Source organism: Entelurus aequoreus, linkage group LG02, assembly GCF_033978785.1.
Source record: "Entelurus aequoreus isolate RoL-2023_Sb linkage group LG02, RoL_Eaeq_v1.1, whole genome shotgun sequence".
Classification (NCBI taxonomy): Eukaryota; Metazoa; Chordata; class Actinopteri; order Syngnathiformes; family Syngnathidae; genus Entelurus; species Entelurus aequoreus.
The window spans coordinates 18,295,062-18,550,378 of NC_084732.1; the positions used below are offsets into that span (position 1 = coordinate 18,295,062).

The 255,317-nt window shown below is 37.5% G+C and overlaps 8 protein-coding genes across 14 annotated transcripts in view; 6 read left to right on the plus strand and 2 right to left on the minus strand.

The window, feature by feature from the left end:
• The first annotated feature begins 2,148 nt into the window (after window positions 1–2,148).
• Window positions 2,149–23,406, plus strand: gpib (glucose-6-phosphate isomerase b). Its single transcript, XM_062066844.1, has 18 exons — window positions 2,149–2,281; window positions 2,342–2,432; window positions 2,507–2,575; window positions 7,430–7,549; window positions 7,617–7,700; window positions 7,772–7,918; window positions 12,225–12,296; window positions 12,380–12,424; window positions 12,499–12,552; window positions 12,826–12,886; window positions 16,057–16,100; window positions 16,230–16,382; window positions 19,257–19,386; window positions 19,461–19,537; window positions 21,545–21,673; window positions 21,827–21,902; window positions 23,089–23,155; window positions 23,264–23,406. The coding sequence occupies exons 1-18, from the start codon at window positions 2,163–2,165 to the stop codon at window positions 23,385–23,387; spliced, it is 1,662 nt and encodes a 553-aa protein (XP_061922828.1). The 5' UTR covers window positions 2,149–2,162; the 3' UTR covers window positions 23,388–23,406.
• An 18,969-nt stretch (window positions 23,407–42,375) lies between these two features.
• On the minus strand, window positions 42,376–105,436 carry wtip (WT1 interacting protein). Its single transcript, XM_062023559.1, has 10 exons — window positions 105,419–105,436; window positions 105,038–105,114; window positions 103,537–104,893; window positions 87,267–87,368; window positions 53,771–53,838; window positions 49,947–50,009; window positions 47,942–48,072; window positions 45,881–45,932; window positions 45,686–45,754; window positions 42,376–42,968 (listed from the first exon to the last, which is right to left on the minus strand). The coding sequence occupies exons 3-10, from the start codon at window positions 104,834–104,836 to the stop codon at window positions 42,816–42,818; spliced, it is 1,938 nt and encodes a 645-aa protein (XP_061879543.1). The 5' UTR covers window positions 104,837–104,893; window positions 105,038–105,114; window positions 105,419–105,436; the 3' UTR covers window positions 42,376–42,815.
• LOC133631411 (arylamine N-acetyltransferase, pineal gland isozyme NAT-10-like) lies at window positions 65,653–127,465 on the plus strand. Of its 3 annotated transcripts, none has more exons than XM_062023614.1 (2): window positions 65,653–66,256; window positions 123,952–127,465. In XM_062023614.1, exons 1-2 carry the CDS (start codon window positions 66,148–66,150, stop codon window positions 124,827–124,829), a joined length of 987 nt encoding a protein of 328 aa, XP_061879598.1. In that variant the 5' UTR covers window positions 65,653–66,147; the 3' UTR covers window positions 124,830–127,465. The 3 variants fall into 3 exon arrangements, with proteins under 3 accessions (XP_061879598.1, XP_061879613.1, XP_061879606.1); XM_062023629.1 differs by lacking the exon at window positions 65,653–66,256 and adding an exon at window positions 117,419–117,549; XM_062023622.1 differs by lacking the exon at window positions 65,653–66,256 and adding an exon at window positions 118,499–118,675.
• On the minus strand, window positions 113,919–118,311 carry sdr42e1 (short chain dehydrogenase/reductase family 42E, member 1). 3 transcript variants are annotated; one of them, XM_062023604.1, is made up of 3 exons: window positions 118,204–118,311; window positions 117,780–117,864; window positions 113,919–115,129 (listed from the first exon to the last, which is right to left on the minus strand). In XM_062023604.1, exons 2-3 carry the CDS (start codon window positions 117,839–117,841, stop codon window positions 114,031–114,033), a joined length of 1,161 nt encoding a protein of 386 aa, XP_061879588.1. In that variant the 5' UTR covers window positions 117,842–117,864; window positions 118,204–118,311; the 3' UTR covers window positions 113,919–114,030. The 3 variants fall into 3 exon arrangements, with proteins under 3 accessions (XP_061879588.1, XP_061879575.1, XP_061879581.1); XM_062023591.1 differs by lacking the exon at window positions 118,204–118,311 and adding an exon at window positions 118,133–118,199; XM_062023597.1 differs by lacking the exon at window positions 118,204–118,311 and adding an exon at window positions 118,111–118,191.
• Window positions 127,466–130,858: 3,393 nt separating the features above from the next.
• cnep1r1 (CTD nuclear envelope phosphatase 1 regulatory subunit 1) lies at window positions 130,859–136,195 on the plus strand. 2 transcript variants are annotated; one of them, XM_062066861.1, is made up of 6 exons: window positions 130,859–130,988; window positions 131,383–131,454; window positions 135,300–135,373; window positions 135,509–135,618; window positions 135,718–135,772; window positions 135,851–136,134. In XM_062066861.1, exons 1-6 carry the CDS (start codon window positions 130,964–130,966, stop codon window positions 135,890–135,892), a joined length of 378 nt encoding a protein of 125 aa, XP_061922845.1. In that variant the 5' UTR covers window positions 130,859–130,963; the 3' UTR covers window positions 135,893–136,134. The 2 variants fall into 2 exon arrangements, with proteins under 2 accessions (XP_061922845.1, XP_061922839.1); XM_062066855.1 differs by lacking the exon at window positions 130,859–130,988 and adding an exon at window positions 130,993–131,104 and having other exon boundaries at window positions 135,851–136,195.
• Window positions 136,196–138,376: 2,181 nt separating this feature from the next.
• Window positions 138,377–166,732, plus strand: heatr3 (HEAT repeat containing 3). Its single transcript, XM_062066870.1, has 15 exons — window positions 138,377–138,659; window positions 141,292–141,464; window positions 144,095–144,182; window positions 148,995–149,095; window positions 150,110–150,219; window positions 150,308–150,448; window positions 152,631–152,905; window positions 155,244–155,334; window positions 155,526–155,668; window positions 160,091–160,173; window positions 160,283–160,419; window positions 161,239–161,327; window positions 161,395–161,538; window positions 161,626–161,802; window positions 164,974–166,732. Exons 1-15 carry the CDS (start codon window positions 138,513–138,515, stop codon window positions 165,085–165,087), a joined length of 2,013 nt encoding a protein of 670 aa, XP_061922854.1. The 5' UTR covers window positions 138,377–138,512; the 3' UTR covers window positions 165,088–166,732.
• Window positions 166,733–172,173: 5,441 nt separating this feature from the next.
• tent4b (terminal nucleotidyltransferase 4B) lies at window positions 172,174–241,954 on the plus strand. The gene is made up of 12 exons (XM_062023512.1): window positions 172,174–172,714; window positions 214,506–214,629; window positions 222,738–222,784; window positions 222,915–223,035; window positions 223,455–223,562; window positions 225,405–225,533; window positions 225,621–225,834; window positions 225,902–226,028; window positions 233,979–234,082; window positions 234,146–234,372; window positions 234,446–234,595; window positions 241,313–241,954. Exons 1-12 carry the CDS (start codon window positions 172,218–172,220, stop codon window positions 241,478–241,480), a joined length of 2,016 nt encoding a protein of 671 aa, XP_061879496.1. The 5' UTR covers window positions 172,174–172,217; the 3' UTR covers window positions 241,481–241,954.
• A 2,857-nt stretch (window positions 241,955–244,811) lies between these two features.
• The window catches only part of adcy7 (adenylate cyclase 7), a 168,712-nt gene continuing 158,206 nt past the window's right edge, over window positions 244,812–255,317 (plus strand). Inside the window, exons 1-2 of one of the 2 annotated variants that reach the window (XM_062023533.1) lie at window positions 244,829–244,939; window positions 249,011–249,032. The gene's annotated coding sequence lies outside the window, so the exon portion shown is untranslated. Of the gene's footprint in view, window positions 244,940–249,010; window positions 249,033–255,317 lie in introns of both variants that reach the window. The other variant, XM_062023525.1, reaches the window with a different exon arrangement.

Sequence of the window (255,317 nt, forward strand, 5' to 3'; positions counted from 1 at the left end):
TGTATATACAAACATTAATGTATTTAGATATTTAAAATAAATTAATGGAAGTAGTACGACATCATTTAAAAAAAAAGAGTTCTTGGAAAATAAAAAATAAATACATTAACTATGGGGGAAAAAAACATTAGTTATTTGAAATATTATTGTATCATACTTTATTATACAAATATATTCTTTAAAGTGTAAATACAACTATAAGTAATTTCTTGAATTCAGTTTTTTAAAGGTGTATTGCATTTTAGATGATGAGTTTTATGTATTAGAGCAGGTTTTTATTTAACAATATATTAATGATATTGTATATAATAATATTACATGAACTGTATATACAAACATATTAATGTATTTAGATATTTGAAATAAATTAATGGAAGTAGAACATCATTTAAAAAAAATTGTTATTGGAAAATAAAAAATTAAAAAATTAACTATGGGAACAAATTAATTAGTTATTTGAAATATTAATTGTATCTTACTTTATTATGCAAATATATTATTTTAAATTGTAAATACAACTATAAGTAATGTTTTTAATTCAGTTTTTTAAAGGGGTATTGCATTTTAGATGATGAGTTTTATGTATTAGAGCAGGTTTTTATTTAATAATATATTAATGATATTGTATATAATAATATTACATGAACTGTATATACAAACATATTAATGTATTTAGATATTTGAAATAAATTAATGGAAGTAGAACGACATCACTTTAAAAAAAAATTGTTATTGGAAAATAAAAATAAAAAAAATTAACTATGGGAACAAATTAATTAGTTATTTGAAATATTAATTTTATCTTACTTTATTATGCAAATATATTATTTTAAATTGTAAATACAACTATAAGTAATGTTTTTAATTCAGTTTTTTAAAGGGGTATTGCATTTTAGATGATAAGTTTTATGTATTAGAGCAGGTTTTATTCAATAATATATTAATGAAATTGTATATAATAATATTACATGAACTGTATATACAAACATATTAATGTATATAGATATTTAAAATAAATTAATGGAAGTAATACGACAACATTTAAAAAAAAAAAGTTATTGGAAAATAAAAAATAAATAAATAAACTATGGGAAAAAATTAATTAGTTATTTAAAATATTAATTTTTATCTTACTTTATTATGCAACTATATTCTCTAAAGTGTAAATACAACTATAAGTAATTTCTTGAATTAAGTTTTTTGAAGGGGTATTGCATTTTAGATGATCATTTGTATGTATTAGAGCAGGTTTTATTTAATAATATTGTATATAATAACATTACATGCACTGTATATACAAACATATTAATTTATATAGATATTTAGAAGTAATAAGACATCATTTAAAAAAAACTGAGTTCTTGGAAAATAAAAAATAAATAAATCAACTATGGGAACAAATTAATTAGTTATTTGAAATATAAATTGTATCTTACTTTATTATGCAAATATATTATTTTAAATTGTAAATACAACTATAAGTAATTTCTTGAATTCAGTTTTTTTAAGGGGTATTGCATTTTAGATGATCATTAACTCTGTATTACAGCGGGTATACAAACTTAATGTACAAAATTGTGTTAATTTACATACATTTTTAAATGTAATTAAAATGGAATCATTTTTAAATTTGGTGTCTTGGAAAATTTGGATAATAATGTGAAAAATCTATAATAATGTACTTTTTTTTCTATTAGATATTTAAAAAATATTTATTTTATTAATCTTTTTTAATCATTATTATTATTGTTATTCTCCCACCAGGCTGTCCTGTACCAAATATTGCCCGGAGGTCCCATGAGTATCAGATGTGATTATGTAGTGTGGGTCTATCTGTGTTGGCCCTGCGATGAGCTGGCGACTTGTCCAGGGTGTACCCCGCCTTCCGCCCGAATGCAGCTGAGATAGGCTCCAGCACCCCCCCGTGAACCCCCCAAAAAAGGGACAAGCGGTAGAAAATGGATGGGTGGATGCCTTGGTAGCAACATGCTAATGCTAACTGTTGTGTCACTCTGATGTTGAAGAAGCCCATTGGCCTAAGTGGAGGGGGCGTGGCCAGCCCGAATATAGCCCAAGGAGGCGGGGCCAGGGCCGCCCTTCAAAACCCTTTTCCCTGACCCGCCGGGCCCCACTCCAGTCTGGCCGGCGGCGAGCAGAGGAACATGGCACTCACGCAGGACCCCGTCTTCCTTAAGCTGCAGGAATGGTACACGGCCCACGCCTTGAACCTCAACATGAGGCACATGTTCGATGCCGACAAGGACAGATTCAGCAAGTTCAGGTAGGCGTGAAAAAGCGGGTGTGCTGGGTAAACCTGGCGTTTTACGTCGTGTTCCCGCAGCCTCAACCTGCAGACGGAGGACGGCGACATCCTCCTGGACTACTCCAAGAACCTCATCACCGATGAAGTCATGAAGATGCTGGTGGACCTGGTAGACACTCCGACCGCTTCTCTCTCCCACGTCCAATGTCCCGTGCCTTTAAACGTCTCCTCGCTGTCTGGCAGGCCAAATCCCGAGGCATGGAGGCGGCCAGAGACAAGATGTTCAGCGGAGAGAAGATCAACTTCACTGAGGTACACGCTGACCTCTGACATTTGTCCTGCTGCCACCCCAGAGATGATGACTCAGCCATCTTGTCACATGACCTCGTTGTAGCGCACACTCGGTCCAAGTTTTCCCCCCTGTCCATTTAAAGGCCTACTGAAACCCACTACTACCGACCACGCAGTCTGAAAGTTTATATATCAATGAGGAAATCTTAACATTGCAACACATGCCAATACGGCCGGGTTAACTTATAAAGTGCAATTTTAAATTTCCAGCTAAACTTCCGGTTGGAAACGCCTTTGGTTGATGACGTATGCGTGTGACGTAGCCAGTGAAACAGGAGTATCGGTAGCCCATTGAAGCCAATACAAAATAGCTGTTTTCATTTCATAATTCTACAGTATTCTGGACATCTGTGTTGGTGAATCTGTTGCAATTTGTTCATTGCATTATGGAGAAAGAAGCTGAGCAAGCAAAGAAGAAAGTTATCGGTGCGAAGCGGAGTATTTTGCGAGGGAAGTCAGCAACACAACACAGCCGGTGTTTCATTGTTTACATTCCCGAAAGATGCAGTCAAGATCGAAGAACTCGGACAACAGAGACTCTTATCGGGAGGACTTTGACTTCGATACACAGACGCCTGTAGAGAACTGGGACAACACAGACTCTTACCAGGATTACTTTGATTTGGATACACAGACGCAGACGTGCTACCGTGAGTACGCAGCTGCGCTTCCAAACATTTGATCGCTTGCCCGTACGTGCGTGTCACGTACGTAACTTTAGGTAAATATATAAGCTTTATGAACCTTGGGTTAGGTGAACGGTCCTTTGGGCTGAGTGATTGTGTGTGTTGTGCAGGTGTTTGAATTGTATTGGCGGGTTATATGGAGCTAGGAGCTAGCATAACAAACACCTAGGTGTTTGTTATGCGGGATTAATTTGTGGCATATTAAATATAAGCCTGGTTGTGTTGTGGCTTATAGAGTATATATATGTCTTGTGTTTATTTACTGTTGTAGTCATTCCCAGCTGAATATCAGGTCCCACCCGCCTCTCACAGCATCTTCCCTATCTGAATCGCTTCCACTCCCCACTAGTCCTTCACTTGCACTTTCCTTATCCACAAATCTTTCATCCTCGCTCAAATTAATGGGGAAATCGTCGCTTTCTCGGTCCGAATCGCTCTCACTTCTGGCCGCCATCACTGTAAACAATAGGGAACTTTGCGGAAATGTTCAACTGACTACGTCACGCTACTTCCGGTAGGGGCAAGGCTTTTTTTTGTCAGATACCAAAAGTTGCGATCTTTATCGTCGTTGTTCTCTACTAAATCCTTTCAGCAAAAATATGGCAATATCGCGAAATGATCAAGTATTACACATAGAATAGATCTGCTATCCCCGTTTAAATAAAAAAAAATCATTTCAGTAGGCCTTTAATGTGACACCTAAGAAAGCCGAGCCACTAGGGGGCAGTAATGAGCGGCGAGAGTGGCGCTCAGTAGAGTGCAGAGATCCTAAAAGTGGGATTTTCTCAGACTGGAAAGTCAGCCAAGCCACTAGGGGGCAGTAACGAGCAACTAAAACGGCACTGAGTCGGAGCGCGGACTTAATGAACGTGTCTATCGGACTTTCAGGACCGGATTGCTGTTCTCACCCAGTCCCGTAGTTGGCAATATCCCAGCATTACATACTGAGCTTTTCTTCCAGTCACTCACTACACATATATGCTTGTCATATATGTATACATTTATAATATACAAAGTATATTTTGAGTTATTCTTCCTTTCATTCATACATAATTTTTTCTACCACAACATTACAAAGTACATTCCGAGCTTTTCTTCCAGTCACTCGCCACACATCATTCCACTGATACTGTAGTTGAAAGTTATATATATTTTTTACAATAGTGCATTTTTGTCTTAACATATTTATATTTTTCTATCACATTACAAAGTACATTCTGAGCTTTTCATCCTGTCACTCACACATCATTCCTGTCCGAAACTGTAGTTGATGGTTCGATTTTTTTAACGATGTGTTTTTGATTTACGAGAGTTATTTTTTTCTAACACAACGTTACAAAGTACATTACGAGCTATTCTTCCAGTCACTCACCACACATCATTCCACTGTTACTGTAGTTGAAATTTAGATGTATATTTTTTTAAATAGTGCATTTTTGTCTTAACATATTTATTTTTTTCTATCACATTACAAAGTACATTCCGAGCTTTTCTTCCAGTCACTCACCACACATATATACTTGTTATATATGTATACATAGATAATATACAAAGTATATTCCGAGTTATTCTTCCTTTCATTCATACATCATTTCACTGATACTATAGTTAAATATTAAGGATGCATTTGTCCGAACATAATTCTTTCTTTTTATCACAGCATTACAAAATACATTCAGAGCTTTTTATCCTGTCACTCACATATACATTCACTGATACTGTAGTTGAAAGTTAAAATTTTTTAAAAATAGGGAATTCTTTTGTCTTAACATATTAATTTGTTCTATCACATTGCAAAGTATATTCTGAGCTTTTCATCCTGTCACACACACATCATTCCTGTCTGAAACTGTAGTTGACGGTTCGATTTTTTTAATGACTCATTTTTGTGTTACGATAGTTATTTTTTTCTACCACGTTACAAAGTACATTCCGAGCTTTTCTTCCAGTCACTCGCCACACATCATTCCACTGATACTGTACTTGAAAGTTATATATATTTTTTAAAATAGCGCATTTTTGTCTTAACATATTTATATTTTTCTCTCACATTACAAAGTACATTCTGAGCTTTTCATCCTGTCACACACACATCATTCCTGTCTGAAACTGTAGTTGACGATTCGATTTTTTTAATGACTCATTTTTGTCTAACGATAGTTATTTTTTTCTACTACAACATTACAAAGTACATTCCGAGCTTTTCTTCCAGTCACTCACATATACATTCACTGATACTGTCGTTGAAAGTTAGATTTTTTTTTTAAATAGCGCATTTTTGTCTTAACATATTTATATTTTTCTATCACATTACAAAGTACATTCTGAGCTTTTCATCCTGTCACTCACACATCATTCCTGTCTGAAACTGTAGTTGATGGTTCGATTTTTTTAACGATGTGTTTTTGACTTACGAGAGTTATTTTTTTGTAACACATTACAAAGTACATTCCGAGCTTTTCTTCCAGTCACTCACCACACATATATACTTGTTATATATGTAAACATATATAAAATACAAAGTATATTCCGACTTATTCTTCCTTTCATTCATACATCATTTCACTGATACTGTAGTTAAATATTAAGAATGCATTTTTGTCTGAACATAATTCTTTTTTTCTATCACAGCATTACAAAGTACATTCCGAGCTTTTTATCCTGTCACTCACATATACATTCACTGATACTGTAGTTGAAAGTATTTGTCTTTTTTTTTTAATAGGGAATTTTTTGTCTTAACATATTAATTTTTTCTATCACATTGCAAAGTATATTCTGAGCTTTTCATCCTGTCACTCACACATTATTCTACTGACTCTGTAGTTGAGCGTTAAATGTTTTAAAAATGATTCACTATTGTCCTAAAATAGTTATTTCGTTGTATCACAACATTACAAAGTGCAGTCTGAGCTTTTCTTCCTGTCATTTACACATTATTCTACTGACTATGTAGTTGAGAGTTAAATGTTTTGAAAACGATTCGCTATTCTCCTAAAATAGTTATTTCTTTGTATCACAACATTACAAAGTACATTCTGAGCTTTTCTTCCTGTCACTCACACATTATTCTACTGACTCTGTAGTTGAGCGTTAAATGTTTTAAAAATGATTCACTATTGTCCTAAAATAGTTCTTTCTTTGTATCACAACACTACAAAGTACATTCAGAGCTTTTCTTTCAGTCACTCGCACATTATTCTACTGACTCTGTAGTTGAGAGTTAAATGTTTTAAAAACGATTCACTATTGTCCTAAAATATTATTTCTTTGTATCACAACATTACAAAGTACGTTCTAAACATCATTCTACTAATACTGTAGTTGAATATTTATTTTTTTGTCTCACAACATTACAAAGTACATTCTGAGCTTTTCTTACTGTCACTCACACATCATTCTACTGACTCTGTAGTTGAGAGTTAAATGTTTTACAAATTATTCACTATTGTCCTAAAATAGTTATTTCTTTGTATCCCAACATTACAAAGTACATTCTGAGCTTTTCTTCCTGTCACTCACACATTATTCTACTGAATCTGTAGTTGACGGTTAAATGTTTAAAAAAATGATTCACTGTTGTCCTAAAATAGTTATTTCTTTGTATCACAACATTACAAAGTACATTCTAAACATCATTCTACTAATACTGTAGTTGAATATTTCTTTTTTTGAATGACAACATTACAAAGTACATTCTGAGCTTTTCTTACTGTCACTCACTTACATTCTACTGACTCTGTAGTTGACAGTTAAATGTTTTAAAAACGATTCGCTATTGTCCTCAAATAGTTATTTCTTTCTATCACATTACAAAGTACAGTCTGAGCTTTACTTCCTGTCACTCACACATAATTCTACTGACTCTGTAGTTGAGAGTTAAATGTTTTAAAAACGATTCACTATTGTCCTAAGATAGTTATTTCTTTCTATCACAACATTACAAAGTACATTCTGAGCATCATTCTAAGAAATACTATAGTTTAAAGTCAGTTTTTTTTTAATGATGCATTTTTTTAAAAATTATTTCATCAAAAAGTAGTCTATGATTTGTAATTGTCAAATTAATTTCTCAATGCTATTAATGGAATGAATGAGCCAGTTGTCCTAATGGGTTCTAACTTCTAAGGGCCGTGCAGTGCTTCACGTAGCTCTGAGGAACCGCTCCAACACTCCCATCATGGTGGACGGCAAAGACGTGATGCCGGAGGTCAATAAAGTCTTGGACAAGATGAAGGATTTCTGTCACGTGAGTAAAATGCGGTAGTCGAGAATACTGCGTGGGATCGGGTGGAGTTACCGATGTTTACCTGCAGAGAGTTCGTAGCGGGCAGTGGAAGGGTTACACAGGAAAAGCCATCACAGACGTGGTGAACATCGGAATAGGAGGATCCGATCTTGTAAGAGCTTCGTCACTTCGTCAAATATATTTTTGTGATTTGGGATGAACTGATCTCTTTTTGGGCCGCAGGGCCCCCTGATGGTGACGGAGGCCCTGAAGCCGTACTCAAAGGACGGGCCCCGAGTGTGCTTCGTGTCCAACATTGACGGGACGCACATCGCAAAGACGCTCGCCCATCTCAACCCTGAGACCACGCTCTTCATCATCGCATCCAAGGTGCACCAGATGTTCGCTGAGGCCCGCTCAACCTAACGGAAAAGTTTTCGTAAACATCAAAGACAATTTGGAATCCTCAATTACGATAATCTGATGTAACAATTTTTCGTAAAGATCAAAGACTATTTTTGAAGTCGTCTTTTACAAAAGCCAAAACCATTGAAGTTGGCACGTTGTGTAAATGGTAAATAAAAACAGAATACAATGATTTGCAAATCCTTTTCAACTTATATTCAATTGAATAGACTGCAAAGAAAATATATTTAATGTTCGAACTGAGAAACTAAATTTTTTTTGGCCAATAATCATTAACTTAGTATTTAATGGCAGCAAAAGTTGGCACAGGGGCATTTTTACCACTGTGATACATGGCCTTTCCTTTTAACAACACTCAATCAATTTTTGGAGCTTTTCAGGTGGAATTCTTTCCCATTCTTGCTTGATGTACAGCTTAAGTTGTTCAACAGTCCGGGGGTCTCCATTGTGGTATTTTAGGCTTCATAATGCGCCACACATTTTCAATGGGAGACAGGTCTGGACTACAGGCAGGCCCGTCTAGTACCCGCACTCTTTTACTACGAAGCCATGCTGTTGTAACACGTGGCTTGGCATTGTCTTGCTGAAATAAGCAGGGGCGTCCATGATAACGTTGCTAGGATGGCAACATATGTTGCTCCAAAACCTGTATGTACCTTTCAGCATTAATGGTGCCTTCACAGATGTGTAAGTTGCCCATGTCTTGGGCACTAATACACCCCCATACCATCACAGATGCTGGCTTTTCAACTTTGCGCCTATAACATTCCGGATGGTTCTTTTCCTCTTTGGTCCGGAGGACACAACGTCCACAGTTTCCAAAAACAATTTGAAATGTGGACTCGTCAGACCACAGAACACTTTTCCACTTTGCATCAGTCCATCTTAGATGAGCTTGGGCCCAGCGAAGCCGGCGGCGTTTCTGGGTGTTGTTGATAAATGGCTTTCGCTTTGCATAGTAGAGTTTTAACTTGCACTTACAGGTGTAGCGGCCAACTGTAGTTACTGACAGTGGTTTTCTGAAGTGTTCCTGAGCCCATGTGGTGATATCATTTACACACTGATGTCGCTTTTTAATGCAGTACCGCCTGAGGGATCGAAGGTCACGGGTATTCAATGTTGGCTCTCAACCTTGCTGCTTACGTGCAGTGATTTCTCCAGATTCTCTGATCCTTTTGATGATATTACGCATGGTAGATGGTGAAATCCCTAAATTCCTTGCGATAGCTTATTGAGAAATGTTGTTCTTAAGCTGTTAAACAATTTGCTCACGCATTTGTTGACAAAGTGGTGACCCTCGCCCCATCCTTGTTTGTGAATGACTGAGCATTTCAAGGAAGCTGCTTTTATACCCAATCATGGCACCCACCTGTTCCCAATTAGCCTGTTCACCTGTGGGATGTTCCAAATAAGTGTTTGATGAGCATTCCTCAACTTTTTCAGTCTTTTTTGCCACTTGTGCCAGCTTTTTGGAAAAATGTTGCAGGCATCGAATTCCAAATGAGCTAAAATTACCAGTTCGAACGTTAAGTATCTTGTCTTTGCAGTCTATTCAATTGAATATAAGTTGAAAAGGATTTGCAAATCATTGTATTTTGTTTTTATTTACCATTTACACAACGTGCCAACTTCACCGGTTTTGGGTTTTGTAAATTGCCGCAACACGTTTTTAAAAAAGCACGGAAGACAATTTGGAGTCGACAATTAACCGGATGCTACAAGTTTTAGTAAACATCAAAGACAATTTAACCGGACATAACACATTTTCGTAAACATCAAAGATGATTTGGAATCGTCGATTAACCTGACGTAACAAGTTTTCGTAAACATCATAGACAATTTAAGTTGGTAATTAACCTGACGTAACAAGTTTTCGTAAACATTAGAGACAATTTAAGCTTGATAATTAATATGACATAACCATTTTTTGTAAACTTTAAAGACAATTTAAGGTTGGTAATTAACCTGACGTAACAAGTTTTTCGTAAACATTCGAGACAATTTAAGCTTGATAATTAATATGACATAACCATTTTTTGTAAACTTTAAAGACAATTTAAGGTTGGTAATTAACCTGACGCAACAAGTTTTTCGTAAACATTCGAGACAATTTAAGTTTGATAATTAACACGACGTAACAAGTTTTCGTAAACATCAAAGACAATTTAAGGTTGATAATTAACATGACGTAACAAGTTTTCGTAAACATCGAAGACAATTTAAGGTTGGTAATTAACCTGACGTAACAAGTTTTCGTAAACATTAGAGACAATTTAAGCTTGATAATTAATATGACATAACCATTTTTTGTAAACTTTAAAGACAATTTAAGGTTGGTAATTAACCTGACGTAACAAGTTTTTCGTAAACATTCGAGACAATTTAAGCTTGATAATTAACACGACGTAACAAGTTTTCGTAAACATCAAAGACAATTTAAGGTTGATAATTAACATGACGTAACAAGTTTTCGTAAACATCGAAGACAATTTAAGGTTGGTAATTAACCTGACGTAACAAGTTTTCGTAAACATCAGAGACAATTTAAGGTTGGTAATTAACTTGGCGCAACAGGTTTTTGTAAACATCAAACACAATTTAAGTTTTGGTAATTAACCTGACGTAACAAGTTTTCGTAAACATCAAGGAACATTTAGAATTGTCAATTAACCGGACATAACACATTTTCATAAACATCAAAGATGATTTGGAATCATTGATTAACCTGACGTAACAAGTTTTCGTAAACATCAGATACAATTTAAGTTGGTAATTAACCTGACGTAACAAGTTTTCGTAAACATTAGAGACACTTTAAGCTTGACAATTAACATGACGTAACAAGTTTTCATAAATATCAAAGACAATTTAAGGTTGTTAATTAACCTGACGTAACTAGTTTTCGTAAACATTAGAGACAATTTAAGCTTGACAATTAACCTGATGTAACAAGTTTTCGTAAACATCAAAGACAATTTAAGGTTGGTAATTAACCTGGTGTAACAAGTTTTCGTAAACATCAGAGACAATTTAAGGTTGGTAATTAACTTGGCGCAACAGGTTTTTGTAAACATCAAACACAATTTAAGTTTTGGTAATTAACCTGACGTAACAAGTTTTCGTAAACATCAAGGAACATTTAGAATTGTCAATTAACCGGACATAACACATTTTCATAAACATCAAAGATGATTTGGAATCATTGATTAACCTGACGTAACAAGTTTTCGTAAACATCAGATACAATTTAAGTTGGTAATTAACCTGACGTAACAAGTTTTCGTAAACATTAGAGACACTTTAAGCTTGACAATTAACATGACGTAACAAGTTTTCATAAATATCAAAGACAATTTAAGGTTGTTAATTAACCTGACGTAACTAGTTTTCGTAAACATTAGAGACAATTTAAGCTTGACAATTAACCTGATGTAACAAGTTTTCGTAAACATCAAAGACAATTTAAGGTTGGTAATTAACCTGGTGTAACAAGTTTTCGTAAACATCAGAGACAATTTAAGGTTGGTAATTAACCTGACGTAACAAGTTTTCGTAAACATAAAGACGATTTGAGATCGTCTTTTAACTTGGCGCAAAAAGTTTTCCTAAACATCAAAGACAATGTGGAGCTTCAATTAACCTGACGTAAAAAGTTTTTGTAAACATCATAGACAATTTGGCGTTGCCGATTAACGTAACGCAACAAGTTTTTGTAAACATCAACGACAATTTGGAGTTGTCAATCAACCTGACGTAACAAGTTTTCATAAACATGGAAGACAATTGGTGGTCATCAGTTGACCTTGACAATTAACCTCACGTAATAAGTTTCAATAAACATGCTAGACAGTTCAGAGTCAACAATTAAGTTGATGTAGCAAGTTTTTGTAAACTTCAAAGACAATTTGGAATCAACAATTAAGTTGATGTAGCAAGTTTTTGTAAACTTCAAAGACAATTTGGAATCAACAATTAAGTTGATGTAGCAAGTTTTCGTAAACATCAAATTAAATTTGGAGTCATCAATTAACGTCACACAACAAGTTTTCATAAACGTGAAAGACAATTCGGAGTTGCCAATTAACAATATTTTTGTAAAGATCAAAGACAATTTGAAGTCGTCAATTAACCTGACGTACCCTTTTTCTTGACTCCACAATCATCCAAAGACGAGGCACATGAATTTGTTCATTATACTTCTGTTACTTAGTCTGCTTCAATGGTGGTTATTGTTACGCATCCTTGATGTTTATGTCATTCTTTCTTACAGACATTCACCACCCAGGAGACCATCACCAACGCTGAGTCGGCCAAAGAATGGTTCCTTGAACACGCCAAAGACGTGAGCTTGGACCCCCACCCCCCACCCCTATGTAGCACCTTTTTGTGATCCACTTGTTGAAGGCGAATGTCATTCTCCCACAGAAACACGCTGTGGCCAAACACTTTGTGGCTCTGTCCACCAACGGCGTAAGTCTTAACACACCTGGACGATAACCCCGCCTCTCCAATGATGTCACCTTTACTGTCTCTCTTTCCCGCAGCCCAAAGTAAAGGACTTCGGCATCGACACGGAGAACATGTTTGAGTTCTGGGACGTGAGTACTCTTTAAGCTCTCCTATCTGCAGAAAGGGGGGGGGAGGCTATATTTAAGCAATACTCTTTGACCGGGTCTGCAGCTGCAGCATACCGCCCACCAGTTATTATTGGTGGTGACCTTCTCCCTTGCAGAGGTTACTGTACAGCAAAGGTCACAGAGCAGCCTTCAGTTACAATGTTGGCCTTTATGCTGCATCATACTGTCTACAATGTATACTTTCATTTTGCATTAAGAATATATCCTTTTAAATACATGTTGTTTTTTTCTCAGTGGGTCGGAGGTCGCTTCTCCTTGTGGTCAGCAATCGGCATGGCCATCGCCCTGCACATCGGTACTGTATGTTCATAAAATGATAGCGTATAACCATTTGAAGCAGGGGTGTCCAAACTACTACCCGCCAACACAAAACCTCACATGTTTCACAAATACCAGCTGGTCTCTGAATGCTACATATTAATACATACATATTAATATAACCTCTTAAGGCCCAAGCTGTTTTTTTACATGCTTTTTTTTTATTTATCTTTGCTATTTGGGCTTATTGGACCCTGATTAGAATAAAAACTAAGAATCATCTTTTGATATGATGTACTTAGTCCATAAGTACACAAACGTGTACTTCATGTTTATGCTAATTCTTCTTTTTACCCTTTTTTTCCCCAAATTCCATCGTATGTTATACTCTTCTGACACCACCAGATAGCAGTATAAGTGTCCACATAAGTGGCCATAAGACCCCAATTCAGTAGTGTACACAATTTTGGAAATAAGAGCTAAAAGGTGCTGTCCACGCATGTGGCCACTAAGCCTTTAGAGGCATTACATATTACATATGTTCCCATATTAAGGACAATGTGAATAAATCCAATCAATAACCCTTAAACATTTTTAGAAATGATTATACAGCATTTACTTATATGACACAATCCAGACAACCCTCCCTAGACATGGTGCAAAAAAAAAATGCAACTAACATAAAGGTCAACACACATAACACAACCTGCTCGCTGAATTTTGTAGATATTATGAAAAATGTCCAAACACCATAAAAAAATAAATCAAAATGACACCCATTTAAATCCATTAGAGTGCATGATAAATGTAAAACACTGTATCGACACTTATCAATTTTAGCTGCTTGATATTTCCGATTGATTACAAAAATTGAAGTAGGTCATCACAGAACTAAACAAGGTAGGAGTCAAATCCAATCAATAACCCTTAAACATTTTTAGAAATTATTATACAGCATTTACTTACATGACACAATCCAGACAACCTTCCCTAGTCATGGTGCAAAAAAATAAAAATGCAACTAACATAAAGGTCAACACACATAACACAACCTGCTCACTGAATTTTGTGGATATTATGAAAAACGTCCACACCATAAAAAAAAAGGCGAAATGACACCCATTTAAATCCATTAGAGTGCATGATAAATGTAAAACCCTGTCTCCACACTTATCAATTTTAGCTGCTTGATATTTCTGATTAATTACAAAACTTTAAGTAGGTCGTCACAGAACTAAACAGGGTAGGAGTCAAAACCAATCAATAACCCTTAAACATTTTTAGAAATTATTATACAGCATTTACTTATATGACACAATCCAGACAACCTTCCCTAGTCATGGTGCAAAAAAAAAAAATGCAACTAACATAAAGGTCAACACACATAACACAACCTGCTCGCTGAATTTTGTGGATATTATGAAAAACGTCCACACCATAAAAAAAAAAAATCAAAATGACACCCATTTAAATCCGTTAGAGTGCATGATAAATGTAAAACACTGTCTCCACACTTTATCAATTTTAGCTGCTTGATATTTCTGAATGATTACAAAACTTTAAGTAGGTCGTCACAGAACTAAACAAGGTAGGAGTCAAAACCATTCAATAACGCTTAAACATTTTTAGAAAATATTATACAGCATTTACTTATATGACACAATCCAGACAACCTTCCCTAGTCATGGTGCAACAAAAAAAAATGCAACCAACATAAAGGTCAACACACACAACACAACCTGCTCGCTAAATTTTGTGGATATTATGAAAAACATCCAAACACCATAAAAAAATAAAAATAAAAATGACACCCATTTAAATCCATTAGAGTGCATGATAAATGTAAAACACACTTATCAATTTTAGCTGCTTGATATTTCTGATTGATTACAAAACTTTAATTAGGTCATCACAGAAGTAAACAAGGTAGGAGTCAAAACTTTCACATACTCTTAATATCCAATTATATTAATTATATACCCATCATATTAATATAATATCTACATGTATTTGGCCTCCCCGCCAAATTTTTTTTTGGCCACCCACGCCAAAAAATTTGAACACCCCTGATTTTGAAGGGTAAGAAGCCATCTTGGTCAACTAAATATGAGCCAAAAAATATGATGTCATAATAAAATAAATGAATGAAATACTATGTTGAAAATGTTTGAAAAATACATGATAAATATATTAAGATACTCAGGTATTGAAATATATATCATAATATAACGATAATATTTGCTAATATTAATAGTAATAACTGGGGAGATTGGTGGCTTTTAGTAATGGTAGTAATTTAAAAACTATTTTAAAATATATGAAAAAATATTAACTACTAAGAGTAATAATATAATATCATTAATGATGATCCACGTTATTCTAATAAGTGCCTTGTTCATGTCCTGTACTGTACTACCACTTTTAATACATTATAATATTAACAATAATTACTAATGATGGTAAATAAAATAAATCATAACTTTTTGTCACTGTGGTAATTTTAAAACTCAAATTAAATTTTTTAAAAGAACATATTTTTTACTGCATACCTACATTTGTCTACTATATATGATACATAATAAAAGTATCAATAATAATACAGCAATATTAATATTGATGCATATTATCCCAATATCTGTCTAGATTGTGTCCTGTCCAATTATTACATATTAATAATAATGGTATGCTTTATTATATTCTCTTTGTAATAATATGCTGTAGTTTGTATTTGTAAATCTATTTTATTATATGTATTATTTGGTTCATAAAGGTAAAAGACATGTCATGATAAAATATTTATTGTTATATTAATTATGAAAATTATTGTAATCAGTTGTATGAATCACAGGTTTATTATAACTAGAATAATAATTTAAGGTTTTAAATATACTATTGTATATGTAACTATTTATTTTATATTTTTTATTAAAACATGAAAAATAGTTCAAGTAATAGTATAATCTACTACAATATTTGTTCTAATATTTATACTGAAAAATACTGTAATTAATTAAATTAATCACTGTGTATATCATTTATATTAATAGATTTCAATATTATATTGTATATGTAAATTAAAAACTTTTTTTTTTTAATTAAATGTATTTAAAAAGTAGTTCAAACAGGTGCTTAATGTACTAAAATATGTTTTTTTCCCCGACAGAATCCCTCCTCTAACTTGTTTTTGGCATCTTTTTCCTGCATTAGGCTTCGAGAACTTCGAGAAGCTTCTTTCAGGCGCTCACTGGATGGTAGGTCATGTCGGAGGTGAATAATGATAAATCCTTTTTAAAAATGCCCACATAACCATTAAGGTCCACGTGAACCATCAAATGAGATCCTGTACCAAGAAGTGTGTGAAAAAAATGTTACCTTTCCAGGACAACCACTTTCGCACGGCACCTCTGGATAAAAACGCCCCGATGCTGCTGGCCCTGCTGGGTATTTGGTACATCAACTTCTTCCACACGGAGACCCACGCCATGCTGCCCTACGACCAGTACATGCACCGCTTTGCCGCCTACTTCCAGCAGGTCAGACGGTCAACACTGTTGCAGGGAAACATCGTTTTTAAAACATTTTGAAATGGATTTTATGTGTAGCCACTTGTTGCTAGGCAGAATTTGTAGAATAATTTAAAAAATAATTTAAAAAATAATTTAAAAAATAATTTAAAAAATAATGTATATATATATATATATATATATATATATATATATATATATATATATATATATATATATATATATATATATATATATATATATATTTATTTATTTTTTTATTTATTTTATTTTATTTTTGTTTTTTTAATTTATTAATTTATTTTTATTTTATTTATTTTATTTATTTACTATTATTTTATGGATTTTTTTTTTTTTTTTGTCAAAGCAGAACAACAAGCAGTACAGTTCGGTACGCCCTTATTTAATTAGTGTTATCACTCTGTCAATGATCTAACACCGATATTGGAGCCTTGAGTATTGGCCGATACTGATCACGATCCAATACGATATCAACAAGAATCAAACAATTTTTTTGTTTTTATTTTGTCGTTTGGAATTTTATAATCGGCTTGACCAAGTGAAATTACTCAAACAGAAAACAATGTTAGGTATGAAAAACCCCAACCTATTTATTAATTACCGTCTGGAATGGACTTATGCTGTCTCTAAGTTGAAGTGGGGTGGTAATTGGGTTTTTAGCAACATCAAACTTTTTATTTTGTCATTTGGAATTTTAGAATAGGCTTGACCAATTGAAATTACTCAAACAGAAAACAATGTTGTTAGGTATGAAAAACACTAACCTATTTATTATTTACCCTCTGGAATGGACTTATGCAGTCTTCAAGTTGAAGCGGGATGGTTATTAGGTTTTTAGCAACATCAAACATTTAAATTTTTTATTTTGTCATCTGGAATTTTTAGAATAGGCTTGACCAAGTGAAATTACGCAAACAGAAAACAATATTGTTAGGTATGAAAAACCCTAACCTATTTATTATGTACTGTCTGGAATGGACTTATGCTGTCTTTAAGTTGAAGTTGTCTGGTAATTTTTATTTTGTCGTTTGGAATTTTAGAATAGGCTTGACCAAGTGAAATTACTCAAACAGAAAACTATTTTGTTAGGTATGAAAAACACTAACCTATTTATTATTTACCGCCTAGAATTGACTTATGCTGTCTCTAAGTTGAAGTGGGGAGGTAATTTTTTTTTTTAGCAACATCAAACTTTGTAGTTTTATTTTGTCATTTGGAATTTTAGAATCGGTTTGACCAAGTGAAATTACTCAAACAGAAAACAATGTTGCTAGGTATGAAAAACACTAACCTATTTATTATGTACCCTCTGGAATGGACTTATGCAGTCTTCAAGTTGAAGTGAGATGGTTATTAGGTTTTTAGCAACATCAAACATTTGTATTTTTTATTTTGTCGTTTGGAATTTTAGAATAGGCTTGACCAAGTGAAATTACTCAAACAGAAAACAATGTTGTTAGGTATAAAAAACCCTAACCTATTTATTATTTACTGTCTGGAATGGACTTATATGCTGTCTTTAAGTTGAAGTGGGCTGGTAATGTTTTATTTTATTTTGTCGTTTGGAATTTTAGAATATGCTTGACCAAGTGAAATTACTCAAACAGAAAACAATGTTGTTAGGTATGACAAACCCTAACCTATTTATTATTTACCCTCTGGAATGGACTTATGCTGTCTCTAAATTGAAGTGGGGTGGTGATTGGGTGTTTAGCAACATCAAACTTTTTATTTTTTTGTCGTTTGGAATTTTAAAATAGGCTTGACCAAGTGAAATTACGCAAACAGAAAACAATGTTGTTAGGTATAAAAAACCCTAACCTATTTATTATTTACTGTCTGGAATGGACTTATGCTGTCTTTAAGTTGAAGTGGGCTGGTAATTGTTTATTTTATTTTGTCGTTTGGAATTTTAGAATAGGCTTGACCAAGTGAAATTACTCCAACAGAAAACAATGTTGTTAGGTATGAAAACCCTAACCTATTTATTATTTTCCGTCTGGAATGGACTTGCGCTGTCTCTCAGTTGAAATGGGGTGGTAATTGGGTTTTAAGCAACATCAAACTATTTTAATTTTTTTTATTTTGGCATTTGGAATATTAGAATCGGCTTGACCAAGTGAAATTACTCCAACAGAAAACAATGTTGTAAGGTATAAAAAAAAAAAAAAAACTAACCTATTTACCGTCTGGAATGGACTTATGCTGTCTTTAAGTTGAAGCGGGATGGTAATTGGGTTTTTAGCAACATCAAACTTTTTTTTTTTTTCCGTTTGGAATTTTAGAATAGGCTTGACCAAGTGAAATTACTCAAATAAAAAACAATGTTGTCAGGTATGAAAAACACTAACTTATTTATTATTTACCACCTGGAATGGACTTGTGCTGTTTCTAAGTTGAAGTGGGGTGGTAATTGGGTTTTTAGCGACATCTAGTGGCCGCAATAATTTATCAAGGTCATGGCGCAGTAAGTGGAACGATGCTGACACGTTTGTCACTGGATGCTCGGACTCTTTGTGTCTGTAAGTAATAGTCAACTATAATGATTTGATACTTGTTTATGTTATTTTAGACTACAATATTGTTCAATTAAGGACACTTAAGTGTAGCTCGTGTGCTAATGTGTGCTTAGCTGTTGTGGATCTGCTATCTCCTGGTAGCCTACAGTCTACCATGTTTACATTTTGTAAACAAAAGACCAACCTTGAAAGAAAAAAACGAGAAAAAAACAAATTACCTAAAGATAAAAACAACAATAAAGAAAACAGCAGTTGAACACATAAAGGCCCCTTTTGCCCATATTTCCCATGAAAGGCATTGCAGTCAAGTAGATTTTGTCCCAACAATGTTTACCGTGTGCAGGGGGACATGGAGTCCAATGGCAAGTACGTGACCAAACACGGCAGTCGTGTGAACTACCACACGGGGCCCATCGTGTGGGGGGAGCCGGGCACCAATGGTCAGCATGCCTTCTACCAGCTCATCCATCAAGGTACCATCGCCCTAAAACACATCTGAAGCAACATGGATGCATTTATTTGAGGTGTTTTTTTCCCCCCAACTCAGGAACGCGCATGGTGCCGTCCGACTTCCTCATCCCGGCCCAGTCTCAGCACCCTATCAGGAACAACCTGCACCACAAGGTACATTTCACAATAAAACACCTCATTTATATCAGCGAGTATTTCACAGAGCTGAAACATGCTTTTCTTTTTTTATCTACAATCCACGCATTACTGAGGTGAAAAACACAATGAATAAAATGGAGGAAAATTTAAATTCTGTCAAGTAGTGTTCAAGTTTTTTTTAATGTACGTATATATTTGACATATTTGAAAGTCCACTAAAAAAGTCATTCTTATTGAGAATATTTTTTAAACCAAAAAATAAATAAATATATATATATATATATATATATATATATATATATATATATATATATATATATATATATATATATATATATATATATATATATATATATACATATATATATATATATTTACAAACAAACATTTTTTCACACAAACATATTTTTTTTAATTTGTATCATAATATTTTCTATGTAAAATGTAACTTTAATTCTGAATATACAAAATATTTTTTTACATTTTAATAGATTTACAAACAATTTTAAGTCAGGTTATATTTCCGTTTTTCTTTTTGATTAATCGGAATATTTCTAAATATGTTATTTTTCCTACATATAAATAAAAATAACAATTTTGTTTAAAAATATTATATATTTAAAAGCAAGTTTTATCTATTTTAAAAATGTGTATTTATATTTTTGAAATTTACACAGATATATATATATATATATATATATATATATATATATATATATATGTATATATATATATATATACACATATACTACCGTTCAAAAGTTTGGGGTTACCCAAACAATTTTTTGGAATAGCCTTCATTTCTAAGAACAAGAATAGACTGTCGAGTTTCAGATGAAAGTTCTCTTTTTCTGGCCATTTTGAGTGTTTAATTGACCCCACAAATGTGATGCTCCAGAAACTCAATCTGCTCAAAGGAAGGTCAGTTTTGTAGCTTCTGTAACGAGCTAAACTGTTTTCAGATGTGTGAACATGATTGCACAAGGGTTTTCTAATCATCAATTAGCCTTCTGAGCCAATGAGCAAACACATTGTACCATTAGAACACTGGAGTGATAGTTGCTGGAAATGGGCCTCTATACACCTAGCATTAGCAATGTATAGAGTGTATTTCTTTAAAGTTAAGACTAGTTTAAAGTTATCTTCATTGAAAAGTACAGTGCTTTTCCTTCAAAAATAAGGACATTTCAATGTGACCCCAAACTTTTGAACGGTAGTGTATATATATATATATATATATATATATATATATATATATATATATATATATATATATATATATATATATATATATATATATATATATATATATATATATATATATATATATATATATATATATATATATATATATATACACATATATATATATATATACATACACGTATATACACATATATATATATATATAATTGGTTGACTTTGTGCATATATATTTGTATTTTACACTTTTTCAATATATATATATATATATATATATATATATATATACGCATTTGTTTTAGTTTAATCCGAATATTTCTGAATTAGTTATTTTTACTTTTCTACATGTACTTATATATTTAATATATTTTTAAAAATATTATATATTTCATACTAAGTTTTAGTTATCATAGTATATTTTGAAGTTATATTAATAAATGTATATTTTTTTTTATTTACACATATAATTGTATATGTACTATATATACAGTATACATAAACATATACAGTATAAATATTTATATATATATATATATATATATATATATATATATATATATATATATATATATATATATATATATATATATATTTTTTTTTTTTTTAGAAACCTAAAATATAAAAATACGTAAATAGTTATATAACTAGTAATAGCTATTTCCAATATATTTTACATTAACACAGATATATTTTAAATATTATTACTGTATTCATTTTGGGTGTGCCCACATATTTATTGGATTCCTATAAGCGATACATAGTTTTTTGTTTGACAAAATATATTGCAATAAACATTATGGACCATTTACTTCGCTGCAGATCCTCCTGGCTAATTTCCTAGCCCAGACGGAGGCCCTCATGAGGGGTAAGACCACCGAGGAGGCCCGCAAGGAGCTGGAGGCCAGTGGCCTGAGTGGAGAAGCTCTGGAGAAGATTCTGCCTCATAAAGTGAGTCATAAAAGAAAGTCATAAAAACACAACTCCTGCATTCATCCTTAACAGAGACAATAATGGAAGGTCTCTTATAAAGGATATAATATATAGTGCCCCCTACTGTCCGATAAGCTTTGTGCTGATTAATCTGTGGGTGTGTGTTTAAAGGTGTTCCAAGGAAACCGACCCACCAACTCCATCATCTTCAAGAAACTCACACCTTTCACTCTTGGTGCTCTCATAGGTGAGAACAGGCATAACTGGCAGATTCAATCACTACTAAACATTCTAATCTGTCCTGGAGGTATGGCTCCCTCTGCCGGAACTGGTGTGTTACTGCACCAATTGTCAATTCTTGTATTTATCCAGATCCTCACTAAAATTGTATTATTACTCAATGTGTAGAGCGTTGTGTATATTTTGCAGTATTTTAAAAAAGCATTTTGGAATTTGGAATTCTGTCTATGCAACACTCCTCTCTTCAAAATTATTTAATTGTGTATTTAAAAAAAAAGAATCATGTAATAATTGAACAACACATATATTTTATTTAATTAATTTACTTAGTTATTAATGCTAAATTATTGGATGTTTTTCTTTGGCTATGTGCCACCTTTTTTACAAAACAGTTAATTTTCTAATGTATATTCCTGTATTTATTATACTTTTTGTAAATATCTCACAATGTAACCAAATGTAAAAATGATAAACCCTTGAAATAAATTAAATAATACATCAGATCAAATGAATATTAAAAAGTAATATACATCAAAAATGATATCTTTTTTTTTAAGTTGATGCATCCAGTTCTTCAGTAGTTAAAACAAAGTAAATTAATTAAAGTTTATTAAATCACAAAATAAGTTGTTGTTCAATTAATACATACACAATACATTTTTTTTTAGTAATGTAATTTGTACTGCATATTTCCCCCAAAAGTCTCTATACTAATAAAAACAAATTGTATTTAATAAAATATTTTGTATTTAATTATTTCATAACATATATATATATATATATATATATATATATATATATATATGTATATATATATATATATATATATATATATATATATATATATATATATATATATACACACACATATATATATATATACACATATATATATATACATATATACATATGTGTCTATATATACATATATATGTATATATATATACAGTATATACACACATATATACTGTATATATATATACATATATGTCTATATATATACATATATAAATATGTATGTGTATATATATATATATATATATATATATATATATATATATATATATATATATATATATATATATATATATATATATATATATATATATATATATATATATATATATTAAATTATAAAGTATTTTTTTGTTTATTGTTGCCAACAATTTTGTGTCTTTTTTGTGTTTTTGCAGCCATGTACGAGCACAAGATCTTCATCCAGGGTCTGATGTGGGAGATTAACAGTTTCGACCAGTGGGGGTATAAGACACCCTTTATGTTATTACCAATAACCATTTTATCGATTGAAGGAAATATGAAGTGTGTCTAACAGAGACATCCTTTATTGTTGTGTGTTTGCATTGTTAGTGTGGAACTGGGCAAACAGCTGGCGAAGAAGATCGAACCCGAGCTGAAGGACGCCGCCGAGGTCCACTCTCACGACGCCTCCACCAACGGACTCATCAACTTCCTCAAGAAGAACTCTGCCTAAGATTTATGTTTATCACGATATAAATCACTTTGTCAGTTTTTTTGTCTTCTTTGCAACAGTCACTTCACCGGCCACCTTAAAAAATCCTTACCCAACAAACCCCATGGAGTCATGCCTTATAGTCAAGGCCACAATGACAGCTTTCCTGATTTGTGATCATTTTGTGAATATATCATAACAATGACCACAAAACACCACTTATAAAACTCGAAAATCAGCACTGATAATAAAAACGTCAAAAATAAATCTACAACAAACCCCTTCGAGTCATACCTCATATTAAAGGCGCCCTTGAGAGCTTTCCGAATTTGTAATTATTTTGTTGGTATATTTTAATATGGTGATTCAATGACCACAAAACTTATAAAACTAAAAAATCAGCACTTCGTAACGACGTCAAAAATTATATTAGAACACACCCCATCAAGTCACACCTCATATTAAAGGTCTTGGAAAGAGCTATCCAGGTATGTCATTATTTTGTTAACATGGCCCCTGTATTGTGACACAATGACCACAAAACACCACTACTAATTTAACACACACATCTGCACTTATTAGTCAAAGTAACAAGGTCAAGAATCGATTTTCATCAAAGCCCATTGACTTTCATCTCATGTTAAAGTCCATGATTAGAGCTTTCCAGATATGTCATTCTTTTGTCAATATGTCCCTATACTGTGACACAATGACAACAAAACACCACTTATAAAACTCGAAAATCAGCACTCAAAATAAAAACGTCAAAAATACATTTACAACAAACCCCTTCGAGTCATACCTCATATCAAAGGCGCCATTGAGAGCTTTCAAAATTGTAATTATTTTTTCAGTATATTTTAATATGGTGATTCAATGACCACAAAACTTATAAAACTCACAAATCAGCACTTCGTAACGACGTCAAAAATTATATTAGAACAAACCCCATCAAGTTATACCTCATATTAAAGGCCATGGTAAGAGCTATCCAGGTATGTCATTATTTTGTTAACATGGCCCCTGTATGGTGACACAATGACCACAAAACACCACTACTAATTTAACACACACATCTGCACTTATTAGTCAAAGTAACAAGGTCAAGAATCGATTTTTATCAAAGCCCATTGACTTTCATCTCATGTTAAAGTCCATGATGAGAGCTTTCCAGATATGTCATTCTTTTGTCAATATGGCCCTATACTGTGACACAATGACCACAAAACACCACTTATAAAACTCGAAAATCAGCACTCATAATAAAAACGTCAAAAATAAATTTACAACAAACCCCTTCGAGTCATACCTCATATTAAAGGCGCCCTTGGGAGCTTTCTAAATTTGTAATTATTTTGTCAGTATATTTTAATATGGTGATTCAATGACCACATAACTTTACTTAAACTTATACACAACTCCGAATAAAACACACACATCTGCACTTACTAGTTTAAGTAACAAGGTGAAGAATCAATCTATCAATCAATCAAGTAATCAAACTTTATAAAGCGCTTTTCATAAAAGAAATGCAACGCAAAGTGCTTTACGCACACGCACAAACATGCAACTATGCAAACAAATGAATGCATGGCTGAGTACAGAGGAGCCAGGTGAGTAAACACTATCACAGGAGCCATCTGCACCAGGAGGTCATCAGACCATGGTCACCAGGACGCTGACAAAAAGCGCCCCCACAGCACGGCCGATAACCCCTGATGAAGATGGCTCCCTTTGAGGAACGTTGGAAAGTAAAAATAATAAAACCTGTAAAATAGTAAGAACCATAAGTACAGATAAAGGATAAAATACAAGTAAGATATATGAAGATTAAAAAAATTAAAATAGTGAATAAATAAATAAAGATTAAAAAAAATATATATACAGTACATTTGTAATAAATAAATAGAACTAGATAAAAAATATTGCATAACTAATAAGATAAAAAGTAAAGTAAAATTAATTAATATCAGGTAAAAGCCAAATCAAAAAGGTGGGTCTTAAGCCTGCACTTAAAAACATGAACGTTCTCCGCAGCCATGTTCCATAGACAGGGGACATAATAGTGGAAAGATGCCACTTTGTGTCCTGACTTTTCCAATAATTAGGAGATGAGTGCCGGAGGATCTCAGGGCCTGCGAACATTCGTAGGGTAAAATAAGAAGGCCCAACACCATAAAAACATTTATAAACCATAAGAAAAACCTTACAATTGATCCTGAAACACACAGGAAGCCAATGCAGAGATTTTAAAACTGGTGTAATGTGAGCCCGCCTTCTGGTCTTCGTCAGGACATGTGCCGCTGAATTTCGTAGTTGTAAAAGTGCAAAACCCTTTTTAGGAAGCCCAGAAAGCAGGGCGTTACAATAATCTTTACAACTTGTAATAAAAGCATGCATGAGCGTCTCCGTGTTGCCCTGAGAGAGAATTGGGCGAACTCTGGCTATATTCTTAAGATGATAAAAACCTATTTTTGTTACATTTTTTAGATGCGGTATAAAGCTAAGGTCAGACTTGAAAACGACGCCCGGATTTTTCCCTTATAGTGACGGAGTTAAAGACAATGCTTGTAGTTTTGACACTGCATGTGCTCAAAGAGGTTCATTATGTTTTCTTATTCATATACTTTTTAAAATGTTCTTGAAATCAGACCATATTTTTTGGTGTATTAGATGGAATTTTTACCTGACATGTTTGGACTGTCATCTGCAGTCTTCTTCAGAAGGGACACCTGACCACTGTGACGTTGCCCCCCCCGAGTCAAAATAATTAACCAGGTCTGACTTAAACACTCAGATTTGAACTCACTATGTTTGTTAGAGTAAAAAAGTGAAAAGCCAACCAATTAATTCATACCTCAGAGTAAAGGTCATAATACTGTAATCATGTTTTTTTCACTTGAAAACATCCCCAAACTCAACTATTAAAATCCCAATATGCTGCTCTGTCTTGTTTTGCACCAACTCGTCACCAGGTGGCAGCAGAGCACTAGTTGTACTGTCCAGGCTCAAACCTCACTGAAGTTGAACTGTTTATTTCATGGAAGAAAAGGTCAAAGGTCCCCCCTCTTGGAGCCCACACTGAAGGGGACAACAAACAACCAAATGAGATAAAAACACCGTAAAGACTCTTTATTCAAACTAAAATTAGCTCAATATTGTGTCGTGATCAAGAGCATACAAAAATAAAATATGCCGTATAATATAATAAATAATTGAGGTGAGGTATTTACACACCTATTCAACTCCTTTATTCTTTAAAGAAAAAAAACAATAACAATATATATTACATACATTTTTATATTATTTACCCCAAAACTTGTTTAATTATGAATATGCACTGTGTGTAAATATTCATCAGTCCATTTTCTACCGGTTGTCCCTATTTTTTTTAAATTGTATCACCTCAATAGCAGATTACAATTATTTGTGAAAACATATTTTTATATATACATATATATATATATATATATATATATATATATATATATATATATATATATATATATATATATATATATATATATATATATATATATATATATATATATATATATATATAAAATATATAAATCATGAATAGTATTAATTTGCGCATATTTTCTAACACTATTAAATATAGTTTAAATATATATACATGTATATATATATATATATATATATATATATATATATATATATATATATATATATATATATATATATATACATATATATATATATATGTATGTATATATATATATATGTATATATATTTAAACTATATTAATAGTGTTAGAAAATATGCACATATGTACGTGTGTATATATACATATATATATATATATATATATATATATATATATATATATATATATATATATATATATATATATATATATATATATATATATATATATATATATATATATATATATATACACACATACATATGTGAAGGCACCATTAATGCTGAAAGGTACATACAGGTTTTGGAGCAACATATGTTGCCATCCAAGCAACGTTATCATGGACGCCCCTGCTTATTTCAGTAATACAATGCCAAGCCATGTGTTACAACAGCGTGGCTTATAGTAAAAGAGTGCGGGTACTAGACTGGCCTGCCTGTAGTCCAGACCTGTCTCCCATTGAAAATGTGTGGCGCATTATGAAGCCTAAAATACCACAACGGAGACCCCGGACTGTTGAACAACTTAAGCTGTACATCAAGCAAGAATGGGAAAGAATTCCACCTGAAAAGCTTCAAAAATTGGTCTCCTCAGTTCCCAAACGTTTACTGAGTGTTGTTAAAAGGAAAGGCCATGTAACACAGTGGTAAAAATGCCCCTGTGCCAACTTTTTTGCAATGTGTTGCTGCCAATAAATTCAAAGTTAATGATTATTTGAAAAAAAAAAAAAAAGTTTCTCAGTTCAAACATTAAATATCTTGTCTTTGCAGTCTATTCAATTGATTATAAGTTGAAAAGGATTTGCAAATCATTGTATTCTGTTTTTATTTACGAATTACACAACGTGCCAACTTCACTGGATTTGGGTTTTGTATATCGTTAAACGAGCTTTTAACAACTCCTCTATTAAATAAAGGCTGTGCTTCTAATAAACCAACACCTTCTGCAGTTTATTTGAGGAAATATGGCTGTTATTGCTGCCGTTGTGTTCCTATTTCATGACTTCCATATCATTATGATCAAGGATGCAAAGACAGACGTTTGGCCATCAGAGAGTGCAGGTGTGTGTGTTATATTGTGACCCGCAGTCGCAGGGAGTACGTGAGGATAAACACAAAGTGACACACAAAGCAGAAGAACACCGAGACTCTGCCGCTGCCTTTTTTTCACCCCCCCCCCCCCCCCTTGGGTTGCGGTTGCCAGGCAACAATACTTAACATGAATCCCAACTTGTGCCTTAATGTTGGGGCGTGGGGCAGCGAGGGCGAGAACAAAGCGAAGACGGAGACGTTACGTTCGCCCAGGAACGTTCCTGAGATGTTTGCTCCACAATGGCGCCGCATTCCGACTCTTTATTGCTCGGGGGGCCTGTCAGTGGCAGGTTGCCACGGCGACAGTACACCCCCCCCCCCCCCCCAAACCCTCCAACATGAGCCCAATGTGGACTGGACAGTCCTAAATTCAGAGTTCCTCAAGGGAAACATCATCATCATCATCATCTCGATGGTTCCCTGAAATGACACCCAGTGGCGCGGGGGCCTGGAAAAATAAAATGTTTCCCACGACTCCCTGCGGTTTTTTAAAGATGAGCTCAAGTACACCATGCGGTCTCCCAAGGGGGGTTCTTTTCTGACCCCCCTTCCCCTCGGACTGCAGTGGACACAGGCTGCCATGTACATCAACTAGTCCCACTTTTATAACATTTTGTCCAACTATTATAGAATTTTATGTTAACGTGTCAAAATCTCCTCAAAAATGTTGCATTTGTTTGTGTTGCAAAAAAAATGTTCAACCCAACTACTATAGATTTTTATGTAGGCTCCAGCACAACCCCCCCCCCCCGCAATCCCAAAAGGGACACGTGGTAGAAAAGGTGGGGTCGGGTGCTGGTTATGAATAATAACATAATAATAACATAATAATAACGTAGACCAGTGTTTTTCAACCACTGTGCCGCGGCACTAGTGTGCCGTGAGATATCATGCAACTTCACCCAATTTATCCACAAAATATTTTTTGCAAATCAATAATTATTAAAGCTGCAAGCAGCGTTGGTCGGGCCCGCATATTTGGCAGGTGCTAGTTGCTGAAGGATGTCAATCTATGAAATGTAGGTCTAAGTGAGACCTACATAGAGGTTTTTGTTTCATGTCTCTAAGACGTTCCTACCGGAAGTTACAAGCAGTTTTGTCTGTGTTTTCCCTCTGAGGAGCAGTTTTGTCTCTGTTTTATTCAAAAATTGCGCTAGAGCGCAATTTTGACTTTTGGGGTTCGTTTTTTTTTTTTTTATTAGATCGCAATTTCCACCAGTCCTGATGAGTGTGAAAAGTTTGGTGAGTTTTGAAGTATTTTAAGGGGGTCAAATTACAGCTCAAAGAGGCAAAAATGAGTGTTTTTAGTAAACTTTTGTCTTGAAGGGGAAATTGCCAACTTCCTGTTGGTTTTTGCCCGAGGATGTAACATTATGAAATGTAGGTCTAAGTCAGACCTACATAGAGGTTTTTGTTTCATGTCTCTACGACCTTCTTAGTGGGAGTTACAGGCAGTTTGTTTTTGTTTTTTTCTAGGGGGCGCTAGAGCGCAATTTTGAGTTTTGGGGTTTTGTTTTTTATTAGATGGCAATTTTCGCAGGTCCTGATGTCAAATATGGTGAGTTTTGAAGCATGTTAAGTGGGTCAAACTGCAGCTCGAAGAGGCGGTCGGTATAATAATAATAATAATAATAATAATAATAATAATAAAACCTTACAATTTCAATAGAGTCCTCTGTCCCTGTACAAAGGACTCCCTGTGGGAGTCCTTTATACAGGGCCATGCGGGCCCTAATAATATGCCAATAATGTGCCGTTGCTTAGTGTCTGTGCTGTGTAAAACTCGACAGGGTAACCACATAATACTCCATGTCAGTAGGTGGCAGCAGGTAGTTAATTGCTTTGTAAAAGTCGGAACGTGTCGGGATGGTTTGTTGTGAGCCCAATATGCAGACCACAGCGGGAGGCGGCGTGCGGGTAAAAAAGGTATGTAATGCTCAAACCCAAAATGAACGAAAGGGAAAGGAAAAGGCAATGCAAAACTAAAGCCAAACTGAACTGGCCACAAAGTAAACAGAGACAGAATGCTGGACGACAGCAAAAACCTACGGCGTCCACAAAGTACATCCGTACGGGACATGACAATCAACAATGTCCACACAAAGAAGGGATAGCAACAACGTAAATTGCCTTGCTTGCGCACACAAAGCAGGTGCGCGGAATAGCGCTCGAAGGAAGACGTGAAAACCGCTACAGGAAAAACACTAACAAAACAGGAAGGGCCACCAAACTAACAGCGCAAGACAAGAACTAAAGCACCACACATAGGAAGACACCAACAAACTCAAAATAAGGCACGACGACCTGGTGGAGTTAGATTTTTTTTAACGTTTTCTAATGACAAAAATGTGCCTTGCCTCAAAAAAGGTTGAAAAACACTGATGTAGACAATATAAAACAATAACATAAATACTATAAAATGGTAATAACATAAAAGGAGTGTCATTGTTTTTGATTATTTGCAATGATAAGCACGAGGGGCCGCCTTCACACAGGTGTTCGTAACGTTAAAATGCTGCGACAGGTAAGCCAACCATTCATGGGCCTGCTGTGTTTAATGACGTCTAAGTGATTTGTGTCACGGAAGCGGTCACTTTTTCCACCACAATTTTCCAAGTTAGAAGAAGTTTGCCTTCAATGTTAAAAACAACAATTTAATGAAACATTCGACACGAAGGTGATGTATTTTCTCAACAGTTTTAATTTAATTCACTTAAAAGTGGAAACAAAATTTTGATTATAGAAACACTCAGTAGATGTCACTCAATAAGTGACATCTTCACATTTTTGTTGGGTTACTTAATGCAAGTGTAAAAAAAATCTAAACTACAAAATATAGAAAGGTAAGCAATTTTTTTTTGCTACAAACCCCATCGAGTCACACCTCATATTAAAGGCCACGACGAGGGCTTTGCACTTCTGTATTTATTTTGGTTATATAAATGCATATGATGATGCAATAACCCCAAAACTTGGTTTTTTCCTCACAAAAAAGTGACATTTTTCAAAACCCAAAACCAGTGAAGTTGCGTTACAACAGTAAAAAGGTGTTTAAACATAGCAGGATTGGCGTTACATATGCTTTTACTCCCTGAATTTTTTAATGGTCGAGCAAGTGTTAAAACAAATCTAACTTACAAAATATTGAAAGGTAACATAAAAAAATAATTGCAACAAACCCCATCGAGTCACATCTCATATTAAAGGCCACGACGAGGGCTTTGCACTTCTGTGTTTATTTTGGTAATATAAATGCATATGATGATGCAATAACCACAAAACATGTTTTTTTCCTCACAAAAAAAGTGACATTTTACAAAACCCATAACCAGTGAAGTTGGGTTTTGTAATATGTTTACCGTGTTTGTTACAACAGTAAAAAGGTGTTTAAACATAGCAGGATTGGCGTTACATATGCTTTTACTTCCTGAATTTTTTAATGGTGGTCGAGCAAGTGTTCAAACAAATCTAACCTACAAAATATCGAAAGGTAACATAAAAAATAATTGCAACAAACCCCATCGAGTCACACCTCATATTAAAGGCCACGGTGAGGGCTTTGCACTACTGTATTTATTTTGGTAATATAAATGCATATGATGATGCAATAACCCCAAAACATGTTTTTTTCCTCACAAAAAAAGTGACATTTTACAAAACCCAAAACCAGTGAAATTGGGTTTTGTAATATGTTTACTGTGTTACAACAGTAAAAAGGTGTTTGAACATAGCAGGATTGGCGTTACATATGCTTTTACTTCCTGAATTTTTTAATGGTCGAGCAAGTGTTAAAACAAATCTAACTTACAAAATATTGAAAGGTAACATAAAAAAATAATTGCAACAAACCCCATCGAGTCACACCTCATATTAAAGGCCACAGCGAGGGCTTTGCACTTCTGTATTTATTTTGGTAATTTAGCTCCATATTATGGTGCAATACGGCCAAAAAACGGTATTTTAATAAGATTTCTGGATTACAACAGTAAAAAGTAATTTTAAAGTAATATTTAAAAAAATTGAGGGATTGATGTTACATATGCTTTTACGTCTCAATCTTCTTAATGGTCACGCAAAGGTAAAAAAAAAACGATGTTACAAAATATAGATTTTTTTTTGCAACAAACCCCATCGAGTCACACCTCATATTAAAGGCCACGAAAAGGGCTATGCACTTCTGCATTCATTTTGGTAATATAAATCCATTATGATGACGCAATAATCCTAAACCCTGAAATGTTAATATGTTGACTGCGTTACAAGTGTAAAAGGACACTTGAAAGTAAAATATTGATGGGGTTGGCGTTACATATGCTTTTACTTCCTGATGTTCACGCAGGTGCAAAAATAAATCCAGCTAACAATATCGAAAGGTAACATAAAAAATAATTACAACAAACCCCATCGAGTCACACCTATTAAAGGCCAAAATGAGGGCTTTGCACTTCTGTATTCATTTCATCAATATTAGCAAGTGTTAAAAGAAATATAACTAACAAAATATCGAAGGGTAACATAAAAATATCGAAAGGTAACATAAAATATAATTGCAACAAACCCCATCGAGTCACACCTCATATTAAAGGCCACAACGAGGGCTTTGTACTTCGGTATTTATTTTGGTAATATAAATCCATATGATGACGCAATAACCCTAAAACAAGTCACACAAAGTGACTGATTTTAATATGGTTACTGAGTTACAACAGTAAAAAGACGTTTTAAAATAACATTTTGATGTGATTGGCGTTACATATGCTTTAACTTCCTGATCTTTTTAATGTTCACGCAAGTGTGAAAATAAATCCAGCTAACAATATCGAAAGGTAACATAAAAAATAATTGCAACAAAACCCATCGAGTCAAACCTCATATTAAAGGCCACAATGAGGACTTTGCACTTCTGGATTAATTTGATCAATATAACTAAATATAATGATGCAATAACCAAAAAAACATGTTTTTTTCTGGACAACAAACTTTGTAGTCCTTTTCCGTACACATTCATATACTTCTCTCACTGTAATAGAGGCAGGCTTGTGCAGGCGTGTTCCATTTGAACTTTCCCTTGTAGTTTTGGTTCCGCGAGGGAAAGCTGACCAAAAATACCAGGAGCAACTCGAGCGCTCTCTAAATCCAGCTCCACAAGGTGCGGCGGTGTTGGCGCACATCGTTAAAAAGTCTACTTTTGCACACACAAAAAGCGCAGTGTGCCCTCTGATTTCAGGAACTCTGCGGTGTTGGTTGACAGCTCGGACATTTGGGGCACAAAGCGGCCTTTATGTGAGCCGGGGTTCCACCCTGTGACTCAGTGTGTGTGAGAGTGAGGTGAGCTTTGTTACAATGTACAAAAAAAAAACTACCGTCCTGCCTGGAGACAACACACACATACACTCACACAAACACACACACACACATTATTGTATTTGTTACCTTCCTGAGACCTCCGAATAATGCCTACCTCTTTAGGACCACCCTTTCTAGATATATAAAGATTTGTATTTACAACATTAATAATATATACATACTATGCAGATATAAAAAGCTTGTTGTGAAAAAGGAGTTGGAATTTCACAAGAAAAAGGTCACAATTTCACAAGAAAAACTTACAATTTTGGCAGTACTATGATAAAAGTCGTAATAAGTCAAAATTTTACAAGAAAAACTGAACATTTGTGCAATATTATGATAAAAGTTGGAATTTTACTCAATAACAGTCGCAATTTTACAAGAAAAAGCCTAACATTTTGGCAATTTTTAAAAAAGAGTCGTAATTTTACTCGACAAAAGTAACACATTTTATATGACAACTTTAAAATTTTGGCAATATTACAATAATAATCGGACTTTTACTTGGCAAAATTATTCCAAAAATCATAATTTTACTCAAAAAACGTAATTATTTTACAAGAACAACAAAAAAATTGGCAATGTTGTGATAAAAGTCAGAATTTTATATGACATATGTCACCATTTTGCATTAAAATGTAATAATTTTACATTTAAAAAAAGTAATCATTTTACGAGAAAAATTGCAATATTACAGAAACAGAAAGAATATGAGAAAATGTTCCCAATTTAATAAAGAAAAAATCGACACATTGTGAGAAAAATACTTATTTTTTAATTTATTTTTTTGTGTTTGTAATTGGTTTTTAATCCTTATTATTTACTTCAAGTTATTACAGTATGTCAGAATTTTGTATGACATATGTCACCATTTTGTATGACATATGTCACCATTTTGCATTAAAAAGTAATAATTTTACATTTAAAAAAAGTAATCATTTTACGAGAAAAATTGCAATATTACAGAAACAGAAAGAATATGAGAAAATGTTCCCAATTTAATAAGGAAAAAGTCGACACATTGTGAGAAAAATACTTATTTTTTAATTAATTGTTTTGTATTTGTAATTGGTTTTTAATCCTTATTATTTACTTCAAGTTATTACAGTATGTCTCTATATACATATTTATTTATTTTAAATGCATTTTGGCCAAAGGGGGCGCATTTCAATTTCTGACTCACACTTGCTATTACATATGTTGGCCAGAGGGGGAGCACTTCAAATTGTTACACACACTTGTTATTTCATATGTTGACCAGAGGGGGGAGCACTTTTAAAACCGACACACAGTCAATTTGAAAAATCCCTCCTTTTTGGGACTCCCCTAATTTTGATAGATTTCTCCACCAGGGGTGCAAATGAGACATTCTCTATTAGATGCAATGGATTTCCGTATTGGGACCATGATTTATGTCCTAACTTGTTTACCGGTCCTCATATGGAAGGTACTTTTCCTTGTTGATGTCTCAAGAAGGGCAGACATAAAAGAACGAACACACACACACACACACACACACACACACACACACACACACACACACACACACACACACACACACACACACACACACACACACACACACTTGTATTTTTTACCTTCTTGAGACCTCTGAAAAATGCCTACCTCTTTAGGACCACCCTAACTTTGATAGATTTCACCACCAGGGGTGCAAATGAGATGCCCTCTGTGCCGCACTTTGGGCAACCCAGCTGTAGAACCTAACTGTTAATGGCCACTATAGTCTTAGTACCGTAGTGTATTTGTTCATCCTATTAAGCCGGTTATATGAGACACAATTGTGTCAAAGTCATGATTTTTTTTTTACATGCTTGAAATAAGAAATGAGTACATTAAAAAAGTAGTTTTATACTTGTGAGTGTTGATGACACAGCTTTGCAACAGTTGATATTCTAGTTTCAAGCATGTTTTACTCAATATAGGTCATAAAATCTCAGCAACAAACTGTAATATATTTTGCAACACTAAATTGGCCCTAGTGTGTGAATGGGAGAGTGAATGTTGTCTGTATATCTGTGTTGGCCCTGCGATGAGGTGGCGACTTGTCCAGGGTGTACCCCGCCTTCCGCCCGATTGTAGCTGAGATAGGCTCCAGCACCCCCCGCGACCCCGAAGGGAATAAGCGGTAGAAAATGGATGGATGGATGGATGGTCACATATGTGACGCGGGTTGTCTTACGTCAGCACCGGAAGCCGTAAAATCAGCTGTTCACCTGGCGTTTTATGGGGGGGTGGATAGGGAAGTCCTTCTTTAGCTTGTTTTATCATATTTTGTTGCCTTCGCACCTGTCAATGTTTACTTTTGTATGCACATTAAATCAACAAAACAAACCTGACTTTGGAGCAATGTTCACAGACTCTAGTGTTTGGCTCTCTATTAGATGCAATGGTTTTCTGTATTGGGACCATGGTTTTGGTCCTAACTTGTTCACCGGTCCTCATATGGAAGGTACTTTTCCTTGCTGATGTCTCAAGAAGGGGAGAAATACAAGAACACACACACACACACATTCTTGTATTTGTTACCTTCTCGAGACCTTCGAATAATGCCTACCTCTTTAGGTCCACCCTTTCTAGGTATATAAAGATTTGTATTTACAGCATTAATAATATATACATACTATGCAAATATAAAAAAGCTTGTTGTGAAAAATGAGTTGGAATTTCACAAGAAAAAGGTCACAATTTCGCAAGAAAAATTTAGAATGTTGACAGTAAAAGTCGTAATTTTACTCGACGCAAGTCAAAAATCCCAATTTTATGAGGAAAAAGTCCACACACCATGAGAAAAAGACTGCTTTTAGTAAAACGTTTTTATTTTTATCATTTTTTTTGTTTGTAATTGTTTTTTAATCTTCATTATTTGCTTCAAGTTATTACAGTATGTCTCTATATACATATTTATTTTACTTTTTTAATTCATTTTGGCCATAGAGGGCGCATTTGGATTTCTTACACACACTTGTTATTACACTATGTTGGCCAGAGGGGGAGCACTTCAACATTTTACACACACTTGTTATTTCATATGTTGACCAGAGGGGGAGCACTTTTAAAACCGACACACAGTCAATTTAAAAAAATCCATCCTTTTTGGGACCACCCTAATTTTGATAGATTTCTCAAGAAGGGCAGAAACACACGCACGCACACACACACACACACACACACACACACACACACGCACACACACAACACGCAGTAACTTCTTGCACTTAGCTAGAAAAGCACTTTATTGAATATCAGATTATGTCCTCTACAGTTAAATGATCCTGATTTTAATACATTAAATAACTTCAGTCTTGTTCCCATGTTTAGATAAATAGATCTAGTTTTTTTTCTTCTCCTAGGTAATAATAATCAAGATACAAAAAAAAAAAAAGAAGAAAAAAAGATATGTGACAACAGGCGTCATGTGACGTGTGCTTCCTCTTTCGTTTGGACATGAAAATACAAAACTAGACTCTTTATGTACAGAGAAGCTATAAGAAGGAGTGTGCTAGTACTGAAGCACAAGAGAGGAGGAATTAAGGGGAGGTGTGGCCTCTTGGGGTCAAGGTGGGGGTCAAAGGTCAGCGTCTGCCTGGTTGTTCAAGTAAAGCACGTGTGAGTGTGTTAAACATGTCCAGTAGAAACAATCATCAGTGTTACATTCCACTCTGTTACATAGTTACTGTAGGGACACATTCAGTAGTACAGGATTTATCACGTGTGTGTGTGTGTGTGTGTGTGTGTGTGTGTGTGTGTGTGTGTGTGTGAGTGAGTCAAAAGAACAAGGAGAAGTGTAGGAGGAAATAAAATGTCCTCCATCATATTTCGGCCAATCTCATTATTACAAACATCATCAATGTGAACTCTCATGTGTGCTTTTGTTACCTCCGCCAAGGAAATTGAAGTTTTTGATACTTTTTTATTTTCAAGATGGTTAGAAAATTTCCAAAAAACAAACACAATTTTTATTTATTTATATATATATATATATATATATATATATATATATATATATATATATATATATATATATATATATATATATATATATATATATATATATATATATATATATATATATATATATATATATATATATATATATATATATATATATATATATATATATATATATATATATATATATATATATATATATATATATATATATATATCATATTTGGACGAAGTAATAATTTAAACAATATTTGCAATACAACTATAATTAATCTGTTTTAATTAAATGGTTTTAGTATTTTTATTTTACATTATACAATATATTTTCCAAAAAAAAAAGTATACAATATTTATACATTTGCGGATTAGGAATTTAATATTTTGATTAAAATGTATTTCATTTCTTCCAAAATAAAAATATTCTGAAAATGGTAAAAAAAAAAACGTTTTCTATTTTTGCATTTTGCCAAAACTGTTCTGTTCCTATAGTTATTGTCACTTTAAATTTTCTTCCTTAAAATTTTTATATGAATACTTTTCCCAAAAGGAAACTGTGTAAAAAAATACTATAAAATGGCAGGTCCATTTCATGAATATCTATAAATACTGTTTTAATAAATTATTTGTTGATTAACTTTATCAAAAGGTTCCTATGAATAATTTTCCCAAATAAAAATGAATAAAAAATACTATGAAAATGTCAGTTCCATTTAATTAATATCTATAAAATATTTTATTAATAAATTATTTTGTGCTTAACATGATCAAAATCTTCATATGAATAATTTTCCCAAATAAAAATAATTTAAAAATACTATGAAAATGGCAGTTCAATTTCATGGATACCTACCAAATATTTTATTAATAAATTATTTTGTGGTAACTTTATCACAATATTAAAAACAAGATTAGATAAGTGTAAAAAAAAAAAAAGTAATCTCCATGTGTCAACAAACTGACGAGTCATGAATTTAAAGAACATTTCCTGTGTGTGCGGCGGGTGAGAAGTGGTATGTAAGCCTTGGCGGAAGTGTGTGATGTGTGATTTCAGGGTTGTGCTGCGCCGGCCTGCAGACGCAGTGAGGTGCACGTCACGGTCCAGCCACAAGTGCACAAATACAGTAGCTATTATTAACACATTAACTGGTTAATGTTGGCGTGACGGTGCAGCATGTACAGTAAGTTGGAGGTTGGAAAAGTGAAACCAAAATAAAAATGAAGCAAGTCCTGCAAACATTCTAAAACCTCGGGCGGGACCAGCAGCTTCGAGGGCTTTAAAAAACAAAAAATGGAATTGTCAGGTGACAAACATCCAGCTGACAAAGCACTTCCTGCTCTTTTAGTACCAGATGGATCGTGCAGGAGGCGTCTAGACTGGCTTTGGTCCAAACAATTGTGCATTTGCACACATTTTGAGGCTTTTTTATTAGGAGGTTGCTGTTGTTAAATGTGCTGTGGAGACATTTGTACGGCTCAACACGGACCACGAAATGACGAGTAAAAGTCAACATTTTCGTAAAATCTGGATGGTAACCAAGCGAAGCAGTCACGGTCGCTCAATGTGTTGTTGATATAGCAGCAAGGAACATACATCGAAGTGTAAAAATAGATTTAAAAATGGGTGCAACATGCATGCCAGGCCACTAGTTGGCGATGTTACGCTGTGAAGAAACACTGGGTTTGGAATTGGACCTAACTGAGACGCCACTAGACAAAATACAGTCAGTCTTACATTGTTTTGGCTGTGATGTACGTACCCTAACCCTAACCCTAACCCTTTACGTCCACAGTCAATTCCACACACTAATCATTACTACCGTATTTTTCGGAGTATAAGTCGCACCGGAGTATAAGTCGCACCGGCCGAAAATGCATAATAAAGAAGGAAAAAAACATATATAAGTCGCACTGGAGTATAAGTCGCATTTTTAGGGGAAGTTTATTTGATAAAAGCCAACACCAAGAATAGACATTTGAAAGGCAATTTAAAATAAATAAAGAATAGTGAACAACAGGCTGAATAAGTGTACGTTATATGACGCATAAATAACCAACTGAGAACGGGCCTGGTATGTTAACGTAACATATTATGGTAAGAGTCATTCAAATAACTATAACATATAGCAGTGTTTTTCAACCTTTTTTGAACCAAGGCACATTTTTTGCGTTGAAAAATGCAGAGGCACACCACCAGCAGAAATCATTATAAAAACGAAACTCGGTTGACAGTAAAAAGTCGTCGTCGCAATTGTTGGATATGACTTTAAAGCATAACCAAGCATGCATCACTATAGCGCTTGTCTCAAAGTAGGTGTACTGTCACCACCTGTCACATCACACCCTGACTTATTTAGACTTTTTTTTGCTGTTTTCCTGTGTGCAGTGTTTAAGTTCTTGTCTTGCGCTCCTATTTTAATGGCTTTTTCTCTTTTTTTGGTATTTTCCTGTAGCAGTTTCATGTCTTCCTTTGAGCGATGTTTCCCGCATCTACTTTGTTTTTATCCTTCTTTGTGGGGACATTGTCAATTGTCATGTCATGTTCGGATGTACATTGTGGACGCCCTCTTTGCTCCGCAGTAATTCTTTGCTGTCGTCCAGCATTCTGTTTTTTGTTGACTTTGTAGCCCGTTCAGTTTTAGTTTTGTTCTGCATAGCCTTCCTTAAGATTCAATGCCTTTTTTTAGGCGCACTTACCTTTTGTTTATTTTCTGTTTAAGCATTAAATACCTTTTTACCTGCACCCTGCTTCCCGCTGTTTCCGACATCTACAAAGCAATTAGCTACCGTCCGCCACCTACTGATACGGAAGAGTATTACACGGTTACTCTGCCGAGCTCTTGACAGCACCGACACTCAACAACAACACATAATTTGCAGACTATAATTACTGGTTTGCAAAAAATATTTTTTACCCCAAATAGGTGGAATTAGATAATCTCCCACGGCACACCAGATTGTATCTCACGGCACACTAGTGTGCCGCGGCACAGTGGTTGAAAAACACTGACATATAGAACATGCTATACGTTTACCAAACAATTTGTCACTCCTAATCGCTAAATCCCATGAAATCTTATACGTCTAGTCTCTTACGTGAATGAGCTAAATAATATTATTTGATATTTTACGGTAATGTGTTAATAATTTCACACATAAGTCGCTCCGGAGTGTAAGTCGCACCCCCGGCCAAACTATGAAAAAAACTGCGACTTATAGTCCGCAGAATACGGTATGCCTAGTTTGAATTATACAGTACTCTGACGTTGAAATAGTCAAAATAGTGCTGCTTGTTTGCATTTGTATCATTTGTAAAATACTTTTTTATGCATAGTATGTTGCTATTCTTCCTCAATCGATTCCTTACAACTAACAGAATCCTCAATCCATTCAGTAATCATTACTTCGCCAATGTCTATTTTGAATCATGTTACAAGACATTGAAATAGTCAAGGTAGTGCACGACATGCTACTTGCTAATATTTAATTTACTTGTAAAACACTTTTGATGCATGGTATGCTGCTATTCTACCTCAATCAACCCAGTAATCATTATTTTGTCCATGCCTTTTTTGAACAATGTTAGAAGACACTGAAGTAGTCAAGACTGTGCATGACATGCTGCTCGCTGGCATTTTTATAATTTGTAAAATATTTTTTGTGCTTGGTATGCTGCTTTGACCCTATACTTCCACGGTTGATTTATACACTACCAATCAGCTAACCGCTATTATGCCTCGTTTGAATTACGGTACGAGTACTCTGATGTTGAAATAGTCAAGATAGAACATGACATGCTACTTGCTTGCATTTGTAAAATACTTCTTTATGCATAGCATGCTGCTATTCCTCAATCAATTCCACACAATTAACAGAATCCTCAATCAATTCAGTAATCATTATTCCGCCATGCCTATTTTGAATCATGTTATAAGACACTGAAATAGTCACGATAGTACATGATATGCTACTTGCTTACATTTGTATTATTTGTAAAATACTTCTTATGCATAGTATGCTGCTGTTCTTTCTTAATAGGTTCCACACACTCAACAGAGTCCTCAATCAATCGAGTAATCATTACTCTGCCCATGCCTATTTTGAGCTATTTTAGAAAACACTGAACTAGTTAAAACAGTGCATGACATGCTGCTTGAAACATTTTTTGTGCTTGGTATGCTGCTTTGATACGACACTTCCACAGTTGATTCCACGCAATCAATCCGCTAATCATTATCATGCCTTGTTTGAATAGCGGTACTTGTACTCTGATGTTGAAATAGTCAAAATAGTGCATGACATGCTGCTTGCAGGCATTTATAAAATACTGCTTTTATGCATAGTATGCTGCTATTCTTTCTCAATCGATTCCACACAATCCCTCCAGTAATCATTATTCCGCCTATGCCTATTTTGACACTGAAGTAGTCAAGATAGTGCATGACATGCTGCTTGCAGGCATTTTTTACAATTTGCATATTACTTTCTGTAACTATAATTTGCATGTCTTCTGTTTTTACCGCTTTCAGCTTTTTTTTCTTTATATTTCCTTTTCCAAGCTCAAGGGAAGGCAGTTAACAAAGGTCAAGTAAAACCATTAAAAAAAAAATTGTACTGTTAGTTTAAGTACTTCCACGGAATGTTTTTGGTGTTTAAAGAGGAAAATATAAAAAACAAGCCCGCCCTGATTGAACATCTGGTACTAAAAGAGGATTCGGAAAGGGCAGTTGTATATGTATATACATATACATACAAACATATACATACATATGTACATATATATACATACATACATACATACATACATACATACATATATATATATATATATATATATATATATATATATATATATATATATATATATATATATATATATATATATATATATATATATATACATACATACATACATACATACATACATACATACATACATACATACATACATACATACATACATATATATATATATAAGGCATTCTATTTGCCACTAACATTTCTGACATAGACATGAATCTCTGCAGGTCTTCTCCATGGAATGTCTGTTAAAGGGGCGAGAAAGGGTGGGTTGCTAACATCGCCGTTAGCTTGCGTCAGTGTTAGCGGCCGCACGGAGAACCCGCTCTGAAGGCACAGCACGGCCGTACAGGGCCAGTGACGACCCCCTGGGGTGGGCGGCCGTTGAGGAGCACAGAGTCCGTGGCTTTGCGCAAGGTTCAGGAGGCATGACAGGGGCAGGGGCAGGGGGACCTGGCATGTGTGGTCCGCCGCCCCGCGGGCACCACTGTGCAGGTTGGCACCAAGGGACACCTAGAGAGGAGGAGCGGATGTGGAGGTTGCTGGACCCCGTTTTTGTGCCCCTTACTTTCCCCTCACAGCTCAGTGACGTGGAGGGGGTAGCTGGGGGGCGGCTGCGAGGGGGCCTGGGACTGCAGCCGGTGGATGTGGCAGCCGTGACACAGCAGGTGGGCGTCCAGAGGGTAACAGCGGTGGCCCTCCTCGTCGTTTAGCTGGAGGCCACAGTCCTGACGTAAAGACGGAGGGATACATTTTATACTCAACCATCACTCTTTTCAGTGACCCTTTGCTGAGTTTCACTCTCATACTTTGGTACACGTCTGTGTCAAAATGCAACGATTTGAAGGAGAAAACTATTTTAAAAAGTACCGTGGAAGAGAATTGGCATTAACGCCTGTGGCTGTAGGCAACCTCCTAATGTATTGCTATTACAACATTGGTTTTGTTGCTGCTGTGTTGTGTGATATACTTACTTATAACAACTGTATACATTTCACATGCACTCTAAAATCCTTATTAATTTAAAACATTCAAACAATGACTTTTCAACAGCCCCCTTCCAATTATACCCTGCGCCCAAATAATATCTCATGTATATGCAGCAGCTTATTCTTACGTTTAATTCCATTGAAATTCTTGGGGCGACAAGTCGTTATGAAGGTTAATTTGTGTTTTTATTACGATTTTTTTTTTTACACTAAATTTATGTATGAATATATGTATATTTTGCTACTGAATATGGTGAACTGATTTTCTTTCTACATCAAATTGTGCTGACAAAGAATAAAAATGTGTGTGCAAAGTTTCATTGTGTAAAAATTCAGTGTAAAAAAAATCAGTGCAGAAAAAGTCAATGTAAAAAAATTCAGTGCAGAATTTAATTATTTTTTTTCTAATTATGCTGACAATGAATAAAAAAAATTAAAGGAAAATTTCGCGTATAAAAATTCAGTGTAAAAAATTTTTAAATGTAGAAAAAAATCAATGTAAAAAAATTTAGTGCACAAATATTTGCTGCTTTTTTTTGGAAGCAATCAATATTTCTGAATTTTAAAACACTATATTTTAACAAACTGAATATTTATTTTGCTCACAAAAATGTATTTACTACAATTGTCAGCATAATTGGATGTAAAGAAATCAATTCACAAAATTCTAATGCAAGAAATTCAGTTACTTAAAGTCAGTTTCCAACAAAAGCTATTTTTTTCTGCACTGATTCATTTACACCGAATTTTTAAAACATTGTATTTTAACAAACTGAATTTTCAAACACAATAATTCTGCTCACAAATTTGTGTTTAATGAAAATGTCAGTGTAATTTGATGAAAAAAAAAAAATTAAATGCAAAAAATTCTGTTACATAAATTCAGTGTCCAAAAAAAGCTTTTGTAATAAAGACAAAAATGTACCTCCTCAATTTGATTCAGAATTGATTCTTCATTCAATTGTTCAAACAGATTCTCACAATATCTCAACTTAAGAGATGCTGTCCCTCGGCTAATTGTTATGCTTTAAGTTACCAGCATCCCTGCCATTAGTTGCCGTAACAAAGGTCACAGTGAACCTTGTAAGATCTGCCCAAAACATCTGGTCTTACTCACCAGCATTAGCTTATTTTAAGAGATTGACATATCTTTGTTTTCCAACCGATGAAAGGAAGACAATGAGTGTGAAGGACAGTGCTGAGAAGAAGAAGTGGATGATTTCATCTAATTAAAGAAAGAAACCATCAAAAACACGACAGATAGTGTAGCCAACTTGGTGACGCACTGCTCGTCTGGACAATACTGAAGCAGGAGGAGTCCAATGCCAGCAAAAACGTTAAATAATATCCAAACGGCAGACATTTATCTATGAAAATATGGAGAAGCTGCTGATGGTGTGTTTGACAGAGAAGCAACTCGAAGGAGATACCGTAAAAGTCAATTTGCTAAGCTAAAATCTGTACATTATATTAACTCATAGATCTACTGTAGTATATTCTACTGTAGGGCTGGGCGATATGACTGAAAACTCTATCACAATTTAACTGTTTTATATCGGTCGATATTGATAATTATTATTATTATATTACATTTTATGACATATCTAAAATAAGGACGGTAAGAAAAATTTATTAAATGTAAACATTTTTATTCAAAATGTAACCTTCCTGACAAAAATGATCACACCCACTGATCAGTAATCACTTCCTTCATTGCTCAGTTACCAGGGAGCGAGTGCCTTTGTTCATGCAACCAACCTTGCTTAGCACCTTCCGGTTTCTTCACACCAAAATAACTCGAACGTTTTCTTATTGATATTGATCATGTGTCTATCGCGATAAACATTGATATCGTTTTATCGCACATTCCTATTCTAATATATTGTTTTATATAATATTTATTATCTAAAAGCTTGTTTCCCTTTTTAAAAGCCATGTTACATGTTAAAATGATGCTGTCGATGGGCAAAGTTGATTTGAGGTACACGCTTGTACAGTAAGTTGATTATATTTAGTTAAAAACATTATAGTACAATCAGGTTACAAAAGCTCCTCCTTTGCCATGTATTTTTAAAAATCAAGTCTTGAACATTTTGAATCAATTCAGAATCTCCCGTATCCGATGTGAATCGAGTTTTTCTGGCACCGCTAATTTTACGAGCTTTGGATATTTCCACACAAAAAAAATCTCATAGAAAAGTGCAAACACTACATGTGTACTTAAGTTGGTATTTTTATTTTCAGCAATGCTAGATGCGATTTCACAAGAGCTGGAATGTGCTTGGTCATAGAGTGACAATGCTGAGCCGCAAAACTCCCTTCCCCTTGTGACTTTGTGCGCTGAGGAACGGCGCATAAATGTTTGCCTTGCAAAATTGGTGCGAAAACAAAGCGCATATAGTGATGATGCATGCATTTGTGGCGGGGTTTTATTGATGATGTGTGTGTGAGCTCACCTCACAGTGGTAACACTCCACATGGTAGTCCTTGTCCATTGAGACCACTCGAATCGTCTCCTCAGAGCCCTGATGACACACACGCACACAACTTTAAAGTGTGCTTACAAGGTATGTGTGCCACTGGTCAGTCGAGTGTATTTTGTATCATTCAATAAATTAGAAGCTCAAGTACCGGTGAGATTTTGTGTTTACCTGAGCTGGAAGAATAGGCTGGTTGCAGGAGGAACATTTGGGAGCAAAAACCCTGCACAAGGACCAACAACAACAGTTAGAATTAGTGGAGTCATTATTCACAATTCTTGTACAGGTGTTTGGTAGCGGGGGGTGTATATATTTTCAAGTATTTCTTATACACTACCGTTCAAAAGTTTGGGGTCACCCAAACAATTTTGTGGAATAGCCTTCATTTCTAAGAACAAGAATAGACTGTCGAGTTTCAGATGAAAGTTCTCTTTTTCTGGCCATTTTGAGCGTTTAATTGACCCCACAAATGTGATGCTCCAGAAAGTCAATCTGCTCAAAGGAAGGTCAGTTTTGTAGCTTCTGTAACGAGCTAAACTGTTTTCAGATGTGTGAACATGATTGCACAAGGGTTTTCTAATCATCAATTAGCCTTCTGAGCCAATGAGCAAACACATTGTACCATTAGAACACTGGAGTGATAGTTGCTGGAAATGGGCCTCTATACACCTATGTAGATATTGCACCAAAAACCAGACATTTGCCGCTAGAATAGTCATTTACCACATTAGCAATGTATAGAGTGTATTTCTTTAAAGTTAAGACTAGTTTAAAGTTATCTTCATTGAAAAGTACAGTGCTTTTCCTTCAAAAATAAGGACATTTCAATGTGACCCCAAACTTTTGAACGGTAGTGTATATATATATAATCCGTTCATGAATGAGTATATCCGTTCGGCCACCGTGTTCAATGGAGAAGAAAATTTGCCGGTAGCATTTCCCTTCCCCTTCGAGCTGTCCTGGAACCTGGATGAACTGAAATTATTTTTTCCAATCATTTTGGAACTTGCAAGCGTACTTCTTCTTCTTACTCGTCGTCGCCATGTCTCTTCTTCGTTCTTCTGCTTCGTCTGTGTTATGTTTTTGGACATTACTACTTGCCGTAGTTTTGAAGCAATGCATGTAGGGAATCCGGAAGTTTTGTGTCAGTGTTTTAATGTGCCGGCTGGAATAAACACACGCTGAGAAATAGCTCCGTGCCTGCCTACTTTATGGGTAATACATGAAAATATGGCTATATAATAGTCTCCTTTTCAGGTGAGAGAGGACGCTAAAGGCAGTGCCTTTCAGGCACGCCCCCAATATTGTTGCCCGGGTGGAAATCGGGAGAAATTCGGGAGAATGGTTGCCCCGGTAGATTTTCGGGAGGGGCACTGAAATTCAGGAGTCTCCCGGGAAAATCGGGAGGGTTGGCTAGTATGCCCAATCAATGAGTGAGATCGGCCGATACCGATCACATGCATTAACTGTAAATTATTACATTTATTAAAGTAGTTCCTTATTCTCTTTTATGACATGCAACTGTTTGAGCAAAACAAAGTCCATCCATGTATTTTCTTTAGCGCTTATAAAACAAAGTCAATAGTACACAATGAAAAACAAACAAAAAAATCTACGACCTGCTACTGTTTTAAATATTTAAGTTTTGGCACTCAAACTCCTTTTGTGTCGAGATAATTATTCTGTGAGCTTGTAAACATTTACAAAAATGACAAACAAAATTATTTTGAGGGAATAAAAATGTCGATTTAATCACTCTTGTATCAATCTGATACTACCTATGGTATCAACACAGTTAACACCACTAACTTATGAATCTTTAGTGTAATGTCCTGACTGTTACAATTGTTGTTGTTATATTATCCTCGCTAATTATACACTGATATTAATCTACTTATTAATTTCCTGTTAATAGCTGCTTACTTACTGCCGCAAGGTGATTCCATCAACACTTCTTAAACTTTACTAAGCGTTTATTTATTCGGTTGTTTCATGCTCGCTTAGCTAGTTTGCTCTCTGTGTGTAACATGTTTTGCCTCATCCTCCAGTAATAATGATAATTGATACGGATAGTTAAGAAAGGGTATTGGCCACAATGGAGGTAATATAGGGGAGCGGCTCCACACTGTGTATGGAGACACATAATCAACTACAGCCGACACGACTGACGGAGAGATCCCTATCCTGTTTCAACGTGGGTCTGCCGTGCTAGGTAAGGGATGGCGTTCTCACGTGTGGTAGTCTTTGACGCAGTAGATGTTGTTCTCCACGTCCACGGTGAAGGGGACGCCGTCGAGGCCCTCCTTACACACCACGCAGCGGAAGCAGCCTGGATGGTAGGACTTGCCCAGCGCCTGGAGGATCTTCACAGCCACACAGGAAACACAAAAGCACAGGTAGGACTTTGAAATGAGTTCATGGGAGTCACTTTGCCAAAGAGGCTGTAAAGTTTACAATTTCGAGGACACAAATTATCTTGGAAAATACACAGGGGTACACTATTTTGTTGTTAAAGTGGAGTACACAATGTATTGTTTTTAAATGGTAACTTATATTTACAAAACCCAAAACCAGTGAAGTTGGCACGTTGTGTAAATTGTATATAAAAACAGAATCCAATGATTTGTAAATCCTTTTAAACCTATATTCAATTGACTAGACTGCCAAGACAAAATACTTAACGTTCGAACCGGAAAACCTTATTTTTTGCAAATATTAGCTAATTTGGAATTTGATTCCTGCAACATGTTTCAAAAAAGCTGGCACAAGTGGCAAAAAAGGAATGCTCATCAAACACTTATTTGGAACATCCCACAGGTGAACAGGCTAATTGGGAACAGGTGGGTGCCATGATTGGGTCATTTACAAACAAGGGCGGGGCAAGGGTCACCACTTTGTGAACAAATGCGTGAGCAAATTGTCCAACAGTTTAAGAACAACATTTCTCAACCAGCTATTGCAAGGAATTTAGGGATTTCACCATCTAAGGTCCGTAATATCATCAAAAGGTTCAGAATCAGGAAAAAGCTGAAAACCAACATTGAATGCCCATGACCTTCAATCCCTCAGGCGGTACTGCATCAAAAACCGACATCAGTGTGTAAAAGATATCACCACATGGGCTCAGGAACACTTTAGAAAACCACTGTCAGTAACAACAGTTTGTCGCTACATCTGTAAGTGCAAGTTAAAACTCTACTATGCAAAGCGAAAGCCATTTATCAACAACACCCAGAAATGCCACCGGCTTCGCTGGGCTCGAGATCATCTAAGATGGACTGATGCAAAGTGGAAAAGTGTCTGACGAGTCCACATTTCCAATTGTTTTTGGAAACTGTGGACGTCGAGTCCTCCGAAACAAAGAGAAAAAGAACCATCCGGATTGTTCTAGGCGCAAAGTTCAAAAGCCAGCATCTGTGATGGTATGGGGGTGTATTAGTGCCCAAGGCATGGGTAATTTACACATCTGTGAAGGCACCATACAGGTTTTTGAGCAACATATGTTGCCATCCAAGCAACGTTACCATGGATGCCCCTGCTTATTTCAGCAAGACACTGCCAAGCCACGCTGTTCTTAGTAAAACAGTGCGGGTACTAGACTGGCCTGCCTGTAGCCCAGACCTGTCTCCCATTGAAAATGTGTGCGCAAAGCCTAAAATACCACAACGGAGACCCCGGACTGTTGAACAACTTAAGCTGTACATCAAGCAAGAATGGGAAAGAATTCCACCTGAAAAGCTTCAAAAATTGGTCTCCTCAGTTCCCAAACGTTTACTGAGTGTTGTTAAAAGGAAAGGCCATGTAACACAGTGGTAAAAATGCCCCAGTGACAACTTTTTTGCAATGTGTTGCTGTTAATGATTATTTGCAAAATAAAATTACGTTACTCAGTTCGACCATTAAATATCTTGTCTTTGCAGTCTATTCAATTGAATATAAATTGAAAAGGATTTCCAAATTATTGCATTGTGGTTTTAGTTATGAATTACACAATGTGCCAACTTCACTGGTTTTGGGTTTTGTAGAAAATCCATGCACTTTCTGTACAGCTTGTTCTCATTAGGGTCACGGGTAAGCTTGAGCCTATTCCACATTAATGTCAAAAAAAGCTTTCATGATGGCGACAGTTTGACTCTGGAACAGATCATTCCTAGTTCCATTATTTTCCACGTGGAAAAACTGATTCTCAAGCAGTGTCGTGAAAGGAACTGCCTGCTTCCACTTGTGTGTTTCTTACCATCTCCATGATGAGGTGGCCGCACACGAAGCACTTGTCGGCCGTCTGCTGGAACCCAGAATACTGTGGAGGACATCAGATGTGATACTTTGCACGGCAGGAACGAAGCAGGAAGTATTTGTCGGCAATGTGCGCTTCGTGGCTGGGAGAGTTCAGTGTCATATAGGTTGGACTCAACATTGATTTTAGCAAGCTGAGCGCCCTTTTAAACAAGTTAGAAATAGACCAGGTCCAAACTTTCCCCCCAGAATTAAAAATGATGTGTTGACAAGGCTCACACCATTAAAACATACAATGTGTGGCAAATGTATTAAAAATAGCTTTGGGTACGGAAACTCAATACCTTCACCAGATGAGGCAATTCCTGAGGGAATTGCGTGTGAATGCTGAAGTTGAACTGAAATGTAGTATGAATGTAAAAATAGTTTGAATGTTGGAATAGTGTGAATTGTTAAGATTTTGAATTTCCAGGAAAACCGGAATTTGGTTTGGAACTGCAAGATGGCGCCACGTAACAGAAGCCTTGATTATTCGGGTAATACATACAAAATTACCTTAAATGCTAGGCTAAAACGTTAGCATAATAACATTAGCATGGTAACAGGGGAACAGCGAGCATACTTCTAAGATGGCACCGAGTAACGAAATATATGAGTATTAGGTTTAAAATGTACAAAATTAGCTCAAATGCCTGTATTAAACGTTAGCGTGCTAATATTAACAGGCTAAAATTAGCATGCTAACAAGTGAAGGGCGAACATAATTTTAAGATGGCGCCAATTAACGAAATCCATGATTATTGGGTTACAGGGGTGTCAAACTCATTTTAGATCGGGGGGCCACATGGAGAAAAATCTACTCCCAAATGGGCCGGACTGGTAAAATCACGGCACGATAACTTAGAAATAAAGGCAATATCAGATTGTTTTCTTTCTTTAAAAATAGAATAAGAACATTCTGAAAATGTACAAATCATAATGTTGTTGGTTTTTACATGTTGCGGTTAATAGTATTGTATCTGTATGTGTTAGGGCTGTCTTTGACAGAGGATTTTTTATTTATTTATTTATTTGTTTATTATCTTTAGAAAGCTTGAGTTTGATCAACTGATTAATTGACTGATCAATAAAAATATTAAAAAAAAGAGGAAGTTACATTTCAAATAAAATGTATTTTCCAAAAAAAAGCGGGAAAAAAAGAAAGCTTTATTTTGATTAACTGATTAATTGACTGATTAATAAAAAAGAGGAGGTTACATTTCAAATAAAACATATTTAAAAAAAAAAAGAAAGCTTTTTTTTGATTAGCTGATTAATTGACTGATTAATTAAAAAAAAGAAGAAGTTACATTTCAAATAAGATATATTTCCCCCCAAAAAAGAAAGCTTCATTTTTTTATCTTATGTTTTTTAGATACTTTTTTAAATTATAAAAATAAATAAATAGAACAAAAAAAGCTTTATTTTTTAAGAGCACAGCTAATGGGGATCCCCATGTATAAAGTTTTATTCTTTACTCTGAGAGCAAAGAAACTAAACAGATAGTGAAGGTGCAGCAAAACAACTAATCCACGAGAAAATGTTTTGAAAAAACTCGTGGGGGCCCTGTTGCCGGTGGGGCGGGGGCGGTCTTCCCGTCCGGTTGCGGGGGGTCTACGGGCCCCTCGGGCGGGGCGTCCCGCCTTTCTGTCCGTGTGGGGTGTGGTCTCTCGCTGGCTTGGGGTCTGGCTGCCCCCTGTTTTTCTCGTGCCTTGTCCTCTGCCGGGTGCGTCTGTCTGCGGCCTGCTGCTGGCCCTTGTGGGCGGAACGGTGGGCCAGGCTCTGGGGTTCCTGTCGCTGTCCGGCTTGGCTGCGTGGGGGCGGTGGCCCCTGGTTCCCTGGGCACCACACCTACTGTTTGTGGGATGGGCTCTCGGGGAGGCTGGGGCCGTACTCTGGCTCCCGCACACACTGGGAGTCAAATGTATTGTACATGCAAATTCACATATACTCACACACATACATACAGACATACATAGGTACCTACGCTCCCACATACATATACAAATAAATACAGTACATATTTACACACTCAAAGTTCGTACATCCACACGCACATTCATTATACAAACATACTGTATACACATACTGTACATATACATTCACTGTAAAAACATACATATACACATACTGTACATATACACTCACTGTACAAACACACACATACACATACTACACGTATACATTCACTGTACAAACACACACATACATATACTGTACATATACATTCACTGTACAAACACACATATACACATACTGTACATATACATTCACTGTTCAAACACACATACTGTATACACATACTGTACATATACATTCGCTGTACACACATATACACATACTGTACATATACATTCACTGTACAAGCACACATATACACATACTGTACATATACAAGTACATATGCACACATACACTCATGCACATAATCACGTTTCATCAAACATATATTAACGTTGTTGCCCTAGGGTAAACTGGGTATAACACATGGCACACTGACAAAGCTTAACCTATTGTTACTATAACAATCTACAAGGTTAATGTAGGTTGCTTCTCTTTCTTCCCCTCCATTTTTCTGCATTCTTTCGTATCTCAAGTTATCATTACGTATATGTATTGTTGCATTTGAACAATTGTATTGTTGATAATAAAGGTAAAGTATTGGTATTGTTTATTATCAATAGCACTATTTCTATTGGTATTCATATTGCTCCATTTTTAGTGTAATAATGCTCATTGTCATTTCTGTATTTTTTATTTTATTTTCGCTAACTGCTTATTTATTATTATATAATATAAATACATTTAATAAAGTCAAAATACAAGTAAGGCAACAAGAGAAGTATCCTACACTTCTCTTTTGTAAAGTAAATCTGAACAGCCGATATGGGCATCTACATCTGCTATATGATTTGCCCGAGAAGCTGGGCAGGACATTAAAAAAAAAAAAAAAAAAAAAAGGAAAACTGCATTGTAGGTCAGCATGCTAGGCTGTGCAAAGCAAACTTTTACCCCCAATTTATTAAACTTCTTTACAGTGTTTTTTTGTGGGCACAAAGTCTTTCATTTGTATTCTGACACCAAAAAACAAGCTTCTGGCCACAAGTAGCCACCAGGCGGCACTTTGGACACCCCTGGTCTAAAGGGTTTTCTTGACAACGTCAGGGTGCTCAGCCACTACCACATGAGCGCCTTGTGGGTGTCACATGAAATAAACCCCCCCCCCCCCCATACATCAAATCAAAAGCCCGCTGACCCGCCTCTGGTGGAGGCATATAATGAAGGTGACCATCTGTAGCACCCAATCCCCTCAGGGTTATGACCTAATGACTTGAGAAGGTGGGGAGGGCGCGTACAGTGGAGCCACGGCTACCAGGTGGAAGCATCGACGGGCGGCCCCCCTGCCCTCACATCACATGTCGGGTCTGAATAGACCATCTGCCGTCACCTCCCCTCCTCCAGGGGTGACAGATCCACCCGCCCTCTCTTTGTTGTCTGACCTGCAGACCTTTCGATCATCCCGCTTTAGATCTTAAGAAGCAGCGATTGAAACTGTACACTTATTAGGTCACGAAGGACAGCTTTGTAAAAAAAATAAAAAAGAAATTTTTTTTAAAGGCTTCGCTCCACATCTTAAAATGCTGTTTTTTTCTTTATATATTCCGACATTCCCTTTATATTTGCTTTGTCCCTGTCATCTCACTTGTTGCTAGGCGGGGCCTGTAGGCATTATGACACGCATGGCACAAATGAATCAATGCTCTGTATTGCATATAAAACACTCACCAGAAAGTCCTCCTCGCAGTAGACTTTGCCGTTGACGTTGTAGAAAGCTTTCCCTCGCAGTCTCCTCCCTAAAAATAATTTTAAAAAAACATGAAAAAAAATGCAGAGGCAGTTTTGGGCAGAAGAAACCAATTGTGTAAGGATGGCATTTTTTTTTTTTAAACTGGAGTAACTTTCAGGTCAATTTGGATTTTATTTTGGGGAGAAAATACAGCTTAAAATACTAAGTTTGAAACGCTGCCATAAGTTTTTCATAATTCCTACACAACTATGTAGTTTTATAGTGCTTAACTTCTTTTTACACTGCTATGACAGATAAGAATGTTAAGTATGACTTTTTTGTGGTCAACTTTTTTTTACACTTGTATGTCATTTTGCAGTACTTAACGTCTTTTTACACTTGCATGTCATTTTTGTAGTTTATTCTTACACATCTGTCATTTTGCATTGCTTAATTTCTTTTTCCACTTGCATGTAGTTTTTGAGTAGTTCATTCCTACATGTGTATGCAGTGTTGTAGTATTTCATTCTTACTGATGTATGTAGTTTTACAGTGCTTAAATTCTTTTTACAACTGTATGACAGTTAAGAATGTCAAGTATGAGTTTTTAGTAGTTGACTTTTTTACACTTGTATGTCGTTTATCAGTGGTTAACTTCTTTTTACACTTGTATGACAGTTAAGAATGTCAAGTATGAGTTTTTTGTGGTTAACTTTTTTTACACTTGTATGTCGTTTATCAGTGGTTAACTTATTTTTATGCTAGTATGTTGTTTTTATAAATGTATTCTTACACATCTGTTATTTTGCAATGCTTAACTTCTTTTTACACTTGTATGTAGCTTTTTTTTAGTAATTTATTCTTACACAACTATGTACTTTTACAGTGCTTTACTTCTTTTTTCACCTGTATGATGGTTAAGAATGTCAAGTATGAGTTTTTTTTTTACACTTTTATGTTGTTCATCAGGGATTACCTTCTTTTTAGACTTATACCTGTATGTCTTTTTTGTAAATTGTTCTTACACATCTATGTAGTCTTATAGCACTTAATATCTTTTTACACTTCAGTGTAGTTTTTTTTAGTAATTTGTTCTTACACATCTCGATCAATCAATCAAAGTTTACTTATATAGGCCTTAATTCCAAATGTCTCAAAGGGCTGCACAAGCCAAAATGACGTCCTCGGCTCAGATCCCACATCAGGGCAAAAAAAACCTCAACCCAATGGGTACAACAAGAAACCCTGGAAGGGACCGCAGATGTGGGACCCCCACCCCACCCCACCCTTGGGTGACCGGTGCATTGGATGCCAAGTGGATACAGTTAATAATGTGAGAGTCCAGTCCATAGTGGGGCCAGCGGGGGATCTTGCTGGTTTTACAGTGCCTAACTTCTTTTTACATTTGTATGTAGTTTTTTGGTCATTTATTCTTAAATATGTATGTAACTTTATAGTGCCTAACTTCTTTTTACATTTGTATGTAGTTTTTTGGTCATTTATTCTTAAACATGTATGTCATTTTACAATGCCTAACTTTTTTTTTACACTTGTATGACAGTTCAAAATGTTAAAAATTAGTTTTTGTGGTTAACTTCTATTTGTTGTTTATTGTCTATGTTGTTTATTAGTGATTAACATTTTTTTACACATATGTTTTTTTTTTTAGAAATGTATTCTTACACATGTATATAGTTTTATAGCACTTAACTACTTTTTACATGTGTATGTATTTTTTTTTTAGAAATGTATTTTTTTTCCAATGTATTCTTACACATGTATGTAGTTTTATAGTACTTAACTACTTTTTACACATGTATGTAGTTTTTTTTTTAGAAATGTATTCTTACACATGTAGTTTTATAGCTAACAATGTTGAGCTCTACAATGCCGTACCTCTTGTTACACTTGTATGTAGTTTTAAAGTGGTTAACATCTGATGACACTTGTATGAAAGTGCAGACCGGGGGGTCATTTTTGTCCGTGTAGTAAAAAAAACTACTAAAAACAACAAACTATATATTAACGATATATACTAAGATATTACAATTGCCGCCCATAGCACAAATATAAAATGTGGATGTTTTGTTCAGATTAGCATATGTTGACCTACATTAGATTGCTTTAAGCGTAATCCATTCTTTTGAATGCAGCCCCTGATTTACATCTGGAATTTACAAACACAGCACTATTCAATAAATACCATAAACAACTGAAAATGCCTTGTTTTCAAGACTTCCTTTCTGCACTTAATACTATCCAGTGATGTCCCTAATTCAACTTACTTCGCTGTTATATCAACTAAAACGCCAACTTTATTTGTTTGTTCTCAATGATGCGTCTTTAGAAGGTATTGGTTTTAATCTGAGGGTCTTAAAGTGGCGGCGGAGCAGATGGTCGGCCGAAAGCCGGCGACATTGTGCCTCAATTGAATTAGTCTGACCACTGATCTCAACAGGAATCCATTCAGGGAACATCCACGATCAATACAGCAGACAGCTCCACACCCCAACCACAGCCCCTTGCCAACTCCTCCCACCAAAACTCCCCTCTTGCCACTTCTTTCCGTGCATTGTGAGTTTTTCACAAACACGCCGAAGATAACAATAATAATAGCAGACTGGAAACGGGATCTTCTTAGTAGTCCTTTCTTCAATATTTGTTTGATCCACAAACCAAACTAAGGCAGGCGTGTCCAAAATCCTGCCGAGTTGCAAGTCCACTGAATATTCTAAAAATAAAATGTCACTATTTGCTTTGACATGGGAAAATGTTATTGTTGTTAATGCCGGCCGGCAAGGTCGTGAACCATGTCGCAGTCACGGAAGCCATCAGAGAACCGCTTCATGATATCAATTGGTCCATCCAGGATTTCACCATCTTACACCAATTTATGCATATTCAACCAATCCCCGCAAATGTTGTGTGGCCTCGCAACTTTGCCCAATCCCGTTAATTTCCCCGCACAGTGTGGCACATCATCAGCATTTTCGCCAACCAAAATATCTCCCTGCATCATCGGAGGACAATTTTGACGCAACTTTTTAAAAATGCTGCAGCAAAATCGGGCATTTTGGGCCACAATTGGGGATGTAACCATACTTGCCAACCCTCCCGATTTTCCCGGGAGACTCCCGAATTTCAGTACCCCTCCCGAAAATCTCCGGGGGCAACCATTCTCCCGAGTTTCTCCCGATTTTCACCCGGACAAAAATATTGGGGGCGTGCCTATAACGTCCTCTCTCACCTGAAATCTTCACCCCTTAACAGCCGCATGCTTTCCAGGCAACCACTTTTCCCCCATATAAACAGCGTACCGGCCCAGTCACATAATATTGTAGCGTTGGACGGTTTTAACAATGGTCTTTACTCGAAGATGTCAGGAAACGCTGACACTTTGTATAATCTTTTAACTGGTTTATTGATAACGCAAGGCATACTTGTTCAATAGCCATACATGTCACACTGACGGTGACCGTATAAACAACTTTAACACTGTTACAAATATGCGCCACACTGTGAACCCACACCAAACAAGAATGACAAACATATTTCGGGAGAACATCCGCACTGTAACACAACATAAACACAACAGAACAAATACCCAGAACCCCTTGCAGCACAAACTCTTCCGGGATGCTACAATAACATCTACGACTTTTGGAGTTCAGTGCACAACTGCATACACAACAAGAAGGAGACGAAGCAAAAGAACGAAGAAGAGACATGGAGACGACAAGTAAGAAGAAGAAATACGCTTGCAAGTTCCAAAATGATTGGAAAAAAGAATTTCATTTAATCCAGAAAAGCTCGAAGGGGAACGGGTATGATGCCTGCACCTCAACCCCACGCCCCAACCCCGCCCCCCAACCACGCCCGCAACACCCCCCCCCCCCTCCCATCTCCCGAATTCGGAGGTCTCAAGGTTGGCAAGTATGGATGTAACAATAAATGGTAGAATTGATAACCGCGGTAAAACACCCGACAGTATTACCGTTTTAAATTCAAATGATCAAAAAACCGTGATTGATAACTGCACTTTGATAATGTCCCGGACTGACTGGCATTATCGTCTTTTCCCATTAAGAAACGACATACCCCAATCTAAACTTATATAAACACATTACTGTCTGACCAACTAAGATATTCGATTGTGCATATTGTGCTCTCTTAAAACAGCGTGATCGATCAATACTGAAGGAATACGAGACCGAGGTGTATTTACGGCGCATTAAAGGACCGCTGAACAGAGTAGGACACAACAACACCTGCAAGAAACAATTAATAACAATAATAGATTCAACTTGTCCATTTAAATGACCGCCACAACCACAACACCAGGGGGAGCTCCACTAACCACGTTAAACCCAGATTCCGAACTAACAAAGGTCTTAACTCATTCTCTTTCTATGCCACATCAATATGGAATGCGCTCCCAACAGGTGTAAAAGAAAGGGCATCTTTATCCTCCTTCAAAACCACACTAAAAGAACACCTCCAGGCAACTACAACCCTAAACTAACACCCTCCCTTCCACGTAATACCTCTTCGGACTATAAATAATCAAATGTAAACAATCAAACAATCAAATGTAGACACTTTACCTGCTTTTTACATGTTAAATATTGCGGATCATCACCTTAATTTAATCGTGGCGGCCAAATTTGGGATCTTGATTAAAAAATTGGGATCATGATTAAAAGCCCTCACCTTTTATTGAAGTGAGAAAGAAATACACTAGTGGCATGTAGGTGCTGGTGCCAACAAGTCACAGTGGTTTGTATTAATAAATAAATTAAAAATAAAAACAGGTGGAGATACTATATCTTTCTGGACGAATTAGCTGCGAAGAGAAGTCTGGGCTTCTCTCCTTTGGCTGTTGCCCCCGTGACCCTACTTTGGATCAGCGGAAAAAGATGGATGGATGGATGGAGGTTATTAATCGTATTTCAATATAGGTGGGGCGTTAAAAAAGCTATGTCCACATCGAGAGGAGCCAGATGAGGTGGTTCGGGCATATGGTCAGGATGCCACCCGAACGCCTCCCTAGGGAGGTGTTTAGGGCACGTCCGACCGGTAGGAGGCCACGGGGAAGACCCAGGACACGTTGGGAAGACTATGTCTCCCGGCTGGCCTGGGAACACCTCGGGATCCCCCGGGAAGAGCTGGACGAAGTGGCTGGGGAGAGGAAAGTCTGGGCTTCCCTGCTTAGGCTGCTGCCCCCGCGACCTGACCTCGGATAAGCGGAAGAAAATGGATGGATGGATGGATGGATGCCAAAATCATTGAGAAGGACTGGGTGAGATTTTGGCAGAGGTCTGTGCTCTCCGAGTGCTATTCTTTCTTCAGTATGTGGGCCTTGATGTAAAAATATGGCTTCTGTTTCCTCTGGTTGAGCCTCCGTAAGTCAGAAGCGTCAAAGTTGAATCTGTTCTAAAAAGGAAATTCTACAACAAGTCGCAGAAGGGTCCTTTAAATTCATTTAACGGCGGGGCCGTGTCAGTCTGGTAGCGCGATGACTTCACCCGAGCCCCAGCAGACAGCGCGCACGGACCTCCTAAATCTGCCAGATGAGTCAGATTTAATTGTGTTCTTGGGGCCACAATGTTTGGTTTTATGGGTGCCCCTGCATGGGAAGAGACGAAAGACAACCCCCTCCCTCCCCCTCCTTCCTCCTATCGTCCTCTCATTTAACAGTGAAATTTATGCAATCACTATATTTCACACACAAACGGCGGGAGATGGTCATACATTACCGCCCCGCATAAATGGGCCGAGCAGGCCGAGGAATGCCGCGCACACAATAGGTGAGACTTTTAGGACTCTGTGGTGGGGGGGGGGGGGGACTGAAGAGCAATTAGCATTCACGGCAAAGAGGCCGTGCGAAGAAGCCACACTTGTGAAGAGACAGCGCTCCCCGCGACAAAGCCGCACTTCGTAGAGGGCCAACCTTTGCGAGAACAGTGAGATTATGGACGAGGGTGGGGAGCGGCGGGGGCTGCGAGGTGTCGCCGCGGGCTCGTCTGTGGCCTCTGCTCTGAGGTTTGGGGGTCCAGGAGGTGAAACACAAAAGCCCCGGCGTTGATGACTGCAGCGTGGTGCGCTGCTAGGGGAGCGGGGCCGACCGAGCAAACGGGGACATTCCTTCTGCGTGAGGTCACTGGTTGGTTCTATTCACCCCCCCCTTACCTCTCAAACACTTGCTCTCTGCCCGCTCCCCTCGCCCAGGACGGGAAGGGGGAGTGAAGGGTTCCCTGCCTGACTGCCCCCTTACTCTCCTTCGGGCCTTTTGTCAGCAGACGACCTTGCAGACAAACCTTCCTCTCCATTTTTACAGCATCTTCTGCAACACAGCAGTCTAGGGAGGGCACAGTCCAAGCCTAACAAAAAGTTAACCGGTGTAAAAAAAAATTGACTATTTATTTACTGCTTTAAAGTTGCAGGAGAGTGGAAAAACAAGTTGACTTTATAAGCTTAGTAGTGTTTCTGTGCAGCTATTAAGCCATATCAAATTTTATTTACAATCCTAAAACTATGTGATAATACTGTCTAAACATCACTGAATGCTGTTTTTTCAGTGGGGGGCCGTCAGAGCCAGCAAGGCCTTCTCTGCTGGCCTAACTCAACCAGAAATCATGATCTAATTAGAGATGTCCGATAATATCGATAATACCGATAAATGCTTTAAAATGTAATATCGGAAATTATCGGTATCGGTTCGGAAATTATCGGTATCGATTTCAAAAAGTAAAATGTATGACTTTTTAAAACGCCACTGTACGTAGGGAGAAGTACAGAGCATCAATAAACCTTAAAGGCACTGCCTTTGCGTGTCACATAATATCTACGGCTTTTCACACACACAAGTGAATGCAATGCATACTTGGTCAACAGCCATACAGGTCCCACTGAGGGTGGACGTTTAAACAACTTTAACACTGTTACAAATATGCGCCACACTGTGGACCCACACCAAACAAGAATGACAAACACATTTCGGGAGAACATCCGCACCGTAACACAACATAAACACAACAGCACAAATACCCAGAACCCCTTGCAGCACTAACTCTTCCGGGACGCTACAATATACACCGCCCGCTACCCCCCCCCCCCCCCAAATCACCCCCTCCCCCAACCCCGCCCACCTCAACCTCCTCTTGCTCTCTCAGGGAGAGCATGTCCCAAATTCCAAGCTGCTATTTTGAGGCATGTTAAAAAAAAATAATGCACTTTGTGACTTCAATAATAAATATGGCAGTGCCATGTTGGCATTTTTTTACCATAACTTGAGTTGATTTATTTTGGAAAAACTTGTTACATTGTTTAATGCATCCAGCGGGGCATCACAACAAAATTAGGCATAATAATGTGTTAATTCCACGACTGTATATATCGGTATCGGTTGATATCGGAATCGGTAATTAAGAGTTGGACAATATCGGAAATCGGCAAAAAAGCCATTATCGGACATCTCTAATCATAATTAAAGAAAAAAGTAATCCCTAAATATCTAAAAGTATTCATATTCTCTTCATGTCATATTATGATCCTTCCAGTGCTGTTGTTTTTAGGTTAGAGTTTGTATCCAATCAGAATCTATGTAGCTAGCTTATGTTGCCATGCTGTACGAAATCTGCCCAGGGACTTCAGAATCAACAATGCGGGCGTCTGTGCACTGTAAGTGAACAGGCACATACAGTTGATAGATAATTGCGATAGCCAATCAGATCACAAGTTGTTGTCAGTGAGGCCTTCTCGCTGGCCTCACGTTGAACGCGACATTTACGTGTGATTGGATACTCACTGGGACTGTTAGCGGATGAATTTGAGAACACATACAGTTGATTGCGATAGCCAATCAGATCACAAGTTGTTGACAGTAGCCTATCTAGGTAGCCTGATGTTACGAGACTGTGATTGGATACTCACTTGTCCTTCCAAAGTGAGTATCCATTCAAAAGTTGCAATTTAGCAGGAAGTGTTGAGGCGTAGCCATACCGGGCTAGCAGAGAAATCACCGATCACTTTTTTAACCCACAAAGAAGGAGAACAAAATGTTGATTAGGTGGCAGATATATATTTGCAAGGCCATTTTCAAGAAGTGTGGCAAAATTAGCCTTTGGCTACAATCTGGAACATTAACATTTTATATGTCCATTAATGTGCATTATCCCATGTACTATAACAAAGGAATGTAATATAAAAAACCCAAAACCAGTGAAGTTGGCATGTTGTGTAAATCTTAAATAAAAACAGAATACAATCATTTGCAAATCCTTTTCAACCTGTTATTTTTTGCAAATATTAGCTCATTTTGGAATTTGATGCCTCATCAAACACTTATTTGGAACATCCCACAACTGAACAGGCTAATTGGGAACAGGTGGGTGCCATGATTGGGTATAAAAGCAGCTTCCATAAAATGCTCAGTCATTCACAAACAAGGATGGGGCGAGGGTCACCACTTTGTGAACAAATGTGTGAGCAAATTTTCAAACAGTTTAAGAACAACATTTCTCTACAAGCCATTGCAAGGAATTTAGGGATTTCACCATCTACGGTCCGTAATATCATCAAAAGGTTCAGAGAATCTGGAGAAATCACTGCAAGGTCAAAAACCAACATTGAATGCCCGTAACCTTCGATTCCGCAGGCGGTACTGCATCAAAAACCGACATCAGTGTGTAAAAGATATCGCCACATGGGCTCAGGAACACTTTGGAAAACCGCTGTCAGTAACAACAGTTTATCGCTACATCTGTAAGTGCAAGTTAAAACTCTACTATGCAAAGCCAAAGCCATTTATCAACACCCAGAAACGCTGCCGGCTTCGCTGGGCCCGAGCTCATCTAAGATGGACTGATGCAAAGTGGAAAAGTGTTCTGTGGTCTGACGAGTCCACATTTCAAATAGTTTTTGGAAACAGTGGACATTGTGTCCTCCGGAACAAAGAGGAAGATAACCATCCAGATTGTTATAGGCGCAAAGTTCAAAAGCCAGCATCTGTGATGGTATGGGGGTGTATTAGTGCCCAAGGCATGGGTAACTTACACATATGTGAAGGCACCAATAATGCTGAAAAGTACATACAGCTTTTGGAGCAACATCTGTTGCCATCCAAGCAACGTTACCATGGATGCCCCTGCTTATTTATGCAAGACAATGCCAAGCCACGTGTTACAACAGCGTGGCTTCATAGTAAAAGAGTGCGGGTAATAGACTGGCCTGCCTGTAGTCCAGACCTGTCTCCCATTGAAAATGTGTGGCGCATCATGAAGCCCAAAATACCACAACGGAGACCCTGGCCTGTTGAACAACTTAAGCTGTACATCAAGCAAGAATGGGAAATAATTCCACCTGAAAAACTTAAAAAATTGTTCTCCTCAGTTCCCAAACATTTGCTGAGTGTTGTTAAAAGGTAAGGCCATGTAACACAGTGGTAAAAAATGCACCCGTGCCAACTTTTTTACAATGTGTTGCTGCCATTAAATTCTAAGTTAATGATTATTTGCAAAAAAAAAAAGAAGTTTCTCAGTTCAAACATTAAATATCTTGTCTTTGCAGTCTATTCAATTGATTATAAATTGAAAAGGATTTGCAAATCATTGTATTCTATTTTTATTTATGAATCACACAACGTGCCAACTTGGGGTTTGTACTTCTATGCAGAAGCTTATTGGTGTGTTTAGTGTGACAGGCAAAAGTTAAGTTGGAGAAAATGCGGTAGTTTATAAATGAGTTATTTCTCCTGTGCGGCCCGGTAGCAAATGCGTCACAGACCGGCACCGGTTGGTTGGGGACCACTGCCGTAGATTATGTTTTACCGAGATTATGTTTTCTGACCGTCTCTTTAGAAGGTGCCGTTTTGTGGGCGGTCTTATTTACGTGCTTCTCCAGGCCAAGCCCCCATGACTGTGTCTTCTCCCCGTCAGCCATGTTGTAGTTTTTAGCGCTTCCATATCGAGTCTACTGAGAGATATAAATTCGAATTATACACTTCTTTTTACCAGAAATGGCAGCAGAGGAGGATTTTAGCAAGTATGTGCATGTATGCAAACGTATACAAGCCAGTCTGAGAGAAGAAAAAGGAACTTAGGTCTTTTTAGAGGTTTTACGGTTTAGTTAGATTTTCTAGCATATTTTAATAGAGAAGCTACATTTTCAAAACTGGACAGATATTATATCACAAAGTGCTCCACAGAATTTGAGACACACATACTAGGAGAGTCAGTAATATGAAACAATTAACTGGAAAATAATAAATACATAAAATACATCAGAGAAAATAAAATAGACTAAAATCACACAACTCTCAAGCTGGTTTGAAATCCAAAGAGTAAAAATATGTTTTAAGACGTGATTTAAAACTCATTAAAGAGGGAGCCGTCCGAATAGCAAGAGGGATATTGTTCCAAAGTTTTGGAGCCACAGCAGAAAATGCACGATCACCTCTGGATTTTAAGCGGGCTTTTGGGACGACAAGAAGAAACTGATCAGCTGACCTCAGAGACCTTGTGAGGGTGTACATTTATTAAAAGGTCTGACATCTATTGTGGCGCTAATTTGTTAAGAGATTTAAAAACAAACAACAATATTTTGAAATGAATTCTAAAATGCACAGTGCAATCGTGTGTGTGTGTGTGTGTGTGTGTGTGTGTGTGTGTGTGTGTGTGTGTGTGTGTGTGTGTGTGTGTGTGTGTGTGTGTGTGTGTGTGTGTGTGTGTGTGTGTGTGTGTGTGTGTGTGTGTGTGTGTGCGATATATATTATTTAATTAAAAAATGTTTTTTTATTGCGTTTTACTTCTGTTGCTGTATGTAAAAATGGCACCGCAGAAGTGGCGGCTGGTTGCAGCAGCTCTCTGTTCTTTTATGTCCTCCGTTGTGCTATTTAATGTTTCCTTCTTGTCACATCAAATCAGTAACAAAATCGGCCTACTATCACCTCAAAAATGTAAAAAGACTTAGAGGGCTCATGTCAGCTCAAGACTTAGAAAAACTTGTACATGCCTTTATTACCAGTAGGCTAGACTATTGTAATGGTCTCCTTGCAGGTCTTCCCAAAAAAACTGTCAGGCAGCTACAGCTTGTTCAGAACGCTGCTGCTAGAGTTCTAACAAAGACCAAAAAATGTGAGCACATTACACCAATTCTTAAATCCTTACATTGGCTCCCTGTACATCAGAGAATAGATTTCAAAATCCTCCTGCTCACATATAAATCACTACATGGTCTAGGGCCCAAGTATATCACTGATATGCTCCCACTATATACGCCCTCTAGATCACTAAGATCTTCTGAGACCAATCTGTTAGCGGTTCCAAGAGTAAACTCAAATCAAGGGAGATCATCATTCAGTCACTATGCAACACATAGCTGGAATAAACTTCCTGAAGATGTCAGACTCTCCCCAACTCTCACTACTTTTAAAACTAGACTGAAGACTTTTATGTTCACCTTAGCTTTCAGCTAAATCTTTTAATCTTTTAACTTTTAACGTCTGCACTGTTTTTATTTTTATTGTCTGCATTTTAATTTTGCTTTTATTTTCTTTCATTTCACTTTGTTGTCTGTGAAGCACTTTGAGTCTGCCTTGTGTATGAAAAGCGCTATACAAATAAAGTTGCCTTGCCTTGCCTTGCCTTGTTTTCATGTGTTTTTTTACCCTTTGGTATAAACCACATTCGGGACTGCGCAACGAGGGATGGTACTTTAATGACTTTTGCGCTTTTTTTTAATGGTAACCCCGCGACTGGGATAAGTCAAAGAAAATGGATGCGTGGATGAAAATGAGTCAACACACAGCCAATATTGTGTAACCATCTTGTAACAAAAGTGAGTAGCAAGATGATTAGCTTGATTACAATCTCGCATGGTGGTGGTGGTGGCATTTGGGGCTGCACTAGTGCTGCTCAGACTGGGGAAGGTGTGGTAAATTGAGAGGAAACATGAATTCCAACATAAATGTTACATTGTGAAGCCGAGTATCATCCCCTGCCTTTGACTTCTTGAGTTTAATGATGCGCAACAGCTCGCATATCATGCATTGCCTTCTGGGAATTGACATCAAAGTATCCGCACATCAAACACATTTTACTCCTACATGTTGCCAACTTTTTTTTTCTTTTTTTTTTAACTTCAAACCCAGCACATTTTTTTCAGTCTTTTCACAAGATAATTGTGGCCCTGTTTACACTGCACACCAAATCTGATATTTTTGCCCTAAGGTGACACAGATCGGATATTTCTCGCCAGTCTAAACGCTCAAATCTGACCGTTTTGCATCCGATTCAGCCCACGTCAAGAAGTAGTCAGAAACTGATTGGAATCTGATCTTTTCATATGTGACTTTAGTATAAAGGGAAATGTGTCCTGAATGCGCCATGAAACCGCTAGTGGAAGTGGATACTGTCACGCTTGGGTCGCATTTTACTGCGCGGATCGTTCTCCCAGGATGCAGCAGGAACTCCGGAGGCAAGGTGCAGGTAAGGAAATAATTTATTCCTCATTAATTATTCAAAACACCAAAAGACAAGATACAAAACGAAAGAGACGCGTGCCGATCGCACGGGGAACTAAGCCAAAACTTAGCACAGGAATCATGAGCAAAGGAGTAGGAAATCATCAAACGTAACTGTTGCGTAAAGCAAACAAGAGAACCAGACTGAGTGTGGCAAAAAGCAGGTGAGCGTCCTGAACACTAATCAGAGGCAGGTGAAAACAATCTGTAGTTATGGCAACTAAAACACAAACCCAGGGGTGCTCAAAACAGGAACTGAGGGAGTCAAAAATTAAATAAACATGATCTGGGCAGCGGATCATTACAGACTCGTCATCTAAACATCCAGTTTCGATGGGCAAAGTCTATTCAAACAGCCAAATTTTCAGTGCATCACTAGTCGGCTACATGTGATTTATGAAGATATATTTATTATATACTTTGATTTCCAAAAAATAGCGATCATTGAAGGACTGGAATTGACATGTACACTGGGCCGTATTCGCATACATTGCATAAGTTGTTTGCGTTAGTGAGTTGAAAAATAAAGCTAACATAGATCCACGCTAATGTCCGTGACGCCTCCACTTAACAGGCATAAAAATATTAGAACCCTCCCAAATATAACCTAAATATTTATATCCATTCATATATTATTCAACAACACTTATTTTTAAGGTGTGGCGACTTTTATTTTATTTTGTAGTAGTAGTTCATTTAGGGAATCCGGTTGACTTCCTTTATTTTCACACTTTCGAACTGCGCATGCAAGTGACGTCGAGGCCACACTGGAGTCTGATAAAGACAACATTTTACTGTAAAAAAATTAAATTTTTGAAAAAAAAAAAGATTTGGGCTGTTTTGGCCTGCAGTGTAAACGTAGTCTGTGTCCTGCTGACATTTAACCATGGTCTGGGGCTGCACGAGTGCTGCTGGTATTTAGGAGAGCCGAGGTTCAATGAGAGGACACATGAATTTCAACATGTACCGTGACATGGTGAGGCTAAGCACAATCCCTTCCTTGGGAAACTGTGATTTTTACCTGTGAAGCATATTTGTGTTGCCAGCAGTTTATGACAACAATGAATGAGTGTTGGATCCATTTCAGTGGACCGTAAATCTATGAGTGTTATCTATGTTTTAAATCAGTTTAATGACACTTTTTCCATTTTGATTAAGATTCGCCGTAAATTACTTGCTTGCATAATTTAATTAACTTGTCGCGCTGTGTGGATATTATTCTCCTGACTCATTAATCTACCTACTAATTTCCTTTTTTACTCTCTGCAGCAATCATTTTGTTGATGTACAAAGCATTTATTCTGTTATTGTTTCACTACTTCACATTCAAGCTTAGCGGTTAACGTGGCTGTTCCTCTACTCCTTAGGCGTTCGTGCTGGTTCCACATTTTAGAACCGCCTGTATTACACTAACATACTAAAATAGTCGATATTAGTACGTTTGTCAATTGATTCGTAATCGTCCACGTCCCAATCGTGATGCATCTAAGAATCGATGCAGTAGGTAAGGTTGTATTTTTGCCTCAGTCCTGCATGTGACTGAAGCATTACTATCCAGAATCTGCGATCAGACAATACTAGATCATCTCTTTCTCTTTCGGACTTATCAGGTCGGCGAGCATTCTTCTCTCATGCTTAAACTAAAGGATGAGGCAAAAATACAACCTTACCTACTGTAACAACTACTTTAAAGTCTATCCAAGGGTAATTTCTATAGTGCTGTTGAGGGCCGGGCGATCATATGATTGTGATCGAGGATGGTGATAAATTTCAGGTCGATCACGGTGATCAGCTGTGAGCATATATCAACTCGATCAAAAATGGCAAAACAACCAATCGGAGTCGATATTTTACCGCCCCATTTCCGATTACAAGGTATGCAGAAGTAAACAATCATAGTAGGGGTGTAACGGTACACAAAAATTTCGGTTCGGTACATACCTCGGTTTAGAGGTTACGGTTCGGTTCATTTTCGGTACAGTAAGAAAACAACAAAATATCAATTTTTTGGTTATTTATTTACCAAATTTGTAAACAATGGCTTTATCCTTTTAACATTGGGAACACTATAATAATACTGCCCATGTTAATCAACATTAAACTGCCTCAAGTTGTTGCTCAGATTAAATAAAATGACAAAACTTTTCTTCTACATATAAAAAGTGCAACATTAAACAGTTTGAAGTCAACTCATCATGCTTAATTTATTACAGCATTTGGGAAGCCTGTAGTTGATTTTTATTATGTAAATGTTATATTTTTATCAACATGTGATAGCAGGGACCCTGCCATTACCTGCTTACCTGCTAAACGCTAAGTACTGACTACATGCGCTCTGAATACGCACTGCTGATTGGCTGTTACCGCTCTGAATATGCACTGCTGATTGGCTGTTACCGCTCTGTTTGTAACCAATCAGATGGTTGTGTGGGTGGGACAATGCTGGGTGCTGTGTAGAGAACTGACAGAGACAGAGGCAGAAGGAAGCAAAGGCAGCTACTTAATATGTTCGTGTGGAAACTCGTTCGGTACACCTCTGAACCGAACCGGAACCCCCATACCGAAACGGTTCAATACAAATACACGTACCTTTACACCCCTAAATCATAGATATGACCAGAATGACCGAACTTGGAGCTAAATGCGCAGCCGAGTGCAGCAAAATAAATGTCAGCAGTGATTTGGAATTTGAATCGCGGGCGGAACCCAGGTTCGCTAAAAACAGAATGTAAATGCGTGAAGTAGCGGAAATCGCCTCCGTCGGGACGGACTAGCTTCCCAGTGTCTTGGCTGAATGAGCAGGTATCGGAAACCTTTGTTTCCTTGGACGTATCCTCGCTCATCCATGCGGACTGGACACTGGCCGAGAGTGGGTGGGCGGCCGAGGATGGAGTCTGCGCTCTTGGTTGCTTTGTTGGGTCTGCTCCTGTCTCTGGCCATGCTCCCCCCACTTCAGCAGACGATGGCGTGGAACACCGCAGAGGTCACCACAGTGTATGTTTTTTTGTTGGTGTTGTTTTACTTTTGTGGCTGTGTATAGAAATCTCTTTCTTATCTGTACTGTAAAGTTCAAATTTGAATGACAATAAAAGGATGTCTAAGTCTAAGTCTCTAAGAAGTGGCTGGTTGCATCAGCTCTGCTCTTTTAATGTGATTTGTGTTCTTTGATGTTTCCCTCTTACACACATGTTTATGTGTGCAATGGCTATGAGGTTTGTTTTTGTTTTTTCCTTGGCCTCAATCTGGACCCCCTTTCCAGGGGCCCAAGTTTAGACTGAATTATATATAATAAATAATATAAAATAAACTTTAAAAGTTTACCAAACAAACCTTTAACGAAGTGATCACTGTAAACTTGTGCGTTCTTCATATCTGATCCCTTTGACTAAAGTGTGAGCTGTTTTTCTCGTCGTTGTTTCGTAAAATCTTGCACTTTTCCGCCCTTTTTGATTATTTCTCGAGGAACTCGGAAGAAACGTTTATCCTTTTCACCATTTGAACGATTCCTATAGTTGAAAACAACACAAGCATAGGGATTTTTTTCTTTTTGAGAAAGGCTAAATGGCACCTAGTACCTATTGAAAACAGGGCTGGCTTACCACCATGCATTTTTAATGGAGCGGACGAGACGTCAGTAAAGTCCAAGCAATACCATAGTGTTGAAATAACAACCGATGCATCTTTGTGTGGGCTTTCTTTTACTAGAAAAACAAGTAAACTCAAATTCATTGGTACATTGAATTTATTTTTTATTGTGCTGTTACTTATTTAATGTTCTTATTGTATTTACTCATAAAGTAAACAAAATATTATACTAATCCCTAGTATATTTGTTTTTAGTACAAATGCTTTAAAACAGTCAGGTTACAAACAATGTAAAAAATGGTGATACTAATTGAGATCGTCGAGATGAAAAAATGTATTGTTCCTTTTTTTCGCAATATCGCCCAGCACTAGTATTGTCGATTGAGAACACACAAAAATGTTTGCTATAATGTTAGAAACTTTTCATAAACAAGACTATTTTTACAATATACAGAACAGGCCAAAAGTTTGGACACACCTTCTCATTCAATGCATATTCTTTATTTTCATGACTATTTACATTGTAGATTGTCACTGAAGGCATTAAAACTATGAATGAACACATGTTGAGTCATGTACTTAACAAAAAAAGATTAAATAACTGAAAACATGTTTTATATTCTAGTTTCTTCAAAATAGCCACCCTTTGCTCTGATTACTGCTTTGCACACTCCATTCTCTCGATGAGCTTCAAGAGGTAGTCACCTAAAATGGTTTTCACTTCACAGGTGTCATAGTTTTGATTCCTTCAGTGATGACAATCTACAATGTAAATAGTCATGAAAATAAAGAAAACCCATTGAAATGAGAAAGTGTGTCCAAACTTTTGGCCTGTACTGTATACTGTATCCCTCAGCAGTCGTGACTGCTAACTGTTGTCACGCCCTCAGGGAATATATGAGGAAATACAAACCACTGCATTCCAATGCTGTTTTATCCCAAGTTTCAATCACAGCATAATCAAGCCGAATGCAAGAGATTTGGGAAAAAGATGCTAGAGAATCAGTCTGGACACTTGGTCTGAACATGTGGCGACATGCAACGTTTTTACTGGAATGACTTTCAAGTCCCGAGATGGTTTCATAGTTTGAATTCTGATTGAGCATGTCAGCATTCCTGTGCCAGTGGTTTCCAAGACAGTTTTTTTTTTTTTTTAAATCAGGAGGTAAACACCACTTTGATGTTAAAACTTACACCCGCGTGTCACACTTGTAAAGACACCAGAATCAGGTCACTATTTCTAAACACACTATTTCCTCTGGTTGTTCCTAATGACATAACAGGAACAACGAGCACAATGTTTCCTGTCATTCCCAGACTTCCCTTGCATGGAAAGTAAAACTGTTTTCTACTTTTAGAGAAATATTTTTAAATCAGGAATGAGTCATCAAACCGGCAATTTGCTCAAGCTAACAAATAATATTTGAGAGGAAATCTTTAAGCTCCACAGAGCAAACGTAGTGTTCTCAATGCAGGTCAATTTAGATTTTTTTTTGCCTATGTGGGATCTAATTTTTTTTAAGCTGCCCGAAACAGCACTAACCACGTGGCGACCGAGGCCTGATGAACCTGGACAACGAGACACTGAACTGCAAAGTAGTCGAGGAGCTGATGGCATACGCAAGAAGAAGAACACAATTACAATTTTTTCAAATCCGACCTCCTCTATGTGGTTATGAATTTGATATGTACCCGATACAAATGCAGTTTGAACATCCAACCCACAGGGTATCAAAAAGCGTTAAAAGTCACAATTCTTCGCCAATATAAAAATTATTCGGTTAAGAAATTGTTGACTACGGTCGCACGCAATCCTTGAAATTACCACAAATGTGCTAGGACTGAGACATAAACTAATCGGAGCCATGTTTACCTCCGCAAATGTACTGCAGCGCGTATGACTTCATGTTTTGTGTGTATGCTGGTCGCTTCACAGACCCATTCCTCTCATATTAGACATTGCATTGGCATAAAAAGACGAAATTGGGCATAATGCCCTGCAATGTGAACGTAGCCTAAGACCACATAATGGAAGGCGCTGAACAAACACTCATATTGTGCAGCTCTATTTATTGACCTTTCAAAAGCATTTGATATGGTATGCACCATATAATTTTGAGAGACAGACTGCACATGATTGTCATATAATAGCCTGCGTTAAATTGGTTTTCTAATAACCTGTCCAATAGAACCCAATGTGTCCAGTTTGCTGGGTCCTCCTCGTCTTTCCTCCCTGTATGAAAGGGTGTACCTTAGGGTTCCATATTAGGTCCATTGTTTTCCGTCTATGAAAATAGTCTCTGTGATATTGTGTCGAATGTTATTCGGTTAAGAAATTGTAGACTACGGTCGCACGCAATCCTTGAAATTTAGACCTAGTTTGTCTAAGTCTAAGTCTAAATTACCACAAATGTGCCAAGACTGAGACATAAACTAATCAGAGCCATGTTTACCTCCGCAAACATACTGCAGCACGTATGACTTCATGTTTTGTGTGTATACTGGTCGCTTCACGGACCCATTCCTCTCATATTAGACGTTGCATTTGCATAAAAAGACGAATAGGGCAAAATACCCTGCAATGTGAACATAGCCTATGACCACATAATGGAAGGCGCTGAACAAACGCTCATATTGTGCAGCTCTATTTATTGACCTTTCAAAAGCATTTGATATAGTATGGACCATATCATTTTAGCAGACAGACTGCAAAGGATTGGCGTATATCAGCATGCGTGAAAGTGGTTTTCTAATAACCTGTCCGATAGAACCTCAATGCGTCCAGTTTGCTGGGTCCTCTTCTTCTTTCCTTCCTGTATGAAAGGGCAGTGTTTCCCACACATTCATTTATTTGTGGCGGCCCGCCACGAAAGAATTACGTCCACCACAAATAATTATTTTTATTTTTTATTTTATTTTTTTGTCCTGTCCAGCTTCTCAGGCAAATCATATAGTTGATGTAGATGCCCATATAGGCTGTTCAGATTTACTTTACAAAAGAGAAGTGTAGGATACTTCTCTTGTTGCCTTATTTGTATTTGACCACTACTGTTTTCTGTTTATTTGTTACTGACTGTGGCAGGACACCTCTGCCTCTGTTTCACTTTATGTTGCTGGCAAATAATATGGTTGTAGTAGTAGGCTAAAGTTAAATTATTTAGTATGCACTAATTAAAGGTGCAGAGCTTTAAGAGACATTTTAGCTTTTATATTTTATAAGATATATTTTTTGTAAAAACCACAATTAATAAATATATTTCAGTGAATAACTTATTGTTCAAATCTGTATATAAATATGAACATAAAGTGTTGTAATTATATTGTAAAATGGATGGATGGATGGATGGACGTTTAAAACAAAACTGTTATTATTAATTAGTAAGTATACATTTTTTTGAGCCTTTTTAGAGAAAATCATATCATTGTAGTAAATTATGCAAATTACTCGATGATGTCATGGTGACCACGCCCATAGCCACGCCCATAACCACGCCCCCACCGCCACAGGTATCTTGGCAGTTTATGGGAAACACTGAAGGGTGTACCTTAGGGTTCAATATTAGGTCCGTTGTTTTCCGTCTATGAAAATAATCTCTGTGATATTGTGTCGAATGTCTTACATGTCCATTTTTATGCAGATGACGCAGTCATATACTCTTCATCCCCTGCTATAGCGCAAACATTTAAACTCCTGCAGTCAGCTTTTGATGTTGTTCAGTCCCAGCTGACTCAGTTGAAACTAGTGGTAAATCCAGATAAATCTAAGGTGATGTTATTTTCAAATGGTAAGCAACTGCCATTGAGCACCCCAAAAATATAGACTATAAGGTTGAACTTAAAATGGTCACAACATATGAGTACTTGGGGATTGTTATCGGTGAAAACTTGTCTTTTAAATCACACATAGAAAAACTTGTGGCAAATCTAAAATTTAAACAGGTTTTTTTATTATTTTTTTAGAAACAAGTCCTGTTTTTCCCTACAAGTTAGGAAATGCTTGATTCTGACCACTTTTATGCCTTCGCCTAATTTTGGAGACTTGCTTTTTACCGGCACTTATTTAAAAAAACTAGATACTGTATATCACTGTGCCTTACATTGTATTACTGGTTGTGGCAACCTTGTCCACCTTTTCACTTTGTATGCAACGGCAAACTGTCCATCTTTGTCAGTTCACAGATTTTCTAGATGGATGTTTTTTATATATAAATCACTTCTTGGTCTGGTTCCCCCTTATTTGTTATTTTATGTGTAGAGACTCCAGTCACTAAAGTTTGCGGTCACAGGACAGATTCTATACTACAATTATTTTCTTATTTCCTTTCGTTACATAAAATAATTTGAACAAAAAAAAGTCAATATTGCAATATAACTAAACATAAAAAACTACTATTGACTCTGATTTAAATCCTTTGGTTTTAGCCCTAAAAGTCCTCCTGTGTCCAGGAACGTATTTCCTGAGTTTTTAAACAATATCAAAAACGACAGAAAAAAAATTCTGTGATCATGGTATCGTTACTGTAGATATTTGTGTCGATCTACCCATCTTTGTTTTACATTCAGAAGCTCAAGGTTAGCGGTTAGCATGGCTTATTGTATCCTTTTATGGTGTGTACTCAGTGGCCTAGTGGTTAGAGTGTTTCCGCCCTGATATCGGTAGGTTGTGAGTTCAAACCCCGGCCGGGTCATACAAAAGACTATAAAAAAAATGGGACCGATTACCTCCCTACCACTCAGCATCAAGGGTTGGAATTGGGGGTTAAATCGCCGTAATGATTCCCGGGCGCGGCCACCGCTGCTGCTCACTGCTCCCCTCACCTCCCAGGGGGTGAACAAGGGGATGGGTCAAATGCAGAGGACACATTTCACCACACCTAGTGTGTGTGACAATCATTGGTACTTTAACTTAACTTATTGTAGCATGTTTAGCTAGTCCTTGTCTTCCAGTTTATTTGTCGTCATGGAGGCAGAGATTGGTGACTCGCTCTGCGCGGGGACATAAGCTGCTCGCGAGAACGCTACTTTGCGGTTGTTTACCGTCAAATTTGCGGGACACAGCTCGAATATGTCATCAACATGCATTATCACGACAAACCAATAGTATAGCGGCGATGCAAACACGTGACAGAGAGGCACATCCGGGCACTTCCGGGTTTCAGGCGATGGTCTAGAGCAGGGCTCTGCAACCTGCGGCTCTTTAGCACTGCCCTACTGGCTCCCTGCAGCTTTTTTAAAAATGTATGAAAATAGAAAAAGATGGGGGGAAAAATATTATTTTGTTTTAATAGGGTTTCTGTAGGAGGACAACATGACACACTCCTGCCTAATTGTTAGAAATCCCACAGTTTATATTAAACATGATTCTCTGATGAGAGTATTTGGCGAGCGCCGTTTTGTCCTCATTTTGGCGGTCCTTGAACTCACCGTAGTTTGTTTACATGTATAACTTTCTTCAACATGCCAGAGAAATACATATTTTACGCCACTCCTTCTTTGTCTCATTTTGTCCACCAAACGTTTTATACTGTGCGTGAATGCACAAAGGTGAGCTTTGTTGATGTTATTGACTTGTGTGGAGTGTTTATCAAGCATATTTGGTCACTGCATGACTGCAAGCTAATCGATGCTAACATGCTATTTAGGCTGGCTTTATGTACATATTGCATCATTATGCCTCACTTGTAGGTATATATGAGCTCATTTAATTTCCTATGTCCTCTGTGTATTTAATTTTTATCTGCATTTCTCATGACGTATTATCTGTATGTAATATTGGCTGCATTTCTGATAGTTGTTTGTGTGCCATGTTGTTCCAGACCACAGCAAACGTTACCCAGCTTGCATAGATTCTAATAAATTCATTAGAAGAAGACAGCCCGCCATTTTCTTTAACTTGGACACACACATCTATACCTTTGGCCATTCCAAGACAGTCATTTAGAGGAGTTATCTCACCCTCTGAGAAGGTTTACTAATGTTTTCCAATGTTGTAAAAATGAAAGTAGGCTAATATAGCTAATATTAACACTTAAATCATGTGTTGTCTTCATTATAACACTTGTATAAGACTTTTAAAGTCATTTTGATAGTAAGCTAATATAACTAAGACAGACACGTACATCATGTGTTAGCTTCATAATATCACTTATAGAAGGCTTTTCATTTTTTGCGGCTCCAAACCGATTTTTTTTTTTTTTACTAAAACGGCTCTTTCAACATTTTGGGTTGCCGACCCCACATGGTCTAGAGCCTCAATAGGCTATTGTTTATTTACCTGAATCAGTGCAGATTTGGGCGCATTTTGAAAGGCTTAGAGACAAATATATAAGCGATCAATGAAAAAATTCTAAAAAAAAATTGGATGGAGTGGATTCAAACACTCTTAAGAAACATATCAATCATTAAATAATTCAATATATTTAATGATTTACACCATTTATCATCACCAAGACGTGACTGCTTGCCTCGACCTCACTTGATTTGTCACTCACAGTATTTAGAGAAGAAAAGATTGGAGGCACATCATGTCTTTACATCTGAGGGGTCCACAAATTAAGCATTAATCCATGAAAAACAAAGTTGAACCTATTTGTGCATCGCTAAGTAATGTATTTGATTGACTGCTGTGATCGTGACGCTAATGAAAGAAGTTTGCAGTTGATTTCCTGCGCAACAAATAGTAGTCTGTCTTCTCCAATTCATGTCTGCAGTTGTTTTTCTGGTGTGAAGTTCATATTTTGTCTCATTAATTAGCTATAGATGTCTCTGTTGTTTAGCAATGTTTGCTAGCGATATCAAGATTCAGTATATGCTGTTGAGCCTACGAGAGATTAAGTCATCTAGTTTATTAATACTATCAAGGATATCTTCTTGATGCTAACAAATATCACCAAAGACACTATAATGTGGTCATCCGTATCGAATAAAGCACTTTGCTTTACTGCACAACAACAACTAAGCTACAACTAAGCCCCCCCACCCATATCCTACCCCCCACCCCCCCACTCCACACCCCTGATTGTAAATAATGTAAATAATTCAATGTGATTATCTTGTGTGATGACTGTATTATGATGATAGTATATATGATAGTATATATCTGTATCATGAATCAATTTAAGTGGACCCCGACTTAAACAAGTTGAAAAACTTATTCGGGTGTTACCATTTAGTGGTCAATTGTACGGAATATGTACTTCACTGTGCAACCTACTAATAAAAGTCTCAATCAATCAAAATTGTTTCTGTTATGAAAATGGTCAATGAAAATACGGTGGATTGGACCAACAATCACAATATTTATTACCAAGACTTGACGTGACGTTAGTTTATTTGCACAAGCAGGTCTGTGGAGTTATATTTAGGCATAAAAACCACAAAAGAACACAAACTAAAACTCCTTTCTTTACGTTTAGTTCTGCTCTCAAACACTAATAATTTAGTAGAGAATACACTGGATTGTATCACAGAAAGTTTCTCAAATAAATTAAATGTTAAAAAAAATATTTAACAAAGTGATCACTGCAGATACAACGGTCTGATTGTACTCCACAAGATGATGAAAGCGATGTTTTTAAGAGCCATTTCCTTCCACACACTTTCGTTTTTTCCCCTGACTTTATTACCTCTATGAACCACTTCTTTATGGACTCTATGAAAGCTCTTTCCTATCTCTATATTCAAACGACTGGAACACCCAAAAACCGAAGAGAAACACTGCATTCTCTGCTCACACCCTACACTCACTCTCACTTGTTTTAATGCTACGCTCAAACTGCTTGACCATCGTGTGAATTAAGCAGCGAATAAGAAAAACGGATGTGACCTCATATACAACCCAGCTATTAAAAGCTCTATTGTTGGCCAAATCTAAATAATTCATATTGTATATTTTCAATATCGCACAACCCTACTGACCACTTCTCCTACTGCCATCTTGTGGAGTTAACAAAAAAAGATTAACAGCTTAAACAGCTTGCCTGCCCAATGACGTCATAACATCTACGGCTTTTAGAGAGTAGAGTGCACAACTGCGCACACAACAAGGAGACGAAGCAGAAGAACGAGGAAGTTACAGACATGGCGACGCCGTCGACGAGCAAGATGAAGAAATACGCTTGCAAGTTCCAAAACGAATGGAAACAAGAATTTTAGTTCATCCAGGACAGTTCGAAGGGGAAGGGGTATGTAATTATGTTGCCTGTACATTTTGTAAAACAGACTTCTCCATTGAACACGGTGGCCGAGTCATGAACGGAGGAGAAGTTAAACAGGACAATACTGCCATCTACTGGATAGCCCCCGGAACACTGAAATTCAAGTATTTATTTTATTTATATGTATAATAAAATACATATATATACATTTATATACATTTATATATATATATATATATATATATATATATATATATATATATATATATATATATATATATATATATATATATATATATATATATATATAGCTAGAATTCACTGAAAGTCAAGTATTTCATACATACATATACATATATATATATATATATATATATATATATATATATATATATATATATATATATATATATATATATATATATATATATATATATATGTATATGTATGTATGAAATACTTGACTTTCAGTGAATTCTAGCTATATACATATACATATACATATATATATATATATATATATATATATATATATATATATATATATATATATATATATATATATATATATATATATATATATATATGAAATACTTGAGTTGGTGAATTCTAGCTGTAAATATACTCCCCTATTAACCACGCCCTTAACCACGCCCCCGCCCCACTCCCCACCTCCCGGTATCGGAGGTCTCAAGGTTGGCAAGTATGGCTTTTGTAGACCATGCACCCAGCAACGAGAAGACTCCCCGGGTAAAATCTTAGCACTGTAATGATCTTACGTTATCTGTTTGGGCCATATTTCAACATCTATTTTTGAATTTTCTCAGTGTTCCTTTCAAACCTGTCGACATGCATCCAGTTGTGGACGGGAATCTGTATGCCACGTGCGCTCCCTGACTGTCTGATCGAGGTCCTCCAGAGAAGGTTGGCTCAAGTGGAGGAGGGTAGTTTGCATTCTTAGCCATTTCGTGAAAAAGGGTGCAACCATGGGAGTAAGCCAAGAGGAGGGCTCGATTATGCATGGTTAAACAAAGCCCGAGGCTACCAGCGAGCAATGTCTCAGCAAACTTTGCTCGCTCGCTCGAGAAGGGAGGACCCGACAAAGGGGCCCCACAACAACAGCAACAACAACAACAAAGCCAAAAACAAATATAGCCATTTAAACGCCGCTCCTCAAATCACTGGCTTGTGTTATGACAAGAGCAAGAACTCTTCAAACGTCACATCTCGGAGCCCTTGAAAGAAAAACATTCCCATTCAACTGGAGGTCAAACGATCTATCACTGTAGTTTACATGAGCCATAAACCATCTCGAGTGACGGGACGAGCAAACAACCAGCACCCAAAGTGACTCGCTTGCTAATGTTAGACATGATTTTCCCACTAAATACTACAATTATTCTCTTAGCGGCTGTTTGGCTTGTGTCAAATGGCAATAAAGGTTACTCAAAGCTGTTTTATGATGTAATCACAACTCCCACACATACAGTGGTCAAAAGTTTACATACACTTGTAAAGAACACAATGTCATGGCTGTCTTGAGTTTCCAATAATTTCTACAACTCTTATTTTTTTGTGATAGAGTGATTGGAGCACATACTTGTCTGCGGTGTTTCTGGGTGTTGTTGATAAATGGCTTTTGTTTTGCATAGTAGAGTTTTAACTTGCACTTACAGATGTAGCGACGAACTGTAGTTACTGACAGTGGTTTTCTTAAGTGTTCCTGAGCCCATGTGGTGATATCCTTTACACACTGATGTCACTTTTTGATGCAGTACCGCCTGAGGTATCGAAGGTCCGTAATATCATCGCTTACATGCAGTGATTTTTTTAGATTCTCTGAACCTTTTGATGATATTACGGACCGTAGACGGTGAAATCCCGAAATTCCTTGCAATAGCTCGTTGAGAAATGTTGTTCTTACACTGTTCGACAATTTGCTCACACATTTGTTCACAAAGTGGTGACCCTCGCCCCATCCTTGTTTGTGAATGACTGAGCATTTAATGGAAGCTGCTTTTATACCCAATCATGGCACCCACAGGTTCCCAATTAGCCTGTTCACCTGTGGGATGTTCCAAATAAGTGTTTGATGAGCATTCCTCAACTTTCTCAGTCTTTTTTACCACTTGTGCCAGCTTTTTTGAAACATGTTGCAGGCATCAAATTCCAAAGGAGCTAATATTTGCAAAAAATAACGTTTTCCAGTTCGAACGTTAAGTATCTTGTCTTTGAAGTCTATTCAATTGAATATAGTTTGAAAAGGATTTGCAAATCATTGTATTCTATTTTTATTTACAATTCACACAAGGTTCCAACTTCACTGGTTTTGTATATTCTTTTAAGATACCGTGGTGATTCATGTTTGTGCGTGTGTGTGTGTGATTGACATTGGTTATTGTGCCTTTCTTCCTTGCACTGCAAATTGACGCTGTTTCAGACCTGTAGTTGACAAAATAAAAGTCAATTGTAGTTAAAGCTATTTTTTTCACACAATTTCTTTGCACACTTGTAGCTAGCAAGGCAACAAGCTAACTATCTTACCAAGTTGAAATTGCATCCTTTAGATCAGTGGTCCCCAACCATTTTGTAGCTGCGGACTGGTCAACGCTTGAAAATTTGTCCCAAGGACCAGGGGGATAATTTTTTGTATTTTATTTTATTTTATTTTTGTCATAAAAAAATACAATTATGTGTGTTTACGGACTGTATCCCTGCAGACTGTATTGATATATATTGATATATAATGTAGGAACCAGAAATATTAATAACAGAAAGAAACAACCCTTTTGTGCGAATGAGTGTGAATGGGGGGAGGGAGGTTTTTTGGGTTGGTGCACTAATTGTAAGTGTATCTTGTGTATTTATTATGTTGATTTAATTTAAAAAATCAATCGATCCACGGACCGGTAACGGGCCGCGGCCCGGTGGTTGGGGACCACTGCTTTAGATGTCTGATATCATGCCTCTGCTTCAAATGCTTAAAACGAACACCATATTCATATGTTAGATAAAAGGTTAGGTAAAAAATTAGGGGGTGAAATGTTCCCAAACTTTACGCTTTCACCCACGTTGTTGTTGCAAATGGCTCACTTTCATAAAACACAAACCATGACGTCGCCGACTATTGTCGACAAATCAAAACATTGTCGATATTTGACGACAATGATGACAAATGGTTGCACCCCTAATCTGCAACGAAACACAGTGTACCCCATCCATCCATCCATTTTCTACCGATTGTCCCTTTTGGGATTGCAGGGGCCCTGGAGCCTATTTCAGCTGCATTCGGGCGGAAGGCAGGGTACACTCTGGACAAGTCGCCACCTCATCACAGGGCCAACACAGATAGACAGACAACATTCACACTCACATTCACCCCGGTTCTTCTCAAATAGTGGGGCGGGCCCCCTGGTAGGCGTGGTGCGTAACAGAAAATAAATCAGAAGCACTGGCGTAGCCTAACATGACGAGCAGAAGTCGTTGCTAGAGCCGAGGAGAAGCCGGAGAGAGAAAACCCTCTTCCTTTGTTAAAGTGTCCCATTTGGGAACTCTTAACCTTCCCGTAGAAATACGTGAACAGACGAAGACAAAAGCCGTGTACTGCCATGATTCAATAGAAATGGGAAACGGGAATATAAACTGGAATTATTAAATGCTGCCCTTCAAGAACAAAGGAACTTTTATTTACCATAACAATAGCTCAATGAAATGGATAAATATTATGAACTATTATACATCGGTTTGCCGTTTTTCATGCTTCTGTTTAGCATCACTCCCCTTGTTTCGTTACAGTACCACAATTGGACTAAACTGTAACTATGCCGTACCGTTACACCCGTAATGTTACCACAACTACACACTGGAAGGATTGGGTACCTGGACTTTACTTGGTTCAAGTCCCACAAACTCCGCAACCGGACACTGGTCCCGCTTTCTTCTTCCGACACAATAAAACAGGAAAGTATGCGTGTTTGGTTTCCATGAAAATTTATAGGGAGTCCTTCCAGAGCCGGGAGGGATGTAGGGCGGATCAGTATCTGTGTAAAGGGAACATATGAATGGAAGCAACCTGGCTAAAAGACTCTCTACCGACATCTTCCTCTTGTTTCCCCTGGAAAGGGGAGAGGTGGGTGCCGGGGTCGGGTGACAGGAACCTCCGAAACACACACACACACACACACACTATTATAGACTCCATACACACACTGTACCTGAAAAAAGATTTTATTACCGTCTCAAAAACAAACAATGTAGTCCACAGCAGGAGCGTTATTATTCGGCAAGGTTTGAAGAATTTTACTGCAAGCTACGTCAAGAATGTTCCGGACTATTGTAAGGCATAACAGTAATCTGGCAACACCCCGACCGGACCAGAAGGGTGAACACAATTCAAAATTTTGGGGGAATGAGATTTAAAACACAGTGAAACTTTGATTTACAAACTTAATAGGTTCTTGAACAGGGTTCGGAAATCAAAATGTTTACATAGTGAAGCAAATTTCTTCATAAGAAACAATGTAAATATGAAAAATGCATTTTCAGCATCGATAAAAGTCTGTATTTTAGTCAAGGTTTGTACACTCTGAACACAATATAAAAGGATATACAGTACTTTATATCAAACAAACATAACAAGGAGGTGATGAGTCAACTATCTCTTGATTAACAAGCCAAAACAACAACAACAACAAGAAGCTCAACTGCACTGCTCTGCCAATATGGGCTCATACACAGAAATCTTTTTGGTGCCCTCGCAAATTATCACAAAAAAATAAATAAATAAAAATTTAAAAATTAAAAATAAATAATAAAAAAATTGATTAAAAATCGTTACAAATAAGAATCAGGATTAATCTGAAAATCGATTTTTTTTTTTACACTACTATTAATAATAAGATGACTTCACGGAAATGTGTTTACCACATTCAAATCTGGAACCATTTGGCGATAAACAAAAGAAGCCAGTATTGTTTTTTATTGTTATTTCTCAGCAGGTCACTTTTACTCCTTATGTGACAGCTGAGCATGTTAAAATGTTAGTTAACACATTGCCTGTACAGTTACTAAAGGTTTTAGGATGGAGACAGTTCCACCTTGGAGCAGACTAATTCTATCGCTGATTTACCATATACACACATAAATATGCCTGTTGTACGATATCATTCTCTATTGTTTATATCGTAATTTTAACTTCTCGAATGCTGCTGGACATCACCTGAAAGAACTTGACGGCGCTATTACGTCAGTGCGTGTGAGAGTCGGTGTTCTGTCGATATCTGCAACACATTGTAACTATTTCAAATATTTGCCTTGAACAAAATACCCATAGAAAGCAACTGCCTTGTGTGCCTTGTGTACAAATAAGTAGTGATCTGAAATTATGTTTCTTTCAATGTATCTTCTGACCTGCAAGCATGTAGACGATTACAGCGTGAGAAAGTTCACATTGTATATTAACGGACAGTAAACATGAGAGAAAGTTCACATTGACGCAAACAATGGTAGCTTACATTTTTGTTTTTACCAGGAATATTAAAGGCCTACTGAAATGATTTTTTTTTATTTAAACGGGGATAGCAGATCCATTCTATGTGTCATACTTGATCATTTCGCGATATTGCCATATTTTTGCTGAAAGGATTTAGTACAGAACAACGACGATAAAGTTCGCAACTTTTGGTCTCTGATAAAAAAAAGCCCTGCCCCTACCGGAAGTAGCGTGACGTAGTCAGTTGTTCGCTTCCTCATATTTTCCTATTGTTTTCAACGCAGCTAGAGCGATTCGGACAGAGAAAGCGACGATTACCCCATTAATTTGAGCGAGGATGAAAGATTCGTGGACGAGGAACGTTAGAGTGACGGACTAGAATGCAGTGCAAAACATATCTTTTTTCGCTCTGACCGTAACTTAGGTACAAGCTGGCTCATTGGATTCCACACTCTCTCCTTTTTCTATTGTGGATCACGGATTTGTATTTTAAACCACCTCGGATACTATATCCTCTTGAAAATGAGAGTCGAGAACGCGAAATGGACATTCACAGTGACTTTTATCTCCACGACAATACATCGGCGAAGCTCTTTAGCTACTGAGCTAAAGTGATAGCATCTGGCTCAAATGCAGATAGAAACAAAATAAATAAATCCCTGACTGGAAGGATGGACAGAAGATCAACAATACTATTAAACCATGTACATGTAACTACACGGTTAATAATTCTCAGCAAAGCTTAACAATGCTGTTGCTAACGACGCTGAAGCTAACTTAGCAACTTAGCAACCGGACCTCACAGAGCTATGATAAAACATTAGCACTCCACCTACGCCAGCCAGCCCTCATCTGCTCATCAACACCCATGCTCACCTGCGTTCCAGCGATCGACGGCGCGACGAAGGACTTCACCCGATCACAGATGCGGTTGGCGGCTAGCGTTGGCTAGCGCGTCTGCTATCCAAGTAAGTCCTCCTTGTTGTGTTGCTACAGCCAGCCGCTAATACACCAATCCCACCTACAACTTTCTTCTTTGCAGTCTCCATTGTTCATTAAACAAATTGCAAAAGATTCACCAACACAGATGTCCAGAATACTGTGGAATTTTGAGATGCAAACAGAGCTTTTTGTATTGGCTTCAATGGGCTACCGATACTCCTGTTTCACTGGCTACGTCACGTGCATACGTCATCATCCAAAGGCGTTTTCCACCGGAAGTTTAGCGGGAAATTTAAAATTGCACTTTATAAGTCAACCCGGCCGTATTGGCATGTGTTGCAATGCTAAGATTTCATCATTGATATATAAACTATTAAACTGCGTGGTCGGTAGTAGTGGGTTTCAGTAGGCCTTTAATTTCAGTGACGAATCGTGCCAGACTACCAAGCAGCACGTGTGTAAAGCAAAATTAGACAGCAAACATGACGTGGTAGCGTAATTCTATAGACCCCACTTCTGGGTCAACCAAATTCGACTGAACACCAGCAGGAGCATGGATGTAAAGAATGTAATAGAGACAGACCAAGAGCACAATGGAAGCTAAACCAACAAAACCTGAAGAGGAATTGGTGTCAAAAAGAGGAAGAGGAACTCTTTTGTTTGGATGTAAAAAATCAGAAGCCGACCAAACAATGGGAAAGAGCAAAACATGCCTCAAACGAGTCTTTTCTAGCAACTTGAACAAGTCTAATCTTTTCTATCAGTTTAAGACACGCCAAGAAGAACAGTACCGAGACACTAGTGTTGAAATATGATAAAGTGCGAGTTTGTCTCAAAACCACAAACTGATAAAAAGAAAAACACACTAAACAGAGTTGTTGTCCAAATCGCCGTCTATGACAAACAGTTCCGCAAGTTTACAGATTCCATCTCTAAATTCATGTGTTGACATGGCCCCAGTACAGAACTATTCAACAGGCGGCCTGAGGGCCAAACCCAGCCCGGGAATGACACCAGACCGGCCCTCGAGTTGAGTTAAAAAACTTGGGAGACCCTAACATTTTTGCAGCAGATTTCCAAAAACACCAGAGCGCTGTCACATAGATGATCTTTGACTAGCTTGTTGGCAGTAGGTACTTAAAAACATCAGAGTGCTCCTGTTGAATTCACAGGGATATTTGTTTTACTTTAGTGTTGCTGGCCAAATTAATAAACACAAATTAAACGTCCACTGCAGAGGATGCGGTTTCTCAGGAATATACAAAATACAAAAAATAGTGAAGGGAGATAAGTTCTTAGCTTTCTGGATATTTGGCCGGCAAAACAATAACAACCTGCATGTAGTTCAAAAGAATGGCTGGCAATAAAAATTATTTCTTTTTGTACTTTTTAATATATAAAATGTGTTTTAATAAACAAAACGAGAAACAAGAGGATTTGGCATTCATATTGTATGTATGTGTGTACATATATATATATATATGTGTGTGTATATATGTGTATATATGTGTATATATATATATATATATATATATATATATATATATATATATATATATATATATATATATATATATATATATATATATGTGTGTGTATATATGTGTATATATGTGTGTATATATATATATATATATATATATATATATATATATATATATATATATATATATATATATATATATATATATATATATATATATATATATATATATATATATATATATATATATATATATATATATATATGTGTGTGTAAAGAAAATCACAAGACTACTTCATCTCTACAGGCCTGTTTCATGAGGGGTTCCCTCAATCATCAGGAGATTTTTTTTTCTCCTGATGATTGAGGGAACCCCTCATGAAACAGGCCTGTAGAGATGAAGTAGTCTTGTGATTTTTTTTCAACACATACATATATTGCGCTCTACCACGGTATCGAGCACTATTTTTTTGGATAATCTAATTAAGACATGTGAATGAACACATGTGGAGTTATGTACTTAACAAAAAAAAGGTGAAATAACTGAAAACATGTTTTGTATTCTAGTTTCTTCAAAATAGCCACCCTTTGCTCTGATTACTTTTTGGCACACTCTTGGCATTCTTTCGATGAGCTTCAAGAGGTAGTCACCTTAAATGGATTTCACTTCACAGGTGTGCTTGAAGCTCATCGAGAGAATGTCAAGAGTGTGCAAAGCAGTAATCGGAGCAAAGGGTGGCTATTTTGAAGAAACTAGAATATAAAACATGTTTTCAGTTATTTCACATTTTTTGTTAAGTACATAACTCCACATGTGTTCATTCATAGTTTTGATGCCTTCAGTGACAATCTACATGTAGTCATGAAAATAAAGAAAACGCATTGAATAAGGAGAAGGCGTGTCCAAACTTTTGGCCTGTACTGTGTATACATATACATATATAAATACCTGTGTATATCTAACTTCGCCAAACTGTTCCCACAAAGCTGGAAGCATACAATTGTCCATAATGTTTTGTAATTATGATTCAAGGGGGAATGTAAGGGTTTAACCTGATTAATTAAAGCATTGCGTCCCAGTACTTTTGTCGGTATAGTGTATGTTTTGGGCATCGCTCACAGATATCATGTTGAGACAGTTCCACACATACTGATCAGACGCTAGGCATTTTAAATATGTATTAGGATGTGCTTTAGAATGATCCATTAGTCGCTATGGCAACTGCAGATATGGATGCATTCGGGCCACGCTGGCGCTAAGCAGGACAGTTTGGTATTACTTTATATAATTTTTTTTTTTTTGTACAATTTGACTCACCACAGGAGCAGCAGGTGAAGCAGTTGGTGTGATACAAGTTCCCCATGGCCTGGCAGGCCTGGCTCGCTCCATACACGCCTTTGCCGCATTTGACGCAGATACCTGGTGAAAGACACAGACGGATCAAACACCTGGCAGTTTTTTATTCCTCCTTTTCGAGGATTATGCCACTGGTATTCAAAAGCAATGCGTGTGCGTCACCACAATAGAGACAGCATGTACTGTAACTATGATACAGGCTCCCATAATGAACAGTCTTTTTCAGAACAGTGGCTTAGAAGTGTGTTGTCCACAATGTAGCCTGCAGACTGTGCTGTCCTTGTTTTTGCATTCTATTTTCACTACTAAGGCTAGGCGATAAAACGATACCAATATACAGTGCAGGCCAAAAGTTTGGACACACCTTCTCAGTTCAATGCGTTTTTCTTGATTTTCATGACTATTTACATTGTAGATTGTCACTGAAGACATCAAAACTATGACACCTGTGAAGTGAAAACCCTTTCAGGTGACTACCTCTTGAAGCTCATCGAGAGAATGCCAAGAGTGTGCAAAACAGTAATCAGAGCAAAAGGGTGGCTATTTTGAAGAAACTAGAATATAAAACATGTTTTCAGTTATTGCACCTTTTTTTTGTTAAGTACATAACTCCACGTGTTCATTCATAGTTTTGATCCCTTCAGTGACAATCTACAATGTAAAGAGTAGGGATGTTCGATAATATTGGACTGCCGATATTATCGGCCGATAAATGCTTTAAAATGTAATATCGGAAATTATCAGTATCGGTTTCAAAATTATCGGTATCGGTTTCCAAAAGTAACATTTATGACTTTTTAAAACGCCGCTGTGTACACGGGCGTAGGAAGAAGTACAGAGCGCCAATAAACCTTAAAGGCACTGCCTTCGCATGCCTGCCCAGTCACATAATATCTACGGCTTTTCACACACACAAGTGAATGCAATGCAGACTTGGTCAACAGCCATACAGGTCAAACTGAGGGTGACCGTATAAACAACTTTAACACTGTTACAAATATGCGCCACACTGTGAACCCACACCAAACAAGAATGACAAACACATTTCGGGAGAACATCCGCACCGTAACACAACATAAACACAACAGAACAAATACCCAGAAACCCTTGCAGCACTAACTCTTTCGGGACGCTACAATATACACCCCCCGCTAGCCCCCTCCCCCCACCTCAACTCCGCCCCCCAACCCCGCCCACCTCAACTTCCTCATGCTCTCTAAAAGAGAGTATGTCCCAAATTCCAAGCTGCTGTTTTGAGGCATGTTAAAAAAATAATGCACTTTGTGACTTCAATAATAAATATGGCAGTGCCATGTTGGCATTTTTTTCCATATTTTGAGTTGATTTATTTTGGAAAGCCTTGTTTAATGCATCTAGCGGGGCATCACAACAAAATTAGGCATAATAATGTGTTAATCCCACAACTGTATATATCGGTATCGGTTGAGGGAAGTCTGGGCTTCTCTGCTTAGGCTGCCGCACCCGCGACCCGACTTCGGATAAGCGGAAGAAGATGGATGAATGGATTGATAAAACCGGAACACTCCAGGGTATGGCCGTTTTTAGGATTCTTTAAAACGGACCGTAGTAAGAACAATGTGGTCTGTAAATAATTCAAGGTGCTTGTCCCCACCAAGACCGCTAATAGCACACCACCTTAGCCGCACTCACCCTTTAGAGCACAGCTGCAACTTCATGGCACTAAACCTGCAGAAAATAGTTCTGCTCTGGTTTCTCTCTGTTTACATTTTCACACTTGAACTATTTTGATACACTATGTTAAACATTTCTTACACATTCTTTTTTTTTTTGCACCTTCAGTTTAAGAGTCTATTGTTAAGTGTTCAATGTGGTTTTAGAATGTTGTTTACATTGATTGAGCTTGATAACTGAGGGGATTGTAATCACAAGAAAGTTACACTTTAAATAAACATGTTTACATTTAATATTTTTTCTCCTGGTTCTTATTTTAGATCTAAAAAATATACATATACTCATATATATGCTCATATTGCCAAGCCCTAACCACTACAATAGGACTACCTATTATATTATATTCATAATATATTCCTATTGACCCAAGCTATTTATAACCAACTCTATCTGGATCCAATTCTATCTAAATTATTATGTACAAAACCCAAGACCAGTGAAGTCAAATAAAATAAAACAGAATACAATGATTTGCAAATCCTTTTCAACCTATATTCAATTGAATAGACTGCAAAGACAAGATACTTAACGTTCGAACTGGAAAACTTTCTTATTTTTGCAAATATTAGTTAATTTGAAATTTGATGCCTGCAACATGTTTCAAAAAAGCTGGAACAAGTGGTAAAAAAGACTGAGAAAGTTGAGGAATGCTCATCAAACACTTATTTGGAACATCCCACAGGTGAACAGGCTAATTGGGAACCGGTGGGTGCCATGATTGGGTATAAAAGCAGCTTCCATGAAATGCTCAGTCATTCACAAACAAGGATGGGGCGAGGGTCACCACTTTGTGAACAAATGTGTGAGCAATAGGGGTGTAACGGTACGTGTTTTGTATTGAACCGTTTCGGTATGGGGGTTTCGGTTCGGTACGGGGGTGTACCGAACGAGTTTCTAAGCTAAAGTCTTAACAAGCTGCTTTGCTTCTTCTGCGTCTGTCTCAGCACCCAGCATTGTCCCACCCACACAACCATCTGATTGGTTACACAAAAAGCGGTAACAGCCAATCAGCAGTGCGTATTCAAAGCGGTAACAGCCAATCAGCAGTGCGTATTCAGAACGCATGTGCTTCAGCGTTGAGTGGATAGGTGTTTAGCAGGTGAGCATCAGGCAGCGTACTCTCCCCAAATTAAAATAAACACCCCCCAGTCAACTACTAGTAACATCACTATGAGCCCGTTGACGTTCTAGAAACTTAAACTGCAGCTCAGCTCGCTCGCAGTCCTGGCTTGAGGTGAAGGCTAATTAGCTTTTAGCGTAACGTTAGCTCATTTTGCGGTGTGTGTGCGTGTGTGTAGTCTCTCCTATTGCTATTGTACAATTTTTTCAGCTATAGTTACATTAATCATTAGTAATGTAGCAGCCTAGTTTTGAATGGCAGGGTCCCTGCTATCACATGTTGATAAAAATATAACATTTACATAATAAAAATCAACTACAGGCTGTAATAAAACTAGAAATGCTGTAATAAATTAAGCATGATGAGTTGACTTGAAACTGTTTAATGTTGCACTTTTTATATGTAGAAGAAAAGTTTTGTCATTTTATTTAATCTGAGCAACAACTTGAGGCAGTTTAATGTTGATTAACGTGGGCGGAATTATTATAGTGTTCCCAATGTTAAAAGGATACAGCCATTTTTTACAAATTTGGTAAATAAATAGCCAAAAAATGTATATTTTGTTGTTTTCTTACTGTACCAAAAATGAACCGAACCGTGACCTCTGAACCGAGGTACGTACCGAACCTAAATTTTTGTGTACCGTTACACCCCTAGTGAGCAAATTGTCGAACAACTTAAGACCAACATTTCTCAACGAGCTATTGCAAGGAATTTAAGGATTTCACCATCTACCGTCCATAATATCATCAAAAGATTCAGAGAATCTGGAGAAATTGCTGCACGTAAGCGGCAATGCCTGTGATCTTTGATCCCTCAGGCGGTACTGCATAAAAAAACAACATCGGTGTGTAAAGGATATCACCACATGGGCTCAGGAACACTTCAGAAAACCACTGTCAGTAACTACAGTTGGTCGCTACATCTGTAAGTGCAAGTTAAAACTCTACTATGCAAAGCAAAAGCCATTTATCAACAACACCCAGAAATGCTATTTTTACACTGTAACTCTGCACTTGTCCAACATATTATATATGCCATACGTCACATAAACAGCTTCATATTGAGGAGTGTGACAAAAGCGTTAGCGACACTAGCATGTGAGCTACTGTGCTAACATTACATACACATTTTAACAGCAACATCATGGTAAAAGCAAAAAACCCAAATTGCTCAAACTTTGAGCTCCTGTGTCTGTAGCTTTATTTTAAGATGTGTAGCAAAGCCTGATTTTTTTATTTTTTTAACAAAAATTTCCTTTTTAAAGGCGGTTAAGAGACAGTATCATGTGTCTGTAAGAAAAACGGTGTTTTCCTCTTCTAAAACAAACTGGAGCAAACAAGAGATCACCAAAATGATTCCCGAGCGTGGCCACCGCTGCTGCTCACTGCTACCCTCACCTCTCAGGGGTTGAACATGTGGATGGGTCAAATGCAGAGGATAATTTCACCACACCTAGTGTGTGTGTGACTATCGTTGGGACTTTAACTTTTAAGATGATTAAATTTTCCCCCATTTGGTGCTCATAAACAGGCTCTAGGGACACGTGACTGTTTTTTTTTTTACCATCATTTAATTGTAATTTGAATAATAGGGGACCTTTAATAATGACTTAAAGACAGGTCAGTGCAGGTGCTTCCTGAACATACCAACAACAGCACGGTGACCCTGTAAGGGGGGGGGGACGACACTATTTGAATGTAGCGCTAGCAAACGTACGAGCTCCCGAAGTTCACAACAAGGCGACCTCGCCTGAGGTCACATTCTTCAGGGAGGGCAGGGTCAAAGCCTGGCTGGGGTCAGACCGGGGCCACGGTGTCGGCAGGACACACGAAAACACCCTCTGACAGTCCAACACCCCTCACCCACACACAAAAAAGTAGTGTTGTGAAAAAAGGATGGGGAATATGGCCTAAAATCTAGATTGCAATATATATTGCAGTCTTTTGTGATAACGGTATATATCACAAAATATTATTTGGTGTATAACTGATATTGGACTCATTTCAGAACGGGTTACAAAGGCTCCTACTTTAGCTGCTAATATATGCGGTAACATGTTACATCATTTCCAGTTGTATTATTTTCTCAAAACTATTATTAATCTACTAATTTACTGTTAATATAAACTTTTGTTGTACAGTATACCGGGTGCACGAAGCGCAATATGCAGGTATTTAGGCTTCAAAACTATCAATAAAGGCGTCACGCTGCAAGCGCTGCTTTAAAACATGCCTCGCCAAAGTTGGCATGATTAAAGTATTACCACCTGCGCTTCAAAAAATTCAGTGTTTCAAAAGTCAGCGTGAAAAAATTTCCCGTGTCACGTGATTTCAGACACCTCATTGGCTGCTTCTGAGACAGGATCGATTGCTTCAGTCTTAATTTACCGGAAGTGGGTTTTGAGTTTTGAAGCAGCAAATTTTTCTACACTGGATTTTTCAATACATTGAAATTTTAAAAACTGAATTATTTTATACCTTGAACATTTTTACATTGAATTTTTATACACTGAATTTTGAAACACACGCATTTTGCTAACAAATTTGTAGCCCGCCTTCCGCCCGTGTGTAGTGGTCCCCAACCATCGGGCCGCGGCCCGGTACCGGTCAGGTACACCGGTCCGTGGATCGATTGTACCGGGCCGTACAGGAAATTAAAAAAAATATATATACACAACCGCTCAAAAGTTTGGGGTCACATTGAAATGTCCTTATTTCTGAAGGAAAAGCACTGTACTTTTCAATGAAGATAACTTTAAACTAGTCTTAACTTTAAAGAAATACACTCTATACATTGCTAATGTGGTAAATGACTATTCTAGCTGCAAATGTCTGGTTTTTGGTGCAATATCTACATAGGTGTATAGAGGCCCATTTCCAGAAACTATCACTCCAGTGTTCTAATGGTACAATGTGTTTGCTAATTGGCTCAGAAGGCTAATTGATGATTAGAAAACCCTTGTGCAATCATGTTCACACATCTGAAAACAGTTTAGCTCGTTACAGAAGCAACAAAACTGACCTTCCTTTGAGCAGATTGAGTTTCTGGAGCATCACATTTGTGGGGTCAATTAAACGCTCAAAATGGCCAGAAAAAGAGGACTTTCATCTGAAACTCAACAGTCTATTCTTGTTCTTAGAAATGAAGGCTATTCCACAAAATTGTTTGGGTGACCCCAAACTTTTGAACGGTAGTGTATATTTTTAGTTTATTTTTATTAAATCAACATAAAAACCACAAGATACACTTACAATTAGTGCACCAACCCCAAAAACCTCCCTCCCCCATTTAAACTCATTCACACTCATTCGCACAAAAGGGTTGTTTCTTTCTGTTATTAATATTTCTGGTTCTTACATTATATATCAATATCGATCAATACAGTCTGCAGGGATACAATCCGTAAGCACACATGATTGTATTTTTTTATGACCAAAAAAATAAAAAAATAAAACCATGCCCCCCCCTCGGTCCGTGGGACAAATTTTCAAGCGTTGACTGGTCTGCAGCTACAAAAAGGTTGGGGACCAAGCGATAGAAAAGCATGGAAGGATGGATTTTTTTCAGGGAAATTGTCAACATAATTTGATGCAAAAAAATTCAAACGCAAAAAAATCAGTTGCATAAATTAATTGTCAAAAAAAAAGCGTTTAGGGACACACATTAACCTTCATAGATTTGGAAGCTACAATACTTTGTATACAATACAGAGCAGCAATTCAAATACAAAATGAATAAAGTTGTCCAACTAGTGTTGTCAACTAACGGTTTGTCGTTCAAAACTGCCACGTGACTGGTACAAAACGGTACAAAATGAAGTTGTTGTTTTTCCACTGGCCTACGGGGCAGTATTGATTGAGCCCGATCAACTCTGCCTAGCAACAAGCGGCTATGCGAGCATGTGATGTGACCGGGAAAACTAATCGATTGCCACCCCAGTTAGCTCGTACGAATGGTGCAGTTATGAGCAGGGTGACTCGGGGGTGAAATGTCCCAACTCAATAAAACATAAACATGTCCTCCAGCTTTTCACGCTGGAAGGACACAGTTAAAAATAAAAGCAATGTTTAACTCCCCAGCTTTGTGCACTGCAGTAATATAGACGTTCTTCCTCTGTCTAAATCCAGTTGTAATCAGTGTCCACCCTTTACAATCAATGATTACTTCCTCACATTGTACTGACTCTTCCTCTCTATCAACACACTACGGCCATTGTTGCCTTCACCAACGTTTCCTGTTTTGGCATACAAGTTCAACCCAGACAGATTTTTTGATGAACTACTACCTTCTCAAGCTGCAGCTAATTGCACTTTGAGGGGACATAACAGGTGTTGAAACGTTTTCTGTAGGCTTTGCTACGCGTCCTAAAATACAGCCATGATACGATAGAGCCTACCTATCCCGTGTATAACACCCACCACTTCATGGAAGACCGCTTTGTAAAAAAAACAAAAATAACAAACAGGCTTCGCTACACATCTTAAAATGCAGCCACAAGCGCAATCTTTTTTTTTATGCACATATTTGTACATTATCCTGTAATCTTCTTATACTGCATCTGTATTTGTATCCTTTATATTTTGTATAAAGCTTAAAAGTCGTTTTTACAGTTAGCTTACATTGTGGTCCAGAGAGAAATTTTATTTTTTTCAATGTCCCTATATGTCCAGCACATGTTGAAAAATTGACAAAAAAGATTACTTTGATGTGTCAGTCACAGCATTGTAGCTCGTTTACCTACGCAGGTGTTGCTAATTTATATGTACATGTATATATATTAGGGCTGCAACAACTAATCGATTAAATCGATTAAAATCGATTATTAAAATAGTTGCCGATTAATTTAGTCATCGATTCGTTGGATCTATGCTATGCGCAGAGGTTTTTTTTTTGTTTTGTTTTTTTTTACTAAACCTTTATTTATAAACTGCAACATTTACAAACAGCTGAGAAACAATAATCAAAATAAGTATGGTGCCAGTATGCTGTTTTTTTTCAATAAAATACTGGATAGGATAGAAATGTAGTTTGTCTCTTTTATCCGATTATTAATCGATCAATCGAAGTCATAATCGACAGATTAATCGATTATCAAATTAATCGTTAGTTGCAGCCCTAATATATATATATATATATATATATATATATATATATATATATATATATAGTATGTGTGTATATATATGTACAGTATGTATGTATGTATATTTACATACATACATACATACATACACACATGTATATATATATTTATTGAGTTTATTTAATTGTGTTTTTCAGTATCAAGTGATTCAAGTCGGTCAAAAAATGTTTTATAGTTTAAATAAGGATGATTTTTTTATTTATTAATGCACTTTAGATTTTTCTGTGACAGACTAAAAAACAATGTTGATAAAGTTATTATTTGTTGTAAGTTGATCTATATTTTGTTTTATTTAATGTTAAGGATACATTGTTATACAGAGGTGTACTTGTAGCAATTTTATTGACAAATGATATTACTTATTAGGGTGCACAAAAAAAATCGCTATTCTTATTCATCTCGCATCCCGATTTTAAGTCGATTCCTAATTTTCAAAAATCGATAATAAAAAAAGACAAAAAAGAAGAATACACATACATACATACATACATACATACATACATACATACATACATACATACATACATACATACATACATACATACATACATACATACATACATACATACATACATACATACATACATACATACATACATATATATATATATATATACATACATACATACATACATACATACATACATACATACATACATACATACATACATACATACATACATACATACATACATACATACATACATATATATATATATATATATATATACATACATACATACATACATACATACATACATATATATACATACATATATATATATATATATATATATATATATATATATATATATATATATATATATATATATATATATATATATATATATATATATATATATATATATATATATATATATATATATATATATATATATATATATATATATATATATATATATATATATATACATATGTATATATGCTGCCCTATCGCACATATATACATACATATGTATGTATGTAAATATATATAATTTATATATTTTTGGGTTGTTTTTTTTAATAATTTTTTTAAATATGATTTTAGGCCATCTCCATGCAACCAAAAAGAGCTTTTCTAACCTGTAACCTGTTTAAAAAAAAGTTTCAATGTAATTATTATACCAAATAATACATTGCGAGAATTGTTTTGGATAGAGATTTTTGTTAAAACGAGAATCGGTTCTGAATTGAATCGTTTGGTGCTTAAAGATTCACGCCCTTACACTGCTCATTTGCATTAAAGCTACAGACACCAAAAGAGGGCTTACTTAAAGCACTTTTGTACGGTCTAAATTCAAGTTTGATCGTATTTTTTCTTTTTTTTTTACTATTTTCTCTGTGAACATTGCATGAATATTCTGTATCTAGAAGAATTGGGCGCTAATGTTTACTAACCGCGGGGGGTCTTGAATCTACTGGATTCCATTGCAGTTAGACATTATTTTGACTTATTTTTCTACGACCAAATGGGGATTTTAGGCGTTGCATTCATTAAACTGCATCGACTGACCTGCTGTTAATGTAAAATGACAAACGGTTCCAAAGGACAAACACCGCGTCTCATTTCGTGGTTAGTGTTTAACAAGACAGTGAGGCATTGTTTGGGGAAAAAAAACAAAAAACAAAATAGGATGTCAAATCCCTCATGTGCCCGTTTCGTGTCTGTGTGGCAAGGAGCAGGATGTTTTGCATTCACCGGAGTTAAAAATAAAACGACAGCACATTCCTGCAACCTTTGAGCTGCCCCTGCCGCAGAAAACTGCAGGAAACGGCTCTGAGCGCTGAGAAAATGCGCCTCACTGACACTAGCAATGTGAAAAATTGCATTATTATATCTGAAAAGGCAGAATTTGTGGCACCTTGCATTAAGTACAGTGCAGGTGTACCTAAAGATGTGTCCAGTGATTACGATTCAGGGCAGGTGATCAGACTAGACGCCCCCCCTTAGTCTCCCTTCCCCACTCGGCCCTGTCTGGGCCGCCTTCTGCAATCGTGTGCCAAGGATCTGGTAGCGCCCGACTCCCCGCTGGTCGGTTAATGATGGGCTTTGCTCGGGGGGTTGGGTGGGGGGGGGCGATGTCGGGCGGGATGACGGCGGCACTTCAATTGCAGGCTTGCATTGCACCAGCTGTTAATTTACAGCTTCTTCGCCACCATCACAACAACAAACAGAGGCCAGAGAGCCGGACGCTGACAGCCACTACTACTAACCCCGCCTTTAACAAAACAATCCATTTCTTCACTGTCGCTACGGAAACGGATTTGTCTCTCTCGGGCTTGTTCCGATTGCATTCAGCCGACCTTTCCTGCGGGGACAATTTAGAGTCCTCAATAAGGCGTGTAAACAAGCTGCACCATTTTGGTACCCTTCCACTGGGGTTGGTACCCAAGTAGCGCCGTGCCAAACAAACAGTTGACAGCAGGGACGGTCAACTTAATTGTTATCACGGAAGCACTCACCGATAATCTGACAGCATTTTGAGAATCTGCTGCAAAAGGGTTGATTTGTGTCTTTATTACGAAAGCTTTTTAGGTCACTGTATTTATGTAACTGATTTTTTTTGCAAATGAACTTGTCCAGGGTGTACCCTGCCTTCCGCCTGAGTGTAGCTGGGATAGGCTCCAGCTGAAGTTGGCTCCAGCCCCCCTGTGACCTGAGAAGGGCGAGCGGTAGATTAATGGATGGATGGATGGAATTTTGTGGACTACATTTTTTTAAATTGTGAAGTGAAGTGAATGATATTTATATAGCGCTTTTCTCTAGTGACTCAAAGCGCTTTACATAGTGAAACCCAATATCTAAGTTACATTTAAACCAGTGTGGGTGGCACTGGGAGCAGGTGGGTAAAGTGTCTTGCCCAAGGACACAACGGCAGTGAGTAGGATGGCGGAAGCGGGAATCTAACCTGGAACCCTCAAGTTGCTGGCACGGCCACTCTACCAACTGAGCTATGCCGCCCCATTAAATTAATAATTAAATAATTTAATTATGTTGAAAATATCATTGAATTTAAAAAAAAAAAACATGAGCAAAATGTGTGTGTTTAAGAATTCAGTTTGTTAAAATATACTGTTTTAAGATTAATTAAAGTAATTTAAATGTAACTGAATTTTTCCACACAAAATTTTTAAACACAATTTTTTTATACACCGAAGATTTTTTTAACTTTTTTTTTTTACACTAAAATTTAATACACTGAATTTTTAAACACAAATTTTGGTCACCATTTTTAATTAAATACAATTTTTAGCATAATTTGTGTAAAAAAATTTTTAAAAAATTTCAGTTCACAATATTAAAAAAAGGCAAAAAATGTTGTTACATAAGTTACCCCCCTCGAAAAAAAGCTTTTGTAATAAAGACTGAATTTAATTTTTCTTCTGGGAATTTTTTTTACACTGAATTTTTGTGCACTGATTTTTTTACACTGAATTTTTATGCACATTTTTTTGATTATTTATACAAATGATTTGTTTTATACTGAATTTTGTTTAACAGTTTTCTGCACCAAATATTTTTACAGTGAATTTTTCTGCATTGAATTTTATTTACACAAAATTTTTAGACACTGATTTTTTTTTTTACACTGGGTTTTTACACACTGAATTTTAAAACACTGTGTTTGGATAAAATTAATTATTGAACACAAACGTTGGTCACATTGTCTTATTCAGTTAAATTGTCAACATAATTTGATGTAAAAAAATAAAAAATAAAAAAGTTCAGTTTACAAAATTCAAACGCAAATAATTTTGTTATGTAAATTCCACGTCCAAAAAAACTTTCATAATAAAGACACAAATTAACCTCTATAGTTTCATTGAGTTATCACACAGTATAGTGATGGTTGTTTGAGTTGAATGCACAAAATCTTCTGAATTTGTGTTTTTATTTTTATTTTTTTATACCCTGAATTTTTCTGCACTGCACTAGGGCTGCAACTAACGATTAATTTGATAATCGATTAATCTGTCTATTATTACTTCGATTAATCGATTAATAATCGGATAAAAGAGACAAACGACATTTCTATCCTATTCCGTATTTTTTTGGAAAAAAACAGCATACTGGCACCATACTTATTTTTATTATTGTTTCTCAGCTGTTTGTAAATGCTGCAGTTTATAAATAAAGTTTTATTAAAAAAATAAATTTAATTTAAAAAAAAAAATGTTTTATAAAAAAAATAAAAACCTCTGCGCATGCGCATAGCATAGATCCAACGAATCGATGACTAAATTAATCGGCAACTATTTTAATAATCGATTCTAATCAAATTAATCGATTAGTTGTTGCAGCCCTACACTGCACTGATTTTTATACTGGTTTTATCTGCACTGAATTGGTTTACACTGATTTTTTTTTACACTAAATTTTTACACATAATTTAAAACACATTAGTTTAACAAACTGATTTTTTAACTGCAAACCTTGCTCACAGATTTGTATTCAATCACATTGTCAGCATAATTTGATGTAAAAAAAAAAAAAAATTCAGCTCGCAAAACAATAAATTAAATAAATTCAGTGTAAAAAATAAGCTTTCATAATAAAGACACAAATTAACATCCATGCGACTCTCACAAGTTTTTGAACTGAACTCACAGGCCACCAGTTGAATAGCCCAAATGATGAAAAGGAGAGTACCTACAATTGAACCTTGAGGAACACCACTAGTTTAAAGAAGTTGAACAAATGACTGCACCTGAAGTAAACAAGCTACAGGAACACCTTAGTTACATAAATCACATTACGAAAAAAGGAGGGGACTTAAAGGGGTGCCTTGAGGAACGCCTCAGTTATGTAATCCACAAGTTTGGACCCCAGTGTTCTATGTTTGCAAGGTTAAAATGTCAATGCAATGACCTGCCAATGTGTTTACAGTGGTCCAAGTTCCTCTGTGCAAAAGGAGCACTCCAGTGTTTTTAAGAATTCGCTGCAAACATGTTTGTCCCAAGTTTTGAACTGAACTCAGGGGGTGTCATTCCCGAGCCAGATTTGGCCCTCGGGCCGCCAGTTGAATAACACTGGTCCGCAGTATTTGATATTGTTCACAACCTCTGGACCACATGCAGAAACGCACAAACGCAGCAGCTTTGCTTCAAAAACAACTCAAGCTTCAAAGGCAAACGCACGAAAGAAATATGCCTCAAAAGTCAAACATCAGCAAATCTCACATCAGAAGGAAGGGCTTTGAGAAAAATTGTGACGATAACCCTAGAACCACACATGAAACATAATTTGCCAAATACCCTGTTGGCATAGAGATGAAAGCATATGGCGAACAACGAGACCAGAAAAGCTTGTCAACACAACTGTTTCCTGTTTCTTCTCATCATCATGTCTGTCAGGCTCATTCATGAGTAGTTTTAATGTATTTTAGTTTCATTATGCAGGTTTCACTTCCACTTCACACTTGTAGACAGTCAGGGATGTTAAAACGTTACTAAAACCATTGCCGTTCAAATAATGGATAGCCTCTGTTTAACCCAGGAACAGACAATGTACAGTCGTGGTCAAAAGTTTACATACACTTGTAAAGAACATAATGTCATGGCTGTCTTGAGTTTCCAATAATTTCTACAACTCTTATTTTTTTGTGATAGAGTGATTGGAGCACATACTTGTTGGTCACAAAAAACAATCATGAAGTTTGGTTCTTTTATGAATTTATTATGGGTCTACTGAAAATGTGACCAGATCTGCTGGGTCAAAAGTATACATACAGCAATGTTAATATTTGGTTACATGTCCCTTGGCAAGTTTCACTGCAATAAGGCGCTTTTGGTAGCCACCCACAAGCTTCTGGCAAGCTCCTGGTTGAATTTTTGACCACTCCTCTTGACAAAATTGGAGCAGTTCAGCTAAATTTGTTGGTTTTCTGACAATTTTTTTATTTTCCTGAGGGAACTCTCCTGAAGGAATCAATAAAGTACTATATATCTATCTATCTTTGGACTTGTTTCTTCAGCATTGTCCACACGTTTAAGTCAGGACTTTGGGAAGGCCATTCTAAAACCTTAATTCTAGCCTGATTTAGCCATTCCTTTACCACTTTTGACGTGTATTCCACTTATTGCAGTGAAACTTGCCAAGGGACATGTAACCAAATATTAACATTGCTGTATGTATACTTTGGACCCAGCAGATTTGGTCACATTTTAGTAGACCCATAATAAATTCATAAAAGAAGCAAACTTCATGAATGTTTTTTGTGACCAACAAGTAAGTGCTCCAATCACTCTATCACAAAAAAATAAGAGTTGTAGAAATTATTGGAAAATCAAGACAGCCATGAATTATGTTTTTTACATGTGTATGTAAACTTTTGACCACGACTGTATATACAGTCCTCCCTCGCCACGTCAATTTTTCTCAATATCTTTTTTAAGCATATTCGACCATTTTTTGGGTTCGAAATCAAGCCTGTTCAAGCATAGAAATGTCTAAATAAAAGTAAAAATACCAATACTGCAGTGGTATTGGCCCCAAGAGGAGACTAAGGTCAGTATTGTGACCACTGATTGGCCCAGCATCAGGCAGCATTATTGAATTAAAAGTGTGTAAAGGCGACAAAAGGGTGTTATTTCATGTCTAGAGGGCGCTCATAGTGTTGAAACTAGGGCTGCAACTAACAACTAATTTGATAATCTTAATCTTATTTATTTATCATTTATTTGATAATCGATTAATCTGTTGATTATTACTCCGATTAATCGATTAATAATCGGATAAAAGAGACAAACTACAATTCTTTCCTTTCCAGTATTTTATTGGGAAAAAAAACAGCATACTGGCACCATACTTATTTTGATTATTGTTTCTCAGCTGTTTGTAAATGTTGCAGTTTATAAAAAAAAATTAATAATAATTGCCTCTGCGCATGCGCATAGCATAGATCCAACGAATCGATGACTAAATTAATCGCCAACTATTTTTATAATCGATTTTAATTGATTAGTTGTTGCAGCCATAGTTGAAACACTATTTAGAAAGTTGGAAACAGTTTTTTATGTTCCAGCTATGGAAATATTTGATTTGATTGGAAAGCTATTTATCGCGGTCATGTCCGGAACCAATTAACAGCGTTAGGAAAGACTGTATTCATTTTTTCTTATGTTGAAAAGTCAAAACAGAGCTTAGACCATCATCACGTGCGACGTCAGCAAATTTTAGTAAAGGACATATTGTCACGATGCCATGTACAGAAGTGTATACCAATGAGTGATGATAACCATAGAAGCACAAGTTAAACATCACTTTGCATAAGCTGAGATATTAATGTAAAATGAAAGCATAATGCGTAATTACTAGGACAGGGGTGTCAAACTATTTTGAGGTCGGGGGCCATAAATCTACTCCCAAGTGGGCCGGACTGGTAAAATCACGGCACGATAACTTAAAAATAAAGACAACTTCAGATGGTTTTCTTTGTTTAAGAATAGAACAAGGACATTCTGAAAATGTACAAATCATAATGTTGTTGCGGTTAATAGTATTCAACCTTTATTTGTCGTTATTTATACTTTCTTAATAAATTGTGTGATAATGTTAATCAGTCAACTCAAGATAAAAAAAAGTATATCAAGATCAAATTACAGTATGTTATTTATGTAGTTTGATCATTTTCCTCGACTGGTGCACTAATATCATGTGGGGTTTTTTTTTTTTTACATATGTAGCATAATCTACAAAGATACAAAGAATTACTATTGCGACATCTAGTGGACACATTTACAACGGCAGTTTCTTTCATTTAAACATTTCGCCTCATTTTTATACTTAGCAAACTCATCCCGCGGGCCGGATAAAACCTGTTCGTACGTTTGACACCGCTGGACTAGGAGTTTCCTGTCACCTGTCTGTCAGGTGTCCTCCAATGGCGACTACTTTTACTTGATTTTGGTTTTATTAGACAATGCTAACTGTGGTTAGAGTGTCCGCCCTGAGATCGGTAGGTCGTGAGTTCAACCGAGTCATACCAAAGACTATACAAATGGGACCCATTACCTCCCTGCTTGACACTAAGCATCAAGGGTTGGAATTGGGGGTTAAATCACCAAAAATGATTCTCGGGCGCGGCCACCGCTGCTGCTCACTGCTCCCCTCACCTCCCAGGGGGTGAACAAGGATGATGGGCCAAATGCAAAGGATAATTTCACCACACATGGTGTGTGTGTGTGACAATCATTGCTACTTTAAAACTTTTTAACTAAAACATAACATTTTGTGGTGTTTGGCCTACCAAAGTATTCCTTCTTCATGTGCATCTCCAGCTCCTTTTCCAGCTCCAAGGTGAGCGCCTCCAGCCGCCTCTCCGCCTGGCTCGGCGCACTCTCCCGGCTGGGGGTCACCTGGTAGGGCAGCTTGAACCTCTGCCCCGCCGAGGCCGTCTTGGAGAACGAGGAACCGGGGGCCATATCCAGGGCGTTCTCCTGGAGATGGAGGCGAGCGTGTATCCCGTTGGAGTCCCCGAGTTCCTGCATGAGGGGGTCGTCGGGTCCCGCCAGCATGGACGCCCTGGGCGAGGGCAGCTGCAGGTCCGGGTAGGCGCTCATAGACCCCCTGGAGCTGCGGGAGCTTCTGGAGCTGTGGCTGGAGATGCTGGAGCGCGGGCTGAGCACACAGTTGGCACCGGCCCCGGGTCTCCCGTCCTGGCTGCAGAAGCTGGACCTGGGGCTGACCATGAGCGGAGCAAAGTCATCCCTGGCCGCCGGCCCGTAGCGGGAGTCCGAGTAGCTGGACCTGGGGCTGGTGGTGAAGGAGTACTGGCTGGCCGTGCTGGACCTGGGACTGGCGTGTCTCTGGTCGTAGCCCATGCTGATGCCGCTGGTCCGGTTGCTGCTGGGCTTGCTGCAGCAGTCGCAGCTGTTGAGGCTGGTCCTGGGGCTGCAGGAGTGCTTGCTGGTGTCGCTGGCCGTGCTGGCGTAGCTGGACCTGGGGCTCAGCACGCCGGTGCCCTCGCAGTGGACCAGGCCGGTGTAGCGGTCCTGGCTGATGCTCGACCTGGGGCTGGCGTGCTTGCTCTGCTCCTGGGACGCCAGGCTGGAGGCGCCGTGCCTCCCGTCCATGCAGACGCTGTTGCACCTGTTGCCGGGCAGAGGCACCGGCTTGTGGAGGGCGTCGAAGGCGGAGCCGGTGCTGTACCGGTGCACCTCCAGCGAGTACCTCCGCTGGCGCTCCGAGGCGCCGGTGTAGCACGGGAGCGCCACCTCGGACTTGCAGCAGCCCTCCTCGCCGTAGCCCGCGTCCCTCTGCGGGGTGCAGAAGTCCACCGGCACGGTCCTGCCGCACTTGACCGGGCGCACCGGAGCCGCGGTGTAGACTTTATTCCCGGTGGTGAAGTTCTCCACGGTGTGGTGTTGCTGCCGGAGCACCGCGGCGCCGTTCATGGCGCCCCTGCCGCACTCCACCGCCGGCGGCGAGAAGTCCAAATCGCGGCCGAGCACCACGTCCCTCCGGGCGGCGTACATCGCGTCGTACAGCGAGAGCTCGTCCATCATTTGGCTGGCCCGGAGAGCCACATCTTGCTGGTAGTCTTCCATGTTTTTTTTTTTTTTTTGTAGTCCGGAAACAAGTTGCGAGCTAGCAAAGCGGACCCCCTAGCCGAGCACAAAAACACCGAGAAGAACGTAAACTAACGTCGACATCTTCAAGGAATTCTTCACAAAAACAAAAAAAAACTCTTAAACGCGACGTTTTGTCAACTTCGGGTTTTTTTTCTTGTTAAGTTGAAAGGTCCTTACAGTCAATGGCGCGCTGCGCGGAGGAATTTCACCTCACTTTGGAGTTCGACGTTTCCCGTCTCGGCGACAAAGTGCACCTGTAAATGTAAAAAAAAAAGAAAAAATAATTATTTAAAAAAATACGAGTTTGTGAGAGATGGGGAAAGGAGAGTTAAAACGGTGGTTTTCCAGCGGCGGTGGTAGAGGGACTCGTTCGCGGTGAAGGAATGCGGGGGATGGAGACAGGGTGCGCTTCGCCCCTGTGGAATGTGGTTAATGCTGCAAAGAAACAATGATTGCCACCAACTCAGCAAGGGGCTGCCGACCCTCCAAACACTAGACTTCACTCAGAAAAGATGTTTGCATTCATCAGGACACACCAAATAACATCAACGCCTTCACCTGGTCCGACGCCCTGTCTGCACTGGCTGAAGAGGTGCAAATATGCATGCAAGGAAATAAAAAGATTTAAAAAAAAACACAAACTCAGCAGCTTTTGTGCATTGTGGTCCTCTGTGTTTTTATTAAATTTGTATTTCTATTCATTGTTTTAATTGGTTTTACCCTTTAAAATCGCCTTTAATCATATTTATTTTTATATTGGTTTTATATTTTTTAATTTTGTTTTTATTCAGTCATTGGTGGAGCTAAGGATAGTATTTGAATCTTGTTTCTAATATTTTTGTGCAGCACATTGGAAACATTTTTGTTGTTTAAATGTGCTACATAAATAAAGTGGATTGGATTGGATTGAACGTAAACAGATATTTGTGTAACTGAATTTTTAGCGTTTGAATTCTTTATTTTCTTCTTTTTTTTACATCAAATTGTGCTGACAATTTTATCATTTGTGTTTAAAAATTCTGTTTGGCAACATTTTTAGATTCAGTGTGTAGAAATTCAGTGTACAAAAAAAAATCCAGTGCAGAAACATTTTTGTAAAAATGTGTTGCAGGGAAATTCAATGTATACAAAAATCAGTGTAAAATATTTCAGTGTATAAAAATTCAGTGCAAATATTCAAGAGCCACTTTTGGTGAATTAAGACTGAAGCACCTCATTGACTGGTTCTGAAGCAGGATTGATTGCTTCAATCTTAATTTCCCGGAACTGAATTTTTATACAATGATTTTTTTTACAGTGAATTTTTACACACTGAATTTTAAACATTGTATTTAAAAAAAAACTTAAATTTTTGCTCACATTTTTTACAATGAAATTGTCAGCATAATTTGATAACTTTTTTACATTGAATTTTAATACTATGATTTTTTTAAACTGAATTTTTAATACAAGGATTTTTTTTTACACACTGAAATTTAAAACACTGTATTTTAACAAACTGCATTTTCTAAACACACCTTTTTATTCAATGAAATTGTCAGCATAATTGGACATTTTTTACACTGAATTTTTATATAAAAATTTTTTTTACAGTGAAAGTTTACACACTGAATTTTAAACACTGTATTTAAATTTTTATTTTTATTTTTTTGCTCACACATTTTTTTTATTCACAAACACACCTTTTTATTCAATGAAATTGTCAGCATAATTTGAAATTTTTTACACTGAATTTTTATACAATTTTTTTTTTACAGTGAAATTTTACACACTGAATTTTAAACACTGTATTTAAATTTATTTGTATTTTTTTCTCACACATTTTTTTATACAATTAAATTGTCAGCGTAATTTGATAACTTTTTACACTGAATTTTAAAATTATGTTTTTTTTTACACTGAATTTGTATACAATGATTTTTTTTACACACTGAAATTTAAAACATTGTATTTTCACAAACTGCTTTTTCTAAACACACATTTTTATTCAATGAAATTGTCAGCATGATTTGACAATTTTTTTTACCCTGAATTTTTATACAATGATTTTTTTACAGTTAATTTTTACACACTGAATTATAAACACTGTATTTTTTTTTAAAAAAACTTAATTTTTTGCTCACACATTTTTATTCAATTAACTTGTCAGCATAATTTGATAACTTTTTACACTGAATTTTTAAATGTTTTTTTTTACACACTGAAATTAAAAACACTGTATTTTAACAAACTGAATTTTGTAAATGCACACATTTTTATTCAATGTAATTGTCAGCATAATTTGACAACATTTTTTACATAGGATTTCAAACACTATTAAAAAAAATAATAATTTTTTGCTCACACATTTTTATTCAATGAAATTGTCAGCATAATTTGATAAACTTTTTACACTGAATTATTATTCTATGATTTTTTTACACAGAATTTTTATACATTTTTTTTTACACTGAAATTTAAAACATTTTATTTTAACAAACTGCATTTTCTAAACACACATTTTTATTCGATGAAATTGTCAGCATAATTTGACATTTTTTTACACTGAACTTTTATACAATTATTTTCTTACAGTGAATTTTTACACACTGAATTTTAAACACTATTTTTTTTTAACTTAATTTTTTTGCTCACGCATTTTTATTCATTGATATTGTCAGTATAATTTGATAACTTTTTTACACTGAATTTTAATACTATGATTTTTTTACACTGAATTTTTATAAGATTTTTTTTACACACTGAAGTTTAAAACACTGTATTTTAAAAAACTTAATTTTCTAAACACACACATTTTTATTTAATTAAATTGTCAGTTGACACTTTTTTTTTTACAGTGGATTTTTATACAATAATTTTTTTACAGTGAATTTTTATACACCGAATTTTAAACACTGTATTTAAAAAAACTTAATTTTTTTGCTCACACATTTTTATTCCATAAAATTGTCAGCATAATCTAATAACTTTGTACACTGAATTTTAATACAATGTTTTTTTACACTGAATATTTATTAAAAAAAAAAATGTTCCCACCTAAATTTAAAACACCGTATTATAACAAACTGAATTTTCAAAAATAAACATTTTCATTGGAATAGTCAAATTTTTCACACTGAATTTTTATACAATGAATTTAAAACTGTATTTTGACAAACTGATTTCTTAAACACACACTTTTGCTCAACACAGGTATTCAATTAAATTGCAGCATAATTTGATGTAAAAAAAAAAGTTTTTTCTGTCAAAATATTCAGTTTCATTACTTCAGTGTCTAATAAAGCTTTTGTAATAAACACACAAATTAACCGCCACAGTAGGGCTGAATAAAAACACTTTTAAATTTGTCTGAATTCAGAGAATTAAAAAAAAAAGGTTGAAAAAAGATTACTATTAAGAAATGGAGAGAGAATAAATCACATTTCCTTAAATCATTTTTAATTTAAGGTCAATTGTTCACAGTTCAGTACAGGAATAACAAGTGAATGGTTTGAAAACAAGATTGTAAATAACAACAAAGTGTGTAAACAGGTAAATGTCTCTGCTGTGTGTACCAGAAGGGAACTAATGACAGACACAACTGGACTTTTTGGCATAGCATACATGAAGGTTCCCAAAAAATTAGCGTGATAAGACACACAAGTGTTTGGCAGATTTACTGTATGTACAGTAAATGCTCAAATCAACACCTCTACTGAATTAACCGGTGTGTTCAACAAAATAACCAAAGTAGCGTTGGGTCAAACAACACTGGCATGAACAGCTGTGGCTGGAGGCAACCTACAGTTTTTCAAATGAGCTGCATTTCAAGTGTCAAGCTGCATCCATAACTCTGCATCTACTTCCAATGTGTTTGTTTACCACAAACACATCAGCGCTATAAAAGCTGACGGAGCAGTTTGCTCTCTACGACATCAGCACAAAAATACATACTTTTATGTTTTAGAAAAGGCTTATTGAAGTAAAATTACTCAAACGGGGAACAATAACCTATTACCTGTCTGGAATGGACTTATGCTGTCTTTAATTGAAGTGGAGTGGTTATTGTTTTTATGGCGACACCTTGTGGCAACAATAATTAATTGTGTGAAGATCATGACAGTGAGTGATGCGGACACGTTTGTTACTGGATGCTTTCTAACACATGTGCCTAGTAGACTTTGTATGTGTAAGTAATATGCAACTTGATACTTGTTTATAGTGATACATGTTTTATACTATATTGTTCAGTTAAGGACACTTATTACGAATGTCTAGCTCAGTGCTCCCCAAACTACGGCCAGCGGGCCAGATACAGCCCACCAGCGTCCAAAATCCAGCCCGCGGGTGGTCCAGAGTAAAAAAAAAATACAAAAAAAATATATATATATAGAGAGATTTTTTTTTAAATGATAATTGTTTTAATCTATCTCAAGGGTCCTCAAACTATGGCTCGCGGGTCAGACACGGCCCGCCAGCGTCCAAAATCCGGCCCACGGGTAGTCTAGCATACAAAAAATAAATAAATAAAAAATTGAAATAATTTTTTTAATCCAGACATATATATATATATATATATATATATATATATATATATAATTTATCATTATTATAAAAAAATAAAAAAAATGTTTCTTTTAAATGCCTCTGCGCATGCGCATAGCATAGATCCAACGAATCGATGACTAAATTAATCGCCAACTATTTTTATAATCGATTTTAATCGATTAGTTGTTGCAGCCCTAATATATATATATATATATATATATATATATATATATATATATATATATATATATATATATATATATATATATATATATATATATATATACACACACACACACACACACACACACATATACATATATGTATATATTAGGGCTGCAACTAACGATTAATTTGATAATCGATTAATCTGTCGATTATTACTTCGATTAGTCGATTAATAATCGGATAAAAGAGACAAACTACATTTCTATCCTATCCAGTATTTTATTGAGAAAAAAAAACAGCATACTGGCACCATACTTATTTTGATTATTGTTTCTCAGCTGTTTGTAAATGTTGCAGTTTATAAATAAAGGTTTAGTAAAAATAATTAAAATTAAAAAAAAAATTGTTTTTTTTTTATTTAAAAAAAAAACAAAAAAAACTCTGCGCATGCGCATAGCATAGATCCAACGAATCGATGACTAACTATTTTAAAAATGTATTTTAATCGATTAGTTGTTGCAGCCCTAATATATATATATATATATATATATATATATATATATATATATATATATATATATATATATATATATATATATATATATATATATATATATATATATATATATATATGTATACACACACACATATATATGTATAGCCCGGCCCCTGGCCAAATTTCTTTAACCCAATGCGGCCCCCGGGTCAAAAAGTTTGGGGACCCCTGGTCTAGCTTGTGTGCTATTGGGTGCTGAGCTGTTGTGTACTGCGAGCTCCTAGTAGCCTTCCGTGTCTACCTCTTGTAAATGACTTCAATAAAATAGAAGAAAATCCTAACCTTGTGTTTATTGGACAACATTGAGATGTTAACTGCAAAGTAAACAGGACTGCATGTATTAGAGATTTTAGGTATAATAATTTTTGCGGATATCGGACCGATATAATACCATTCTGGGCATCTGTAATTACAACATTGGTTCTGTCGCTGCCGTGTTGTGCAATGTACTTGTTAATACACACCATGTTGTCAAATAGAGCTATGTTCCTTTTCACTATCTCATGCACTCCAAATCATAATTAAAGATGAAAAGATGCAGTTGTTGTATACCAGGGGTGTCAAACTCATTTTAGCTCAGGGGCCGCATGGAGGAAAATCTGTGCACACGCGGGCCGGACTATTAAAATCATGGCATTAAAACTAAAAAATAAAGACAACTTCAGATTGTTTTCTTTGTCTTACTTTGGCCAAAAATAGAACAAACACATTCTGAAAATATTACAATAAAAATATAGAAAAAAAATACCGGCAGCGGTAAAGTTTCAATCCATGAAGGAAAGAAGAAAGTGAATGAATATTTATAACTGAATACATTTACATATGCATAAAAATGTGTTTTCTTTTGTATTTAAAAAAAAAAAAAGAATTAAGTAACGTTTATGAAAACCTTTTTCCAAAACACAACATAGAATGTGAGATATAACAGGATAATGCATACATTTATCATTTGTTTTCAAAACGGTTACAAAAAAGTGAGACCCCAAACATTTACTGTGGGACCCCATTTCTATGACTAGAAGGGGGACCCCATTTTGAAAGTTCCTAGCACTAACACTGATGGAGTATTGGTGAATGCAAAACAGCAGCAGGCGGCTGTGGCCTGCGGGCCGCTTCTAATACTAATCAAATTTCATCCCGGGGGCCCTAGATAATGTATTCCTTGACTTTGACACCCCTGATGTATACAGTACGAGTTTTCACTGACAGCCCCGCCCCCTGAGCAGTGTAGGTAAATAAATGCCACAGCTAGTCACAGTATACAGACTACTGAATATAGAAAAATGTTTCTTTAAGGTAGAAAAATATACATTAGTATGAAATAAGAAATTTTTGGAATGCCAATGAAGTTGAGTTGTAAACATTGCAAAAAAAAATTGTGCACAATAACTTCCCCATTTAAAAAATGCACCGTTAATATTTCCAGATATCCAATCGGGCATGTACAGTCATTTTCCTCAGAATACAATCTTTTTAAGCTTTTGGTACGTTCATTTGCAGCGATGTTCCGATTGGGGTTTTATGCGGTCGATTCCAAAGTAAAATTGGCGCATACCAATACCAACAGTTAAACCCTATTTTGGTTTTTGCCCTCAAAGTCCAGGGAATTAGTGCAAGTTTGTAAACATGACCATAAACAAACAAAGAAACAATATTTTTTAAAATGTAAATATTGACCCAATCAGTCCAGTATCAATCATACACTAAAACTACCCTTGGTAGCAATACTACCAATTTATGGATCGATCTACCCTCCTTTTACATGTCGTGTACTGTGACAATACTAATAGTATATATAGTTATTAACATATATATAGTTATTAATATATAATATATATATATATATATAATATATATATATATATATATATATATATATATATATATATATATATATATATATATATATATATATATATATATATATATACTGTACATATAGTTAGTATATACCTATTAATATATACTTATTAATTTCCTGTTAATATCTGCTTACTTTATGTTGTAACGCTGTGCTACTACACTTCATAAACTTTACTTAGAGCTTATTTCTTGGTGTTGTTTAAAGCTAGCTTTGTGGTTAGGTTATCTATTAGCATACCTGTTCCTTACTCGCTCTTGGCGAGTAACATGTTTAACCTTGTCCTCCAGTGATAATGCTACATCACTAAGAAATGCAGTGTATTTGCCATAATGGCGGTGATGATTATTAGCTTAGAGGAGCGTCTCCACACTGTGTATAGAGACAATCAATACACAAACCCCGAAACCAGTGAAGTTGGCACGTTGTGTAAATGGTAAATAAAAACAGAACAATGATTTGCAAATTCTTTTTCAACGTATATTCAATTGAATAGACTGCAAAGACAAGATATTTAATGTTGGAGCTGGAAAACTTAGTTATTTTTAGCAAATATTAGCTCATTAGGAATTTGATGCCTGCAACATGTCTCAAAAAAGCTGGCACAAGTGGCAAAAAAGACTGAGAAAGTTGAGGAATGCTCATCAAACACTTATTTGGAACATCCCACCGGTGAACAGGCTAATTGGGAACAGGTGGGTGCCATGATTGGGTATAAAAGCAGCTTCCGTGAAATGCTCAGTCATTCACAAACAAGGATGGGGCGAGGGTCACCACTTTGTGAACAAATGCGTGGGCAAATTGTCGAACAGTTTAAGAACAACATTTCTCAAAGAGCTATTGCAATGAATTTAGGGATTTTACCATCTACGGTCCATAATATCATCAAAAGGTTCGGAGAATCTGGAGAAATCACTGCATGTAACATTGAATGCCCATGGCCTTCGATCCTTCAGGCGGTACTGCATCAAAAAGCGACATCTGTATGTAAAGGATATCACCACATGGGCTCGGGAACACTTCAGAAAACCACTGTCAGTAATTACAGTTTGTCGCTACATCTGTAAGTGCAAGTTAAAACTCTATGCAAAGCGAAACCCGTTTATCAACAACACCCAGAAACGTCGCCGGCTTCGCTGGGCCCGAGCTCATCTAAGATGGACTGATGCAAAGTGGAAAAGCGTTCTGTGGTCTGACGAGTCCACATTTCAAATTGTTTTTGGAAACTGTGGACGTTGTGTCTTCCGTAACAAAGAGGAAAAGAACCATCCAGATTGTTATAGGCGCAAAGTTAAAAAGCCAGCATCTGTGATGGTATGGGGGTGTATTAGTGCCCAAGGCATGGGTAACTTACACATCTGTGAAAGCACCATTAATGCTGAAAGGTACATATAGTTTTTGGAGCAACATATGTTGCCATCCAAGCAACGTTATCATGGACGCCCCTGCTTATTTCAGCAAGACAATGCCAAGCCACGTGTTACAACAGCGTGGCTTCATAGTAAAAGTGTGCGGGTACTAGACTGGCCTGCCTGTAGTCCAGACCTGTCTCCCATTGAAAATGTGTGGCGCAATATGAAGCCTAAAATACCACAACGGAGACCCCGGACTGTTGAACAACTTAAGCTGTACATCAAGCAAGAATGGGAAAGAATTCCACCTGAAAAGCTTAAAAAATTGGTCTCCTCAGTTCCCAAACGTTTACTGAGTGTTGTTAAAAGGAAAGGCCATGTAACACAGTGGTAAAAATTCCCCTGTGCCAACTTTTTGCAATGTGTAGCTGCCATTAAATTCTAAGTTAATGATTATTTGCAAAAAAAATGTTAGTTTCTCAGTTCGAACATTAAATATTTTGTCTTTGCAGTCTATTCAATTGAATATAAGCTGAAAAGGATTTGCAGATCATTGTATTCTATTTTTATTTACGATTTACACAACATGCCAACTTCACTGGTTTTGGGGTTTGTATATATATATCATTATCTCAGAAGGCTGCATTATAGGTTTTGGGCCATATTGCCCATCCCTACATACAGTATTGTTATTAGTATGATGCCATCAGCTGCCAACAAGTGGTAGAAAAGAGAGCAGTGCAGCCGTAAAGGCAGCAGCCAACAGAAGGTTAACCACGAGTCGACTGAAAGCGAAGCCTTGGCGTTTTCTCCCATGGCCTCTGCTCCGGAACCACTCGACCACCTCATCCAGGGTTTGCTCCTCGGGACGGTAACCCAGCTGCGCCTTGGCTTTGGCCATGCTGAAGTAGTGGGTCACGCCCGTTTTGTACACCTCAGTGCGCGTCAGCAGCGGCTGGAAGTCGTACCACGGTCCCACCAGGTGGTGGATCATCTCGGTGAGGAAGGCGAAGAAGTAAACGAGTCCCACGGGAAGGCGCAGGGCGGGGAACGGGTAGCCCAGGCCTTCCACCAGAGGCCTGAAGAACTCAAAGTTGTTGACGGGCTGGCCGTCTGAGATGAAGTAGGCCTGGCCCGCCGAGCGATGCTGCCTGGCGGCGGTCAAGGCGTCCGCAGCCAACACGTGCGCCGACACCAGGTTGTCCACGTGCACGAACTCCACCAGGCTGCTCGGGCTCCCGTAAACAAACCTAAACACGCCTTTCTCGATGTAGCTTACAATCCTGGGGAGATGTCTCTGCTCTCCGGGCCCGTAGATTCCTGCCGGGCGTAGGGCGCACGTCCTCAGCACCCCGGAGCCGTCCTTCAGCGAGACCCCGTTCGAGTCCATCACGGCCATCTCGGCGAGGGCCTTGGTTCGGGAATAGTGGTCCGGGTGGAGATGGAGCGGCAGGTAAGGGAGGCCCTCGTTCCCGTTCCGTATCTCCTGACCCCCAAAGACCACATTGAAGGTGCTGGTGTACACCAGTCTGGGTACACCGCGCTCCAAACAGGCCTTGATGACGTTCTGGGTGCCTCCGACGTTCACAGCCTCGATCAGGTCTCGGTTCAGCTGCTCTCTGCCGGACATGCCGTAGGAGGCGACGTGGAACACGCAGTCCACACCGGCGACGGCGCGTCCGACCTGCGCGTAGCTCCGTATATCCCCTTCCAGGAACACCATTCCTTCCGGGACCTTTTGCCTGGGAGGGGTGACGTCGAACAGGATGACTTGGGCTCCTGTTTTGTGCAGGCGGGTTGCAAGGCTGCAGGTATTCAAAATGGGCACACATCAGGAGTGGGTAAACCACAGGTGTCCAAAGTGCGGCCCGAAAAACATTATTGAAAAAAACATTAAAAAAGTGAAATAAAAGAGCAGACAGGTGAAATATAACGAGAAAAAGTGGCAATGTTGACTCTGATAACACAAAGCTGCCATGCAGGTGTTTTTTTCTTCAAAACTGTCACAATAATCAATCAAATTAAATGTTGTTATGCATTATTGACCTATTCAAGGCTCCAATTACTTTACATCAAATATTCCACTTAGACATATTTTTGGAGGAAAGTATTGCATGTTTTGTGTGTTTGCCATATAAAAAACAAGTGTTCTTGGACAAAAAGGGCATAAAACATACAAAAAAAACATGAAAAAAATCTGTCCCTGATCTAAAGACGTATGCGTTGAAAGTAGAAAACGTATGACTTATTTTTTACACTTTTACAAGTGTGGCCCCTTTGGATACTTAGTGGAATTTAACAAAAATAACAATGAATCAAAATCAATGTGAAGATTTTTTTGTGGATTTTTTTTTTTTAATAATAATAAAATATAATCAACAATGTTATGAATTATTGATCTATTCTGGTCTCCAATTACTTCACATAAAATATTCCATAATTGGGGAACAAAGGGGATACTTTATTGTTTTGCCATATAAAAAAAACAATGTTTTCTTTGACAAAAAGGTCATGAAAGAAACACATAAATACGCATATATATATATACACACATATATATACACAAACATATATATACACATACATATATGCACACACTTACATATATACACATATACATACATATATATATACACACACACACACACACACACACACACACACACACACACACACACACACACACACACACTACATATATATATACACATACACATACATATATATACATACATATATATACACATATACATATATACATACATACATATATACACATACATATATATATATATATGTATAGATGTATGCATGTATACATATTTACATATATATGTATACATGTATACATATATACTGTACATGTATACATATATATATATATATATATATTTAGATAGACATATTTTTACATATACATTTAGATATACATATTTTACATATACATATATATATTTACATATGCATACAAAAATACATACATATATATATATATATATTTACATATACATACATATATATTTACACATACATACATACATATATCTTTACATATACATACATACATACATACATATAAACATATATACATATATATATATATATATATATTAGGGATGTCCGATAATGGCTTTTTGCCGATATCCGATATTTCGACATTGTCCAACTCTTTGATTACCGATACCGATATCAACCGATACCGATACTGATATATACAGTTGTGGGATTAACACATTATTATGCCTAATTTGGACAACCAGGTATGGTGAAGATAAGGTCCTTTTTTTTTTAAATTAATAAAATAAAATAAGATAAATAAATTAAAAACATTTTCTTGAATAAAAAAGAAAGTAAAACAATATAAAATCAGTTACATAGAAACTAGTAATTAATGAAAATTAGTAAAATTAACTGTTAAAGGTTAGTACTATTAGTGGACCAGCAGCACGCACAATCATGTGTGCTTACGGACTGTATCCCTTGCAGACTGTATTGATATATAATGTAGGAACCACAATATTAATAACAGAAGGAAACAACCCTTTTGTGTGAATGAGTCAGGGAGGTTTTTTGGGTTGGTGCACTAATTGTAAGTGTATCTTGTGTTTTTTATGTTGATTTAATTTAAAAAAAAAACAAAAAAAAACACGATACCGATAAAAAAAAACACGATACAGATAATTTCCGATATTACATTTTAAAGCATTTATCGGCCGATAATATCGGCCGGCTGATATTATCGGACATCTCTAATATATATATGTATATATATGTATATATATATATATATATATATATATATATATATATATATATATATATATATATATATATATATATATATATATATATATATATCCTCAGAACCAAACTTGAGGGGTACCCTAAAGGTTAAAAAAAACATCTATATATAGTAGTGGTTTTGAATGGGTTCGATCCTGCGCTCGGGATCTTTCTGTGTGGAGTTTGAATGTTCTCCCCATGACTGTGTGGGTTCCCTCCGGGTACTCCGGCTTCCTCCCACCTCCAAAGACATGCACCTAGGGATAGGTTGATTGGCAACACTAAATTGGCCCTAGTGTGTGAATGTGAGTGTGAATGTTGTCTGTCTATCTGTGTTGGCCCTGTGATAAGGTGGCGACTTGTCCAGGGTGTACACCACCTTCCGCCTGAATGCAGCTGAGATAGGCTCCAGCACCCCCCGCGACCCCAAAAGGGACAAGCGGTAGGAAATGGATGGATGGGTTTTGAAAATGAAAAATATCCTTCGTGGATATATGGGGTAAACATGTGTTGCGATGACGCCACCTTGTGTTGAGAACGGGCATAACAAGCCGGTCACTACGACTACAGGTTGCTTTCCTCAAAAACTAACCAACATAAAAACTACAATCGGGTTTGATACAATCGCTACATTACGAAAAAGACACATATTTGCCTTGTAAGATAACTTACCGATAACCGAAATATCCACACCCTCCTGTTATGAGGTATGTTTCTGTGCGCGCAGCTTCCATTTCAGGCGGCGAATCTTATAAATCTGAAAAATAAGAGTAAACACCTGTCAGACAATGTTAAGGATTGTGTAACAAAAACATGTATGAAGTCGTTAGGATTGACAAACTGCTAACAAACCACGATTCTATTTTGTTTGCGTAAATCGCTATTGAGCATACCCCGTCTCAATCTAACAACGCCACGGTGTAAGGATAAAAAATAACACTATACTACACTACAGTGAGCAGTACACTCACAATGGACGCGGTAAAACGAGATAAATGTTTACATTTGATTAACTTATTTCTCACAGGCTGTGGAGAGTTTGTTAGATGGATCCTTTGGCCGGTCTCTACGTTGTGTATTGGCGTAGTATACGTACAAAAATGGCGGCGGTCCGAATTCGTCAAACTAAACCCAGCGAGAGAGCAGGTTGACCGGAAGTAGTTGAAAACTGTTAAGTTAAAGTTGCCAACTCGCTTCATTTGAACGCTACTTTGCTTTTAGTGGCGCTTTATTTCGAAAAGTAAAAGCAGATATGGTATTTTGAGTGAAACTAACTTGATAGCTCGACGAACACTTCCGGGTGACTTTTGCAATAAAAAAGTAGTGTAAAATATTTTTAAAAATACATTCGCATCATTACTAAACATATAACACATACCATTTCAAACTGAATGAGGAATAAAAAAAATTAAATTATATTTCTACTTTTAGTTGTTTTACTTCCTCGTGTGACAAGTTACGCCCTCAAATCTGAACTGCGTTGTAAGCGTGTAAGTCCAAACCTCCAAACATCACATCAGCAATAAAGTGCACATCTATAAAGTACACTTCGCCGTTGTTGTAGTCAGGTAAGAATTCTTTGTTGTTATTTTTTATCCTGTAAATTCAGTTCAACGTTGTTTTAGTAGAGTTGCACTAAGTTTCACCATGAATTGATTTACGTGGACCCCGACTTAAACCAGTTGAAAAACTTATTCGGGTGTTACCATTTAGTGGTCAATTGTACGGAGTATGTACTGAACTGTACAATCTACTAATAAAAGTTTAAATCAATCAATCAATCAAATTCAGACTACTACCCGACTAAATGCTGATTCTGGCAGATTGAACAGAGGAACAATTTGGGGATTTCGTTAGGCATATTTGTTCTGTCAGTTTTGCAGGCAATATTGTTATAAAAAAAAAGGATTTGTTAAAAAACTGGCAATTTAATCTATAGAAACTGGCCAGAATATGAGTTTAGATCATCATAAAACCCGTTATTGTTATTCATCCATCCATCCATTTTCTACCGCTTGTCCCAATTCACTTAAATATTATTATAACTATGTCAAGGTTTCCTCTACTTCAGAGTATAAAGTAGAGATTTATGATTCATGTGGGTTTATCATCATTGGATAATGTGAATCATATCAGCATGCGACTGTGAATTGTTCCTGTTTGCTGGTATCCACAGGTGGAAAAAATCCTCAGTGCTGAACTCCTTAGTATTTGCAATAAACTATCCATACACTTGGGTAAAACGGAATCCATCCTATTTGGGTCCTAAATCAATCTCAAGAAAGTCAGTGACTTCACTATAAAAGTGGGTGACATTGTTATCACCAGGAAAGATGAGGTCACCTACCTAGGTTCCATTCTAGAGGCTAATCTTTCCTGTGATAAAATGGCAACCAAGGTATTCAGAAAGGTCAACCAACGAACAAGATTTCTCTACAGAATCTCCTCTCTGGTCAACAAAAGCACCATGAAGATTCTAGCGGGAACTCTCGTTCAACCCTTTTTCGATTACGCTTGCACCTCCTGGTACCCTAGCACCTCCAAAACCCTCAAATCTAAACTCCAAACATCTCAGAACAAGCTAGTCAGGTTACTTCTAGACCTCCACCCCAGATCCCACCTCACTCCTACCCACTTCTCTAAAGTGGGCTGGCTCAGGGTGGAGGACAGAGTAAAACAACTTGCACTGAGCCTAGTCTATAAAATCCGCTACACCTCCCTGATACCGAAGTACATGTCAAACTACTTCCATAACGTAAATGACCGCCATAACCACAACACCAGGGGGAGCTCCACAAACCATGTTAAACCCAGATTCCGATCTAACAAAGGTCTTCACTCATTCTCCTTCTATGCCACATCAATGTGGAATGCACTCCCAACAGGTGTAAAAGAAAGTGCATCTCTATCCTCCTTCAAAACCACACTAAAACAACACCTCCAGGCAACTTCAACCCTTGACTAACACCCTCCCCCCTCCACATCCCACCTCCCCGGATTGTAAATAACCAAATGTAAATAATCAAATGTATTTATAATGTATATACTTGTTCTTATGCTATCTTAACTCACTATGTTCTCTGCTCACTGTACATATCCTACCAAGTCAGACCTACACTGTTTTAATGCCCATTTCTCTAATGATGCAATTGTTGATGACTGAAGTGCTGATATCAACCAAACCCTCCTCATCCCACCCCCGGATTTTAAATAATGTAAATGATTCAATGTATATACTCTGATGATTAACTTGTGTGATGACTGTATTATGATGATAGTATATATTTGTATCATGAATTGATTACGTGGACCTCGACTTAAACAAGTTGAACAACTTATTCAGGTGTTACCATTTAGTGGTCAATTGTACGGAATATGTACTGAACTGTGCAATTTACTAATACAAGTTTCAATCAATCAATCAATCAATCAATAATAATACATGACTATTGTTGTGATTATAATATTAATATTGCATTTCCTGGGGGGTTTCCTCCCCATGTTGAGGGTCCATGAATGCACCACAGTTATGTGCAATGAGAAACTTGTGCATAACTTTCTCCAATGCTACTACACCAGGGGTGTCAAACTCATTTTAGCTCAGGGGCCACATGGACGAAAATGTGTGCACCTGCGGGCCAGACTATTAAAATGTGAGTATGACTGTACTTTATGATATATTGAGTTATTGTAAACACATTAACTCGAGCAAACCGTGTTAAGTAAATCCAGAAAAATGTGATAAAATGCGTTTCAGAGGAAACCGGATAATATTAGTTAAAGTTTAACTGTGGAAAAGAGGTGGGATTCAAAAAGTTTATACTTCTTCTCATTAGCCTTTTGAGATATGTTTAATTTAATGTTCTTTTATTAATGTTCTTTTTTGTGTGAAATAACAATAATATTGTTATTGAGCAGAAGATTGTTCTCTGGAGATATATATGTATATTATGTACTGCATGTATGATATGGAACCCACTATGACACACTCAATAAACTCAATCATTCATTAATTCTATATCAATTACATCCATTTTCTTTAAGTCACCAAAGTTTTTTATTAAATTTTTTATTCCTAATATTTACTTATTTGTTATGTTTTATTTGTATTATATTTTGCCTGATTTTCAGTTAATTTCATTTACATAAGTTTAATTGTGTAAATGTTTTCGTATTCACGTGTTGTTTTTAAGTTTTATATCAGGGGTGTCAAACTCATTTTAGGTCATGGGGCCGCATGGAGGAAAATCTGAGCACACGCGGGACGCACTATTAAAATCATGGCATTAAAACAAAAAAATAAAGACAAATGATACATTGCGGGAATCGGCTTCGATTGAGATTTTTGTTAAATCGAGAATCGGTTCTGAAATTAATCGTCACACCAGGAATTGTATTGTATTGTTACTAACCACGGGGGGTCTGGAATCTACTGGATTCCATCGCAGTTAGACATTATTTTGACTTCTTTATTCTACGACCAAATGGGGATTTTAGACGTTGCATCCATTGAACTGCATCAACTGACCTGCTGTTAATGTAAAATGAGAAACGGTTCCAAAGGACAAACACCGCGTCTCATTTCGTGGTTAGTGTTTAACAAGACAGTGAGGCATTGTTTGGAAAAACAACAACAACAACAGGATGTCAAATCCCTCATGTCATATATATATATATATATATATATATATATATATGTATATATATATATATATATATATATATATATATATATATATATATATATATATATATATATATATATATATATACATATATATATATATATATACATACACATAAATTAATACTATTCATGATTTATATATATATATATATTTATATATAAAGTACATATTATTTTAATAATACAATGGATATATAATCAATCATTATTATAATTTGTAATTAGGAGTATGTGAAAGTTCTACTCCTACCTTGTTTATTTCTGTGACAACCTCCTTAAAGTTTTTCAATCAATCAGAAATATCAAGTAGCTAAGACGCATTAAACATGGATAAGTGGTGACAGTGTTTTGCATTTTTTCCATCATCTTTTGTAATGGATTTAAATGGGTGTAGTTTTTATTTTTTTAAAGTTGACTGGACGTTTTTTTAAAATACTATCTATAAAGTTCAATGAGCAGGTTGTGTCATGTGTGACCATGTTTGTGGAATTTTTGTGCTGGTTGACTTTTTTTCCCCTGCATCATGACTAGGGAAGGTTGTTTGAATTGAGTTATATAAGTAAATGCTGTGTCGAGACTCCTTACAAGTACAATTAATGTTTTTTGCCCTCATCTGGCAACATAACGGTAGCAATCATACTGCTGGCTGTTTATATATGATATGAATACACCGCTATTGAACTCGTGCTGTCTCGCAAGCCAAATTTGAAGATTCCGGCAGGCCGCACTTGGCCCGCGGCTCGTAGTTTGGACATCCATGGTGTAATGCCTGTGTTAAGAAAATATTTTCCCTCCTTTGGGTAAAATGGAATGCCTTAGAAATGACTAGCTTTGACCTTGGTTCTGCTCGAAGAAGATAAATATAATGAATGCACCCTGGGGTTTGTATCTACACTGCAAAAACTGAAATCTAAGTAAGATTAAATATCTCAAATAAGGGTGATATTTGCTTATTTACTGTCTGATAAGATAATTCTTCTCACTAAGCAGATTTTATGTTAGAGTGTTTTACTTGTTTTAAGGGTTTTGGTCCTAAATTATCTCAGTAAGATATTACAGCTTGTTGCTGAGATTTTATGACCTATATTGAGTAAAACATGTTTGAAACTAGAATATCAACTGTTGCAAAGCTGTGTCATCAACACTCACACGTATAAAACTACTTTTTTAAAGTAATAATTTCTTATTTCAAGCATGAAAAAAAAAATCATGATTTTGACACAATTGTGTCTCATAATTAAAACAGATGACATCCAAATGGACTTTGCTGTTTTATTTTCAATAAAACAATAGAAAATACGTACTCATATAGTAGTACAGTTGGCACAGTACAGTAAACTGACAGTTAATATTTAAATATTTAACATTTGACTTTTCAAACAATTTTGAACAGAAATAGTTCATGCACATTCAGATAAATTCCTCAAAATTACAATGAAACATTTTTGGCCGGGGGCCGGGCTGTATATATGCACACTAATTGACTGAAAGAGCACGCTCTTGGCGCGATGATGTCATGTTATCAATGGAAAAATGCATTTTTAGACAATATGTTTTGCGTGAGCGGCTAGGAAACCCCGAGAGTAACAAGATGTTGCCTTGTTGCCTTTCCATTAAGAACAATAAACTAGTTTTTAGTGTAAGTTTGCTGGTTTCAAGAAATGTAATGCCGAGTGCATATCATTATGTCAAGATAATGGCACTAGCATTTACTTAATTTAAGAATATTTTTCAACATATTGAGCAAAAAGGTCATTTTTTCTACCAAAAAAAGTGCACTTGTTATTAGTGAGAATATACATATTTTAAGGTATTTTGGGGTTCATTGAGGTTAGCTAATTTTACTTGTTTTGGAAAGTTTTGACAAGCCAAATTTTCTTGTTCTATTAGCAGATACTTTTGCTTAGTTCAAATAAAATACCCCAAATTTTTTCTTCTTTTTTTTCTTTCTTGTTTTTGAACACTGACTTTTTGCAGTGTATGCACTCTCACACGCATATATTATTGTTAATGGTGTCATGAAGTACCAGCATGAAGAGAGAGAGTGAAGGAGAACAAAGTCAAGTTAACTTTCAGTTTCGATACCTATCAAAGCGAGGGTGTGGGGTCCTAATGCCTGCCTGACTTAAAATGACAATTATATTTTGTATTTTGCAGACAAGATGAACCTGGAGGAGTACTTCCAAAGAATCGGCTTCCGCAGCCCACGGGACAAAGCGGATCTGGCCACACTGAAGCTGATCCACAAGCATCACGTCATGTCGATCCCCTTCGAGAACCTCAACATCCACTGCAGCGAGAGGATCATCATGGACCTGGAGGTCATCTTCGACAAGATAGTGAGACGGAACCGTGGCGGATGGTGCCTTGAGAACAACTTCCTGTTTTCCTGGGTGCTGAGGGAACTGGGCTACGGCCCGACCATGTTGTCCTCCAGGGTTTTCAGCGGCTCCGCCGGGGATTTTGGACCCTACGACAGTCACCTCGTCAACAGGGTGGACATTGAGGGCGTGGCTTACATAGCAGACGTGAGCTTCGGGGTGTCGTCGCAAATATGGGAGCCGCTGCAGCTCGTCCACGGGAAAGAGCAGCCTCAGGCGGCCGCAGTGTTCCGTCTCCTGGACAAGGGAGAGTTCTGGGTTCTAGAGAAAACGAGCAGAAAGCCGGTGATCCCCAACCCGGAGTTCGCCAGCACCAGTCTGGTAAACAGGAAGTTGACAAAGACGCTGTACTGCTTCACAATGACGCCCCGTGCGCACGAGTACTTCTTAGACGTCAACGATACGCTTCAGACGGACCCGAGCACGCTCTTCACCAACAAGTCCATCTGCTCCTTACAAACACCCTCGGGTTTCAGGGCCCTGATTGGCCGGACCTACAGCGAGGTGGCCTTCAAACCAGAGGACGGCGTCGACGTCTTCGATATGAGGGATGTGCCCGAAGACGAGGTAGAGCAGGTTCTGAGGGAGAAGTTTAACGTCCGCTTGCCAAACAAACTACAACCTGTCAACAACACATATTCGTACACACTCTGAGGCCGTTATTCCCAGGGGCGGAGCACCAAATTCTGGGCCCCCATACACAAGACTCCTATAGGGCCCGCCCTAAACCCAACGCCACCGCCCCATACTCACACCCCTGGTATATTTACATGCACTAAGAACTAAATATTGCATGGATTAGGTTGGAACCAGCTTTTTAAAACACATGTAAAATGAGGTTTTGGACTTTTTGAAGATGGGATTTACATATCTAGAACATATCTAGAATTGATCTCGATAAACCCACAAAATATTTATTTTTTTTACAGAAAAGTGCCAACACATTTAATGTTAAGTGGCCAGTATATAATTTAAAATATTCATTGAAACCCGCCCAGCAGGCACAAGACTTTAAAACCTAGGTGTCAAAGTCAAGGCGCGCGGGCCAAATCCGGCCCGCGAATTAATAATCTTAGTATTAGTCTCAGGTTCAAAAACTGATGACATCATTGAACAAGACAAGAAGCAAAGAATCAAACAGAGGCAGAATTCAATTTTGCTCAATTGAGGAGAAACGTGTCAACCTGTAACTTCTTACAGTGTCACCCACGCTCTGACGAAAAAGGTTTACGTCTCCTCCTTTATTTGGACACTCCCTGTTTACACAACAACATCTGCTTCCAAAGGAATAGGGAGTATGTAAACAGTCATTGTTTTCGGTCACATTGAAAACAAAAGAATAAGATGCCTCGGGCTTGGGCTGGTCCTGGATTCAGCTTGAGCAGGTCTTCGGTGACAATAGATAACCCCCTCCCATCTCCTCCCATCGTACACAATGGAATTTTCCAAGCCTTTGCTTGGTGCAACAAAGACAGCCTCTTGTCTGTTCATTGGGAACTCAGAGAACGGAAAGTTTTTTGATAACTTACATACAATTTTTCTGACAATTAGAACCGGCCCGCAGGCCACAGCCGCCCGTTGCTGTTTTGCACGTTCCAATATTCCATTCCCCACAATGCAACGGTAGCCCGCAAACTCACTACAGCACCGCAAGTGGGCCTCGGCTTCATTATTCATCAGCATTCAGGGCAGATGTCAACTTTCAGCAACCCCCCTCCGCAATAATGGCTAAACGGAAGGTGGACGGTGAGAACAGGGAGTTTCAAGCCAGGTGAGAGGCAGAGTACATGTTCACGGAGGTAAAAGGCAAACCTGTGTGGAGAAAGTAGTGTTGTCCCGATGCCAACATTTTGGTACCGATACCAAAATTGTTTCGATACTTTTAGGTACTTTTTGATACTTTTCTAAGTAAAGGGGACCACAAAAAATTGCATTATTGGCTTTATTTTAACAAAAAAAATTAGGGTACATTAAACATATGTTTCTGATTGCAAGTTTGTCCTTAAATAAAATAGTGAACATACAAGACAACTTGTCTTTTAGTAGTAAGTAAACAAACAAATGCTCCTAATTAGTCTGCTGACATATGTAGTAACATATTGTGTCATTTTCCATTCTATTATTTTGTCAAAATCATTAAGGACAACTGGTAGAAAATGATATGGGGATAGGTTTCTTGGCAACACTAAATTGGCCCTATTGTGTGTCGTCTCAATTTACAAATATTTTGCAACGGCTGCGATCAGGTGGCGACTTGTCCAGGGTCCACCCCGCCTTCTGCCAGAATACAGCTGGGATAGGCTCCAGCACCCCCGCGACCCCGAGAGGGACAAGCGGTAGAAAATGGATGGATGAATGGCTGCAATGTTGTTTTAAAGGGCTTGTATGTATAATCAATGTTGTGCCAATGTCTTGTACCTGCTGGGTGTTCACTTTAATATCATTATAAATCTGTCAAATATTCCTTTACTTCAGATTATAAAGTAGAAATGAGCTGATACACATACAATTATCAGTGGATAATACAAATCATAATAATACCTCATTATTATTAACAGCATGATTATTTTATTATCAGTGCAGGGTTAGAGCTCCCTGTCTTTAAAACCTAGTAACGCCTCTGTTTCTTACTTTAAGAGAGGGTCCTTGAACGCACCAATGTTATGTGCAGTGAGGTGCAAAAGGGAAGCTTGTTCAAAACTTTCTTCTTTGCTACACATATAGATTTTATTCTATTGTTACCTTTCTTCCATCACCTTATCCTTGTTACAAAATGCAGGTGCTGTGTGTGTGAATGCTTAAAGATGAACTTTGATGACTTTATGACGTCTGTGTTGAATGACGTGTGAGAAGTTAGGAACGAACCATTTTGCATTTTTTGATAGGGGGTGTGTCAACCATCTGATGCCATTAATACTACAGAATAAGTCACTTTTTATGACATTTTTGCTTGGTTGTGTGCAACATTTTTTTAATGTAAACTATGTGCTTCACCCTCATTTTAGTAACAACTTGGAAATACAGTAGTACATCAATTTACTGTACGTGTACGTATTGGTTCTCTGACAGCGCATTTAACTCAAAACACTTGAAATTAATTGAAATCTATTTAATTGTTGCCAGCCCCACCCCGAAAAACAGCACAATTCTAACATGTAAGATGCCTTTTAAAAAGAAAAAGAAACTTTTAGATAAAAATAATACATTAGAATAGTAGTACATAGGGCTGCAGCTCTATTGATTAGTTTGTTTAATTGAGTAATGTGATAAAATGCACATTTTTGTAAAAAGATATACATACAAATATTTCATCAAAAAATAATTGAAGAAGAAATATATATATATATTTCTTCTTCAATTATTTTTGGATGAATATATATATATATATATATATATATATATATATATATATATATATATATATATATATATATATATATATATATATATATATATATATATATATATATATATATGTATATATATAATATATATATATATATATATATATATATATATATATATATATATATATATATATATATATATATATATAATGTATATATATATATATATATATACATATATATATATATATATATATATATATACATATATATATATATATATATATATATATATATATATTCATCCAAAAATAATTGAATGTATGTATGTATGTATGTATGTATGTATATGTGTATATATGTATATATATATACATACATATATATACATATATATATATATATATATATACATACATATATACACATATATATACATATATATATATATATATATATGTATATAATATATGTATATGTATATATATATGTGTGTGTGTATATATATATATATATATATATATGTATATATATATATATATATATATACATATATATATATATATTATATATATATATATGTATATATATAATATATATATATATGTATATATATATATATATACATATATATATATATATGTGTATATATATACATATATACATATATATATATATTATATATATATATATATATATATATATATATTTATATATATATATATATATATATATATATATATATATATACACATTTTTTATTATTATTATTTTTTTCTTCAATTCTTTTTTGGTGATGTGATGATGTGTTTAATAAATAATAATAATTAAAAAAGATAATTTCAAAAAACACTTCATAGCCACAACACCTATTTTAGGGAAAATAGTTTAAAAAAAATAAAATTCCCGTCTGCCATAACTTTCATATTTTTTTGGGATAAATGCACAACAGTCAACATTGAAATTGCACTTTTAATATATGTGCAATAATAAAAAACGTAATAAAAATCTCCCACCAAACAGATCACGGCACCCACATGCCACCATTTTAATGTGCGCTCTATTACAGCGGCCGTGTGTAAACCACATATTTAAAGTTCCAGGCACTCTATGCACTCAGGATTATATGCATTTGTATTAGTTACTCTCATGAAATGTTTAATCGAAGCAACAGAATACAAATCAAAGCTTTTCTCTAATCGAGACGATTTAATTGTTGCAGGCCTAGTAGTACAAAAAACTACAGTATTTTATGAATCAATAATAATGTACAGAATCTACCTTGGAGAGTGGACTTCTATAGTATCAACCTCCAGCTGCTTCTCCGTCAAACACACCATCAGCAGCTTCTCCATATTTTCATGGATAAAAGTATGTCGTTTAGATATGATTTAAACATTCTTGGCTGGTGTTAGACTCATTCTGATCAGTACGGCGCAGACTGGCCGTGCTACGCTTAACCCACTTGGTCATGTGTTTAAAGATTTCTTTCTTTAATTCCTCCTCATTTTCTCAGCATTCACTATGCCAACTAATGGCATGGATGCTTGTAACTAATTTTGTTTTTTTTTGCAATTTAAAGCATAACAATTAGCGGAGAGAGAGCTTTTATCTAAAATACTCTTAAATTATGAAGCTGCACTAACAAATATTATTTGGCACATGACTGACGTGCCAAAGATGTTTTTATTTGGATGTGTTATGCGTTTTCGATATAGTTTGCATGGAAAAGTTATTTTAGATAAAGTTTTACATGGAGTTGTTCTTTAGTGCTCTCCTTGACTTAACAGAGGCATAACACAATAGAAATTATGAATTATTTGTAATAATATTTTTAGTTTATTGCTCTACTTGCCTCTATTTTGTTGTATCCTATTTTGACAGCTACATGAAAAAAAAAACATAAAAACTATCGCTTGAATTTAAACTTATCCTGGTTTTTTGTCATTTTGTAAATGCCATGCCACTGTTATTTAGTCATATTATAAATATAAAGACTTTGTTCTTGGATTCTTCTTGGTTTACTTGATTTCTACATGCATGCGTGCAATTATTGCATCCATCATCTACATCATTCAATATGTAAAAGTAGGAATAAGTCATCATGTCCGCCATGGAAGACATTTCAATATCTTAAATATGACAATTACCAAAACCGCTTCGGATTAAAACGGTGCTTCTCAATTGTTTTCAGTTACGTCCCCACTTATAATGAAGAAAAAATTTCACGCCACCCGTCACTCTTTTATAAATCGTATCATTTGTTCATTTAATTGTTATATGTACACCTCTGCATAACACTGTAGCCCTAATTAACATAAATAAAACAAAAAAAGAAATATGAATCAACAAAGAATAACTTTATTAACATTGTGTGTAACAGAAAATTATTTAAAGTTAATTTGTTAAAATAAAATTAGTTTTATCCTTATTTGAAAATGTAAAAAAAATGGACAAACTCCAACCATTTGATACTGAAAAAAAATAAATAAACTCAATAAATTCAAATTGATTGATTAGCAACATTCACTCAGAAAAACAATATTTAAAACACTTTAACAAAGATGAATAAAACAATTTGTTTATATATATATATATATATATATATATATATATATATATATATATATATATATATATATATATATATATATATATATATATATATATATATATATATATATAATTGGATAGAAAAAATAAAACATTTTTGGAGAGTTTATTTTCTCTTCACCACAAACTGTTTTAATGTTGTAAAGTGTTTAAAACAAGACCCAAATGCATTGCTGGCAGTATACATTTAGATGGAAAAGTGCTTTTAAATTAAGTTTTCATTCAGTTATACTTTATTAAATATGGGTTGTACTTGTATAGCGCTTTTATACCTTCAAGGTACTCAAAGCGTTTTGACAGTATTTCCACATTTACCCATTCACACACTGATGGCGGGAGCTGCCATGCAAGGCAGCTAACCAGCAGCCATCAGAGGCAAAGGGTGAAGTGTCTTGCCCAAGGACACAACAGAAGGTAGAAGGTGGGAATTGAACCCCATTAACCAGCAACACTCCGATTGCTGGTACAGCCACTCTACCAACTTCGCCACGCCGCCCAGATAGGTAGATGTTCATAAAAAAGGTGAACAATATTTTTAATTGTAATTAATGTTTATTTAATTTTAATTCGTGTCAGATTATTGCAGTAAATCAATTTCCATACCAATTATTTGCCAGCACTTGGTAAAACAGCGACATCTAACCCCCAATACCCTGCTATGACACCTGCTTGATGATTGGTCTATAAAGGCAGAAAGGCGGTGCCTACTGGCACTATGTCCGCCAATCAGACGAGAGGAGAGCACCGAGTCTACGATGATTGGCCGAATCGGCCTGTCTTTCATCAGAGGGGGGCGGAAGCCGGCTGTCGGGGCCACGACTAGTAGGCATGAATTCCCTTGAGCAGGCCGAAGGTAATGCAAATATATAATTCTTAATAAACACACATAAGGTCAGCTGTTCGGCAGTGTTGGGTGTGGTTGGTATTCAAAAATGACGTCAATGTGTGTATTTCAATGCTGTGCGAAAGGTTAGCCGATTCGTCTGTTTTTCGACATTAGCATGTAGCATTGTGGTTACATGTTAAGCTCGTTTAGCCAATACTGCCATTGCCTTCATTAGTCACTAATATGTCTTACTTGTATAACTCGTTAAATGTGCTATACGTACTACACATTAACGTTTCGGCCTCTGATTGATTATATTGTTGCCTTCCTGCATAAACGACTCCACTTTCGGTTATGGTGCATTTTTTATATGATTGCTCCTATCGATTAGTTTTGTCTGACAGTCTTGTTTTGCCTCCAGATCTGAAAGCCTTTGAAAGAAGATTGACAGAATATGTATCCTGTTTGCAACCTGCAACAGGAAGGTGGAGAAGTAAGTTGAAATGCATCCTCCACTTCATAAAATACACAGTCTAATACAGGGGTGGCAAACTCATTTTAGATCGGGGGCCACATGGAGAAAAATCTACTCCCAAGTGGGCCGCACTGGTAAAATCACGGCACGATAACTTAAAAATAAAGACAACTTCTGGTTGTTTTCTTTGTTTAAAAATAGAACAAGGACATTCTAAAAATGTACAAATCATAAGTGAAGTGAATTATATTTATATAGCGCTTTTCTCTAGTGACTCAAAGCGCTTTTACATAGTGAAACCCAATATTTAAGTTACATTTAAACCAGTGTAGGTGGCCCTGGGAGCAGGTGGGTAAAGTGTCTTGCCCAAGGACACAACGGCAGTGACTAGGATGGTGGAAGCGGGGATCGAACCTGGAACCCTCAAGTTGCTGGCACGGCCACTCTACCAACCGAGCTATACCGCTAATATATAATGTTATTGTTGTTGTTTTTTTACATTTACATGTTGCGGTTAATAGTATGCTATAGGGGTGTGGGAAAAAATCGATTCGAATTCGAATCGCGATTCTCGCGTTGTGCGATTCAGAATCGATTCTCATTTGTAAAAAATCGATTATTTTAATTTGAATTTTTTTTAAATTTTTAAATGTTTTTTTTTTAATTTTAGTAATCAATCCAACAAAACAATACACAGCAATACCATAACAATGCAATCCAATTCCAAAACCAAACCCGACCCAGCAACACTCAGAACTGCAATAAACAGAGCAATTGAGAGGAGACACAAACACGACACAGAACAAACCAAAAGTAGTGAAACAAAAATGAATATTATCAACAACAGTATCAATATTAGTTACAATTTCAACATAGCAGTGATTAAAAATCCCTCATTGACATTATCATTAGACATTTATAAAAAATTTCAAAAAAGAACAATAGTGTCACTTGCATCGCATCTCATAAGCTTGACAACACACTGTGTCCAATATTTTCACAAAGATAAAATAAGTCATATTTTTGGTTCATTTAATAGTTAAAACAAATTTACATTATTGCAATCAGTTGATAAAACATTTTACTTTACAATTATAAAAGCTTTTTACAAAAATCTACTACTCTGCTTGCATGTCAGCAGACTGGGGTGGATCCTGCTGAAATCCTATGTATTGAATGAATAGAGAATCGTTTTGAATCGGGAAAAAAAATCGTTTTTGAATCGAGAATCGTGTTGAATTGAAAAAAAAAATTGATTTTGAATCGAATCGTGACCCCTAGAATCGACATTGAATCGAATCGTGGGACACCCAAAGATTCACAGCCCTAGTATTCTATCTTTATTTGTTGTTATTTATACTTCCATCCATCCATTTTCAACCGCTTATCCCTTTTGGGGTTGTGAAAATACACAGTCTAATACAGGGGTGTCAAACTCAATTTAGATGGGGGGGCCACGTGGAGAAAAATCTACTCCCAAGTGGGCCGGACTGGTAAAATCACGGCACGATAAATTAAAAATAAAGACAACTTCAGGGTTTTTTTCTTTGTTTACAAATAGAACAGGGACATTCTCAAAATGTACAAATCATAATGGTTTTTTGTTGTTTAGGTTTTACACTTACATGTTGCGGTTAATAGAATTCTATCTTTATTTGTCGTTATTTATACTTCCATCCATCCATATTGTACCGCTTAAAAATAGAACAAGGACATTCTGAAAATGTACAAATCGTAATGTTGTTGGGGTTTTTTTTTTACACTTGCATATTGCGGTTAATAGTATTCTATCTTTATTTGTTGTTATTAATACTTCTATCCATCCGTTTTCTACCGCTTATCCCTTTCGGGGTCGCAGGGAATACACAGTCTAATACAGGGGTGTCAAACTCATTTTAGATCGGGGGCACCACATGGAGAAAAATCTACTCCCAAGTGGGCCGGACTGGTAAAATCACGGCACGATAACTTAAAAATAAAGACAACTTCAGGTTTTGTTTTCTTTGTTTAAAAATAGAAAAAGGACATTCTGAAAATGTACAAATCATAATGTTGTTGTTTTTTTTTTACACTTACATGTTGCGGTTAATAGTATTCTATCCTTATTTGTCGTTATTTATACTTCCATCCATCCATTTCCTCCCGCTTATCCCTTTCGAGGTGGCGGGGGGTGCTGGAGCCTATCTCAGCTGCATTTGGGCGGAAGGCGGGGTACACCCTGGACAAGTCGCCACCTCCTCGCAGGGACAACACAGATAGACAACATTCACACTCACATTCACACACTAGGGCCAATTCAGTGTTGCCAATCAACCTATACCCGGGTGCACGTCTTTGGAGGTGGGCGGAAGCCGGAGTACCCGGAGGGAACCCACGCAGTCATGGGGAGAACATGCAAACTCCACACAGAAAGATCCTTCTGAATAAATTATGTGATAATGTTCATCAGTCAACTCAATGGTGTTAATTTTCAATCTATCGAGATAAAAAAATATCAAAATCAAATTACAGGATGTTATTTATGTAGCTTGCTCATTTTCCTCAACTGGTGCACTAACATGTGGTTTATTTTTTTTACATATGTAGCATCATCTGCAAAGATACCAAAAAATTGCTATTGCGACATCTAGTGGACACATTTAGAACATCAGTTTTCTTTCATTCAAAAATGTCGGCTCATTTTTATACTTAGCAAACTCATCCCGCTGGCCGGATAAAACCTGTTCAGGCCCGCGGGCCGTACGTTTGCCACCCCTGGTCTAATAAGATCGAGTGAGCCAGTACCCCAGCACCTCCAAAACCCTCAAATCTAGACTCCAAACATCCCAGAACAAGCTAGTCAGGTTACTTCTAGACCTCCACCCCAGATCACACCTCACTCCTACCCACTTCTCCAAAGTGGGCTGGCTCATTGTGGAGGGCAGAGTACCGTATTTTTCAGATTATAAATCGCAGTTTTTTTCATAGTTTGGCCGGGGGTGCGACTTATACTCAGTAGAGACTTATGTGTGAAATTATTAACACATTACCGTAAAATATCAAATAATCAAATACACGTATAAGATTTCATGGGATTTAGCGATTAGGAGTGACAGATTGTTTGGTAAACATATAGCATGTTCTATATGTTATAGTTATTTGAATGACTCTTACCATAATATGTTACGTTAACATACCAGGCACGTTCTCAGTTGGTTATTTATGCCTCATATAACGTACACTTATTCAGCCTGTTGTTCACTATTCTTTATTTATTTTAAATTGCCTTTCAAATGTCTATTCTTGGTTTTGGGTTTTATTAAATAAATTTCTCCCAAAAATGCGACTTATACTCCAGTGCGACTTATATATGTTTTTTCCTTCTTATGCATTTTCGGCCGGTGCGATTTATATTCCGGAGCGACTTATACTCCGAAAAATACGGTACTTGTTCCTATGTTTTCTGAACTCACTATGTTCACTGCTCGCTGTACATATGCTACGAAGTCAGACCTACACTGTTTCAATGTCCTTTTCTCAGATGATATAATTGTTGATGACTGAAGTGCTGATATCAACCAAACCTAACCCCCCGGCCCCAACCTCCTCCACATCCCACCCCCCGGATTGTAAATAATTCAATGTATATACTCTGATGATTAACTTGTGTGATGACTGTATTATGCTGATAGTATATATTTATACCATGAATTGATTAACGTGGACCCCGACTTAAACAAGTTGAAAAACTTATTCGGGTGTTACCATTTAGTGGTCAATTGTACGGAATATGTACTGTACTGTGCAATCTACTAATAAAAGTGCCAATATAAGTGCCAAGATAATAATGCTGACTTTTGATTGACTCGTTGTTGTCGTTGCAGTGATTTTAATAGTGGTGTCAGTCTGCACAGCCACGGGGGCATGGAACTGGTTGATAGACCCCGATACACAAAAAGTAAGCATCTATTTAAAAGTATTATCACGATTAAAATTGGAACAGTTAAAATAATAATACTGATTTTTTTAGTTTGGAATTATGACTTTATTTTTTAAGAACGTGACGGTTAGTTTATTCCATTTTTTTTTGCAGGTGTCATTCTTTTCCTCGCTGTGGAATCATCCCTTCTTCACCATCAGCTGTATCACGCTCATAGCGCTCTTCTTTGCAGGGATACACAAACGAGTCGTGGCACCGTCAATGTATCCTTTTTTTCTATCAATTCTTAATGTTATCCGTTAAAGACAAATCTTTACGAGCCGTCCTATAAATGTTTGTCATCTTTAACCTTTGCCCCTCAGTATTGCTGCCAGGTGTCGGACAGTTTTAGCAGAATACAACATGTCCTGTGACGATGTGAGTCGACATACTGTACGCCATCAACGGCCTTTTTTTTCTACGTGTCTAAATGTGTTCGTTTGTGTCGTTTCGCAGACGGGAAAGCTTATCCTCAAACCACGGCCCAACATCCAGTAACGGTACGCTTGTGACTTCCACAGTGGACAGTGCACACTCCAGGGAAGGAACAACAGACGAGAAGGAACACGGCACTCAATTGTAGCCGTGCTCCTGTTAAAGCTGCTGAATTTTCTTTTAACAGAACTTTTGTGTTTGTTCGTAATGTTAATCATGTATTTTATCTAAATGTTTCTATTTTTTAAAACTTATTTACCAAATAAATATTCCAGAGTTAAAAGTACATATTTGTCGACTCAGCTAGCTGGCTAGCCACTTTGCCAGTTTTACAGGTTTTAATTGCGTAAACATCCGATTTTATTTTAATATTACAGCTTTTTGGGGGGTCAACTTTACACTCATATTTCTAGTTTATTGTCATAAATGTATGACTTTTCTCAGAATGTTTTTGTGTAAATGTATGACTTAATTCTTTGAATAATTTAACCTACTTACCTTAAATGTTCAGCTTTACATAACTTGGTATACACTTTATTCCTTTAATATTTATTAGTGAAGTAAAAATATTGTATTTTTTTATTTGCACTTTATTTAACAAAGTAAACATATTTAATGAATAATTTATCTATAATTTATTTATTAATGAAACAATATTAAAATATTAAAGGAATACATTTTATTAAGCGACTTATCCAGGGTGTACCCTGCCTTCCGCCCGAATTTAGCTGAGATTGGCTCCAGCAACCCTCGCGACCCCGAAAGGGACAAGCGGTAGAAAATGGATGGATGTATGACTTAATTATTTGAATAATTTAACCTACTTACCTTAAATGTTCAGCTTTACATAACTTGGTATAAACTTTATTCCTTTAATATTTATTAGTGAAGTAAAAATATTGTATTTTTTTATTTGCACTTTATTTAACAAAGTAAACATATTTAATGAATCATTTATCTATAATTTATTTATTAATGAAACAATATTAAAATATTAAAGGAATACATTTTATTAAGCGACTTGTCCAGGGTGTACCCTGCCTTCCGCCCGAATGCAGCTGAAATTGGCTCCAGCAACCCTTGCGACCCCGAAAGGGACGAGCGGTAGGAAATGGATGGATGGAAGACACTTAGACAAACTTTAATGATCCCCTAGGGAAATTGTTTGATCACAATAGCTCAGTTACAACAAGAAAATATAAATAGAAAAGAGGGGAAAACATGATGAATGGCTTTATTCTCAAAAAAACTGTGGAAATATCCATCCATCCATTTTCTACCGCTTGTCCCATATGTGTGTCTGACAATTTGCCTAACTTGCTAGCCATTTTGCAAGTTAACTTTTTTAACGCACTCTTAAAATTTGGACTATTTTGACCGTATTACTACCTTAAATGTACACGATTTTCCCCATAAAATTACAACTTTTTTTAATAGACGTTACTTTTTATTATTGTAATATGTGGCTTCATTCTGTAAATGACTATTACAACTAGGGATGTCCGATACCGGACTGCCGATAATTGCTTTAAAATGTAATATCCGAAAGTATCGGTTTCAAAATTATTGGTATTGAATTCAAAAAGTAAAATGTATGCCTTTTTAAAACGCCGCTGTGTACACGGACGTAGGGTGAAGTACAGAGTGCAAACAAACCTTAAAGGCACTGCCTTTGCGTGCCGGCCCAGCCACAACATATCTACGACTTTTCTCACACACAAGTGAATGCATGCATACTTGGTCAACAGCCATACAGGTCACACTGAGGGTGGCCGTATAACCAACTTTAACACTTACAAATATGCGCCACACCGTGAACCCACACCAAACAAGAATGACAAACACATTTCGGGAGAACATCCACACCGTAACACAACATAAACACAACAGAACAAATACCCAGAACCCCTTGCAGCACTAACTCTTCCGGGACGCTACAATATACACCCACCGTTACCAAAACCCAGCCCCCCCCCCCCCCCAACCCCGTCCACCTCAACCTCCTCATGTCCCAAATTCCAAGCTGCTGTTTTGAGGCATGTTCAAAAAAATAATGCACTTTGTGACTTCAATAATAAATATGGCAGTGCCATGTTGGCATTTTTTTCCCATAACTTGAGTTGATTTGTTTTGGAAAACCTTGTTACATTGTTTAATGCATCCAGCGGGGCATCACAACAAAATTAGGCATAATAATGTGTTAATTCCACGACTGTATATATCGGTATTGGTTGATATCGGAATCGGTAATTAAGAGTTGGACAATATCGGAATATCGGCAAAAAAGCCATTATCGGACATCATCGGAATATCGGCAAAAAAGCCATTATCGGACATCTCTACAACTATTTTGCATAATCTGACCACTTTATTTTTTTATATTATGGCTTCTATTTCAGTATATTTACACATTTCTTTTGATATTATACATGTTAAGTGGAAATTAAATAAATGTATCTCTTACTATTTTATATTTTTATTGAACTTCGCCAGCGCTCTTGCTCTCATTTTGCGACAATCCTTTCTGCTTTCTGGTAGCAAGTTCCGCTTTACGGCAAAGACCTCGCTTCCACATGGCCACTTTTTAGTATCGCGTGTCTAGTATTTGGAGATTTACTTGTTTTTTTAAAACTCCTGTTATCCCGCAACACCACACATTTGTACTGTAAACGGGGGCTAAAAAATGGGCAAAAGTAAGACGACAAAGTTTAAACGTCCACAGTTCAACGCCGTCGGACTGCCGATGAACGCCGTGAAGGAAGCGGCCGAAGAGGAGGAAGAACACGGTGGGGACGACGACGACTGTCCGGCTGCGGAACTTTTGGAGAAAGTAGGAACATAAAGCATATACAATTTAGCATCATAATGACAAAAGTCACTTGTAATTAGCGGTCAGTTGCATTCCTTTTTTGTGTCAGTCATTTACATATCTTGCTGGTAGCATTCTGTTGCTTAACAAACACCATAAATACGTCAGATTTTGACAAATACGTATAAATAAATGCCCAGATGAGTGGAATCTGTTATACGTGTTCGAGCTCACTTTATGTATGCGTAATAGTTTGTTGTCACAATACTTTTGCCCAAATCTTGGGGAAAGTCTCCCCAAAAGCTTGAAACCTTCAACAGACTCTTCCTGTGGCTCAGGTGCTGTTTTTTTATTGGCCCTAAAAAAAACAATAGCTATAATGAAAAATAAAGGAGCAGTTTTACAACAATATAGTCAAAATATTAGAGAATAGTGTCGTAATTTTGAAGGGCAAAACAAGCTATGATTTTACAACAACAAAGTTGTCACGTTGCAAGAATGAACCATTAGTGTATTCAAAAATTAGGTTGGGAACAAGTCGTAGCATTACAAGCATAAAGTTAAAATGTTGTGGTTCTGAAGTCGTACTATTGGTAAAGGTAAAATATATAAGAAAAAAAGAGCAAATGTTAAAGTTAAAGTACCAATGATTGTCACACACACACTAGGTGTGGTGAAATTTGTCCTCTGCATTTGACCCATCCCCTTGATCACCCCCTGGGAGGTGAGGGGAGCAGTGGGCAGCAGCGTAGCCGTGCCCGGGAATCATTTTTGGTGATTTAACCCCCAATTCTAACCCTTGATGCTGAGTGCCAAGCAGGGAGGTAATGGGTCCCATTTTTATAGTCTTTGGTATGACCCGGCCGGGGTTTGAACTCACAACCTACCGATCTCAGGGCGGACACTCTAACCACTAGGCCAATGAGTAGGTTTGTACTAGGGCTGTCAATTATGAGTTACCGTATTTTCCGGACTAAAGGGCGCACTTAAAAATAATTTTTTCCCCTCAAAACTCGACAGTGCGCCTAATGTATGGAATAATTCTGGTTTTGCTCACCGACCTCGAAGCAATTTTATTTAGTACATTATTTAGTGTAATGATAAGTGTGACCAGTAGATGGCAGTCAAACATAGGAGGTACATGTAGACTGCACTATGATGGCAATATGACTCAAGTAATGTGACTCCTTTAATGCGTCCTATAATCCGGTACGCTTTATATATGAAAAAAGACCAAAAATAGACCGTTCATCGGCAGTGCACCTTATAATCCGGTGCGTCCTACGGTCCGGAAAATACGGTAACTCATGTGATTCATCTAAAATAAATATTGCATTAATCAGGAATACACTTTTTTAATCATGCAATTTATATTGACCATACATGGTCTTTTTCCTTAACCGCTATACGTTCAGTGATGAGATTAATAATACGTCAGTGCAATAAACTTAAAAAAATAAATTAATTAAATGAAACCGTTACCAAGTTTTGTGCAAATAAATGACACAAGTTCAACTAAAACGTTTGAAAACGTTCATGGATGATATTCTGACAATAAAACTGCATTTGTGTACAAGTATTGGAGTTTTTTTTAAGACAATTGTAATCATCCAAGAAAGTAATCACATGTGATTAATTCAAATTCCAAAATGTAATTAATCTGATTTAAAACAAGATCTTATTCGTACAATAAAATAAAACAATTTAAAATAAGCAATAATGTATAGTGAATTACATTTATATAGCGCTTTTTCTCAAGTGACTCAAAGCGCTTTACATAGTGAAACCCAATATCTAAGTTACATTCAAACCAGTGTGGGTGGCACTGGGAGCAGGTGGGTAAAGTGTCTTGCCCAAGGACACAACGGCAGTGACTAGGATGGCGGAAGCGGGGATCGAACCTGCAACCCTCAAGTTGCTGGCACGGCCGCTCTACCAACCGAGCTATACAGTCATCCCTTGTTTATCACTGTTAATTGGTTCCGCTTTTCCGCACGGTGGAAATAATTAGTTATAAATCACATGTTTTTATAGTTGGAGCATATAAACTGTTAACAACTTTCTAAATAAGTTTTTCAACATTATGAGTCTTCTCGACATGAGAAAACACCCCTTAGTCACCTTTGTACTCTTTTAATCCACTCTAGTAATGCTGCCTAAGGCTGAGCCAATCAGTGGCCATGATACTGAACACCGCACTCTGATTGGTTTGGTCTCATCTAGTGGCCAATACTACTGTAGTGGTAATATATAAAATTGTTGCTACTAATTGTACACTTTTTTTCACGTGTAAGACAAAACTGAGACGCATGTTGTTTTGTTTTTTTTAACTATCATATGCGCATGGGTTGTTTTTGGTGGAAAAGTTTTGGTTAGTTGTTGTTTTAGTTTCCCAATATTTTTGTTCAAGTCTTGTAGAAAGTCTGACCAAGAAAGGGGGAGCCGTCATAGGTCACTTTCCGTCTGTGGATTAGTCTGGCGTGCCTAAAACATTTGTCCAGGTGTTGTCCAATGTTGGTCCAGAACAATGGAAGCTGTCATTATTCACATCCTGTAATGTCCTGATGTCCCAATAATTTTGTCTAAGTGCTGCAATGTGTCGTGTTTATGAATAAGGTCATGGTAATAATCAATGAACCATATCGGTCCCCAGTTGGAGAGTCCCAGTGCGGATGTACGCGAGTTGGCGTGCGCCAGCATCTCCAGGGTGGTGCAGCAGAGTCTGACCATCCCGGGCCTCCTCCAGAGGGACGCCGTGAGGCGACTGGGCCCCATGTTGCTGGACGGCAGCCTGGCCGTGAGGGAGACCGCTGCCGGAGCTTTAAGGTGGGTTAGTGGGCGCAGCAGACATGAACTATTAAAAACAACTATACATTCAACTGTCTCTTAGGAAAGTCATGGCAATGGAAATAATTAGTGATGCTCCAAATTTTTGTCCGCTGGAAATGCAATTTTGGGTCATTCATCGGATGGAATTTAGCAATCTGCGATATGAAAATGCGTTCTCTTTGTTGGGTTTAATCACCTGAAATCCAAGCATCTCGATGGCTATTCTGATTATGTGAAAGACACAGCATAGAAATGGAAAGTACTCCAGAGCGAGTAACGGATGGAGTCGACGCCTTTTTTTAAAAGGCAAAGTTTCCCAGTGTACATTATTTTGTAGGAATACCAGTGGTAAATGAATATGTTCATCATTTAATTCTTTAAAGCAAGGGTGTCATACTCATTATTATTGAGGGCCTCATGTAACCGTAAATACCGTATTTGTCGGACTATAACAGACCTGGGCATTGTACGGCCCGCGGACCGCATCCGGCCCTTTGCGCATCCCTGTCCGGCCCACGTGAGGCCAATCATAAATTACAAAATAAATTTCAAAAAGTATCTATGTCGAGTGTGCAATACAACGGTGCTGCTTTTGTTTTGAAAAGCGTTATTTGTATTACTTCCGTGTGGACGTATGCACGTGTGCGATTGTTAGTGAATTGAACGGCGCAATAACAAATTACAAAATAAAGTTTAAAAAACATCTATGTCGTGCGCGCAATACAACTGTGCTGCTTTTATTTTGAAATGTGTTATTTATGCCATATGTCCGGGGAGAACCTGTGAGTGAAGGTGCATAGAGACAAGTGATGAGACGCTAAAAAAAGAAAAGTTGATGACGAATGGCGTGTTTTGGACTGGCAAGTATTTCTTTACATAAATTAATGGTAAAACCGTGTGCTTAATGTGTGGTACACAGGTTGCTGTGTTTAAAGAATATAATTTTAATCGCCACTACACGAAGAAACACGAGGGAAAATACCGGAATGTGTCTGATGAAGCGCGCGCAAGGGAGGCCGATGCGTTGATGGTAAAACTGCAAACCCAACAAGGACTTTTTGCCATATTTCACACCCCCAGAGATGCAGCCGTCAGGACAAGTTTCGTCATTTCTCACAAAAGCGCCAGAAAAAGTAAGGCGTTTTCTGACGGAGAGTTTATTAAGGAGTGCTTATTGGACTATGTTGCGCTGATATGCCCGGAGACATAGACTGTTTTTCGCTAACTTTGGATGAGATCTGTGATGTACGTGACACCGCCCAGCTGCTCTTCTTCTTACGTGGGATAACTGCAGACTTTCAAATCACGGAGTAGCTGGCAGCCATGCAGTCAATTAAAGAGACAACCACAGGTAATGACTTGTTCACATAGGTAAATGCGTGTTTGGACATATTAGGACTGAAATGGGACAAGCTGGCAGGTGTGACAATCCAATCCACTTTATTTATATAGCACATTTAAACAACAAAATGTTTCCAAAGTGCTGCACAACAATATTAAAAACAATATTCAAATATTATCCTTAGCTCCACTAATGACTGAATAAAAAGAAAAAACAATTACATATAAAACCAATATAAAAAACAATATAAAATAAATATGATTAAAAACTATTTTTAACAACAGATGGTTGTCCAAATCTGATGGGGAAAAATGTTGGATAATGCAGGATAAAGTGACCATCAAAAGCAATCTGCTTTTGTATAAAGTTAAGTTAGGTTAAATTAAATTATTATTATTATTATTATTATTATCATCATCATTATTATTTATCTTACGGTATATCAAAAATAATATTGAGCAAAATTTAATTGAAATATTGTCGTGTGGCCCTCCAGCAGTGCTCGGGTTGCTTATGCGGCCCCCGGTGAAAATTAATTGCCCACCCCTGGACTATAAGGCGCACTTAAAATCCTTTCATTTTCTCAATAATCGACAGTGCGCCTTATAACCCGGTGCGCCTAATGTACGGAATAATTCTGGTTGTGCTTACACTTTTGGCACATTGAAGACATCGGCGGGGACACCTCTGCCCTAATGTGTACTACTTAGTAAACTCATCTCGTCGGCCTCAGGAAACCTGTTGGCGGGCCGTACCTTTGACACCCCTGGCGTAGACAGAACATGTTATTACCAGATATTAACAGTAGACTAGCAAGTAGGTGAATAATAGTTTTGAGAAAATAATACAACTGGAAAGTATGTCACTGCAAATGTCGGCAGCCAAATTAGGAGCCTTTGTAACCCATTTTGAAATGATTTCGTTATCATTTATATGCCAAATAATATATGTATATGATTGTTGTAGAAAGCTGCAATATATATTGGAATATATATTGCCCACCCTTAGTCTCCAGACACTTTTTGTATTGTATTTCTGTTTGTGAGAGAGGCGCTAAAGTATTTCTCAGGTTAAACCTACAGAGGGCGCCATGCGACAATAAAAGGAGCTTTAGGCTTGGCACTTGAACGTATGGTTATGTGGCTTCCACTATTCACCACATAAATTACACAAATTATCATCCACAAAAAATAGCTGAATTGGCCTTACTGTCCCATCGAGTGTGTCAGGTAAAGCAGAAGTACACCAGCATCCTTACAGCTAACCATCCATTGTGCCGTGACAGGAATCTGAGCGCGTGCGGTGGTCAGGAGGTGTGCGAGGACATGGTGAAGCGCGACGTCATGACTCCTCTGACAGCTCTGCTTAGAGAGGTGAGCGCCGCCAACACTGTTTCAGCTCGCCGCATCACTTGATTTCCTGCGGGTCAGCAGCTCTTGCAGCTGGCTGACGACGACGACGACAACGTCAGCATCGCCCACAAAAGCACCTTCGTAGTTATTCACGTTGCTTCTAAATTGTAACCCATGATTAGACTTCATACAAATCTACCACATAGTTTGTAACATTGTACCTTTGACAAAAATTGCTTTCTTTAGGCTTCTGATGGACTAAATGGACTTGCAGTTGGTAGTTTATTAGAAAAAAACATTTATATTAGGGGTGCACAAAAAATTTTTTTTCGCATTTGAATCAATATTCTTATTCATTCGGATTCTAAATCGATTCATAATTTTCAAAAATATATGAAAAAATAATATATATATATAATCTATTAATAATTTGCAAATATTTATAAGAAAAAATATGTATTCTAAATGTGTTTAGAATTTTCAAACATTTCTATAAAAAAAAAAATATATATATATATTTATAAAAAAATTAGGGATGTCCGATAATGGCTTTTTGCCGATATCCGATATTCCGATATTGTCCAACTCCACCGATATCAACCGATATATGCAGTCGTGGAATTAACACATTATTATGCCTAATTTGGACAACCAGGTATGGTGAAGATAAGGTACTTTTTAAAAAAATTAGTAAAATAAGATAAATAAATTAAAAACATTTTCTTGAATAAAAAAGAAAGTACAACAATATAAAAACAGTTACATAGAAACTAGTAATGAATGAAAATTAGTAAAATTAACTGTTAAAGGTTAGTTCTATTAGTGGACCAGCAGCACGCACAATCATGTGTGCTTACGGACTGTATCCCTTGCAGACTGTATTGATATATATTGATATATAATGTAGGAACCAGAATATTAATAACAGAAAGAAACAACCCTTTTGTGTGAATGAGTGTAAATGGGGGAGGGAGGTTTTTTGGGTTGGTGCACTAATTGTAAGTGTATCTTGTGTTTTTTATGTTGATTTAATAAAAAAAAACCAAACAAAAAAAACCGATACTGATAATAAAAAAAAACGATACCGATAATTTCCGATATTACATTTTAACGCATATATCGGCAGGCCGATATTATCGGACATCTCTATAAAAAATATATATTAATATATATATATATATATATATATATATATATATATATATATATATATATATATATATATATATATATATATATATATATATATATATATATATACATACATACATGCACATAGATGTAACAAATATTTTGATAAAAAATACATAAAAAAAGGCCATCTCCATGCAACCAGAAGGAGCTTTTCTAACCTGTAATTTGATTTGAAAAAGTTTCATTATAATTATTATACCAAATCATACATTGTGAGAATTTGTTTGAATCGTTAGGTGGCCAGAGATTATGGGGTGTTCTGAAACAACCTTTTCACTTCCTATGCGATGATATTGGAGCCTTAACTATTGGCCGATACTGGAGGGAGGTGAGGGGAGCAGTGAGCAGCAGCGCCCGGGAATCATTTTTGGTGATTTAACCCCCAATTCCAACCCTTGATACTGAGTGCCAAGCAGGGAGGTAATGGGTCCCATTTTTATAGTCTTTGGTATGACTCGGCCGGGGTTTGAACTCACAACCTACCGATATCAGGGCGGACACTCTTAACCACTAGGCCACAGAGTAGGTTTTTTGTTTTTTTTGTATTTACGTTTATTCAATATTTAGAATGCATTAGAAAAAAAATCCATCCGTCATGTCTTTCATAATGATTGTGAACGATAGGCAAAATTCCAAAAGAAGTGCAGGTCCCCTTTAATACTGTTGGCCACTGTAACATTCACATAGTTTGAACAGTAACACTGTGTTTGAATACAGGAAAATAAAACACTATACTTTAATCATATGAATATTTGGCTTACCACTAGTTGGAGCCCATGTCCCACAAGTGGCAGAGCCGTGTATAGAGCGAGTATGGACAACTCGGTTTCAGAGTTGGTCCCAAACATGGCACCCTGTACTCACGTGAGGGACTTTTGACCAATCAGAGAGAGTATGGTGAGACAATCTCTTAAATGACCACAGTTTGAGAACCACTGGTCTAGATAATATGTACTGGATATGCGTCGGTGTAAATTTCTATCCAGTCATTTTTATAACCTGTTTTTTGAGTCTGTCTACAAAATGTTAGTTTGTAGAAGTGTTCCTCGATTTAAAATAAAACCACTTCCCACCTGCTCTCAAAATATATCTTTTGAAAAATCACACTATTTAAATGTATAACTTGTCGTCACCGCTATTTTCTTTCCAGATACCTTCGAAAATAAACTTCATAAGCATTGTGTAGATTCACTAGGTCACAACAATAGGTACACTTGCACACTTGCCGATTGATACAGAGCCGCATCAAAAACAGCTGCTTTTAGCAGCACTTATGTCACTGAGTGTTGCACGTCGCTGTTATTGTATGCATGCCACTATTATATGAAAATAATACTGTATCATCCCTTTTTGTGTTTCCTCACAGCCTGAGCTCCTCCCCCTCTGGCTGAAAGCTTTACTTAATGTCCGAATAAGTACATCCGCCTCGCTGTGATGTCAGAACGCAGCCAGACTGCAAAACCCCGCTAACCGAAGCATCCAAAACTGCCTGCAAACTCTAGCACGAGTATACAACATTGTAACATTTATAAGTCAGAGAAGACTGAATTCATCATTGGTGGAGTGGAGTGGTAATTGGGTTTTTGGCGATCGTAACGTTGTAAATTGAATGATGCCGACACGTTTGTTACTGGATACTTTCTAATACGCTTCAGCTTTGGAGACTTTGTATTTGTAGGTAACATACAACTATAGTTATTTGATAATTGTTTATATTGACAAATGTGCTGTTTTAAAGGTCAATATTGTTCATTTAAGGACACTGATTACATATATGTAGCTATTTTGTGCTTAGCTTTTGTGTAGACGCTAGCTTCTAGTAGCCTATAGCCTACCATGTTTACCCTTTGGAAAACACTTGACTAAAATACAGGAAAAGACCAACCTTCTGTGCTTATTGGAGGACATGTAGATGTTAACTGGCTGTCCAACTTTGCACGCTGCAAGACTGCTTATATCAGAGATTTTCGATACTAGTCGATATGTTTTTTTGCATACATTGGAGCTCTCGACTCTGGACCCCCCTAGATTCACCAACGTCCCAACTAAGTAGTATAAGTACACTAATTGTGCTTTCCTCCAGGTAATATCTAGTGGGAAGTATTGCGGGGGTAAACAAACATGTAGCTACATTTACTAGCCACTGCAAACGCTCCACGTAACGCCTGTATTCAATTAACAGCCAAAAATCTTGTATTGTCGGTGGGTGGGCTACAAAATCAAATAATTATTTGGGTCTTTAATTAGCGGCTGGTCAAAAAACAATGGCATTAACAGTTGGGGCTGTATTAGGGCAGGACAATTAATCAAATTTCGATTTCAGCTTCTCATGATCATAAAAATATTGTAATCAAAAAAATTATTATTGGGCTGCGCAAAGTGCATGTTAATTCCTGAGCTTGTAACAGTGAAATGGATGAGTTTGCGTATGAGTGAAAAAAAAGTGCACGTCCACTTGAAGTTTGGGATGCTACTTTTTATTTGACACAAAGCTAAAATGCCTAATAAAAAAAAAAAGTAAGGTATTTCCGCGTTAACGTAACCACGGACAAAGTCACAGAATTGGCCAAAAAAATTTAATCCGCTGTTAAACGCAGAAACTGACATAGATTTGATTCAAATGGAGGCATTGTGGGGAGAATATATATTTGTTTGGGAAAATAATGTGTCCAGGACCGCTCATTTATACACGTCCTGAACTAAACAATGTCGAGGCTGCCACTGGAAAAAGCAACTAAACTGCGAAGCTAAAGCTAGCAAGAACAATCCATACACTCTCAACACATCTCATCTGCATGTGTTGTTGTGAACGACATCATCGATGTAAGGTCAATGTACAAATAGGACAAAAGTCACAACTTGAGGGGCTCTCTTTTTTTAAACAGCCTCAAGTCGTCAGCTTGAAGCTCAGAACAACAGTACACCCCCCCCCCCACACACACACACACATACACACACAATAACAATGCTGTGCTGATCATAAAACGCTTTAACGAAAGTACCTTACACAAGCATAATGTACTTATTGATACATTTACAAAATATTTTATGCTTTGACTTAAAATATTATTTCCAAAGATGTATTGCACCAGTATATGAGGATTTTTACATTTTATAAAATGGTATTTATGACACACAAAGCACTGTAAAATAAGTGTAAAAGGTTAAAAAACGGAATAAAAAGATATTAAAATGGAAAAACTGAATGTTATTATTTTGATATCTTGCTATTTTTATTGTAATTTATTTTTTGTTACTATTGTTATTTCACTTGTTTATTTGTTGCTTATTTATATTCGTTGTTCTTTTAAATTATATTTTAAGTTGAGTTTTGGTGGCACAATAAATATGCATGTTCCCAAATTAATGAATAATCGTGTTATTAATCATGATTTCAATAGCAATCAAAAGAATGTTGATTATTAATCATTATTTGCCATAATTGTCCAGCCCTAAGCGCTAGGCAACCTTCCGATGTAGTTTTGTTGTAACTTCAAAAGTTTAAGTCTGAGTAGTCAGCATTTTTACTTCAAGCATGTTCCACTTGGAGTATTGTTGTTTACAATCAACTCATTATTGCTGACTGAGCAGTCGTCAACGTCTTTTGTGTGTAAAACTAAACTTCTTTTTGCGTTGCAGTGCTGTGCAGGTTTCGACGGTGCCACAGTGCCAATGAAAGAGCAGAAGAACCCCCTGGATAGCGTCGCCAATGAGGCTGTAAACCTGCTGTGGAATCTCTGGTAAGCCGGCCTGCTGAATTCAGGGTTTCCCACACATTCATTTATTTGTGGCGGCCCGCCACGAAAGAATTACGTCCGCCACAAATAAAAAATAGTTTTTTGTTTTTTTTGTCCTCTGCAGCTTCTCAGGCAAATCATATAGTTGATGTAGATGCCCATATCGGCTGTTCAGATTTACTTTACAAAAGAGAAGTGTAGGATACTTCTCTTGTTGCCTTATTTGTATTTGACTTTATTAAATGTATTTATATTAGAAACACAACATGTGTATATAACAAAGGGTGCAAAGTCTGCAGGCAGTAAGAAACACATGGTTAAGTGTAGGGAGTAAAACTGATGGCAGTCTAAAGTTCAAGATTTTTGGAGCTCTTTGTTCAGTGGATCAGATGTTTGATGAAGCTCTGTGTCTATCTACCACCACTACTGTTTTCTGTTTATTTGTTACTGACTGTGGCAGGTCACCTCTGCCTCTGTTTCACTTTATGTTGCTGGTAAATAATATGGTTGTAGTAGTAGGCTAAAGTTAAATTATTTAGTATGCACTAATTAAAGGGGCAGAGCTTTGAGACATTTTAGCTTTTATATTTTATAAGATATATTTTTTGTAAGAACCACAATTAATAAATATATTTCAGTGAATAACTTATTGTTCAAATCTGTATATAAATATGTACATAAAGTGTTGTAATTATATTGTAAAATGGATGGATGGATGGACGTTTAAAACAAAACTGTTATTATTAATTAGTAAGTATACATTTTTTTAGCCTTTTTAGAGAAAATCAAATCATTGTAGTAAATTATGCAAATTACTCGATGATGTCATGGTGACCACGCCCATAGCCACGCCCCCACCGCCACAGGTATCTAGGCAGTTTATGGGAAACACTGGAATTAATTTCCCCCGCATTCTTGTTCACGGCAGGAGGGACGAGTAAGAACCTGAAATATTTCAACGATCGTTGCCTCATACACATGTCCACCTTGTAGTCATTCGAGTTGTGTCCTTTTTAGCGAGAGCAGCAACCAGGCGCTGTCCATGTTCAACAAGTCTGGTCTCCTGGACGTGGTGGTCCAGTGTCTGGAGAGACACCCGCACAATGTGGAGCTGGCCACATCTGCAGGTGGGTGATACCAGGAGATGTTCTTCCAGTGACCACATCTTCATTTATTTAACAGCGTGAAACTGACTTCTGCTCTTCCATCTTGCAGCCCATTGTTTACACACTGTGACAGAGGACAACCCCGAGCTTCTATGTAGCATCAACTGTGCTGTGCATGGAGCCCTGGACAGCGTGCTCTTGTCAAATCAGCCCAGCTTGGCACACACCCTCCTCAAGACGTTAGCGTCAGGTACTTTTGCCCCTTGATTTGAATTGCGTAGATTACCGCGAATGCTTTAACCACAGTTGAGGCGTTTGTTGACTTGCAGACATATTATTGGCGTTGTTAATGAAATTTGACTCTATGACTGTCTTTCACCACTTGCTCATTTGTTAACAAGTAAAGTTGAAGACAGAATTATTAGCCCCTTCTGTGAACATTTCATTTTTTTAATTATTTCCCAAGTGCTGGTGAAGAGAGCAATGCAGTTTTTTTTAAACATTTGTTTCATGTCAAATGTTATTTTTTTCTCCCCAAAACAAGTAACCCACAAAACTATACATCAAATCAAAATAAACATGTATTAGTCACATAAGTACAGGCAAATATTGACATTAAGCCACAGACAACTGCACTCTTGAATGGCCCCAACACGGTGCAGCAATACACAAAAGCAGACAAAAGGCTCATCAACCTCCTGTTCATCATGTACAGTAAAGGCCAAAAGTTTGGACACGCCTTCTCATTCAATGGGTTTTCTTTATTTTCCTGACTATTTACATTGTAGATTGTCACTAAAGGCATCAAAACTATGAATGAACACATGTGGAGTTATGTACTAAACAAAAAAAGGTGAAATAACTGAAAACATGTTTTATATTCTAGTTTTTTCAAAATAGCCACCCTTTGCTCTGATTACTGCTTTGCACACTCTTGGCATTCTCTCGATGAGCTTTAAGAGGTAGTCACCTGAAATGGTTTTCACTTCACAGGTGTGCTTGAAACCCCAAATAGTTTGCACAGAGGATTTGATTCGATCTTTTCACCAATTACCAAAAACAAAGTACCGGTATTACAAATTTCAGTCCAATAACTGCACAGGAAAGGGCAAAGCCAAAACATATGCATTAAGTTAGCTGGAGATCGATCACATAATACCAATATTCCATCTTCGCCAGCCAGACCTTGGTATACAATAAGTACAACAAAGGATAAAAACATTTAAAAAGAATGGCCTGCATAAATCCCCGACTTGAATCCAATCGAGAAACTTTGGGCAGAATTGAAGACCAAAGTCCATGGCAGGAGACCATCAAATCTTGCGGAGCTTGAGAGTTTTGCCAGAGAAGAATGAGCTGGGATTGCTCAGGAGGTGTTTGTGTGTAAGACTTGTGGAAAACTGTGACAAAAGATTGTAGGCCGTTCTCCAGTAAAAAGGACACACAATTGCCTATTAGCATTTTTGTTTTTCGTGAAATAACTTTGTCCTTGTGTGCAAAGAAAAATATTTAATGCATCCAAAATGAAGGTAGGATGCTTGGAAAAGCTCTGTTTAAAATGCATTGCAGCACCTGGAAAATACTTGAAAACAAATGACATTTTCAGGGGAGGGCTAATAATTCTGCCCTCAACTGTATATTGGACAACACCACAGCAACAGAACCAATGTTGTAATTGGGAACGTGTCGATCCATCACTATCGGACAGTTTTCGTTGAAAAAGTAATCGCCCTTGTCGATTAATGCCTTTTAATGTCGATCACAAGCACAGATCCTTCTGGCTGACACTGTATGTGTTTTAGCGGCTAGCAGCTAAGGATGTGTCTCCTTACAAAGTGATTGTTGGAATGGTTTGAAAGTTGAAGTGCTAAAGCTGAACTGAAATGCTAGTGTAATGTACAAAGGGTCACAATACGAAGGTCCTGAGTTCGATCTTGGGCTCAGGATCTTTCTGTGTGGAGTTTGCATGTTCTCCCCGTGACTGCGTGGGTTCCCTCCGGGTACTCCGGCTTCCTCCCACCTCCAAAGACATGCACCTGGGGATAGGTTGATTGGCAACACTAAATTGGCCCTAGTGTGTGAATGTGAGTGTGAATGTTGTCTGTCTATCTGTGTTGGCCCTGTGATGAGGTGGCGACTTATCCAGGGTGTACCCCGCCTTCCGCCCGAATGGATGGATGTATAAAGGGTTAGAATGTTGAAATAGTGTAGAGGTTAAAAACGGCTTGAAAGGTGAAGAGCAGAAGTAAGTAAAAGGACACAGCAGCAACAGAACAAATGTTGTACTAGCAGCATGGAGCAAACTGCGCCAATGAGTTCGTCGTAAACAACAATTGATGTAGCAGTTAATATAGGCACAAATAGTTGGCTGCCTCAACAGGCTGCTGTAGGAACCAAAAGGCATGGAGTTGAATTGTAGCATTCCTGTTCAGGAACGCTGTGGAACGTGAAGGAAAGCCTTCCTACCGCCCGTCAGGCTCAGACCCTCGCTGCCGTCCTCGCCACCCTGGCCCAGTGCCTAGATCTGGACGCAGGAGAACTCATCCCTCAACTTCGACTAGCGGAAGAGGCGCGCTTCAGCTCGTTGGGTATGGAAGAGCAAGCGAAAGGAGAGCGAGCTGCCGTGGATGAGATGGACGACGGCGAGGAAGGAGCGCAAAATCTGAAAAACGGAAAAGATGAAGACGACTTCTCCGATCTCTTGCCTGTAAGTAGCGAGTCTGTTACTTACAGTATATCTTTACGCTTTCGTCTGCTTACAAATTAACATTTGCCTGATCTGACTTTTAAAGATGTCAAAGAAGGCTTAAAAACAACAACACTCTGCTTATTTTATAGAGTTTGTGCAAAAAAACAAAGATCCTCAATACAACAGGAGTGCTCTGCTGTTTTAAGGAACCCAGTGCAGAAATGCTACACAAAGATCCCTTACATGCCAGAAGCGTTCTATAAATCTTTTAGCGCTTACAGTAAAAAAAGACTTGTCAAAGATCCATTTTAAAACAGAAACGCTGTTGTTTTTGCGGACCTACTACAAAAATAGTCGAGGATCCTCCAAATGACAGGGGCTCGTTGTTGGTTTTGAGGACTTACTGCAATACAGTAAAAAATCCTCTATATGATAAGGACAGAACACTTGTTATTGAGGACCAGCAAAAACGCAAGTCGAGGATCTTCTATACAGGAGGGTTTTGCTGATTTGGAGTACCTACTACAACAATACAAGTCAAAGATCCTCCAAATCACAGAAATATTTTGCTGTTTTTGAGGACTGATACAAAAACGCTAGTAAAAGAATATATGATGGGGTGTTTTGCGTTTTTTAGGATATACTACAAAACTCTACTCTATATCAGTGGTCCCCAATCTTTTTGTAACTGCGGATCGGTCAACCCTTGAAAATGTGTCCCACGGACCGGGTGGTGGGGGGGGTGTATGGTATTTTTTTTTTTTTTTTTTTTTTTTTTTGTCATAAAAAATACAATCATGTGTATCCCTGCAGACTGTATTGATCTATATTGATATATAATGTAGGAACCAGAAATATTAACAGAAAGAAACAACCCTTTTGTGCGAATGAGTGTAAATGGGGGAGGGAGGTTTTTTGGGTTGGTGCACTAATTGTAAGTGTATCTTGTGTTTTTTATGTTGATTTAATTTAAAAAAAAAAATATATATATATATATATATATATTTTTTTTTTACATTTCTTGTGCGGCCCGGTACCAATCGATCCACGGACCGGTACCAGGCCGCGGCCCGGTGGTTAGGGACCACTGCTCTATATAACACAAGTGATGTGCTGTTTTTAAGGACCTGCATTAAACACTAGTCAAGACTCCTCAATGACGGGAGGGTTTTGCTGTTTTTGAGGACCTATTGTAAAAATGCTAGTCAAGAATCCACTATACATGACAGGAAAGTTTTGCTGTTTTTGAGGACCTACCATACAATGCTCGTCAAGAATCCACTATATATGACAGGAGCGCTTTGCTGTTTTTGAGGACCTACTATACAATGCTAGTCAAGGATCCACTATACATGATAAAATTATTTTGCTGATTTTGAAGGCCTAGCACAAAAACGCTAGTCAAATATTCTTTACTACATAAAGAGTTAAAGATCCTCAATATGAAGAGTGTTGACCTGCAAAAAAGGTTGGTCCAAGGATCCTCTATATATTTTCTGTTTATGCAAAACTACGACAAAAACACTCGTCAAGTTTCTATGTTTACATCATCGAGCGGTCTGCTGTTTCCTTGCTTCCCTGCTCCCTGTAAATTTATTGTAGATCATCAATCATGTGTCTCACCTGGACATGAGACGTCTTGAGTAGGTAATCTGACTAGTTGGGAAACTAATCACTAGAAAAGTATGATTTCTTTTAAATGGACAACATTTTAATAGTCATTTTAATGTTTGTAACAACTGAATGAGTTGCACAGTTACAGTAAAAGTAGATATTTATGAATGAATTGGTCATCTTTGTTGTTAGTAAGCTCATGCCTAAAATAACTTAAGCTGCATTTAGAAGTCGATGGGGGGAAAAAAAAGCTAATATGTGTACGCTTCATTATCCGACTAAACGTTAAGATAATCGTTGACTAATTGACTATCAAAAATAATCAATAGTTGCAGCCCTACTGATGAGCAATTTGGGGAACAAATCCATCCTGCAGCTCAAACCAGCCTTGGCGAACTTGGGTTCAGGGGGCACAAGATCGGGTGGGAAGCAGAGTCTTCCCTCTTTGGCAGGTCCACAGGGACAAGTACCTCGACATGCGAGACACAAATGTCCCCGTCAGCTCAGTCAAAGTCACATCCCCAAGTAAGCAAACAAGCTGATGTTTGCCACGCTGCAGCACAAAGCCTGCATATCTATTCAGGCTGCTTGGTGTTGCGTGTCAGCGTCTCACACACACACACGCACACACACTCGCACTGACGGTTATGTTTTAATTGGCTGAACAATCCCATTCAGTCTGCGGCTCGCGATAGCGGTTGTTTGTCTTTGCCAAGTTGTTGACTCGCTTGTTTGTGTCCAGAGGGAGAAGGAGGAACTGCGGGAGGCGGCGGCCTTGCTGACAGCCCAGCAGACGTCTCTGGAGATCATCGTCAACATGTGCTGTTCTGACGGTGAGCGTTGAGGCCTCACGGCCCCGGGCTCCGCCACCCCGGCGACACAATTGTGTTTGACATGGCCGCCCATTTTTTTATTTTTTTTTTCCATTGGGTTCAACAAGACACTGACACATTCTTGGAAGAAACGTGTGACGGACATATACTGTGCTGTATCATGACCGACATTGTACATGTCGCCTGTTCAGATCCGTCCGATGACGAGTGGGAGGAGTCGTCGAGCAGCGACGAAAGTGAAATGGCTGCAGATGGATTCTCCAATCCCATGTCTCCACTGTGTTTGTCGGCTGAGGTGCACGGGGCCCTCATCAACCACAACATCCCCCAAAAGGCAAATATAAAGTTACAGGTTCATCCTGATGCGATACACCAGTATAACTTTCAAGAAATTGTACCATAGAAAGGAAACGGTACTAAGGGTAGTCAGTGTACAGCTTTATTAGCAGTATGGATTTACTCTCCCCTGAAAATGAGTCAACAGTCGTTATTGTCTAAATCGAATAATAATGATCAGATTATGGTGGTGACCCGAGTGCTACTGGCACTAGGGGGCGCTGCAATTCATTCGTCTATTGCTGGTATTACGACGAACAGTGTTGGGACTAACGCGTTACAAAGTTACTGTAATGCCGTTACTTTCGGCGGTAAATAGTAATCTAACGCGTTATTTTTTATATTCAGTAACTCAGTTACCGTTACTACATGATGCGTTACTGCGTTATTTTACGTTATTTTTTATGTAGTATCGGCTAGAAACTGAGAGGATCTGAGTGTGTTTTATTGGAGAGCTACAGAAAAGGCGACGGAGAAGAGGCGCGCTGCTCTGTGTGTGGGCGGGGGGGGGGGCGTGTCTGTGTTTACTAACAAGACATGGCAGAGCCAAAGCTGAGTTTCTTAACATGGAGATATTCTCACAACTTTTCTTTTGTCGACCGCAAAGAAAAGAACATTTTAGTTAAATGTAAGTTGTCTTGGATCAAAGATCCTATCCTAGCAATTCAAATCTGCTGAAACAGCTTCAAAAGCAACATGCTTCAACGAAGCTAGTAAAGAGAGACACACTTCACCTCCTAAGCAACAGCGGCTGGATTTTAACGAGGCACTGCTAGTCAGGACATTATTGATAGAGACATTGCAGCACTGAAGGTACACACACTCTGTCAATTCTCTTATATACTCTTTCATTCTAGACTTCTAGAGTGTTTGATTATCACATCACTCTAAATGTATAGACTATAAAGTTCACAAACATAAAGAGGGATGCTAGTGGGCCAGGCCAATCTTTCCTTATCCCTAAACTAAAACAGGGGAAATGTGTAGAGTGTTCTGGGCTTCAGACATGATTTAATTTCAGAAAAAAAAACGCCTGGTCAGGCTTTGTGTATATAGTGTGTGCCTTCCTTGGTTTACAGCTACAGGTATGTTGTTATTATGCTGTTTGTTACTTAAAAAGTAGATACGAGCAAAAAAATCTAACTATGCAATGGAATAGATCCCTATACTTTATCAAAAAAAGATTTCACTTTTTGCCTGTAAAATATTGTACTTTTCCTCCTTTTTTGATTACCTCTCGAAGGAACTCTGAAGAAACGTTTATCCTTTTCGTGATTTGAACCGTTCGTACAGACGAAAACAACGCAAGCATAGGGCATTTTTCTTTGAGAAAGGCGACTAATACCCTTTGAAAACAGACGGTGGCTGGACCACCACGCATATTTAATGAGCTGGGATGTGACGTCATAAATCCAAGCAATAAAGAGAGTATGGCCAACTAAGAAACAGGCGCCATGACTGCTACCAAGGACATGTGCGACTGTGCCTGGATGCATGCAATTGCTGTCGTTTTGACGTACGTTTTTCTGATTAAATACACCATTATTCAATCAATCAAAGTTTATTTATATAGCCCTTTATCACAAGTGTCTCAAAGAGCTGCACAAGTCACAACATCATCCTCGGCTCAGATCCCACATCAGGGCAAGTACAACTCAACACAATGGGCACAATGAGAAACCTTGGAGGGGACCTCAGACCCCTTGTTTTCTTACCAGGTTGCTGGGAAAGCGATGTAAAATCATTCCACAATTCTTGCGGGTGGAGCAGGCTATGCTGCACAACAGGGCATTTTTACACGTCAAAAAACTAACTAGGAAGTAGGGTTGGGTATCGAGTATCGATTGGAACCGGGACTAACTTTCCGATTCTCCCGGAATCGTTCAAAAGTTTAAATTTCGATTCCTAGTTTCGATACCCAGTCCGCCAACCGGAAAAAAAGAATAAGTCCGCCGACCGGAAGAAGAAGCCACTGAACACCAACGAAGAAGCGCCCACCGCCGGAAGTGTTAGCATAGCCGAGCCTATGTAGCCGAGCGAGTCAGTCAAGCATGGATAGCGGGCGTCGGCGGTCGAAAGTGTGGCTTTATTTTACTAAAAAAAATGAAATATCGGCGAAATATAACACGTGCGACAGGACTGTTTCGTGCTTAGGAGGGTGCACGTCGAACATGATGAAGCACCTCCGAGTTCATGAAGTACAAATATATGCATGTCCCGTCTTCGACGCGCTGCGCCGACCGTCCTCCTCCTGCTGTCAGATCTCGCTTTCTCCTATTTATGCCTTCAAGCCTCTTCCACACCCAGCTAACGTGTATTTTCCACAGCAGGAGACACTATCTGTCCAGAACGCTCACGCATCCTGCCTGAGAAGGCGGATATGGTCATTTTCCTAAACAAGAACTGTCTCTGATTTTATACTGTACCTGCTGCTAATCTGGACTGGGTTTTGCAAGTTGTTTCTTATTGTTTATTTGCTTTTCTGCACCAGGTTAGCCCATCAGTGGGAGCACGGTAACATGTTTAAGTACCTGCAGCATCATACACTTGTGTGTGTAAATGTGTTTTCATGAGGTTTCCTGCGGCATCATACACTTATGTGTAAATGTGTTTTCATGAGGTTTTCAAAAATAAAGCTCTCTTGAGGAAAGTGTACCCCTGTGAAAATGTATTTATAATACTTATATTCAAGTTCATAGATTTGATATTTATATTCTAGTTGAAAACAGCCCTGTGAGGAATTTATAGTAAAGTTCATAAAAAGTTAATAGAATTAAAATTGATGGTGAATGTCAGACTATTTCATTCAGAAAGACTGTATGTAGGTTAGCTAGCTCATTTAAAATATCCAAAACTTTTTTTGACCCCGCCTCTTAAAAAAATCGGAAGCGAGAATCGTCAGGAACCGGAACCGAAACAAAGAATCGGAATTGGAATCGTTCGAATTCAAACGATACCCAACCCTACTAGGAAGCGCCCCAAACACATAGGAAAGTTGGTAGCAGTCATGGTGCCCTGGAGTGCCTTTTGACCAATCGAGATCGCCAGAAACCGAGTTGGCCATACTCTCTCTATACACTACTCTTGACTAGTTAATTTTTCTATTTAAAAAAAAAAAAAAAGTTTTTTTTACTGACTCCTGAGCCATTTTTAGAATTTTAAAGGCTTTTGATCAACTAATGTCACATGTTTAAATTAGTAAAATAACTCTTTATTTGAATTGATATTAATGGACAACTATGACATTTAATCAAAAAGCTGTCAAATGGTTAAACTAAAAATTAAAAAAAGTTAACATGTTTGCTATTTTAGGTTACGGCTGAAGTTGATTTGTGAGATTTGAGCAAAAAAAGTTAAAAAAAATTAAATGTTTTTATGCCCTTGTCCTGGGTGTACTCGCCTTCCGTCCAAATGGGATAGGCTCCAGCCGCCCCCGCAACTCTGAGAGGCATAAGCGGTAGGAAATGGATGGATGCATGTACTTTGGGGCATTGGCGAATAACCGTAAAATAATTGGACAATTAAATGTAAGAAATTAACTTATAAAACCCCTTAGAGTACAAATGGGAAAACAAGTTGCATCAAAACATAAGGTTCATGCACTTTGGCGTGAGTTTGCAAGAAGTTCGGGATGCGTCAGTTTGCGGGGTTTAGCAGTCTGGCTACGTTGGGATGTCACAGCGAGGTGGACGTACTTATTTGGACATTATGTCAAGTTTTCAGCCAGATCCAGTCTATGGAAACAGAAGATAATTAAGGATTAAGTATTATTTTCATATGATACTGGCATGCGCATAATAAAGACTGTGACATAAAGGCTGCTAAAAAGCACCTTTTTTATGCAGAGTCTGAATTGATCTGTGAGTGTGCATGTGTACCTATTGTTGTGACCAGGTGAATCTATATAATGTTAATGAAGTTTATTTCTGACCGTGTAATCAAAAAATAGCAGATACATATTTAAACTGTGTACAATTACAAAATATTGTACAATACTTTTAGAGAGGGTGGGGCATGGTTTTATTTGCAATTTGGGAGCGCCTCCAAAAACTTGAAGGCAGACTCCAAAACGGGTTATAAATGTGACGATGGAGCAAAATTTACGCCAAAGCATAACCAATTCATATTATGTAGACCACAACGTGTTTTAAATGTAGAAAACAATTGTTATAGGTCCCCTTTTAATATGTTATTTGTGTGTTTTTATTTGTTCCATGTAGCGTGTGAGTGACTTAGGAGTTAGTTTATGTATATTTTGGTTATAAAACTTGACTTACATTGCTGTCTAGGAACAGAGCTCGCTTGTGAGACATACAAACTGTACACTGACTACTCTTAATGTTTCATTTATATTATCATCAATTGTAGGTAAAATGTGACGGGTGTATCCAGTCCTATTTATTTGTACTCTTGATTGAAGGTGCTGAAAAAGACACAGTTCCCAGCGCAGGGTGCCATGGACGTGTGTCGACGGACCCCCTACTGGGGAAGTCTAATAAAGAAGTAAACCTCTCGTTTTTTACGTTTCTCCTGAACTTGACTATCTCAATATGTTTTATAAAAATACTTTGTGCTATCTAATCAACATGGAATTTGTTGTTTTCCTCGGCAGGATGCAGCGGGTTCAGTCGCGGGCTCTGACGTGTCTCCACAGCATCCTGTCCAGCATGGACGCCGACTCCCTGGGAGGAGCGGCGGCCCTGCAGGAGGCGGCGCAGCACCTGTCCTCGCTGGTCTTTGGAGCAGCAGGTACCACGTCTGGTTATGTATTTTGTTACTGTACTTTGAAGGTTGTAAAGATCCACTTAGTAATATACAAAAGTGACTTTTTAATTCATAATGTTCCTTGAGCCTGTTTATTAGCACTAAACAATAGGGGTGTCAAAAGAAATAGATTTTCGAATGAATCGAGATTTATATTTGTAACAATTCTTTATCGATTCAAAACAATCAAAAATAGATTTTTCCAAAAAAAAAAAAGTTTTTTTTTTTTTTCATGTCCCATATTTGCTGTACAGATTTACTTTTATAAAAGAGAAGTGTTGGATACTTCTCTTCTTGCCTTATTTATATTTAAGTTTATTAAATGTTTAGGTAAAATGTTATCAAACAAAACCAGTTTTATTTTAAATAATATAAACATTTCTCAGCCATTTGTCTGTTTTATGGAGGAATGTAGTTAATCATAGAACTGTCACCCAATGTTATTAAAAAAATATTGATTCAGAGAATCAGTTCGAATCGAGAGTCGATTCGAAATCGAATCGTTACCCCCAAGAATCAAATCAAATCGTGTGGTGCCATAAGATTCACTGCCCTACTAAACAAAAAATGTAAATCTCTATCTTTAAGCTAATGCCAGCGAGTACGACCGGATGTTTTGGACGGATCTTAGCCGACAGACTGCGCTTATCTCAAAACACTCTTAAGTTGAGATACCACTGTACTGTAAAATGGGAATAAACTCAATACAATGATCCATATTGTCACTAGTTTGATGATGGTGTCAAGCAAGACTTATCCCATTTCTGATACAGCTCTCATAATGTTTTTTCTTCCTCACTGTAGAGATCCCTAAAGATGAAGAGTTCCTGGAGTCCGTCATCAGTGCAATGCGCTCCCTTCTGCAGATGACCGCCTCCAAAAACATCCCTCAGGTAATGAGTCATGGTGGAAAATGAACTCCTATTTGCTGTTAGTATTACATGTTTTTATTTTTTGTAGGTCATAAGCCTGCAGCAGCTGATGAGTCTCAGTGAAGCCGCCGCCTGCTCTGATGTCATCAGCGTGCGGGTCAATGCTGTCGCCATCTTGGGCATCACCGGCAGCACGCTGGCCAAAGAGAAAGGCTCGGCTGAAACCCTTCAGGTGGCGCTCTGGTTTTTTCTCTGCATATATTTTTTATCCCTCGCTTTTAAAAAAAAAGTTTTGTTAAAAGACACCTTTTGTCTGTAGATGATCGGTAACGGTTTGCTCCAAGTCGCCACCAAGGACGCCGACCTGGTGGTTAATGGGGAGGCCCTGGATGCACTTTTTGACGTGTTCGCGGACGGAGACGAAGCGGAGACGGCGGCGAAGAACATCCAGCTACTTCCTGCTTTGAGGACGCTTCAGCCGGTCTTTAAAGCCAAGGTAGCTTTTTCTCTTGTTCTAAATCTACATTAATCTCTATTCATCCTTATTTTGTATTTATATTATCCAGATGTTTTACATATTTATCGACTAGTGGATCATTAAGATTTATGAGAATTGTGTGGAATTGATTGAGATGCACCACATGGCTACAACCAGCAGAAGTGCTGTTGAATACGCCTGAATTGGTTTTGTTTTTTTAATTAAAAAAAAAAAAAGTATTACCAGAGCAATAACTGTTTATTTTACACACACAACATTTTTTCATTAATTATAAATAATGACTAATTATATAAAGATAATTCTGTACTTGTATCTGTAAAATATATGCATATCTATTTTAAAAACTTACTATAAATCTGGTTATTGTTATAGTTATATAGTGTATGATAATAATACTATTATAAGGATAATTTGTATATATTTTTTAAATTTTGATCATTTAGCCATTTTTATTTTTTTAATTTTCTGGATAATATACGCTTATGTATTATTATTGTTAGGAACAAATCAATTTTCCAAGGGCTTTTGCACTGCTGTTGCTGGGTTGCATATAACGTCATGTCCGTTTTTCTTCTTTGAGGCTTAATTTACACGATGGTCAAGCAGCTTGAGCGTAGCATTAAAACAACTGAGAGTGAGTGTGGAGTTTGAGCAGAAAATGCCATAGTGCTGTTCTGTTCTTGGGTGTTCCAGTCGTTCAAATAGAGAGAAAGAAGTGGTTCATAAAGGTAGCAATAAAGTCAGGGGAAAAAACGAAAGTGCGTTGATGGAAATGGCTCTTAAAAATACCAATTTGATCATCTTGTGGAATATAATCGGACCAATCTTGTGTCTGCAGTGACCACTTTGTAAAATGTTTGTTTGAACATTTGATTTGTTTGAGAAACTTTCTGTGGTGCAATCAAGTTTATTATGTAGTATATTAGTAGTGTTTGAGAGCAGAACTAAAGGTAAATAAAAGACAAAAGATCGCATTAGTTTGTTTTTTTGTGGTTTCTATGCCTAAATATAACTACGAAGACCTGCTTGTGCAAATAAACTAACCTCATGTTAGGTCGTAGTAATGAATATTATAATTGTTGGTCCAATACAACGTATTTTCATTGTCCATTTTCATAACAGAAACTAAAAGCTTATGTTGTTGTTGTTGTTGTGCCGTAAATCCAAGTGCTTTATTCGACACAGATGACCACATTATAGCATCTTTGATGATATTTGTTAGCATCAAGAAGATATCCTTAATAGTATTAATAAACTACCGGTAGATGAATAAATCTCTCGTAGGCTCAACAGCATATACTGAATCTTGATATTGCTGAACAACAGGGATATCTATCGCTAAATAATGAGACAAAATATGAACTTCACACCATAAAAAAAATTGCAAACATGAATTGTAGATGACAGACTAATAATTGTTGCGGGAAATCAACTGCAAACAAACGTATCCTTTTTCTCATTAGCGTCAGGATCACAGCAGCACGGCACTCGTTATGGCGATCAAATGCGTTACTTACCATTTTGAGTATTGCTGAGAAGGTAGTTGTTTTCCAGATGTCTATGGATGTGATGATACTTTTAATAACCTCCGAAATGATTGGTAGGAGAGAAAAGGGTCTGTAGTTTAATGGGTCTTGTTTGTTTCCCTTTTTAGGCCCTGCTATAACCTGAGCCATTTTCCATCCTGTTGGTACTGTGTTGCTAGTAAGGGATATGTTAAAAAGTTCGGAAAAAATAGGAGAAAGCGGTGGAGCGCAGCTCTTCAAAACTGTGGTCACTTGCTTTTGATGTATCAAGGTTCCGAAGTTTCTTGATGACAATCTTGGGCCAGAACTTGAGGGAAGATATTGACTCTTGTGTCTTAGGTTGCAGTGATGATGGAGCCTTTCCTCTGTCATGGAGACTGGCATTATTAATAAAAGTATTGTTCAGAAGTAGAGATGTCTGATAATATCGGACTGCCGATATCATCGGCCGATAAATGCTTTAAGATGTAATATCAGAAATTATTGGTATCGGTTTCAAAATTATCGGTATTGGTTTCAAAAAGTAAAATTTATGATTTTTTAAAACGCCGCTGTGTACACGGACGTAGGGAGAAGTACAGAGCGCCAAATAACCTTTAAGGCACTGCCTTCGTGTGCCGGCCCAGTCACATAATATCTACGGCTTTTCACACACACGAGTGAATGCAAGGCATACTTGGTCAACAGCCATACAGGTCACATTGAGGGTGGCCTTATAAACAACTTTAACACTGTTACAAATATGCGCCACCAAACAAGAATGACAAACACATTTCGGGAGAACATCCGCACCGTAACACAACATAAACACAACAGAACAAATACCCAGAACCCCTTGCAGCACTAACTCTTCCGGGACGCTACAATATAAACCCCCGCTACCCCCCCTAACCCCGCCCACCTCAACCTCCTAATGCTCTCTCAGGAAGAGCATGTCCCAAATTCCAAGCTGCTGTTTTGAGGCATTTTATAAAAAATAATGCACTTTGTGACTTCAATAATAAATATGGCAGTGCCATGTTGGCACTTTTTTCCATAACTTGAGTTGATTTATTTTGGAAAACCTTGTTACATTGTTTAATGCATCCAGCGGGGCATCACATCTAAATTAGGCATAATAATGTGTTAATTCCACGACTGTACTGTATATATCGGTATCGGTTGATATCGGAATCTGTAATTAAGAGTTGGACAATATCTGGGTTTTGGCAAATAAGCCATTATCGGACATCACTATTCAGAAGCAGTCTTTTCTCTAGGTTTGTTATTATGAAACAACTATTTTCTGATTTTTTTTTTTTGATGACGTTTGCACAGGCTATTCAGGTGGGAAGACACATTTTTCTGAATATTCTCTGCCAAAAACAATGGATTTTTTCCAACTATACAATTGAGTGATTATTTAGTAATACGTAATTGATCATTCTATCATGATATCTCATTATGGTGAAAAAATGGTCCTTTTAATGTTGATAAAGTACTGACATTTATTAGATTCTGGGTTGACCATTGAAAAGCTAAATTGGACGCCAATGGCACAAACACGGTATTATTGTCAACTGTTGGAATAATGCCCAGTGGGATACATTGTAGCCGCCTGTTTGTGATTTTTTTTTTTTTTTCAAATCTTTTCTCCAAGCAGCTTCGTAAAGCGGGAAGAGACACCTACAGCCCTCAGCAGCTGTGTGTGCTGAACAACGTCAAAGTCAACCTGAGAAGATTCGTGAGCTACCTGGAGACTGTGGTGAACAAATGAAAGAGTACACACACATTATTTATTATCATGTTGGGAGAAAACATACGTTTTTGTTTGGTTTTCTCAATTTCTATTGTACATGGTGATGTTTGCTGTGAAGAAAGTGGATTTGATCCTCTTTTAGCAACAAGAGCATGCCCAAGTTGAAGATGCAGAAGTGAAACTTATGCTTGCATTCTGTTAGATGACCATCAGAGGGCTGCCTCCTTGTCTTAGGCAAGACACGTTTATTTCGAGAGCACAATTTGTGCTAAAAGCAAATTAAAGTGCTTTACAGATGCATACAATTACAAGACGGTGAATGAAATGTTAAAAAAATCATGAATTCACTTAAAATTCAGTTAAAATACTTTCAGTTGTCATATGCACTGTTAAATAAGTGTTTTAGGGCTGGATATGCATTATTAGACATTGTCTACTGGTTAAAGTCCTTGTTGGGCCATCTTTCTCTTTTATAAAGTCTTATTCATGACATGCAAATCAGAAATACACAATTCGTGTGTATATCTGCATAGTTTTAATACAATTTTCCAAGTGTTCATGTTGGGCAAACATGGATCTTTGCATGATGCAATAGCTTGTTTTGGGAATAATTTAGTTGTTGGATATGCCTGCAGTTGAATAATTTTGTTTGGAAAAATGGGGTGTATAAACTTCATTAACTGACTGAAATTTGTGTTGCTCACTTGCATATGTCTGAAGAGACATAAGTCAGCCTATGCATTTTCTGCTACAACACAGCAGAGCTAAATCTTGTTCATTAAAATGTCCAATAACCTGCTTTTCCCCCCCCAATTATTTGTAATAAAATGTCTTAAAATCATGTTTCTCAAATTGTGCTGCAAGTACCGCTGGTGGTATGCAGGAAAATCTGGCACTTTTTTTGTACTTTTGATATAAAAAATGATAAACATCACCCTGCACATATACATTTTTCACCCAAAATTTGCAAGCAAAGCTAAATATTTGAGGTGGTACTTGGAGAACTATTTTAATTGGAAAATATTGACTGTGATGACAAGGACAGGTGTGTCATATTAAAAAAAAACTTATGACTAATTGCTGCCAAATGTGCATCAAGATAATTAGCAAAGGCTAAGAATACTCGCATACCGTATTTTCCGGACCATAGGGGGCACCGGATTATAAGGCGCACCGACGATCAGCAGGTCTAGACAGGTCTATTTTCATACAAAAGCTGCACCGGATTACAGGGCGCATTAAAGGGGTCATATTTTTATAATTTTTTTCTAAATGTAAAACACTTCCTTGTGGTCTACATAACATGTAATGATGGTTCTTTGGTCAAAATGTTGCATAGATTATATTTTACAGATCATCTTCGAAGCCGCTTTCTGACAGTCGCTTCTGGATGCGCCGTTTTGTGGGCGGTCTTATTTACGTGGCTCACCTTCGACAGCGTCTTCTCCCCGTCATCTTTGTTGTAGTGGTGTAGCGTGCAAGGACGGGAGTGGAAGAAGTGTCAAAAGATGGAGCTAACTGTTTTAATGACATTCAGACTTTACTTGAATCAATAACTGAGCAGCATCTCCTCATCTGTTGCTCACTCGTGCCATAACGCCGGAAATGTGTCCCTTGAAAAACTGTCCGACCGGAACTGTCTAATAACTAAAGTTCCTTGGGTGAATAAAGTAAACTCACTACACCGGTATGTTTTAGCGCTTTCATGGCTAGTTTACTGACAGATATAAGTAAGAACTTTACACTACTTTATATTAGAAATGGCAACAGCAGAGGATGAACGTCCCATAACAAGAAGATAGAGGAAAAAGAAGCTTATTGACTACGGAGTCGCCACGGACTACAAAGGCGGACACGCGCAAATTTTCAGGATTTATGCAGATCCCAAATACAGATCAGAAGGTAAGAAAAGTTGCTTTTGCATAATATTGCGAAACCAAATGCCAGATAATGTCTTACCAAATACACACACCATAATAATACTCCTATGTTGAAGCACAGTACAATCCATCAAGCGGTCCGATTTAAAAGCTTACCAAAGTCGTACTAAAACATTTTGACAGATTTTTGCGCATCCTGTGTAATGTTCTATATTTTCAATGGAACATATACAATTTTGGTGTTTACTTGAGTCATATTGCAGTCTACACTTATCTCTTATGTGTGACTGCCATCATATTGCAATCTATATGTATCGCTTATGTGTGACTGCCATCTACTGGTCACACTTGTCATTTCACCATGTACCAAATAAAAGAGCTTTGAGGTCGGTAAGCACAACCAAAAATGATTCTGTACATTAGGTTATAAGGCGCACTGTCGAGTTTTTGAGAAAATTTAAGGATTTTAAGTGCGCCTTATAGTCTGAAAAATATGGTACATTTGATTTTTTATATTTGAAAACAAAATTGTGTAGAATTTTCATTCGAAAACAAATTGATTATTTTCCGGAATCACTGTAATGTAACAAAATGTTAAAGTATCAAAATTTCAGTGTCATACTATTTTAGTTTTTTTCTCCATTTTTTAAAATTTTTTTTAATTTTCTTTATGTGCTGCGAGCCACAAGTGGCCCCCGAGCCACATTTTGGACCCCCTTGTATTATTTAACTTAGCTCAGGTGTGTCCAAACAGTTTTCACAAAGAAAAGTACAAGTATGCGGTGGCCATTTTGATATTTTTTTTATTTTGTAAAAAAAAACATGCTGAAAACAAACATTATGTATAGATCAGTGATTCTCAAACTGTGATACGGGCTCCATCTAGTGCTAAGCCAAAGAAACACCTAATTGAATATTCAAACACAGTGTGACTGTTCAAACTGTGCAATGTTGCAGTGGCCAAAATATCAGTTAAACTTGTGAAATAAAACCGCTGCCTTGTTTTTAATGAATACTTAGGCCTAGGACACTACTGCATTTTAATGTTGGTCGTTATGGTGGTACTTGGAGAGCCAAGTGTTTTCTGAGGTGATACTTGAGAACCACTGCTATAGAAAGATTTTGCACACAACTAAAGACAAAACTTTGTTTCAGCTTTGTGTTACAGGTGACAAAGTGCACTATCATTAGTTATTACAGGGGTGTCCAAAGTGCGGCCAGGGGGCTATTTGCATAACAAAGCTCGAGTTTTGTTGGCCCGCAACATATTGTTGGAAATAAAAATAAGTAAGAAAAAAGAACAAAAATACATATAGTAATGAAAAAAAGCTGAATTTGTGATGTTAACTACAAAACCCAAAACCAGTGAACCCATTGTGTAAATGGTAAATAAAAATAGAAAACAATGATTTGCAAATCCTTTTCAACTCCTATTCAATTGAATAGACTGCAAAGACAAGATACTTAATGTTCGAACTGAGAAATTAAATTTTTTATTGCAAATTATCATTAACTTAGAATTTAATGGCAGCAACACATTGCAAAAAAGCTGACACAAGTGGCAAAAAAGACTGAGAAAGTTGAGGAATGCTCATCAAACACTTATTTGGAACACCTCACAGGTGAACAGGCTAATTGGGAACAGGTGGGTGCCATGATTGGGTATAAAAGCAGCTTCCATGAAATGCTCAGTCATTCACAAACAAGGATGGGGCGAGGGTCACCACTTTGTCAACAAATGCGTGAGCAAATTGTCCAACAGTTTAAGAACAACATTTCTCAACTAGCTATAGCAAGGAATTTAGGGATTTCACCATCTACGGTCCATAATATTAAAAGTTTCAGAGAATCTGGAGAAATCACTGCACGTAAGCGATGATATTGCGGACTTTCAATCCCTCAGGCGGTACTGCATCAAAAAGCGACATCAGTGTGTAAAGGATATCACCACATGGGCTCAGGAACACTGCAGAAAACTCTCAGTAAGTAGTTGGTCGCTACATCTGTAAGTGCAAGTTAAAACTCTACTATGCAAAGCCAAAGCCATTTATCAACAACACCCAGAAACGCCGCCGGCTTCGCTGGACCCGAGCTCATTTAAGATGGACTGATGCAAAGTGGAAAAGTGTTCTGTGGTCTGACGAGTCCACATTTCAAATTGTTTTTGGAAACTGTGGACATCGTGTCCTCCGGACCAAATAGGAAAAGAACCATCCGGATTGTTATAGGCGCAAAGTTGAAAAGCTAGCATCTGTGATGGTATGGGGGTGTATTAGTGCCCAAGACATGGGTAACTTACACATCTGTGAAGGTGCCATTAATGCTGAAAGGTACATACAGGTTTTGGAGCAACATATGTTGCCATCCAAGCAACGTTATCATGGACGCCCCTGCTTATTTCAGCAAGACAATACAAAGTCACGTGTTACAACAGCGTGGCTTCATAGTAACAGAGTGCGGGTACTAGACTGGCCTGCCTGTAGTCCAGACCTGTCTCCCATTGAAAATGTGTGGCGCATTATGAAGCCTAAAATACCACAACGGTGACCCCGGACTGTTGAACAACTTAAGCTGTACATCAAGCAAGAATGGGAAAGAATTCCACCGGAAAAGCTTCAATAATTGGTCTCCTCAGTTCCCAAACGTTTACTGAGTGTTGTTAAAAGGAAAGGCCATGTAACACAGTGGTAAAAATGCTCCTGTGTCAACTTTTTTGCAATGTGTTGCTGCCATTAAATTCTAAGTTAATGATTATTTGTCCAAAAAAAAGTTTAAGTTTCTCAATTCAAACATTAAATATCTTGTCTTTGCAGTCTATTCAATTGAATATAGGTTGAAAAGGATTTGCAAATCATTATATTCAGTTTTTATTTACGAATTACACAACTTGCCAACTTCACGTTTCTTAATATCAATACAATTTGTTACATATAACTCAAAGTTGACACTTTTTTCAAAATGAAATAATGTCCCCCACATACTTAGACATTCTAATTTTGTATTAAATGTTTTGCTTTTTCCTCATTACATCCTTTTGCTCTTATTTCTCACATTTTTACTCTCGTTTTTTTCCGGCAAAACTCATCCTGCGGGCTGCAAATGGCCCCTGGGCCGCACTTTGGAAACTTTTCACATTATCTCAGGATTCTAAGAATAATAACAAGTTAGAAAAATTTACGAAAATACATATTGTGATGAAAAAGCTGAATATGTGAGGTTAACTAATATCAATACAATTTGTTACATACAACACAACTTTTTTCAAAATAAAATTATGTCCCCCACATACTTAGACATTCAAATTTTTTATTAAATTTTCGTCTTTTTCCTCATTACATTACATCTTTTTGCTCTTATTTCTCACATTTTTACATATTGTAATGAAAAAAAAGCTGAATATGTGAGGTTAACTAATACCAATACCATGAATTGATTTATGTGGACCCCGACTTAAACACATTGTTTCCCACACATTCATTTATTTGTGGCGGCCCGCCACGAAATAATTACGTCCGCCACAAATTTAAACAAAAATGTTTTATTCATTTTTTTGTCCTGTCCAGCTTCTCAGGCAAATCATATAGTTGATGTAGATGCCCATATAGGCTGTTCAGATTTACTTTACAAAAGAGAAGTGTAGGATACTGCTCTTGTTGCCTTATTTGTATTTGACCACTACTGTTTTCTGTTTATTTGTTACTGACTATGGCAGGACACCTCTGCCTCTGTTTCACTTTATGTTGCTGGTAAATAATATGGTTGTTGTAGTAGGCTAAAGTTAAATTATTTAGTATGCACTAATTAAAGGGGCACAGCTTTAAGAGACATTTTAGCTTTTATATTTTATAAGATATATTTTTTGTAAGAACCACAATTAATAAATATATTTCAGTGAATAACTTATTGTTCAAATCTGTATATAAATATGTACATAAAGTGTTGTAATTATATTGTAAAATGGATGGATGGACGTTTAAAACAAAACTGTTATTAATTAGTAAGTATACATTTTTTTTAGCCTTTTTAGAGAAAATCATATTGTAGTAAATTATGCAAATTACTCGATGATGTCATGGTGACCACGCCCATAGCCACGCCCCCACCGCCACAGGTATCTTGGCAGTTTATGGGAAACACTGTAAACAAGTTGAAAAACTTATTGGGGTGTTACCATTTAGTGGTCAATTGTACTGAATATTTACTGTACTGTGCAATCTACTAATACAAGTTTCAATCAATCAATCAATCAATCAAAATATAATTTGTTACATATAACACAAAATAAAATAATGTCCCCCACATACTTACACATTCTAATTTTTGTATTACATTTTCGTCTTTTTCCTCATTACCTTACATCTTTTTGCTCTTGTGAAAGAGATCTTGATCTCAATGGGTTTTCTTATCTGGTTAAATAAAGGTTCTAAATTTCTCACATTTTTACTGTCGTTTTTTTTCTCCAGCAAAACTCGTCCTGTGGGCTGCAAATGGCCCCCGGCCCGCACTTTGAACACCACTTTACCATGAATTGATTTACGTGGACCCCGACTTAAACAAGTTGAAAAACGTATTTGGAATTGTACGGAATATGTACTGAACTGTGCAATCTACTAATAAAAGTTTCAATCAATCAAAAAAAAAACTGATTTGGCTCCAACTATCTACGGTGGCCCTAAATGCCCACAAACAGCAACGTCCAAACGCTTGAAACACAGAAACCACGCTAACTAAGGTGTTCAAACCGAGGTGTAAACTTTAACTTGTCACGCTTAATGATAACCTTCCATGGGGAGGAAACATTAAATCAGACATTGTTACGTAACTGGCTAACGAGGATTTTAAAAAAACACAGTTGTCAGTTACGTAAAACACGTACGTAGTCCCTATTCGCCATTCGCCCCGCGCATGCGCAGCTGCGGCATGTGCGCTCCGCCATTGAACTATCTTCCATCTGGAGGAAAAGGGTCAGAGACGCCGCTCATCGACGCCCGCGCAGACGTGTGTTTCTCCGGGGAGCTGCTCACCGCCGCCTTGACCGGAGCGGCGACTGGAATACTTATTGACGGACACTCTCGTCGCATTTTCCGCGTTCGCCCGCGGAGTGTCGTACCGACAAAAGGATTTTTTTTTTTTTTTTTTTTTAAGCTAAAAATCGGAGAAGTAACGGTGGGAGCCGAGAAAGCTAGGCGGCTAAGCTAGCTAGCTGAGCCGTGCTAGGGGGCGAGGAGGAGGGGAGGGGGGGGGGAGCTGCTCGCCTACTCTCGTTTGATGGATCCGAGAATCGCCTGGTTTCAACCAGAACAACGCGGACCCGCTAATAACCTGTGGATGCAAATCTGGGAGACGACGCAAGGGTTCGGCTATTTGCATGTCAACAACCGCACCGGCAGGATCAGCAGCAGCCTGAAAGCAGCGAGCCTCAACGGGGCGTCCAGAGCCGCCCTCGCCCTCGCTGAGGGGACCGCGCCGCTCGAGTCGAACGCCGGGATGACGAGCCCCGCCGGGGACGGGGAGTTCATGGTGCAGCGGGACTTTTTGCCACTGGAGAGCATCGGCAACCACAACCACCGAGCCGCCAGCAGGGGCGGCGGACAGCAGCAGCAGGGCAGTGTGGGGACGGACGGGCACCCCAACAAAAGGAAACGGGTCAACAAGGCGAGCACTTTCGGATTCAATTCCAGCCTCCAGAACACCAACACGGAGGGCCGTGGCTATTACACGGGCACGCCGTGGAAAACACGGAATTACTCCGAAGGAATCGTGGGGTAAGCGGAAGTTTTGTTTTCTAAGAAGCGCACATGATTCAAAAAAAAAAAAAAAGTGACATGCAGCTTGTGCTACTGCGACTACTAAACCCCGCCCACCCGCGTTGTGACGCACGCCGTCGTTCGTGTCACGTGATCCGCCCACATTGTACACACAGCACGTGTGGGCCGACAACCCCATAGGACACATGCGTGGAGAAGTCGAGTGAAGTTCACCCCAAGCCAGAAACTTTAGGTGGATCAGGCAGCAGCTTGAGAAAAATGAAGAGCATTCTTCCTGTGTGGGGACGGTATAGCTCGGTTGGCCCGTACCAGCAACTTGAGGGTTCCAGGTTCGATCCCCGCTGCCGTTGTCCTTGGGCAAGACTCTTTACCCACCTACTCCCAGTGCCACCCACACTGGTTTAAATGTAACTTAGATATTGGGTTTCACTATGTACCATATTTTCCGCACTATAAGGCGCACCGGATTATAAGGCGCACCTCCAATGAATGGCCTATTTTAAAACGTTCGTATATAAGGCGCACCGCATTAAAAGGCGCATAGAATAGACGCTACAGTAGAGGCTGGGGTTATGTTATGCATCCTGTAGTTGCGAGACCTGTTGCGGCTCAATATTGGTCCATATATAAGGCGCACTGTCAGCTTTTGAGAAAATTGGAGGTTTATAGGTGCGCCTTATAGCGTGGAAAATACGGTAAATTAAATGGTAAACGTCTTGTACTTGTATAGCGCTTTTCTACCTTTAAGGTACTCAAAGCGCTTTGACATTATTTCCACATTCACCCATTCACACACACATTCACACACTGATGGCGGGAGCTGCCATGCAAGGCCCTAACCACGACCCATCAGGAGCAAGTGTGAAGTGTCTTGCTCAAGGACACAACAAACGTAACTAGGTTGGTAGAAGGTGGGGATTGAACCAGGAACCCTCAGGCCACTCTCCCAACTGCGCCACGCCGTCCCCGTAAAATAATAGAATAGAAAGTACTTTATTGATCCCTGGGGGAAAATCAGCACCGCAGTTCGCTCAAGCAAAAGCGCTTTGAGTCACTAGAGAAAAGCGCTATATAAATATACTTCACTTCCTCGTTCTCAGGTTTCGATTGCGCTCTTCTCCCCCCCCCCCCCCCCCCCCAATAATAAATTCCAAACAAAAAGCAGAATTGCTGTGACAATAGAGGCGTGTCATTGGGTTTCCAGAGAATAGAAACTTCTAATAGTACATGTACACATCCATCCATCCTTTTTCTACAACTTGTCCCTTTCGGGGTCGCGGGGGGTACTGTAGCCCATCTCAGAAAATATTAATAGTTAAGAGAAAAAAAGCTTCATGTTGTAAAATACACAAAATGTAGTTTGATTGCTTTCAACCAGAAAGTAAAAAACTTTTTGTTTGATAAGTCCACTCAATAATAAAAGTGTGCACTGACAAAGATGGTCATGTATATTATTATTACATTTATTTTACGAAAATTATGGCATTAAAAAGCCATAACTACAATGTCCAGAAGGATGAAAAACTTCACTTTAAGATGTTCAATATTTGATGAAGTTCAGTTTTGCAAAAAGAGATTGAAAGTCCTTTTTTTGTTTTCATTTAGTTTGTTTGCCTATTTAGACGATCTGCAGTCGCACATGGGCAATACATTTGCAATAAAAAGCATTAAATTACATTTGTTGATACCTGGTGACGGTAAAACAAAAGGAAACGGGTCAACAAGGCGAGCACTTTTGGATTCAATTACAGCCTCCAAAACACCAACACGGGGGGCTGTGGTTTTTAAATGGGCACGCCGTGGGGTAAGAGGAAGTTAGTTTTCTATATAACATGAGTGCACATGATTCATAAAAAATGTGACATGCAGCTTGTGCTACTGCAAATACTAAACCCCGACCCCGTTCGTGTCACGTGATCCACCCACATTGTACACGCAGCACGTGTGGACTAACAACCCCATAGGACACATGCGTGGAGAAGTCAAGTGAAACTTTAGGTCAGTATTTTTCAACCACTATGCCAGTGTGCTGTGGGAGATTATGTCATTTCACCTCATTGGGTTAAAGTATTTTTTGCAAACCAGTAATTATAGTCCGTAAATAGTGTGCCGTTGTTGAGTGTCTGTGCTGTCTAGAGCTCGGCAGAGTAACCGTGTAATACTCTTCCATATCAGTAGGTGGCAGCAGGTAGCTAATTGCTTTGTAGATGTCGGGAACGACGATGATATTTTGTCGTGATCCCAATATGCAGACGAGAGCGGGAGGCAGCATGCAGGTATAAAAAGGTATCTAACGTTTAAACCAAAAATAAACAAAAGGCAAGTGCCGCTAAGAAAAGGCATTGAAGCTTAGGGATGGCTATGCAAAATGAAACTAAAACTGAACTGGCTGCAAAGTAAACAAAAACGGAATGCTGGACAACAGCAAAGACTTACAGCGTGTGAAGCAGAGACGGTGTCCACAAAGTACATCCGTACATGACATGACAATCATCAATGTCCCCACAAAGAAGTATAGTGTCCGCACAACTTACATTTTCTTGATTGTGTAAACAAGCAAGTGTGAGGAATAGCGATCAAGGAAGACATGAAACTGCTACAGGAAAACACCAACAAAAGAGGAAAAGCCACCCAAAATAGGAGCTCAAGACAAGAACTAAAACACTACACACAGGAAAACAGCAACAAACTCAAAATAGGTCACAGCGTGATGTGACAGTTCGTGACAGTACACCTACTTTGAGACAAGAGCTATATTGATGCACGATTGGTTATGGTTTAAATTCATATCCAACACTGGCGAGAACGACTTTTTAATTGTCAATATCGGCTGGTGAGTTTCATTTTTCAATGATTTCTGCTGGTGATGTGCCTCGGGATCTTTTCAATGAATAAAAGGCCTTGGCTCAGAGAAGGTTGAAAAACACTGCTCTATATAACATGAGTGCACATGATTCATAAAATGTGACATGCAGCTTGTGCTACTGCGACTACTACACCCCGCCCACCTGCCCCGTGACGCACGCGTCGTTCGTGTCACGTGAACTGTCCACATTGTACACACAGCACGTGTGGACTAACAACCCCATAGGACACATGCGTGGAGAAGTCAAGTGAAGTTCACCCAAGCCAGAAACTTTAGGTGGATCAGGCGGGGTTGTCGCGGCAGCTTGAGAAAAATGGAGAACACCCCCTCGTTCTGGGGTTACGACTGCGCTCTTCTTTTTTCTCCCCAAAAAATTCCAATTTGTAGTCAAGTCATTAATAACTCAGTGTTTCCCACACATTCATTTATTTGTGGCGGCCCGCCACGAAAGAATTACGTCCGCCACAAATAAAATAAAAATATATAAAAATTATTATTTTTATTTTTTGTTGTTGTCCTTTCCAGCTTCTCAGGCAAATCATATAGTTGATGTAGATGCCCATATAGGCTGTTCAGATTTACTTTACAAAAGAAAAGTGTAGGATACTTCTCTTGTTGCCTTATTTGTATTTGACCACTACTGTTTTCTGTTTATTTGTTACTGACTGTGGCAGGTCACCTCTGCCTCTGTTTCACTTTATGTTGCTGGTAAATAATATGGTTGTAGTAGTAGGCTAAAGTTAAATTATTTAGTATGCACTAATTAAAGGGGCAGAGCTTTAAGAGACATTTTAGCTTTTATAGTTTACAAGATATATTTTTTGTAAGAACCACAATTAATAAATATATTTCAGTGAATAACTTATTGTTCAAATCTGTATATAAATATGTACATAAAGTGTTGTAATTATATTGTAAAATGGATGGATGGATGGATGGACGTTTAAAACAAAACTGTTATTATTAATTAGTAAGTATACATTTTTTGAGCCTTTTTGAAGAAAATCATATCATTGTAGTAGTAAATTATGCAAATTACTTGATGATGTCATGTGACCACGGCCATAGCCACGCCCCCACCGCCACAGGTATCTTGGCAGTTTATGGGAAACACTGTAACTACATCATTATGTGGGAAGGGAAAACCAGTGATGTCAGATTTCTTTACACTATGATAAGTTTCTATTCTCTGGAAACCCAATATGGTCAACTTCTTCAGTACAAAGTCAATGGGGCTCAAGATTTTTAGGCATGTGAAATTTCCCAAAAGAACGGGAGAATTGACATTTTTAAACATGGATTTTTGCTTCTAAATATCACCCCTGCAGGTTTTTTTGAAGGAATATCAACAAAAAGTTTGAATGCTCGGCTCAGTCGTAGGTACTGGGTAAATTACATGAAAACCCGTATTAAAATATTAATACACACATACTGTACCTGTTTTCAGTCACATTAGGTGTGTAACGATAAACGGTATAATGATAAACCACGGTAAAACTTCCCACGGTTAGTATTACCGTTTTAAGTTCAAATTATCGGAAAACCCTGACTGTTATAACTTTGATAAACTCACAGACCAATGAGACTGCTCATTTTCCGGAGAAGCCAGCTATGTGCTAGCTAGCGCAAATGCTAACATGAATACAAGAGACACTAAGGTCTTTCACCATTAAAAAAACGACATTCCCCGATCTAAACTTGTATAAACACATTACTCTCTGAGTGACTAAGATGTTCAATTGTGCCCATTAAACCTGCATACTGTGCTCGCTTAGACTGAGGGATCCATCAATACTTAAAGAAATAGGAAAGGAACTTGCGCGAACATGGCGTTCCTAACACATGTTTTTTTCTGTGTCATTAAAAATACACTAAAAATTTTACAAACAAAAACACGAGAAGATAAACATATTTAAATACTCCAAAAATATGTCTGTATAGTAGCCAACAAATTTGAATATATAACATATTTCTTTGACAAGTAATTATAATGTGTTGCTATTTATTTAATGTATTTAGTTTTTTAAACTTGGTTGTAAGTGTGTTCAAGCACTTTTTGAGCACATTCAACAATGTCGCTGTTTTAGTCCAATATAGTAATGAGGACTGAGGCCGAGTCAATCAGTGACCTTGATACTGATTGGTGTCCTCTGGTGGCCAATACTAATGTAGTATTGATATTTTTAGTTTAGTTAACCATGCTTATGTTTGAAAATGCTTTATTAAGAAACAAAAAAATTGTAGGATGTCATGCTTTACAAAAATAAAATATTAAAAAAACTGTGTGATAAAGCTGCAATATTTAAAGCGCGGGTAATCGTCATCATCGGCGGTCACTCGAACGAGTATGACGATCCTCCTGGTAGGGGTGTATCCCTTTATGGAGGATGCCTGTGCGTGACTTTGTTTAATGTGGGGAGACTGGTGCACAGACAGTCACCACATGATCCTTGACAGAATCGGGTCAGGGTCCAGTGGCATGGAGTCCAGGACGACTGGGGACCCTTTTCTGCTGCAGCCTTCTTCTGCCATCGCAGCCGTTGTGGTAGTTCTTAAATCTACCGTCTTCCGCCTGCTCCGCCGTTGAGGGCTTCACCATATCCCTGGCTAGGGGGCAGTCAGGTACTAGGCCTTTGCCAAGGGCCACCTGGGGTAACAGTAGTAAAGGGGTTAACCTCCTAGTGCCCCAAGACCCCATAGAGGAGCCTCCACTGCCGGATGCACTTTAACGTGCCTGTGTTTTTAAAAGGTGTAAATCTTTGTTGTTTTATAGTTCTCTTATGTATTTTAAAATGTATGTCTTAACTTATTGTTTTTTTGAAACTGCTCTGTGACATGTGCTGTTGACCTCTTGGCCAGGTCACCCTTGTGAAAGAGAACTTGATCTCAATGGGTTTCTTATCTGGTTAAATAAAGGTTCTAACGTCACCCCAGGACAAAGCGCGGGTAATATTGATACATGGTACATGGTAATTTGGATTTGTTATATATTGTATATATTATATAAAAATATAATAGTATATCAGTATATATTATATACCGTATTTTTGGGAGTATAAGTCGCTCCGGAGTATAAGTCGCACCCAACACCAAGAATAGACATTTGAATGTCAATTTAAAATAAATAAAGAATAGTGAACAACTGGCTGAATAAGTGTACGTTATATGACGCATAAATAACCAACTGAGAACGTGCCTGGTATGTTAACGTAACATATTATGGTAAGAGTCATTCAAATAACTATAACATATAGAACATGCTACATGTTTACTAAACAATCTGTCACTCCTAATCACTAAATCCCATGAAATCTTATACGTCTAGTCTCTTACGTGAATGAGCTAAATAATATTTTATATTTTACGGTAATGTGTTAATAATTTCACACACAAGTCAAGTCGTTCCTGAGTATAAGTCGCACCCCCGGCCAAACTATGAAAAAAACTGCGACTTATAGTCCGAAAAATACGGTACTGTATATATAATATGTAAATATTACATATATGTTATATTCTATATTCCTACTATGGTGCATTTTTAGTCTACTTTATAGCTGCATTATCCTTTCCATCCTTTGTAACTGAGCTACTGTGTGGAACAATTTCCCTTGTGGATCAATAAAGTTTGTGTAAGTCTAAGTTTGGCAAAGGACAACTGTACTCATACTTTTTACCAAAGTTGTGAGAATGTAAACATCAGTAAGTTAAAATTAAAGTACCAATGATTGTCACACACACACTACATTATGGTAGTGATTGTTTTATCGGTATATTTTGAGGGGGGTATTTAAATGCTGAGAAATGTGGAAGACAAGCCCCAACCTAAATGTGTGTGCAGCTCTGGAGTCTACGGCTCATCCTCATTTATAGTAATATGGAGGCTCTCTGTTTGCAAGAGGACATTCCTCAGTGATTAGCTCTGTTTAATACCACACTCGTCACCTCTGAAGGCCTCTCAGTATTCACCAGGACCTGCTGCTTGACTCCTCTAGCACCAAGGGAGAGGGTGTCTCGTCTCCAGTGGGTATAAATTGTGTCTTTTTGTGGTATGAAGACAGTTATTAGCCTTTTCCCTTAATAAAAACCACTGCAGGAGATGGAGAATTATTTGGTGTTTGGTTCATGTTAAAGGTCCCCTGTAATACAAAAATGACTTCTTAATGATTCACTGATATTAATGCGTCCCTAGAATCCCGTTTACGAGCACTAAACGTGAGAAAATTCGATCTCCCTCACAGGTTGACCCACTTTTCAGAGAAGAGGCGCTCATACACTTTTTATGGACATGACCTACCACCTATTACCCGCCCCTCGATAGATAGGCCCATCCCACGTACCACTAAAATAAAGTAGGCTTTGCTACACATCCTAAAATGAAGCTCTGCCTACTATGTCAGTCAGCTCCAAATATAAGAGCTGTAAATGTAATAGTTTTTTTTAGTGAGTATGCTAACCTAGCATGATGTTACTGTTTGGGGTAAGGATGTAACAATATAAAAATGTCATATTGCAGTTATCATTTTTATTGTGGTATTGTTAAAGGTGCTAAAAAGTACTTATACAAACACTGAAATATTTTGACCAAGTTTTTTTTTCATAATAAAAAAAAAAACTATACCCCACTATTTTACATGTTGTTTTTTTATGCTTAACTGATAGTGTTTTAATCTTGGTGTTTTATCTGTTTTACCGGCTAAGCTTTTATTGTTTTAAATACTGGTTTCTACTGTAGCACTTGAGAGACTTATTTAAATGAAAAGTGCGTAACAAAGCAAAATTATTATTATTATTTATTATTTGGCATCCTACTCTTTTCAGCGGTTTTTGAAAACACATTTGTCACTCTTTCAATGGGCAAAATCGATTAACTTAGTTGCTCAGACAGAAATGTGTTTATATAAGACGAGATTGGGGTGTGTCGTTGCTTAATGGGGAAAGACGTTGATGTATTTTGTTTTGATGTTAGCATTTAAGATAGCGATCTGGCACCAGTCAGTCCCTGAGTTTATAAAAGTGTATTTATCAATCACGGTTTTTCAAAAATGGTCATTTATAATGGTTAAAATACTAACCGTCAGGAGTCTTACCGTGATTATCATTATTACAGTTTATAGTTGCATCCCTACACACAATATATTTGTCATGTCTGAAGAAACATTACATTACACACATGCAATGATATGGATAGTCCATTGCGTGAGAAGGGAAGGGGAAGATGTCCAAACTGTTATGATTGATTAAGCATGTTATTGTATTTTTAAGCGCACAAATTAAGTGTTTGCCCTATAAACCGACCTACCGTGTATGGATCTTAACGTCTCTGTCTCTCGCCCTCTGTGTCCTAGGAGAGCACTCTGCACAGCCTTTAGGTTTGATGTTCACAGTTGAATAGCTCAGACAGCAAAGTGTGAGTAAAAGTTGAGATCAGAGTTTGTCATACAGTACAGGCCAAAAGTTTGGACACACCTTCTCATTCAAAGGGGTTTTCTTTATTTTCATGACTATTTACATTGTAGATTGTCACTGAAGGCATCAAAACTATGAATGAACACATGTGGAGTTATGTACTTAACAAAAAAAAGGTGAAATAACTGAAAAACACGTTTTATATTCTATCTTCTTCAAAATAGCCACCCATTGCTCTGATTACTGCTTTGCACAATCTTGGCATTCCCTCAATGAGCTTCAAGAGGTAGTCACCTGAAAGGGTTTTCACATCACAGGTGTCATAGTTTTGAGGCCTTCAGTGACAATCTACAATGTAAATAGTCATGAAAATAAAGACAACACATTGAAATGAGAAGGTGTGTCCAAACTTTTGTCCTGTACTGTATGTCATTGGGGAAAAACATTGATACGTCTTAGAAGTCTTAATTTTTGCATTTAAGCTAGCAGGTAGCGCACTTGCTTCTCCAGGAAATTAAAAACGTCACTGGCCGGTGATTTTATCAAACTGTGGTCATCAATCACGATTTTACAATCTAACCGTTGCAAGTTTTACCACGGTTTATCATTAGTACGGTAATTGTAACATCCCTACACAGCTCATTAGCATTTAAGATACAGACACCATAAGGCTCACTAAAAGCTCTTTTAGGCCGTCTACAATTGGGACAACACAGTTCAAATACACTATTTTGGGACCTCTGACTCTCATTTAAAAGTGTTAAGGAATACTAAAATGTGGGACCTTTAACTGAATAAAATGTGACCAGTGTAAATAGCCTCAAGGAAGCCAAATGACTTTAGTTTCATGTCTGTATTTGGAATAATAGGACATCTTGTGTTCGTTGCGTTTTGTCATTCAGAGCATAAAATTATGTCTGGCAGCCTCGTTCAGAGTATGTGATTTGGGCCGGCAAGAGATCATAAATTTGCGAATGGTTGCAGCATATGATTTGTTTCCTCACAAGTAGCAACGAGGTGGGCGTGCATCTGAATACATTTTTCCCTCAGGAGCGTCTGTACACTATATTTGGCCATGGGTACTGGCCGGGGAGACAAAGGCATGTGCTTATTTGTGTTCGACAACGCTCCCCCCTTTCTTTGCGGGTCCAACCCGAGCGTCCCTTCTCACGGCGGAGAGGGAGTTGTGTTGACATGCTCTGCACGGGCGACGACTTGCGCAGAAACCACAGCCCTTCGTTTGAGGCTCTCCAATCAAACAGGAAGTTTTACGGTTTCCTAGCGATGTAGCCTTGGATGCTTTGTATGGTCTGTGCAAGTCAATGTAGCCTCTTAGAGCTGCAACTCAACTCTTTCAGTCCACACGTTTTTGTTGGTTTATAGCAGAAAGAGTGATGGAGTTTCACTCACGATGTAGAAAATGGTCACTTGAAGACATATAAGGAACTCTGAATTACTGGGCCGATAAAACCATATCAATATATATCGCGATAGACATAATTAGGGCTGGGCGGTATACCAGTATTTTAGTTAATACCGGTATATTTTAGAAAGAGATATATACAGTACAGGCCAAAAGTTTGGACACATTTTCTCATTCTCAACACAACTGATGGTCCCAACCCCATTGATAAAGCAATACATTCCACTAATCAACCCTGATAAGGCACACCTGTAAAGTGATAACCATTTCAGGTGACTACCTCTTGAAGCTCATGGAGAGAATGCCAAGGTGAGCAAAGCAGTAATCAGAGCAAAGGGTGGCTATTTTGAAGAAACTAGAATACAAAACATGTTTCCAGTTATTTCACTTTTTTTTGGTAAGTACATAACTCCACATGTGTTTATTCATAGTTTTGATGCCTTCAGTGACAATCTACAATGTAGATAGTCATGAAACTAAAGAAAATGCATTGAATGAGAAGGTGTGTCCAAACTTTTGGCCTGTACTGTATTTGAGACAATACCGCCATACCGGTATCTTTTAATGTGCCTTTATTATGGCCGTTTGCTCTTCTCTGCGCCTGACGGGCGGAGCACAGGGCATTCCCTCTGGCTCAACCCTGCCCCTTGCAACAGTATCTGGTTTTGTTGTGCCATATTTCTATCCCACTCTTGATTCTCCGCATGGAGTGAGAAGAGAAAGTAAAAAAAAGTGCTGCAGAGGGTGAATAAATTGTAAATACAACAGGAATTCACCTTGATAGTATGGCAGTTTTTTGGATGTTTTAAGACGGGCCGTAGTCACCGCTTTTCTTTTCAACCTTTGTCCGTTCCCTATTTGGTTATACAGGAAACAACCGGTAGGAACAAAAGTGCAGGACTGTATAGATAAAATAGATTAAAAATTATAAAAAATGTGCTACTTTAAAATAATAGTAATTTGGTCCAATGATATTAAAATAAAAATTAAGACATACCATAAATTATATTCTATACTTAAACAAGAATAAAATACAAATTAAATGTCACACAGCTGTAATTTCCTGGCATTAAACCTCCAGAAAATAGTTCTTCTCAGGTTTCTCTATATTTACAGTTTCACTCTTTGCACTATTTTTGTTACGATTTATTAAGCATTTCTTACATATGCCTTATTTTTTAACCTTAATTTCAGAGGTTATTGTTAAGTGTTCAGTGTGCTTTTAGAATGTTTTTTTTAGATTGGTTGATTGTTTTCCATGGTTGTATTGACATCTCCTCTCCTTTCTACCTTGGTAGCTGAGGGGATCATAATCAGAAGGTTACATTTGAAATATATAAACAATAGCTGTTTCTCAGCTTTGCTCTGTATGGGCCACAGCGGTACTCAGTTGTAATACACTTTTCCATCACTTCTTGCAGTGATGACAATTTTAAACAAACAAGTCTGGAGCTAAAGTTATAGAGAAGTTTATTCAGCGCAGAAAATTTGGTGGAGCTGTATTTTCATGCGTGCGATATTATGTACATTTATTTTAATCGGTTTTTATGAGTCCCTTCTTTTGCAGTATATTTAATTTGTATTTATTTTTAGCAGCCTGACTTAAGCCTTGATAATAATCTTTGTGATTTCATGTCATTTGACAATGTTTATCCTGTTAAACCAGGGGTCGGTAACCCAAGACGTTGAAAGAGGCATATTGGGCCAAAAATACAAAAAACTAATCTGTCTGGAGCCGCAAAAAATGAAAAGCTGTATACAAGTCTTATGATAAAGGCAACACATGACGTTGGTGTCTATATTAGCCATAATAGCCTACTATCAAAATTACTGTGTGTCACAGGCTGAAGCAAATCTTTGTTGACAAAAATGTTGAAATGTAATATTTATTCTACACATTTTTACAACATTAGAAACCATTAGTAAATCAGAGGCTACTCAGAAGGTGAGATAACTCCTTGAAATTACTGATGTTTAATGGCCAAAGGTATAGATGTGTGTGTTCAAGTTAAAGGAAACGGCATCTTTTAATAGATTTATTACAATCTTTGGCAAGCTAAGTAATATTTGCTGTGGTCTATAACAACATGGCACACAAACAACTATCTGAAATGCAGCCAATATTACATAAAGATAATGTGTCATGAGACATGCAAAACTAAATTATATACAAAGAGGATACAAGTAAAGGATATTAAATTAGCTCAAATATACCTACAAATTAGGCATAATGATGCAATATGTACATACAGCTGGCTTAAATAGCATGTTGGCATTGATTAGTTTGCAGTCATGCTCTGACCAAATATGCCTGATTAGCACTCCAACAAGTCAATAACATCAACAAAGCGCACAGCATTAAACTTTTGGTGGACAAAATGAGCCAAAGGAGGAGTGGAAGATTTTACATGTAAACAAACTCTTGCGTCACAGTCTACACCATGGTGAGTTCAAGAACCGCCGAAATTAGTAGGACAAAATGTTCACCAAATATTCTCATCAGTGAAGCATACACACAAACATATTAAACAGTGGGCTTTCTAACAATTGGGAAGGTTTGTGTCATGTTTGTCCTCAAACAAAAAAACATACTAAAACAAAACAATTATTTTCCCCCCATCTTTTTCCATTTTCAATCCTTTTTTAAAAATGCTCCTGGGAGCCACTAGGGTGGCACTAAAGAGCCGCCGGTTGCTGACCCCTGTGTTAAACTATAAATAGGTTAGATATAATTATTGAATATGATTAAAATCAAGAGTAAGGTTACTTGGGGCGTCATGGCGTAGTGGGTAGAGCGGCCGTGCCAGAAACCTGAGGTTTACCATCCAAATCGCTGCCATTGTGTCCTTGGGCAGGACACTTCACCCTTGCCCCCAGTGCCGCCCACACTGGTGAATGAATGATGAATGATAGGTGGTGGTCGTAGGGGCCGTAGGCGTAAACTGGCAGCCACGCTTCCGTCAGTCTACCCCAGGGCAGTTGTGGCTACAAATGTAGCTTACCACCACCGGGTGTGAATGAATGATGGGTTCTCACTTCTCTGCGAAGCGCTTTGATTGTCTAGAAAAGCGCTTTATAAATCTAATCCATTAATCCATTATTACTGATTCAGTGTTGACATTTGAGTGGGCGTCGGGCCCTTCTGTAGTGGAAAAGTTGAGCCCCAAAGGTCAAAAGATAAAGAACCCCTGATATAGATGTTGTTTTGTGAATAGGCAAACCTAGCAAGATGCAGCTCCTAAAACGTGAGTGCAATGTTAGCACTGTAGTTCACATAGCTATGCTAGCGTGGCTAACGTTTGTTTTCTTCCCTACTTTTAGCTCGCCCATCTGTCGTTGCAACCACAAGAACTTTTGCTTCTCTCGTATCTCTGTATCAGCTCATTTACTCTCCGGGTATACTGTAGCATGTCCTGAAGGTGTGCATTCACGTCAAGTCGGGTGTCAGGAGGTTGAGAGTGTCATTGCTTAACGGTGTTACAAAAAAGATCAGTTAGAATAATACATAATGTTGGATATAGAGAACATACAAAACCTTTATTTATTGAATCAAAAATACTGAAATTCCATGACACAGTGAATTTGCAAACAGCTAAAATTATACACAAAGCAAACTATAATCTGCTACTCAAGAATATACAACAATTCTTCTCAAAAAAAGAGGAGAAATATAATCTTAGAGAAAAATGTAATTTAAAACATTTGTATGCACGTACAACACTTAACACCTTCAGTATATCTGTATGTGGAATTAAATCATGGAATGGCTTAAGCAAAACAATCAAACAATGTACTAATATGATCCACTTCAAGAAACTCTTCAAACTTAAAGTGTTTACAAAGAACAAAGAAGAAGAACCATGATAAACATTCTGAATTTATTTCATCCATCCATCCGTTCATTTTCAAAATAATCTTACTCATCTCACCATATGAAATGTAACTTACTTCACCGAATATTATTTATTTATTCATTTATTTTTATTGTGATTACTTATGGAGTATATTGTGAATAAATGGAGAACAGGAAGTGAACAAAAGTTTTAGCAACTGTTCTGTAAAAGAAAAGGGGTAGGATTAAATAAACTCTGCTTCTTCCTACTCCTTTTCGAACATGTTGAAAAGAGAAACTGGAAATTTTGATGCATCATGTTGTATGCTTGCATGTTCTAAATCAGACCTGGGCAAATGAAGGCCCGGGGGCCACACGCTGCCCGTTAAGCTTTTCAATCTGGCCCGCCAGACATTCCCAAATAATTTTTTTAGATTTTTAAAATGGAAAGTGTAGCTGCCATTACGATGTGTGGTGATGTTTTCTAATGACCGTAAGTCTTTAACTATACAAAATATTTAAATGGTTGGAATCTGTGCTTTTGCATTATATACTAGTCACTATGGTAATCTAATTAGTTACTATGGTCATCTAATTAGTTACTATGGTTATCTAATTAGTTACTATGGTAATCTACGTCACAGCAGCTCAGACGAGGCACCAAGCAGTGTGGGCGGGAAGCATTTCCACAGACGCGGAAGGGGATTTTCACAACAAAGGTCTGAAGCTTAGTGATATATCAGATTGTAAGTGGGTTTATTTTGTACCCTTCGCGTTCATATTTCACTGTTTGTTGCATTTTTGTTACGTTTCACTTGATTGTAAAATATGTCAATCGAAAGAGGGTGTGACATTCATATTTTGTAAATAGTCAGTGTTTTATCGTTCATATAAATTTTTAAAATTCCATTACGTTTTATAAGACGGTCTGTCATAACGTTTTTAGCATTCAATCAGACATTATTGTGAGGTTTTGTATTAGTGTTCCTAAAAATAGATATACTGGCCCCCAGACACATTTTTTCTCTAAATGTGGCCCCTGAGTCAAAATAATTGCCCAGGGTTGTTCAAAATAAACTCCAACTCAAACTCAACTCTCAGAAGTGGTTAATCCTTAACCATTTGTGCTTTCATTGCCTTTTATTGCCACTGTCCTTTGGAGGTTGTACTTCTTACTTCCATACTTTGAGCCGCAAATGTCACAATGGTCGTCCCAATTGATAAAAGTGGTTTTCACAATGCCTGCCGGCGTGCTAGCAGGGCCTCTCAGCTGCAAGTGCAACAGGCCCGTTTTAACTGCACGTTATCTATTGGGAATGTAAACCCTGCATGTGCTCCAGCTCGTTACACTGCAAGGCAATATTTCAACTGTTAAACATGAATGTAACACCATACTGTAGCGCTCGCTCTAAGTCCAACCTAATTTGCTGCTGTAGCTGGAATAATTTTTTCTCCTGACATTAGCATTGCTAATTTGCCGACCTCCAACTTGTCCTGTGCAGAAAGGCTTGTTAGCTTGCAGCGACCTTGTGGCCACGATTGCTTTCACCTGCCGTGACTATGCAATCCTGATCATTACTGTGATTAACTTTGAAATTCAGATATCAATATGAAAATTTCATATCGAAATTACCATGACCAAAATTATCCCGGTTATCATTATTTCTTTTAAACATTTTTATTTTATTTAGCCTTTATTTAACCAGGTAAAATCCCTTTGAGATCAAAGATGTCTTTTCCAAGGGAGACCTGGCCAAGAGGGCAGCAGCAAGGTTACATTAAAAACAGTAAACAACACATAAAACATCAAATTTACACCTTGTGTGGTGTTCGTGTCTGTGGGACCCGTTTTAATTTTTTATTAAAATAAAAATGATACAATTAATTAATTTTTCAAACTGAGACTCGCTGACTTTGGCTCATTTTCTGTGAAGAACATACAGTATATCAGAATACATATTAAATGACCACACACCATACACCCCCCCTACACATTTCTATTACATATAAGATGTCCGGGTCCACTGGACCCGGGGCAAATAGAAGTGTGGAAATTAATGTTCTGTGTACCACACACACACACACACACACACACACACACACACACATACATACATACATACATACACAGCAGGCCTAGACAGGAGGAGGACAGAGTGTAGGTACACAGAACATCAGAGGGTCAAATGTGCGAGAAAATGAGAGCAGACAGTGTTGACAAACAATGTTACAACCTTGTGTGGGAACCACAGGTGCAGAAACACAAAAGAAGAATCCCTGTGGGATGCAGAAACTAGCAGAGAAATTTTCCATGCAACGTTATATTGTTGTTACTCAGCCAGCGTTTGTGGGTCTGATGGACCCGTTGCATTTTGTGGCTTTTAATGCCTCACAATCAAACACTTTTATGTTAAAATACGGAACAGATGTTTATTGGGAGAAGGTAAACATCTGTTCAGTATTTTAATTTTGTGGCTTTTAATGCCTCACAATCAAACACTTTTATGTTAAAATACGGAACAGATGTTTATTGGGAGAAGGTAAACATCTGTTCAGTATTTTAACATAAAAGTGTCCATCAGACCCGCAAACGCTGGCTGAGTAACAACAATATGAACGTTACACAAGGGTTAAGACTTGCTCACATAACACATGTGCATACAGACAAGGTAGACTGCAATCCTTTCACAGAAGCTTTAAACTAATTTAATGTGACAAGGGTTTGAAGTTGAAGATTCGATTGTAGGTTATTCCAAGCCTTCGGTGCCGAAAACCTAAATGCTTTCTTGCCCAGTTGAGTTCTTACTTTGTGGACGACAAATTGCAGAACATTCATTGAACGAAGATTGTGACTTCCTTGTTTCTTTGTTAAAAGATAAGATGGAGTGATACCCAGAATGGTTTTGTAGATGAACACATGCCAATGATTGAGGCGTCGAGCACATAAAGATGTCCAGTTAACGGTTGAGTGCAACACACAATGGTGAGTAAGGGGAGCGCAGTTGGTGGTGAATCTCAGTGCGCCGTGGTACACACTATCCAGCTTGTGGAGACAAATGAATGAATAAATAACTAAAATAAATACACACTGTTAGAAAATCCACTCATTTTCATGTTTTGTGTTTCTTCAATCAATCAATCATCAATCCAAGTTTATTTATATAGCCCTAAATCACGAGTGTCTCAAAGGACCGCACAAGTCACAACGACATCCTCGGCTCAGATCCCACATCAGGGCAAGAAAAAACTCAACCCTTATGCTTCAGTAATGGTGTTTAAGTCTTCGTATCTGTTTTAATGGAAAATGCTTTTATTGTTTTCAATATTTGTTTTTACAGGCACTTTAAGATTTATTTAAATGAAAACTGCATTACTGATATAATTCTATTATTATTCATAATTTCTGGCGGGCAATGTGTCGTCCCACTCTGTTCAGCGGTCATTGAAAGCATCGTAAAAACACCTCCGCCTAGTATTAATCTGAATATAGAACAATCACTCGGTATTGCATGCATTAATGTGTGGATATACATTTGGATTGGGGTATGTCGCTTTTTAATGGGCAAAAATATTAGGGCTCTTGTTTTCATGACAGCATTTAAGCTACTTTGCTGACGGCAGTCAGTCTGTGAGGTTACTAAAGTTTAGTTATCAATCAGTTTTTCGATCATTTTAATTTAAAAAGGTAATACTAACAGTGGGTAGTTTTACCAAGGTTATCATTAATACTGATTACATCTCTAAATAGAAGCAGTAGATACCCATTTAAGTCTGGTTTAGGGCTGCAGCTATTGGTTATTTTAGTAACCGCGTAATCTATCGATGGTATTGAAAGACTTTATTAAAAAATAAAACAGTGTTCTAAACCCTGAAACGGAACTGTCATGTCAGTACTTGGTGGTCCGAGGAACCCGGAGGAGAGAAACTTCCACAATTTGGCGCCCAATGTGGGGCCGGACCACCAAGCACTGACATGACAGTTCCGTTTCAGGGTTTAGAACACTATTTTATTTTTTAATAAAGTCTTTCCGTTGTGCTTTTCAGCAAGTGTTCGTTTGTGGCTGTCTCTCTCTCGCTCTAGCTCCAGCTCCACCACCTCTCTCCTCCCCGGCTGCTGCCTTTTAACAGAGCGACAGGTGATTAGATAACCAGGCCCAGGTGGGCCATCTACGCACCTGTCGCTGATCTCGAAGCCGGTCCTGGCACACCCCATTTCACTGCAGGTCATGCCCCCCTCCACAGCATATTTTAGGGAAAATAATTGAAATAAACAAAATAATTTTCTGCTTGCCATAACGTTAATTTTTTTTCAATAGATTTTCTAAATCAACATTGACATTTTCCTTTAAACATGTGTGTATTAATATATATATATTTTGAAATAATAAAGGGATAAGTAAATATATAAGTATAACCCATTTATTTATTATTTAAATAAAAAACGGTGTGTTGCCCAAAACCAGGTAATAAATATGTTAACAGGTTTAGTGTGGTTACTGACAATTTGCGTTGTTCCTTGACTAACTCAATGAATCAGGTGCAAATAGTGTTGTGGCTTTGGTGCAACAGGATCCCCTCTGTCCCAGTGACCGACAATGGGCACCCCTGGATCAGCTCATTGATTAAACATTAAGGATTGCACCATCTGCCAGACACTGACACCTCTGCCTGTTTGTTGCTGCCATGTGACATGTTGGCCTCCTGGCAAGCATTTTTTTTTTGTTTTTTTTCCGCTGAGGCTAGTGTCGGCTAATGAGGGGATTCCAAGGCACAGCGGTGTCACATGACGTAATCTCTGGTTGCAGAGGCTGTCCTGGTCAGAGTGCGCTCGTTAAAATGGCTTTTCGCAACCTGTACGCTGTTGCCTAGAGCAGTGTTTTTCAACCTTTTTTGAGCCAAGGCACATTTTTTGCGTTGAAAAAATCCGGAGGCACACCACCGGCAGAAATCATTAAAAAAGGAAACTCAGTTGACTGTAAAAAGTCATTGTGGCTATTGTTGGATATGACTTTAAACCATAACCAACCATGCATTAATATAGCTCTTGTCTCAAAGTAGGTGTACTGTCACGACCTGCCACATCACGCCGTGACTTATTTTGAGTTTTTTGCTGTTTTCCTGTGTGTAGTGTTTTAGTTCTTGTCTTGCGCTCCTATTTTGGTGGCTTTTTCTCTTTTTTTGGTATTTTCCCTATTGCAGTTTCATGTCTTCCTTTGAGCGATATTTACCGCATCTACTTTGTTTTAGCAATCAAGACTATTTAAAATGTTTTTATCCTTCTTTGTGGGGACATTGTTGATTCTCATGTCATGTTCGGATGCACATTGTGGACGCCGTCTTTGCTCCACAGTAAGTCTTTGCTGTTGTCCAGCATTCTGTTTTTGTTTACTTTGTAGCCAGTTCAGTTTTAGTTTTGGTTCTGCATAGCGTTCCCTAAGCTTCAATGCCTTTTCTTAGGGGCACTCACCTTTTGTTTATTTTTGGTTTAAGCATTAGACACATTTTTACCTGCACACTGCCTCCCGCTGTTTCCGACATGTACAAAGCAATTAGCTACCGGCTGCCACCTACTGATATGGAATAATATTACGCGGTTACTCTGCCGAGCTCTAGACAGCACCGACACTCAACAACAACACATAATTTGCAGACTATAACTACTGGTTTGCAAAAAATATCCCAGAGTGCGATCATAAAGTGCAAACAAGTGAACAAATAAGATTATGCACGAAAAGCACATACATTGAACCACATTCATTGTACTTTTTGACACTATATGTAGGATATATGCCTTTAGCCAAATAAAACGTTATCACGTCCGTTATTCTGGTGAGTCTTTGAGAGGTGAATGGATGCACAGTTAATGTTACGGTCGTCAGTATTTTGTGCTTTACAGTGAGGGCAAACGATGGCGGTTAAGAAAAGAAGAGAAGTGTTGTTTATCCTTAACGTGTCTTTGCAACTTGATAATTTGTTTGGATGTGCACACCAACGCAGCTTTGCCTTGCAACTAGTTGTGGCGTTTTTTGTTGGTTCTTCCGCGCGGGAGCATTTCCAGGTTTCGATAAACCAGCGGGAGTGCCTAGAGAACAGCGAAGCGTGCGGTCGTGTTCCGGGGTTAAAATGCGTGCCTGTGGTACCCTGTTGGTAACTCTGCGGGAGGGGATGGATGCACCAATGTAACAATGCATTTATTTTTCTAATATTTTCGGGAGCCACTGGCTGATCTACCTTTAACCTTTTGTTGTCACTCACTCTTACATGGGTCCACTGTCTATTTGTTGTCCCCTAGTGGTTGGCTGACTGTTGGCTGTGAACATGCTTGGTTTAAAATGGAGCTGAGCCTGTTTTTTAAATGTTAATATCGCCGACGATCACCCTTACTTAATCGTAGCTGACATAATCGTGATTACGATTAAAATGTGATTAATTGTGCAGCCCTAGTTTATGTAGTCTATCATAACAACAAGACTGCGTCGCTGGAAACTTTTAGATAAGACCTCTTGTATGACAAACAATACAGTAGAATGTACTTCAAACTAATACAGTAGCTTTTAAAGGCCTACTGAAAACCCACTACTACCGACCACGCAGTCTGATAGTTTATATATCAATGATGAAATCTTAGCAACATGCCAATACGGCCGGGTTAACTTATAAAGTGCAATTTTAAAATTCCCGCCACACTTCCGGTTGAAAAACTCCTTTGGATATGATTTATGCGCGTGACGTCACAAAATCCACGGAAGTGGTTGTACCCCATCGACCCGATACAAAAACCTCTTGTTTTCTTCGACAAAATTCCACAGCATTCTGGACATCCGTGTTGGTGAATCTTTTGCAATTTGTTTAATGAACAATGGAGGCTGCAAAGAAGAATGTTGTAGGTGGGATCGATCGGTGTATTAGCGGCTAAGTACAATACTTACAGCAACACAACAAGGACTACTTACTACGCCTAGCCGATGCTTGCCGCCAAACCCACGGATGAAGTCCTTCGTCGCGCCGTCGATCGCTGGAACACAAGTGAGCACGGCTGTTGATGGGAAGATGAGGGCTGGCTGGCGTAGGTGGAGCGCTAATGTTTTTATCATAGTTCTGTGCGGTCCGGTTGCTAAGTTGCTAAATTAGCCTTAGCGTCGTTAGCAACAGCATTGTTAAGCCTTACCAGGCTGAGAATTTTTAACCGTGTAGTTACATGTACATGGTTTAATAGTATTGTTGATCTTCTGTCTATCCTTCCAGTCAGGGGTTTATTTATTTTGTTTCTATCTTCATTTGAGAACGATGCTAGCTCAGTAGCTAAGTGTGTCACCGATGTATTGTCGTGGAGATAAAAGTCACTTTAAATGTCCATTTCGCGTGCTCGACTCTCATTTTCAAGAGGATATAGTATCCGAGGTGGTTTAAAATACAAATCCGTGATCCACAATAGAAAAAGGAGAGACTGTGGAATCCAATGAGACAGCTTGTACCTAAGTTACGGTCAGAGCGAAAAAAGATACGTCCATCACTGCCTCTCTAGTGCTTCACTGTAACGTTCCTCATCTACGAATCTTTCATCCTCGCTCAAATTAATGGGGTAATCGTCGCTTTGTCGCTCCGAATCTCTCGCTCCATTGTAAACAACGGGGAATTGTGAGGAATACTAGCTCCTGTGACGTCACGCTACTTCCGGTACAGGCAAGGCTTTTTTATCAGCGAGCAAAAGTTGCGAACTTTATTGTCGATTTTCTCTACTAAATCCTTTCAGCAAAAATATGGCAATATCGCGAAATGATCAATCAATCAATCAATCAATGTTTATTTATATAGCCCTAAATCACAAGTGTCTCAAAGGGCTGTACAAGCCACAACGACATCCTCGGTACAGAGCCCACATACGGGCAAGGAAAAACTCACCCCAGTGGGACGTCGGTGAATGACTATGAGAAACCTTGGAGAGGACCGCATATGTGGGAAACCCCCCCCCTCTAGGGGAGACCGAAAGCAACGGATGTCGAGTGGGTCTGACATAACATTGTGAAAGTCCAGTCCACAGTGGATCCAACACATCAGCGGGAATCCAGTCCACAGCGGGGCCAACAGGAAACCATCCCGAGCGGAGACGGGTCAGCAGCGCAGAGATGTCCCCAACCGATGCACAGGCTAGTGGTCCACCCGGGGTCCCGGCTCTGGACAGCCAGCACTTCATCCATGGCCACCGGACCTATGCGACTCCCCCTCGCAAGGGACAGGGGAGAAGAGGAGAGAAGAAAAGAAACGGCAGATCAACTGGTCTAAAAAAGGGGGGGTCTATTTAAAGGCTAGATTATACAAATGAGTTTTAAGATGGGACTTAAATGCTTCTACTGAGGTAGCATCTCTAACTGTTACCGGGAGGGCATTCCAGAGTACTGGAGCCCGAATAGAAAACGCTCTATAGCCCGCAGACTTTTTTTTGGCTCTGGGAATCACTAATAAGCCGGAGTTCTTTGAACGCAGATTTCTTGTCGGGACATATGGTACAATACAATCGGCGAGATAGGCTGGAGCTAAACCGTGTAATATTTTATACGTAAGTAGTAAAACCTTAAAGTCGCATCTTAAGTGCACAGGAAGCCACATAGACATAGTATGACACATAGAATAGATCTGCTATTCCCGTTTAAATAAAAAAATTTCATTTCAGTAGGCTTTTAAGGGTGTAACGCTACAACAAAAGTTTCGGTTCGGTACGTACCTCGGTTTAGAGGTCACGGTTCGGTTAATTTTCGGTACAGTAAGAAAAAAACTAAATATACATTTTCTGGTTATTTATTTACCAACATTTGTAAACAATGGCTTTATCCTATTAACATAACAATAACATACATATACACACAGGGTCTTCCAGCTCTGGATTTTACATGTTGTCGTAGCCCGGTCGCTGCTAGCATGCCGTGTGTTGTGCCTCGGTGTGCATTGTTTACACAACGTGTGGTACGCTACTTAATATGTCCGTGTGGAAACTCGTTCGGTACACCTCCAAACCGAACCGAATCCCCCGTACCGAAACGGTTCAATACAAATACACGTACCGTTACACCCTTAGTAGCTTTATGAGGTAATGTAACAATGTACAGCACAGTTGTCCAGTATAAAGCCGGGGGGCCAGACTTGGCCCGCCACATAATTTTATATGGCCCGCAAACGCCTGGAAATGTACATCAATAAATGCTCTTTCTGACTGAATGTATTCCGCCTTTGAATTTTGACAGAAAAATTGCATGTACTGCATGAAATTGCATATTCTTTAAACTTTGATATTATCTTAGTATCAAAGTGAAACAGAGGCAGAGGTGTCCTGCCACAGTCAGTAACAAATAAACAGAAAACAGTAGTGGTCAAATACAAATAAGGCAACAAGAGAAGTATCCTACACTTCTCTTTTGTAAAGTAAATCTGAACAGCCTATATGGGCATCTACATCAACTATATGATTTGCCTGAGAAGCTGGACAGGACAAAAAAAAAAATTATTTAAAAAAAATAATTTTTTTTTAAAATTTGTGGTGGACGTAATTCTTTCGTGGCGGGCCGCCACAAATAAATGAATGTCGGCCAGTTGTTGGGGTAGCGACCTTGTGTGTCAGCATGTCTGTGATCTTCTTTTAATTATTATTTATTTATTTATTTATTTATTTTTTATAAATAGATTTAATTATTTATTTATTCTTTTCCTTTTTTTTTTTTTTTTTTAATATATTTTATTAATATTATTATTATTATTATTATGTATTTATTTATTTTATTTATTTATTCCCCTACCTCAGGGGGGGGACTCGGCGGGGCGGTTGCTGGTTGTTCCATCTCCATCGTTGGGGTCCCTGCGGGTGGGGTGGGTGGTTCCTGTGGCCCCGTGCTGGGTGGTCCTGTGGCGGCCGGCTTGGGTGGGATGGCCGTGGGCTGGCCTCGCCGCGCTCTCCGGGGGTTGGGGGGGGGGGGGGCTCGTGGGGGCCCTGTTGCCGGTGGGGCGGGGGCGGTCTTCCCGTCCGGTTGCGGGGGGTCTCCGGGCCCCTCGGGCGGGGCGTCCCGCCTTTCTGTCCGTGTGGGGTGTGGTCTCTCGCTGGCTTGGGGTCTGGCTGCCCCCTGTTTTTCTCGTGCCTTGTCCTCTGCCGGGTGCGTCTGTCTGCGGCCTGCTGCTGGCCCTTGTGGGCGGCACGGTGGGCCAGGCTCTGGGGTTCCTGTCGCTGTCCGGCTTGGCTGCGTGGGGGCGGTGGCCCCTGGTTCCCTGGGCACCACACCTACTGTTTGTGGGATGGGCTCTCGGGGAGGCTGGGGCCGTACTCTGGCTCCCGCACACACTGGGAGTCAAATGTATTGTACATGCAAATTCACATATACTCACACACATACATACAGACATACATAGGTACCTACGCTCCCACATACATATACAAATAAATACAGTACATACTTACACACTCAAAGTTCGTACATCCACACGCACATTCATTATACAAACATACTGTATACACATACTGTACATATACATTCACTGTAAAAACATACATATACACATACTGTACATATACACTCACTGTACAAACACACACATACACATACTACACATACATTCACTGTACAAACACACACATACATATACTGTACATATACATTCACTGTACAAACACACATATACACATACTGTACATATACATTCACTGTTCAAACACACATACTGTATACACATACTGTACATATACATTCGCTGTACACACATATACACATACTGTACATATACATTCACTGTACAAGCACACATACACATACTGTACATATACAAGTACATATGCACACATACACTCATGCACATAATCACATTTCATCAAACATATATTAACGTTGTTGCCCTAGGGTAAACTGGGTATAACACATGGCACACTGACAAAGCTTAACCTATTGTTACTATAACAATCTACAAGGTTAATGTAGGTTGCTTCTCTTTCTTCCCCTCCATTTTTCTGCATTCTTTCGTATCTCAAGTTATCATTACGTATATGTATTGTTGCATTTGAACAATTGTATTGTTGATAATAAAGGTAAAGTACTGGTATTGTTTATTATCAATAGCACTATTTCTATTGGTATTCATATTGCTCCATTTTTAGTGTAATAATGCTCATTGTCATTTCTGTATTTTTTTTTAAATTTTTGCTAACTGCTTATTTGCTATTACTTTTACCATCATATTTGTACATGTCGTATTTGCTGATGTTGCTCTGTTGTTGTTGTTGTTGTTGTTGTTGTGTTTGCTGTTGTTGTTGTTGTCTCTCTGTCTAATCCCCCTCTTGTCCCCACAATTCCCCCCTCTGTCTTCCTTTTTCTCTCTTTCTATCCCCTCCTGCTCCGGCCCGGCTGCACCAAATGATAATATAAATACATTTAATAAAGTCAAAATACAAGTAAGGCAACAAGAGAAGTATCCTACACTTCTCTTTTGTAAAGTAAATCTGAACAGCCGATATGGGCATCTACATCTGCTATATGATTTGCCCGAGAAGCTGGGCAGGACATTATAAAAAGAAAAATTTAAAAAATAAATAAATGAATGTGTGGGAAACACTGAAATGTAGCATTGAGATGTCTTTATAATTTTAATGGCGCTGGCTTTTCCACTGTTTGAGCGCCACATCTTTAGCGACATGCAAAACGACCACTTTTGTGATCGTTTTCCACTGTGCTTCTTTCTTATATTATACATGGTATTGTCATACATACCTTGTGTAAATGATTCTGGAAACTGATTTTTAGCCCAAGTTTGTTTGTTGTTGTGTTTTGGTATGCCTTTTAAAGAGTTGCATTTCCCACACTTATCTGGATGCTTTAGTTTCAGATGCTGAAATAAGTTTGTGGTGCTGCTGTCTTTTTTTAAACAAACTTCTTGACTTTGGAACAAACGTCTTGGTCTTGTTTGCGTTTGCATTAGCCGTGTGCGTGTGTGTGTTCTTGTATTTCTACCCTTCTTGAGACGTCAACAAGTAAAAGTACCTTCCATATGAGGACCGGTAATAGCACCGAAATCATGGTCCCAATATAGAAAACCATTGCATCTAATAGAGAATGTCTCATTTGCACCCCTGGTGGTGAAATCTATCAAAACTAGGGTGGTCCCAAAAAGAAGGGATTTTTCAAATTGACTGTGTGTCGCTTTTAAAAGTGCTCACCCTCTGGTCAATGGTTTATGAAATAACAAGTGTGTGTAAAAATTTGAAGTGCTCCCCCTCTGGCCAACATATGTAATAACAAGTGTGTGTAAGAAATTGAAATGCGCCCCCTTTGACCAAAATTAACAAAACAAATAAATATGTATATATTACATACTGTAATAACTTGAAGTAAAAAATGAAGATTAGAAACAAATTACCAACAAAAAAAATAAATTAACTAAAATCTTACTTTTTTTATATTTGCATAGTATGTATATATTATTAATGTTGTAAATACAAATCTTCATATATCTAGAAAAGGTGGTCCTAAAGAGGTAGGCATTTTTCCGAGCTACTCAAGAAGGTAACAAATGTATGTGTATGTGCGTGCATGCGAGCGAATCTCTCTCGAAAGCTTCTGGGGGCAAAAAGTATGCTGGCAGGAGAAAAAATATGTATATTTTATTTTCTAAGTAGTCTGCAACAAAAAACTTTAATTTATTGATAAAATCGCTTTATCGCCGAGGCCTACATTGGCACAAAGAAAGTGAGTGTGAAGGTCATTGATGAGAAGAAGTGGATGATATTCATTGAGTTAAAGAAGGCTAGGTGATTTGGTTTTGTAGTCATACACCCAGCAGCTGTAGGAAATCTTGTGGTTGTAGAAACAATAATTGAAGTATTTATGGCACAATACAATAAACAATAAAATGTTCCTCGCTGTACCAAATACGTTTTTATTATAACCATTTGTCCAATAATTGTTGCACAATTTATTTGGGAATTAATAGCAATCATCGCAAAATAACGATGACCCGTGACACTACGACAAATGCTAACAATCATATTTACCAGCAGCCATCATGTGTTGAGGGCACTTTCAGAGAATGATCAGGAAGAGAAACAATGGATTAGCGAAATGAGATTTGCAAACAGGTTTCACAATGTTATGCAACGTTTTACTATAATCCAGGCGGGTGGGATTAATCCGATAATGTTTGCAAAGAGGGCCCGTGCTCTCTCTTCTTGCCCACAGGACCTGTAATTCAAAGGGAGGAGGTTGGGCAAGGAGAGGACTGCTCCTTTGCTGGGAAATGAAACCTAACTGTGGCTCACTTCTGGGGTGGAAGCTTTAACTCCTGTTATGATTCCTGTTGCTTGTTATTGTGCTGTGGGATTGGAGTTTCTGGTACAAAAAACACACACCAATCTGCTGTCATGCCTACATTTACATCCTTTGCTGTGCTGTTTTTTAGGAATACATTGGAATTGGGCCAACATCAACAAAGAACCGTGTTGTGGTTGAGTTGGACTTTCATTTAGCTTTAAATGAAACCTAATGGTCCTGTGGCCAAGGTTAGATATCTGCAGTTTGCGCAGCAGGGGGAAAAAAAAGGGATTAGTCATTACATCGGAGATCTGCCCGCTTGCTATTTTTGACGTTTCAAAGCAAACACACAATCGTGGTTTTCTTATTGTGCTAGTTAAACTCAACTTTGCTCTCTAAAAGTGCTGTTTTGTGCTTAGTGTTCACTGTTGGCTTTTGGCAAGGTATGAAAACACTTAAGACTACACACAAAAACTTTGATCATAGTAACTTTGTTATAGTAATAATAATCATAATTTATTTGGAACTAATTACTTAATTAGCCCCAATATTGAAGCATAAGTACATAATAATGCACTTTAGCGCAGGTGTGTCCTAACTCTAGTCTGCTCACGGCTCACTTTTTTTTGTCCCGCATCCAAACATGATACAGTTTTAGAGATTAGGGCCACACAAAATTACACATACATACAATATGATATTTAAAAAATATGGATGGATGGATGGATGTTTTCGTGATAATACAAATAACACAAAGCTGTTATGTAGCCTAAAAAAACGATGTTATTTAACGGTTTAGTATGTCATGGAACTAGGGATGTGCCGATCAGGGTTTTATGTTACTGATTTCAATCGTTCAATGAGTGAAATCGGTCAATACCAATACTGATCACATTTATTAACTGTACATTTTTAAATGTATTTATGATTAGTGCTAATGACAGTTTAACATTACATAGACAATATTAAACTAGTTCCTTATATTCTTTTATTACGTACAATTGTTTGAGCAAAACAAAATCAATAGTACACAATAACTAAACAAAAGCAAAAACTACTATTTACTACTTGTAGAAATCCTTTGGTTTTTGCCCTCAAAGTCCTCTTATGTCCAGGGAATTATTCCCAGCGTTTGTAAACATGAACAAAAACAACAAAAAATAATTTTGAGAAAATAAAATGTCCACCTAATTACTCTAGTATCGCTCATATACTGACTCTATCTGTAGTATCAGTATTTGCCGTACTAGTAGCCACCACTTTATGGTTGGTGTACTGACTGCCACATTGCGGACACTTCTGCTGCAACGTGGTTCCATCTACGCCACTTAAAGTTTACTAAGCACTTATTTCTTTGTGTTGTTTAAAGCTAGCTCAGCGGTTAGCTTAGCTATTAACATGTCTGCTCCTGGGGTGTTGGTGTTTAGCCTTGACCTCCAATAGGGCTGCAATGATTAATCGACTAAATCGGTTCATTAGATTAAAAAAAAGCTTTGATTATTATTTTGTTGCTGCGATTAATCGTTCAAAGTATGCAACTAATAAAAACGTATAACATACGAACCACATAAAAGAAGGTAAAACAAAATAGAAGGTAAAATAAAGTAAAAGTTAAATAGATGGTAAAATAAGGTAAATGACAGGTAACATAAGGTAAATTACAGGCAAATAAAGGTAAATGAAAGGTAAAAGAAGGTACATTGAAGGGAAAAATGTACTAGAAGGTAGGTAAATGAAAGAAAAAGGAATCTAAAAAAGTAGGTTAATAGAAGTTATTGAAGTTTATGGTAACCAGAAAAATATTTGTTTATGTAAAGTTAAAAGTCCTAACGATAGTCACACACACACTAGGTGTGGTGAAATTATCCTCTGCATTTGACCCATCCTCATGTTCACCCCCTGGGAGGTGAGAGGAGCAGTGAGCAGCAGCGGTGGCTCAGGAATCATTTTGGTGATTTAACCCCCAATTCCAACTAGGGCTGGGCGATATGGCCTTTTATTAATATCTCAATATTTTTAGGCCATGTTACGAAACACTATGTATATCTCGATATTTTTGCCTTAGCCTTGAATGAACACTTGATGCATATAATCACACCGGTATGATGATTCTATTTGTCTACATTAAAACATTCTTGTTCATACTGTGTTAATATATGCTAATTTTAAACTTTCATGCAGAGAGGGATATCACAACTAAGTCAATTTACCAAAACTGTATTTATTAAACAGTTATTAAGCAGTGGCACAAACATTCATGTAATTTCCCACAACAGAAAGTGCAAGATTGTCAGATTGTTTTATGTCTCTGTGAGAAGGAGAGACAAGAAAGAGTGAGAACAGCCTGTATTGTAATGCCCGCAGCTAAAAGCAACTGCGTGACAACGTATACTCGAATATCACGACATAGTCATTTTTTATATTGCACAGAGACAAACCCACGATGTATCGAGTATATAGATATATCGCCCAGCCCTAATTCCAACCCTTGATGCTGAGTGCCAAGCAGGGAGATAATGGGTCCCATTTTTATAGTCTTTGGTATGACTCGGCTGGGGTTTGAACTCACGACCTTCCAGTCTCAGGGCGGACACTAACCTCAAAGCCACTGAGCAGGGTATTTTCCCTAAAATACGCATTGAAACTAGGGCTAGGTGATTATCTGATCGTGATTGATGATCGCGATTCATTGATGATCATGCTGAACAGCTGTTAGCATTTTTGCCTCGATCAAACATGGCGGAAATGTCTGTTCGCAGTAGTAAACAGGAGAGCAGTAATGATGCTTGATATAAACTTGCACGCAACAATCCGCCTTTATTGACCGTGATCCTATGTGTGTTTGTGAATTTGTGTGGTTGTTTGTGTGTGTTTGTGTATGTTTGCGCGTGTTTGTCCGTGTGTGTGTGCGACCCCTCTTTTCCACGGTTGCGAAAGTCAGGCTCATCACAACGTAATTAATGTTCAATCAGCACTGTACCTTTTCCACAGCTGGAAGTGCAGCTCAGAAGAATAAAAAATAAAGAAATAGGACTAACACTAGCATAGAAGTTGAAACACAACATTGACAAGGAGCAGCAACTTGAGTAACAGACTTAAGTTTCACTGCAGCTCACCAGTAATCCTGCCCCGAATGCGGACTTGCAGGCACTGACAAAATGTGTTTGTGACTGACCTACAGTAATCGTTTCGACTAGGAGATTATCCCTGGTCAATTTTTCGGTACATCACTTGTCAACAGTGCGCAAATAATAGGCCATGTATATCAATTCATACTGTAACGACCAGCTAATGTTAATGTTTTATGTTCGTGTGGCTTGGAATTGATGTCAATTTTGCAAACACACCTTCCGTCCCTGAAAGGTGATTGACGGAGAATGAGGAAGTGTTATTGTGTGTTCGGCGGGGAAGCGAAGACTCACGGAGACGAAAGTGTAAAACCTGTTGGAATTGTGTCATTATTCATTAACATAGGATTGGTAATAAAATGTAAAAATAGCGTCGGTTTTTGTGTGATTTCTTCTGGGGGCTACAATATGTTATATTACTTTAATCCGTTTTCAAGTACATAAAAAAAACTTTTTTTCAAGGTGTGGCATGCCACATTTAATTACATTAAGCGGAAACCCTGTATGTATATATTATAATTAATTGTTTTATTAAATGTAAGCTACAGTATTCCAGTTTTTTAAAAACTCCAAAACCTGGGTCACCGCTTGCCGTTTGCTAAAGCACTGGTGAGAAGCACTGATGTATACAAGTAATTAAAAAATACAAATAATAATTTACTATTTGAAAGTGTTTTTTAGTAAATGTTAACTTGAAATAAAAATATTTTAGCATTCAGTACACCAATGATACTTTGTTTAGTGCGAATGTTTGTGATGACAAGCAAAAAAACTAAATAACTGAGAGGGGAAAAAAGTTTTTATCTTTACCCCCACAAAGCGTACCGAAAAAGAAGCAAAACCGTAGCCCCAAGACCAGGTACAGACTGTAGCGTGGGTTACCTCTACCATTGTACCTCCAGTAAACACAAATATAGATATGAACAAAATGACAGTTGCCAGCTGTGGCAAACATGTCTGTTACAAGATCCTGCAGTAGTACATAGTAGGGATGCAACGGTACTCGCTAAAATCCTGCACAGGACAATCCGCCTTTTAATACAAAAAATGTTTTTGTCATATTAATCGAGATCAGATGATATCAAAGCGACACACCCCAAGTTCTTCCAATTCACTATATACAGCCCTCAGTGAACACCCCTGCTCGAGAATATATACTCTGAAGGGGAAAATATATAGTCAAGTTGGTCATTACGAAGTCTTTTCACTGCAACAATGCACTTTGGGATGTCCTCCACTCATACAATTCCAAGCAATACCCTTCTAATGACATGCACTGCTTTGCGACTGAGCAGCCTGTTGGACCGCATTTAGCCACACAATAGCTGGCCATGTGCTTCCTCACTCATGTCAAACGCCCCGCATCCTTGCTGCACTGCAGTCTAGCTCGGTTACTGATCTGTAACCTTGTGTCCACTTCTCCAAAAATGTGTAGGCCTGTTTGATGCAAAGGGTGTCTTACAAAGCCACCAGAAACAATGCCTTTATTTATTGTTCTGCGAATGGAAACACACATTTTGACCTCTGTCTTACACCCATCACAAGTAACATGTGGAGCAGTGGGTCAACACAGTGTTACCACTTCTACTGGTATTTGTTATGATACCAGTAGTGGCAAAAGAGTAGAAAGGCGGTCATAACCGTAGAATCTGAATACAAAGGTCTGTTCTTCAATGCTCTGTACAACATGGCTGAAGACAACCATTGTATTAAAAAGATGAAATGAGAGCTACAGTTATGAATAAGTTCCCCTTGTTTTTAACTTGATATTGTCATATTGTCTTTCTGTTGTTCAGTTTTGGGACTACATATGTAATCTGAATCAAAATCAGAACTTTATTAATCCCTGAGGAAAATTGAGATTTTCAGCACAACCCTATTCAAGATCAGACAAACATTACAGGGAGACAGAAAAAGCATCGGGGAGGAGGAGTAAAAAAATATTCAGTCAAAGGCTAGACTCCAGGGAGGAGGTCCAGACTGAGGACAAGGGAAAAAAACCCTCATAGCCATAGCACACACAAACAAGTTACATAGAATCAACAAAACTTGCAACAGAGGGGAGGGAGTGGGAGCAACTATGCTATAGTCTGGGGTTTTTAACAGTTTGTACAGCAGATTGTTTATTTAATGTGCACTGAAAGAGCACATGAATAAATGCATTTGTCAAATATTACGCAGATTTTTTTTTAAGGACAAATTATCATATAAATATGTGTTAATTTAAGAGCCTCTTTATGAGCATCAAACATGAGGGAAACATTTTAAAATTTTCAAACATTTTATTTTTTTCCTGCGAGTAGCATAACCTAGCATGATGCTGCTGTCATAATGTGCGTTTAATGTTAGCACCATAGCTCACAATGTGATGCTAGTGTTGCTATTGCTAACGTTTGTGTCCCTCTGTCCTCCTCCTTATTGTAACGTATTGTGCTTGTCATGTGGCATCTGTTGCATTAGACAAGAAGTAGTGTATATGTAAAAAGTGGGAAAAGGGCATGATAGCGCTTCTTAGATCCACTGTTACAGACAGGCTCATTAGCATTTAAGCTACAGACACACAAACCAACAAGTTGGGTTTATTAAAAGTATCTTTAATCTGTCTAAATCAGTGTTTCTTAACAATAAGGCCGAGGCCCATTGTTGGGTTGCCAAAAATTATCTGTTTCTCAGCTCTGATCCGTATGGGCCACAGCGGAACTCAGTTGTAATTAGGACTGGACTGTATCGCAACATATGTGTTTAATATTGGTCGATAATTATTGATATTTTTTAAAACCTATCAAAAATAAGGACCAAGAGAACAATTTATTAAATATAAATGTATTTTTTAAATGTAATCTTCCTCTGATTAAAATCCCCTCAGTTATCAAGGCAAAAAGGAAATGTCAACACAACCGTGGAAAATAGTCAATGTAAAAATAATTCTAAAACCGCATTGAAAACTAAACAATCTCTTAAAGTGAAGTTGCACAAATAAGAAATACGAAATAAATGCTTAATAAAGTGTAACAAAATAGTGCAAAGTTTGAAAATGTAAACAGAGAAACCTGAGAAGAACTATTGTCTGCAGGTTTAGTGCCAGGGTTCTGTCGAATGTTGCTGCTTCCTCAAAAAAAAGCCACCACCGGCGTAAAACGGTGATTAAAATGAAGATGTAAGCTACCATTGATGAACTTCCTCACTCTGTACTTGTTTACATGCGTACTGTCTGTTAATATAGAATGTGAACTTTGCATGACAAAATTGTCTACATGTTTGCTGGTCAGAAGATACAATGAAAGAAACATCTTTTAAAATCACTACATACTTGTACACGAGGCATACAAGGCAGTTGTTTCGATGAGTATTTTGTCCAAGGCAAATATTTGAAATATTTGCGGTTGTGCGCATGCACACTCAATAGTATTGGGTCGGAGACATCAATAGGTAAAAGTTACCGATAGAACACCGGCTGTGGTCAAGGGTGAGTGTGGCTAAAGCAATGTGGTATTACTGATTAGAAGCACCTTGGTCTGACTACGGTCTGTTTAAAAATATATATATATAAAAAAAAACTGCCAGAATGTCGAGGTAATTTTTCCTGTTTTATCATCAATTTATTCGCTGCCTGTAGCACTCATTTATAGTTTTTCTTCTCACTCCATGCAAACAATCAACCACAAAACAGCAAGACTGCACAACCAAAATTGATAGTTGATACTATTACCCGATTGGCACATGTCACTCCCATTGATCAGTGATCACTTCCTGCGTTGCTTGGCTAGCAAGGGCCAAAGCCGTGTATAGAAAGAGTATAGACATTTTGGTTTCAGAGTTGCCATGTAGTCACGTGAGGGGCTTTTGACCAATCAGAGAGAGTATGACAAGACAATCTCTTAAATTATTGGTCAAAAGCCCATCACGTGACTACATGGTGCCATGTTTGGAACCAACTCTGAAAGTTGTCCATACGCTCTCTTATACACTGCTCTGGCAAGTGCCTTTGTCATTGCAACCAACCTTGCTTCGCCACTTCCTGTTTCTTCCAACAGAAAAAAAAAAATGTGTTGAACACAGTTTTTATTGATATTGGTAACGTGTCTATAATTGCGATATATATTGATATAATTTTATTGCCCGTTCGTTGCCTTAGTTGTAATACACTTTTCCCTCACTTATGACAGTAATGACCATAGCAAACAAACAGAAGAAGTCTGGAGCTAAAGTCATAGAGAACTTTATTAAGCGAAAACATTATGACTAAAGTCGTGAAGCTGTATTTTCATTTGCACTTTAATTTTATTATGAGTCCCTGCTTATGCAGTTTGTTTGATTAGTACTTATTTTCCTAATCAGCCTGATCTACCTTATTACCTTGAATTAGCGCCGGGGCGGTAATTAATTTAAAACCTCTTCTCATACCAAAGGCATGCGGTAAATTTAGGCCTGCGCTTATAAATTTAAAACCTCTTCTCACAACATCACAAAATTGAGTCAGCCATTTTGAATAACTATTTTAGGAGATTGACATCACAGTAGTAACGCTTCTGCACTCTGACAATGTTATCAGGTCAGTCACACTGGAAATATGCAAACATTGAAAAGAGATGTGGTGTTTATCATTCACAATCCGGCGCTTACCAAAGGCATGCGGTAAATTTAGGCCTGCGCTTATAAATTTGACTGTGATGTAAGGATACCATCATGAAAAGCACATTTAATAAAAAAAAATGTTATTATGGTCTTACCTTTACTTATAAATGAAGTCCATGCGCCGCTCCTTCTGAACAAAAGCATTGATAACTTGTTTATAGAAGTCTTCCTTATCTTTCTTCAGTTTTAAAAGTCTGTCTGTCTTGATGGAGATCTTCCTTTAATTATTACCTCCTGTTTCGATTGAAAGTCCATTTTAGAAAACTGTTGTTGTCACTTCTTCTGCAGCCGAGTAGTCGCAAGAATGATCCCTGGGATCACTAGCGCCCTCTACCACCACGAGGCGGGAGTCATTTAATGACTCATATTTGACACACGCAGCTATATTAATAAAACATTTTTACTGTTCTTTTTAGCATATTCAATAGCTTGGACCTTAAATCCTACTGAATAGCTCTTTATGTTCTTCCCTTTATGCGATTTTAAATTATTGAAATTAGCCTCCTCCATTTTGGAAAATTATGCTTTGAAAGGTGAAGTGTCACTCGTGACGTGAAGAGTTTGACCCGGCGGTAAAACGAGGCATATGCTAATTATTCTGCGAAACGAGTTTGATCCGGCGGTAAAACAAGGCATGCGCTAATTATTTTGCTAAACAAGTTTGACCCGGCAGTAATTCTAAGCATGCGGTAATTCTAAGCGTGCGCTAATTATTTTGCGAAACGAGTTTGACCCGGCGGTAAAACGAGGCATGCGGATAATATATACCCGGCGGCAATTCAAGGAAATACGGTAAGCCTCAAGTTTAAAGTACCAGTAGAGTGGAAAAGCAAGTTGACTTGATATGCTTATTTGTGTTTCATTGTATACATTAAACCATATCCAATTGTATTTACAATCCTCAAAGTATGCGAAAACACTGTTTAAACATCACAAAATTGAATCAGCCATTTTGAATAACTATTTTAGGAGATTGACATCACAGTAGTAACGCTTCTGCACTCTGACAATGTTATCAGGTCAGTCACACTGGAAATATGCAAACATTGAAAAGAGATGTCGTGTTTATCATTCACAATCCGTATGTAAGACAAGAACACATACAGTATGTTTGGCTATTTATGCATTCAAAATCGTAAATAAATAGACCACAATTGATTTAACAAATCGAGGGCCCTCTGTTACGCTCATTATACTTTCTCTCAAAGCATCCAGAAACTGCCAGCATTATTCCGTTTACATGTCGTTCCCTGAAAATTATCCTACTATGAGTGATATTGTTATTATAAGCGCCAACGCAGACAGACTATTTTAGCGGCGCATTGATAGCAGTGAGCTAATGCTAGCTTACCCTGCTATTGTCGACACACTAAGCCGACGGCTGCTTCTGCTTTGTCTCAAACTTGCTAAAAGTAAATTCTAGATTATAACTCATGCAAGATGGCAAAATAGACCCCACAAAGACGCTTCCTGCAGGAACTTTTTTTTTAACCCCTAGTGAGAATTGCTATTGAATCTTTATCCAAACGGTATATGTGAGTGTCCCTGCGGTCGGCATTCCCAGTGAGAGTGGAAATATTCCAGTAAGTGTTTGTTTTATTGTGGTTTGTTATTGTTAGTTTGTATGTTTAGCACCTGGCATTGCTGCGGATGCTATTGTCACAATAAAACTGTATCCATCACTCGGCTTCTAAAACTCATTGCTCATTCTCTTTGTGTTCGGGCTCAAAAATAAAAAGTCCTGGATCATAATTTTTCCATAAGTAATAGTTGTTGGCTCTCACAAAGTCTGCTTGATTAGCATTGTTGTTGCTAAGGAAGGGATCTTTGGTCCTAGCATGACTGGCTTCCTCATTATCTTTCAAAATGGCTCGGGAATCTCCGTGAGATTGATACTATTTTCATCATTTCTATTTATTGTCTTTTGGTGTCATAAATCAGACATACCGGTATATGATAATAGCTTGAATATAGAGGCAACTTGTTTTTCCACTCTACTGGTACTTTAGATATAAAATAAATAATATTTGTGATTAACACATGGTTCATTAGGCAAGGTTGGAAACTGTAAGTAAGTTAGATTTAATTATCTTCTCACCCTGGACACAGACTATTCGCCCTTCTCCCCTCAGGCAGGAGACTACGGTCCATCCAGACGCACACCTCCCGCCACCTGAACAGTTTTTTCCACTCGGCCGTCAGACTCATGAACAATAACAAGATCTGATAGCTCAGTTATAGCTCATTTTTATTACCTATTCTGTGTTATATGTAGGGTTGAGTATCGAGTATCGAGTATCGATTGGAACCGGGACTAACTTTCCGATTCTCCCGGAATCATTCAAAAGTTTAAATTTCGATTCCTATTTTCGATGCTGTCACGCCAATTTAGTCCGCCGACCGGAAAAAAATATGTCCGCCGAACCGGAAGAAGAAGCCGCTGAACACCAACGAAGAAGCGCCCACCCCCGGAAGTGTTAGCATAGCCGAGCGAGTCAGTCAAGCTCAAGCATGGATAGCGGGCGTCGGCGGTCGAAAGTGTGGCTTCACTTTACAAAAAAAATTGAAATAACCGCGAAATAACAGAGCTCCATGTCCATCAAGCAACGAGTGGAGAGAGAGCTGCAGATGTACCAGGACGTTCCACCGATACTTATTTCTGACGACCTTGCTACATGGTGGTGGTCCGGTGGAACCAACAAAAGACTTATCCTTTGCTGTCAGATCTAGCTTTCTCCTATTTATGCGTTCAAGCTTCTTCCACACCCAGCGAACGTGTATTTTCCACAGCAGGAGACACTATCTGTCCAGAACGCTCACGCATCCTGCCTGAGAAGGCGGATATGGTCATTTTCCTAAACAAGAACTGTCTCTGATTTTATACTGTACCTGCTGCTAATCTGGACTGGGTTTTGCAAGTTGTTTCTTATTGTTTATTTGCTTTTCTGCACCAGGTTAGCCCATCAGTGGGAGCACGGTAACATGTTTAAGTACCTGCAGCATCATACACTTGTGTGTGTAAATGTGTTTTCATGAGGTTTCCTGCAGCATCATACACTTATGTGTAAATGTGTTTTCATGAGGTTTTCAAAAATAAAGCTCTCTTGAGGAAAGTGTACCCCTGGGAAAATGTATTCATAATTTATAATATTTATATTCAAGTTCATAGATTTGATATTTATATTCTAGTTGAAAACAGCCCTGTGAGGAATTTATAGTAAAGTTCATAAAAAGTTAATAGAATTAAAATTGATGGAGAATGTCAGACTATTTCATTCAGAAAGACTGTAGGTTAGCTAGCTCATTTAAAATATCCTAAACTTTTTTTTGACACTGCCTCTTAAAACAATCGGAATCGAGAATCGTCAGGAATCGGAATCGGAATCAGAATCGTTCGAATTCAAACGATACCCAACCCTAGTTATATGTATTTTTAGGTTGCACGATTGTACCAATAAAAATTCCTGGTTTGTGAACCGGTTCTCAAACAATGGCGATAAAACTATTCTGATTCTGAATACGATTAAAATCTAGAGTATGAATACTAATTCAGTGTTGATATTTGAGTGGGCCTAGTGCCCCTTAGTAGTAGAAAAGTTAGGCCTCGAGGTCAAAAAGGTTAAAAACCCCTGTTCTAAGTTCCAGCATCAAGGCTGGATTACGGACAACACACTTTCAATAAAGTGTTGGTGGACTTCTAAGATGCATTTCAAATTGTCAGTTGTTTGGTTCGTGACTCTGTCAAATATCACTTAAGACATGGCATGTACAGTGGTTAAAAATGTTTGTCTGGCCACAGCTTGACCCTGGAACCGATTATTTCTATTTGTATTAATTCTTACGAGAAAATAGTTTGATATTTTTTTTAAAAACCCAGCAACAACGAGCATTAAGTATTGGTAGCTGCATATTTCTTCTTTGACAACATTCTCTGATCAGAGCTTGTCCGTGTGTGTGTGTTTTTTACCCAGTATTTTTGGTACTGTTTGTCCACCCCGAGAGGCACAGCCCTGCGTAGCCATGTATGCATATTAGGCCGGTCAGAGAAAAAAGGTCGTCGTATGTGGGCAGGGTGACCTGCTCCAAGGACACATGCGGCGTGCAGCCCGCCCGCCCTTGCCGCGTGTGCACCTTCTGCACTAACTTGACACAAGCGGGCCACAGCTGGGTTGCCATGTTTTTGTTGTCAGTGCTCCACTTCTATAAAACCTTCTGTCTACTTTTGTTTTCACTAATTAACTTCACACCCTATCAGAAATAGGTTGTTCTTGCTGGTGGAATGTTTATTTAAAACAACATTGTACCAGCAAGACTATTAATTAGTCAAAATTGCTTATTCAATTGAGTACCTAATGACTATTACACACTACTTGCCAAGGTAAAAGCTACACCCTGACACTGTATCTTGTTTCTAAAGAGGCCTGTAGTGGTGTGTATATTATCTGCCAGTACAATCGTGTATTGCAAAGCAAAAAGAGGTTGCTGCTTGCCTGGACTCACAGCGTGCAGCAGCTGCAAGCGAGCGCACCAAAAGAGAAGCGCCGTGAGCTACAGTCTGTCCTGACAAGCGTCTGGCAGCCATGTCTGTAGCGGAACCGCTGTTTGGGCCAAATCCCAATGGCGGTGCTTGATTTTCTTCCTTTTTTCCTCTGCTGCTGCTGACATCAGTCTCATCGTGTTCATTTTTCATCAAAAAGTGGAGAAAGGAATTGGTTACATTTCACCAGCAAGTGTCACTCCTGCTAACAGGGGCTCGAAGGGCCACGCGATTTTGCAATGCATTGTGGGGCTGGGTTGCCATACTTGTTGGACAAAGGCTTTGTTTGTTTGCAACAAACTGTATTAAAATGCATCGTACAAAATTTAAAAAAACAAGGGACCGTACCGAGACAAACTGTATCCTATTCCAAAGGCTTGCCACCTGGAAATAAATTACAAAAAAAATGGTGGAATTGACTCATATAAGCTATGAACATGTTCGATTGACGGGAGATTTGAATCAAGTAAAAGTGCCGCCAAACGTGTCTATATTTAGTGTACGTGTCAATTTTAATGCAGGTTAAGAATTTCAGAATGCAAAGTCTGTTAAGGCACATTGTCCATTGTCCAAATTGCACGTAATCTACGGCTTTCATCTCTTATGTGTCCGTATTGCGTGAAGCCCCCTGGCCTTGATTCATGGGCAGGTTTCCCCGATAAACCAAGCCCATATTGTTACTTAAAAATACTTTGATCACCGTGCAACCTCTCCAAAAATATAAGTGCTGCTTACCCAAGATTTAAAGTAAACAGACAACATGCTTTTTTTCCCCAAAATACTGCACGTTGTTTGTAAACTTGCCCGCAGATAGCTTGGCTAACTGTAACATCCTACTAAATGCTATGTGTGTAACTGAATAAAACATGCTTTCATTCAAATGTACCAGTCTGAAAATTATTTGATCACACTAACAGGTACCAGCTGATGGAATTGAAAGTGACGTTTGATCGTCTCACGGCTGCTATCCAGGCTATTGACTTCTTTCGGCTTTGCTTTCACTCTATAAATGAGAAAAATCTCACCAAATCCTTTTTTCCCCAAAGTGATCATGAACACGATTGTGACAGTTAATGATGCAGCACGTTTGCGCCATGTTTTGAACTTGTTAAAGAAAAGCACAGAGTCTTCCATTCGGCCATGTAAATAAGCAAGTCAGAGTCCAGCAAGACCCACAATGCAATGTGTTGCCTTATGGCAGCATCTATTCACTCTCTAATGCAATTTGTTATTATTTTTTGTTTTACATACACATGAATGATTCACCTGTCACTACTGCTAATTAGGGATGGATGCCGAATTTGCTGCTTTTGTAGGCACCGGCTGAATTATGTCGGTACTACCGGGTATCTATTCACGTAAAATCAAACAGTGCCATATTTGATACCTTTCTTGCACAAAGACTTATGTCCGGTTAGCGTAACGTAACGTAAATGTGGATGCATATGCAATAGTGCGATATATTCAAGAACAAAATATGGGGACGACGTGGCGCAGTTGGGAGAGTGGCCGTGCCAGCAACCTGAGGGTTACTGGTTCAAGCGCCACCTTCTACCAACCTCGTCACGTCCGTTGTGTCCTTGAGCACTTGTCACCCTTGCTCCTGATGGGTCGTGGTTAGGGCCAGTGTGTGAATGTGTGTGTGAATGGGTGAATGTGGAAATAGTGTCAAAGCGCTTTGAGTACCTTGAAGGTAGAAAAGCGCTATACAAGTATAACCCATTTACCAATTATCTGTACCGTATTTATTTATATCTGCACCTTATTGCTCTTTTATCCTGCACTACAACGAGCTAATGCAACGAAATGTTGTTCTTATCTGTACTGTAAAGTTCAAATTTGAATGACAATGAAAGAAGTCTAAGTCTAAGGTTGCAGACTAAACGGGCTCAAGGAAACAACAACTCAAGCAGCACAAAGGGCAGACTCAGCTAAATTCATAACGTTGCATTTTTCAATTAGTAGAAAATACTTGAACGTAAAGTAAGTCTTCACTTTTCCAAAATACGCTAGCTTGATGCTTATTACACATTGGATTTGCCATAGACAGGCCACTATTAGCATCACATGGCGATTTCAACGCCTCCGAATTTGGTAATTAAAACCACAACTAAGATTAATGTTGCAATCCAACAGCTGGTGTGTGTTAAGCACAATCCTCACAATATGAACACTTTGTAGGGCAAAACATAACACATTAATCTTCATGGATAAAGCTGCTGTTACGGTATGTTGTCTATACCATAGATAGCCTATACAGTAATGCCATGTTATGTCGTGGAATGGCAACCGCATTGCAAATGGGACCCATATGTAATAAGTCAACGAGATATAACAAGTGCAGAGAAAAGTTATCATCCATCCATCCATCCATCCATTTTTTACCGCTTATCGTAATCCGCTTAATTTAAATGTTACCTAAACATTTTTTTACTACCAAACGATTAACATTTATTAAAGCACTAAAAAGTACCGAAAATTGGTACTGTATCGGTTCAAATGTGAACGGTACCCATCTCTACTGCTAACAGCAGCATTTGTACGATTCTGAATGCAATTAGTCATAATTACTGGTCTCCTGCTTCTGACATCTCATAACTCTGGTAATTACAGTTCCTGTTTGAAGGCTATAGCGTGATTAGCCACAAGCTTTCAACAGATGTCTTTTTGTTGTTGTTGTGCAGGTTACATGAAGAGATCAGTGACTTCTACGCGTATATCTCGCCACGGCCGGAGGAGGAGAAGATGAGGCTGGAGGTAGTGGACAGAATCAAAGGCGTCATACACAACCTTTGGCCGAGTGCTGAAGTAAGTTTTTGCCCTGTTTCTTTTTAATGCTCCTTTTACATTGCATGGCACACACTCTCGCAAAAGTGAGTAGACCCCCACCCTTAAATGAAAGGCGGCTATGGTCTAGAGCAGAGTTCTTCAACAGGGGGTCCGCAGAAGTACTGCAGGGAAGCCGCGAAAAAAAAAAAAAAAAAGTTTTTGGATATTATCACCCACAATTTTTTCACAAATGTAAATGTCTTTAAATACACATGAAGATTGAGCCAGCACACTATCTTGTAGTTTGGGGGTAAGCAACCCGCTGCTCTTTAGTGCCACCCTAGTGGCTCCCTGGATAATTTTTAGAAAAAGATTGAAAATGGAAAAAGATGGGGGAGGGGAATACAAACAAACGCAACAGTTTGTACACATGTAAAATCTTCCACTCCTTTGTCTCATTTTGTCCACCAAAAGTTTTATGCTGTGCGTGAATGCACAAAGGTGCGCTTTGTTGATGTTATTGACTTGTTGGAGTGCTAATCAAGAATATTTGGTCAGCGCATGACTGCAAGCTAATCAACACTAACATGCTATTTAAGCTAGCTGTATGTACATATTGCATCATTATGCCTCGTTTGTAGGTATATTTGAGCTCAATAAATATTCTTTACTTTTATCCTCTTTGTATATAATTTAGTTTTGCATGTCTCATGACACATTATCTGTATGTAACATTGGCTGCATTTCAGATAGTTGTTTGTGTGCCATGTTGTTCCAGACCACAGCAAACATTACCTAGCTTGCCAAAGATAAATCTATTAAAAGAAGACAGCCTGCAGTTTCCTTTAACTTGGACACACACATCCATTCTAAGACAGTAATTTTCAGGAGTTATCTCATCCTCTGAGTAGCCTCTGATTTACTAATGATTTCTAATGTTGTAAAAATGTGTAGATTAAATATAACATTTCAACATTTCTGTCAACAAAGATTTGCTTCAGCCTGCGACACATTGTCATTTTGATAGTATGCTATTATACCTAATATATTACGTCATGTGTTGCATTCATTATAAGACTTATATACGGCTTTTCATTTTTTGTGGCTCCAGACAGATTCGTTTTTTGGGTTTTTGGTCCAATATGGCTCTTTCAACATTTTGGGTTGCCGACCCCTGGTGTAGTTGAATGTGAATAAATACTAACATATATTAAGATAGCGATTAGCTCTCTAAGGTCAGCTAACAATTAGCGCCCTTGTTGTCAACTAGCAATTAACGAGCCAGTTGTCGGCTAGCGATTAGCGCGCTGGTTTCTAGCTAGCGATCAGCGCGCTAATTACCAGCTAATGATTAGCGTGTTAGTTGCCAGGTAGTGATTAGCGTGTATATTATACAACACACGCAGTGTAATTTATCAATACTCACCACCGTTTTGGGAGCTTTATTTTGCATTTTATTTAGCATGTTTGAAATGAATGCACAAACTAACACAGTTACACACACGTCACTGTGAGATAGGAGTGCTCGCGCTACAAAGACACACAATGGACACACAATCTTACATGTATGTGTCAACATATTTGGACTCATTGTCTAATCAGCAACGTCCTTTTAATAATTTCCAGAGTTTCCCCTGGACTGCCAAGATACTGTGGCAATAAGGGTGTGGTTATGGGCGTGGCCACCATGACGTCAAGTAATTTGCTCTGATTATATTTTTTCTTTATAAATGTATACATATATTTAAAAACAAAATAATTAGTATTAACATATTTTTTTTTATCGTTTTGCCATATTTTCAATTGTTGCTGCTTTGTTGAGATTTTTTTCAAGTGTCTAAAGACTTTTAATGAGTTTTTTATTAAAAACAACTAGCAACAAATCTAGCATCTTTTTCTGGTGTTATTATAAACCGTACTCGTGTTTAGAGACTCTACTTCTGTCCCTCGATGTCCCAGACGAAAGAGGCAAGCTGCAGCGAGCATGATTTCTTTGCGCTGTTGCTCTGGTTATTTCAGGGCATTCAATCGATCGCAACTGGACTGTTTGGTTTGTCTTAGAAAATGTTTCTCCGCTCATCCGAGTAGGCTTCATCGGTTCGTGCTCATAGACATAAATTGGTCAGATCTAGTCGAGTGTGAATGTTGTCTGTCTATCTGTGTTGGCCCTGCGATGAGGTGGCGACTTGTCCAGGGTGTACCCTGCCTTCCGCCCTTGTGCAGCTGAGATAGGCTCCAGCACCCATGCGACCCCGAACGGGACCAGCGGTAGAAAATGGATGGATGGATGGATGGATGGATAGATGGATGGATGGATGGATAGTCTAGTGGCTGGTGCCAAAACTCCAAATATTTATGCTCCAAAAACCAGGAGGGTGTGCCTGGGCAAGAATGGTTTCGCCCTTTCGTAGTGAGAAAAACAACTGTTATGATGCAAACGAGCAATTTTAACTGTCAAAGCCAACGACAGTCAATTTACCCTCGTTAGCATTGAGGTGTTGTGTGGTACAACGATCGCTGTGGATCGACTACTACCAGTCCAAAGTAGCTGGGATCCCCCAAATAAGCATTCCATTTGGTTGTAAACAAATGACACAAATGGCTTCTGTGACCAGAATGTTGTTGGAGGCTAAATTGCAGAGTTTTTAGGAATTGTAGAAAGGACAGTGTTGTATGTGTATATTAAACGTCAACAATGCAGACATGCTGACAAGGCTCCAGACAATGGCTTGCGTTTTGTTTACAGCCGGTTTCGGCAGCACGGTTTTTCAGTAATGCAAAATATTTTTCTGTGGTCGAGTTTTCGGTACGTCACTTGTCAATAGTGCTTAAATAATAGGCTATATAAATCCATTATACTGTAATGACCAGCTGGTTTTAATGTTTTATGTTCGTGTGGTTTGGATTTGATGTCAGTTTTTCCCATCTTTCCAAACACACAGTTCGTGCCTGAAAGGTGATTGGGGGACAATGAGGAAGTGTTGTTGTGTGTCTGGGGAAGCGTGGACGGAGACGAAAGTATTTTGCACAATCGGTAAAACGTGTTGGAATTGTGCCCTTTGTTATCATAAGATTGGTAATAAAAGTGTAAAATAGCGTCAGACTTTGTCTTATATATTATATTACCTTAATTTTTTTCATGTAAAAAAAACAAAACATATTTTTAAGGTGCAATGAAAATGTTGCGGTGCGCCACATTTAATTACGTTAAGGGAAACCCTGATTTCATACCTGCTGGATAACTTAAGGACTGATTAAAACAAATTCAATTAATGCATTTTGGTTAGGGATGTCCGATAATATCGGCAGTCCGATATTATCGGCCGATAAATGTTTTAAAATGTAATATCGGAAATTGTCGGTATCGGTTTCGAAAAGTAAAATTCATGGCTTTTTAAAACGCTGCTGTGTACACGGACATAGGGAGAAGTACAGAGCGCCAATAAACCTCAAAGGCATTTCCTTTGCGTGCCGGCCCAGTCACATAATATCTATGGCTTTTCACACACACAAGTGAATGCAAGGCATACTTGATCAACAGCCATACAGTTCTCACTGAGGGTGGCCGTATAAACAACTTTAACACGGTTACAAATATGCGCCACACTGTGAACCCACACCAAACAAGAATGACAAACACATTTCGGGAGAACATCCACACCGTAACACAACATAAACACAACAGAACAAATACCCAGAACCCCTTGCAGCACTAACTCTTCCGGGACGCTACAATATACACCCCCCGCTTAACCCCTCCCCCCCACCTCAACCTCCTCATGCTCTCTCAGGGAGAGCATGTCCCAAATTCCAAGCTGCTGTTTTGAGGCATGTTAAAAAAAATAATGCACTTTGTGACTTCAATAATAAATATGGCAGTGCCATGTTGGCATTTTTTTCCATAACCTGAGTTGATTTATTTTGGAAAATCTTGTTACATTGTTTAATGCATCCAGCGGTGCATCACAACAAAATTAGGCAAAATAATGTGTTAATTCCACGACTGTCTATATCGGTATCGGTTGATTTTGGAATTGGTAATTAAGAGTTGGACAATATCGGATATCGGCAAAAAAGCCATTATCGGACATCTCTAATTTTGGTGTTATTTTATATTTTTTAATTGCATTTGTTTTTTTTACATAGAATATATATTACTAATATATAACCTATATGATAAAAACTTCTTGAAGAATGCATTTTTTGTGTCTTGAGCACATAAGTGCAGCCTCCAGTTAAAAAACAAAGAAAACAAAGCTGGTGTAAGGTAGATGCACTGAATGACTGCTGCTAAAATGACTGTAGAAAGTGGTACATGTCTTCGACTTTTGTAAAAGCATAGCAAAACGCCACAGGTACGAGCATGATAACATGGATGTACAGTCAATGACTGTCTCTGTGGTGATGCCCTGTATAGTACTGTTTTTCGCAAAATAAAAGCGATTTCTCTCAAATTTCTACAAAGTACATTTGCGACTTGTAGGTCCATTAAAGGGTGTTTTGCGTCATGAGCTGTAATTCTCGTAAAATCTCGTCCCGTGAGACTCCACTTTGACGGAAGATGGACGCTTTGTGATTCCATGGTTTTAGAGCTGTAATTGTTAATAGAAGACGAAGGCAGCGGCCACACATTAGGGATTTTTGGGTGAGAATTGTGAATGAGGAATTGACAGACGATTTGAGGGCCCCCTCGACATTGTTCGGGCACCCATTTTTATTCACTGGCTTTTAACCCAGCATGAGACTTTAAAACTGTTTTTAACTTTTCACTTTTTTAACTGTTTTTAACTTTAACTGCTTTTTATCTTACAAATTGTTCTTATGGGTCATTTGTATTTGCTTTTTCAATGTGTATTTTACTTCTGTTTTAAATGTGATTTTTTAGTTTGTCCTTTGCCTCTATTTATTTGTGGTGTACAGCCCTTTGTTCTTCAACTGTGGTTGTTTTTAAAGGGCTTTATAAATAAAGTTGGTATGGTATGGTATGTGAGTCTCTCCGAACCTGTAGGTTGGCTTCTATTCCCGGGAAGGGACCTGCGAGATGGCCCAGTGCCCCCTGGGGCACCGGTCGGAAGCGTAACTAAGACGACCCGTCTACCCTAATTGTCAGGTGCTTAGGTGAGCTCTAAATGCGGAAAAACTGTTTCCATCATCATGCTTTTGAAATACATTTCAATATCAAAACGTCTGGGGGGAAAAAAACCCTAATGAGAGCGTAAAAATGTTTTAGCGATATTCGAGAGGTTTTTCGAAATATGGGTGTTTCCATTAGCAGTTTCTTATTGCGAATATTTAGGTTATGCGCATTTCTAGGTGTTAACGGAAACGCAGCTACTTGCATAAGGCGGTCCGCACCACTTTTTAATTGCACTCGCAGTGTTAGTAGATCACACGCAACACGTCCACTAATAGTACAAGCTATTTTATAGATTGCACTAGGGTTGTCCCGATACCAATAATTTAGGACCGGTACCAAAATGTATATGGATACTTTTCGATGTTTTTCCAAATAGAATAGAATGGACTTTATTGTCATTATATTTGCAAATAACGAGATTAAGGATTCCAACTTAAGGTGCGGTAGTGGGAACAAATATGGGGTAAAAATAAATTACACTAGAGGTAATAAAGAAAAAAAACTAACAATTGAAATAAACAGACTACTATCCAATAAAAATAATAAGCAATCCTGTACAATATATGCACTGTAAAAATACAAAATACTGTACAATATACAGAACAGGACAAGAGTACCGGAGTAATGAATGACAATCAGTGTCGGACGTATTGCACTAGAAGGGTAATATTGCACAGTAGGGTATTAGGGTAGGATATTGTATAGGGGTGAATTATTATTATAAGTTAGAGTTCAAGATGGTGACAGCTCTGGGAAAGAAGCTGTCTCTGAGCCTGTTTGTTCTGGCTCTGATGCACCTGTAGCAAATAAAGGGAACTAGGAAACATTTTAATATTTGCTTTATTTTAACAGAATATCTTACACTACATTAACACTCACAGCCAAAGAACAATTTCCCAAGGTTGAAGTATAAATTAAAAGGCATTGAAATGGCATCGACCCTGAAGCGAACGTCTTCCATGTGCTCCTCTACTACGGTCTGCACCGGACCGAACAGCAGGACAGGTGTAACAACTACATTATTACCTGCCACTCTTTATAACTCCTTGTGCATATCTGAATGTCCATTTATTTAAATGTTGACCAAAGTTTGAAGCAAAAGTGCTAATACTAATCGCCACATTTGGCTCGGCGTGTTTTAAAGCAGCTGTTGTGAGAGTAGCGTGTGTGTGTGTGAATGGCAGTATGTGGGGTGAGTGACGTGAGTAAGTGAGTGTGCAAGTTAGGAGAGGTAGCGCGGGCATGTGCAGGAGTGTCAATAGCATGGTGGATGTCCGGTGGTGGAAATTATAAATAAAGTGACCAAGTTGTAACCAATCGACGGCCTTGTCATTCCGACCAAAGAACGGAGCTTTACAGACCCAAGGTCTCCTCCTCGACCACGCAGGAAAGGTGTAAAACAAAACTTGCTATGCGGTACCTCCCTGTTTAAAGCGTCAAACTTTGTTAGTTTTGAAGTCCAAATACCTCCATATTGTACTTCACCACCCTCTTTATCAACCAGTAGATTTGTAGTTTTTTGCTATTTTTCCTCTCCAAAATGTTATTACTGGTGTACACTTTGTGTGTGTGTTTTGACACAATCAACATCATGCGCCTCGGCTCTGTAGTCACCGCCGCAAAGCGGCACTCAGATGAAAGAACGGTACCGGTACTTTTCAAAGGTGGTATAGTACCGATTTCAATTGATTAATACCGCGATACTTTATTGGTACCGGTATAGCGTACATACCTAGATTGCACATGCTGGTATTTCGAGCTCTGTGAATCAGGTCGTAAGTCACTAATGCCTGGGCACTCGATGCCGCAAAATGATTCGCTGGCAAACGGACTAGTTTGTTAGGCGCAATTAAACGAGACGAAAACCAAGGAAAGGTTTAGTTAACGTAAAAGTGGTGCGTACGAAAACTGAGCTATCACCGTACAAATATGCACAGAAATATCTGCCAATCAGTGCACAGAAGTGTGTTGGCTACAGCCTACTGAAGTCTGTTTTTTTCCTGTCTACACACTTAAATGGCAAATAGCAGACGGCTGAGAACACACCTTAAAAATAATAAGGGCGAGACTTGCTTCTGAACGCTAGAAAAAAGTCTTGGCTCTTATCTCTATTGTCTTTGGTGGGATGCCATATGTGAGGTTTTTTTTCTGTCATTTTCATTACAGTGCAACATATAACAGCTTGTTTACTTGATAAGTATTTTTGTACCCAATGAGCATGCACCTCCTTGTTAGTAGAGACAAGGTCTAAAAAGGAAAACTCAAGGTAGATTGAGGGGCCTGTAGGCAATGCATTTTGTGATTGTGAGCATTGTTTCAGTCATGCAAGGGCGTGCTCCACTGCATGAGTTAATTCATTCACAAACGTAGATCTGCAATCAGCTTAACCATGTACGTGTGACAGGGTCCGACACACACTACATTCTTATACTACAGGTTTCTAGGCAATGAAAGGAAGGCGGTTTAAGAGGGGGCTTAAATCTATTTGTGTTCAGACACCAGTGTGCGTTGCCCTATAGAAGCTTTAAAAGGTGGAAGGTTGGACTTATTTCAGTCACCGCTACAGTGGGCAGGTTATGAGCTCATTGGCTTAAAGGTCTATTTTTAGATTCCGCCTCTTTTGATTTACACAACAGGAAATGAACAGAAACCTGCCGACCTCGAGTGGATGTTCAAATATTAAAAAATGTGCACCTCTCTTAGCACCACGCCTGTGCAGTTTGTCTGGGCTTGTCACGTCGTCATCCTCAGCGCATCAGGCTGTGAGTGTTTGTGCAGCTCCGTGAACAGGTTTTTCTCCACGTGATTGTAGGGAAATTAAAGCGACCCAGGCACAGTTTTGTGATTCATCTTTGTTCACGCCCCAGAACTATTGACACGTTGTGGAATTTCAGCCCAAACAATCACAACGGCATGATAATAAGTGTATCATGTTTCTGCTGTATTTGCATGATTGAGGCTATTGTGATTGGCGCCACAAAGTGGGTAATTATGTGTCATCTTCGTCTAGGTGCAGGTGTTTGGAAGCTTCAGCACTGGTCTCTATTTGCCAACAAGGTGAGTCACCAGGGTTCCCCAAACCCTATTAGATATAGAAAAAGGCCACTGTTGTGAAATGCATTTGTTGCCATGGCGTTATTGCTTTTTTTATGCACCCTATCCCTCTCTCCGTTTTGTCCTTCTTCAGTGATATCGACTTGGTGGTATTTGGGAAGTGGGAAACGCTTCCGCTGTGGACACTGGAAGAGGCTCTGCGCAAGAGGAACGTTGCAGACGAGAACTCCATCAAAGTTCTGGATAAAGCCACGGTGAGCTGCTTGGAGATTCCCCACATTAAGCAACAACTAAACCATCTCTGGGAATATCAGTCGACATGGAATACTCAAAGATTGATGGCTTTTTCCTGCTTAAGCGGTCACAGAACGTTCAGTCTCTGTATTTTAAAACCGCACAGTTTTCTTGCACTGTGACGGGTGAATCGAGTATCAGATTCACTGGGGAGGAACTTGTTGTGCATGTTATGATCGATGACCGGAGGGATTCGAGTACCTGATTGACTTCAGTAAGTGACTCATAAGAACTCGAGTCGGGAAAAGGAATTGAGTTTTCCATCGCTACTGCAGCCTTCTATGGTTACTTATTAGCGCTCTGTTTTGTCAGAAATGGGCAAGTTTTGTGTCGGTGGCCATTCATTTTGGCTCTGAGCATATTTATCTTGTGTTCCCAGGTTCCCATAATTAAACTGACCGACTCCTTCACGGAGGTCAAGGTGGACATCAGCTTCAACATAAAGAACGGTGTCAAAGCTGCGCGCCTCATCAAGGAATTCAAAGAGGTATATAAGCTGTCGCTTTGAGGGGTGCGAATCGTTTTACATTTAACGATTCCGATTTATAAGGTGACAATTTGATTCATAATCGATTTTCGATTCAAACTAATTTTCTCAATGTATCATTTGGTATAATGAAGGAAAAAAACTTTTTCAAAACAGGGTACAGGTTAGAAAAGCTCCCACTGGTTGCATGGAGATGGCCTAAAATTATCTTTTTAAAATAGATTATTTTATAAAGATAAAAAAATAGGTGGGATTTTTTTTGTTATTATTTATAGATTTAGAATTGACGAATAGGAATCGTGATTCTGCTCGTCCCTTTTATTTAGAGTCCCACATTATTTGATCCAAAGTCTCAATATAACCTTATAATAGGTACAATAGTGCATTGGATGTTCCTTCAAAATGTGTAAATGGATCAAGCTGCTTTTAGCAAGGTCTACTGGGAACATGCAGTTTAATTATTGAGGTGACACAAACATTTGCAACACTCGCATAGCAATGTGAGCTGCAGTGCTAATATCACACTCACATTTTAACACTAACATCATGCTTGGTTAGCCTATTAGCTGAAGGAAAATAAAGTAGTCAAACTTAAATGGGAATTCTGCCTATAATTCACATCCTTAAGTGAGAAATTGTTTTTTTTTGTGCAATCTCAAGAAAGAACTGCTAGAAAGAGGCGATTATCAATGCAGGTAATTGGATGTCCTCTATTTCCATCCATAAAGACTTTGAAAACAAACTCCCAACAGCGCTCCATTTACATGTCGTGACGTGTAAATTAACTAAGCTATAGCAACATCGTTATTGTAAGAGCTAACGCAGAGGAACTACTTTTACGAACACAGCTCCTTGCTCACTCAGAGGTAAGCGGACTTATAGAACGTTATTGCTAGATTTTGATTCATGTTTCGCGCTTGTAAAGTAGACGTTTGTGCCCATAATCCGAGAAGTTGGTCAACTTTGAAATTCAACTTAGACACGAAAACATTGCTAAAAGAAGATGCATAAGATGCTTGTTTCATCCCAGCATTTTTTACCTGAGGTGTGAGAATTATGCTGAATTACTCATCTAAACAGGGAGCACAAACAAGTCTTGTGCTGAAAGATATAAACAGCCCAACAGTGGGAATCCCAGTGAGAGCAGACATTGGTAGTAACTGTTTAGTTATGTTCTTATTTTGTTAGTAGCACTGCTACAAAACTTTGTATATTTAGGCTCAAAAACATAAGGTTTTGGATCCCCATTTGTCCCAAAGTAATCGTTGTTACACAAAAAATCTCACAAATGTCATAATTAGTGGTAGTAGTTTGTGAAATCAATGCTCCAAAGAAAGAAGTTACGGCAATGCTCAAAATGACCAAAATAACCAAAATGTAAATATTAAATGTTATCATTAATGTGTCTGTTACTACATTACATATATACTTACAACATGAATGTACAATGTTGTGGGAGGTTTTTGGATATTTTTTCAAGGCTTTTATAGGCGGAATATATTCTATCCCCATTACCTGCATTGTTAGCCGCCTCTTGCTAGCGTTTTTTTACGACTTAGAATGCACTGCAAATAGAAATATACGTGTTTTTGTGTCGCATAAGGACTGTGAATGACAGGCGAACGTTTAAAAAAGTGCAGTTCCCCTTTAAAGCTTGTCTAATAGTTGGCAGAGCTTTATTTTAAGATATGTAGCGAAGCCTGTGTTTAGAAACGGTAGCGTGTCCATGAGGAAGGACGGTTTTTTGTTTATAGCGTCAGAAGACACTGAGCTTCAAATCAGGCTTGAGGGACACCCCTGACAACATCAACTGTAACATCTCTCCTCATGTCCTCACCTCAGAAATACCCTGTGCTGCCTTACCTGGTCCTCGTGCTCAAGCAGTTCTTGCTGCAAAGGGACCTCAACGAAGTATTCACCGGTGGAATTGGCTCCTACAGTCTGTTCCTCATGGCCGTGAGCTTCCTGCAGGTCAGTTACACCTCTTCATGTGATCCGTCGGACCCCCCTTTCACCTTCCTGTCATAAACATGTAGCGTGGTACGTTCCCATGCACAGCTTCACTTTAGGGCAGACGTGTGCCAGCCAAACATGAACCTCGGCGTGCTGCTGATCGAATTCTTTGAGCTCTACGGCCGTCATTTTAACTACATGAAAACGGGCATCCGGATAAAAGACGGCGGTTGCTACGTTGCCAAAGACGACGTTCAGAAGAACATGATGGACGGCTACAGGCCTTCCATGCTGTACATTGAGGACCCACTGCAGCCAGGTAAAACCTATGGATGACAACTGGTCCTTTTTTAAAAAGCGTAACGCTTTGTCACTTGTCTTGTCAGACAACGACGTCGGCCGCAGTTCGTACGGTGCCATGCAGGTGAAGCAGGCGTTTGACTACGCCTATGTGGTGCTCAACCACGCCGTGTCGCCTATTGCCAAATACTACCCCAACAATGATACCGAGAGGTAAGAAACTCTTTGTGGGCTTCTCTCAATTGCAGATTTTCTAGTATTTTTGCTTTAAACTGAGCATTTTCAAGCATAAAAATGACTGAACGAACTGGAAATATCAATACTAAAGTGGTATTGGCCACGAGATAAGACCAAACCAATCAGAGCGTGCTGTTCAATACCGTGGCCACTAGGGATTGACGATATGGCATACATGCCAACCTTGAGACCTCCGAATTCGGGAAATGGGGGTGGAGGGTATATATTTTCAAGTATTTCTTATATATATATATATATATATATATGTATATATATATATGTATATGTATATATATATATATATATATATATATATATATATATATATATATATATATATATATATATATATATGAATGAGTATATCCGTTCGGCCACCGTGTTCAAAGGAGAAGTCTGATCTCAAAATTTGCAGGCAGCATACCCCTTCCCTTCGAGCTGTCCTGGATGAACTGAAATTATTTTTTCAAATCATTTAGGAACTTGCAAGCGTACTTCTTCTGACTCGTCGTCGCCATGTCTCTTCTTCGTTCTTCTGCTTCGTCTCTGTTATGTTTTTGGACATTACTACTTTCCGTAGTTTTGAAGCAATGCATGATGGGAATCCGGATGTTGTGTGTCAGTGTAATAACGTGCCGGCTGGAATAAACACACGCTGAGAAATAGCTCAGTGCCTGCCTACTTTATGGGTTATAGATAAACCTATGGATAACGGAGACATACATAATAGTCTCCTTTTCAGGTGAGAGAGGACGCCCCCAATATTGTTGTCCGGGTGGAAATCGGGAGAAATTCGGGAGAATGGTTGCCCCGGGAGATTTTCGGGAGGGGCACTGAAATTCGGGAGTCTCCTGGGAAAATCGGGAGGGTTGGCAAGTATGCGATATGACCTAAAGATATACTGTATATCACAATATATTACTTGGTATATAAAAGATAATAGAAACATTTCAAAACAGGTTACAAAGGCTCCTGATTTAGCTGCTGACATATGCAGTAACATGTTGCATCATTTCCAGTTGTATTATTAATTAATACTCTATTTGCTAATTTACTGTTAATATCTGGTTATTATCTGTTGTAACATGGTACTATATACACTTCTGTTAAAATGCAATAGGCACTTATTCTTTGTTTGGATACTTTACATTAGTTTTGGGCGATACCAGAAATGTGGGTATTGATACTGACACTTCAAATCATTAAATGATCATTAAATGAATAAGGCTGCAACATAACAAAATGTAGGAAAATTGAAGCGCTGTGAATACTTTCTGGATGCACTGTAGCAAGAATGTGTCATCAACATGTATTATCCCAATATAACGATTGTATAAAATGTACATACTTTAATCGTATATTGTTTATATCACGCAACCCTAGTGGCCACTAATTGGCTCATCCTCAAGCAGCATTCAGTCTCCCACAGGTGACGATGTGGCTTTTATTTCATGTCTATTAATAAATCCTACTTTGCATGAATTAGTTTACCGCGGTCAGGCCCAAAACCAATTAAGCGCGATAAACAAGGGTTTACTGTACTTATTATTTGCTGTACAAATTTACCAGTTACGTACACAACTAATCCCATTGAAAAAATATCTGTCCACCTCAAGAAAGCTGAATATAACTTCAGTGAAGAGTCAGGCCTGTGTAGGAATTTTCAAGTTGTAATGTACGTCTCGGGTGTCAGTTGGACTCGTCACGGCAGTGTCGGCTTACCTTCTCTGTTTCCCGCGGCAACCAAACAGCCTGTTATGATTTGATTGATTGATGATGAACATTCTTTTTCACCAAAAATAAGGTTGTGTCATCTTTCATTGTCAGTCTACTTTTACACTGAGCGCATACAAATGAGTACGAATGGCGACACAATGTTGAATATTATTCATCATAACTCTGTTTTATCAATCAATCAATCAATCAATCAATGTTTATTTATATAGCCCTAAATCACAAGTGTCTCAAAGGGCTGCACAAGCCACAACGACATCCTCCGTACAGAGCCCACATTTTATAGACCAAGGTTGTGGACTCCTAGGAGTTGGTATGCAGTGTCCTTTCCAAGTACCGTATTTTCCGCACTATAGGGTGCACCGGATTATAAGGCACACTTTCAATGAATAGACTATTTTAAAACGTTGTTCATATGTAAGGCGCACCGCATTATAAGGCGCAAAGAATAGACGCTACAGTAGAGGCTGGGGTTGCGAGACCTGTTGTGGCTCAATATTGGTCCATACATAAGGCGCACCGGATTATAAGGCGCACTGTCAGCTTTTGAGAAAATTTGAGGTTTTTTAGGTGCGCCTTACGGTGCGAAAAAATACGGTAAACATTAGGGTTGTCCCGATATAACTTTTTTCACTGCCGATACGATACCGACGTTGGAGTCTTAAGTAGAGGCCGATACTGATATATTATTTTGTAGTGTGGAACGTTAGAAAAGGCTTGATTAAGTGAAATGACTCAAAAACAGAGAACAATGTTACATATTAAAGACACTAACCTATTTAATATTAACTGTCTAGAATGGACTTAAGCTGTCTTTAATTTGAAGTGGAGTGCTAATTGTTTCTTTGGCGACACTTACTTACCACTATTTAACCCTTGTGTGGTGTTCGGGTCTGTGGGACCCGTTTTCGATTTTTATCAAAAGAAAAATTATACAATTAATTAATTTTTCAAACTGAGACTCACTGGCTTTGGCTCATTTTCTGTGAAGAACATATATCAGAATACATATTTAATGAACACACATCATACACCCCCCCTACACATTTCTATTACATATAAGATGTCCACACACACACACACACACACACACACACACACACACACACACACACACACACACACACACACACACACACACACACACACACACACCACACACAGCAGGCCTAGACGGGGAGGACATAGTGTAGGTACACAGAACATCAGAGGGTCAAATGTGCGACAAAATGAGTGCAAAAAGTGTTGACAAACAATGTTGCAACCATTGTGTGGGAAGCGCAGGTGCAGAAACACAAAAGAAGAATCCCTGTGGGATGCAGAAACTGGCAGAGAAATTTCCATGCAACGTTCATATTGTTGTTACTCAGCCAGTGTCTGTGGGTCTTAGGCTTAGACTTACTTTTTATTGTCGTTCAAATTTGAACTTTACAGTACAGATAAAAACGAAATTTCGTTGCATTAGCTGGTAGGCAGTGCAGGATAAAAAAGCAATAAGGTGCAGATGTACACTACCGTTCAAAAGTTTGGGGTCACATATAAATGTCCTTATTTTTGAAGGAAAAGCACTGTACTTTTCAATGAAGATAACTTTAAACTAGTCTTAACTTTAAAGAAATACACTCTATACATTGCTAATGTGGTAAATGACTATTCTAGCTGCAGATGTCTGGTTTTTGGTGCAATATCTACTTAGGTGTATAGAGGCCCATTTCCAGCAACTATCACTCCAGTGTTCTAATGGTACAATGTGTTTGCTCATTGGCTCAGAAGGCTAATTGATGATTAGAAAACCCTTGTGCAATCATGTTCACACATCTGAAAACAGTTTAGCTCGTTACAGAAGCTACAAAACTGACCTTCCTTTGAGCAGATTGAGTTTCTGGAGCATCACATTTGTGGGGTCAATTAAACGCTCAAAATGGCCAGAAAAAGAGAAATTTCATCTGAAACTCGACAGTCTATTCTTGTTCTTAGAAATGAAGGCTATTCCACAAAATTGTTTGGGTGACCCCAAACTTTTGAACGGTAGTGTAAATAAATAGATTACTGTAAAGATAAATATATTGCACTTTTGCATATGCATCCACGTTTATGGATGTATGTTATATTGTCTTTATATTCCAGCGAGTTCATCCATTTTTGGGGGGAATTGAGGGGATTATTATGATGCGTTCAAGAGTCTTACAGCCTGAGGGAAGAAGCTGTTACAGAACCTGGAGGTTCTGCTACAGAGGCTGTGGACCTCTTTCTAGAGTCCAGCAGTGAAAACAGTCCTTGGTGGGGGTGGGGAGGCTTTTTGCGATCTCCTGGATAGGAGGAAGAGGAATCCTGATGATCTTTTCCGCCGTCCTCACCACTCTCTGGAGAGACTTCCAGTCTGAGGCACTGCAGGCTCCAGTCCAGACAGAGAAGCTGTTGGTCAGCAGGCTCTCTATAGTGCCTCTGTAGAATGTGGTGAGAATGGGGGGAGGGAGTTGTGCTCTTTTCATCCCACGCAAAAAGTGCATGCGCTGCTGAGCTCTTTTTACAAGAGCTCCGGTGGGTAGGGACCAGGTCATATTGTCAGTTATCTGCACCCCCGGAACTTGGTGCTGCTTACCATCTCCACCGCTGTGCCATTGATGAAGAGTGGAGCGTGGTTGGACTGGTGCTTCCTGAAGTCGACAATGATCTCCTTGGTCTTGTCGATGTTCAGGACCAGGTTGTTGGTTCTGCACCAGTCAACCAGATGTTTCACCTTCTCCCTGTAGTCCATGTCGTTGTTGTCACGGATGAGGCCCACTACTGTCGTGTTGTCCGCATACTTCACAATGTGGTTAGCAGTGGACCTGGCGCAGCAGTCATGGGTCATCAACATGAACAGCAGCAGACTCAGGACGCAGCCCTGGGGGTCGCCGGTGCTCAGGGAGATGGCACTGGAGGTGTTGTTGCCCACTCTCACAGACTGGGGTCTGTCTGTGAGGAAGTCAAGCAGCCAGTTGCAAAGGGGGGTACTGAATCCAAGGGGGGCCAGTTTGCTCACCAAGTGCTGCAGGAGGATGGTGTTGAATGCTGAGCTGAAGTCCAGAAACAACATCCGCACGTGTGTGTCCTTTCCTTCCAGATGTGCTAAGCTCAGGTGGAGTGCAGAGGAGATGGCGTCCTCTGTGGAGCGGTTAGGGCGAAAAGCAAACTGGTATGGGTCGAATGTGGGGGGAAGTCTGGAGACAATGTATTCCTTTACCAGCCTCTCGAAGCACTTCATTACAGATGTTTTTTGGGATAAGTCAGTATTTTAACATAAAAATGTTTGATTGTGAGGCATTAAAAGCCACAAAATGCAACAGGTCCATCAGACCCACGAACACTGGCTGAGTAACAACAATATGAACACCACACAAGGGTTAAGTTAAGCTCATGTGTCAGTAAGCTGAATGACACGTTTGTTACTGCATACTTTCCAATACACTTCTATTTTGGATACTTATGTGCAAGTAATATGCAGCTATGATTATATGACGAAATGAGTTGTTTTAGCCTGTTAAATTGATCAATCAGAGATATCCTCTGATGTAACTAAGGCAACATCCGTCGCTAAAGTCTGCAATCTAAAACGGCTCATTTGGAGTCCAAGAGAAGCAATGAACAATTGGCAGTCATGTTGTTGTTATGATAGAATACACCGTATCTTCTGGACCATAGGGTGCACCAGTTTATAAGGCGAACTGCTGATGAGCGCGTCTATTCAGGTAATTTTCACACAAAAGGCGCCCCGGATTATAAGGCGTATTAAAGGGGTCATATTATCTTCAAGCCGCTTTGTGAACGTCTCTTCAGGATGCGCTGTTTAGTGGGCGGTCTTATTTACGTGGCTCTACTTTGAAAGCCTCTTTTCCTCGCCATCTTTGTTGCACCAGTAGTTGTTAGCACTTTCATAGCGAGTTTACTGACAGATATAAGTTAGAACTGTATGCTATTTTATATTAGAAATGGCAACAGCGGAGGATGAATGTCCCATAACAAGAGGATAGAGAAAAAGAAGGAGCTTATTGACTACGGCGTGGACAACAATGGCGGACAAGCGCAAATATTCAGGACTTATGCAGATCCCTAATACTCATTAGCAGATACTATTAGGTAAGAACAGTTGGTTTTGCATAATATTGCAAAACAAAACGCCAGATAACATTTTTTTGGCGTCTTGTGTTTTCAATGAAACATCAAAAGTTTTGGTGTTGCTCGTTTACCGGTTCTTGCTAGCGCATACTTGCCAACCTTTTATTTATTTATTTAATCTTGAGACCTCCAATTCCGGTAGGTGGGGGGTGGAGGCCGGGGCCGTGGTTGGGGGCGGGGGCGTGGTAAAGAGGGGAGGAGTATATTTACAGCTAGAATTCACCAACTCGAGTATTTCATATGTATTTCATATATATATATATATATGTATGAAATACTTGACTTTCAGTGAATTCTAGCTATATATATATATATATATATATATATATATATTTTTAATTTATTTTTTTATTTTTTTAATTTTTATTATACATATAAATAAAATAAATACTTGAATTTCAGTGTTCCGGAGGCTATCCAGTAGATGGCAGTATTGTCCTGTTTAAGAGTGTCACAACATTGCTGTTTACGGCAGACAAACTGCTTTACGGTAGACGAAAACGTGACTGCTGTTGTTGTGTGTTGTTACCGCGCTGGGAGGACGTTAATGAAACTGCCTAACAATAAACCCACATAAGAAACCAAGAACTCGCCCTCGATCATTCTACAGTTATAACGTGATTGGGCAGGCACGCTGTTTATATCGTGGGAAAGCGGACGTGAAAACAGACTGTCGCCGCTGTCCCCACTCAGGTCCGCATGGAGCTGGAGGGGGCGTGGCCTCCAGCTCCGGCTGAATTCCGGGAGATTTTCGGGACAAAATTTCTTCCGGGAGGTTTTCGGGAGAGGCGCTGAATTCCGGGAGTCTCCCGGAAAATCCGGGAGGGTTGGCAAGTATGTGCTAGCGTTTATCAGTCAACCTGCAGTGCACACATACAGTATATTTTATGTGTGACTGCCATGTAATGGTCACACTTCTCATTCATATCAAATAAAATTGCTTCGAGGTTGGTAAGCACAACCAGAATTAATCCGTACATTAGGCGCACCGGGTTATAAGTTGTCGATGTTTGAGAAAATGAAAACTTTAAGTGCGCCTCATAGTCTGACAAATATAGTTCATTCAATTGGGACGGTATGGCGTGGGGGGTAGGGCAGCCGTGCCAGAAACTTGAGGATTGCAGGTTCGCTCCCCGCCTCTTGCCATCCAAATCACTGCCGTTGTGTCCTTGGGCAGGACACTTCACCATTGCCCCCAATGTCGCTCACACTGGTGAATGAATGATAGGTGGTGGTCGGAGGGGCCGTAAGCGCAAACTGGCAACCACGCTTCCGTCAGTCTACCCCAAGGCAGCTGTGGCTATAAATGTAGCTTACCACCACCAGATGGGAATGTGGAGTGAATGTGAAGCGCTTTGAGTGTCTAAAAAAGCGCTCTATAAATCTAATCCATTATTATTATTATTAATGATAGCTACCAATAACTGTCCTAAGCTAGTTACATCCTAGAAGCCGTAAGAGGCCAAAAATAGCGCTTAAAATACATTGGAAAGTTAGCGCCCCCTAGGCATCTGTGTAAATGCTGCAAACAGCCTCTTTAAATTAGGCCAAAAAACATGTAGCATTTGCTTAAATAATTAAATAAATCAGCGTTTGAAGAGCGATATAATGAACAACAGTACTGTTTTTTTGTTTTTTTTGCTGAAATCAGTCTGGGACATCCATAATAAACATGTATTTATTTGTGGTTTGGAAAGGTTTTGACGGCATACTTGGCCTTCTTCCTGTTTACTCTTTTGTTTGTTGTTAATTTCTACAGTAGGAAACTAGTCGTGCCCCTGCTCGGCTTTTGTCTTTTTCTCCAAGACGCAACAATGCAAATATACAACATTGCTGATAAGAGTCATGTGGTACAGATCAATCAAACGCCAACTCAATATCCACATGTCACAGCAATTTTTAAACAATGAAGCGTCAGTAGATGTTTGCTGAAGTGAGGAGTGTAAGGAAAGACACCCCCCCCCCCAAAAAAAAAGCTTATCGTTAACATTTGCAGTGTAAACACTGATGTTCCCTTTTGCTCTTTCCTCTCAGCATTCTTGGCCGGATCATCCGCGTGACTCAGGAAGTGGACGAGTACAGAGGCTGGATCCGAAAGAACTGGGGGAGCCCGTCTCAGAACGACCTGCCGCTCAACAGTGAGGGCTCACGCTGACCTCGTCATCAAGCAGAACTTGAACATTTGCTTCCTTTTTCCGCAGGAAATGACGTGACGCTGTTCAAGTCCCAGCAGCTGGACAAATGCAACAACAACAACGTCCTGGTCCTGGACGAGGACGACGAGGACGATGTCGTCGTCGTCCTGCCGTCGGCCCCCAACAGCAAGACTTCGTCCAACACTTCCTCGCCGTCTCCTTCCCTGCGCTCCTCGCCTTCCTCTTCGCCGCTGTCGCCCTCCTCCACGACGTCCTCCAGCTCGAGTGACGCGGTCAGTCCTCGGCCGCGGCCCCCGCTAACACCGCCGGTGTGACGCCGAGTCCTGATATTCTTGTGTTCCGCAGGACTCTGACGGTACGCCGTGCAAGACGGCCAAGCAGCAGTCCGGCAGGGCCGCCAGCGCCCACAGAGAAAAGTCGGCAGTCACGGCCGCCAATCACAGAACGCAGAACCGCACAAGCAGCACTCCAACTGGAGGCAACAAGGGAGGAAAGGTGTGTGCTTGCCTCCCACACACGCACAAAACACTTTATAGTACAAAACAACACTTAATAATACAGTCATCATTCCTATTATTATGAAAAAAAGAGACCCAAAGGGATCATTTCGATGAAAAATCAGTCAGTTCATGTTGACAAGTGTCGCAATATTGTTGTTAAGAGTAGTTGAAACAATACAGTTATCCCTCGTTTATATGCTGTAATTGGTTCTGGACATGACCTTGACAAATTCATTATAAATCCAATATTTTCATAGCTAGAGCATAAAAACCCTGTTTACAACGGTCTACATACATGTTTCAACATTATGAGAATCCTCTAGACATGAAACAACACCCTTTAGTTTACCTTTACACTCTTTTAATCTAATGTACAGTAGTAATGCTGCATGAGGCTCAGCCAATCAGTGGCCAAGATATTGAATAGCGTGCTCTGATTGGTTATATCTGATCTCATGGCCAATACTACTGTAATATAAATTTTTTTTGTTTATTTAATAATTTTTATGCTTGACAATGCTTGATTTTGGACCACAAAATTGTAGAATATACTTTCAAAAATTTTTGAAATATCCCCAAAAATCCTCAATGTGGTGAAACGGCAATATTTGAAGCACTGTGTGGAAAGTGACGACTGTACATTAAAAACATCACTTGTTAATATTATTATTACTATGTACAATTTATTTTTTAAATAAATAATAATACAAACTTACCTATATACAAATATTCTATTTGTCAAAAAACAAATCATTTATTAAAATGTATATATATGTTAAAAGAAATATTGTATGTGAAAAAAGTAAATAAAAAAATATTAATTATTTTTCATGAGAGAAATATTAAATTTCAGATGAGTAATGAAAATGCACTATTGTACATTCAAACAAATGTATGTGAAAAAAAACATGACTAAAAATACCTTCTGTTATTATTATTATTAAAGTAAAATATTAAAATAATAGAAAGTGAAATGTATCAATTTTATAAATACAAATGTTAAATTTCTCGAGCAATTATAGGTAATATAATACTGTATGTTTAAATGTATGCGAAATTGTACAATACTTCTTTTCTCGAGCGATTTATATTTAGTTGAATACATTTTTTAGAATTAATTGTGAAAAGTTTAAATATTGAATAAACGTCATCCAGTTATTATATTAGACTCACTGTTGAAGCGATCTGAAGGTGTGGCTGTCTTGCCGTTTTTTCTAATCTCTGCACAGCGTCTTTCTGAGAAGGAATGTGACGTCACCGCGTGCATTCCAGAGCGCGCCGCAGCAGCAGGTGATCGTGATGATGGCGATCAGCCAATTCCTACAGACTTTGTTTAAATTTGCTACACCAGTCAGTTTGTTGTGTGTGGGCATGTCTTGCCACAATTGAATTATTAGGTAATCCTAATGCGTCGTCGCCAACGATGGACAAAGAATTGGAACCCTCATTGACCTGGCTTCTGATACGAACTATACGTATAACGCATAAAGCTGCAAGCAGGCTAACTCTTCGAAGTGAAAACATCACTCTACTGTTCCATGGTTTTGGAGGGATGAAGGTGTCTGCGGCAACCAAGAGTTAGCACTCCAGTGGGTACCTTCTAGTCACATCAACTGATCTGCTATTGTGTGGACACGATTGCAGAAGTGCACAAGGATGTTCCAGCCAATAAGCTGCAAAAATATTTTCCCAGATTTCCTTCTCAAATACCTTATTTGGCCCAAAGAAATACAACTCCTGATCAACCACGAAGAAGATCACTTGGTGCCCCAGAAAGTCCGTTCCATCGGTGTCCTTGTGGGGGGGGGGGGGGGGGGTGGCCCGCTTGTCAAGACCATTGGAGGCACGCATCCAAGCCTCTTTGAGGAAGTCACCTTAACGGCCCACTCGTCAAAGACTCATTGTGTAAGATCAATGAGAATGGCAGCAGTGAGGAACTTACCCACGAAGGCCTGGTTTCCTGTCAGTCTCCTGACCATCCCAAAACACAGTACAGTATACCCACCAGTAGCAGAAGACGTTTCAGCTGGTGGAAATGGGAAAGCATTGATTGGAGCTGCCTCCATACCATAATGTGGGGATGTCGCTGCGGGAATTGCCAACCAAGAGAAAAACAAATGACGCTGAAGAGAGGGAACTGGAGATGGGGAGAAATGGCCTGACATACCGTATGTGACTAGAGATGACCACAATGCAGAACCACAATGGCATGCCAAATATCCATGGACTGAAGATCTGGCTTCACTCCCAAACAACAAGAACACAGTTCAAGTAACATTCCTCAGAACAGAGAAACAACTGTCAAGGACACCTCAATGGAAAGCGGCCTACGCTTCTGAAGTCCATGAAAAGGTTGATCGCAAGGCTGCAGTGAAACTGTCCAAAGACATTCTACAAAGCTGGACCAGGCCAGTGTGGTACATAAGCCACTTGATCGCACTAAACCTGCACTCCTTCTCTACCCCAGTAAGAATTGTGTGGAACAGCAGCTATAGGTGCCGAGGTCTAAACCTGAAGGACATACTTATCAAAGGTACTGATGTCCTACTGAGGTTCCGAGCTGGTGTCTATGCTTCTCTTGGTGACATCCGCAAGATGTACAACTCTGTCTGGCTGGAAGAGATAGAGGTTCACCTGCACGGATTCCTTTGGTGTTACGCTGAAGATGCCGAATTCGAAGATTTTGCCGTAACAAGAAGACAATTCCATTGAAGACAAATCCTCTGGTTGCATAGCCCAAGTCGCCATGAGAGAGACCGCTAACTTACCTCAATTTCACTTGGAAGAAGAGAGATGTGTGCTGGAAGAAGATACATATGTTGATGACATACTGACCTCTCATAACGACCTCAACCAGCTGAAGCGGCTCACAGCGTTAGGTCTACTCTGATTAAAGTGGAAGGATACAACTAAGAGCTGAGCAAATGGAGCCCAAGACCGTGGTCCTTCCAAACCAGCTCATTGCAAATGACAACAAAGCACTTGGTTCAGGTTAGTCCATTGAAGATGACAAATTCTATGTCATGGTCGCAGTGAACTTATCATAGAAGAGGAAAAAGATGTGTCTTGGTCAGCACCTGCTTAGAGAGGAAGGGAGAAGGCAAACCTCAGATCCACTCACCAGGAGAGAACTGTCAAGCCAAGTCTCTGGCTTGTTTTATCCACTTGGGCTCGTGGCTCCTGCAAAACAAACGGGAGCAACCCTGGTCAGAAGAGCTTTTCAAGAAGCCAAAGTAAAGCATCGCTTAGGAGAGGACACATGGGATGCCGCCTCATCTGAAAGGCTCCGAGAAGACGCCATTAAGCTTCTAAAATAATATGCTGACCTGAGCAAACTCAGATTCACCAAACCCCTGCTCAAGACCTGACTGCAGCGAGCACGGCGCCGTGTGAGGCTCATCGCAGCGAAATCCAAGCTGACCGCACTCGACCACAAAAGCCAAGCTGTGAAGGCGGAGATGTGCGGAGCCGTCTTTGCAGCCCAGCTAATAAAAACTACTACCAGAAACACTGCTGAACCCATGTCAAAAAGTGGTCCCACCTCGTCGACAGCCAAACCGTCTTATGTAAGATACAGCGTAAAAATGATAGCTATCTTCGCAAACTGAATTGGCGAGATCCAAAGCAGCACTGATGTCCAAGACTGGTGGTGGATTCCAGGGTCAGAAAGCATTGCGGATATCGTCACCAGTGGAGCCAGTCCTGACGCCCTAACTGAGGATTCCGAGTGGCACTCAGGTCCAAAACTCAACTTTCTGAAAAAGAGTGGACCCAGAGGACCACCTGCAGTCTGGTGGATGAAAAGCGCTTCAGTCAGAAGGCTGCTCGGGGCTATAGAATGGATCTGGAGAGAAATTCTTGTGGGTCAACAATAAAGGAAAAGAAAAGTGGGAGGCAGTACCTTCATCAGGTATCCTCACAGTTGCCAAGAGAAAAGTTGTCTTCCCAGATTTACCTGGCTTCCCGAACACCACAACAGACTGACTGGTGGACTCCTTGTTTGTGGCGGCAGAGTCCACAAACAAGTTAAAAATGTTTTTATTTACTGAATTTTGTTTGTCACCTCATTTCATTAATTTAACTGCTTTTTCAACAAATTCAACTGTGGAAAAAAGGCGATAAAGAAGTGAGAGTGAAGTACTGTGTCTAGTCCAAGTCCCTTGTCAAGTCACAAGTACACTTGGCACTCATACTGTAATATGTACACATTTTAAAAAAAACAAATATCAAATGGCACTTGATTATGCATTTCTATATATGATTATGAATGTAAAAAAATACATACACTACCGTTCAAAAGTTTGGGGTCACCCAAACAATTTTGTGAAATAGCCTTCATCTCTAAGAACAAGAATAGACTGTCGAGTTTCAGATGAAAGTTCTCTTTTTCTGGCCATTTTGAGCGTTTAATTGACCCCACAAATGTGATGCTCCAGAAACTCAATCTGCTCAAAGGAAGGTCAGTTTTGTAGCTTCTGTAACGAGCTAAACGTTTTCAGATGTGTGAACATGATTGCACAAGGGTTTTCTAATCACCAATTAGCCTTCTGAGCCAATGAGCAAACACATTGTACCATTAGAACACTGGAGTGATAGTTGCTGGAAATGGGCTTCTATACACCTATGTAGATATTGCACCAAAAACCAGACATTTGCAGCTAGAATAGTCATTTACCAAATTAGCAATGTATAGAGTGTATTTCTTTAAAGTTAAGACTAGTTTAAAGTTATCTTCATTGAAAAGTACAGTGCTTTTCCTTCAAAAATAAGGATATTTCAATGTGACCCCAAACTTTTGAACGGTAGTGTATGTTTATATTAATAACAAGTAGGAGATGCTGTTAAATGCTTTAAAATGTAATATCGGAAATTATCGGTATCTGTTTCAAGAAGTAAAATTAATGACTTTTTAAAACGCCGCTGTACGGAGCGGTACATATCTGGTAAAACACGGACGTAGGGCATACTTGCCAACCCTCACGATTTTCCCGGGAGACTCCCGAATTGTTTTTGATTGATTGATTGAAACTGGTATTAGTAGATTGCACAGTACAGTACATATTCCGTACAATTGACCACTAAATGGTAACACCCGAATAAGTTTTGTCCACGTTAATCAATTCATGGTAAAGTTACATTTTTTAATGCAACCAGCGGGGCATCACAACAAAATTAGGCGTAATAATGTGTTAATTCCACGACTGTATGTATCAGAATTAAGAGTTAATTAAGAGTTGGACAATATCGGATATCGGCAAAAAAGCCATTATCGGACATCTCTAATAACAAGTATTGTTTAGAATTCCATCCATCCATTCATTCATCCATCCATCCATTTTCTACCGCTTGTCCCTTTTAGTGTTGATATACATAAACTTAAACCAGGGTTCTCAAACTGGGCTCCATCTTGATTAAAGTACAGTCGCGTATTTTCCTACATTCAAACACAGTGTTACTATTCAAACTGTGTTTAATGTTACAGTGACCATAACTATTTAATATGCTTGTTAAATAAAACGTCTGCCTCGTTTGTTTCAATGTTGACACAAAAGTTGCCATGCAGGCTGTTTTTTTTTCTTTTGTCTTTCTTTCTTTTTCTTTTTTTGCCATTGCTCAAAAAAAAAAAATAATGAGAAAAAATCCATGTTATAATGTATTATTTTCAGGGCTCCAATTACATCAAATATTTCACTTTAAAATGTTTTATGTGGTAAATATTGCATAGATTGTGTAGTAGCCATATAAAAACATCAAAGTTTTCTTTGACAAAAGCGCATAAAACAAACAAAATAATAGTTCCAGCATAAAATCGACAGATTTATCTGAAGTTGATCTCGTAACTTAAGTGTTGAAAGTAAAAGAAAAACCTAATAAAAATGTATCACTTTATGAGTGGGGCACTTTTTGGATCCCAAATATATTTAGTGATTTTTTATTAATCTTTCCACTGTGATTACTCAAAAATATGAAAGAATTAAAATCAATGGTGTCCTGCATTATTGATCTTTTAGGGCTCTAATTACTAAATACTGCATATTTCAGTTTTACTATAAAAAAAAACTAAGTTGTTTTTGACAGAAAAGCCATAAAACATTTTTTTTAATTTGTAATACTTTATATCCACTTGAAGTTGATATAGAGATTTACTGTAAGCGTTAAATAATTAAAAAATAATAATAATCTGACTTATTTTTAACATTTTAATGACTGAGACCCTTTATGGTCTAAAGGTAAAATAAATAAAAAATGCATATATTTTGTTATGGTTTGAAAATGAAAAATATCAAAATGGCCCCCACATGCTTTAATTTTTCCGTGTGCGTCCCTCAGTGGAAAAAGTTTGGACACCCCTGACTTAGGCCTACCACGCTACTGTATTTTTAATGTTGGTACTTGGAGAGCCAAGTTTTTTTCTGAGGTGGTACTTGGTGAAGAACCACTGATCTAAACTATTAGATGAATGTACATCAATTCTAAAAACACCAGGTTGAGTATGCATGAACATTTCTCTTAAACTATTCAAATGAATGACATATTTCCAAAAGACAAGTGAGAAACATAATTGAACGTGTTGAATATGATTTTATAGGCGTACTGATGACAGGCACTCATGATTGGAATGGATCCAGTTACTGTTGTTGCAATTAAAAACGACATAATTGTCGATCCAAGCGGACTGAAGATGATTTTTTTGTGTCCTTACTGATATTAGGCAAGGATACCTCGTCCGCAGCACAAGGGTGGCCATCAGGGTCAGCAGAGCTCCTCGTCCTCCTCCAACAACAACAAGAGTCATCCCAGCAACAAGCCGCACCACCAAGGCAACGGCAAGAAGAGGAAAAACGCGCGGGATTCCGCACAAGAGGAGCTGTGCAGATAGGGGGACGTTAATAACCCCCTTGCCCCTCTTCCTGTCTCCATTCAAGCTGGGGAAGGTGGATAGGAACTAAGATGGATGATTAGACGCTCATTTGGCTTCCTCCTCTTTTTTCTTCGTCTCCTCCGACTGCCAGCAGCGCCCTCTTGCATTATTCTTATCATCATCATAAACATGCCTCTTGCGCCTCCTGCTGTACAGGAATGGAAGGAGCACACAATAGGACCTCCCTCTCTGTTGGAAATGACATTTAAAAAAACAAACAAAAAAACTTTCTACAAAAAGATACACGAAAAAACGGAACTGCTTCAAATGTATAAAAAAAAAAAAAAAGTTCTGAGATTTTTAATGATGCCGTTTGTAGGGTGGCGACTCACAAATGCGTGAGGTGTAACTTATGCATGATTTTTTTTTTTTTTTTTTTGTCCGAACAGATCATAGAAAAATTTCTACTGGAACAGAAAAACTTTTTTTTTTTACACAACAAAAAAAAAAAATCAATGGACGCGGGTGGTCTCGTTGCCATGCCAACACAAATCATCATCAGCATCTTTTACTTACGTTTTTTTCTCTTTGTGCGTGTAACCTCAAATGTGTATTGTTATTATTGTTAGGCTTTCCTTGTAGACCACACGATGGGAGTTTGGAGGCTTTACAAATGGAGTTTTTATTGAGATAATGACAAAAAGTAACAATATAATGATGGGATGTTTGATAATAAATCCAGCAAACGAGGAAAATCATTTGTATTTGTTAAATGTATTTATTTTTTTATTAATTATATGAAGATAGTATGGCTATAAATATATATATACATATGACAAACTTTTTGAGGCTATACCTTTACATAATAAGATGCCTGGGGGGGGGACAAAAGCTTAATCAGGTACAACAAAAAACGAATCCAACTTTATAATTATTATTTTTTTGTTCTTATTGGCAGTGACCAAGTTACAAGTCGTGTGAGGATTTGTTTTAAATACGTGGCTGGTCTACTTTAAAAGGGAGTTTTAATAAGTTCAAGAAAAAGAAAAAAAAATGCAATGCAGTACACCATTTGACCTACAGGTGGCGACATTACCCCATATTGAATCCACATCTTGAGGGCTTGACAACTGCATTTCACTGATTGTGTTTTTTTCTCCTTCTTTGGTTTCAAATCCTAAATTATAAGGACCTGATGGCTTCCTGGAGGGGTTGTACCAACCAAAGCACATCTCAAACCTCCTGTTATTCATACTACAGCCAGCAAATGCTTCACATTTCCGTATTAAGCATCCTCTTTCAACAGTGATGCAGCCCATTTATCCACGTGACTCACCGCCATGTTTATATTAGTTCAAATGCACTTGTTTTTGTGGTACAAACCAACATCCCACTTTTTGATTGGGTTTGAAGTTGGAACTATTCACTGTCTCGATGGAGTCAAGCCGTGTAAAAAAATCTGAATGTCCGAATACTGAAACCTTTCTTAACGGCGGGAAAGTTTCCTCGAGTCAACTGTATCATCTCTGCTGCTTTTCACAAATTCATGCAATAAAAAAAACAGTTCAGTCATTTAGTGTGATGTTTTCTTTACGTCATATGATTTAAACAAATGCCCAAAAGTGGCGAAAATTAAAAAAAAAAAAATTTTTTCCCCAAATAATACCTTGATGATTATTAACAATTGTTTTTTGAATGTTTACATATAATGTATTATTTAAATAAATTAAATGTGTTAATTCACCATGCCAAACATGTTTTTGTTTTATTTTTGTCCCTACTAATATATTAAAATGACTATATAATGAAAAATACCAAAGTGTATTTTCTTATTAGTATTACTTTTATTTGTATTAACATTTAGTCATGTTTATTGTTATCATACAGTATATTGTATTTTTATATACATATCTGTATTCATATATGTACATTTTTATTTTATAGCAATATATTAAAATTATATAATGAAAAACTATATAATTGACTATAGAAAATATACTTTTTTCATATAAGTAGTATTACTTTATTTTTTATTAACATTTTATCATGTTATGTTTAATTGTATATACGTATATATATCTGTGTGTTTGTATATATACTGTATATATATATACATATATATGTATGTATGTGTGTGTGTATACACACACATGTATACATATATATATATATACACATATATATGCACACACACACATATACATAAACATATTTATACGTATATATATATATATGTGTGTGCGTGTATATACATATGTATACGTATGTATGTGTGTGTATATATATACACACATATATACATATATTATATACACACATATATATATATATATACACATATATATATACACATACATATATACACACACACATATATATATATACATACATATATATACACATATATGTACACACACATACATACACGTATTTAAACGCACACACACATATATATGTATATATATATATATATATACACATATATATACACACATATACATATATATACACACATATATATATATATATACACACATATATATATATATATATATATATATATATATATATATATATATATATATATATATATATATATATATATATTTTAAAATTTTCTAGCATATCAAAATGATACATTTAAAAAATGTAACTTTAAAAAAAAGTGAAAAACATTAAAAAACTTTTTTTTTTATACACCTAGTTTTTGGATAATTATACTTTTTACATTTGTTTATGTCCTATGCATCATATACAAATAAGCACTGTATATATATATGTATCCTCATATCTCATTACCAAATTAATTCAACATTTTTTTATTTTTTTTATCATTATATTGAATATCTTCTTAATTGCTTTGTAAAGTACATTTTGTAAAGCTGGGATTGGCTGGCTCCATTTTGTTTTATTAGATTGATTAACATCCTGTGTGATTGCTGTCAATAAAAAACATGAAAAAATGTATAACAAATACCAAAAAGTGACAAAAATATTTTTTTAAATGTACTATAGTTATAGTAAAAAATATCTTAAACTAATCTTCTTTTTAGTATATGATTTACATAATAAAATTGTACCTTTGCATTTAATGTTTGTACATTTATCTAGATCTAATTTAGTTATATATTATAACTAAATGAAATGAATGATAGCTTGAAGTAAGCACTCATTTTCACTCACTTTACAGCATGAGGTAAGTGAAATGCATAAATACTAATAATTATTATTCCAAAATGTCGTTTTCCTTCACTTGTTGTTTTTTCAAGCAGGAGTGCGTTTGGGCGTGGTTGACAGGCACGCACGCCGGGGCGGGGCTTGTCTTCTCAAAACAGCAGCGCGCGTACCGTGGAGCTTCTGATTCGGAGAGACGGGCTCAAGGAGGCAACAAACGCAAGCTCCTCTTCTCCACCATGGCGATGCTTCTTTGTGGATGATTAAGCCGGAGGACGATTCTTTGCGAAGGTGGACAACAAGGTAGGACACCGAACTTTACACCATTATTTTAATACGACTTTATTTTATGTTGACGTCATTCAACTTTTAGCACGCTTACACGTGACATGTAGTCTTTTGTTTGTCCCTTCATGTCTTGTCAACTCATTTTACTGCACTATTTATCCTCTAAGCATACTTCGTTTCTGCTCGCTTCAGCTTTTTCAAGAAATCCGATGTCTTTCTTTTTTTTTTTTTTTTTTTCTTTGGTCAAAACTACTAAAATAGACGTTTCCCCTTTGTGCTTGTGCAAGTCTCTGTGCCGGTTTGAAAGTGATGCAAACTCGCATCTGATTTGGATCAGCAATTAAAGTGTCCATGGAAACACTCAGTGTCCAAAAAGTTCTTGTGAAAATTCATCAGAAGTTCAAAAATAAGAACCGGATATAAAAACTAAAATAATAGAACAACAAAGAAAAAAAAAAAAACATAAACCTAAAATGCATTAAAGTGGGGAAAAAGTGATGTAATTTTAATCGCCCCAGATTAAATCTATGATTAATTTGAAAAAAAAAAAAGCTTTTGGCGTTTTTCTCAAGATGGCGCACCTCTTCGGAGCTCCAAAAAGTTGCTGATATGAAGAAAATATGTTTGATATTTTAGTAGAGGTGTCATGAACAATTAATCTGAAAATATCGCATTAATCATTTATTATGCATAGATTAATACCACACATTATTCTGACTGCACATGCATGGATGGTTACATGAAAGGGGGCATGGCTTGCTATATGGTCAGTATTTATAAAAAAACAACAACAATAATAATAACTTCAATTATACAAGCAAGTCATATATATATTAAAAATATATTTAAAAAAAAATCTAAATTATACATCCATCCATCCATTTATCGTTTGTCCCCAAGTAAGTAATAATCTGTAATTAATTACAATTCATCTAAATTCAAAGGTGTGATTAATCATGATTTTATCTGAATTCAAAAGTGTGATTAATAACGATTAGTCTAAAATAAAAGTGTTACTAATAAGGATTAATCTAAATTGAAATGTGATTAATCATGATTAATCCGAATTCAAAAGTGTGATTAATCATGATTTATCTAAATTCATGCATGATTAATAACGATTAGTCTAAAATAAAAGTGTAATTAATGATTAATATAAATTAAAAAGTGAATAGTAGTGATGAATCCAAATTCAAAAGTGTGGTTAGTCATGATTTATCTGAATTTCAAAGTGTGATTAGTCATGATTGATCTATATTCTAAAGTGTGATTAATAACGATTAGTCTAAAATAAGTGTTATTAATAAGGATTCATCTAAATTGAAATGTGATTAATCATGATTAATCGAAATTCAAAAGTGGGATTAATCATGATTCATCTAATTTCAAGCATGATTAATAACGATTAGTCTAAAATAAGTGTTATTAATGATTAATCTAAATTAAAAAGTTAATAGTCATGATTAATCCAAATTCAAAAGTGTGATTTGTCATGATTTATCTAAATTTAAAAGTGTGATTAGTCATGATTTATCTATATTCTAAAGTGAGATTAATAACGGTTAGTCTAAAATAAGTGTTATTAATAATGATTAATCTAAATTAAAAAGTGAATAGTCATGATTAATCCAAATTCAAAAGTGTGATTAGTCATGATTTGTCTAAATTTGAAAGGGTGATTAGTCATGATTTATCTATATTCTAAAGTGAGATTAATAACGGTTAGTCTAAAATAAGTGTTATTAATAATGATTAATCTAAATTAAAAAGTGAATAGTCATGATTAATCCCAATTCAAAAGTGTGATTAGTCATGATTTGTCTAAATACTAAAGTGTGATTAATGACGATTAGTCTAAAATAAAAAGTTTTAACGATTAATCTAAATACAAAAGTGTGATTAATAACGATTAGTCTAAAATAAATCTTATAAATAAGGATTTGTCTAAATTTAAACATGATTAATCATGATTATTCCAAATTCAAAGGGAGCGTGGCTTGCTATGTGGTCAGTATTTATAATAAAATAAAATAAATACCTTCAATTATACAAGCAAGTCATAATCTGTGATTTTATATATATTAAAAAAGTTAATTTAAATCTATCACTTGTCCCCAAGCAAGTAATAATTTGTAATTAATTACAATTCATCTAAATTCAAAGGTGTGATTTATCATGATTTATCTAAATTCAAAAGTGTGCTTATTAACAATTAGTCTAAAATAAGTGTTATTAATAATGATTCATCTAAATTTAAAAGTGAATAGTCATGATTCATCTAAATTCAAAACTGTGATTAGTCATGATTTATCTAAATTATAAAGTGTGATTAATAAATATTAGTCTAAAATGAAAAGTGTTATTAATAAGGATTAATCTAAATTAAAACATGATTAATCATGATTAATCCAAGTTCAAAAGTGGGATTAATCATGATTTATCTAAATTCAAAAGTGTGATTAATAACAATTTGTCTAAAATAAGTGTTATTAATAATGATTAATCTAAACTTAAAAGTGCATAGTCATGATTAATCCAAATTCAAAAGTGTGATTAGTCATGATTTATCTAAATACTAAAGTGTGATTAATGACGATTAGTCTAAAATCAAGTGTTAACGATTAATCTAAATACAAAAGTGTTATTAATAACGATTAGTCTAAAATAAATCTTATAAGGATTAATCTAAATTTAAATGTGGTTAATCCAAATTCAAAGGTGTGATAATCATGATTTATCCAAATTCAAGCGTGATTAATAACGATTAGTCTAAAATAAATAAGGATTAATCTAAATTTAAATGTGATTAATCATGATTAATCCAAATTCAAAGGTGTGATAATCATGATTTATCTAAATTCAATCGTGATTAATAACGATTAGTCTAAAATAAATCTTATTAATAAGGATAAATCTAAATTTAAACGTGATTATCATGATTTATCCAATTCAAAAGTGTGATTAATAACGATTAGTCTAAAATAAGTGTTATTAAAAATGATAAATCTCAATTTAAAAGTGAATAGTCATGATTAATCCAAATTCCAAAACTGATTAGTCATGATTTATCTAAATTCTAAAGTGTGATTAATAACTATTAGTCTAAAATGAAAAGTGTTATTAATAAGGATTAATCTAAATTAAAACATGATTAATCATGATTAATCCAAGTTCAGACGTGGGATTTATCATGACTTATCTGAATTCAAGCGTGATTAATAACGATTAGTCTAAAAATAAAAGTGTTTAATAATGATTAATCTACATTCAAAAGTGGGATTCGTCTGATTTATAAAAAATAAAAAAAGTAAAAAAATAAAAATCATTTGACAACAATAATATTTGGAGTTGGTAACACGTTTGAGGATTTAGCGAATGTGCAGCAGCTTGAGAGAAACAAAGAAAACCTACTTTAAAACCTGCTAAGCTGTCTTTAGCTGCGTTGCCAAGTGACTTTCAGTGTGGGTCGAGCAGGAAGTACACTGTCATGTGATCACACACACAATTTGCATTGACTTTCTTCCTTACCAAAGCCTCCGCACCTCCCAGGGTGCACTCTGCTAAGTGACGTAACGTTCCCTCGCTCACCTTTATTTAGTCTGGGGGAAAAACACAAATTCATCGTTGACATTCTTGCCTAAACTCCACTCACAAACACGATGCTGGTTAATTAGCGGGGCTGCCGAAGTAGCGGGGCTACCGAAGTTGACTACTTTCCAGATAAAGATGAGTCGGGAATGTTTACCAAAAGATTTTAGCTCTGCTGCAGCTTGAGAAAAATAAACTCGGTGCAAGGCCTTTATGAAAATGCTGATGTCTGCAAATGGTTATTATTAATAACTAATCAATTATTAATTAGTCCCCATAGTGTGTTGAGTAGTGTTTCGCTCACTAGTCCGTGCACCAAACCTACTTCCTGTTGACGTTCTTGCAGTCAGCCAATGAGGCTGGAGGAGCCAGGTCATGTGGTCTACAGGTTTAGCTGGGAGCAGCAGAACTATCCCCAACTTAAAAATGGCGACCAAAACATTGCAAATACTTTTCAGTATGATGCAAATCAGCATTGTTATGTTTGCTTTAATGCAGGTCTTGCACATTAGCTGATGATGTAAGTCTACTTTTATTTGCCTAATCATTTCATCATCAAGTCTTCACTTCCTTCCTCATATTTAAATGAGCATTATATCAACTCATATAGTTATCTGGAAATATTCAATGTCAACTCTGATGATAACAACACATCCATCTTTCACGTCCTCATCTATTTCACGATACCCTCCCAAGGGACAGCACTGTGGGAAGTAAACGTGGCTACGCTTTAGAGTAGTCAGTGTGCAGCGTAGATTTACTGTCCGGTAGAAAGACACACAGACGATGGCGTCGCTATTTGGCAACGCAGGCGAGCACACCTCACCGCCAACACGTCCGAATTGGGTCTAAAGTGTCATTGTTTAGTGTGAACCGCACCTCCCTGGTGTCTGCGGCACTCGTGCAGCCACACCAGAAAAAGAAAATTGAAAAAAAAAACCCTAATAAATAAATAAGTCTTTAAATATTACTTAAATATGTCATTAATTAAAAAATGGGATCAAATAAATGTTTATTAAATGTGTCAATAATTACTACCATGTATTGTTTAGTCATTTAACTGATAATTTTACATTTAATTATTTCATGATTTAATAAATTAATTGTTCATTTTATTATTTCATGATTTGATTAATTATTTAATATTTTCCAAATGAATAATTCCATGATTTAATGGTTTATTTCAGGGGTCCCCAAACTACGGCCTGCGGGAAGTCCCATCCATCCATCCATTTTCTACCGCTTGTCCCTTTTGGGGTCGCGGGGGGTGCTGGAGCCTATCTCAGTAAAAAAATTTTTAAAAAATACATTAAAAAAAAAAAAGTATATATATATATTTTTTTATTATTATTTTTTAAAATGTGTCCTTTCTAATCAATTGTCTACTGCTTGGTATTCTCTGTGTCTCCTAGCCGCTCAGGCAAATCATATTGTCTAAAAATTAATTTTCCCATCGATAACATTATATATATATATATATATATATATATATATATATATATATATATATATATATATATATATATATATATATATATATATATATATATATATATATATATATAGTAGAGGTTTCTGTGGTTTATCCGTTATACAGTGCTCAATACCGGGGAAGAGCGGAATATACTGTAATACGTTAGGTCAGGTAAACACACAGAGGCTATTTCATCCCTACAAGCCTGTTTCCCAGGTTTCCCTGCTCTTCAGGGGATTTTATAATATATATATAATATAATAAAATCCCCTGAAGAGCTGGGAAACCTGCGAAACAGGCTTGTAGGGATGAAATAGCCTCTGTGTTTTTTCCTGACCTAACGTGTGTGTGTGTGTGTATATATATATATATATATATATATATATATATATATATATATATATATATATATATATATATATATATATATATATATATATATATATATATATATATATATATATATATATATATATATATGAAAGTGTATACCATATTTAAACTAATACATGTTTAGAAAATGTCATCTTGAGACTTTCAATGACATTTCTCACAGTTGCACTACCTGACTTTTGCAACCTCGCTTCCGCCAACAAGTTGGCACATGTCACCTTTTAAACAAAATAAGGGGTTTGATGATAAAACCCAAAATTAAAACACCTGCTCGGCTTGTATCACCTGACACACATACCATTATTCGAGCGACTCCATTTTTTTTTTTTGATCAATAATTGAAAGATGTGCAAATATTTAAAAAAATATATTGTATAATATATTTTGTTGCTGGTATTTCTTCTGGTAAGAGTGAGACATGAGACAAAATCACTGGACCAAACAGCTGGAAAATTATTGCTAGAATATTTGATTGGATATTTATAAAAAAAAAAACATGCCATAGTATTTGATTTAAAAACTATATTTTAAAATATTATTAAATTAAATATATTAATATTTACTTTATTTTTTTTTGGGGGGGGGGGGGGGTCGAGCCACCGAAACAGGAAAAAAATAAGGATGAACGATCGATTGGCTACCAATTGTTTTTCTTTGAAAAAGTAAGTGATTAGCCATTGCCGATTAATAGCCGAAAAAGTCTGGCTGATACTTTATTTAATTTAGGTCCCTCAGATGACAGGTGACTACCATGAATTGACTAACGTGGACCCCGACTTAAACAAGTTGAAAAACGTATTCGGGTGTTACCATTTAGTGGTCAATTGTACTGTGCAATCTACTAATAAAAGTTTCAATCAAATCAATCAATAAAAGCAGCTGTCCATACACAGTGTGCAGCCACTCCACAAACTTAATCATCATATCAACATATTGTATTCATCAACACATCATATTAATCAATTTCCCTGTTGTGAGATAATTAAAGGATTATCTTATCTTATCACTTCCAATTAAAGCAAATAAACTGTTTTTCTTACGTATCATAATCAAGTATTATTATCACTGGAGGACAAGGCTGAATACACACAGAGTAAGATAAGCTAGCTTGAAACAACACAATTCATGTTTCCCTTCAGTAGTGGCAGCACTCGTGCACCCTCAGACCATGACATGTTAACGGCCTGTAGGCAAAACACATCTATATGAGCAATTTAGACCAGCTGCACACGGACTACTCTAAAGTTGGCTTTCCACAGCATTGTCTGGGTTGAAGATTTACACTCTGAGGAAGACCCCGTGTCTTTTGCGCTGTCAGGATTTCCTTCATATTGTGCTGTGGGAAATGTTTCCTGCGCTGTGGAAACGTGGTGAGACACAAGTGACACGCCCGCTCACTCGGGTTCATCTGAAGGCTGAGCTCGCCGAGCCGTTAAACGTGTGTGTGTGTGGCGTAATTGCAAAGTAGTATCGTTGTGTGTGTCTGTGAGGCGAGTCTCTGCACGTGAAGACCAAACACTAATAGTCACGCCAGCTTATTGTTGCTTTGTTGTCATCCACATTGTACTCATAGTAGCATGCTGCATTATGTCAATACATGTCAATCACTTTAGGAAATATTGTACTGAGCAGCCAAGATGGAGACGGATGAGCCGCCATAAGTTGTTTCCTGTTCTGTGGTTATCGTCACATTGTTCCTCTTTGTTGTCGCGGGTACTTTTTATGATTAGTTAAAAAAAAAAAAAAAATTCGAATTAGATGAAAAAATTATGTATTTTTGTCAGATGATTTGCATTTTTCAAGATAAAAGTAGTATTTGTTTTGGTGTCGGGGGGGGGTTGGTGGGGGGGGGGGGGTAACTTTCTAGGAAAAGTTGTAGTATTTTTAATTTTTTTTATTTTTTAAATTTAATTTATTTAGTTTTTTATTTATCAGTCCAACAAAATAAGACACAATAATACCATAATAATACCATTCCATTCCATCAACATTCAGAATAGCAATCAACAGAGCAATTGAAAGGACACACAAACATGACACAAAACAATCCAAAAGCAGTCCTACAAAAATGAATAATATCAACAACAGTATCCGTATTAATAAGAATTCCAACATAGCAGTGATTAGAAATCACAAAAATAGTTGATTTAGAAGAAAAAAATATGTGTTTTTGTCAGATGATTTGCATTTTTAAGATAAAAGTAGTATTTATTTGTTTTAGTGGGGGGGTTAACTTTCTAGGAAAGGTTATAATATATATTTTTTAATTTAATTTATTTTATTTTTTATTTATCAGTCCAACAAAATAATACACAATAATACCATAATAATACTATTCCAATTCCAAAACCAAACCCGACCCAGTAACATTCAGAATATCAATCAACAGAGCAATTGAGGAGTGAGGACACACAAACATGAGACACAAAACAATCCAAAAGCAGTCCAACAAAAATGAATAATATCAACAACAGTATCAGTATTAATAAAAATTCCAACATAGCAGTGATTAGAAATCCCTCATTGACATTATCATCACAGCCATTTATAAAAAAATTAAATAAAAACATTTAAAAATGAACAAGTGTCCGTGGCTTACACCTGCATCACATCTCATAAGCTTGACAACACATGGTGTCCAATATTTTCCACAAAGAAAAAATAAGTTGTATTTTAGGTTCAAATCTAATTTAAATAATGGATCCCATATTCCAATATATGACTCATTATTATCTAAACGAAATGCAGTTTTTTTCTACTGATATCTCCAAAGCTTGTGTATGCCAGTCAGTATGAGTTGTAATTGTATTTAAAAAGTTTTACAAATTATAATAAAAAATAAGTATCTAAAAAACATAGTTGTACCCGTAAATAAGTAGTTTTAAATTTTTGTATTTTTTTTAAAGTCAGATAAAAAAATCTTTACTTTCCAAGGAAAATGTATTGACAGGAAGAAAAATATGCCCAAAATCATACTTAGCTTAAAGGGGACGTATCATGATTTTTGTTCTACATTTGCCGGTCGACTAGACTTAAAAAAAATGGGACCCATTACCTCCCTGCTTGGCACTCATCATCTAGGGTTGGAATTGGGGGTTATATCACCAAAATGATTCCCGAGCGTGGCCACCGCTGCTGCTCACTGCTCACCTCACCTACCAGAGGGTGGAACAAGGGGATGGGTCAAATGGAGAGAGTCATTTCACCACACCTTTGTGTGTGCGTTTGCGTGTGCACGCGTGCGTGCGTGCGTGCGTGCGTGCGTGCGTGACTATCAGTGGGACTTTAACTTAATATGTATTGGATATGCTTTGGTGTATATTTTATTTAGAACTATCAAAAACAACTACTTAATTATAAAGATCAATCAGAAAAATATCGTTTTAATCATGTATATGTATAGATTAATCACACAAAATATTTTGATTGCACATGCTTGGATAATTACCTGAAATGCGGCATCATGAGTTGCTATATGGTCAGTATTTTTATCTTTTTTAAATACCTTAATCTAAATTATATAAACGAGTAATACTCTGTGATTAGTTACAATTAAAGTAAATTCAAAAGTGTGATTATTAATGATTAGTCTAAAATCAAGTGTTATTAATACCGATTCATCTGAATTCAAATGTTTGATTAATTATAATGAATCTAAATTCAAAAGTGTGATTAATAATGATTAATCCAAATTAAAACGTGATTAATCAGGATTTATCTGAATTCAAAAGTGTGATTAATAACGATTAGTCTAAAATAATTGTTTTATTAAAAATATTAATCTAAATTAAAACATGATTAATCATGATTAATCCAAATTCAAAAATGTGATTAATCATGACTTATCTAAATTCAAGTGATTGATAATGATCAGTCTAAAATAAAAGCGTTATTAATAATGATTAATATAAATTAGAAAGTGAATAGTCGTGGTTAATCCACATTCAAAAGTGTGATTAGTCATGATTTATCTAAATTTGAAAGTGTGATTAGTCATGATTTATCTAAATTCTAAAGTGAGATTAATAACGATTAGTCTAAAATCAAAAGTGAATAATCATGATTAATCTAAATCCAAAAGTGGGATTAATAATGATGAATCCAAATTAAAACTTGATTGATCAGGATTTATCTAAATTCAAAAGTGTGATTAATAACGATTAGTCTAAAGTAAGTTTTATTAAGTATTAATCTAAAATAAAACGTGATTAATCATGATTAATCCAAATTCAAAAGTGTGATTAATCATGACTTATCTAAATTAAAGTGTGATTGATAACGATTAGCCTAAAATAAAAGTGTTATTTTTTAATAATGATTAATCTAAATTAGAAAGTGAATAGTCGTGATTAATCCACATTCAAAAGTATGATTAGTCATGATTCATCTACATTTTACTACATTTTAAAGTGTGATTAGTCATGATTTATCTACATTTTAAAGTGTGATTACTCATGATTTATCTGAATTCTAAAGTGTGATTAATAACGATTAAGTCTAAAATCATAAGTGTATAATCATGATTAATCTAAATTCAAAAGTGTGATTAGTCTGATTAAAAAAAAATTAAACAACGATCATTTGACAACAGTCATTTTTGGAGTTGGTAACCATTTTGAGGATATAGCGAATGTGCAGCAGCTTGAGAGAAACAAAGAAAACGCATTTTAAAACCTGCCAGGCTGTCATTAGCTGCGTTGCCAGGTGACTTCTGTCATGTGATCACAGACAGAATTTGCATTGACTTTCTTTCTTCCGCACCTCCCAGGGTGCACTCTGCTAAGTGACGTAACGTTCCCTCGCTCACCTTCAGTCTGGGGGGAAAAACAACAAATTCATCACCCTGTAAATTTGAATTTCCAAAGCCAACACCTAATGGATTCATTAGTCTGCAGTCAAGAAGGAGCGTTCACACCTCGGAGAGCTGTTGCACCAGGT

What these genes read in the sequence shown, in the direction of transcription:
- gpib (XM_062066844.1), top strand. Translation starts at nt 2,163, where the DNA reads ATGGCACTCACGCAGGACCCCGTCTTCCTTAAGCTGCAGGAATGGTAC. An exon ending in TCTTCATCATCGCATCCAAG is followed by an intron (nt 7,919 to 12,224) that starts GTGCACCAGATG and finishes TCTTTCTTACAG; the next exon opens with ACATTCACCACCCAGGAGAC. An exon ending in GGCCATCGCCCTGCACATCG is followed by an intron (nt 12,887 to 16,056) that starts GTACTGTATGTT and finishes TTCCTGCATTAG; the next exon opens with GCTTCGAGAACTTCGAGAAG.
- LOC133631411 (XM_062023614.1), top strand. Translation starts at nt 66,148, where the DNA reads ATGCGCCATGAAACCGCTAGTGGAAGTGGATACTGTCACGCTTGGGTC. An exon ending in ACTCCGGAGGCAAGGTGCAG is followed by an intron (nt 66,257 to 123,951) that starts GTAAGGAAATAA and finishes TGTATTTTGCAG; the next exon opens with ACAAGATGAACCTGGAGGAG.
- wtip (XM_062023559.1), bottom strand. Translation starts at nt 104,836, where the DNA reads ATGGAAGACTACCAGCAAGATGTGGCTCTCCGGGCCAGCCAAATGATG. An exon ending in CATGAAGAAGGAATACTTTG is followed by an intron (nt 87,369 to 103,536) that starts GTAGGCCAAACA and finishes GTCTTTCACCAG; the next exon opens with GTATCTGCGTCAAATGCGGC. An exon ending in ACTGCGAGGAGGACTTTCTG is followed by an intron (nt 50,010 to 53,770) that starts GTGAGTGTTTTA and finishes TGTCCTCCACAG; the next exon opens with TATTCTGGGTTCCAGCAGAC.
- sdr42e1 (XM_062023604.1), bottom strand. Translation starts at nt 117,841, where the DNA reads ATGGAAGCTGCGCGCACAGAAACATACCTCATAACAGGAGGGTGTGGA. An exon ending in TGTGGATATTTCGGTTATCG is followed by an intron (nt 115,130 to 117,779) that starts GTAAGTTATCTT and finishes GAATACCTGCAG; the next exon opens with CCTTGCAACCCGCCTGCACA.
- cnep1r1 (XM_062066855.1), top strand. Translation starts at nt 131,068, where the DNA reads ATGACGTCAATGTGTGTATTTCAATGCTGTGCGAAAG. An exon ending in TGCAACAGGAAGGTGGAGAA is followed by an intron (nt 131,455 to 135,299) that starts GTAAGTTGAAAT and finishes TTGTCGTTGCAG; the next exon opens with TGATTTTAATAGTGGTGTCA. An exon ending in CGAGTCGTGGCACCGTCAAT is followed by an intron (nt 135,619 to 135,717) that starts GTATCCTTTTTT and finishes TTTGCCCCTCAG; the next exon opens with TATTGCTGCCAGGTGTCGGA.
- heatr3 (XM_062066870.1), top strand. Translation starts at nt 138,513, where the DNA reads ATGGGCAAAAGTAAGACGACAAAGTTTAAACGTCCACAGTTCAACGCC. An exon ending in CCTCCAAAAACATCCCTCAG is followed by an intron (nt 161,328 to 161,394) that starts GTAATGAGTCAT and finishes TATTTTTTGTAG; the next exon opens with GTCATAAGCCTGCAGCAGCT. An exon ending in AGCCGGTCTTTAAAGCCAAG is followed by an intron (nt 161,803 to 164,973) that starts GTAGCTTTTTCT and finishes TTCTCCAAGCAG; the next exon opens with CTTCGTAAAGCGGGAAGAGA.
- tent4b (XM_062023512.1), top strand. Translation starts at nt 172,218, where the DNA reads ATGGATCCGAGAATCGCCTGGTTTCAACCAGAACAACGCGGACCCGCT. An exon ending in TACTCCGAAGGAATCGTGGG is followed by an intron (nt 172,715 to 214,505) that starts GTAAGCGGAAGT and finishes GTTGTTGTGCAG; the next exon opens with GTTACATGAAGAGATCAGTG. An exon ending in GAACGACCTGCCGCTCAACA is followed by an intron (nt 234,083 to 234,145) that starts GTGAGGGCTCAC and finishes CTTTTTCCGCAG; the next exon opens with GAAATGACGTGACGCTGTTC.